This window comes from Enhydra lutris, unplaced genomic scaffold, assembly GCF_002288905.1.
Source record: "Enhydra lutris kenyoni isolate GAN:26980312 unplaced genomic scaffold, ASM228890v2 scaffoldscaffold18, whole genome shotgun sequence".
Taxonomy (NCBI): Eukaryota; Metazoa; Chordata; class Mammalia; order Carnivora; family Mustelidae; genus Enhydra; species Enhydra lutris.
The window spans coordinates 7,294,878-7,531,371 of NW_019154102.1; the positions used below are offsets into that span (position 1 = coordinate 7,294,878).

Consider the following 236,494-nt stretch of genomic DNA (forward strand, 5'->3'; position numbering starts at 1 on the left):
GCAGGCTCCCTGCCGAGCAGAGAGCCTGCTTCCTCCTCTCTCTCTCTGCTTGCCTCTCTGCCTACTTGTGATCTCTCTCTGTCAAATAAATAAAATCTTTAAAAAAAAAAAAAAGAAAAAATATATTAGCATGTGAGAAAGGGGCATTAAAATTACTTAAATAGCATTTCTCTTTTCCTCCTTTTATACACAATTTGCATCTGTGCTACTTGCCAAGTTCCATGACATTAGAAATTGAAATAGCCTCCATTCTAGACCAAAAATACATATAATAGCTCCAACTTAGATTAAAGAACCCTGCCTTCTATTACCGGGGCATCAGTAAATTGGGCACTCAGCAGCAGCTTTTCCTAAGAAAACATGGTGGCTTTTTATTTCCTTTATCTGCTCAAAAAGCTTTATTTAAAATTAATGGAAACAGTTGGGTGCCTGGGTGACTCAGCTGGTTAAGCATCTGACTCTTGATTTTGGCTCAGGTCATTGTTGGGTCCATAATCAAAGGAGCGAGACTGATACAAAGCGAAGGTCAAGCAAAGCTTTATTTCACGCCAAGCATCGAGAATCAAACCTACCGTTTGTTCCAGGCCAAGCCTCTTACAGAGAGGGCGACCTCTCTTTGCGTTACAGACTAGCTTTTAAGGGCAAAGGCCATGTGGTTGGGCCTGGCCACGCACAGGTGGCCAATGAGATTGTAACACACAGAGAAAGCTGCACAGTCATGCTAGGTCACACATAAGTGACCAAGTGAATTACAATTTACTGTATAGTAGATATTTGAACTAGCCTATCACCTTGGTCAGAATTGGCGCCCAAAGGGCACCCAAAGGGCGGGGCCCACACTCCTTGGTAGCTAGGGAGACAGTATGCGCCCCCACTGATTGGATTCCTCCACCTGGCCTGACCCACCCTTGTATTTGGGCTTTGTTACCTGGGACTGGTTTCCGGGACTCATTTTTAAGTAAGTCCCCTGGGGGGAGGGGGGGCAGGGACAGTTTAAGGTTTACTGTATAAACAACAAAGTCATTGTTTAACTGGATGGAATCGCTCTGGCTAAATAGGTCCTTACAGTCATGATCTCAGGATTGTTAGATCTACCCCTATATGGGGCTCTGTGCACAGTGGGGAGTCTGCTTGAGATTCTCTCTCTCCCTTTCCCTTTCTCTCTTTTAAATAAGTAAATAAATCTTTTTTAAAAATTTAATAAAATAGGGGCGCCTGTGTGGCTCAGTGGGTTAAAGCTCTGCCTTCGGCTCAGGTCATGATCTCAAGGTTCTGGGATCGAGCCCCGCATCAGACTCTCTGCTCAGCGGGGAGCCTGCTTCCTCCTCTTTCTCTGCCTGCCTCTCTGCCTACTTGTGCTCTGTCTGTCAAATAAATAAATAAAATCTTTGAAAAAAAAAATAAAATTTAATAAAATAAAATTTTAAAATAATAAATTAATGGAAACAGGAAATCCAATTTGGCCTCCTGAATTTAGGAAAGGTTTCAAATTGGAGGCCTACAGGTCAAGTTTGATCTATAGATGTGTTTTGTTCAGCCTACATAGTACTCTGACAATCAGGACTGCTCACATCAAATCAACATTTCCAGCTTCTGATGGGGTAATTCTGAGTCCATAACCCTGCATTACAAAAACTGCCTGGAACTTACTATAGTTGTCCCTTTTGAAAATTCCCCAGAACCCCCCTGATTGTCAAACAGCTCACTAAATTATTTAAAGATATTATTTATTTATTTGAGGGAAAGAGAGAGCATGAGCAGGGGGAGCGGCAGAGGGAGAGGGAGAAGCAAACTCCCTACTGAGCAGGGAGTCCGGTGTGGAACTTGTTCCCAGGACCCTGAGATCATGACCCAAGCTGAAGGCAGAGTCCTAGCCAACTGACCCAACTGAGCCACCTAGCCACCCCTAAACACCTCACTAATTTATAGTAGCACCAGCTTCTACAGATACTTGAGTGACCTTCAGTTTGGAGTTTTAAGAACATCAAGGAGAGGTTGACACGATTCCAAGGCATGTAGGGTACCTGTAGATAACTGACAATAAAAAAAAAAATAAAAGGAAATTGCTACATAAGTAATAGTACCTTTACTTAGTATCTTTCAAGAATACAACAGATAACTACCAGCAAGGAAATCAACAACTTTATATGTTCAGTAGTGCTACACTGCTTCAACTTTGTTAAAATGCTGTTTTTTTCCACCTGAAACGAATACTACACCAAATGCTAACTAACTAGAATTTAAATAAAAACTTGAAGAAGAAATGCTGTTTTTGTTTTTTTGGAGAAGGAATGGAAGAAATTTCCAAGAAATGGAGAAAGTTAAAAAAAAAAAACACAACAATGAGGCCTATACTTTGATTTTCAACTTAACTTATGCTTTAAGAGTCTAACAGAATTGAAGGCAACTAAAAAGTAACATTTCATCTGTTGAGTTTTAAAAAGTGATTAAATATAATGGGTTATTTCTTAACTAACCAGGATTTAGAAAAGTCCTTAATGTTAAGAAAAGTTTTCATTAAATTTTTGTTTCAGAAAACCTCTAAACTTTTCTGAATAGATGAAATTAATGGAAACTCATTTTGATAAATGATAAACGTGTAAGTACAAGTAAATCTTTCTGACTCTGGAAGAAATATTTTCCTCTCTTTCCCTGATATGGTAAAAAAACACCTAATCTAAAGTCAGAAATTTAGTTTATCATGACCTCTGCTATGTGATCTTCAGCATATCGCTTTGCCTTCTGGTCCCTTTACTTCACCTACAAAAATAGGAATTGTAATACCTATTTCACAAAATGGTTGTGGGGATTTGGGGGCACCTGGGTGCCTCAGTTGGTTAAGCAGCTGCCTTCAGCTCAGGTCATGATTCCAGGGTCCTGGGATCAAGCCCAGCATTGGGCTCCCTGCTCAGCAGAGAGCCTGCTTCTCTCTCTCCTTTTGCCTGCCACTATGCTTATTTGTGCTTTCTCTCTGTCAAATAAATTTTAAAAATCTTTAAAAAAAAAAAAAACGGTTGTGGGGATTTTTATTGAGAGTGTGTATCAAAATAGCTAGCACAGTGTCTGGGACACAGAAAGTGATTTAAAAATTTCTGTTGTTTTCAGGAGCCTGGGTGGCTCAGTTGGTTAAGCAGCTGCCTTTGGCTTGGATCATGATCTCAGGGTCCTAGGATCAAGTCCTGCATTGGGCTCCCAGCTTGGCGGGAATCTGCTTCTCCCTATCCCTGCCTGCTGCTCCCCCTGCTTGTACTCTCACTCTCTCTCTGTGTCAAATAAATAAAAACTTTTTAAAAATTTTTCTGTTATTTTCATACATGGGAGGCAAAGAGGTTCTCCATATAAGAATGAAAAATCCATGGGGAATGAATAGGTAGAGCACAGAGAATTTTTAGGGCAGTGAAACTATTCTGATACTGTAATAGTGGATACTTGTCATTATAAATTTGTCCAAACCCACAGAATGTACAAGACCAGGAGTGCACCCTAATGTAAACTATGGACTTTGGGTGATAATGATGTCAGTGTAGGTTCATCAAGTGTAAAAAATGTATCACTCCAGTGGGGGATGTTGATAAGGGGAGAGTGTGTGCATATGTGGGGGCAGGGGATATATGGAAAATGTCTGTACCTCCTATTCAATGTTGCTGTGAAACTAAAACTGCTCAAAAAAGTGAAATTATTTTTTAGAGCCATGGGTTTAGAAAAATGACTAATTTTGACTGTTTCTAACCCAATGCAAAATTTCTATTATAGGTATTTCATTATAGCTGTCAGAGGAAAATATTATAAATCGAACATTAATACAGTGCTGACCTTGAAAATTATAGCACTAGTATGGCCCAATATATACCCGTCAATATACAACCTAAAAAAACAAAGCAGGAATCCAACAAAAATGTACACATGTTCACGTACAAGACATGTATAAGAATGTTCATGGAAGCACTATGTGCATTACCTCTGCACTGGAAACAACTTAAATGTCCCTCTCTGGTAGAACTGGTGTACTTATATAATGGAATACTAAATAGTGATGAAAATGAACAACTGCAAATAGACACAGCATGGACAAATCTCACAAAAACAAAAAAAGGGCAAAAGAAGCGAACACACAAAAAAATGATTATGATTTCCTTTATCTATAATCCAAAATCAGGCAAAACTTATCTATGATATGACAAATCAGAGTAGTGGCTATCTTTGGGAGTGGAATAATAGTGACAGAATGGAGTTTCTAGGATTATAGGGGTATTCTGTTTCTTCACGTTGGAGTTAGTTACACAAATGTGTTCACTTTGTGAAAAATTACTGAACTCTACGGTTATAATGTGGGCATTTTCCAGAATGTATTATTGGGTGTATGTATATTTATTTATCAGTGAAATTTATCAAAAAATACAGCAAATGTACAACATGAATATTAAATATGGAAGATACCAGGTCCAGCCTGGTATTTATTTATGCAATTATTTATTGAAACTCACTTTGTATCCAGTCCTGTTTGATTTTGGTAATACAATGGTAAATGTTACAGGTTGAACTGTGTCCTCCCAAAGTTCCCATGTTGCCGCCCTAGCCCCCCAGGACCTCTCATAATGTGACCTTATTTGGAGATAGTGTCTTTACAGAGGTAATCAAGTAAAATGAGGTCACTAGGGTGGGCTCTACACCAGTATGATATGTGTCCTTATAAGAAGAGGAAATTTGGACACAAACATTCATAAAGGAAAGATGATATTAGAGACAGAGAGAAGATGGCTACATATAAGTCAAGAAGAGGGGCAGAAGCCTAGAATAGATTCCTCCCTTAAAATCCTTCTAAGGAACCAACCCTACCTAACACCTTGCTCTCAGACTTACAGCCTTCAGACCTGTGAGACAATACATTTCTGTTGGTTAAACGGCTCAGTTTGTGGTACTTTGTTTCAGCAGCCCAGAAAACTAGTACAGTAACCCTCCCCCATTTCCCACACGCTCAAAAAATATTGCTCTTGCCCTCAATTACACAACTAATGAGTCATTGGACATTATATCAAAAACTAAAGATGTATGATATGTTGGCTAATTGAATACAAATTTTTTTTAAAAAGAACATTAAAAACAAAAACAAAAAAAGGTGCATGATATCTCAGTCTTCTTAAATTTATTGAGGCATGTTTTATGGCCTATGATGTGATATATTTTGGAGAATATTCCATGTGCACTTGACAAGAGTGTGCATTCTGTTGTTTGGGGATGGAATATCCTGTATATGTTATGTCCATTTTGTCCAATATGTAATTCAAAGGCATTTTGTCCTTATTGATTTTCTGTCTGGATGATCTCTCCATTTTTGTAAGTGTGGTGTTGAAGTCCCCTATTATTATTGTATTAACATTTCTCTTTATATCCAGTAATGAAATGTATGTAAAAAAAAATGTAGGTTAAAAAAAAAAAAGAAGAAAAAAGAAAAGTTTTGTCCCTGACCACAACCATGATAGCAATAAAGGACAGCCTATAAAAGGGAAAATTAGCACTAAACTAAGGAAGTCATGAAAGGCTTCCCTGAGGAAGGTTTGTTTTTTTGCTTTTTTTTTAAGGATTTTATTTATTTATTTGACAGACAGAGATCACAAGTAGGCAGAGAGGCAGGCAGAGAGAGGAGGAAGCAGGCTCCCTGCTGAGCAGAGAGCCCGATGTGGGGCTCGATCCCAGGACCCTGGGATCATGACCTGAGCCGAAGGCAGAGGCTTTAACCCACTGAGCCACCCAGGCGCCCCTTCCCTGAGGAAGTTTTAACTAAGCTAAGAATTGAAGTAAAAGAAATTATCGACTAGGTAAAAACAAAGGGATAAGCCTTTCAGGTAAAATAAATAGCATATCTTAGGGGTGTCCAGGTGGCTAGTGGGTTAAGTACCTGACTCTTGATTTCAGCTCAGATCATGATCTCAGGGTCCTGGAATCAAGTCCAGTGTAGGGCTCCCTATGCTGTGAGGGGAATCTGCTCAAGATTCTCTCCTTCCCCCTCTGCCCCTCCCTCTGCTTGCACATGCTTGCCTCCCTTAGGCAACAGGCCTGAGCAAAGGAATGCAGACAGGGCCCAGAACAAGCCCCCGGCTGGATACAAACAGGACCATCAGAGACACCTCAAAATATCCACAAGCCCTAGCTGAATATTGGGCTATTTACAACCAGGCACAATTACCAAAAAGGAGAAGATTCCATATGTCACCACACCTCCTCACCTTCCTGCTTTAAATACAGCCCCCACCCCCTGCCTCACAGCAGATCCCTCTGTGATCCTGCCAATCCTGCCGCAGACTCCCTCACAATGTATTCAGTAAACTTCCATCTCCTTTGTTGTGCCTGGGGTGAATCCTTTCACTGCCTGCAGCTCCGACTTCTACCTGATCATTACCCCACATTTGAGGGTCCCCATCCAATCAGGCGAGATACCACATTTAGCCACCGTGCCTTGCATAAGGAACAAAAAGAAAGCATTCATCTGGTTGGAAGAAAGTGAGGAGTACACTAGGAAAGAGTCTGGAGGGGCAGCTGGAATCCTGATCATGCAGGCCATGTTAAGGATTTTGGACTTTATCTCAAGAAGCAGTGAGACAGTTTCTGCAAAGAAGACATCCAAATGTCCAACAGACACATGAAAAAGTGCTCAACATCACTCAGCATCAGGAAAATACAAATCAAAACCACAGTGAGATACCACCTCACACCAGTCAGAACAGCTAAAATTAACAAATCAGGAAACGACAGATATTGGTGAAGACACGGAGAAAGGGGAACCCTCCTACACTGTTGGTGGGAATGCAAGCTGCTACAGCCACTCTGGAAAACAGCATGGAGGTTCCTCAAAAAGTTGAAAATAGAACTACCCTATGACCCAGCAATCACACTACTGGGTATTTACCCTAAAGATACAAATGCAGTGATCTGAAGAGGCACCTGCACCCCAATGTTTATAGCAGCAATGTCCACAATAGCCAAACTATGGAAATAATCTAGATGTCCATCAACAGATGAATGGATAAAGAAGATGTGGTGTATATATATATATATATATATATATATATATATATATATATGCAATGGAATACTATGCAGCCATCAAAAAAACCCACAAACTCTTGCCATTTGCAATGATGTGGATTGGAACTAGAGGGTATTATGCTAAGTGAAATAAGTCAATCAGAGAAAGATAATCATATGATCTCTCTGTATGAGGAATTTGGGAGGCAGGGTGGGAGGTGGTGGGGGTAGGGAGGGAAAAAAATGAAACAAGATGGGACTGGGGAGGGAGACAAACCGTAAGAGACTCTTAACCTCGGGAAACAAACTGAGGGTTGCTGGGGGGTGGGGCAGGGAGGAGGGATAGAGTGGCTGGGTGATAGACATTGTGGGGGTATGTGTTATGGTAAGTACTGTGAATTGCGTAAGACTGATGATTCACAGACCTATACCCCTGAAACAAATAATGCATTATATGTTAATTTAAAAAAAAAGCAGTGAGATAATCAAACACTTGTACATCATAATATGATAAAATGTGAAGTACCCAACATACATGTAATCATCCTTGCCAAAACAGCTGAACTTAATTCTAGTCAAGTCTTTAGATCTAACTTCCATTTATAGGAAATATGGGAACTAGAAGAACAAAGTAAGTAATACCATAAGGACAAATCTGGGACATGGAACAACCAGGTAACAACCAGCCAGTCTAACCATTCAATGGCAAGAAAAAAAAAAGGGAGGGGAGGAGACATAACTCTAGATGTAGAGACACAGCAACCTGAACAGAACACACAAACCTTATTTAGATCCTAATTGGTACAATTCAACTATGAAAAGGCATTTTTAAGCAACTGGTGAAATTTTAATACAGACTGAATATTAGATGATACTAAGGAATTATAGTTAATTATTTTTAAAAGTATGCTGTGTCCTGGGGTGCCTAGGTGGCTCAGTCATTAAGCATCTATCTTCAGCTCAGGTCATGATCCCAGGGTCCTGGGATGGAACCCTGATTCAGCTCCCTGCTCAGCGGGAAGTCTCTTTCTGTTCCTCCCCACTGCCCATGCATGCTCTCTCCCTCTCTCTCAAATAAATAAGTAAAATCATTAAAAAATACAAAAGTAAAAAATAAATAAAAAGCAGGCTGTGTCTTTCCACTGAAGATGTAATCTTGATAGCAGAGACCATCCACAAAATAGGTGTTCAGTATGTGTTGTTGATTCTATGCTGAATCTTGCGTCAAATGGAGGCAGAAGGTCAAAAAGTACTGGGGAATCATTTGTATCTTTGCAGAATTACAGAATTTTTGAGTTAGAAATGACAAGAGGAATTATCTAGTCAAAATAAATTCATGAGGAAAAGGACACAAAGTCCGACTGTGGTAAAGCTGTTCTACAATGCAGGCTCCTAGGCCAAGAACTCATGTTCCACATCTCTCAGTGCATTCTGACCGCCTCCATGCCCATCCCATACAGCTCACAGCTCAACACCTTCTCCTTCCTCCATGTGACCTCATATTCTTGCTCTTCCTCCCAACTCCGTCTCCAGATATTTTAATTTATATGAATTTAAATGAATTTTGACAAGTTTCACATTCCTTGGGAAAACTGCCAAAGGTAACAGAGAAGGAATAATAATGAGGGGAGGAAAAACATTTTAAAACCAAAGCAAAATTAACAGTAACAACAACAGATGCTTTTTTAAGCTTTTTCCACATTTATGTTCCTACTTCATCTTCCTGACTTTCATGGACGTTATTTTCCGAAGTTCTGTCAATGGACACATAATAGCTTTCTATTGATCATAAAAGTCTCAAAGAAAAAAAATGTTTTAAGCTGTTGACATTAAAAATCAATGCTGCTAAAAATAAATAAAAATCTTAAAAGCTTTTTTTAAAGATTTTATTTATTTATTTGACAGAGAGAGAGAGATCACAAGTAGGCAGAGCAGCAGGCAGAGAGAGAGGGAAGCAGGCTCCCTGCTGAGCAGAGAGCCCGATGCAGGGCTGGATCTCAGGACCCTAAGATCATGATCTGAGCCTAAGGCAGAAGCTCAACCCACTGAGCCACCCAGGCACCCCTAAAATCTTAAAAATTTTAAAAAAGAAAAAATATCAAGGCTGCTGACCTATCTTTTCTCTATCCCTTCTTTTTTTCTATCCTTTATCTTTTGTTTTCAAAGATCACAGCTAAGGTCAAGGCCAGAAATCAAAATATTATTAGTTATTATAAACCTCTTAGTAATACTTTGCTTTTTAAAATGTGTACATGTATTACTTTAAAAATATTGTGTTTTAGAAAATTGTAATTATGCATTACTCAGTCTGTGTTTAGCAATATGTGGAAAAACTGAAAACTCAGCCAGTACTCTTCTAGATTTAAAAGATAAGCCAAGCAACCCTAACATAAGCGTGGACAGATAGTTCAACATAGGCAGTAAGGTATGTCAACATATCAAATACTCCACAGAAGGATAATTACACAAATACAAATGGATAGAAATGTGGGATTTAGTAAGTATAAGCCAAGTAGAGAGACATGCATTTCTGGGACCTATTACTTACTTAAGTAATTTATCGTCAATGAATTTCTCCATTATGTTATATAGTTATATTACACACACATATTGCTAATCCTCATGACAAACCTTTAAATGAGGTATTACTGCCCATATTTTACAAAGAGGAAGAGGTAAGACCAGAATTTGAATACAAGGCTGTCTGATTCCAAGTTCATATTCTGTCCGCTATGGAGTACAAAATAGACTCTAAATTTAAATTTAGTAGGGGAAAATTTGACTTTTCATTCTGACTCCATCTAAAAGCAGCTCATTCTTACCATGTCCCATGATCAAGGCTGACATTCAGCTGGTATGGCATAAGGGCTGAAAGCTGTTATGATTAGTTGGGTCTCTGTTCTGTTTGGGGATGCCCATGACATACTGATCACTAAATATTTTGAATATCCTACCTGTCCACGACACAGAATAATTCAGACCCTTGAAATCATCCAAAACCACCTCTCAACATATTTTCCATATCTATAGATATCCCAGAAATGATAAAATGCAAAATTGGCTTCATGTAAAATTTGGCTGGTCTCTCTAGGTAAGAATATGCTAAGACTCCCAACTTGTAGAGTAGAAGCCTAACATTTGCCATTTACATACACCAAAGCAAGGGGTACATCTTTAAATCAGTAGTATAAAATTACTATACTGTAGGTTTTCACCAGTGAGTCCAACCTTGAAATTATATCTTGCCTTTCTTATTAAAAATCAGTCTCAAAGCATTCATTATCTGGGAAATTAGTTGGACAGGATATTATTCACACCTTCCTCAGTTCTTGCTGTAAAAATAGATCCCCAGAAAGAACTATATCTAGACATTAGCTTATGCCCTTAGATAGAAGTGCCTAAACTGAGTTTTATACAAAGTTATACTCTTGGATTTTATCAAGATTCAATATCAGAAATGACCATATAGAAAAAAGAAAGCAACAGTATAAATGTTTCAAGGACAAATCATCACAACAAAAACAGCATGATTTTTTCCTGAGAGCTTCTTACTTTACATTTATTTTTAAGTTAGGTATGCCAAAATTAGTTTGCCCAACCAATACACATAAAATGTTATATAAGCTCCCTCAGCTGGTTAAGACACAGAACTACCAAAAAACATGTTCCATTAAGTTGACTGTATCATCCTCTTCAGAAATTTCAGTTACTCCAGCCTGAGAGCGAAGAGTGGACATGATGTCTTGAGATAACTGGTCAAAGCCATTCTGTAAACTTATATTTGCTATTTCTTGCCAGTTTTCTAATGAGAAAAATGGATCATTTATCATAAGATGTTCAACTATACCTGAGAGAAAAAGATTATAATATTATAGTATGGCACTTATTCTTATTTGAAAACCCACATTTAGCAATTCTTCAAAAATAGAAAGGGATATCATTTCAACTATTAAAGTAACTATTAAAGTTGATCCCTGTAAGTTTAAAGTGGAGTGTTTCAGTTCACGGTTTAAGTAATCAAGTGTTAGGTTCTTCATCTTTTTCATTAACCTTTTCATGCCTCACTTCAACCCTCTACTATCTCTCACATTCCCACGCTTCTATTCATACCCTTCTTGGCTGAAGGCTACAAGGAAGGGGTTTGAAAAAACGAAGAATGAGGGCTCAGCTTTATTTAGAGACTCTAAGGTACCGCTAGACACTATAATATAACTGGGGCCTACAGGTCTAGTTTTCAAGATCCTTCAAATTCTTTTTTTTTTTTTTAAGATTTTTTTTTTTTTTTATTTGACAGAGATCACAAGTAGGCAGAGAGGCAGGCAGAGAGAGAGAGGAGGGAAGCAGGCTCTCCGCTGAGCAGAGAGCCCGATGCGGGGCTCGATCCCAGGACCCTGAGATCATGACCTGAGCTGAAGACAGAGGCTTTAACCCACTGAGCCACCCAGGCGCCCCCTTCAAATTCTTTTTATAAAATTCCCTAGTAGTGCTGACCCAAGGGCTTGAAAACCTCTTTGGCAAATTCCTCCTATCTCTGGATAGAGAGAGACCTCTTAATGATGGGGCTTCTATAACAAATATTTTTCTAAAGGAAATAAAAGAATGATTTTGTTTATTAAAGAAAACTAATGATATTATTTTTGAAAATCAGTTATGGTGACCCTCTTTGGAATATATTTATTTAGGGAACTCATTTCTTATCTATTACCTGCATTACTTATGAAACCTAATGAAAGAGGATCTCTTTTTAAAATATTGTCAGCACTATTATTTTATTTCTACCATGATTATTATTTTTCTGTCAAATAAAATATTTTATTTCATATCTGTAATGAAAATTTCAAAATTATCTTCCCAAATACATTTTCATGTAATTTACTATTCATTCTTTTAACCCTTATAACAATTCAAAATCCAGCTATCTGCTCAAGTTCCTATATTAAATTAGAGAAAGCAAAGAAAAAAATGAGACATAATTAGTTATTCTTGATCCCACTCCAGAGTTACATTCAGAGTAAACATAATATGGAAATGACGTTTACATATGTATTTGGTTTAAGAATAAAAATATATAGTGTTTATGTCTAAATAGCATTTTAAATCATACAAAATTACTAAATATACACATTTGTTAATATATGTACAGTTTTTAGAGTAGTGTTAGCCAGTATAATTATTAAGATGTTCCCCTAAAGCTTCACAAAGATTCTCTCTTCATTGTAATTACCTCAAGAAATACATACTATTGTCAACAGACTATATTGATGTGGTAATCTTTACATTTATAAACTCCTAAAGTCAATTCCTGCTGAGAAGGAACTCTTAGGAAAAATGAGTTAACTCAGACATAATGATCTTGAACCTTTCCCTAAATAACCCACTACTTTCTCTTCTGCGATAACATTTTACTATACTTACTTTTCCCACCTTTACTTATTTCTTGAAGTAGCTTAATGCCAACTTTTTTCAGATCTACAGAAAACAGATGAAGTACAGCAAGACCAAAAGATAAAGATGGTGGTTTCCCATTCCATTCTCTAGTCAGACACTGAATTAATTCGATGTGAGGACATAACTTTATTAACTGCATCAGGTCATCTGAAAGTAAAAAACAAAAAAAAAAAACTATGTCTCAACATCCTAGTATGATACATCAACTACAAACTGGGACCAGCTAATGTCTGTACCTGTCAAACAACACTTCTTTTTCCAATCCTTCCAAAGCCCTCAATGAACTCAACAGTACTCTCTCCAATTAAAAAAAAAAAAAAAAAATCATGCTCAGCATAGCAAAAATATGAAAGAAAACTTCTTATAACACAGACTACCAGAAAAACAAATTATCAAAGGGTAATTCTATTCTACCACAGGGTAGAGTAGAAAGGATTAGATTGGCAATCACGAAATCTGAGTTCTAATCACAGTTCCGCCAATTGCTTATTTTTTTGGATCTCAGTTTATGCACCTTAAAAGTGCTAGAATTGGTATCTCCAATTTCTAAGGTTCCATCTAACACTACATTATGTTTGTCTATACCCTGATGCTCATATTTGGACCAGTTCCTAGTCAGTATAATTTGTTTCTTCCGTGCCTTGCACAGAAAAAGGGTCTCAGTAATTTTTTTCCTAAAAATATCAAGTATTTAGAAACTCAAAAAATGAAGACTTTAAGAAGGTATCAGCCAGTTCAAGTAGCTAAAGGCTGAGCCATATGAAGTTGCCTGTATTTGACCATTTTGGACTCCAAATTCATATGGTTTAATACACTAGCTAACTACTGAGTTCATCTAGTACTGCGATCATGATTTACATTCTTAAATTTGTAAACTCTGTGTTAATTTACTAAAGTTTTTCAAGTAAAAATATTCTTCTTGGGTCACAACAGAGGTAGTTTTCAGGATAATTTCTGAGAGCCTTTCAAGAACTCCCATAAACGTAATTTGCACTCTGACAGGCAATATAAGTGTTATTTAACACAAATTTCTGTACTGGGAACTTAAACCTATTAAATCACTGCATTTAATATTCAATATAAGTGAGACATTATTCTCACACTGAAAGGGAAGAAACAGGTTTAGAGAAGTTAATTTTCCCAAAATTATACACATGATATAAAGTAGAACAGTTCATCTGACCTCCCAGAGTCTATGACCTTTCAATCTATAGTAATGCTCCTCCAAAATAATAAATACATGTATGTATGTGCACTGTATGCATGTATGTATATTTACACATGCATGCACACACACACACACACACACACAAAATACAGAGAAATACAGAGAGAAATGGTAAAAGAAGAAACAAGGAATAACAGAATATAATTCTGTATCAATAAAGTCAAAAAAATTTTTTTTAATTTCCATAAAGAAGAGGTAGAAGTTTATGATTTCGGTCACTCAAACTGGCCTCCACTAAGGTGAAGCTATTATATAGCACCCCTCTGCCTGCAACATTTCATAACTCACACATCTCACTCTGCTTCATTCAATCAGGTATTCAAATCCCTTTCTCCCTGAATTCATTAATTAACCAATATTTATTCAAATATGTGCAAAGTATGGTCTCTGACTAATTAGAAGGAATACAAATTCAAATCTCATGACCTTTCCCCTCTGCTTACCACATTTTGGAATCCATTTCATCATTCCTTGGTTTGACATATTAATCATCATTTTTTTATCTCATAGATGTTCTGGGTTTTTTGGTTTTGTTTTGTTTTGTTTTTTAAAGATTTTATTTATTTATTTGACAGAGATCACAAGTAGGCAGAGAGGCAGGCAGAGAGAGAGAGGAAGGCAACAGGCAGAGAGAGAGAGGAAGGCAAGCAGGCTCCCCACTGAGCAGAGAGCCCGACGCGGGGCTCAATCCCAGGACCCTGGGATCATGACCCAAGCTGAAGGCAGAGGCTTTAACCCACTGAACCACCCAGGCGCCCCATGGATGTTCTGTTTTAATAAGATTATAAAGGCATACCAAGTATGATACCTGTTTAACTCACAAATATCTAGAGCAGTGGTTCTCAAAATACGGTCTAGGGTCTACAAAGTCAAAACTACTTTCATAAAAACACTAAGTTGTTATTTGTTTTTTTCATTCTCATTCTCTCACGAATATACATGAGACTACATGACGTGATATTACAAAAGGCTGAATATAGAAGTGGATATGGGAAGCCAGCTATCTTCTATTAAACCAGACATTATAGAGATTTACAAAATGTGGAAAATGCAACTCCTTTTATGAAATTCTTTGGTTTGGGAAGTTATTTTTTATAAAAAAAAATTTATTATGATAGTATGTCATGGGCTTATTGTTATTTTAAATGAATAAAGAAATACTTTTAAATCTTCTGCTTTAATGTCTAACAGGATAAATATCAATAGACATAACCCACGTAAGTAAAAGCTCTTTGGGATGTTCAGTGCTTTTTAGAAGTGTAAAAGAGACCTGAGACCACAAAGTTTGAGAACCTCACATTTAAAATAGGTATTTCCAATTTCTAGATATGCATATTCACTTGTTTAATGATAATGGGAAAGTGAACAAACAAATCATTTCAGGCTTTATTCTAAAAATTATTGGGGGTGGAATAACTTTTAAAACAGATGCTCTTTTAGTAACACTTACGCTTTTGGAACAAATTTCTTAGAATTTTTCTGTTTTTGTTTGGCTTGGGTTTTTTAATTTGTAAATGTTTGACTGACAGTCTAAATCTAAGGAACAACATTTTTTTCTGAAGCTAGAAAGTATTAACAAATTGAATCTGTCTCCCAAGGCCAATCTGATACCATGGAAAGCTGTGGTTGTTTCTCATTAAAAAGTAAAATAAGGAAAGTAATTTTCAAACATTGTTTGTTTGAAAGTTATTTTCTCAAGTTACTATTTTCATCTTTTGATGTGCTAAAGAAATTCTGAGGATAAACATCAAGGTTCTAATTACATAAAAGTGTTATTACTTCATAAATTATTATAATATATATTTAATTATTTTAGATTGTAATGCACTGCTAGAAGAACAGAACAATATAATAATGAGTCAGTCATGTTTCTATTCACTTATGCAAGGCAAATTTTGCAAGCAAAACAGAAACTTAACATTTCAGTCAATAAAAATTCTAAGAGTGATTAAACCTATATTCCTCCCATGTCTAAACTGACTAAAATAACCTATCATCTATGGAAAAATAATACCTAAAACAGAAATTGAATCTGTATACTTAGATAATAAAAATAAAATATATAATTCATTCAACAAATATTGAGTACTATACCAGATTCTGTTCTGTTGTTGTGTGTGTGTGTAGGCAACTTACTTACTTCTTTGAGCTTTAGCCTCTCTGGGGAAACAGAGTTTTTTTTAATCTATAAAATAGGGATAATAACAAAACCTATTTTATTTTTTTTAAGTCTTTTTTTTTTTAAGATTTTACTTCTTTATTTGTCAGAGAGAGAGAAATAGCACAAGCAGGCAGAGTGGCAGGCAGAGGCAGAGAGAGAGAAGCAGGCTCCCCTCTGAGCAAGGAGCCTGATGAGGGACTCAATCCCAGGACCCTGGGATCATGATCTGAGCTGAAGGCAGCCGCTTAACCAACTGAGCCACCCAGGCGTCCCCAAAACCTACTTTATAGTTAACATAAGGATTTAAGTAAAGTCATGCATGTAAAAAGCCAAATTATAGTATCAAGTGTGCTGTTATGTAACAAAGAAATTCATAACTTTAAAAACTAGATTCTAAGGAAAATTCAATTTATTGTTTGAAAATGACCAGATTCAATAGCCATCAATGTTCTTCTTTCCTGGAAAAATATGACCTAAAAGTGCTATGTTTTATTCCATTTGCAACTTCTTAGAATTGGGGTACAAAGCCTGCAAATCAGAATTGAGACACAGGTCTGGGATGTGGGAGATGTCAGGATGCCTGTACATTTAGATTTCTGATGAACTAAACTCGAAATAAAAGATCAGCTCATTCAACTAAGGTTACCTTAAGGTTGACAATGCTCTCAGATCATTCCCAATTACAACCCAGGTGTTTGCTTATATCATAGTCCAGAACATTTACGTAACAAGTTAAGTTCATCCATTAAAAAAAAAAAATCCTTTAAGTAGCATGGTCTGAAATACCTGCAAAATAAACTGTGTACTTCAGAGGGAGAGAAGCAGTAACACCCTGACATCCACCTTCTCCAAGGCTGCTAGGCTCTCTCACAGGACAGCCCCAGGCTCATTCCCTGGTGCCTTTGCCAGACACTCGAGGAAAACATCTCCTCAGCCTCTGAGGGGGCTGGCCACAGCTAACCAGGACCCGCCACAAAAGAGTGAAGTTTCGGGGCACCTGGGTGGCTCAGTGGGTTAAGCCTCTGTCTTCGGCTCAGGTCATGATCCCAGGGTCCTGGGATTGAGCCCCACATCAGGCTCTCTGCTCAGCAGGGAGCCTGCTTACCTTCCTCTCTCTCTGCCTGCCTCTCTGCCTGCTTGTGATCTCTCTCTGTCAAATAAATAAATAAGAATCTTTAAAAAAAAAAAAAAAGAGTGAAGTTTGTACCACAGACAAACTTCACTCTCTTGGTTTGCCGTTGCTTCTGTGCAAAATGTGGCTCATTTCCTTCTCTGGGGCTCAGTATCTCCACTTACATGGTGGGCCTAGCAATGCCTACCTGATGGGACTGTTGTAGGGATTGGCTGGAAGGATGTGAGAACACCTCACCCAGAGTCTGGCACAAAGTAGGTACTCAATAAAAGTTAGACAGGTTTTGCTAACAACAGACAAATCTACTCATCAGTATATGTGAAACAGACTTTAAAATGTAAATCCAAAATATTGCCTACTACCACGGGTGATCTTACAATTAAAGTCTAGAATTCAAATGCCTACAATTAAGTAGACTGGCACTCACCGTAAGTAAAGTCCTTGAATTGCTGTATGTATTCCATGGCCCCAGGAATCTGGCCCTGTTTACATATGCAAAGAAGAGCTTTCTTGTGCAGGCCACATTCACTGTAGATCATCTGAGCTAAAGCCAGGCACCTGGGCTTGTTATAAGTATCCTGTTCCCCATAATCACAAATCACATCCCCCAACTCTTCAGAAAACGTGAGCCTAGAGCAAGCAGATCAATAGGTAATACTTTAGAGAGTTCTTCATGAGTGAGTGGATGAAAATATCTGAACACAATACAGTAGAACTGGATTGTCCAGGGTCTGTAAGAATTCCAAGTTAATAGGCAATTGATATAGAAGAAATTAAACATACCTAAGATTTAATAACAACCAGAAAAAAACTATCAGCATATATTCTTTTGGGGGAAGACATTTTAGCAAAACCGAGCTCAAGTTTTTAAAAAAATCTACAAACACAGTGAAAACTCTCCCTAGAAGACTGGCAGGAATTAAAATGACAAGGTAAAGAAAAATTCTCTTATAATTGAGGATCTCAATGTTTTCAGATGTTACCTAGATTCTAAACCCTGTAGAATGTAAGAACTCATTAAATATTAGTGAATAACAGCGACAACAAATTTTAGCTCAAAATTAGTGATAGGATCTTGCAGTGTTTGTAAGAAATGTGTGACACTAGGGTTATTTAAATTGTTTAAAGATATATACAAAACAACAGGGGGAATAAAAGGATATAAGATGTCCCTACTAGGAGAGACTGAAGTAGTTCTTTTCAGATGGTTCACTTGAATAGGTTTCAGTTGTCATCACATTTTTAAAATTTTTTAAATTTTTACTTGGCATCAACTTTTAATGCGCCATCTTCAAACAAAGTTGAAGTGAACCATCTGCACTTGCACATTACACCTAGAAATGATCAGCAAAGGCCAAAACACATTTGGGTATGATTAAAGATATTACTTCTAATCACCAGTGGTGTAGAGATTTTATTTTAGTTATATTTTTAATAGCTACAGAATAACAGCAATCACATAATATTGGTGCCTGTATACATGTAACAAAATGCTAATAACATTAAAATGAAATCCTGAAACCCCTGCAAAATGTCTGTTTACTGAAAATTCAGGAAATAAAGCCTTCCATGTTTATCAGGGTGGCCAGAGAGAGGTGGGTCTAAAATCAAAAGGCAGCTTCTGAGTAGAAATCAATTATTTACTAAGCAATTACCTGACTTCTACATTTTAGTACCAAAATATAGGTTTTGGTAGCTACAGCCCCGATGTTTCCTAAAGCTGAACTAGTAATTATTTCAGTCTTTTTAGTGACTGTATTCCCAGAGCAAGATGATAATATCAGTATTTTAGTTATTTCTTCTCTAAATATATAGTTTTATTTATTTATTTATTTATTTATTTATTTAAACGAAAGCTTTATTTGACAGACAGCGATCACAAGTAGGCAGAGAGAGAGGGAGGAAGCAGGCTCCCCTCTGAGCAGAGAGCCCGATGCGGGGCTTGATCTCAGGACCCTGGGATCATGACCCGAGCCGAAGGCAGAGGCTTTAACCCACTGAGCCACCCAGGCGCCCCTATAGTTTTATTTTTTTAAGAAGTCACCACCATTATGTTGTTCCACCTGAAAGAAGGCCAGAGCTGAGGATCAAGGCTGCTATGTCTCTATTTGTCACTTTGCAAAAGGAAGATGAGGAAAGAAAAATGTGATTAAAAAGAAAAATTATTGAAAGGGAGAAAATGGGTCAAGCCCCAAAAGAATGGAATCGACCCTGAAGGAAAAAAGGTAAAAGACAAACAGGGATTCTAGCCCTGGGAGAAAGCGAAGTAATCAAGCACCCTGAACCTGGCTGGGAAATGAGCCTGGGAACCTCTGCCCACATATCCCCCACAATCACCTCATCATCATACCTTCTTTCTGTTTCTCCAAAGCCCCCTTCTTGATTCTCCCACCCCTACTTCCAATTCCAAGTAGACTGTTTGAGGGACTTCTGAAAGTAGATCTCCAGCCTCATTCTGGAGAATACAAATGACTAATAAGTAAAAGAAAATATGCTTGACTCCACTAGTAAACTAAGGCATATTTGACTATAAACCAGATTGTAGATTTTTAAGCTAAAATAAAGGTAACATATAATCACTAAATCTATGCATGAAATTTATTTACTGTTATTTTGTAGGGTTCAGTTTGTAAAGTTAACCTGTCAGAGGATATTTTTCCTCTTCTAGGAGGAGTGTCTGCAATTTAGAGACCTAATGCCAGTAAAGTGTCATTTCTTAAGTTTAGGTTATATGTCAAGTGATCGGATTTTCCTTAGGTAAGAAAGACTAAGAGAGCCAAGCCTGGCTCTGTGCAGGGCTTCAAAGAAAGAACCATAGAACTTTTTAAGGTCGCCATATGGTGGAGGCCAGGTCATCAGAGTCAGAGACCAGAGAACAGAAGTTAAGATTAAAGAATGTGAATTATCTTTAGTATCCTGTTAGAGCATCTCAGGATCCTTAAAAGTGGTGGTATTTTCCAAATTTATGCACTGAGTGAATTGCATAAGAATTTAAATTCTTACCACTACAGGAATAATCAGCCAAGAACCATCAGTATATGTAGGGAAATCAATCTTGTCTGAAGTGTCTCTGCACTGATCACAGGTGATAATGAACATGCACTTTCTAATGGTATTCTCTGAGCCATCAACAGGGCTCCCTGATAAGTACATTTTGTGGAAGGTGTGGAAGGTATGACCAGGTGGAAAAAGAAAGAGGCAAAGCAGGGAAGTAGGGTATATGTATGGAGAAGTTTCCTAAAGCAGAATTAACTATTATGTGAACAGGAAGCGAAGCTGTTTAAGAGGTGTGGGGGAAAAGATCCTCTGCACTAGTAAACAACAGTGCCACCAATCCAGTAAGGTCTGGGATTATCCAGCGTCATGCAAGGGGAAATGGTGAATTTGGAATGGGCACAAGGAGGCAGTAGTATACTTACTTGCCATTTTTATGTCTGGGACATTTCTAAATCATGAATCTCTTATTTAGGGAGTATTTACATTAGCCCATCCATCCTCCTTACGATAGATGAAAACTGTAACTACTCTATAATATGTATCCTATGTCCCTATGCATCCAGAGCCAAGGAAGCATAGCCCTTACACTGCAAAATAAGCAGGCCATGGCTACTAGACAGATGACAGGGAGGCCTTTCCTCATTCTGCATTCCAGCACTCACAGCCCAACCTACGTCCACACAGACCCAACAAGAACAGCTTGATCTTCATAAGGAACAGCTTGATCTTCATAAGCCGGCACACACTTTTAGTCCTCTCTGCTGGACCAGTGACTCTTCCCCCAGCTGACTGCTAACAGCTCACAGCTCTCTACTTCCCCAAAGAATTGCCCTTAGCTGACTGGAGCTACCCCATCCAGAAAATTATAACCCCCAGTAGTTAAAAACAGATGACTGACTAAAAAAGCATAGAAAAGGCCAGTCCCATAATTCAAGAAGAAACAACTCTGGTATGGTTTATGCTCTGTAGTGCTCTCCCTGTAACGCTATCTATTACTAGACTTTACCTGAGTTCACGTCCTTGCTCGGCACTTTGCCCTTCTCCATCCCTTCTCACTTCTTCCCTTACACTACTTCTCGATTTGTCTATCAGTGAATGACAAGCACTCGGATCCAATTATCATGCTCTCTCTCTTTTTTTTTTTTTTTAATCATGCTCTCTTTAAGGGAAGTGGGAACCTGAGTGCCAAACATCTTCCTCTCTTCCCTGTTATGTAACAACAATCTTCCCTTCTCATGATAATCAAAGTCGATCATGCTCACAGAACCTCAAGCTGCAGGAATAGAAAACACAAACTCCCTGTGATGGTTAATATTATGTGTCACCTTGACTGGCTCCTTCAGTGCCCAGATATTTAGTCAAATATTATTCTGTGAGTCAGTGATGTATCTGAAAGAGAGTGATCAGTAGACTGAATAAAGCAGATTGTGGTGAATGTGGATGGCTCTCATCCAATCAGTTGAAGGCCTGAATGGTACAAAAAGGCTGACCCTCTTTCAAATAAGAGGGAACTCTTCCTGCTTGACTGCTTAGCTGTGACATCAGTCTTTTCCAACCTTTGGACTAAAACAGAAACATTGGCTTTCCTTGAGTCTTGAGCAGGCTGAAACATACCATTGGTAAGTGTTAAGGCCTCTCTTGGGTCTCTAGCTTGCTGACCGCAGATCTTGGGATTTACCAGCCTCCATAATCACACAAGCCCACTTCTTCGTATGTATATATAATTTTATATATGGAAATATATATATTTATAAATATAAATATTCTATTGATTCTGTTTCTCTGGAAAAGTCTAATTAATACACTCTCCAAGTGGCCACTGATAGCTGTGTAGAGCCACTCTTTTATCTCCCGGACCCAAGTATTCTACCTACTGGGGATACACCATATAATTTTCACTATTTTAAAGAGTGCATTTCTTCCTGAAGCATGTTACTCCATCTTCAAAGGATGGAGGGAAAAGCTGGCATCACCTAGACACAACCTGAACCATCCATGAACCAAGTTTGGGTTTTTTCTTCCTTGTCTGCTGGTCTTAGGTCACCCCACCCCTGCATGAGGCCATAGGTGTGAGCTGTGGAAGTACTGTCAGCCAGTTGGTGGTAGTTGACATGGGTTCTGGGTCATCTACTTCTGAAGTTAACCTATTACTCTGGATCTGCTTGAGCATGATCTTGATTGTACCCAATTTTGGTTGGACTCTTTGGGCCCACCTAACATCATGACTTGGTGATCCTGTCAGAATCCATTCATGATGAGCAGTTCTCTAGTTCCAGTCATTGGTGTTCCCTGGGTAGACACTCCAACTTTAGCAGGACCCAGAAAAATAGAAGACTATTTTTTTTAACAGTATATAGTAGCTTGTTACAGGTGGCAGATAATCTACTGGGATATCTCTGCATAGTCCCACGCCAAATGAAAACTGTTAGTGGGTATCAACAATCATAGTTTGATAAAGGCATGGCAACCACAGTCATCCTACCAGACAAGCCATCAAGACCAACAGAAGTGTAAGAGTGAGAAGAATATAAATTGGATACAGGAGAAAGATAAGTAATAATTAATATGAATGAATCCCAAAATAACTATAAGTGAAAGAGCCAGACCAAGAAGAAAAAATAATACATAATATATAATTCCATTTTTATAAAATTCTAGAAAAATGAAACCTCATCTATTATGACAGAAAGTAGATCAGTGGTTACTTGGAGACAGAATGGGGGTAGAATGAGATTGATTATCTCAGCTGTGGTGATGATTTCATGGGTGTATACATATGTCAAAACTTGTCAAACTGTACACTACAAATATGTGCAGTTTATTATGTCAATTACATCTCTACAATGCCATTTTACAAAAACTCATCAAATTGTACATTTGAAATATGTATCAAATGTTGTATGTAAATTATGTATCAATAAAGTTGTAAAAAACAAATTACAACCCTAGGATCCATTATCATGACAGGAGCTATAGTATATCCCACTAACCCCCCTGTTCTAAGATTCCCCCAGAATTATACCCACAATTATACCTGGAGAAGTTGTGCCTAGATGGAGTGAAATTAAAGTGAGAAGAAGATACATAGGTGCTGTGCAAATGGCTGACTGTAATAGATGCTGTTTTAATGTCCTGCCAGGATCCTCCTTCCCCAGCTGCTCTGAGTATTGACTGCCAGTGGCTTACAGGTCCCTCCTTTCTATAGCAAATTGCCCTTCGCTAGCATGAGCCACCATGCTTCAACCAGGCAGCTCATAGCTCTAACAGAGAGGTACAAAAGGCTGGCCCCTCTGCCTCGAGGGGGACAGCTCTGTGGTGTGGTTTATGCTCCAGAACCTCTATAAATAAGACCAAGGTTAAAACTTGCCTGAGATCACATCCTTTCCTAGCTTCGCAAACACACACACACATCTCTATTCTGCTTCACTCACTCCCTTAAACAGTTTTTTGTTTTTTTTTTTTTTTTGAGAAGCCATCCCTCTATCAACAATGTACACTCAAATCCATGTCTGAGGCTTTAGTACTAGGAAATCTAACCTAAGGGGGCTCTAGTACAAATCTGCCAATCTGTACTGAAACCTAATTCCAAGAAGCCATCTCCTGTCTATTCTTACTGGTTTGTATGTTCTAAACGTTACCTTGGTCCACATCCATCCTGCTTCTAAGTTTTCTCTAGGTTTATTCTTTACATGTACCCACAATCTATCTGGATCCAGGTCCCTGCCTTATCCCTCTGAGTAGCATGATACTGATTAATCCTTTTCTATCCTTACTAATCAACTTCTATCCACCATAAAGTGGTCATGAATCATCTGTGAACTGCCATTACTCAACTCCTGATCTGGGCCCATTGTGACTAGGCCTCATCACTGCTTGAATGCTTAGTAAATCTTTTCGGACCAATTAATGCAACAGAGACCTGAGATAAATATTCAAATAATGTACTAATAAAAAAACTATTGAAATCTTGAGAATAAACAACTTTATTAACCAACTATCAAAATTAAGTTAAAAACTTTACTTTGCTTACCTTTCCTGGGTCACCCAATTGATAACTAAATCTAAACGTTTTTCAGATAATCCACATTTGATTCCTTCCAGGGTTAGTTCTGCATTAATAGGACGTCTATATGCATGACTTGTGCTAAAGATGGCCTCAAAAAATAAGAGTAATGGAAAAGGCTTGCCTCTAATCTTTCCAACAGCTATAGAGAGAAGAAAAGTTTTTGAGTTGAACACTTTAAATAAATAACAGTTTGCTTTTTCTTCATATTATTTTCATCTCTTCGCATCTTCAAAAGATTTCAATCTATAATTACATCCTTATAATTTTAGATTACATGCTTAAACATGTAAAATTACATGCTTATAACATAACTAATGCTTAGGATTAAACATTACATTTAATGACTAAGTATTACATGCTTTGTAAAAAGAGAGGCAGAGACTGGTGTGATGTGTCTACAAGCCAAAGAATGCCAAAAATTGTTGATAGCCACCTAGAAGCTAGGAGAGAAATATAGAATATAATCTCCCTCAGAACCTTCACATGGAAATTGTAAAAGCTGAAGGAATATACCACCAGCAGACCTGCACTATAAAAAATAATAAAGGTAGTCTTTCAGCCAGAAGGAAAATAATACCTGATGGAAACATGAATCTACATGAAATGAAAACAAGAAATGGTATACGCAATGAATATAAGTATTTATTTATTTTTTTTAAAGATTTTTATTTATTTATTTGACAGAGAGAGATCACAAGTAGGCAGAGAGGCAGGCAGAGAGAAAGAGAGGGAAGCAGGCTCCCTGCTGAGCAGAGAGCCCGATGCGGGACTCGATCCCAGGACCCTGAGATCATGACCTGAGCCGAAGGCAGCGGCTTAACCCACTGAGCCACCCAGGCGCCCTGAATATAAGTATTTAGAAGCATATTGTTTTTATATAGTACATCAAGTGGTGGAATATCACCTGAGGGTAGAATGTGATAAGTTAAAGATAGAAATTACGAAACCTAAAGCAACAACCAAAATAAGACAACAAGGAGTTACAGCTCATAATCAGCAAAGGAGAAAAATGGAATCATGAAAAAATTCAACTAATCCAAAAGAGGGCAGAAAAAGTGGGGGGGAGTGGTAACAAAGAAGAGGTAAGAAAAAGAGAGAACAAACAAAACCCAACCATGTCAACAATCACATTAAATGTAAGTGATCTAAACACTCCAACTGAAAGGCAAAGACTGTCAGAGTGTATAAAAAAGCAGGATGTCAAATAAATAAATAAATAAATAAATAAATAAAATCTTCAACCAAAAAAAGAAAAAAAAAAAACAAAACCCAACCCGCAGAATCCCAGTATCTGTTTCTTAGAAGACACTGACTTTATTTATTTTTAATTTTAAGTTTTTATTTAAAGTCTAGTTAGTTAATATATATGGTAAAATTGGTTTCAGGCATAGAATTTAGTGATTAATCACTTACATATAATAACACCCAGTACTCATCAGAACAAGCATCCTCCTTAATACTCATCACCCATTTAGTCCATTTTCCTGGCCTATCCTCAGTTCATTCTCAATAGTTAAAAGTCTCTTATGGTTTGCTTCTTTTTCCCCCCTTTTCCCCTATGTTCATCTGCTTTGCTTCTTAAATTCCACATGAATGAAATAATGTGGTATTGGTCTTTCTCTGACTGATTTATTTCACTTAACATAATACACTCTAGTTCCATCCATGTCATTGCAAATGGCAAGATTTTCGATGGCTGAATAATATTCCACTGTATATATAGTAGATATACACACATACACACACACATACACACACACACACACACACACACACACACACACACACACAAACATATAGATAGATATAGATATTTTCTTTATCCAATGGACATTTGGGCTCTTTCCATAGTTTGGCTATTGTTGGTAATGTTGCTATCAACATCAGGCATTAGGATGAATGTAGAAGACAATGACTTTAAATGCAAAGACACAAATAGATCCAAAGTAAGAATATGGGAAAAGACATACAATGTTAATACTAATCAAGAGAAAAATGGTGTCATGCTCCTAATTTCAAACCTTACTACAAAGCTATAGTAATCAAAATTGTATGATACTGACATAGGATGGATATCTAGGGAAATATAATAGAATTAAGAGTCTAGAAATAAACTCTAAATATTTATAGTCAATTGATTTTGGACAAAGGGGCCAAAACAATTCAATGGATAAAGAACAGTCTTTTCAACAAATGGTGCTAGGATAACTAGATATCTACATGCTAAGGAATCAATTTGGATCATTATCTTACACCATACACAAAAATTAACTCAAAGTAGATCACAGACCTAAACATACAAAACTCTTAGAAGGAAATACAGGATCTTAAGTTAGGCAAAGACTTCTTAAATATAACATCAAAAGCACAGCTATAAAAGAAAAGATGGGTAAATTAGTCTTCAACAAAATTAAAACTTGTGTGCTTCAAAAACTACCATTAAGGGGCACCTGGGTGGCTCAGTCAGTTAAGTGTCAAACTCTTGATCTTGGTTCAAGTCTTGATCTCATGGTCATGAGTTCAAGCCCTGCACTGGGCTCCATGCTGGACACGGAGACTACTTAAAAAAAAAAAAAAAAACCACCGTCAAGAAAGTGAAAAGAGGGGAACTTGTCTAAGTCAGAAGAACATGTGACTCTTGATCTTGGGATTGTGAGTTTGAGCCTCTCCTTGAATGTACAGATTACTAAAAGAAGAAAAAAAAACCCCACAGATTGGAAGAAAATATTTGCACATCATCTGTCTGATACAAGATTTTTATCCAGGACATAAAAAGAACTCTCACAACTGAATAATAAAAACACAAATAACATAATTTTAAAATGGGCAAATAATAGACATTTCTCCAAAGATATACAAATGGCCAATAGGCACATGAGAAGATGCTCAACACTGTTGGTCATTAGGGATATATAAATCAAAGTCACAATGAGAGAACACTCAGCTTGATGAGCACTGAGTAATATACAGAATTTTTGATTTATTACATTGTACACCTGAAATTAATATATAACACTGTAGGTTAACTATAGTGGAATTAAAATATTTTTAAAATAATAAACAAATAAATCAATCCACAATGAGATTACTATCTCACATGGATTAGAAAGGCTACAACAAAAAGACAGACATTAACAAGGGCTGGTAAGGATGTGAGGAAATTGGAATCCTCATATATTGCTGGTGGGAATGAAAAATAGTACAGTTTAGCAGCAGTTCCTCAAAGTGTTAACAGAGAGTTACTATATAACCCAGCAATTCCACTCCTAGGTATCTACCCAAGAGAAATAAAGACATATGTCCACATAAAAACTTGTATACAAATGTCCATAGCTGCATTATTCATAATAGCCAAAAAGTAAAAACAACCCAAATTACTATCAACTGACAAATAGATGAACAAAATGCATTATGTATCCATACAATGGAACAATTCATGTTATAGCATGAATAAACCTCAAAAACATCATGCTAAGTGAAGGAAGCCAGTGACAAAAAAAAAATTTTATTGCACAATCCTATTTATATGAAAAGTCCAGAATAAGCAAATCTATATAGATAGCAAGTAGATTAGTGGTTACCTAGGGTTTAGAGACGGGGCAGGGGGTAGAGAATGAGGAATTAATGTGTATAAGGTTTATCTTTGGAATGAAAGATATTCTAAAATTAAGTTATAAAAATGGTTATACAGCTATGTAATTATAATAAATTAATCTTAAAATTGTGGGATTTTCCCCAGGAAGGCAATAAATTACATTAACAGGCTAAAGGACAAAACCACATTTTCATCTCAATAAAAGCAGAAAAAGTATTAGACATTCATCCCTGATAAAATTCTCACCAATCACAGAGGGGAATTTCATCAACCTCATAAAGAGCATCTACGAAAAGTCTACAGTTCATATCATTCTTAATGATCAAAAACAAAGCAATGATATCTGCTCTCATCACTTCTATTCAACACTGTAATGGAAGATCTAGCCACTGAAATAAGGCAAGAAAAAGAAATAATAGACATCCATATTGGAAAGTAAGAAGGTGGAACTCTTTTTTAGCAGATGATGTAATTAGCTATGTAGAAATTCTAGGAATACACAATAAAAGTATTAGAATTAATAAACAAGATTAAAGAGGTCACAGAATATAAGATCAATATATAATAATCAATTGTATTTCTATATATACTAACAAACAATTTTGGAAATTGAAATAAGAAATTGTAATAATATAAATATAAAATATTTAAAAATAAAGCTCACAAAAGATGTACAAGACCTAAACACAGATTAAAAATCACTTCTCTTTGCTCCTGTGTCCCTTATGAAACTATAAATGCTCTGTGGTAGAAACCTCTTATGTCATCATTCTTTAGGCTTTGGCTACTTTTATATACACCAATTTAAAACTCAGACTTATAAAAATTAACAGTTTAACACCCAAAGGTACAGTGTCATTATTCATGATGTATGAATACTTCTGCAGGGTAACATGAACTGAAAATCAGTCAGTTATCTAATTATAAATAATTGTTGGAATGGTTTTTTGACTTTGAGTCCACTGAATAAAAGCTACAAGATTATACTCTGTATTACATCCACTAGGATAGAATACCAAAAATTGTGCATGCAAAAATATGAGACAGGCCATTTACACACAATTCACAAATGATCTCTATAAATATGTATGTTCATATGCATTATGTATATGGCAACAAATTTTTCATGTTCAAATAAATGTAAAAGAACATTTTTTTGGGATGCCTGAGTAGCTCAGTTGGTTAAGCCGCTGCCTTGGGCTCAGGTCATGATCCCAGGGTCCTGGGATCAAGTCCCACATCAGGCTCCTTGCTCAGCAGGGAGCCTGCTTCTTTCTCTGCCTCTGCCTGCTTGTGCGTTCTCCCTCTCTCTCCGACACATAAATAAATAAATAAAATCTTTAAAAAAAAAACACACGTTTTTTTCAAACTGTTGAATTCAAAGGGTTTTGGAGGGAAAACTAATGAAAAACAGGCTGTATATATTTGACATCAAAAATTTCCACATAAAATGAAAATAGTAGGAAAAACTATCTGTAACTGTAACCTCCACTGAGTATATTCCTCCTTTACTTATACCTCTGTATTTATTTCTGAGCCTCTCAGTTTTTAAAAATGCAGTTTAGTTTTAAAATAAAACTATATAGACAACAACTATCTAGACAACTATCTAGACAACAATTAAGTATCACCTAATACTGGTGCATTTCTCAGCATAAGATCCACAAACCTAGAAAAGTAATAAAAGTTGGCTGTTTTCCGATTTCACTGGTAATTATACCTACTTAAGCATGTCTTAATTGCACGCTTTGACTTTTATTAAAACTTATGTTCCCTACTTTAAGCAGATCAGTCAAGGAGAGAAGGAAAAAAACCTTAGGGATATACTAATACCACTTTTAACTTCACCAATTTCAGAACACATCCAAAGGAAGAGTTCCTGGGTATTTGTAAGATGTCTGAAAATTTTTAAGCAAAATACTAAATTTTTCAATGTAAAAAAAAAAAAAACCGAAAACTACAAAACACTGCTGAAAGAAATTTTTAAAGACCCAAATAAATGTAGATATACCGTGTTTATGGGTTCATTGGACCAAATATCCAATATTGTTCAGTGTCTAATCCTGAACAGAATTTTTTATTGAAATTTACAATCTGATTGTAAAAATTTAAACAGAAATATGAAAGACTCAGAATAGCCAAATTAAACTTGATAAAGAAAAACAGAGTTTGAAGTCTAACACTCTGATTTCAACACTTACTATAAAGCAACAATAATCAAGACAGTATAGTATTAGCACCAAGATCAACAGATCAGTGAAAGAGATGAGACCTAAAAATATAAGCACAACTGACTTTCAACAATGGCAATTATGTGGAGAAAGTCCTTTTAGTAAATTATCATGGAACAATTGGATAGCTACCAGCAAAAAAATGCCTTAACTCATACCTCGCACCACATATCAAAATTAACTCAAAATGAATCATGGACTTAAATGTAAACCTAAAACTATAAAATCCTTACCAAAAAGTCATAATCAGAATCATTGGAGTTAAAATCAGCAGATTAAAAACAGATTTCTTATGTATAACACTAAAGTTACAATCCATAAAAGAAAAAAAAGTTCACAAACTGGACTTCAACAAAATTTAAAACTTCTCCTAGATACTCAAAGAGAATGAACAGACAAGCCACAGACTGGGAGAAAATATTTTTAAATCATGTCTCTGATAAAGGATTTGTATTCATACCATGGACTACTACTCAACAATAAAAAAGAATGAAATACTGATAGATGCAACACATGTATGAATTTCAAAATAATGATCCTGAGTGCAAGAAGTCAGTCAAAAAAGATTACTTACTATGTAATTTCACTTAGGTAAAAGTTAGGAAAAGCTAACTAATGTTAGCTTTAAAGTGACAGAAATTAGACGAGTGGTTGCCTCTGAGAGGAAGCTGTGGGAGAGAGGAAGATGGGAAGGATGAGGAAGAGTCAGAGAGAAGGATCACTGAGGGCAAGGAGGGAACTTTTGGGTGACACAAACGCCAAAATTTATCAGATTGTGTACATACATATACTTTTTATATGTATGTCAACTTAAAACAACAAAGCTGTTTTAAAAGGAAGTAGAACAAATTTGACAAAATGTTAACATCTACTGAATCCTGACAGTAAGTATGTGGCTGTTGTATGTCTCTCCACACTTTTCTGTATGCTTTGAAATATTTCCTCATTTAATGTAGAAAACCAAATCAAATCCCTCAATGTGACAGCTAAAGAAACTGAGTAAATAGCAGGGATGGGGTACAGCCTAGATCTTTAGTCTCCTACTTCCAATACTCTTTCCATTCCATCAGGGAAAAAAAGTACAATTTGCATACATACATAAGATTCAGAGAAAAAAAGCTTACCCTTAAATTTATTCACTGTCCCAATGTTTTGAAGAATTCTTCTAGGACTGTTTGCTGCAAAACAAGCCGCCTTTTCATATTCACCAAGCGACATTAATTCACTGAACCTACAGACATTCCATTTTGTTACGCATTATGATAGTACACACAAAAAAGAAAACTAATTAGAACTGTCTAAAACAGACTAAACACAGTAATATAGAAAAATCAAATCTAGATTCATTCATTCAGGAAGATGTTTTTGCAATCTTTCTTTAATATTCTGTCATTTTTTGTATCCTCAGAATAAAACTCTCACCTGACAGAAGACTGAACCTTACCCTGTACTTTTTTCCTATAGTACTTATGACAAGACATAGAAAATGGAAAGAACTTGAACTGAATTCACAGTGAGCTTAGATTTTTTTCTCACATATCATCTGCAGATGAGAAGGGATATCAGGGGAAAGGAGGGCAATGTGCTTAGAGACTCAGCCTATGGGAAACAGTAATTGAAACACCAAGAACGTGGAGTTGAAGATCAAGAGGTGTCCTTGGTATTCAGAAGCCTATGTTACTCTGCCAGACATCAGACTCCTAATTAATAACGAGACTAACACAAGAAGAAAAAATAATAAGCCTCTACTCCTCTTACGAGGGCAGAATGTATTCAAATCAGCCCTTACCCCATAATTAATAAAACTATGGCAAACAGGATTTACAGTGTTGCAAATGAATTTGACACCCTAGAGGAGAAAAACATCAAAATAATACTAATAAGCAAAACACATAAAACTTTTAATCTCGACAAGGCTTTTACTCTCATATCTAAACCTGATAAACTTGGAGATGCAGACAGTGTAAGGAAATAGCACAGGCTTTGGTGCCACCCCAAAATGATCTTTTCCCCTTTTTGTACTGTATCAGTAAGACAATTCACAATTAAAAAGTGTTTAACATATGACTAGGAATATTATATATATTCTTTACATTTTAGACTCACAGCTATAAATTAATCTCTTAAAGAACAGTCTTAGGTCTTTGTAAGCCTCTATCATACACTACATATAGTAACTTAAACATTAGGGAGAAACGAGAAAAAAATGACTAAATTAGGATAATCTGACTCAAGAAGATATTCTCAAAAACATTTCATAACATCAGGCTAATGGCTAGGAAATGCAAATACATTATATAAATAAAACTTAAATATATATCCTCTGAAAAATCTTCTGGACTACCCATCTAATATTTTCCACACAAAGAATCTATTTTTTAAAATTCTAGTTTATTTTCCAATTTGTTTGCTAGGCTAAAATTGTAAAAATACAAAATCTAGAGACTATAGCTCATCAAGATGCTAAACAAATGCTAAACATGTAATAAATATTAAATATTTACTTAATATTTAAATAAATATTAAATAAATGTGGTAACATTTTAACAAAGAAAATCAAAGCTTTTCAAATATTTGCCTTTCAATGTAGCAAAGCAAAATTTCAGCTCCTTTTGCCTTGCCTGGATCGTCTTCAAGCAGTTCTTCAACAATGCCTTCATCACCTATAATTACTGAAAAGCACCACAGAATATTTAAGGTTATCAATCAGTAGAAAATAATAAATATATACATGTTTAATTAATCAACAACTTAATGCTATTGTTTCTAAAAGCACCAATATCTTCCTAAACTGAGTGGCCTCCCTGTTTGTGTCTCCGGTATTTTCAGGTACAGTTTTAGGTATACTCTTTGGCTTACCACATCTACTATTTCTTTACCAATTATCTGTTAGCTGTTTAAGGAAGAAGCTCATAGGGTAATAGAGACAAAACAGGAATACATTTTTTTTTAATTTCTTTAAACTCAGCCTAGGAAAATCCTCACTCTTTAGCTTTCTGGAAGGAAAAATGATGTTTTCCATTATTTGTGGTAATTAAAAAATATAGATAAATTACCAGGTAAACTTTTAGTTTTCTGAATATGCTCTACAAAGTCTTCAAATGAGCTGCTCATATCAGATTTTACCCAGGAAATAAGTGCATTTGAAATAATCTGCAGTCTCTGATGACTATAAAGGTAAACAACAACAACAAAAAATCAATATACAGAACCTAAAATCAAATAGTGGAGCAAAAGAATAAACACAAATAAAAGCTTCAAACTTAAAAAGTATATAATCAATTTTCATACCGAAACTGTAATTGTTTGTTCAGATTTTCAGCTAAATCTCTCCGTTTTAATGTCACAATCATTTCCTCATCTAACTCTGCCTTTCTCTGAATTGGTACGTATTTTTTCAACATAGCCTGTTTAATTTCAGCATATTTATCTTCAAGATGTTTCAGGTATTTAGTGAGAGCAACTAAATTGACAGATTCTTGGAGAGTCATGCCTACGGGAAAAAGGGAACAAGTCAAAAATGAAACCATGTTTGGGACTCTTGTGTTCAAATGGCAAGTCTTAGCAAAACAGATCACAGTTTGCTATGTTAAGAAATAATTAAGAAATGGTAGCATGAACTTATAACTTACTGAACATGAACAGAATTAGCACACAATTTTAAATGTGTAGCAGTTTTAAACATACCATCAATGAAGGCTGATTATCCAAAACCTGGCATCTTGAAAAGTTCTTTTTAACTTTTTATTTTTTATATTTGAGAGAGAGAGAGAGTTTGTGCACAAGCTGCAGAGGGGGAGAGGAAGAGAGAATCTTAAGCAGGCTCCATGCTCAGTGTGTAGCTCAATCCGGGGCTTGATCTCAAGACCCTGAGATCAGGACCTGAGATGAAATCAAGTCAAAGGCTGCCTGGGTGGCTCAGTGGGTTAAGTACCCGCCTTCGGCTCAGGTCATGATCCCAGGGTCCTGGAATCGAGCCCCACATTGGGCTCCCCACTCAGCAGGGAGCCTGCTTCTCCTTCTCCCTCTGCCGCTCCCTCTGCTTGTATTCTCTCTCTGTCTCTCCATCAAATAAATAAGTAAAGTCTTGAACTCAAGAGTTGGATGCTTAACTGAGCCACCGAGGCTCCCCTGCATCTTAAAAAGTTCTAATAACCTCATTGTCACACCTCTCCAACCTTTAAATACCACTGTTAGTCAATACCACCAAGAGCTTCTGCCTAACAATTCAGGCTTTTTGTCCAAAGATTTCTAACCAACAATTCCATTAACCTACTACGGCAAACCCCAGGGTAATCTGTTTATTCCCTCCAATGAAAGTCTATAAAACCTGCCAAGCCCTCAGTCCCCGATCCCTCATTGTCCCCCCCACCCCGTATTATTCATAACAACCCATTCACAACACTTGAAATGATTCCCTTATTCAGACCAATTGTTGGTTTTTAAAGGCATACATCAAAATTCTCTCCCAGAAACCTCCCTGGATTAATCCTACTCAGTTTTTAATCATTCCCTTACACTGAATCCTCTCAGCAACTAATCAATTTGACTTATTCTCCACTTATTAATATGTACCTTATTTGTACTTTGACTCTCATAATTTTATATTTGAAAGTGAATCTAGTCCCTGCTTCCACCAAATGCAGGATGGTCATCCAACCTGAAATCCTCTGGTATGGAGCAGTTCATTATTTTCAAGACAGAGCGTCTTCTAGTGAAACCAAATCTGACTTCCTAAAATTTCCACTTATTGATTCTGCCTCTGCATAAACACTAGTTGAAATCCTTAAAAGTTTTGAATACAGTTAGCTATTCTCTAAGTCTCCCTTTTCTCCAAGATGAGTATCTGCAACTCTTCTATCCATGCATCATACAAACTTCTCAACATCTTGACGAATTCCAGGATATACTCCAATTTCTTAAAATGTGGCTTAGCTGAAGATAAAGAACCTGTGAATGCTGACATCAATGGGAATCAACAATATTCACTAGAACTTAATACAGTATAGTTTTTTCATATATTATAGCAAGGATTCTCAACTTGAGAACCACATGAAGGCCTTGCCAAAACACTGCTGAGCTCCACTCCACCCCCCACCCCAACTCCCAACCCTGGAGTTTCTGACACAGTAAGTCTGCTGTGGAGCCAGAATTTGCATTTCTAATAGGTTTGCAGGTAATGTCGACATTGATGCAGGAACCAAACTCTAATAGTCCCTCCCTTATACTTTCTATAATCCAGCCAGTCTGGAATTCTCTCAGTCTTCCAAGGTTGTTGAAGTTGTCTCATTCCCTTATATCCACCTGGAGCCCAGGCTAAAGTTGTTCGTGAAGTCTGGCTAAAGTCCTGGTACACTTGCAGACACACACACTGCAGCACACATACACTGACTTGTATGATAGGTGATAACTGAAAACAGTTGGGATTTCAAACATTTTTAACAAAATACATACCTGGAATAGGTTTTGAAGGATCTTTGGAGAAAGTATGATATCTTACTTCTTTTGCCTCATATTCTGCCCTAAGTTGTTTCATTTTGTCTATCTGCAATTGAATCTTTGAGGAATTATTTTCAATAACCCTCATTCTGAAAAAACAGAAAGGCTTTCTTACATTTCTTTCAAATAGTTTAGTTATTTAATCATAAGATTTAAAGTAAAACAGGTTAAATCATTACTTTATCTTGGCTAAGTATCATTTTGAACCATTATGGACTGAGGTGTTAAGTTTACAAAACAATGTCCATTAAAAATTAACTAGCCTCAAAAGTGAGGAATGGTTTTCTCTCAGAGCATCAATTAAAATCTTACACTACGATTCACAATCTTACTGGAAACGCATAGGTGTTAAACATAATAATCTGGCCATAAAGTACTACATCTATTCCCTATGGTTGATAGTTACCTTTGCAATTAAAATTATTTTCGTAATTATACTAGCTTCCTGTAGCTGCTATAACAAATTGCCAAAAACTTATTGGTAGCTTAAAACAACAGAAATCTATTCTCCTACAGTTCCAGAGATCAGAAATCCACAACCAGTATCACTGGGACAAAATCAAAGGGTTATGCCTCCTCAGAAGCTCTAGGGAGGGGCACCTGGGTGGCTCAGTGAGTTAAGGCCTCTACCTTCAGCTCAGGTCATGGTCCCAGGGTCATGGTCCCAGGGTTCTGGGATCAAGCCCCTGGGATAGAGCCCCGCGTCGGGCTCTCTGCTCAGCAGGGAGCCTGCTTCCCCCCTCTCTCTGCCTGCCTCTCTGTCTGCTTGTGATCTCTCTTTCTCTGTCAAATGAATAACTAAAATCTTTTAAAAAATTAAAAAAGAAGAACACTTGTGATTGTATTTAAAGCCCACTTGAATAATCCAGGATAATCTCCCTATCTCAAGATCCTTCAAATAGTAAAATCTATAAAGACCCTTTCTCCAAGTAAAGGAGCAATTCCAGGTTTCTAGGATTAGGACCTAATATCTTTGAGGCCCTTATTCAGCCCTCAATAGTAATTTGATCCTAGAGCTGGAGGAAGGATAGCACCTCTTTGTGATAAAACTTGTCTTATTCTAGAAATAGGGATCTTAAAAACCAAGAGCTACCTCTTGGTATAAATTTCTTTTAAGCATTATTTGAAGTTCACTGTCTAGTTTATCACTGATATGTTGGCCCTGGGAGGAAATAACAGATTAAAATAAATTCAGCATATAAATGTCAGTTTCTGGCAAATTAAAAACAAGTTTGTCAGTAGAGAACTGTTGCACACATCTGATTACTATACAAAGTTCCTGGTACCTACAGATGGCTCAGAGTTAAGAGCCTGCAGTATTTATGAAAGAGGGAATGTGGAAATAAAATACACTTTGCCTTTCAACCAAACAGCTTATGCTTGCGGAAGAAGAGCATGTTAATTAAAAGTAAACGGACTCTTGGGGTGCCTGGGTGGCTTGGTTGGTTAAGTATCCAACTCTTGATCTCAGCTCAGGTCATATCTCATGGCCAAGGGATCGAGCCTGTATCAGGCTCCGTGATCAGCAGAGTCAGCTTGAGATTCATTCTCTCCTTCTCCCCACTCCCCACTCCCTACTCACATTCTATTTAAATAAATCCTTAAAAAAAAAAAAGAATTGAAGGCAGGGACTCAGATACTTACACATGAATGTTCATAGAGGCACTATTCACAATAGCCAGAGGTAGAAACAACCCAAGTATCCATCAATAGATAAACAGATAAGCAAAATGTGGTATATTCATACAATGGAATATTATTGAACCATAAAAAGGAATGAAATTCTGATATATGCTACAACACAGATGCGAAGGTAAGGAAGTTGTTGCTTCTTTCTGTAACTACCTTTAGGATCTCCTTATTTTTGACAATTCCACTATAAATCTAGTTCAGAATTTCTTACTATTTACAATACTTGGGATTCTGGGGGGCTAAGAACCACTGTTTATAGTTACACTGACTAGGTAATATAACCAAGTAACAATCATCACCTTTTGGGCTACTTACTAATATACTTACTTTGCTTCAAGTTGGATTGTTCTTTTCCTGTGATACACCAATGCTGTGGGCTCTGCTGCCAAAGCTTTAAGTTTTCCATGAAGACAAAATGCAGCTCTTTGGCCTTCCTTCACTGTCTCAATAAAGCCATCATATTCTTTTTTGATTGAAGTAAGAATGGATTTGTATGCAGTGACATACTCTATTACCTGAAACATTATTTTTCTGCCTATGATACTGAATTTTTTTCTAGAAGACTATGGAACAAAAGCCTTGCAAACAGCATTGTACATTATTTCTTAAATGAAACATAATAAGCAGTTAGAAGTCTTAAATTTTAATATCCAGGGTATTAAGACAACTAATATTTACTCAATATGTACTTTGGGAATCATTACAATACTATGAGCTTAAATATTTTTGCTCTACTTAGTATGAACACATACATCATATGATGTCAGTTAAAACCAATACCAGGTCTAATTATGCCAATTATAGAATCTTTGAAATATAATTGCCCATCATCCCTTACTATCTCCAAATTTAGTCTCTGGCTTCATTCAGACCTTAAAATCCTGGATTCCCTTCACCTCTCTGTTTTTCTAACCTATCGGCTCCTACTGGCTAATCAATACTCTCAATTCCCCAGTTGCATTTCTATTGCTAAGATGTCAAGCGCAACTATAGAAAACCTGCTACATATTCATAGTTTCCAATGGTGTGTATAAGTACAGATTATCTCTAGAAGGACAGTAAAAGAAAACAGAAACAGAAACAGAAACAGGGTGCCTGCAGAGAAGCAAAGAGGAAGCAGGGTTTGAGGCGAACAGGATCTAACTTTCCAATCTATATTCTTCTTTATTGGCTTTCTTTTCTCTTCTTTTCTTTTTCTTTACTTTTCTTTCTTTTTCCTTCCTTCTTTCCTTTTCTTTCCTTCCTTCCTTCCTTCCCTCCTATCTTATGTATGCATTACCCACACAAAAATAATTAATAAGCATTTTAAGTAAATTAAAAAACAAAAACTTATAAATAATTTATGGTTTCCAAACTCTGCATATGAGGATTTTAGAAGGGATCAATATGTATAGGGAATAGATATGATCAATCCATAATTTTCCCCAAAAGCTGAATATTATGCTGTCTACTCCAGCTACATCTCTAGTCTCTGTTATCCCCCACTGGTTTTCTGTTAGCTAACAAAATCTAAAAAAATTATCTGTTCTGGAAGAGATCTGGTCTATCAAGAAATAGTACAAAGAGATTAGTGGTAAATACCAGTAAAGAATATGTGAATTGGAGGTACTGGTTGTCTTTTTGACATTATTACCCATCTACCCAAACCAGGAGGACGGCCACCCAGGAACCTTTAATGAAACAGAGGCTATTACTCTGTAGTCTTCCAAATTAAATACCCCACTGGTATTCCTGGCCATCTTCCACTTCACATGCCTCTAGGATATGCCACAACAATCCAATATAATTCGGATATGTTAATGGAGAGAACAGACTAGTAATGACTCCACAATCAGCTCCCACACTTGCTTGCTAGAAGACACAGATTTCAGAAGAACACTAATAGGAACTGTTAAGAATGCACAGGAAATGCATAAAAGGAAAGGAGACACACTGGCACACTACAGGTAGAATCCAATTTTGCTTGACTCACAAAAATATTTTAAAACGTAGGAAATTTCACCAAAAACTCTATTTCCACTTCTCCTGAAAACTGAAAATCTACCAACATGAATCCCCATTCCTAATGGCAGTAATCAGCTAGAGCTTTACACTGAATTGGTTCTTCATTTTGCCACAGTGCTCATGACTCCTTATTCTCTTATAGCCAATCTACTTAACCCTGCCACATGGCCTTCCTAGCTCTACATCATTCAAGTTTGAGGGTCAGGTTTGCATTAAACTCGAGACTTGGTAAGTAGAGAGGTCTGAGCGAGAAGAGGAAGGGTAGTCATTCCACCTCAGCTCCTATATATGGACACAGGCTACCTATACATGCTACCAGAAACACAAAAACCAGCCATTTCCAGAGGACAGTTGCCTCCATAATTCACCCTTTTCTATCCTTCACTCTTCCTAGCTTTGGTCTTCCTTGCTTACTAAGTATTTGGCTCTTTCTATAACCTACCCTCAATTCTTGTTACAGGAGTCTCAGGTCCTCCTTGCTTGACTTAGGCACCATTCACTGGCAAAATCCTCTACGTGTGATTCTAAGCAGAATTTGGTATTTGTTCTCTGATTCCAAGTACTCAGAGATGCAAGTTAATACTTTCATCATTGCCCAATTAGATCCTTCCAAGGAAAGAAGGAAGATTAGAGAAAGCAGTAATTAATAGCTTTTTAACAATCAAATGTGCTGGAATAACATGAAAATGGAAAGACCAGGAACGCTTGGGTGGATCAGTTGGTTAAGTGTCTGCCTTTGGCTCAGGTCATGATCCCAGGTTCTGGGACAGAGTCCCACATCAAGCTCCTTGCTCAGAAGGGAGCCTTCTTCTCCCTCTGCCTGCTGCTCCCCCTGCTTGTATTCTCACTACCCCCCCACCATGCCCTCTCTCTGGCAAATAAATAAATAAAATCTTTAAAAAAATGGAAAGACCAATTATATTGAGAAACTAGAAGAAAAGTTTCTCTTAAGTACCAACTAATTTCTATTTCAGACCTCTCTCACACCTGAAGAACAGGATTCTTTACAAGGCACAAATGCACAACTTATTATTGTACAATGGACAGATAGTTCACATGGAAATCTTGGGAGGTAGGGAGAAAAGGACTACAGATGTAAATATTATCTTTTATTTATTCCCATGTCTTTTCTCTAAGAATTAAATTAACTAACACCACCTCCAAAATGACTTCACTAGAGCTATACTAATTTAAAGGAGACAGCTCTTCATGTAAAAAAAACTTCCAACAAGTATCAGCATTTGGGCATGCCAAGATAATCGTGTCACCATTATGATAACTTTCCTCTGCTGGTTTCAGGTAAATAGAGTCTTAGCATGATTCTTTTTTTTTTTTAAGATTTTATTTATTTATTTATTTGACAGACAGAGATCACAAGTAGGCAGAGAGGTAGGCAGAGAGAGAGAGGGAGAAGCAGGCTCCCCGCTGAGCAGAGAGCCCAATGCGGGGCTCGATCCCAGGACCCCAGGATCATGACCTGAGCTGAAGGCAGAGGCTTTAACCCACTGAGCCACCCAGGCGCCCCAGCATGATTCTTGATATTGATGCAACCATTCAAAACACTGCCTTTAAACATTCATACTATATATTCCTTAATCACTCAAAAGCAGTATCACTGATCATAATGACATATAAAATGAGGCTAACCTGCCAATGTACCAATTCTAAAATATAGTGTTCTTAGATGACTTAAAAGAAAAGACTGTTTATTTTATACTCTTATGAATACTCATCAATTTTCTTAATTCCACTTATAGGTACAAACCACTACTTTGTGCTCATTTTTCCTTAGAGTGATGCACTATGTTTTTAATTAGAAGAGAAATAAGATGCATAGTGTATACTGTTTAAAAATTAAACAAAAGGGGCGCCTGGGTGGCTCAGTGGGTCAAAGCCTCTGCCTTCAGCTCAGGTCATGATTCCAGGGTCCTGGGATGGAGCCCCGCATCCAGCTCTCTGCTCAGCAGGGAGCCTGCTTCTCCCCCCAACTCTGCATGCCTCTCTGCCTACTTGTGATCTCTATCTGTCAAATAAATAAATAAAATCTTTAAAAAAATTAAACAAGACTGAGTTCCTATTTTGCCTGTGACTGTTTTACTCAGAAATCAATAGTCTACAGAATTCTTTTTTTTTTTTTAAGATTTTATTTATTTATTTGACAGACAGAGATCACAAGTAGGCAGAGAGGCAGGCAGAGAGAGAGGGGGAAGCAGGCTCCCTGCTGAGGAGACATCCCGATGCGGGGCTCCCTCCCAGGACCCTGAGATCATGACTGGAGCCAAAAGCAGAGGCCCAATCCACTGAGCCACCCAGGCGCCCCAAGTCTACAGAATTCTTCAGATAAATAATTATTTCTTCTGGGTAAAGAGGAAAGGATGCTGATTTCACTTATTCAACTGCCAGGGCATCTTCCAAGGAGGTTAAAAAAAGGTAAAAAAACAAAAAAACAAAAAACAAACAAACAAAAAAAACCCACCAAGGAACCAAAGGGGAAACTGCAATTGTTTGTAAGGAAAAACAAGTGTTTCTAAAATCTTAAAAAGCAAAATCAAATGTTATCTAAAGGCATAACATTTTCTAAACTCCTCTATTTCCAATGTTTGGTCCAGTCACCCCTCTTGTTTGCTGGACCTATCAAGACCTCTAACTCACAAAGGGTTCCAACTTATTATGCTAGATCCACTCAAAGCCAAGACTTACAACAATTAGCAGGTTCCTGCTTGGCAGCCCAATTCCTAACAAATCAGATATTCTTAGATAAAAGGCCAAAAGGATGTTAGAAGGCACAACTAAGTTGTTGCTCAAAAACTGACAGCCTGTACTCAAGCTAAAACAATCAAAACACTCATTAAGTATCTAGTGATAGAAATCCAACACTGTATTTTCCCCATTCATCCCTTCCCAATACACTGGATGAACTTCTCAAAATTGACAAATGCCGTGTATTCAACAAGCAGTGATGTTACTGAGGCAGGAATATTAGTTGTCAAGATAGACCATTTCCACCCCATGAAAACTCCCTCATCTTATGAGCGTCGATACCTTATCAAAAACATTTCGGTATATGATGTAATATTCATCAGCAGGTCCTTCCTCGTTACAGCCCACTCTTTCAGTTTCTGTGATTATGTATCTTTGCATACTTTCCAAAAATTCCTTGTCACTCCTATTAATGATAGGAGGGAGAACTGCATGTTTATTTATTTCTTGAATGGACATATGTCACAATCTGCACACTTGTTCACCAGAGAAGACTTAAGTCTTGACTTGCTTTTCCAACAAAGCCAAAACTTTGGTAAGCCTGAAAGAAAAAAAGACCATCAATTGATCTGAAGCTTAAAATAAATCAAGTCATTTCTAATAAATTTATAATAAATTATAATATAAATGTAATAACATAATTTAATTTATAAAAATTTAATTATAATTATAATATAAATAAAAAATTATAATGAATTAAAATATTTATCTCAGAGATAAATATTTCAACCTATGAATTAAAAGATCTTAACTATTCTACTGTCAAGTGCTATACCTCTGGGATAGAAATACCAAACACCAGTCAATAAAGACCTCTTTTCTTAGTAACCAAGCCTATGTGTCATGTGATTGGATGGTTTCTTATGTTTAGTTCAATACTTTCTAACAGAAGGTTTACCACTTTGCTTGTTTCACATGAGAAAACCAATTTGGAAGCCTCCTAATGATATAAACAAGGTCAAATACTTCTCTACCCATGTGCTTACTTGGCCCAGGTAGTCATGATAGCTACAAACAACTCATGAATTTATTTTATGATAAACTTCATTATAATTCTTATCTGTAAAATAAACATACCAACTAAAAAGTGAGAAGTCAGAACTTCTGCTAAAATCTACCCATCAATGATATCAAAGGTAACAGTCCTTTTCCAGCACAGTTTCAAGCTGCTACATTCCATGGCTCTTTAAATAAAGAATCATTATCCAGTTGGATACAGAAGTTGATTCCTGAAAACTATTCACATTAACACCAAACAGAACCCATGGCTTACTGAAAAATATCCAGCAAGGCAAAACATTTGAACTCTTCCCAATTCTCCCCTACCCATGAATATTCAGGTATAAAACTTGGAAAATAGGGGCGCCTGGGGGGCTCAGTGGGTTGAGCCTCTGCCTCCGGCTCAGGTCATAATCTCAGGGTCCTGGGATCGAGCTCCACATTGGGCTCTCTGCTCAGCACAGAGAGCCTGCTTCCTCCTCTCTCTCTGCCTGCCTCTCTGCCTACTTGTGATCTCTGTCAAATAAATAAATAAAATCTTAAAAAAAAAACTTGGAAAATATAAACCAAAGAAAATTAATGAAAAACTAAAAATCAGAATCCTCCACCCAAACACAATGATTATTTAATATTTTGGTATATTTCTTTCCAGTTTTTATAATTACAAAAATTAGGATCACACTCTATATTCAGCTTTGTATCCTCATTTTTGGGGGGAAGATTTTATTTATTTGACAGACACAGATCACAAGTAGGCAGAAAGGCAGGCGGGGGGGCGGGGAAGCAGGCTCGCCGCTGAGCAGAGAGCCCGATGCGGGGCTCAATCCCAGGACCCTGGGATCATGACCTGAGCTGAAGGCAGAGGCTTAACCCACTGAGCCACCCAGGCGCCCCATCCTCATTTTTTTTCACTCAATATTAAAAGCACTTTCCTACATCGTTGAATAGTTTTCAGAACATGACTTCTAGGAACCTGGGTGGCTAAGTCGGTTAAGTGCCTGCCTTGGGCTCAAATCATGACCCCAGGTTATTGGGAGAAAATTCCTGCATCAGGCTCCTTGCTCCGAGGGAACCTGCTTCTCCCTCTGCCTAATGCTCCCCCTGCTTGTGCATGCTCTCTCTCTCTGACAAACAAATAAATAAAATCTTTTTTTTTTTATTTAAGATTTTATTTATTTGACAGGGAGACAGCGAGAGGGAACGCAAGCAGGGGAAGTAGGAGAGGGAGAAGCAGGCTTCCCACTGAGCAGGGAGCCCAATGCGGGGCTCGATCCCAGGACTCTGGGATCATGACCTGAGCTGAAGGCAGATGCTTAAGGTCTAAGCCACCCAGGCACCGCTCAAATAAATAAAATCTTTAAAAAAAGAAAATGACTCCTAATAATTGTGTATTTGACTAGCACACCATACTTAACTTAATCATTCCCCCACTGTTGAACATTTCCACTATAATGCTGTGATGAATAAATATCTAGATCAATTTTACCATGTTTTAGTGATATAATAGATATCTGGCTATTTAAAATGACATAGATGGCCTATAAATCCTGCCCACAGGTCATATGCAGGAGAAGGGAGACACCAAAATAATTACCAAAGTTTTAAAGACCTAATTTACTTTATGTTGATGAACTGGACAATGAAAAACCAGTTTGTAAATGAACATAGGTAGTTCCAATAAGGTAAAAACCCATAAATGGATCAACAGTTTTCCCAAGTGAGAAATCAATTTCCTTATTCACTCATTCAACTAATATTTATTGTTTACTAACTGCCAGCATTATTTTATAGCTAGATTTTCAGTAATAAATAAGATAAAGTTCTTGGCTCCTTGGAGCTTACAATCTAGTAGGAGAAACAAACTATAAATAATGTAATTTCAGATAGTAAAAGACAATAGTGGAAGAAGGAAGGAATGGGTGTGACCACTGGAGAGTTAGTGGTTATATCGGAATACCAGTGGCCTCCAATTAACTTTAGGATAAAATCTAAGTTCCTTCACTTAGCCTATGAATGGCCTGTAGGAACTAGGTAGTCCAAATCTTTCTCCCCGTCCAAATTTTTGTGCCCCTGCCATGAATTTGCTGAGAGTCCTGCATTGATTCTCTCCCATCTCTGTATTCTCTCCCTCCATCCTCAACACTCCCTGCCCCCACCGAGATAACACTCCTATTACCAATCTTATTCACTTGGTTTTTACTCATTTTTCAGATCTCAGCTTATATAGCTCCAGGAAAGCTGCCCTGAATTCCTTTAAACTTGGTCAACTTCTACATTCTCTCATGGTACTGTGCATATCTTCTATCATGGTATTAGTACTCAGCCACTCTATAATAGAGACTTTCTGTTTATATTCCCTATTTCTCCCAATAGGCAGGAACCAAAATGTTCTCATTCCCCATTATCCTGCCCTACCTATATGCATTCCAGTGCACAGTACAGTTTCTAGCAGAAAATGTACTAAAAAAATGCTTAATAATCAATAATCACTTAGCAATAATGTGGTCTGCTCAGAAGACATGACTTGTGGTGCCTCAAACTACAACACAGCTAAAGCGACTGTTTCTCAGCATCTACAAAATGCCCGCGTCACATAAACCAACTCAGATGACCTTTCACTCACTCATTCATATTAGACACAAAGGGATACAGAGAAAACAAGTCACAAAGATTCCCAGTTGAGTCTATTGGGACTAGTTAAATAACCCACTGCTACAGAGCAGAGAGGGTAGTGTGACAGAGGTGGGCACAATGGACTCCAAAAGCCAAGAGGGGCACTTCGCTAGTTTGTGGGAGAGGGCAGGGAAACATCAGGAAAAACATCTAATGGAACAACACCTAGGGCAATGCTTATGTTGTGTTGCATTTATTTATCCTATAAATTGGGGGAAGCATACCTACTGTGTCTGTCACTATTCTAGACACTAGAGATACAGCACCGAACGAAACAAAGTCCCTAACCTCCCAGAGGTTACATTCAAACGGAGAGACAGACAACACCCCCAAATACAGATGACACATGAGGCTAAGTTATATAAACAAATAAAGCAAGGAATGGGGACTAGAAAGAAGGTGGGAGGGTGCTATTTTATACAAGGCATTATGCTGGGAGAGAAGAAAGCCCTCACTGATAAGGTGACATTTTAGGGTTTTTTTGTTTTTTGGTTTTTTTTTTTAAATTCATTTGACAGACAGAGATCACAAGTAGGCAGAAACACAGACAGAGAGAGAGAGGAAGCAGGCTCCCTGTGGAGCAGAGAGCCCGATGTGGGGCTCGATCCCAGGACCCTGGGACCATGACCTGAGCTGAAGGCATAGGCTTTAACCCACTGAGCCACCCAGGCGCCCCAAGGTGACATTTTAAAAAGCAGTTTGAAGATTCCTGGGAGGAGTGCTTGATGCAGACAGATCAGCAAGTCCAAAGGCTCAAAGCAGGAGAGCATCTCTGACAAACACCAAGAAGGCCAGTGGGGCTAGAAGAGAATGAAAAAGGGACAAAGGAGGTAAGGTCAGAGAGGTAGCTGCCAGATCCTGTAGGATATAAGGCCTTGAAGTCAGGACCACTACCAGTTCCACCATGGGGCATGTTTGCACAAGTTAGAAAAAGGTGTCCCTTTTACTAGGCAGAATTGGCAAGAGGAACAATGGCCTGGAACATTGCCTTGTCATTCCAGTGCTGGAGCAACAGCCTCACTTAAAGGAATTTATGTTTCACTATCAGGAACATGGGAAGCCATTGGAGGGCTTTAGGCAGAAGAGTGATAGCTGACATGCATTTTCTTTTTTTTTTTTTTAAGTTTTTATTTATCTATTTGACAGACAGAGGTCACCAGTAGTCAGAGAGGCAGGCAAAGAGGAGCAGGCAGGCTCCCCGCGGAGCAGAGAGCCCGACGCAGGACTCTGGGATCATGACCTGAGCTGAAGGCAGAGACTTTAACCCACTGAGCCACCCAGGCGCCCGTGACATACATTTTCAAAGAGTCTTTCTTGATGCTCTAAGAAGACAAGGGTCAAAGCTGGAAGAACTGTTAGGAGGTTACTGCAATAATCTGGCCAAAAGATAATGGCAGCTTAAATCATGGTGGTAATAGCAGAGGCGGTGAGAAGTGTTCTGTATACTGAAAATAAAGCCAAGAAGAATTTGCTATTTAAGAGAGTATGTGGATATGAGAGAGCAGTCAAGGATGACTATGAAGTTTTTGGCCTTAGCAATGAGAAGATGGGAATTGCCATTTGCAGAGATGGGAAGAGCAATTTCGTGAGATCAGGACTTCGGGCTTGTCTGAGAGGTATTGAGTAGTCAGCTGGATATGTGAAGGCAGAGTCTTAGTGAGTGGTCTGAGTGAGAGATAAGTTTATCAGTCATGTGCATATAAATGGTATTTAAAAGTATGAGATGGATGGGGCACCTGGGTGGCTCAGTCCATTAAGTGTCCGACTCTTGATCTCAGCTCAGGTCTTGATCTCGGGGTCATGAATTCAAGCCCCACATTAGGCTCCACAATGGGCATGGAACCTACTTAAAATAAAAATTAAAAAAAATAGTTATGAGGCAGAATGAAAATGACCTGGGAAATGTCAAAAAGTAGAGGTCTGATGAATTGGCCTTGGGGAGGGGGGGGGCACTCCAAAGTTTAGAGGTCTGGTAGATCAAGAGAAAGCAGCAAAACAGCTTAGGAAAGTGTCCAGGAAAGTAGAAGTGAGAGAGGTATCCTGGAAGTCAGGTTAAAAAAAGGAAAAAAAAAAAGTTTCAAAGAGGGAGAGAGTAACCAACTATGTCAAATGCTGACAGATCAAATAAGATTAAATGACCAGTGAATTTAACAATATGGTGGTGATTAGTGACCTACAAGAGCTATTCCACTGGAATGGTAGGGACAAAAACCTAATTGAAGTAGGTTCAATCAGTGGAAGGGGAAAACAAAGGAAAACCTTTAAGAAGTTTTGTTGTAAAGATGGAGACAAGTTGAAAGAATATGGGATGAACAAGGTTCCAGGAAGAAGAAATGAATTTTTCAGAAGTGCCAAAGCATGTGAGAGGTAAGCTAGGAACTTCAATTAGCTCAATCATTAAAGTGTAAAGTGAGTAATGGGTTTGACAGCATAGGCTGAAAGGGAGGCAGAGGCAGAATATCATACTAAAGAATTTGGATTTTTATCCTGGAGGTGAAGTAGAGTAACGATATAATCTCCTTTACTTTTTAGAATATTCTGGGGGCAAAAATGAGGATGGGTTAGAAAAGGAGAAAGACTGAAGACAGGTGAGAAGTTAGAGAATTAACTCTTCCAGGATAAAATTAAGGAGAGCCTGAATTTGGGGTTGGGGCTGCAGAGGAGAAGGCACAGAGATAGAGAAGACATCAGAAAGGTACATTAGAAAAGATTCCCTGGTCTGTGCAGTGGAGAAAGGCCAGAGGAAGGTGTGACTTGCTTCTAATGGGCCAGCCTTCCTAGGAGAGAACCCTGCACATACTCCCAAATTCTTCCCCTTGGAAGATTTCCTTCACAACTACTCCCAATGTCCCGACTTGGAAATTCTACAACCAACTACTCATTCCGCAGGTTTCTTTCCCATATGGCTTCATTTTAAAATCTGAAAACTCCGGAGATTTTCAACATATTAAACTGTTTCACACTAAGGAGTCCTACACCAGGCCCAGAACCTTCCTCAGACTGGGACAGATTTGGGGGTTGACGACGGGGAGGAGCTATAGTTGGAAAAAGATGAACCCAAGGTTTTGAATGCTACCTATCTTTGTTTGGCTGGAGCTGATCACATGAATTCCCTGCCCTCGGAGGCCAAAGCGACTGCCGGCACATTGCCGATCCCCCCGCCCCTCACTGCTTGTGTCTGTGAGTGAACGATACCCTCCTTCCCCGACCCTTCTCCCGCTTCTTAACCTTTCCTCCTAGTCATTTAAGTCTCGTTTCCACCTCAAACCATTACTCCGCTTCTCCCATCCTCCCTCCTCACCTGAACCCCTTTCTCCAAACACTGACTCCAACGCTTGTAGATAGTTACTAGGGAACCGTAGGTGTGGAATTGCATCTTGGGACAAGTAGTCCTAACTAAAAGAAAGCAGTGGAAAACTACAATCCCCAGAAGGCAGTTCCATTTCCTCCCTTTTCCTCCAATAAGGACCCCCTCAACCCCACCCCCTTCTAAAGACCCTCCTAGCCACGTGGCTTGTATGGGCAAACCCTTTTAAAGCCATTTTTCGTTTGCTTAGATCTACTATTTCGAGAGCATACTGAGGGTTAAAGTGAGAAACAAGTTCAGGCAAGAAAGAAAGAATGAGTTTCATGGCCCCGTCTGGCGGCATGTGGTTAGACAGCCCCTGTAACAGCAGTCTGGCATTTGACGTGGTCGCCTAAGAGGTGGGGCCTCTGGCGGGGGCGCCAGGAAACCCCGTGGGCCGGCGCCTTGCTTTCCTTTCCGATCCGCCATCTGCGGTGAGTATATGCTCTCGGGCGTCTCTCGGGCCAGCGGCCTATCCGCTGCACTGTTCTGTGTCTCCCCGTCTGACCCTTATCTTCCTTTTCCTCAACCTCAGGTAGAACCGCTGCTAGGATGCAGATTTTCGTGAAAACTCTTACGGGGAAGACCATTACTCTCGAGGTACGGGTCAGGTGGCGTGAGGACGTCAAGGCCTGAATAAGGGCCTGAAGTGGAGTCTGGGACCCCCCCCGCTTTCTGCCGTAAAATGCGCTTGAGAGCCTGGGTTCTGAAAACTGTTCCTGAATTGAGGGTTGTTGGCTGAGTAGGGGCCTAGGGCTGGCTTTCGATATCTGAAGGGCGGGTTCTTACCTCTTTAGTAGTTCCGACCAGTTAGCCAAAGGGGGGGGTCTGCGGTGGGGGGAGGGAGGCGCTCCCACCGGTGGGCGCGAGCACGTGTGGCGCAGCCGCCGCTGTGGGACCTGGGCTGGGCTCGGCTCAGGAAGTGTGCTCGCCGGCGGCAGTCGTGGGTGTGTTGTCTGCTCCCTCGGTGAGTGGTCAGCTTTGCTGGGGTAGGCTTCAGCTCTCCACCGGGTAGGTTCTGTGGTAACTTGCAAATTGAATTGGGCGTTTTTTCTAGTTTTTTTACTGTGATAACGGTATTTGCATTTTTAAACTCATAGGTTGAACCCTCGGATACAATAGAAAATGTGAAGGCCAAGATTCAGGACAAGGAAGGCAAGTAATATTTCCTAGTTCAGGATATTAACCTGTACCGGCGCCAGCCTAACTACTGGACATACGTGCTGTTGGTGGGGTGGGAAGATGTCGGATTGACAAAGTGAAATGCTTTTGAAATAATAACAAATGTTTGTGAGCCTGGGGCCAACCAGGGCTGCTCTTCCTAATTGTGAACTTGGGCGAGCTATTTTAATTTTCTACCCTGCTTCATCCATAAAATGAAGGTAGAATTAATATGTATTAACTGTTACTGGGATTAAATAAGGTAAGTTGTGCAAGCGTTTAACATGCCTAGCCTGTAGTAAGAATTCAGTGAGTGCTATTAGTACCCTTTATCTGAGTAAGGATTATCCATAAATCTAAGCAGATGTCCTTGTTCTGATGTGACTTTATTTTTTATTAGGAATTCCTCCTGATCAGCAGAGACTGATCTTTGCTGGCAAGCAACTGGAAGATGGACGTACTTTGTCTGACTACAATATTCAAAAGGTCTGTTTGGAGGAAAGAGCAGTCCTTTAAATGTAAATTTTCCTTTGTAAGTTTTGATGAGCACACAAAAGTGGGGGAGAATAACATTAGCAATAGATTCCTAGGTGACTCTTGCATTAACATTGCAGAGACACTGCTACAGTTTCTTACAGCCTGGATTGTGTAGATTACATCCCATGGTGTGACTTAATGTGTTCTTAAATCTCCCTATAAACAAGTAGTTGATTCCCCCTCCCCCAAACTTATCTCTGGTATTGTATTTATCAAATCCAGTTAGAAGATGTGTGAGGCTAGTTTCCCCTTAGTGGAATATGAGCATTAATTAATTTCATCCTCTTCCATTAACAGGAGTCCACTCTTCATCTTGTGTTGAGACTTCGTGGTGGTGCTAAGAAAAGGAAGAAGAAGTCTTATACCACTCCCAAGAAGAATAAGCATAAGAGAAAGAAGGTTAAGTTGGCCGTCCTGAAATACTATAAGGTGAGCCAATATAATAAAAATGTTTCTGGTGCCTTGTTAGCACAGTAGGCAGCGTGTCAGTCTCATAAAAACGTTTTTATCCACAGATTAATTTTGTTTGCATCTCTGGTTCTAAACTTTCTATTAAATTTTTGTTTTATAAATTTATAAATTTTTGTTTTATGTTTGGTTATTTGAATAAGCTTCATATGATGAGGTTCACTTTTAGCTGCTTATTCCAAACTAAGTTCTGATTTTGAAGTCGGATCTGGGTTTAGGTCTTAACTCTCAACCACTTGAAAGGCAAGACTTTAATGGGCTCTGAACTATTTTGTTGTGATAATTACTAGTGAGGATTTTGAGTGCTTTGGTTTTAAATACAAAAAACTACACTTTTGTGATATTAAAGGTTGAATTTTGAGTCACTTAACTTAGACTTCAGAATATGTTGTAAAATTATCTTAACAGCAGGTTTGTACTTATTTAGGTCGATGAGAATGGCAAAATCAGTCGCCTTCGTCGGGAGTGCCCTTCAGATGAGTGTGGTGCTGGAGTTTTTATGGCTAGCCACTTCGACAGACATTACTGTGGCAAATGTTGTCTGACTTACTGCTTCAACAAACCAGAAGACAAGTGATTATATATGAATTAATAATAAAAGACATGAACTAATTAACATTTAATTGTTGAATTTTATTCCAGCAACTTAGTGGTTTTAAGTATCCAACTGATGATCACACTATTTTGATAAACTATACATACTTTGGCAGAAAAATTAAGATTGTATTTAATACCGGTTATCTAATTAAGTAAAAGCCAGTTTATGTTTCTGTCAGTTTTTTTGTCCATACTATTGAAATTTTGGACCAGGTAATTCTTTGAGGACTGTCCTTGTGCATCATGGCCTCTACCCACCTGATGCCAGTAGCACACCACCCATTCCCACCACCAGGTATATCCAGATTTGCCAAATGATCCCTGGCATGGTGAGGAAGAGGGAGCTTTCCCCCTCTCCGCCCTCCCACTCCAAGAAACACTAATTTGTATGAACTGGTGTTATATCTTGGTTAAACAAAGACTGTGATTCATTTGTTTCATATATAAAACATGTAAAGGCTAAGCTTTCAGTAGTAAATTAGACATCCTGAGTCCTTGGGTGGTTTGGCTGGGATGGATATATGCTATCTACATACAAGGGAATATTCTGCAATGTTGAGTGTGAAATCTTGGAATTTTAAACACTTTGTCCACTAGTTTGTTAACACTGAAAAATAAAGTTTTTGAGAAGTATTTGGCACCATATTTTGTCCATAACTAAATTCAGGGAGGTTTGCTTATCTTGATACCACTCAACTAAAACATGGACTTGAAGTTTATTATAAAGTGATTATATTCTATGGCATACCAATAATTAATTGCCTTTTACCACACCATTCTTTTCAGGATTTCTACTTGGAGTCATGCTTAAATAAGGTTTCCTATTTCTGTAGTATTTTGACAAGTTATCCATGTTAATATTTGGAGTAACTACTAGGGTATTTTTTGACCAGAAGTAGTGAATTCTTACCTTCACTAAAGCAAAACTAGTTGCTCTCTACAATAAAGCAAGACATTTGTTTATAGTTTTTAATTTATTTTTTTAAGTAATAATCCGCCCAGCATACAGTTTGAACCCTGGGATTAAGAGTTACATGCTCTACCAGGCACCCCATTGTTTACATTTTTAATAAAATTTTAAAATCCTGGATCCCAGGAAGTCTTGGCTGGAACTTGTTTTTCTTCATAACAAATAATTTCATCTCCCACTTTAAATTCTATCTTTTCTTCACTCAAACTGAGACCACAATCCATTCCAGTTTTGATGACTGAAACGTCATCTTTATGGTGTTTCAGTGAGCTTAATGAACCTTAAGAAAACAAAAAATCCAAGGTACATATATATTCAACAAGAAATAAATACTATTAAGTGCTATACAGCTGGTATTGAAATTAAAACACTGAAATTCTCAAGTTTTAGGGTCATATTAAATGACAACTAAATACTATGGAAAATCCAAAGGAAAATGGTTTGCTGTAAACAAGACAGGGTTTGCAGTGAAAGATAACTAAATCTCCCATTTCAAAGGGACTTTGCAGAGGACTGGCATATTCAGGACTTAATGAGATAAACTCAGCAAAAGACTACAGGCAAAAGATGAAAAGGAAGTAAGCAAATACAGTGTTGCAGAAAAGTATAGAACACAGCTAGAAAGGTAGTTTTGGGGCCAATTTTAGAAGCTTAGAAAATTAGATTACTGATTTATTAGGATTATTATTATAGGTTACTAGAACTTGGAGGGAGCCCATCACCAAGACCAGGTTTGAGTTCCCAAGAAGGAATGGCCTGAACAAGGATATGGGAGTGAAAGATTTTCAGATGGTTATACAGAATAAGGTTTTGGTGACTGGATCTGATGTCTATTATAAACAGACTGTGATGTTGCTTACCCTTCCAAATAACATCTCCATTACGGATTAATTTAAATTTTTTTTGTTTTTCTAACTGTCCCTTTTGGACTCTGCAGCCAGCCACAGGAACTTTTTTCTTCCCTTCTGTTACAGAAAAGGTAGCTAATATAGAAGCTTCACCTTAAGAAAGAAAAGAATATTAAGTACACAGAAAACAAAGATTCTAAGAAATACATAATTTCACATATTCTGCATGGCAAGAAATGAAGTGACAAAAATACAAACTCATGCATAGACAGAAATCCAAGTTTTCTTTGATTCTGCCAACTTTATTTTCCCGACCACTATTAGAAACATAAACATGAGGGGTTCCTGGATGGCTTACTTAGTTAAGCCTCTGCCTTTGGCTCAGGTCATGATCCCAGGGTCCTGGAATGTAGCCCCTGCATCCCAGTGGGGAGCCTGCTTCTCCCTCTACCGCTCCCCCCGCTCCTGTTCTCCCTCTCCCTCTCAGTCTTGTGCTCTCCCTCTCAGTCTTGTGCGCACAGTGGCTCTCTCAAATAAAAATCTTCAAAGAAAAAAACAAAAAACCCATGAAATCCCTGGGTTTTCTTGGAAAAGAACATCACAAGAATACATGTTTGCCAAAAGAATAAACAAAAGAAAGTGGAATTCATTTTCTTAGCTGAATAAAATGTATTAGAAGATTATAGTTTACTGTCTGTTCCATTAAAACCTACTTTTCAGCTGTCCCTCTATATTTTCTCAAAGATCATCTGTTGGGACACCTGGGTGGCTTGGTCAGTTGAGCATCTGCCTTCAGCTCAGGTCATGATCCCAGGGTCCTGGGATCGAGTCCCATATTGATATCCTTGCTCAGGAGGGAGCCTGCATCTCCCTCTGCCTGTTGTTCCCCCTGCTTGTGTACTTTCTCTATGACAAATAAATCCTTAAAAAAAAATTTTTGTTTTTAGCTGACTTATTTTTATCTCCCCATTGGTAATTTATATCCACTTAAGAATACTAATTCTGTGACTCAAGCTTAATTTTTTTCACTGAAAATTAAATTATCATCATGTTTAACAGGTCAGAAGAAATCTAAAATCTCCGGACCGTAAGAACAGATAAAATGGTTCAGTAAGTCTCATAAATTTAGGTTTCCAGCTGGCCAAGGGATATGCTAGAAGAAAGTTTTTAAATACGTGATACTTAAACATAAAGTAAACTATCTTCTCATGGTGGATTTCCCTGCCAGCTTCCAGGACAAAAATCAATGGCTTCCTCCACAGCACTATATATAATCTTTATCCTCCCCATTCCAGTCTAATTTGTACTACAATTAGTTGTTGATGTCTAAATTTTAGGGCCTCTGTATCCTCAAGGCAGAAGCACAATGTCGCAGATGGCAGGTGTTTACAATACATATGTAGTTACACTGAATAGATCCAGAGTAGTCTTTTTTTTCTACAACACAGGATATATATTGGAACAGTGAAGATATTTCAGTAGTGAACTACATATTCCCCTAAACTTTGCTTTCAAGTGTTATTTACAGCACCTAAAATAAGAATGTTCAAAATTCAGTGAACACTCACCTATTGGATGCTCTTCCACAGTGCACGGCAATCTGCTGTTCAATTCCTCCTGCAAATCTTCAATCAGGTGGTAAATGATTTTGTGAAGTTTAATTTTTACTCCTTTTTTTGCAGCAGACTTTTGGATAACATTGCCTACATTCACATTGAAGCCATATATAACACCTGGCAAGCAGAAATACAATCAATAAAGTAGCACAAATATTGCATTAAACACTTCTTTCAAGCAGAAACTCAAATCTAAATATCTAAATATATCAGGCTCTCTGCTCAGCGGGAAGCCTGTTTCTCCCTCTCTCTCTGCCACTAGCACTACCCCGCCCCCACAACTTGAGCTTGTTCTCTCTCTCTCTAATAAATAAAATCTTATAAAAAATAGTTTTATTGGGGCGCCTGGGTGGCTCAGTGGGTTAAGCCGCCGCCTTCAGCTCAGGTCATGATCTCAGAGTCCTGGGATCGCGCCCCGCATCGGGCTCTCTGCTCAGCAGGGAGCCTGCTTCCTCCTCTCTCTGCCTGCCTCTCTGCCTGCTTGTGATCTCTCTGTCAAATAAATAAATAAAATCTTTAAAAAAAAAAAATAGTTTTATTTCCTTCTATGTAAATTAAAAGCAAGAAGGGAAAATGAGAAATTCTATAATTTTTTCTCATGAAAACTTATTAGTTTTCAAATTAATGACAAGATTTTATAATCATTTAATAAGGAAAATTATGATTTTTATATCCATCCATTTAAGAGACAAAAGTGCCCATAGTATGCAAGGCAGTATGCTAAACACAACTTTGATTTTTATACCAGAGAAATAAGAAAAATTGATTAGGGCTGAAATACTACATTATTTTAATAACAACTGTATTACTAAATTATAATCTTATTGTCTACAACTTTTTGCGGGTTACTCATAAGTATTAATTCGCCCAAAAGATGGTCAATAACAGTAACTTAATTGGTAAAGTTCAAGAGTTATTTTAGAAATGAGAGAATTTCCATGGAGCCGACCATTTTACCAAAGAATCGTGTATTTACGGGCACATGGGTGGCTCAGCAAGTTGAGTATCTGACTCTTAATTTTGGCTCTAGTCATGATCTCAGGGTGGTGGGATGGAGCTCCACCCTCTGCAGGAATTCTGCTTCTTCTCCTGCCATTCCCCCTGCTCACACACACTCTTTTTCTCTCTCAAATAAATAAATCTTAAGAAAAAAAAAAAAAAAAAAGGAGTATGTATTTAACTGCAAATACTTTGGAGGGAATAAAAAAGTACAACACTGTTGAGACCCCTGGTTGGCTCAGTTTGTTAAGTGTCTGCCTTTGGCTCAGGTCATGATCCCAGGGTCTTGAGATCAAGTTCCACTTAGTGCTCCTTGCTCAGTGAGGAGCCTGCTTCTCCCTCTGCCCACTCCATCTGCTTGTGCTCACTCTTTCTCTCTCTCTCTGACACATAAATAAAATCTTAAAAAAAAAAAAGGCAAAACACTCTTACCTTAAGTGAAAAAAAATAATGCAAACTACTTAAGAGAAAAACACAACCAAAGTTGTGTTTGAAAGTCTTATCATTAAGAATTCATTCAACATACTATCAACATTTCACAGTATAGTGTAGGCCAGTCAGTGCCTAGAAAATACTTGGAATTAACCAGCATTACTAAACATACCTTTTCAATAGTACAGGTAACATCTAATTTTAACCAAGTCCAGTCATAAAGTAGCTCCTTTCTAAGTGATTCATTAATTACTCAATAAAATGTTGGTGCTTTGCTCGATAGACTTAAAGTGACAGTCATGAGTCACCTTTTTGTATATCATAAGTTCAACTAATAAACAGTTCCCCCGCCTTCTAGACATTTAAAGCTAAAAACAGTGCTCGCTTTGGAAGCACATACACTAAAGCTAAAAACAGCTTTGAATCTAAGAGATATGACTTGTAAAATTACCAATAAACGAAAAACAGGTAGACAAAAGTAAAAGATGAAGTGTTGAAGAGGCTGATTACAGTATTAAGAGCATTCAAGTCTAAATAAAGGATAACCAACCTTGGACTGGGTGGGGAATTGGGAGGGGGTAGAGGACAGTAATCTTCAAAAACCAAACCAAAACAAAACAAAACAAGAAACACTACTGAGGCCTGAAAGAGTTCCCGAAGGTTGCAGTACAGGGACAATGAGTGGAGCTACGGCTGCAATACTGCACATTCCATTTGGCTCCATGGCTAGGGCTCCACCACAGCAGGAAGGGGGATGCTTCTAAGGGTAAATGGCAGATTGACTAGCCAAGCAACAAAAGACAGAAGCAAATGGTTCACACTGTGTTCTAGGGAACACAGTTAAACAAATAGCAAAGAGAATCCTTACCACGAAATGTTTCAGCAAGGTTAACATCATTTTCACTGACATCACCCACACCAAAATGTACTAATTCAAGTTCACACTCATGTGAAGCATCATAGGTATCCATGATGTTCACAATGGCCTCAACGGAACCATCAACATCACCTAAATGCAGCAGAAGTTTAAAGTTACTGGTGTTAAGAGGCATTAACAGACACAGAAATGACAAAAATCTATTTAAAGCCATAACAGGAATGCCATTTACCACTAAATCCATTTTTATTTAGGTTTAGCATTATAATTATCTATTTAACTTTAAATAAAGTATAATGAACCAAATGTACATTTACAACAAAATCAGCAAGAAAAATGTTTATTAAAATCTCCTCCAGTGAGGGATGGGCAAAAACGGTGAAGAAGGGCAAAGGCACGAACTTCTGGTTACAAAATAAGTAAGTCATGAGATGTAACATACAGTATAACAACTATAGTTAGTAATACTATATTACATATTTGAAAGTTCCTAATAGAGATCTAGAAAAAGTTCTTATCACAAGAAAAAAAATTTTGTAATTATGTACGATGATGGATTTTAGCTAGACTAACTGTGATGGTCATTTTGCAATATATACTAATATCAAATCATTATGTTATATACCAGACACTAACATAATATTATATGTCAATTATATCTCAATTTAAAAAAAAAATCTCCTCCTGGGACACCTGGATAGCACAGTCGGTTAAGCATTGGACTCTTGGCTTTGGCTCAGGTCATGGGATCAAGGACTGTGTTGGGTTCCGAGCTCAACGTGGATGGAGCCTGCTTTACTTTCTCTGCCCCTCCCCTTCTTTCTGTTTCTGCCTCAAATAAATAAATAAATGTTTAAAAAAAAAAAAAACCCACACACTACCCCTAAATGCCAAAATAATTTTAGCTTAAATTTAACAGCCCAAATTGTGAGAATGAAAAAATACATATATTTAAAAAATTAGTTTTAAAGTACAATCTTTCTAAAGTCACCTTTAATAATTATAGGAAGAACGTGTGAATCCCTTTCTTCCTTCTCTTTTGCCTTCAAGGGTTTTTGTTCTTTTCTTTCTTGGTACTTTAGAAAGGATCTCTCCTTCCAGTGTACTTTGCCATACTTCTCACGGGCTTTCTGATGTGCTTCTTGGTGCTCCTTTCGCTTTTCTTCTATTATTTTCAGATCCTCTTTATTTTTCTCCTGTTCCAGCTCATACTTTCTCCAGTCAACAACTGCACGTGCCCTTGGCTTTACAGGGAAAAAAAAAAAAGGCATTATTTAACTAAATAGAAACCAGTAATTTATGCATTATATTTTTCCCCAACTTAGCTTAGCTTAACTCATACATAAAACCACTAATTTTGGGACACCTGGGTGGCTCAGTTGGTTAAGCAGCTGCCTTCGGCTCAGGTCATGATCCCAGCGTCCTGGGATCAAGTCCCACATCGGGCTCCTTGTTCTGTGGGGAGCCTGCTTCTCCCTCTGCCTCTGCCTGCCACTCTGTCTGCCTGTGCTCGCTCTCTCTCCCTCTCTCTCTCTGACAAATAAATAAATAAAATCTTTAAATTAAAAAAAAAAAAAAAAAAAAACCACTAATTTTATAAATTTCAAGAGACATATAAAACTTTAATCTGGGAGCTTTGTGTGTAACAGATGATTTAATTTAAAAATATTAGCTCAAGTTTTTAAAAATTCTATAGCCAAAATCTAAAATGGCACTACTGGCCCCCTCACAGGCCCTTATAGTCTAAAAGTATTTGTTAACATAAATATACCTATTTGGTATAACATTAGAGATTAATATTTAAAACCAGTTATCATAACTAATATGTAGGAATTAGCTTGATATACCTCAGATTCTACTTCAAGAATTTCATCTCCTGCAGAAGGGAGGTCTCTCCAGCCTACAATTCCCACTGGCATGCTGGGGCAGGCTTCATGGATTGTTTTTCCATTCTCATCAAACATTAAGCGTACTTTTGCCCAACTCTTTCCAGCAACCAGAATTGAGCCTTTCCTCAAAGTTCCTCTTTGAATTATAGCTGTAGTAACAGGACTAAAGTGAAAAGAAATGTATATATTCTTAATGCTATAATCAGGATGTAAGAACACTTCCTTAAGTAGAGCAAAGATATCTTTATGAGACTTAAATATATATATATACATATATTATGTACACACAGGGTTAATCCCACTTCCCATGCAGGCTTTCATACTATAAAAACATTTCTACTTAATTGCCAAAAGGTGGAAGCAAACCAAATGTCCATCAACTGAAAAATAAAGAAAATGCAGTATATACATACAATAGAAAATTATGCCAGCTTAAAAAAGAAGGAAAGCCCTTTCATATGCTCCAACATGAACGAACCTACCTCAAGGACATTATGCTAAGTGAAATAAGCCAGTCAAAAAGGACAAACACTGTATGATTACACCCATACGAAGTATCTAAAGTAATCAAAATCACAGAAACAGAGAACTGAAAGATAGTTGCTAAGGGCTGGGGAAGAAAGGAGAGGAAATTAGTGTTTCACAGGTATGCAGTTTCAGTTTTACAGGATTAAAAAGTTCTAGAGATCTGTTGAACAGCAATGTGAATATACTTAATACTACTGAACAATATACTTAAAAATGGTTAAGATGGTAAATTTAATGTTATGCTTCTTTTATCACAATTTTTTTGAAAAATGGAAAAACAAAACCATTTCTTATAAGCGTATGGTAGTGGAAGGTGCAGATAACTGAGTGTTCTGACAGAAACCTCATCCTCTTTCTGTAACTAATTTGTTAAGCAGTGAAACTTCTTGCTGATAGGGAGAAAAATTAAAGAAGAAAAGAGCAATCCAAAGACCTTCTTATATATTATATTAATGGGGAAGGACAGAAAGAATCTAAGAACCCTAAAATGCAACAATTACTATTTCATTCCTAGTTCCTGGTCTATGAGGCTTTATTTACAAATTCAGTTGAGTCAGTGGGAAAAAAAAAATTCAAACTGAACTACTTATGTCATCTAAATGTGACCAGTAGATACATAGAGATAGTTGCTATGGTCTACTAATAACTGCATCTTTTGTTCCATGTGCTAGTGCAATAAAATGCTTTTCAAAGCAAATGCTTTGAAAATATTGTTCATGGGGCACCTGGGTGGCTCAGTCATTAAGCATCTGCCTTTAGCTCAAGTCATGATTCAGGGTCCTGGGATCGAGCCCCACATCAGGCTCCCAGCTTGGTGGGCAGCCTGCTTCTCCCTCTCCCACTCCCCCTACTTGTGTTCCCTCTCTCGCTGTGTCTGTCAAATAAAGAAAATCTTTAAATAAAAAGAAAAAAAACATTGTCCATGTCTAACAATAAAAATAATACACTGTTATATAATCAAGTCTTAAAAACAATGAAACAAAATTATTAAAAAGCAAGAATTTTTAAAGTCCTACCCTCTTCCTTTGTCTGTGAAAGATTCTATTACTGTTCCTTCTACTGGACCAGTGGAGTCTGCTTTCAATTCTAACATTTCTGCCAAAGCAACCGTTGCCTCTGCCAAAGCCATCAGATTATCACCCTTTAACAAAAAAAAGTGTTAACATACAATAATAAAATATTATCTGTAAATTTATATACGAAGGTCAGAAAGCCAAACTATTCTTTACAGTTTATTATATGTTTCTCTTTAAGCATTAAAAGCATGAATTATCCAATTAGAAAGGAAGCAAGGAAAGGAGGAAGGAGGAGGGGAAGAAGGGAAAAAGGGAGGGAGGGAGGAAAGAAAGGGAAGAAAGAACAAAGGAAGGTAAAGCAAGAAAACCTGATCCAGGGACAGATCTTTCAAGGAAGAATGGCCACTAGTGTGCTCTTTAATACCCTTTCATAAACATATGCTTCATTCATTCATTCATTCTCTCTCCTCCACACGTCTCTACTTTCTTTACAATGCTACTTTGCATTTGAAGTTTATCCAACTGAACAAGCTTTCACATCTATTATTTCATTTGATCAACTTAAGAATGCTGTGAAATAAGTATATCAAACATTACTTACTCTTATTAAATAAATAAGGAGAAAAAGTATGAACCAGACCCAGGCTTTAAGACATACTCTGTAATCACCCAGCTATACAATCTTGAAGAATCACTCCTTCCCCCTGGATCTCCTTTCCTCAACTGTAAAACGAGGAAGCTAGATTAGATGACTGTTTCACCTTTAATGATCTAAGTTTACTATGCTTTCTATGGCTCCAAGATCACACAGCTGATTATGTGGAGATGGAACTGACGGGCAAGGGGTTTTCCCATTCTCTGAGTCAGCTAAGAGATTGTTCAGTTGTCAGAGTATAAAACAATGGGACAAGTGTAAACAAAGCTAATAAAATAACTTGCTCACCTATCCACTTATTACTAGTATTTATTCCAATTTACAAAATCCTGTCCTGAAAAGCAGAGCTAGGGTATTTCTTTGCATGAAGTGTCTTCTATCTCTACTTGGAAAAAAAAAGGCCTCATCTTACCTTCCTGCCACTCCCTCCCAATTTCCTCCACTCCCCAGAAATCATCTCTGCCCTGACTCCAAGTGTGGCTAAGCAGCTTTACATTTATCTACTCATCTCCTGGTACCTGGGGAGAAAAGGTGACCATGCCTTCAAATGTTTTAGTCTTGCCACATGGCTTTCAGAGTGCAAAAGCAATCGGGGTAGAGTGGAAAGATAACAATGCAAGGTAGCATTTTATGAGTTTCAGAGAAAAACAGGCATGGCTTTACTATTAATGGAGGCATGATTGCTAAGCATCTTAGAGGTAACAAATTTAGGAAAATTAAAGATAAAATGAGACGTAACTAGAGAAAGGTGGCTAAATATAGTATCATCCTTCAGTGAATGAGGAGGAAAAAAAGTATATTATGTACAAACGATGGAATATGGCAAGAATGGACAAAAAAGGAAATGTCACTTAGCAGCAACCTGTATAGGATAAGAGAATTGGAAAATGCTGTCATACAACAGATACTCAGCTTCCCTGGTGTTTTTTAATCAGAAAATAATAATTGGTCATTGAGAAGACAATGGAATTCATCATAAATAACATAAACTTATAGCAATTTAATTCACAGAAACATTGAATTAATCAGTAAGAACAAACTGAACCCAAATGTTTTATCTTTGTATTAGTGAAGTTTTTGTTTAAATCTCCCTTAAATGCCTTAAACCTATATTTTTTCTACTATAGAAACAAGTACTTTTTATTACAAATTGATTTCATTTCTGCTTAAAAAAGTCTTTAGCAGCCCACTGTAACCCTATCCTCACATTCGCCATTTGTTCTCATTCTACGTATCTCATAATAAGAAATGCATTTGGTATGCGGGCGCCTGGGTGGCTCAGTGGGTTAAAGCCTCTGCCTTCAGCTCAGGTCATGATCCCAGGGTCCTGGGATCAAGCCCCGCATCGGGCTCTCTGCTCAGCAGGGAGCCTGCTTCTCCCTCTATCTCTGCCTGCCTCTCTGCCTACTTGTGATCTGTCAAATAAATAAAAATCTTAAAAAAATAAAAAATAAAAAAGCTAGAAAAGCATTAGGTATGGACTTCACCTGGACACTGTTCAGCTGTGTAACCATGGACTGGTGATCTGCCAAAGCAAGGTGATGATACCAGCTTTGCCTAGTACTACAGAGGACTTCTAAACAACAGAAATGCTATGTGTCAAGATGTTGTTTCTGGGCACTTTCTGCATTAGGTACAGCAGGCCCATCTGGACACATCATCTCTGAGCTGCCTGCATTTACCGTGAGTGCAGAGATGTGCACTGCTTGGACATCGCCTCCATAATCTTCACAGACCACGTCATAAGCTAGCAGTTCTTTTTTCACTTTTTCAGGATCAGCCTCAGCTTTGTCACATTTGTTTATGGCAAGGACGATAGGAACTAAAAGAGAGTTAAAAAGAGTGCAGATGAAGACACCTTCAAAGCCAGGTATTGAGAGTGAGACACCAAATTTTTCTGGCTTTCTCTTTACTCAGTAGATGTACTAAGCTAAAAGACAGATCTCAAAAAAAAAAAAAACACAAAAACGTGCTTTAGACCCCCTTTACTCTGCCTTCTGCACATAAGGAAGGATTCTGAATGTGAGATGTCAAAACTATCATTATAAGCAGATTCTGAATTAAGAACAGATACCTAAGATGATAAAAACCAACCAAACAAAAAACAGCATTTTGGGTAGAGAAAGGCCTATCTTTTAACCTAAATGTAATTATCAGCAACTACACTGAAGATAATTTCCAGGCCAAAAAAAAAAAAAAAAAAAATTAAGAGAAGATTTTAATCCAATTCTAAACTACTAGATCATCTGCAACTAGCTATTAAGTCATTTAAAGCCCAACACTGCATTCTGAGGTGAAACTAAGTAGCATTATTATACACTTTCTTTTAGGATTTACAGCAATTCTTTATTCATACATACTCATTGAGTATCATAGGAGAGTCTCAATAAATGTTTGCTTAATGAATGAGCCAAATAATCTTATAATCTACTTGTCAATATTAAACACACCCTCACATTAGAGAAATTGCGTAAAATGCTATGAGATAATTCTCTGGTTGGGAATCAACTTTGCAATTTCCTCAGGTATCAAAAGAAGGGAAATTGAAAACAGACACAAAAAAGTCATACAATCCACAAGCTACTATTATGAAAAAGTACATTCCGTATGAATGAACTGGAACTTAACAGGGACAAGAGAACAGGTATAGAAAGCATGATGTAGGGGTGCCTGGGTGGTTCAGTGAGTTAAAGCCTCTGCCTTCAGCTCAGGTCAGATCCCAGGGTCCTGGGATTGAGCCCGGCATTGGGCTCTCTGCTCAGTGGGGAGCCTGCTTCCTCCTCTCTCTCTACCTGCCTCTCTGCCTACTTGTGATCTCTGTCAAATAAATAAATAAAATCTTAAAAAAAAAAAAAAGTATGATATAAGAAATTCATCCTATCTCAACTACCTGCTTTATGCAAATCCCCAGCAAATTTATCACTTTCCTCTTTTTGTTATATTCCCTAGAATCACTATGAACATAGTCCATTCCACTAAGGCAGTTTTGAAGAATTAAAAAGGCAAAAGTAATACTGGAAACTAGAAGACCAGATTCCACATATGGAAAATTTTCTCGTGCCAACAAACCTAGGGGAATATGATGCACGCTTCATCAGGTACATTTTCTCAAGAGAGCAGTTATTTTCTCAGTGGGTATAGGGTCATATCAGAGTAAGAATGAATGTACAAAGTATGTGTGTGGAGGGAGTGGCTATTACTAAAGTTTTTAAATGAAGAAGTAAGAGAGAAGATAGCTAAGTGATTTTCTAAAAGTTTCAATTTTATACCTTTGACCAAATAAGAACTTATTTCAAGCATATGAAGGAAAAGTTTCTCTTTACGTTTTTTTTAAGATTTTATTTATTTACTTGAGAGAGCAAGTGAGCATGAGTAGGGGAAGGAGCAGAGGGAGAGGGAGAAGCAGACTCCCCACTGAGCAGGGAGCCAGACTCGAGAGTTTATCCTGGGATTTCAAGATCATGACCTGAGTCAAATGCAGATACTTAAATGACTGAACCACCCAGGCACCCTGAAAAGTTCCTTTCCAAGAATTCTGGACAATAAATGAACAAGGAATAATAGAATATCACCACTTTGCAACTCCTAATGTATTCAGATGATGGATACATAGAAGTTCATTATTCTGTTCTTACTTCTGTAACTGTTTAAAATTTCCATGATAAAAATTTTTTTAAAAGTCACTGGAAGCCATTAAATTCTCACACCATGCCAAGTAAGGAAACAGTATTGGAAGGACTGTATTTGTGATCCCACATACCCAGTTGAATCCTACTACACTCTTCTTAGTAGTTATGTCTGTGGGAAAACAATTCAACTGTCTTTGAGCCCTATCTGTAAAGAGGTGTAATAATCCTGGGATTGCCAGAAAGATTATATGAGCTCCATGTAAAGTGCCCCAAAAGAACGACTTTAAGTAGAACCTTTTTTTTTTTTTTTTTTTTTTTTAAAGCAACTTCTTTCCTGATATACGTAAGTCAACCACATGGTACCTTGAGCATCTTTGGCATGCTGAATAGATTCTACAGTTTGTTTCATCACTCCGTCATCTGCAGCTACAACCAATATGACAATGTCAGTGACCTGAGCACCTCTGGCTCTCATTGCTGAGAAAGCAGCATGTCCTGGAGTATCCAGAAAGGTAATCTTTTCCCCAGAAGGCAGAGAGACTGTGGAAACAGAAACCCAAGAACACTGAGGACTCAAATATGTACTTTCTTAATACAAAGAAATACATGTGAAATTATCAAACAGAATCAACAATTCTTAAAATGACTTATTCTTTCCATTAATCTTAATCAGGAACAATACAGATCATCATTTCACACTGAAAAATAACAAAGCAGTGAAACCTTTAGGGTTTTCCTTCCATGTAATAATTTCAAACTTAAACTCTTTCTAGAATATACTTTTCATAAAAAAACAACTGGTATGTATCGATTCTGGAGAACAGAGCAACAGTTAATAGGCAGTCTCCCCTTCAAAAGCAAACATCAGCTGCACAACTACCTTCAGCAACAAATGCTATTTAGTATATGGTTAGGAGCTTAGAATTTGAGCCCAAACCCAGCCTTGAGTGTAAATCCTGGCTCTGCCACTTACTAGCTGGGTACCTTCAACAAGTAGCTTAAATCTACACAAGCCTCAGCATCCTTATCTATAAGTAAGAATATCAATACCTACCTCATGATGTTGTGAAGATAAAAAAGATAAGGCATATAAATAAGGTGCTCACCACAGTGCTGGGCACTTGCCAGGTGCTCAATAAATAGTAGCTGTTATTTAATTATTAGCAACGTTATCAAAACCTAGCACTGAAGCACTGTAGCCTCATTAAACCAAACTAAGAATGAGCCAGGATAAAAAAAGGTAATATCATCTTCTTCCTATAGAATGTACAAAATAAGCCTTATTAACCAACTGCTCTATATTTCATTAGACCAATGGCTTTAAGCTCTAGGCTTCCCTTTTATTTTGAGTTTGTCTATCTCATACTGTGACACTTGGTTTAAGAAAATAGTATGTGGGGGTCCCAGGCACATTGTAAGATAATGTGTGTCCATACCAAGAAAGGCACCAATGTGCTGAGTGATGCCTCCAGCTTCCATTGCTGCCACTTGAGTTTTTCGCAGTTTGTCAAGTAACGTCGTTTTCCCATGATCAACATGGCCCATTATAGTAACAACTGGGGACCTTGGGGTTAATAAAGCTGGATCTGCCTGAGGCCTACAATTAACAGCAAAGGAGTTTCATTTCTTAAGTATCTTTATAGCCAGTAAATTGGTTTGCAGTCATCTCTGTGCACTACCATTAACAATAAAACCCAACATTCAGCTTTGATTAGATAGAAGTATCTTCCTCTTCCATAAATGCAATGACCTATAGCAAAATATATGACTGCCCATGTACAGTTGGCATCTTCACAACTATAAGATTTTTAAGATTCAATAAGACTCAATAAGATTTTTAAGTTCAGGATCAATATACACACTCAGCAAACTAAGAAATATAACCCTCAGAGTTTTATAATGTGAATATACTTTCCAATGTTTTAAACATTTTGAAGAAAAATTTAATCTATATTCCACATCAATTTAACTGCAAAAAAATTTTAAGGAGTATCTTTCCATTATAAAGTGTGAATAAAACTATGTGGTTTCCTTCCACCAATATACGGGGTTAAGTTTTACCTTCTTACAGCATCTTTATTTTCTCTGACTTTGTCCTGTTTTAATTTGCTCCATTTTAACTTCATCCCCGTCTTCTTAACTACTTCTTTGATCCAGACTTCATCTAAACGTGAGTATGCTTCTAGTGAATCTAAGTCAATAGCAGTGTTCATTAAAGCTTCATATACACAATCTGGGTGGAAGAGATAAGACTTTTTAGGATCATGAATTAAATGTTCACAAAAGTGACCTCTATTAATAAATGTCTAAATATGAACAATACACTCAATGAAAAGAACAACTATATAAGCTATTCCTCTAATGTTAACAAATCATAAACAAGCTGAAAGAAATTAATCTTTAAAATATGATTCACCTAGGGGCGCCTGGGTGGCTCAGTGGGTTAAAGCCTCTGCCTTCGGCTCAGGTCATGGTCCCAGGGTCCTGGGATCGAGCCCCACATCGGGCTCTCTGCTCAGCAGGGAACCTGCCTCCTCCTCTCTCTCTCTGCCTGCCTCTCTGCCTACTTGTGATCTCTATCTGTCAAATAAATAAATAAAATCTTAAAAAATAAATAAATAAATAAAATAATAAAAAAATATGACTCATCTATATTGACATCGCTGCATTCATAAATATTTGAATATTTATGTACCATAAGAATCATCTGAGCTATCAATAAAACATTACAGGTTGTATACATTTATATTGAGCAGTTTATCACAGCCTAGTTCTTTGAAAACATGTAGTTACTTACACATGTCATGCATGTCATACACATATATAAATGTGTATGTATATATAGTCAATTCTCATTATTCATGGTGGGTATGTTCTATAAACCCACCACGAATACTGAATTAACAACTACTAAACCATCACTCCAAGGGGAAATACAAGGTTAGGTTCTTCCAGTTCCCAATCACATCTTCATTAGCCAATCAATACATATTATGTGTTTCTGTTTCAAGATATCTTACTTAATATATACTGTTGATTCAGTAATGCTGAACTCACAGCCAAAAGCACTAAACCCAGTACGTGAACATAGTTTATCTAACACATGTATTTTCTCTGTAAAGCACATTATGGCCTTCTTGCAAGTTAGTAACACTAAACAGCACTTCATTCAGTACCATGCTTAGGAGCCATTTTCATCAGCAAAATCAACAAAAAGGACAAAAATGTGAAAACATGACATTAAATAAGCCACAAAATGATGCTTGTTTACAGCATAAGAGCTAAAGCAAAAGGCAAAAGTTGCTTTGTTGAACCTCAGCTAGGAATGTGTGATTGGGCAATTCAAACTTTTCACTGCTCCACGCATGTCCAGGAATGACTGCAAAAGCATTCTGAATATTGATTTGGGGCTATAAATACATTTTAGAGAATTCAGCAATAAAAAAACCCCCAAATAATAAGGATCAATTGTATGTATATACACACACATACAGAGTGTCTCAGAATAAACATAACACATATAACTTATTTATTCATTTATGTACCTATTTAGGGTGTCCAAAAAGTCTTGAAATACAGGAAAAATATTTACTTGTTATTATTTTTTGCATTTTACTTAATGTACTTTGTTTTCATTTGTCATATTTCCCTGTAGATAATAAATTAATGTATCTGTGATGATAATAAGTAAATAGTTTTATGTTTCTAGACTTTCAATTACCCTTTAAATATATATTTCAAGGAGCGCCTGGGTGGCTCAGTGGGTTAAAGCCTCTGCCTTCAGCTCAGGTCATGATCCCAGAGTCCTGGGATCAAGCCCTGTATCAGGCTCTCTGCACAGCAGGGAGCCTGCTTCCTCCAGCTCCTCCCCTGCCTGCCTCTCTGCCTACTTGTGATCTCTATCAAATAAATAAAATCTTAAAAAAAAATTTTTTTTAATGTATATATATTTCAAGAAACAGATGTGAAAGAAAGGGATCCTCAAATAAGTAGAACACAATTCAAAAAGAATATCTTATTCACTAGTGTGCAGGTAAAGGTTTACTCACAAGACTCTCCAAAAAAAAAAGAAAAAACCTTTCATTATTATAGCATTTCTCAAGTTCCATAGTGCAAATACTCCCACCATGGTTGATTTCAGCTACCAACACGAAGTCACTGAACACAGAGATAGAAAGAGACAGGCAGTAGTGCACTGTTATATTGTACTCCCACCATATAGGTACATGGACGTAAATAACCTCAAGAACACAGAAAATAGTAAAATGCAGTAAAATAATTAGGAGTGAAGGGATTTGATGAATAATACCTTTGTTTATGATTTAATTTTTGTAATGGTTGTGTTTACCAGCTCACATACTTCCTCAGGCTAGCAACTGGCCCAAAATCTGGTGCAAACCAGACCCACACATCACTGATCCTACCCTGTAATAATGCCAAGAAACCCTTTCCTATGTATATTCTCACCACACACTTTCCCAAGAAAGCACATTTTAAAAGAATATGGTGCAAATGATCTATATGGATATGCACTCAGAGAACAATAAAACTCTAAACATATAAATTATAATAAGTATAATTCTATTTCTAATAATGCTAAAACCTCTAATAATCCAGTAACTAGTCTTTCAATGTTATCCTAAACTTTTGAAAGTAGCTTATACAGAGATAATCTCTTTCCCTCTATATTAAATGCATTGAGTAGGGGCGCCTGGGTGGCTCAGTGGGTTAAGCCTCTGCCTTCGGCTCAGGTCATGATATCAGGGTCCCAGGATCAAGACCCGAATCAGGCTCTCTGCTCGGCAGGGAGCCTGCTTCCTCCTCTCTCTCTCTCTCTCTGCCTGCCTCTCTGCCTACTTATGATCTCTGTCAAATAAATAAATAAAATCTTTAAAAAAAAAATGCATTGAGTAGTAACATTATTATTTTATCTTTATCCAAGACTTAAACATTTACAAATAGAAAAGTGCCCAAAGCATTTCAACCAGAAATATTACATCTTAAGTTATTTTAATTGACCCGGGGAGGAAAAAAAATCTCCTTACGTTGTTAATGCAGTAGTTAAAAACATTTACCATTTTTTTTTTTTTAAGTAGGCTCCATACCCAGCATGGAGTGCAGCATAGGGCTTGAATTCATGACCCTGAAATTGAGATATGAGTTGAGATCAAGGGTCAGATACTTAACTAAGCCACCCAGGTATCCCAAAACGATTTACCATCTTTAATTCAAATGAGATGCAAATATAATATTAAATAAACTTCAAATAGGTAACTTTTATTTAAATCATGGCATATCAGTTTTGGGTTTAGAGCATCAATCCGTAGGATTAAATTTATATTTTAATTATTTGGCCGTACAAAAGGATTATTACAGTTATGGGTGGAGGCAGGACAGCCAATGTTTAAAAAAAAAAGAATCCTCAGGGAGCCTGTGTGGCTCAGTCAGTTGAGCATCTGCCTTGTGATTTCGGCTCAGGCCATCATCTCATGGGTCCTGGGATAGAGTCAACTCAGGCCCCCGGCTCAGTAGGGAGTCGGCTTGGGATTCTCTTTCCCTCTCCCTCTGCCTCTCCCCCTACCTGTGTAGCCTGCAAGCACGTGCCCGTTCTTTCTCTCTCGCTCTCTGCCACCCTCTAAAATAAATAGATTAAAAAAAAAGAATCCTCATCTTTAAGCGATAAATACAGAAATATTTATGCACTGATATATTAATAACTATCACTAGCTTATGCATATATTATACTTATTTTCCATTCCTTCTGCTTTCATATATATACAAAAATTGCCAGTAATAAAAGTTTTTTTTAAAAAGTCACATCTATTACCAATATTATTTATAAAATTATATCAATACAGTTTTCCTTGGAAAAACTGTCAATGATAGAGCCATATGTATTTGTTCTCTTAAAGTTTTTTTAATAAAAAGATTATATAATCAAACTGCAAAGTTATAAAAATGCAAGGCTGGGTGAATTTTCTTTTTTTTTTTCCTTTTTAACGATTTTATTTATTTATCTGACAGAGAGAGAGAGAGATCACAAGTAGGCAGAGAAGCAGGCAGACAGAGGGGAAGCAGGCTGCCCGCTGAGCAGATAGCCCGATACGGGACTCGATCCTAGGACCCTGATATAATGACCCAAGCTGAAGGCAGAGGCCCAACCCACTGAGACACCCAGACACCCCAAGACTGGGTGAATTTTCTATTCTTTGTAAGGATGTACATGTACAAAAAGTAATAACATTCTCAGAAGGGAAGTATGTTAAAATTCTAGCTCTGCTGTAATTTACAAAATAACAATTCTTGAGAGATAATTTGGTCTGTGAAAAACAGCATGGTCTATATAGCCATACTCTCTAAGTTCAAATCCTCACTTTACCACATACTGTGGGAATTATCTACCCTCTCCATGCCTCAGTTTCTCAACCTATAAATGGGGGTAATGATTACATCTACCTATAGTGCATTGTGAAAATTACATGAGTTAATATATATAAAGTATTGGTACATAGTAACAGCTCAATAATATGAGTTATTATTTTTTTCTGTTTTTCCAAGAGTCTGCCTTGTCAGTTTATTTTGCTACAATAACAGGCTATTTCTTATTTACTGTTATCTTTTTAAATTTTATTTATTTGTTTTTGAAGGAGAACATGCTTCACACAAACTGGGGGAGAGAGGGCAAAGGCAGAGGAAGAAGCAGACTTCCCACTGAGCAAGGAGCCTGAGGTGGGGCTTGATCCCAGAATCCTGGGATCATGACCTGAGCCAAAGGCAAATGCTTAACCGAATGAGCTGCCCCATTTACTGAATTGTAATGCTAGTTAATAATGAGAACTCAAATTTTGTTCCAATAATCCTAAATTAGTAATAAATACACCAACAGTGCAATGAAGTAATTTTTTAAAAATGACAATGATGCTATATACATTTATAAATAAAACAGTATTAATAAGAGTTACTATTAAGGGGCGCCTGAGTGGCTCAGTGGTTCAAGCCTCTGCCTTTGGCTGAGGTCATGATCTTAGAGTCCTGGGATCAAGCCCCGCATCAGGCTCTCTGCTCGGTAGGGAGCCTGCTTCCCCCTCTCTCTCTGCCTGCCTCTCTGCCTGCTTCTGATTGCTCTCTCTCTCAAAAAAAAAAAATAAATAAAATCTTAAAAAAAAAAAAAGAAAAAAGTTAACTATTAAAAATATTTTCCTGGGGGCACCTGGGTGGCTCAGTGGGTTAAAGCCTCTGCCTTCAGCTCGGGTCACGATCTCAGAGTCCTGGTATCAAGCCCTGCATGGGGCTCTCTGCTCAGCAGGGAGCCTGCTTCCCTTCCTCTCTCTCTGCCTGCCTCTCTGCCTACTTGTGATCTCTGTCAAATGAATAAACAAAATCTTAAAAAAATATATTTTTCTGCTGGCACTACAGATATTGTTACAATGAGTGAAAAAAGAAAATCAGAAATTACAGACAACAAAAGGAAAGTTAAGCATACAGTACCTCAGCCCAAAATCGTTCTCTGGACTTACTCTAAAAGCCTACAGAATTTCTGAGAAAGAAGGGTTAGTGCAGATGAGAAAATCTTTTTCACTTTTATTAAAAGCAAAATTTTAGAGAACTATATTTGGCTGGTAAAGAGACAAGAAACTAATTAGAGTTTATGACCTAAAGTGAAAAATACTGGAATGATTTAACATCTTTTTAAACCACCAGTCCAATTTTCATCTTTGAATGTCTTCAGTCTCACTGCAAATAAAAATGTAGGTATTCCATTTCCCATATTTTTCCTTATAAAATTATCTGACCCACCTATGTCTTTTTCCATTGCTCTGGCCAGTTCCTCAACAGTCATTCCAATCCATACCTCCACCTCCTTTTTGGATTTTGTTGAAAATAACTGAGATTTCTGTGATCTTTCTTCCTATTAAAAATTCAGGATGCATACAGAAGAAAAAAAAAACTTTAAGTGACAGTATAGATTTATTCTGGAATATCTACCACAGTAACAACTCCTATTTCTACCAACAGTCCCATAACTAGTTAAACCTTAGATTAAAATTTACCATCCTATGCCCCTACTCCACTATTATATACTAATTTCCAAGTAATCAAATTCATCAGCATTAATGAACAACAAACTAGAACGTGCCTTCTTCACAAAGATTTACTGCCTGGAGTCCAGCATTAAGGAATAAAATTCTACAATGACAATATACCCAAATAATATAATAATAATTATATATATATGTTATATATATATATAACATATATATATAATAAGATAATATAATAATTCATCTCAGACCAAATAATATAGTAACGGATAGAAATCTGTAACTACCTTCTTTGTTACTAGAAGCCTATATTGAGATAAAGCCACCCCTATGAGCGGGTCTGTTTGCCAGGGCCGAATGCAGAGCTGAGCTGTCCACACTGGGTAAGCAGATGAAAACACATGATTCCACTGTGCTAACCTTCTCTGACCCAGGCTGTGCAGCTGCCTAAAGACAGTGTGAAATCGTAGCAAGTTCTCCAATTTAAGTATCTTCTGGTTCATGTTTCCCCTGGAGAAAGTTTTAAAATAATATTTTGGTTAATATGAAAATCAAGTTAGCAAATATTAAGTGGATTTCTACTCCATGAAAAACACTGTGCTAGAGTTACAACAATAAGTTCAGCTAGATTCCCGCCCTGAAAGAACTCATGGCTAATTCAGGGAGATGGAATTTCATACTAACTACTCTGTAGATGTTAACGATCGTTATTGTTAATGTACCTACCACAACAGAACTGAAATACAATTTACAAAGTGATTTTTTTTTTTCATTCTTGAAACGTCAACTAACCAGATCACAACTAGAGTGACTTTTCTAAAACGCAATTTTGAACTTATCAGCTCTTTGTTAAACACCCTCCAGTGGCTGGCCATTATCCCCTTTAATGAAAACATGCTATATAAGGACTCATTATCTGCCCTCTGCTAACCTCTCACTTCATCTGTTACTCTTATAGTCCCCTCCCTCCTATCTCCGAGCTATCTCTGACCCCCCTGTAATTTCCAATGGCTTGTCATCTAATTTTTGAATCCTTGCATATGCTATCTCTACTTAGAACTGTCTTTCAAGCCTCAATATTTTTCCCTCTTCCGACCTCCCCCTCCTGCAAAAAAGATTAGAGTGGGAAGGAGGCGCCTAATAAATATCTATTGAATAATGCCTTTTGAATGTTATTCTTGTAATGAAAGAAGAGTTACCTAAGAGAAAATTGCAACAGAACTTAATAGTGTAGTTCAGAACTCAGGAGTATAGTTATTTTCTCCTTGAGTTGTCTTTCCGCTCTCAGTACTGCATTCCTACAGCTTTGCTTTTCACTTTTTAAAGAGCCACTAAAATAATGTAAGATGTACAGGTTCTCTCCTCAACATTTCTTGAGTACCACCTTCCAGACATTACATTTGAGGATGCTGACTCAAAGTTTAATGAGCCAGAGTCCCTTCCTTCAGAATTTACTGTCCTTAAAAGTTCCAATATAAGATTCTTAGGCACATGAAACACCTCAAGAATGGCACATTTTAAAAAAATCTTACTTAGGTACATGTCCCTGGCCTAAGAAGTAAAGAGATTCATTCCTCTAAGAAAAAGAATTTTAATGAGCCTAAAACCGATGTAACACGGGCATAAATTAGCAGAATGGAAAGAAAAGCACTACATGGAAACTAACCAAAGCACAGACAGGTAACTGAAAAACACACTGCGGGGCGGGGCAGGGGTGGGGGAGATAATGCAGGTGTGAAAACTGTTAGGAACCTTACTTGCTACTTATTCCAAGCTCCTCATTTCACAGAAAAGGAAAATGAAGAGTCCAGAGAGGTCAAAAAGATTTCTCCAAGGTCATACCACCAGTTAATGACAGTCAGGCCGAGAAGACAGGCTGACTCCCAATTCGCTGTTCTTTCGCAGCTAGGCTATCCTCATCACGGAACCCGAAAAGAGATGCTACAAATACGTAGCTGCGTTAGTGGAAACGGCTTAACGTAAGAGCTGTCAGCTTTGGAATTTATCTGAAAAGTAGAAAGAAGTCATTGTAGAAAAACGACGGCCCTCGAACCCGGCAAAAACTTCGACTGGAACCCGGGCCGGGAAAGCTTGGGTCCTGGGCATGCGGGGCTCGCGGGAAGCGGGAGCGAGCCCGCCGCTCCGGGCCGAATAAAGCTTTCGCTACGCCAGGGGCGGATTCCCGCCGGGATTAAAGCCCTCGCGGAAAGGCTTCCGATCGCTCAGTGTTTATAGCCGGTGCCACTGCCACTTCAGACTAACAATACACGCCCCCCGGGACGACCCGGCAAGGGAACCCCACTCACTTCGCTGCTACATTAGACCCTGGGCGACCGGCCTCTGAAGCAAAGCGGAGATCACCTTTAGGGCCCGGGACAAAATACGTCAACCCATCAGTCCGTCCCCGAAAAGGTCCCCGATGGACTTCCGGTACTGCCGGAAGAGGTCCTTCCCGAAAATAGGATCCCCGAATGCGAAATAGCTGCGGCAGCCAGGAGTGGGATGGCGGAGGTTCCCCAGTGGGCGCCCAGAGGTTGGGGGTTGGGGGGTGGGGGCTGGGCGCTACTTCAACCTGTGGCAGCCTCGCGGGGGCAGCAGTAGCTTCGGCACGTCCCTTCACTTTCTGGAAGTCCCATAGTGCTGCTACACTGAGGCTTGAGCTGCCTCGGTGTTGCAATGTGGGAGAAATGATATGCTTTTAAAAGACACATACCTGGGGCTCCTGGGTGGCTCAGTGGGTTAAAGCCTCTACTTTCGGCTCAGGTCATGATCCCAGGGTCCTGGGATCGAGCCCCGCATCAGGCTCTCTGCTCAGCGGGGAGCCTGCTTCCTCCTCTCTCTCTCTCTCTCTGCCTGCCTCTCTGCCTACTTGTGATCTCTGTCAAATAAATAAATAAAATCTTAAAAAAAAAAAAAAACACATACCTAACGAGGGAAAAATGCAAGGGAATGTGGTGGTAGAACCCGCTAGCACTGGGCGAGAGGCGCCTTCTCTTTCAAAGGTCGCCTCATTTATGGGTAGCCAGAGTTCCAGTCTCAGCTCATACCCCGTTGTGTGAACTCTGTGTGCCTCGGTTCTGCACGATGGTAATGATAGCAGCTGCTTTATAGAAGAGCAGTAAGGTTTGCAAGAACACCTGATTCATAATAAGGGTTTGCTGTTGCGACTATTACAGCTTCCTCCCAAAGCACTCCCGCAGCTTGATTGGATATGATGTCTTTTGGGCTGTCCCCTTGACTGTAACCTGCACCGTTTCTCAAGAGTGTAAGTATTGTTTTAACTCTGTCCTCAAGGTCTCACACTACCCTTGGTACAGAAGAATTTCTTACTGAAATGCATACTTACCTCCCATAATCCGCCTCCTCAGTCATGCCTCCTTCCCTTGATTTTTGTCTTTCCACTGCCTGCCACAGGTGTGCAATCAGCGTTGCTGAATGATTAATGGAAACCTCTGCCCTGGAAATTTTTTTTAACGAACCTAACACACAAACATTTGAAAACTATTACAGTTCATTCCATTTACTATCATTTTACTTACCATTTACAAACAGCCACCGAAGTGCAATTTCTACAAAAAACTGTATTTTGCTTTCTTATTTTCTTTACCAAGTACTTAAAAAACAAGCAGAAATTGGTTGGTAGAATATCAAAGTAGTGGTCAAATTTTAAGTGAAAATAACTGATGCTTTTCTAACCGTGAAGATAATATTAGTAGAAAATTCAAGCAATACCTTGCCTTCCCCATAAGTGGCTAAAAAACAATAGGATGAGGGCAGTTAAAGGAACAGAGGAAGCAACCTGGAAGACCCTAGTGGCCAAAGCTGGAAATAGTTGAGCAACAAAATAACACCATGCTGGATTACAACCCAAAGTATCAAGTAAATATACATGCACTCATGCTGATAAAAATAAATGATTGAATGAATAAATTGGGGATAAGGGACAAATTCTCCCTACAGAAGAATTCTATATAATACATGTATGTAACTGCCACTAGGAGGTAGAGCTTAATTCTTCTCTACTTGAGTTAGGGCTAGGCTTAGTGATTTACTTCCAGAGAATAGAGTATGGAAAAAGAAAAACAGTAACTGGCAGACACCACCTTAACCAACTGCCCAAGGTAAACATCACTGGTGATGTCATGTTGATATCATGTGCCCCCTAAAATGATGTGATGAGGACCTTTTATCTCTGTAGTATCCTTCCAAAAACCCACAACTCTACTATAATCATGGGGAAAACATCAGACAAACCCGAACTGAAGAGCATTTTATAAAATATCTGAGCAGAACTCTTCAAAACTGTCAAGGTCATGAAAAACGAGAAAAGACTACCACAGACCAGAAGAGACCAAAGAGACATGATGACTATATGCAGTGCAGGAATCCTGGATACAATTTTAGAACAGAAAAAGCACTTTAATAGAAAAACTAGTGAAATCTGAATGAATTAGTTAATTGTAATATCCCAGTGTTAACTTCTTCATTTTCACAAATGTATCATAGTTGATATAACATGTGAACATTAGGGAAAATGGGGTGGAGGACGTTTGGAAATTCTCCACTGTCTTTGTAACTTTTTTATAATCTAAATTTAGTCCAAAATTTCAAGTTTCTTTTTTAAAAAAGAAAGTGAATCAAATCCTAAACCCCACCTATCCAGAGATAACCCCTTTTATTATTTTGGTGAACATCATTCCACTTATCTCTATGTAAAAATACATGTAAACATGCAATTGTGTATACATAAGTTTCATACTATAAATGCTGCTTTTTATCTTTACAATAATATATAATGGAAACCTCCATGCTGATGAACATAGATCCATATTCTTCTTTTCAAATGACTGTGAAAGATTCCATTGTCTGTAAGTGCCATACTTACATAGCTACATATATGGGTTGTTTCCAGTATTTAACTCATAAACCATATTGCATTGAATAATGTTATTTTTTTTAGATTTTATTTTAAGTAATCTCTGCACCCAATATGGAACTCGAACTTAAACCCCAAGGTCAAGATTGCATGCTCTACGGAGACAGCCAAGCACCTCACAATGAATATTCTTGAGTATACACCACTGGATGCCAGATCAGTTCTTGCTCTAGAATAATGCCTGAAACTGGAAGTTCTATTTCCTTTCAGTGAAGAATGGTATTTACTATCCAACCTCTGGGTATTAGGCGTGTTTGTTGTTACTGGAGTTTCACTGCTCTCAAGCTCTCTCTGTGGACAAAGCTAGGGAATATAGACACACATATGTGCACATCTCCATCCTTATACCTTGAAAATCATGAATTCTTAATATCACCAGTTCTAAGACCACAGGTTCACTCTAGTCTTTTCCTTTTCCACTTTTGTAACTTCCTCTTTTGGGCAGTGAGAAACTTGAGTTTCATCAACCTTGACATATCTAATTATTTGAGCAGTTCCCTTGTATGCAACTAATCTTCAATTTGACCACCATTCCCTTCCTTGAGCATGTTCTTCTTACCTCTTTTCAGCTCAGATTCCCCAGGCCGACCCACCCCTTGAAGGGTGGATCCTCCACACCCTGGCTGGAGTAAAATGTTAACATTAGAGGAAACTGAACAAATGCCATTTGGGAACTCTCTCCCCTTGTCTTTGCAACTTGTCTGTAATCTAAATTTACACCCATGCAGAGCCATCAGACCCCCACCTGCACCCCATTTCTGCCCTGTATCTGTGGATGCCTGTCTTACTCTCACCTTTAATGGCTTTAGGACTAAATTGTTGAGAAAGGGAGGGATGCAGAAGGGGTCTTATTCCCACTTCATCTCATGTCCTTTGTTGGCCTTCTAAAAGTTTAATCATATTAACCATGAAACAAAACATGTTTGGACATAGGAAGAGTCAACTTAACCATGAATAATGTTTCATATTGCTATCTTCTTGGTGAGAGCCACTTCTCAGAACTATTAAATGATAGGCCAAAAAACACACTTAATGAGTATACTTGAATTGAAAGAACAGTAAAACAAAACGAAACAAAACAAACAAACAAAAACAAAACAGGGGTGCCTGGGTGGCTCAGTCAGTTAAGCATCTGACTCTTGGTTTCAGCTCAGGTCATGATCCCAAGGTCCTGGAATCTAGTACCGCATCAGGCTCCCTGCTCAACAGGGGCCTTCTTCTCCCTCTGCCTGTTGCTCTCCCTGCTTGTGCTCTCACTCTCTCTCTCCATCAAATCAATCAATCAATCAATCAATCTTTGAAAAAATGAAAAACAGAAGCAGCTGTATTGCATCCCTTCCCTTTCTAGCAAATGGCTTTAACTTTTATTAGTTCTGCTTTTCAGCTAGCCCTCTCTATCAGCCTTTTCCTTGCCTTTCAAGATCTTGATGGAAAGCCCCCCTAGTGGGCTAGCTCACTTCAATACCCAGGCCAGCGAGAGTTCTTGGTGATGATTAGGGCTGGACCACCTTCTGCGAGAAAGAGGCAAGGGAAATTGCCACCAAGCCGGGGAGACAGCGGTGGAAGGAGCTACGTTCATGGCACTGGGGCTCTTCTAGCAGGAGGACATTATAAGGCACAGCATAAAAACAAGTGTCATCTGAAGAGGAACTGATCGGGGCTGCGGGAAAGCAGATCAGAATGACAAGATTTAAATCTGTTTTGTTTTCGGTCTCACCTGTCATTTGCTGGCTTCATAAAGCAAAGAAACCTTGCAGTCTCATTGCTAGAGAGATGGAGCCAGGAATTTTGAAAATAGAAAAAGACTTGAGAACCTGAATCATGGCAATCTAAAAGGATCCAGGATAGTTATAATCCTCACTTCTCTCTTCATTGCCAGTCACTTCCCAGTCACATAAATATTGTATTCACTATTTTATGACAGCAGTTGTTCTTCACACAGTAGCAGATTTGAGATCTGCCAATGATTCAGTTTTTCTGTTTCTCTTTTTTTCTTCTTACTTTTCAACTTTTTTCTTTCAAAGGAGCGAGTTGTGTACAGGGGGTTAAAATGCTTTATAGACAAGAAAAAAAACTGTGCTAGTACCAACTTGTCCTCTTAATCTTCCTTGTCTGCCTACTTTTTCTTGCTTTTTTCATCCTTGATGACTCCTTTTTCCCCACATCAGTCTTTCCTTTAGCTCAGTGTATCCTTTTCATATTTTTCCTGCAACCTGGTGGCCTCCTTTTTGTGAGACTGCTTGTCAACTGCAGCAGCGTCACTCCACATCCCTCCCAGTTTCTTTGCAAGGTCACCAACAGATAGGCTGGGATGTTCTCCTTTGATTTTAGGGCAATACTCAGAACAAAATGAGAAAAAGGCCACAGAAGGTATCTTGGGTGCATTGGGATCCTTGAACTTCTTTTTTTGTTTCCCCTTTAGAGGGGATCTAAGTTTACATTTTGCTTTCACAACTGGTCTTGCCCGCCTTTTCAAATTTTCCTTTCTCTTTCACCTCTCAGAGTGCTTCTTAGAAAACTGAGAAGTTGACTAATGCATTTGAGTGCTTCTTGAGCTCCTAATAGCAAGTTTGCACAAAGAATGCGTATGATGACATTTTGCCTCTCAGCTTGTTAGGATCGCCGTTGCTCATGTTTTATTATTTTCCTCAGTGAGGCACAGAGTGGCCCAGTGCCCACCTGGCTCTCACTTGCCCTGCAGCACAGTCCCTATGGAACTTCTTTCATCTGATGTACTAAGGATGAGGCATTGTTGTTGTTGGTTTTTTTTTTTAAGATTTTATTTATGTGTCAGAGAGAGAGAGAGCTCTTAAACAGGGGGAGTGGCAGGCAGAGGGAGAAGCAGGATCCCCACTGAGCAAGGAGCCCCATGCAGAACTAAAGGCAGACACTTCACCAACTGAGCCACCTAGGAGCCCCTGTTTTTTCTTTTTTTTTTTTTTTTAAAGATTTATTTATTTACTTGAGAAAGAGAGCACACATGAACAAGGGGTGGGGTGGGGGAGAGAGAGAGAGAGAAGCAGACTCCCTGCTGAACACAGAGCCCAACTCAGGGTTCAATCCCATGACCCTGAGATCATGACCTGAGCCAAAATCAGGAGTCGGAGGGTTAATCAACTGAGCCATCCAGGTGCCCCAACAGTTGTTCTTTGTTCTTTTCTTTCCTTTTCTTTTTTTCCCCCAAAGCTTGTAGTCTTTATAGTCATCATCTGTTTCAGTTCTGCAAGATTGAATGTTTTATTTTTGCACATCAGTTTTAACAGACCAGAGGGCCTGCATTATCACTGGGAAAGTTAAGTACCTTGTCCAGGTCACATCCTTAGTGATCGGCAAGGGGACCTAAATTCAAGTCTGTTTGATTCCAGTTCTGTTGTTTAACCATTTCCATATTTGAAGAAGCTGCATTGAAGATCTTTAGGGTCCTATTCAGCTTAGAAATGTCACCTTTTGAACATATAAATATAAGCATTTTTCTCACTTAATTTGGTATCAACCTATAGCTCATGATATGTAGTAAATCTCTGTGTTTCCATTAATATGACCACTGCTATTAAAGTGCTTTATGGAAAACAATAAGAGAAATAACTTTGTATATTTCTAGTGGAGAACATGATATTAATCTCCAGTAACCTCTAATAAGAGCTGTAGCAATACTCATCAAAGATGTCTGCAATGGACTTTCATCAACAATGGGATAGTTCACTATCACTAGCAACCAAATTACATAAAGGTCTTCTATGGGTTTCTTCTTTTTTTTTTTTTTTTAAGATTTTATTTATTTGTCAGAGAGAGAGGGAGAGAGAGCGAGTGCAGGCAGACAGAATGGCAGGCAGAGGCAGAGGGAGAAGCAGGCTCCCCGCTGAGCAAGGAGCCCGATGCGGGACTCAATCCCAGGACGCTGGGATCATGACCTGAGTCGAAGGCAGCTGCTTAACCAACTGAGCCACCCAGGCGTCCCTATGGGTTTCTTCTTGAGTATCCTCAACTTCACTGAGTTCTTCATACACAATTACATCTCTTTAAAAATGTCTTTTTGGGGGCACCTGGGTGGCTGAGTGGGTTAAAGTCTCTGCCTTCCGCTCAGGTCATGGTCCCAGGGTCCTGGGATCGAGCCCCGCATTGGGCTCTCTGCTCAGCAGGGGGCCTGCTTCCCTTCCTGTCTCTCTGCCTGCCTCTCTGCCTACTTGTGATCTCTGTCAAATAAATAAATAAAAAATCTTTTTAAAAAAATGTCTTTATGCTGCAGTCTTTGATTTCATTCTTTCCAGCTTTACCAAGGTATAACTGACAAAATTGTAAGATGTTTGAAGTGTACAATGTGATTATTTGGTATACATACACATAGTGAAAGTATTCCTCTTCCATTGAGTTAACACATCCATCATCTCATAAATTTACTTATACGGATTCATTTTTTTTTTTTGTTGGGAACATTTGAGTTCCCCTCTCTTAACAAATTTCAGTTAGACAATACAGCATTATAAACTAGAACCACATTATTATGCATTAGATCCCCTGACCTTGCTCATCTTAGAATGTTTTTACCTCTGTACCAACCTACACTTCTTATTCCTACATCCTTGTCTGATCTCTCTCCCCAGTGAGTATGAAGACTTTGAATAAGACACTTAACCTTTCTGGTGATCAATATCTTCATTACAAAATTAAGAAGGTTAAATTCTTAGAGTATTATTTTTGAGGAGTTTAAAAATATTTTAAAAAGGGATCACGTGTCTAAAGATGTATTTCACTCTTCCCTTCAAAGAGAGAACCAACAAGATGGTAAACCTCATTCAAAGAGAATTAGGGAGTGCCAAGTCTTTACAGTGGCTGAAAGAATGCTTGAACAAGATTGCTAACATAGATAGGAAATTGGTTAATATCCTACAACACAAGAAAGTTGTGACTTTGGGGTTTATCTTTTCTATGGGACAAAAATCATCCACACCTCTATGGGACAAAACTCATTTATATTACTATCAGTTTTCCACACATTAAGATCTACCCTTACAGAGATGTACAATACCTGTATACTAAAAATAATATAAATATATTTTAAATAACTGATAAGTCATTTTAAATAATTAAATATTTAAATAAATAATTAAAAAATACCAGGTCAAAGAAGGTGACCATTCCTAGAGAATCAGAGGTTCCCCAGGAGCACATGCTAAACAAATCCCAGCAGGACACTGAAAGAGCAAACAGTAAGCCCTTCACTTATTTCCAGGTTTTGGATAATTTTTCTTAACAGAACTAAGAGTCCTCTGAGTCCTTAGGACCAACGAATTTTAAATGAGTGTTTAAAGTGAACTAAAGGAAAATTGCTGCTTCTCTGCTTAATCAACTGTCATCTACTACATGCATTTTGTTTATGTTGTACAAAACCACTATTTCTGCAGGCAAGAAAACTGAATGTTTTCACTCGTTTCATATTTTCATTGGGAAGTAATTAAATTCAGTCTGCTCACTTATTAATTTTGTTTACATTTTAACTTTCTTCCCTTTTGAAGTCTTTGTTGAAAATACCCTCATGTGATCTGTCTTATTTGTGGAGACGAGGTTTATATTTCTTTATTTTTAATAACTTATTGATTCCCCCCTCCATTATAAAAATACATAGAAACATAGAAATTTTTGGAAGATAGAAAATACAAAGAAAATTAGCCAGAGATAACCACTTTGAGAAATGTATTTTTAGCAGGTGAGAATTTTAGTTACCAGGTCTAGTGTGTGGGAACTGGAGCCATGACCCCACTCCCCTTGCTTGTTGGATGCCAATAACACTGACCTTTTTTTTTTTTTTTTTTTTAAGATTTTATTTATCTGTGTGACAGAGAGATAGTAAGAGAGGGAACACAGGCAGGGGGGAGTGGGAGAGGGAGAAGCAGGTTTCCCACACAGCGGGGAGCCCGACGTGGAGCTTGATCCCAGAACTCTGGGATCATGACCTGAGCCTAAGGCAGACACTTAACTGACTTAGCCACCCAGCCGCCCTGACACTGACCATCTTTCAATGCCTCTTCCCTGATTTGCTTCTTCTCACCTTTGCACACAGCGTCATACTGTTTCCTCTGGCTGGCTTACTCTTCTCCTCTCTCTGCCCTCTTCATTCCCACTCATCTTTCAGATTTCATTGCTTTACTTCCTCAGAAATACCTTCCTTGACCCACTCCTCCTTCCCCCAGACGAGGTGAAATTCTCTTATTATGGACTTTCCTAGCATTGCCTATGTGTCCTTGTTAGCGCTTGCTACCCACACAATTTAACATTTGTTTCTGTGATTATTTGACTAATTAATATCTGTCTCCTGCAATATACTATTTGCTTCACAAGGGCAGGGTCTCTGCTTGGTTTTGCTCACCACTTTCCCTTTAGTCCATAGCTGATCTTCAATCATATTTTGAGTTGAATATAAAATGGCCCGTGTCCCCACATGTTGGAGCTGCAAGGAACATTAACCTGAGGCTATCGCTAAGATTTCCTCCCTACTCCACAGAATCATCCAGGAAACTGAGACTTGGGAGGAGCCAGGGAACTGGACTATGGGGTTATTGTCTTTTTTGTCATGGCTCCTCATTGAGCAGTGATGTTCAGATATACTTGTGTCTCACCTGCTTAGGCAATGCCGCCCCAGGGAGACTGCCTGCCACTGACAGGAGGTTCCCATCTTGCTACCCACTGGCTGGACAAAGTGCCAAGAAAGGGACTCTTCTCTACTCTCCCGTCCTTTCCACTCCAGTCCTCACCTGCTTTTCTGACTCTGAGGAAACTTCAATTTCCTCCTAGATCCAGCTGCTTTCTCCTTTCTTATTCTAGGACCCAACCTCCATCTTCTCCCGACCTGGGAAGAATCCTCTTCCATAGGCCTTTAGAAGCCGGTTTTTGTGGAGCAGGATTAGGGAAAGATGCTAATACTAATTAGGTGGGTTTTTTTTTTTTTTAAAGTTACACTGTTATAAAGCTATGTGTACTTTGAAGCAAAATTGGGGCTGTGTTGTCTATCCTCTCCTATAATTCATTTTCTCAATTTACTGAATTGTGCTTCCGTGTATTTTCAAATATTGAGAGCATGATTGAGAATGCAGAATTCCCTAGGAAGTTGTCGCCTAATTTATTTAACATGGCCCTTGATGGTGGGACATTCCCTTTCCTTAGTGTAGCAGGTACAATTCTTTGTGCCTACTTCTAGCCTTGTCTTCTGCTGATGGGCCTCTCATTCTGCTCTACTGTCACACCAAATCATACTGCCCCAAGACATACCATGCTTTTTCACCTCCATCCTCCATCCCTCAACTCCCCAGGTTTCCTCAGCTGGAGTCCTTTTTTCTTTTTTCCCCTGGCAGTGTCCTACTTATTCTTCAAACTGGTGCCATCTTCCCTTAATGCTTTCCTTGGTGCACCAACCCAGTCTTAGCACCCTTCCTCTGGGCTCCTAAAGCATCCGCATCATGCCACTATTGTGGCACTAGTCACATTTTCTTGGACTTACCTTCTATGAATGCTTCAGTCCCCTCTGCTAGATTTTAAAGTCTTTGAGGGCAGAAAGCTTGGCACATAGAGATGTTCCAAAAGATAAGTTGAAGAGACATAGACTGCAGCAAGCACTTTCCCCTATTGTTTCACTTGTTTGGGATATTTACAGCTTTCCAGGGTAGCTTTCAATTTACCTGTTCTGGAATTGCCCTTTGTTTCACTCGGTAATGGGGATTTCTAACATTCTTCATCTAATAAATGCCAGGATGCCCAATCCCCATGATGTTGATAAATATCTTGGCCTTTTTATTTCTTTTGCTACGTAGGCTACAGTTGTAACTGTTTCTTTTACTTTGAGCAAACTTAGATGAGTGTCCCTAGTTTCATGGATCCTGGCGTAACTCCATTCTCCAGCTCCTTTTTTTTCCAGACTCTGTCCTTTTCTGTCAAATATCCATACTCTTCCTAAAAATAACGAGTCTTTCCCTCAATACGTTCTTATATAAATGCCACAAAACTTATTACGTCTTGTCCTGTTTGTAAAACAATTCAATAAACTATATTTTCAGATGCTACCTCTCTCCTAGAATTGAGATTTCTATATATATGTATTTTTTTTAATTCAAGTTCTATGGCTAAATATCTAGTTCCTCAAGTTCATGCTAATCATTTTGAATTTAATCTGTTTCATGTTGTTTGCAGTATAAATTTGAGATTGTATTTGCCTTGAAGACGACTACACCAAGGATAGATAGCATTTCTTTTCTATTTAATACAATGTTGACACAAATGCTTGATAAATAGTGCATTAAATCTAGGTTAAGATAGTTTTTAAACAGCAATTTTAAGTGCTTTTACCATAGACAGATTTAATTTCATTTTATAATAAATATCTTTGGTTGTAAGACTTGCTTGGAACAGGACACGTGGTCACCCCACCACAGGTGGACTAAAATTAAGAGAACAATAGTGTTAGCCAAGTGGGGAAATGGTTGTAGTTTGGGCTGGGGTGATGGAGGTGGTGAGAAGTGGAAGGATTTGAGAAACTGAACTGTGATGCATTAGCTATAGGGGAGTGTGTGTGTGTGTGTGTGTGTCTGCGTGTGGTATGCCGAATGCAAAAGTTCATGGTTTGAATAACTGACAGATGGAGTTCATGTTTCCTACTTTTGGACATACTTACCTTTCTTGGTTACAATCAGATTCCAATTCTTCTTTCCCTTGTTTACTCTCAGTTCACCATGACTGGATTGGGGTTTTCTTGAACACCTTCAACAATTAAAGACAATTTGGGACACGCCTTATCTTCAAATGGGTGCTCTTTCCTATTCTAATGCTTTCTAATTTCATTTCTAGAAAGAAACCTAGGGAAAAAAAGTGGTGACTGAGGGTTTCACAGGATAATGGAAAACCCCACCCCGAGGTAGGCAAACTGCCTCCCAAAAAGGCAAGTTGTGGTTGCCACCACCAATTATTTGTACATGAATAATAACAAAAGGTAATTTTCAGGAAAGGTCAAATGTGAAATTGTAATTTATAAATTAAAAGTTGAAAAGTCGGGGGCGCCTGGGTGGCTCAGTGGGTTAAAGCCTCTGCCTTCGGCTCGGGTCATGATCTCAGGGTCCTGGGATCGAGCCCCGCATCGGGCTCTCTGCTCAGCCGGGAGCCTGCTTCCCTCTCTCTCTCTGCCTGCCTCTCTGCCTACTTGTGATCTCTCTCTCTCTCTGTCAAATAAATAAAATCTTTAAAAAAAAAAAAAGTTGAAAAGTCGTGGGGCGCCTGGGTGGCTCAGTCGTTAAGCATCTGCCTTCGGCTCAGGTCATAATCCCAGGGTCCTGGGATCAAGCCCCGCATCCGGCTTCCAGCTCGCTGGGAAGCCTGCTTCTCCCTCTCCTGCTCTCCCTGCTCGTGTTCTCTCGCTCTTAGTCAAATAAATGAATAAATTCTTTTTTTTTTTAAAGATTTTATTTATTTATTTGACAGAGATCACAAGTAGTCAGAGAGGCAGGCAGAGGGGGGGGGGGGGGAAGCAGACTCCCCGCATCAGGGACTCTGCTCAGCGGGGCTCGATTCCAGGACCCTGGGGTCAATGCCCTAAATCGAAAGCAGAGGCTTAAACCCCCGAGCCACCCAAGCGTCCCAAAAAATGAAAAAATTCTTAAAAAAAAAAAAAAAAAAGTTGAAAAGTCGTAAAAGACTAGGCATTTTGGCACCCTCTACTCTCCCTGTTGATTCGAAAATCTCTTAAACTCCTCCAGTAAAATCTGAAACTGCCCTCCTTCCCAGACAAGGTAAAGGCAAGAAGAGTCTGGAAGAAAAGGCAGACCACTCTATAATGACTAGTGGCAAGTTTAATAAGCAACGGAATTCAACAGGAGGCTTGTCTTGGGCAGCCACAAGACAGCGATCTCTGCACCCACCTGCTAGAATCTTGAGTTTATGCAGAGGCCTTACGGGAATTTCAGCTACAAAACTGTCCTGATGCTTGCAGTATCACATTACGCTGTCAAGGTAATGTCCTTCAAGTGGCTGCGGGTACAGGAACAGGGACAGAAGATACATTTCAAGGACAGGGGAAAGGGAGCTTCTCTGCCTGGGGATTACCCGTGGTCACATCCTCTCCACAACCTTCTCCAACACTCCCTACGCTTAACTTCGGTGGCCCTGATTCTGTTTAAATGGAAATTATGCTAAGCCTAGAGAACCTGAAGCGGGACTAGGGAAGGCACATGCCTTCCTCCTGTGGAACTCGGGATAGAGAAAGCCTCAGGCTCTTCCCGCCAGGGAATCCCTGCAGACCACATCCACAGAGGCGGCGGCGGTCCGGGAAGAGGTAGGAAGGAGCGCGCGCCGACTGCTTGGGCCCTCCGGAAGGAACTGCACTGGATTTCTGCAGCCCCCTGTTCGCTCCTGGTACTTCCGCCCTAGCCTCCATTCGGCCAGCCGCTCAGGAGGCCACGCCCATTTCACCGCTTCTCCGTCCCGTCTCTTCCTGGCCACGACGGCAGCATGGCGGGTAAGGAATTGCGGGCAGAGCTGGAGCAGTGGCTCGGCGCCCTGGCCATCCATACTGAGGTTGTGGAGCACCCGGAGGTAAGGCGCTTCTGCGGGGACAGCCCTGCCGGAGGGGTGGGTTCCGCTGCGGCGGCTCTCGGGCAGGGTGGTGAAGACCAGAGGCCCCAGCGGTAAGGTGCCGCAGAAATGTCGGTTCTAGGACGTTTCCCGGATCCAGAGCGCAAAAGGGACCCGGTAGGAGTATCAAAAGCCTTTCGGGACGGTCTTGTTACTGTGAGAAAACTTAACGTTTTCCTCTTGGAGCTATTTGGTCACATTTCATTTTGAGAACTTCATGTTAAACTGGTGTGTAAAGCTGGGTCCGTGTGTTTTTATGGTGTAGATATCAGGCAGTAAACCGTCTCTGTAGAGTCATCGATGTATCCAGACATCGTGCATATAACAGGACACCAACCTTAGAAAGTTTGGAAATGAACATGATTTCGTTTTTTGACGTGAGGATTTGCAAACATTTCACGGAGCCAGTGTAACTTGAATGGCGCAGGAGCATAGGGACATAGCTTGAGGGTAACAGCTAATGATCGTAGTTAAACATGGTGATCTTCAAAGGGTAGGCAAATACCTTAAAAATCTTCAACTTCACCAATTTAACATCAAAACGGTATCATTTTCTCTGACCTTCTTCCCTCCTATATAGTACTTACTCTCCCTCTTCCTTACCTGTGCATATTGCCACTCTTCTGATGTTACTAGTCCAGGTCTGGTTCCCTGCCCATGATCTCACCCTTATTGTGGTTATATATTTGTAAAGTGGAGGTTGTTACCTGGTTTGGATGTAATGGAATGCTAAGGAATAGGAATCTGGGTTGCTATAGATTCTCAGTACCAAAAGTTTAAAGAAAACAAAACAAAAAAAAACACTTTAAGAGTAGGAGTGCTTGGCCAGCACATTGTAAAAGATAACTGGCCCAAGAGGTCTCCAGATGAGGGATTGAAATGGCAAGGTGTTGTTATTTCATAATGGGCTGGGAATGGGTCCCTACCAGTGACATCCACGGCATTGGGTGCTCCCTAACCTTGCTGTTTTCACCTAGCAAGCAGAGTATGTGTACATGCATATTTTTGAAGTTTTCATTTTATTTTTTACAGGTGTTTACAGTTGAAGAAATGATGCCTCATGTCCAGCATTTGAAAGGAGCACACAGTAAGAACTTATTTCTTAAAGACAAGAAGAAAAAAAGCTATTGGCTGGTGACAGTTCTTCATGATAGACAAATTAATTTAAATGATCTTGCCAAGCAATTAGGTGTTGGGAGTGGAAATCTTCGGTTTGCTGATGAAACAGCCATGCTAGAAAAACTAAAAGTTGGCCAAGGCTGTGCCACACCTTTGGCACTCTTCTGTGATGACGGAGATGTGAAATTTGTTCTGGATTCAGCTTTTTTGGAAGGTGGACATGAAAAGGTGTACTTTCATCCAATGACCAATGCTGCAACCATGGGATTGAGCCCTGAAGACTTTATCACATTTGTGAAGAAGACAGGACATGATCCCATAATACTAAATTTTGATAAAAACAACTAATTGGGCTGATACTTAGAATACATCTATTTCTGAAAGCTCTTTTTCTTACTTGTAATTTCTAAAAAGCATTAGAATTGATAAGAATATTTAGCACCTTGATTTGGTGATGAAATCATTTTAGGGAGGAATGTTTCGTCTAAAAGGAGCAGAGTTTTGTTTTGTTTTGTTTTTAATTTAAGTAATCTCTACACCCAAGGTAGGGTTCACATTTACAACTTTGAGATCCAGGGTCACAAGTGTTACTGACTGAGCTGGCCAGGTGCCCTATAAAAAGGAGCTGCCTTTAAAAAGATACATTGAGGTCGTTTTAGTCAGTTCAGAGGGTCCACTTCTATCCCCCATGAGCACTACTCATTACAGGAATGCCTTCAACAATTGAGAGTATATTAACGATAAAACTAAGGCTAGTTAAGATTAACTATCTTACATCTTCTTTAGGGTGTTTACTTGAAAAACACAACTTGCAAAAAACCAGCATATATAAAATTACACATATATTGTACATACAGAGAAAAAGGAACATAGAAATACATTAAATTGTTGATAGTGGTTATCTCTGGGGAATGAGGATTAGGGAAAGATTTGTTTAATCTTTCTGAGAGGTTAGAAATGTGAATATACTTGGAAAATTTTTTTGTGTCCTGTACGTTATATTAAATTTTACTCATCCCCCCTTCAGTTAGGGCATCTGAAACAGTGTAAGAACTCATTATTATGTATTGTCAGTTCTATATAAGCTAGTTCAAAATTGTGGAGTGAGAAACACTTTTTTGCTTAAATTAAAACCTTCATTAGTTGAAGGTCTGGGTTGGACTATATTACAGAAGTAGTCTAGAGTTCTTGTCATGAAAATTCTCATATTTGCCTCTGGTGCAATCAAATGGGATAGTCATGACGTACCCATAGTTAGTAAAAAACTTAGTAAAGTTTGGCCACTCAAAAGTAACTTCCACCTGGTAGTGATAGTGTAACCAGATTGTTGCTAAGAGGCAAAATAAGTAAAAATGTCATTTCTTGGTATATAGGATTAGAAACTGCAAGTCTACTCATGGCAGAATTTCTATAAAGAGTGACTTTAAGGGCACCTGGGTGGCTTAGTTAAGCGTCTGCCTTCAGCTCAGGTCATGGTCCCAGAGTCCTGGGATAGAGCCTGGCATCACATCAGACTCCCTGCTCAGAGGGAAGTCTGCTTTTCCCTCTCCCACTCCCCCTGCTTGTGTTCGCTCTCTCGCTGTGTCTCTCTGTCAAATAAATAAAATCTTAAAAAAAAAAAAAAATGACTTTAAGAGATGTGGAGTTAGTAAATATTTCCATAAATGATACCTTATTCTAAGGTGCCATGTTACCTTTTACCTGCTGTTTACTACATCTCTAAGAGGAAATTTTAGACTGCTTTGCACATAAAGGTTTAATGAATAGAAACCAAAGACTGAGGACAGTAGATAATGCCCTTCCCATCTTATAGTGAAAACAGGCTCAGAAAGACTAACCTGCCCCAGAATACACAACTGGTTGCCTCTCTAACATTCTGCCTTCCCAAAATCAATAAATGAAAATGAAAGACACTGCTTTGTGCAATATATTACTGTATTTAAACCTATGTGAGGATTGACAACTGGTAAGATTCCATTCTTTTCCCAAACCTCCAATACTCATCCCTAAAAGATCTAGAATCATCTAAACAAGATTATGGGTTATGTCTGAAAAAAGGTTTTCCAGGGCAAAGGGAAAAGAAAGATAATACTTAGCTAAATTATATGTTATAATTTTTAAAATGATTATTAACCACTTGTTATAAAAATCACCTCTGTTTTATTTTTAGATCAGTTTAAGTGAATGTTAAACCAACTTAATTTTTTAAGGAGTAATAAAGTCTAAAATGAAAAATAATGAAATGTTTTTAAAAACATAAATCCAACCAATGATGGTTTGTTACAAACTGGCTTCCTGTGGCTGATAATGGGTATTACCAAGTAATAATCATTGCCATTCAACTCCAAATCCCTCAGTAGTATTACTTTTAAAGGAAATGTTACAGCTTTTATATTATTTGATTTGGTATTTAATAACAATTATAAGTACAATGGCAAACATTGAAAGAGAACCCTTAGTAGAAAAGAAAAAGACAGTTTAAAATCAGGTTTTGTTAAAGGGTGTTATAAGTGCAACTTTATCCATAAGCATTCCTTTTAAGGCATTTTCATTGTCCAAATATCTCAACATGTACATCAAGGTTTATATCACAAAATGGGCTCCTTTTGTATTACTCATTCAAGGCTTAAAGAAAAAATACATCTCAGGACGAAGTGTAGCAGAAAAGAAAAACACAAAAACTCACTTTCCTCATAAATGTAACTTAAAATACAAAGTCATTTAGCATACATTATTACTCCTCATTGTAATTCCAGATTTGGTACAGCATCTTTTTCACTTCCTGACATAAACTGTTAAGACAGTGCAGGCTGTAATACTTCATTTGTGAGGTGGTTGCAATTCTGTAATACGCACAGTGATTTTTTAATAGGCTCTTACCATGCCTTGCATGAAAGGTGCTACATACAAACCTGTTACATGAACTCTTTGGTAACCACCAGTTTAAAAACGTGGACCAAACCTTTCCACATGGCCAGATCTGAAGCACTTTATTGGAGTTCTTTGTGGAAGCTTATTACCCTGTATATTAAATCTTCAGTTTCTTGGGAGCGGGGTTAGCTGTTGATTTAGAAGATAGCCAGATAAAAGCATGTCAGGCCCCAGTCAGGAAAGTGGCCCCAGTAAGTTTCTAGGTAGCCATACTACGTTGTTTGGCAGAAGCAGTTTATCTAAGGGAAAGGAGTGACTTCCTACTAAATTTGCTTCTGAATCTTTTGGAGAAAGTAAAATATTCATGAGGTTATTACCTAGTCCTTTCTTGAAATGGTATGAAAAAGGTAATGAATATAATTGAGAATATTCCTACTTTTGCAGTCTTAAGTGTTCCCCCTTGGTTGTCTCTAACTGCACTTTCTCAGGGTCAGCCTCATCAGACCCAGTACTATATAGGCTGCCCCTGAGCATGTTCGATGTGAAGCAATAATGTGCTGCTTAAGTCAATAGGTTCTCTATTTTAGGACATTAGTGTTCTGGAGAGGTCAAGCTATGGTATGATTCACCCTCACCGGGCCACTTCCTACTCATTAAATTCCAACTTTCAGTAATTGTCCTGGGATGTGTCCTAGTTGTGCAAATTAGATGCTAGTTAATATAAATCTAAGTTACCCACTTACTGTATTTAGCTAAAACATAACTTCTATATTTACTTTCCATTTATCCACCTAAAAATGAATTTACATTTTTTACATGCAAGTATCTCTAGACTGCCATGATGCCCATTATCAGTTTGATTCTTGAATCTAGGGAGTCATGATGGAGAGAGATGTTTCAAAGTCTAGAGAATAAGTTTTAAATAAGTCTGTTGTGCAATAGTTGTATTTTAGTAAGAATCCTTTGTATTTACATTTACATAGCACCTTTCATCCAAGAGTTTAAAAGTGATTTAATTTTACAGCATTATTTGGTGGCAAAACCCAAGTTAATGGTGGCATTAAGTAAGTCCAAGTTCTCTAAATTCCTTTTTAATTTCTGGTCAACTATACATGCTGTCTTTCTTTTCATTAAGTCTTTCTGAAAGTAGACTATGAACACAATACTGCTAACTGGCCTACCAAAAAGAGGGGGAGGGAAGGTTGGGAAGGGAGAGACACATACAGTTCTCATGGCTACTACGTTAGTGATGAAACACATAGTTCCTAAACCACACTATGAATATGGAATTATTCCAGAAAGATTTTTTAGAGCTGGTAATGAGAGCCTAAGAAGTATACTGTTAAAATAAAAAAGTCATTATCTTTCTCATTTCAGACCTTTAAGATTAGCTGATATTTATGTTAAATAATGAATTTGCATTAATAAGTATCAATGCATTTTTGATTTCATAAGAAAATAAAACTGTGATATAAAATTGGAGCTACAAAAAACGGATGTTTCCCTGGGTTAACTAAATCTACTTTTTTTGTGCTTCTTTCAAATGTTTAAGGTAACAAATGCATACAAATATTTCAAAAGTACCAATAACAGTTACCAACTTTAATGTATTATTATAAAGGACAAAAACAGAAAAGTTCTTATTATTATGTGATAACCTTAAAAATAAATGAGTTCCTGGCAAAATGTAGATCATAGTAAATTATTTACATTTTTTTTTTTTGCCATAAGAAAACTTCTTAAGCAACAGTCAGCTCTCATGTTAAAAAAACAAACACACATACATAACCCAATACTAAAGAAGGGAAATGAATTTAAAACACAACAGCATTATCTTGGGAATGCAATTTGCTGGAAAACCACCTTACTAAAAAAGTTTCAGAAAAACACTTTGTAATTACCTTGGATCCACGTATGAATGCTTAGTGTTGCTTAAAGGGTAATACAGAAAGATTAATATTACTGTAAATTTTTATAGCTCCTATTTTTCAGATTTATCTTTATAAACTGAATTTCTTTTGCAGCGCATCAAAATAATTGGTTAAAAAAAAAAGAAAGGATACCAACACATGCAGTCTGCTAACCAAGTAGGGCTCTGACATGCCAAAACAATGTTCTCTGTATCTTGATATATAGTACATTCCACAACATACTACAGCATTTAATTTAGATTTACACAACTAAATATAAATGGCTAGATTTTGGCTAATACTTAGCAGAAGCATTAAGCAAACATGGATAAATTCATAAACAAATGACGAAAGAAGTAGATTGTTCTTGGAGTACTTCTTGGAACCTTAAAACACTTGGTCCTTAGTGAGAGAACATCCTTTATTCAGTAGATCTTATCAATACAATGTATAGTAAGTCCTAAAACCTTCTAAAAATTTTGGCAGTTGACTCCAGTAGTGCTCCTTGATTCAAGGAAGGAATGAAGGTTTTTTATTTCTTGCCTGCTCTAGTCACGAAGGATTGTTTAAAGTCTCCTTAAAGATTTTTAAAATGATTCCTATAGTTGGGTGTCTTGTTACTTCAGAAATAAAGGCTTCACACTGAGAAACTGAAGGACACTTTTCTCTCTGTATTTAGTTGGAAGGTAGAAAGAAGAAAGAAAATATAAGAAAAGCTTGAAGATAAGAGAGATCTATAAAAATCAGAGCAGCCACTATAAGAACAACATGCACCAGATAAGTCTTCTACAGGAAGGAGAGTGACAGAAAGCCAGAGACAATTTTTCTTCAAGTGGCTCTTCATACGAAAGGTATTTAATTTATTGTTTATTCTCAATTATCAAAAACACTGTGGGAAAGTTGTATTCCTACCAAAAAAAAAAAAAGGCTTCAAATTAAAAAAGGAATTCCTAAAACATTATTCACGAGTAAAATTAAATTTAAATTAAGAAAAAAAGAAAACTATTTAAAGGTTTGTTTCCTGCACTGACAGGCAAAAACTTACAGCAATCAATAAATCTTGCTTGACTAGTAAGTAGGACAGAAAATCATGAAATAAGCAAGCAATATTTACATCTGTTAATGCAATGTGCACTTGTTCTTATAAGTAACATGGTTAGTTTGTATAAATGAGACTAATCTCATTTACATTTTAAGCAAGAAACTCACCACTTGGCCCACATGGCATGTAGTGGGTAATAGAATTAGGAGCTTTGCTGCTCCCTAGACCTGCTTTTTGAATTTCTGCTTTCTTGTACTTTGTCCACATCTGCAGGAGAAAAGCATTTCATATTATTTAATCAAATGTTAAGCATAATATAATTAATGAAGTTATGAAATTAACGAGCTCTTGTTGAAGGAGAAAGAATCTAACTCTGGGAAATTTATTAATCTAACAGACATCTTATTACTTAAAGACTGATTATTGCATTTTAAAAGCCAGAAATATGTGTCCTTTTAGTAGCGTCAGGTAGATTTACTTACCATGTTTATTTACTAAATGGTCACAAATAGTTTTAAAGAAAAAATAACCTTGCATGCAACCACAGAAACATCCACAATGAAGTATTTGTTTCATTTACTGAGAAAAATTTTGTAATATGCCTACTTTCACTGTTAACAGCTAAAACTGCTTTGGTCACAGGGGACCCAATGCCTAACAATGTGTTTTTGATGTCACACAGATAATAAGGGTATGAGTTCTAGAAACCCAGGGCAGAAATGTGAATGCTACTCAGTTTCATCTAAAATCAGGGTACTGAATCTCCAAAGTTTTCCAAATATTCCTTTATGAAATCATAGGATATTTATGGAGATGTCTTAGAGGAAAAAAGTACAGCTGCTCAACTGAGTCAGAGTTGGTTAATCTTATCTTTAAAAACAATAATAAGTTAAAATACTACTGCATCTTTGTAAGACTTACAGCAAGCAGTATGTTGATTTTTTAAAGTTTAGAAAACACTGGCTGTATGTGATTTCTAAGGTTCTCCCATGCTAAAAATTTGGTTCCAAGGGCTATGAAGAAACATAAGGAAGAAACTGGTATTTTCCAAACTTTAAAAAGCTAGGACTCCATAGCTGGTGATAGTCTCTGGAGGAAGTCTAGCCTGTATTCTCACAGACAATCCCCAAGACACACGGACATGGTATGGATCTGTCTTACATGCACAGTGTATATGTTCCTTTTGAAAATAGGTTATACTATAAACTGTAGCCATTTGTATTAGAAATACTGCTTTCCTGAAAGTCTAATTTTGTAAAATAACCAGACAGTTTTAATATAATAGCACAAGATTTCTCTACATTTTGCATAAATAAATTTAATATTTTAAATTTAAAGTGTATGGCCAGATCATTAATATTTAAAGAGTTGAAATGGTTATGAAATACCTCGACTCAAAGTGGTAAAAAAGTAACATGAGTTATTACATTTTAATCATATGTGGCCCCTATCTAATTTCACTTATATTTACCATTAAGTTTTATTACTAGGTTTTAAAAAAAAAAGAAGAGATGCCAAAAACATTTCTAATGTTAGGACTGACAGCGAAACAACTGACAATAAAATAGATAGATGTATTCATGGAAAAAATATATTGGGTGGTACTAAAAAATATGAAAAATTTCTGATTGTGCTTATGTGATTATCTGCACAGAATCATTTTTAGTAATAGCTGGCTGTGAGAAAAGCAGCATAATCAAAGATAAAAATGGAGAGGGCCTAGCCCCCTCAATGATCTTCTGTAAGTCCCAGAGAATGGCTTAATTTAAAAGATAGAAATTTCATTAAGCAAAGATTCTCTGTGGAGTCTCTTTCCTTTGGCTCAATTAATAACAGTAATAATTTAATGCAACAACATGTATAGAATAATGATTTCCTCCCCATTTAGAAAGTTACATTTCAAAGCATTCCTTTCCAGATGGCAGGCTGAGTTATTAGCAGTAATATTTTGGCTGAATCAAAATGACAAAAACATTCCAGAGACAGAGCTAAGATCTACTCCTCCAGAAGTAAGTGAATCAGGGTTATGGCTTTGTTTTGTTTTAATTCTGGGAGTCAGAGATTCAAGTTTAGCTGATTCTTCTGTAAAAGTGCTATGACCACAGCAAGATAATTTTTAAAGTTGATGACACTAGAGTCAGACTTAGAAAATATTTTATCTTATATAGTTATTTTTTTTAGCTAAAATTTTCTGTTTGTAATTCTAAAATTTGTTCCACTAAAAACACACCTGTTTATTTCAATTCTAATGCTATTTTAGCACAATGTACTCATTTAAAAAGCTGTTTTAAGGACAGACACATGTAATTTAATAAATAGATTACAGAAGCAACAATCTTCACTACTTTGTAAACTTACTACCTTTTTTGAAAAGAAGTAAAAATGCAAACTTCCAACACATTGAGTATGATTTGATTTATTTCTCTTTAACTCTATATAAAAAAAAGAACTGGCAAATCTAATGTATTAACTGATTCCAAGTAAAAAAGTCATCTTGAAGGAAAGATGGTACTTGAGTTCTTACATGTATCAGATGAAGAAAATGAAGAAACAGCTAATACAAATGCTCCTAGTCACTGTATAAGTAACATGTAAATCTGATGGGGTTTTTAAAGAATTACACTAATTTATGAGTATCACCAAGGTTTTAAATCTGAACAATTTTATAAATATGGGCAGTAGTTAATATTTGCTACAGAAAGTGTTAATGGAGTTATGACTATTTCCTCAAAAATAAAATGGCAAGACAGGAGACACAGTTAAATGGCAAAAGAAAATGACATCTTTTTTACATAGTTTCCTTAACACTGTACATGTGCAACAGGAAGTACACATTCCGGGGGAAGAAAGGAGTGAAGAGTTAAGGAGGAAGAGAGGGAGGGAAGGGGAGCAAAAAAGGAGGAAGGGAGAAAATGAGCATTCTTTTTTTGGGAGCAACAAAGTAAACATGACTTGGAAATGCCTTCTTGGTAATTACAGCATGCAACTATTTTAATATGCTTCCAGGTATCAAAGTAACAATCTCGTATCAGGTGACAAGAAACGTGAAAGAGAAGCATGTATTGTTAAGGTTTTCAAAGTCATGCAGAAACTGTACAATGCAATTAATACTTCATGCAGGCTTTGGTGTGGTTACACATTCATATTTATACACATGCCATCATGTACAAGTGAATACTATGCCACAATTTAAAATAAAAATATAAGCCTAGCCAAATTATACTTTTCAACAGCAGCTCTTCAAATCAGATTAGAGAAGCACAGTGCATATCAAGTAACATCAGCATGATATTGTGCAGTTTTGATCAAACACAACCATATTCATACCAAACAGTCTGATTATCCTCAGAAACCAACAATGTAGCTTCTGTGTCATCAGGATAGAAGCATGCAGGAGTGATAAGATTATGGCTATCTGTAGAAGTCTGTGGGTTACTGTTACTAGGGTTCTGATAATCAGAAAACTGTTCGTTATCTTTTTTTGCAGCTCTATCCAAAGAGGCAGAAGCCTGGTCAGTTACTCTGGTGATTGGCCTGGGAGGTAACCCACTTATGTTACTAACTAGTTCTGTATTCAGGGATAAAAATGGCTGAGATGGATGAGCCACAGTAAATGACTCCACACTACCTTCATCTGATATTCCAAATGCATTATTAGATGTATTAACAATGGCAAAAGTTTGGTTTAGAAAATGTGACTTCTCTGTTCTTGAGTTTCTAGTCTGGGTATATAGAGACTTGGGCTTATCCGTAGCTAAATCATTTTGTGCATGAGAACCTACAGCATGGGCTGGACTGTGAAGTGTATGAGAGGACCACTGGTGTAAAAGGTACTCACTAGATGCTGCAGTGATGCTGCTATCAGCAGTAGCTGGTGGTGAATCAACTGATATAGGTAGTCTACTGTCCTTGGTCAAAAAATCATGGATGCTTGTTCTTCGAGTAGTTCCTTCGGCAGTAGAGATCACACTGCTTGCACGAGGTAAAGTGGCATAAGGATTACTATCTTTTGATTGTCGTGACAGAGAAGTTTCTTTTACTAATTTTATCTTTCCTTGAGTGGCTAGTGTAGGTTTTCCTGGAGAGCTAATGAAGTAGGCATCTTCAGTCTTGCGAGGACTGGGTCTCACAAATTGTTCAGGCTTACTTGTCCGTCTATCGTGGAAGTCTCCTGGGGTTTTTCCACTTACTGACCTGGCCAGACCACAGCTAACTGGTTTGTTTTTTCCCAAAAAGTCAGAAGATACAGACAAACTTTTCATTACTTCATCTAAAAGATTCTCTTGACTTGAGGATTTTATCTGTTAAAAAAGATATCACAACAGATTAGTGAATGCAGCCAAGCCTTTACTTTCCTGATATATTAGACTGTATGATATAAAATTGCTAAGCAGCCCTTAACTTAAAAAGAAGCTCTATAGTTCAGTCACAGAAACTTAACTTGCAGTGTCTATCTAAATTCGGGTCCTACTACTAGATAAAACTAACCTGTATTGAGGTAAGCTTGTTGCTTTCTTCCAAAAACTGTTGTAGAGTAACAACTTCACTTCCAGGGGAACCAGTTTTGATCTTGTGATGTGCTCGACTCTCTAATAATTCAGGCATTTTGTGCTGGAGCATTGGACTTGATCTGGTCTGTCTCTTCAAGTACTGGATTGGACTGCTACCACTGCTGGACCAAGCCTCATGATCATGAAGCAGGCTAAACTCTCCACTGCTGTGGCTCTGTGGCCTACTTTGGATATTAACTGCACCTGCTTTTGGAGTAAATGGTGTGTTAAGGGTTCGGTAACAGAAATGAGATTAAAACTATGTAAGTAATAATTGTTGACTGGATTCTGATGAATAGCTAAACTGACTTTCAAGCTTTATTTAGAAATGCATAGTGAACTGTGTTCATCTTTCATCAGTCTAACAGTATACTCTAATCTCATTTTGACAAATATTTTAAGTTCTACAAAGGCAAGTAATTTGCTTCCACCACTACACTCAGAGCCAAACTACAAAGCAGGCTACTCAATACATTTGCCGAATGAGTGAATAAAAAAATAAGTAAATAATACATTTTTTAAAACTCAGGTTCAAGTAACTGTAGAACACCTCAGTATTTAGAACAAAAGATGATTATACAAATTTAAAATAATTTCAGAATGTTAAAACCAGAATACAAATTCAGAAGTTAAAAATTCTAATTCTTTGTCTATGAAATCTTCATTCCGTACTTGAAGGTTTCTCTATTCATTCTGAATGAATAATCGTAAATAATTTTTTTCAAATTTAAATAGCAGGCATATAAAGGAAATTCAATGGAGATATGATATAGTTATTTAGCAAGTTCTAGTAAAAATATAAAATAAAATACGTTTCGTATTTTATTCTTTAATGTCTGAATCATCTGACTGTTCCTGCTTTCCACTGTTGGTATGTGGCTATATAGCCATAAAAGATTCAACTGAGGTTCAGCAACTGTACGGAATGCAAATTACTAGTTCTGGGAAAAAGCTCTCTATGTTTAATGCTATTCCTTATGTGGATTCTAACTGATAGCAAACTGTATACATACAGTATCAAGATGGAAAATACAACTTTCCATGGTTCCCTAATCATACAGAGTAAAGTGGGTCATTAAAGAACTTGGCTCAAGTTATATAATATTTTACAAAAGGAAGATTTTCTTAAATTTTCAAATCAGAAAAGAAATTACTTCATATTTTCAGACTAAATTTTTCTACTGAGCGTAAGAACATGATTATGTAAGTTAAAAAAAAAATCCTTTCTTAGGATCAGATATTTCAGCCCACTGCAACAGAGTTATAGCATTAATGATAAAATTACAACTGAGACAAAATGATTTTATAACACAAAAAGCAACAGAACACATGCATTCCTTATAATCTGACAATTCTGGACTATAGGGAATAAGTACTTTAGCCATATTTTATAATCTATTAAACAACTCCAGAATGCGAGTAGGCGGTATACCTTTAAGGGAAAAAGTACTAGTCAAGGCCTCTAGACATTTATGTAAAAACCTTACCTTAGAATGCATATTAAATTATGAAAAAATCTTGAAGTAATTTTTTATATAAGTTATGTGCATCCATTTGTCTGTTATACACAAACACAACTGTCTTCTTGAATTAAAAAAATTATTTCCCCTTATTTTGTGAATAAGTTAAACTAAAAGTATTTCTAAAACACTTCTGTAATGGGAGTTCAATGTACATGCCTCATGAGAAAATTAAGGACAACCATTTTCATGACAAAGACAAAAACATAAGAAAAACAAGGACCTAAAGATATTTTTGAAGTTAAAAATTACATAAAAATATTTTATCTATGAAGATGAAAAATGGCAACCAAAGTAACTGCTCCTGTTTTTACATTTATATACATTGTATATACTGTATGACAATGTATGAAGTATAAAATGTTTCAAGGAACTATGTTCTAAACATAGATGATTTGGATTTCATACTTTACCCCAGAAACGTCATCAATCTTCTAATTATAAAATCTGGAAATGGATGGACAATATTAATAAATTTACCTACAGCATACCTTTGACTTCATGGAGTGAAGCATTATTATTACTATTGCTAGTGGATGTTCTGCCACTATCAAGGCTGGCTGGTCTTGAAGCTAAATGAAAAAATCAGGAGACAGTGTAATAAAACTTCTAGCTAATGACATTGAACTTTTACATTCTGATCACAGAATGCTTTGAGGAAGCAATCATGCATACTTTCACAGGCAGAGCATGCCCAGAGTTGAATCTTACAGATTAGAGAGCAAAAGCATTTCCAGATACTTCAGTTAGACACTTTAGAATAAGAAACTTCTGAAACACTAGTTGAGATCCAAAGAAAAGAAAATAAAGGGCATATTTAGATTTGGAAGTGATTTCTAGATGGATACCAGAACTGTTTTGGTTGAGTAGAATGACATGCCAAAAGAAGAAAAGTGCTAGTGATTAGGTCACTTACAACAGATCAGACATGGAACCCTGCACACGGCAGAGATGCCACAAACAGGAGGAACATCAGCATCTGCACAGTTAATATCCTGCATTCCTACCCATAACAAGGGAAGCAATTGCACAGTTAACACAACCCTACCCTGTTTTAAAATCCTGCTTATAGATGAAATTCTCTCAACATGTTATCCATTTATATATTAATAATTTAGTTTGGCAAGATATGGTTTTGCAGATCTCTCCAGAAACTTAAAAATCTGAAATGCTCACCACTGCAGAACATGTGGTTTCTTAGAGTTCATCCTTTACTAACTAAATATTTTTTAAACTAATGGTAAAATGTGTTTCTCATAACTTTAACCTTATACCAAAACAGCAACAAAATCACCTGTAAGCATTGTGCAGGTATACTTTATAAATGACCTTGACCAAGAGAGACACTACTTAGATGAAGCAATAATCTTAAAAGGGGCTAAAAGGAATATTAGGTTTGAAGAAATGGTAGAAGTAGCTATGAGATGCAGGTTAGAGAAAACATGCTTGCTGGCAATGCCACATTCGCCAAATCAGTGCCAGAGCCTCAGCATTCCCATTCTGTATGGAATATATACTCTCTAAGTAAAGTTCATATCTTACCATGAACTCTTGATCCCGTACTAGAATCATCACTAATACCTTGTGGACTTATGTCTTCAAAGGATGTAGTATCTACATAAAATAGCAAAATGGATATAAAAATATTTTTAAACAAAAAAACCATTATAAAATTTCATTTATGCAGATATGGATATTCTCTTTCAATCACATGTAACACATCTTGATTTAACATATTTCATAGACTTAACCAGAAACTGGAACTAAGAATAAGAAACAGAATAGCTGTGATGAATGAGAGTTGACTCGCTTAACACCAGAAGCAGTGAAACAATCTCCCCAAGGACCCTGCAAAGCAAAGCAAGAGCCGGGGTTGTTCTACGTGGTTTTGTTTGAAGTTGTAGTGTTTTTACTTTTTTTTTTTTTAAGTTTCTATTATCACTTTTTCCCTTTCTTACTCTTTACTTGGCTTACTTTTCCTTTTCTTGTTAGTTAATTAGCTGTTTATTATGAAAGGCCTAGGAAATATTTTAATTATTTGTATGATGTTTTAAATTTTTGAAATGATTTGAAAATTCTCTCAAATCGAATCCAGACTGTTTTGGTAAATTATTTCAGGTTGTTGCTGTCAAAAAAGTACACATGGAAAAGTCAAATTAAAATTCCTGTTGCCAACAGTTACACCACAGTGCAAAGAGCAGACGGCCTATACCTTTATTATTAACCAACTGCTTGGATCTGAAGCCTGCAGAAGAGTTGACAGTTGAAAAGTTGATGGCTGTAGTAGAGAAGGCCATAGCTCCCAATTCTTTTCTCCTTTTACCCGTTGAAATATCATCAGGAACCTCCAAATTCTCAGTACTACCTGTCCACTGTCCTCCTGCTAGGACCATGGACTGCACCAGGTCATTCATGGCTGGGATGCAAATGAAAGCAAATGAATCAGCATGGTTAATGTATCTGCTCTTATTTCTATCTTGTATTATAAATGATCTGGTTTTTGTCTATGGATTAATGCAAGTGAACATCAAAGACTATAACCACAAGGTCATTTGAATTATGACATGCATTCAGCTGAATGAAATGAGTAGGCCAAAGGCTGATAAATTTCAGTAAATATTTTTATCCCACCTCCACCCCCTTTAAAGATAGGAAAAGGAATTTTACTCTGTACAACTGCCATGCTTTTGCGCAGTGATGTGCAATATAATTAGAAGCCTTCATAATGGGATTTGGTGATGACAGAAATGGAATGAGAAAAGGTAAGATGGAGAGCAGTTCTTATACGCATTATTATTGAAAATGACAAAGAGTCCTTGGTCAGAGCAGGTTACTGAAGAATTCATTTTATGAATCAAGTAAGTATACCATTCAATAAAAACCTGAAAGAGATGATATCCAAAGTGACATTTAATTTAATTATGTAATTACCCATACCACTTAAAAAAAGAGTATTAATATATAAAGAATGACAAACGTTTTCAAGGGTTATAGGCCATTTTATTTATTTATTTGTTTAATTTAGTTCATTAAGAAAATAAATTCCTAATGCTAAAGGTTTTGTTATATTTTAAGTAAATTTCTTTGGGGGAAAAAATCTCTATGGCATAGAAAAAAGTTTCTTTTTTCTGCCAACTTTTAGAAGGCACTGGAAATTTATATTACATGTATGACTAAACATGTCATGTATATGTATCAGTGAACATACATATAATGGGAATTCAGTGCCAGTTTTGAAAAAAAAAAAAAATTTTCCAGCTCCTTGAATTAGAGGAAGACTGCACTTTGCAAAATAAGAAAATTGGCACAGTCCAGAGAAAGGTTAGTGAAAAATTAGTAATGGAAGCCAGTGTAGTCATTTGAAAGAAGCTGAACTGTCATAAAGTCTTACACATGGAACGACGGTAGCAGGCCTTCATTTTGTCTTTATCCTTCGGTCTGTTCCTCAAAAAGGGCAGTCTTTTCAGTGCAACCACTTTAATGTCAGAGCATGAGGAAAAACAGAAACAGAAAAATGAAAGAAAAAAGGGAGAAGAACAGATGGGAGTTAAATGTTGAAATTAAGGACAGAAATGAATGTCTGAGTTTCAGCTATGTATGCTATACTAAAGCTATTATTCTCATGCTGAGTGATAATGAAATATGAAATATGTACTTTGACACTTTAAAATACTTGGAAAGCACTGAAGACAATGATGAGGAACATATACTTTGAAAGCTTCAATTGGCTAAAGTCCTACAAATACAGGAACTGATTAGAAGTACTTACTGAAGGAACAGTTTTCCTATTAACTAGTTGTTAATAATAAGTTAATAATAATAAGTTGTCAATAAGTTGTAAAGGTATACCTTTAAAATTAGGGTTACTGGTGGGCCACAGTATACATGATGAAAATGTACAAGGCTTTCCAATTCTTTAACTTTTTAAATAAAAAGACTTCATCTTGGGAAAAAAAAAAACTTCTTAAGAAAATGCACGTTTTGGGCGCCTGGGTGGCTCAGCAGGTTAAGCCTCTGCCTTCGGCTCAGGTCAAGATCCCAGGGTCCTGGGATCAAGGCCTGCATCGGACTCTCTGCTTAGCAGGGAGCCTGCTTCTCCCTCTCTCTCTGCCTGACTCTCTGCCTACTTGTGATCTCTCTCTGTGTGTCAAATAAATAAATAAAATCTTAAAAAAAAAAAAAAGAAAATACACATTTTACAAGAGTATTCTATTAATATATATCAACAAAAACTAGGGTGCCCAGGGAATGTTTAAAACAATGTAAAGAAATTAAAAACTTTCATTATTTTCTTTAACAAAGGAAAACTTTAACAAAGGAAATAGGGAATTATTTTTTTGGGTTAATTTGAATTCTGGTGCATTATTTAACAGCACCAAGAAAATATTTATTCTTCAGAGCAAAGTCTTTCAAAAGATGACATGAGCAATTACATTCATTTCATTTTGCAAAAGGCTGACTACAGAAAAGAGAAAAGCTAGCACTAAGCTCTGTTAAGGCTAAAAGATAAGATAATGCAAGCAAAAACGACAGATAAGTATGTATTTATAACATTTTTAGGTATTTTGAAGGGCTTTTTGGGTGAGTTTACTAAGAAAAAGGTAGCACTGTGCAGAAAAATTCTATAAGTGAAAATTAGGATTATAACTACAGTAGGTGTCATTGGCATAAAAATTAAAATGCTCACTAGAGTCACTAACATTCTTGAGTTATATTTAATCAAAGTTCTTCTCCATTAAAGAGAATGCAATGGACATACAGCTTTTTAACTTACTTGACCACTATTAGGAACAGTCCTGATTTTGGCTTTTAATTTGACCTATTTCTTTTCTAACTTGGTAAACACAACTGTTTTTAATGATTAAAAAGAAATGAACTGAAAGTAATGTAAACATGGACACTTAGCTAAAACAAAGCTGAATGGTTGCAGCATGCACATGTTGTCTTGTTTAGATACTTCTGTTTCAACTGTTTTCCAAAGACTGCTTTACTCACAGACAGGATAAAAGGAATTTTAAATTTTCCAGTGGTGGAATGTGATCCTTATTATGTCAACTAGTTTGTAGATATACAATTTTTTTTTAAACAACATACTGAAATTCAGAGAACATTAGCATTGCTGGGTTTTGTTTATTTAAAAAATTCTAAAACTGAACAACTGCAGGAAAGGAGAATATTACTGCCTTCTGATTCTTATTCTGGATGCTTCAGCAGGGAGTATGAAAGAATGTCAGCTTTATATTAAAAACAGACAAGTTGACCTCAAAAAAGACTGCTGTGCCTTTCTTGTGTTACATTATCATATCTGAATTGAAATCTTTCTTTAGGGTGCCTAGCTGGCCAAGTCAGGAGAGAGCATACAACTCTTGATCTCAGGGTTGTGAGTTCAAGCCCCATGGTGGATGCAGAGCTTACTTGGAAAAAAAAAAAAAAGAAAGAAAGAAATCAATGCCTTATGAAATATCTTCCTTTAATTGGAAAAAAATTAAGTAGACCTATTACCATTTCTCATTTAATAAGATGTGAAATATTTTATATCTAAAGAAACATAAAATTGAATTATCTGGCATCTTTTTAAGGTAAACCTGATGATTTCTCCACAAGAATATGCAAGGGATTTCATGTAGATTTGAATGATAAGACTAGATAGCAAAAGACCCAGGTAATGATAATCTTGTGTTGGGATACAGCATTTAAACACTTTCTTGAGATTAACACACACACACACACACACACACACACACACACATGATGTATGTATGCATGAATACTTATGGATTCTAGTTTTTAGGATGCTGTATTCTGAAATATACCCTATAATGAATGCCTCATCTCCTATCTCCCAAAATACTCTCTTTTCGAGGTAATTCCCTTGAAGCCAAACACTATAGTTTTTTGAGAATTTTGAGAGTTGCCATAAGTAAAGTCTATCCCTGGGGGGAAGTAATAGCTATTTTGGCCTATTTACTTCAAAGGAATAGCAGTGAAATTATATAGATCTATTTCATATAGATATACATATACATACACACAAATACCTATTTTTTTTTTAAATTTAGTGACTTTGGTGATAGTATGAGTGGATTCAAGTATCTTGTTTACATATTCTGTAAGAACATTGTTAGTAGTCAACTTCTTGGACATCTTCAGAGGGCCTAGCTTTGGATTCTTTTCTCTTTCTCTTAAAATATACTTCTTTAGACTTTTACTTTGCTCTTATTTAGTTAAGCACACAAGCAATAAAATAAAAATATTATGAATTGTATAGTTCATGTTATGGTGTGATACTATCATATTTGTAATTAAAAAAATTAAATCACAATTTTATATAAAAGCTTATATACATCAATTTTAATCAATCCTTTACCAAGCAATCCCTCAATAATTTTTATAACCTTCAGTTACTTCTAAATTACTGAATAACATTCTCTTTGAATTCATAACTGTTTTTCTTTGCTTCTCACCAATATAACTTTGCTCCAATTTGACACCAAAGTATATGAATAAAACTCCATTATAAAATGCCTTATTATTCTACTTAGTTACAAATAATTATCAAGATGAGCTCATAAACACTTCTCACTTTCTCTTCACAATCACCCTGTGAAGTATGACACAAAGGTGAACGGTGTACCCATATTACTACAACTAGCAAGTAACAGAGATATTCTGGCTCTTATCTCAATGTTCTTTGGACACTGTTTAACCTCCCTGACTAAATGATGGTATTTCTGTGTTTGGTATTTTTAGAAACACATAATACAGGAAATCATGCAGTATTGCAGTACACATGAATTTTATAATCATATAAAATTAAAAAGAAATGCATTCATCAGACTATTACCCAGAGGACTGCTGAAGTTATAAGTTAAAGAAATCTTTTGAAAGAATTCTAAATCAATACTAGAGATCACAAATGTTTAAAGAGTTTAAGCACTCACTGCTGCTTTTCTTGGTCCCCAAAGTTTGGCCATCTTCTAAAGAGTTTGAACCTACTGAAGAACTATCTTGACTATCTTGATGAGGGAGCTGAAGAAATCCTTCACTGGAGTCTGAGCGGGTAGGTGTTAATGTTAGAGATTTCTGACGTTCCCGATTAATATCTTTCTTAGACTTTATCAATTTTCTCATTTTTAGAGTAATCCAGTTGCCTCTCCTAATAGAATAATTTAAAAAACTCTTATCAGTCTTAAATTCAACATATAAATCCTTCAAAAAATTAAAAGACTTAACTTTCTTTTTTTTTCCAAAGTAAAAAGAAATAAAATTTGATTAACAGTACCTTCTAGGAGGAGATGGGTCATAAAATTTGTATTGATCCATTATCTTCTCTTCTAATTTCTCCTTTTGTCGCCTTAATTCATTTAACTTATCACTGCAAAAATAAAAATTGCATTTTAGGACATGGACCATATTTTGTATACTTATGAATATTTTGTGACTACAATCTAACTGCTGTCCAAACCATAAACAAATACAGATATTAGAGTTGACAACAAAGTATTAGGTATTAACAAGGGACTTTTTTCCAAGTTCCTCCTTTTTATTTATAAACTTACTTAATGAAAGGATATAGAATTTAAAATTCAATTATTTAATACAATTTATTTGAAGAAAATATTCCATATTATATTTTCATCATGACAAAGGAATTCTCTCAACGTTTTTTAATAGCTGTTAAGCGACATTAACAGTGCCTGTTCTCCTATTCTTGGATCTTTTAGTATCTCACATTGTGTTTGGAATGAAAGGTGATTTAATGTAATTTATGTAAGTAAAAAACTACAATGTTCAATAGTCTGTTTATAATTGTAGATATAAGTAATCTTGCAACCACATCTTCATCAAACACAGACTTTTTTCCTTTATGGCAGAATTATTTAGGCTTAATTTACCTTTAGAGAACAATTTCCTGCCTTCAGCAATACATGAATACACTAGTTTCACCATGTCTTCATCTCATTTATGTCCTTGATATTACATAGGGAAACATCAAAGATCACAGACTAAAGTAAAATGATCTGAAAAACTGTGATGCCAAACTGCGATGTTGTTTAGTCAACAAATATTTAGTGATCATTTATAATGAGGAAGACACAAAGAGTATAAAAAGACAATAAGTAGCCCACTCTGCTTATAATACAATAGGAGAGAGAACAAATATACATGAGTATTACAATCCAAGGTAGTAGTGGTGCCAAAATAAAAGTACTGCGTTAAGTACAAAAGAAACTTATAAAAGGGAAAATATTTCTATCTTGAATGACCGAAGAAAGCCTCATGGAGAGAATGGCCATATTAGATAGACTGAAAAGATAAGAATGCTAAATTAAGCAGTTTAGTTGAGGGGAAGCAGTGAGGGATTTTCGGGTTTAGATTTTGCTCAATAGGAAATTAGAAGCTTGTAGGTTTCATTAAAAAGTGACATTATGAAATCTTTGCTGTAGGTACCTTAACTCCATGATGAAATAGTATCTATCAGAAAGGATGATAGTAAAGAAAGCATCCAGGAGGCTAATGAGGTAGTCTAGTTGAGTGGTTAGGATGAATTATGGAAGTGGGAACCAGAACAAATGGATTTGATTTTTTTGAAGAAGATGCTTTGTGAACAGAGATTGCCAAGAGGTACACACTACAGCACAATGGCAGATATACCTCCCAAATGTCTTCTCTTTTTACCTGTTGAAATATCATCAGGAATCTCCAAATTCTCAGTACTACCTGTTCACTGTCACTCCTGCTAGGATCATGTGACAGAAGCATTCAGCAAGAACTGTCTGACATATAAGATGGATATTTTTAATTTAAATTCAAAATGAATAGATACTAATATTTCTAAGTCAACTATACAGATACAATTACTGAAACTTTGGAAATGGATTACTCCCAAGGACCAGAATATTAAGATAGTCTAAAGATATCCAAAGATAAAGCTTTGCATAAAGCCTTCGCTTAAGGGACAGAAAACTTAAATGTTTTACATATACTTCCTGCTTCTTAAGCAGAAACACCTCTTAAGGCAGAGAATAAAGGAACACATACCCCTGAAAGAATTGAAGGTGTAGTCGAAAGTGGCCAGCCACAAATGTGAAATTTCTTTCAAGTTTTGCATTTATCTTAAAAGCTCATGCAAACTCTTTTTGCTCCATAATATACCTGTCTGTTAATATAAAAATCATGTTCCCTGCCTCAAATTTTATAAGAAAACTGATGCTTCAAAAGATGTATGATGTATCCTGGTTTCATATGTGCCCTAGCTCACCACCATATATATCATGCCTAAAAGGCACAGATATATTATTTCATTTATTTCTTAGGATCATCTTGGAAGTAGACGTTATATCTCTATTTTAGAGAAAAAGAAACCAATGATCAAAGAACTAAAGTAACTCACCTATGGTCACATAGCTAGTGACTGGAAGAACTGGGACTTGAATTAGGAGCTGCCTAATTTCAACATCCGTGCTATTTCTATTATACTATTGTGTTTCTCATTTAGGGAATAGGGGAATTTAGAAAAGGTAAACCTTGGTGCAATACAAGGCCTATCCACTGAGTAGCTCAGGCCCAATCCCTGATTTTACCAGATTCCTCTACTACTAATGGAGATATAATTTACCAATATTAAGCCTTGTCAATTCTATCTCTTACATCTGGTATATGATCTCAACTACCACTGCTTGTGAATTATGATTCACTAGATTATTACAACAGTATTCCTAAAACTTATTCCTTGTCTCTATTCTCAGGACCTCTAATCCATACTCTAAAATGCCACCAGTGCCTTTAAAAAAAAAACCACAAATCTGGTCATTTTACCCCTCCGCTCAAAGTTTTCAGCAACTCCTTTATATGCCATAAAAAAAACCTCTGTGAAGTTGTTCCTAAGTTTTCAGTCACTTCTCTATTGCTCCTTCTTCCTCAATTTTGCTCCAGCAAGAACTATTAATTTTTAGGTCCGCTACCATACCGTAACACACCTTCATCGCATCTTCACGCTATTCCATTTGTGCCTCCTTGGCCTGGTATGTCTCCTCAGGCAAACTCCCATGGGTCTTTAAGTCTCAGCTTAAGGAACCATCTTTGGGAAGTCCACCTTGCCCCTGCCAGACTAAGGTACTCCTTACCCTCTATCTGCTGTATTTCTAAGGCCTCCTACACATACTTCCATTGTAGCGATTATTTGTATTTATTGCTTTATGTTACTAGTTTCTTATGAGCAGGACCTATGTGTTTTCATGTTAGTATTTCTGGTTACTAGCATAGTGCCCAGAACATAAGCATTCAAAAAAATGTATGGAGAAATAATAATGTTGAAAATTAAAAAAAAAAAAAAATTAGCAGTGAGTTTTTTTGTCACCAGTTGGCAATGATAAAATCATGAGTATTACTTCAACATTATTTGGTACCTACATGTACTGTCTTTGTTCAACATGAAAGAGATCCTTGCTTTCCATATTCTGCTCCAATAGTGTTCTGTTCTGGAGCATTAATGTCTGAATTTGATCTAGTAGATGTCGATTTTCTTCTTCTAAATTTCCTTTAAGTTGGCTTAGCAACTGTTTAAACACAAACATTTTTTTTAAATCAACATTTACATTTAACATAAATCACCCCAAACATCTGAAAAATATACAGTCTTGGGGCACCTGGGTAGCTCAGTCAGTTGAGTGTCTGACTCTTGGTTTTGGCTCAGGTAATGATTTCAGGGTCAGGAGATTAAGCCTGTGTTGGGCTCCACACTTAGCAGGGAATCTGCCTAAGATTCTCTCTCTCCCTCTTCCTCTGTCCCTTCTTCAACTCCCACACACTCTATAAAATCAATCAATCTTAAAAAAAAAAAAAAAAGACTGGGACGCCTGGGTGGCTCAGTTGGTTAAGCAGCTGCCTTCGGCTCAGGTCATGATCCCAGCGTCCTGGGATCGAGTCCCACATCGGGCTCCTTGCTCATCAGGGAGCCTGCTTCTCCCTCTGCCTCTGCCTGCCATTCTGTCTGCCTGTGCTCGCTCTCTCTCCCTCTCTCTGACAAATAAATAAAATCTTTAAAAAAAAAAAAAAAAAAAAAAAAAAAGACTTAGGTCTTCTGCTACTTGAACAATTAGGTGGTTGCACTTTGATCAGAACATGAATGATTATTTTAGTTATAATGAGAGCTAAAATACTAAGTTATGTGTTGTACACATTTTAAAAAATTCTTACAAACACTGGGTTTAACATATAATAAATTATCTAGTTCCAAAAACAGTTGCTTTCTTCAAAACTATTTAACTTATAGTCTGAAAGCTACCTGGCCTTCTATTTAAGGAGCTATGAAACCTTGGACAAGTAAATTAATTCTCTGGGCTTTCTATAAATGATCTCATCTATAAAATGAGAATAATTCACACCCCTGACTGTTGTAAGGATTAAATAATATATGTAAACTATCATGTGTCATGCCTTTAACACATAGTAGGTACTTAATATACCTCATTCTTTCCTCATCCACTGTTTTTTAGGAACCTTAGAAGTTTGTACATAGTTTTAATGGGTTGGTCAAAGGGACTCAGGTAATCTTGTCAGTGGTTGGTATTACTAGCTGATACTACTGGTAGTTGGGTTGCCAACAGCATTGGGTGGCTTCTTTGTAGTTAGAAGAAACTGGAAATGTGCCTTAGTTAGGCCAGAGATTCTAGTAGAAGTCAGAAAGCCCAAAGTAGTGATTTTCAAAATTCAGCATCACTCATAGAAACTATTTAAAAATGTAGATTTCCAGGGGCACCTAGATGACTCAGTTGGTTGAGCTTCCGACTTGGTTAGCTCACATCATCATCTCAGGGTTGGAGATCAAGCCCCCGCCTGGGGCTCCATGCTCAGCTTGGAGTCTGCTTGAGATTCTTTCTTCCTTCCTCTCCCTCCCCCTCTGCTCTTCCCCTGCTTGCACCTGTGTAAGCACACACACACACACACACACACACACACACTCTCTCTCTCTCAAATAAGTAAATCTATATATCTATCTCTTTTAAAAATGTGGATTTCTGGGTCCTAGCATTCAAATTCAACCAGTCTGGAGTACAGCCCAGAGATCTACACTTAAAAAAAAAAGGGAAAAAAATCCCAGATATTTTGTAAACTCTTAAGATACAGAAAAGCAATACTGTGAATATCCATAAATAGCCATTTAGAGCTAACCATTATCACTATTGTGTTATATTTATCTATATATTGTTAAATTGAAACACAACATGTGGTAGATTCATTACAAAACTGAACACAGTTTTTCTCCTCCCTGTGTCTATACCCTCTTGTGCTGTGACTTCTTGCTCTTACCAACAAGAAGTGGAATTTATTTTCCCTCTTTCTGATTTTGGAATGCCCTTGGCCATGAGAAGGAAGTGGAAGTGATGGAAGTTCCAAGCCTAGGCCTCAAAAAGCCTTATGTACTTCCACTTGTAATCCTGCTGGAGGATGAGAGACCACATGGCACAGAGAAAAGTTATGCCATCTGGGGCCACCCTAGGCCAGCCAGCCCTCAGAGTCTGTGCCAGTTCACTGCAGATGTGACTAAGATCAAATGATCTTGGTCACATTGATATATGCCATCAGCACATTTGCTCAGGCAATCCATAGATTCATGAGCAAAAGTAAATGTTCATGTCCATTATCAAAGGTTCTGTGTTGTTATATAACATTAATTACTGTGTCAACAATTAATGAAACATATATAGAGAAAAGAGAACACAATTTTATGTAGCTACAGCTCAGTGAATTAGCACAAAGTGAACATGTGTGAAACCAGTACCTGATTAAGAAACAGCTCATTAACTATATTCCAGAAACAAATTGTGCTGTCTTCTAATCACCATCCCTTCCCACGAAGATTAACTGCTATCCTGGCCTCTTATACTCTGGATTCATTTTTCCGCTCCCTCTAAATCATGCTATTACACGTGTTAGCCCCTAGCCAAGGGTTAACACTTGACTTGAGTTGGGACTACCAGCCAGAGATAAGTAGGTAGCTAGGGCCCTTTCTGGTCTCTCCTGGATAGCTTTCCAGGCTACCAGTGTCAGGTAGGACTTTATCAAGACTCACTATAGCTGGATGTCTCATTTCCTGGACCTCCCATTTAAATTTTTGACTAATTTGCTGGTCTATTCCTTACCCCAACCAATATTCCAACTCAGACCGTCTGAGAGTTGACCTGTGACAACTCTCCTGGGTATGGGACATTTTTGTGCTCTGCTCAAATCAAGTCAGTCTGCTCTGGTAGCAAAGTTGCTAATTTTCACAGTATGCCCCTCATCTGAACTACTAGGTATTGGAATTGGGGAAGGTGGAGGGGAATGGGAGAAATCACAAGATAAAATGCCTCAGACAATCACAGCTCCTACACAAAGTCAAGCAGTTTTCTTTAATAAATGCTTCTCAATTCGTTGAACACCTTTACTGCAGTTCCAGAGTACTACAATGGTTGTTTTTGACAATTTTGCCCAACTTTATTGTTTCTTGGGGAGTGGATTTGTCCTCCTCCTCCTTCTGTAAATCCATCACTCCAATTATATTTTATTTGCACTTTTATAAATCACAAGCATAATGAATGTTCTACACTTTATGAGCCTTGTTGGGTAATTAAATATGATTTTAAACTAGTACTTCTTTCTATTGGTTTATCATTTCAGACAAAACGCTTTTAAGTATTACTTTTCTACTCCTATTTCCCTTTAAAAGTTAGCTTAAGTGCCTTTTTTTTTTTTTTTTGTTTTGTTTTGTTTTGTTTTGTTTTAAGTGCCTTTTCTTAAAAGTGCCATGAAATTCAGGTGTTAAGCTATATTCAAACTTCAATGATTTGGGGGCCAAACAATAAAATTTAAGGATTTTTTTAAAAAGATTTATTTCTTTGCGAGAGAGAGAGAAGGAGAGTGAGAGAGAGCATGAGAGGGGAGAAGGTCAGAGGGAGAAGGACTCCCCAAGGAGCTGGGAGCCCTATGCTGAACTCGATCCCAGGACTCTGGGATCATGACCTGAGCCAAAGGCAGTCGCTTAACCAACTGAGCCACCCAGGCGCCCAAATTTAAGGATTTTCTAAGGCTTTCAGTATCCTTTTAGACTTTAAAACTTGTTTTATCAAATCATCACAAAGAGCAGCATGGAATTATGTTAATAACACAACTGTATACATAAGGCCAATGTCTTTTCTGCTCAAAACACAAATGGCTCCCCTGTTTTACTCAGAATAAAGTTATCTTTGTTGAAGGATGCCTATTAAAATTTCAATCTATATTCATTTATCCACCCTGGAAGTCTTCCTTTTTGCCCTACTTCATTTTTACATGCACATAACTTATCTACCTTGTAACATACCAGATGTTGCAGACCAATTTTCAAAATAGAGTAGTATTTCCAGTTCACATGCTCTTGTAAGAATCTTGCCATTCTCCACCAAAAGGCAGAATCTACTTTCTCTTTCCCTTGAGCCTGAATGTGACTTTGACTGCCTCAATGAAGAGAATACAGGGGAAATGATGCCGCCTAACTTCTGAGGTTTGATCATTATGGTATAGATGGCTTCTGTCTGGTTATCACCACGTTGTGAGAAAGCCCAAATTGGCCCTTGGGGAGACATCATGTGGAGAGAAAATGGATGCCTCCAGCTGGTAGCCAGCACCAACCACCAAACATGCATTTAGCCTTTCAATCACAGTTGCAAGTGGAACAGAAACAAACCTGCTCCACTGTCCCTGTCATTCTGATCCACAGACCTGGGAGCCTAATAAATGCTTGTTTTACACCACCAAGTGTTGGAGTAAAGTGCAATATATGTTATAAAACATTGAAATACTATATATTCCACCTGGTCGTTGTGTTTATTGTCTATTTCTTTCCGCCAGAATCTAAGCTCCACAAAGGGAAAGATTTTTATCTTTTTGGCTTACTAGTACATGCCAGGTGCTAAGTAAACATTTTTTCATTAAACAAGGGCACAATTTCACATTTTCAAAGTATGTGGGCACACAAGTTTAAACTAATAGTAAACAATGTTGAAATCCATAATAAAAGAAGTTTTTATGAATTATTTGTGAATTTCAATTACCTCTGACCAATTCTTTTTTTTTTTTTTTTTAAGATTTTATTTATTCGACAGAGAGAGACACAGCAAGAGAGGGAAAGCAAGCAGGCAGAGTAGGAGAGGGAGAAGCAGTCTTCCCACAGAGTGGAGAGCCTGACGTGGGGCTCGATCCCAGGACCCTGGGCTTATGACCTGAGCCAAAGGCAAATGCTTAATGACTGAGCCACTCCGGTACCCCACCCCTGACCAATTCTTTTAGAAATACCCAAGCAAATATATACTGCTATTCTAATTTTAATATGATTATTTTTCAGGCATGTGTTGATTCCTAAAAAAGAAACTTGTCAAAGCTCACCTCACACTGGTTATTTAGCTTGGTGGATGTGATGTCCAATTGTTGGTATTGTTCCTTTAGCTTTGAAAATTCAGCTTCTAATCTTGTTTGTTCCAGTTTGGAATTATTTAGAAGACTTTTCAAGTTTTTATGGTCAGTTTGTAAAACTTCAGTTTCTTTTACAAGCTGATTATACGTATGATTCAACCTATAATTAGAAATCATGATAGAAAGAGAATTAGATTCCCTTAATAGCTTTCACTGTAATTACATAATGTGAAAATGCTGTGGATCACATTCAGACATACTTAGAGAATATATCGGACTCTTTAGCCAGTGATTAAATTCATCAAAAATCTGTTTCTATTCTGTAAAACTAGAATAGAAAATTCAGACTAGTCTTCCCTTGAAATCTTCTAGCATGTTGTATACTGCATGTGGCTCATAAAAGTATTTTTCCCTCTATGTACCCCCAAACTTTTACAATGCAAAAATTATTTTTAGTTCAGGAGATGAACCGAAACAGGATGGAATTGTTAATTTACTATATTGTACTACTGAAACTAATATAAGACTATATGTTAACTAATTGGAATTAAAATAAAAACTTTAAAAAGTAAAAATAAAAAACAGAAGAGGTACATAATAAAATGTTTTTAAATATGAAAAACAAGAATAAAAACAAAAAACAACAAGAATAGGACACAGCCTGGATCTGGCCCGCTGAGTTGGCTCTAGTTTAATGACCTTTATCTTATGGCATTAAGAAAAAGAATGGTACTTGCTCAGAACATCTAATAATTTACTTCAACTCAATACCCAAAGAATTGAGTCAGTTTACAAGAATCATAAAATAAATAACAAAAATAATATATTTAAAAAATCAAGGCTTGGTAAAAAAATTAAATGGCAAGACCAGAAACATACAGAAAATGTTCCATAAATAGGCTGAATCCATGAATGAATGTATGCCATAAGTTATAACAGCTGGTTCGACCTCACTGAGATACAGATAGCTACACAATATATCAATACCTACAGAGATCAAAGATTTACCTACTGATGCTTCATGGGGGCAAGATATGAAGAGATACCATATACAATGTCCTCAACATCATCTCTAAGGCAAATGCTAAAATGAGATCTTTAAGAGAGTTTTTTTACACTGTCCTTTAAAGCTGAGAACATTAACATCAAAATGTAATTCAGTGAACACAATTCTAAAGAGGCCAAGACAAACTAGTCTATGTAAGAAACTTTGTTGGTTTGGCATTATCAAAGATTAAAACTTAGGTTACTTAGAGAAATGGGTAAGCAAACTATTCTTCTTGAGACAAGTCTTCACAAATACCTTTTTTGGTGTAAGAGCTCTTTCGGGTTTTACTTAAAGCCTTCTCTTGCCTTGCAACATAGACGTGAATACATAAAAGCTGGGACAGAACAGCTTTTATGTATTTGAGAGATAGAAAATATTCAGAACCACCCTTCCCTTCCAAGCCTGCAGAATCTCCTAATTCAAGATCATCATGCTCAATTTTTTCTCATCATGGAGGCTGAGTTCTTTCTCAGAAGGCTCCTCAGTAATGAATAAATTCATTTATTCATTGACATGAAATGAAATTGATTGAAATAAAAAAGGCCTCTAATTAGATTCCTAGAAGGCCTACCCAAGCTCACAAACTGTCCCAGTTCATTGTGAATCCCAACAATGGAAAAAGGTTAGGTTCAAGATGGAACTTTGATAGTAAGTGCCTTCTCCAATGTTACGTGTATAATGAAAATGACCCTGTCCTTGTATTCTGTAACTTGTCACAACTTGGTCTTCTACTGCACATACCGTAAAGATACATCCTTCTTGATTCTAGCTTGGTGTAGAGCTAATTGAAAGTTCAAATCCCCCAATACACTATTTCTAGTTATAACAATTACTAAATTAAAAACTACTGAGCATGGAAATAAAAATAGTTCTAGAAGCTTAGGGATTTTTTTTTTTTGTAAAGGAAAAGAAATATAGTTCTAAAAATGGATATTAAATTCATAACAGGACAAATAGTCAATGAATGACCTCCATTTGAATTGTGTGCTGCCTTTTAGCACTTCAGCTACGGTTAAGTGTAAGTGCAATGCAAATGTGTAGACTGCTTAAACTTTCGAAAGGTTTCTAAAAACCTTTTGATATATACCCTTATGAAGCAGATTGATTAGGGGTTGACAAGTTTTGATGTTCCCAGGGTTACAAACTAAAAAATAACTGCCTCACGGCAGTATGAGACCATTAATAACTAAGTTAAAAATAAGAATACAAATCTAGGAAATTGGAAGCTGTTAATTTATAAAAACTTTGAAAGACAAGAACTGAGATATCACACTAGCAAAGACAGACAGACATAAAGAATCATACTTCATTACATTCTGTCACAATAAAGCATATAAATGCTATCAAGGTACAAAAATTTCATTATAAAATGTGGCTTAAAAACTTAATTAGTTGAATAAATCAAGAGAGAAACAGTAGGTGAAAACAAGGGATCTATGTTTTCAAGCCATTTTGTAAATAGTTGCTTGATTTTGTTGGGTAATTTACTTACTGCTCTGGAGTCCTTTTAAAAAATTCTAAGTTACAGATGGTACTGCAAAGGGGCAGTATACACTTCAGGTGTAATGAATAATACAAAACTAAAATACATAAATATTTATTACCTATCATTTTCACCACAAAGTTTCTTGTATTCTGCAGCTATAGTCTCATGGTTTTTGTTTTCAAGCACCATTTTTTCCTGTTCTACTTTCAGTGTTTTTTCCAAATCTTCCAATTGTCCTTTCCGTTTTAGTAACTGATTGTAACTGGAAAAAATATTAGGTATTTGTTTTATAATATTTCCTTATAAAAAAGAAAATACTTTAGCAATGAAGAAAGCAAGAGTAATTTATTAGTAAGTACCACTATAAACATGATACATAAATTTCCTATGTAAATTATTCTAGATCATTTTAACATAAAATTTATTATATTATCTAAAGAAAACTGGTTTTAAATTAACAATACAAGAGAAGATAGTAAATTACCGATCTTCAAGGTCTTTATGTTCCACCTCGAGATTTTTGTGGGCAGACTTTAGAGTTCCATGCTTAGCGATGAGAGACTCATACTCTGAAGCCTGACGTTCATGAAGAAGTTCCAGCTTTTCATGATCTTTGATCAGAGAATCATAGAGAGATTTCAGGTCTTCTCGCTCTTTGATTACAGCTTCATTTTCATTTTCTAAGGAAGACTGCTGGATTAGGAGTTGTGCATTCTGGTTCATAAGTGAAGTACTTTGGGAATTAAGGGTAGAATTTTCAACCTGTAAGAAAGTATACTGTTTATCAGACCTAAGAAAAATAGTTATCTTGTTCTTCTAGAAGATGCGTATGTGTTTATTACAGATAAAATAATTCTCCCGTGTTAAAAATTATTTAAAAATAAAATTCTAGGTCTGCCTGGGTGGCTCAGTCAATTAAGTGGCTACTTTTGGCTCAGGTCATGATCCCAGGGTTCTGGGATCGAGGACCGCATCAAGCTCCCTGCTCAGTGGAAAGCCTGTTTTCCCTCTGTCCACCACTCTACCTACTTGTGCTCTCTCTATCTCTCTGTCAAATAAATAAATAAAATCTTAAAAAAAAATTCTAATGGCAACATAAAAAATGTAAAAGATAACAATAACTTAAGGAAGCACTACATAAATTACAGCAGATATAGTCATATTATACTGAGAAAATTTGGTTTTTAGTATTTAAAAGAACAAACTATAATTTAATGTTATTCATTTATATTATTTAATTTAATATCAATATAAATTTTATATTGATTTAATATTATTTATATTATTTAATTTAATATTCTTTTGAGATGCCTATCATATGTACGTTTTGGGTTGAATTATTTTAAATGAAGGTGATTAGAAACAACTGTATTCCACTCATGAAAAAGTACAGAATTTAAAATGCTACTTTATCACTTTCTAAAACTTAAGAGGCAACAGAACTGAAAAATTACTTGTGAAAATTCAACTGGGAATTTCCTTAGGCGTCTACATTATATTAGTATATGTTTTACCATTTGGAAAAGAGTTACAGAAAGAACTTTCAGATTCAGAGATGGAATTTTTTTCTTTGGCTCTTTAAGACATTTCAAAGAGTTGTACTTTTCCCAACCTGATCATTCTGTGTGAAAAGACACTACAGCATTAAGTGCAAGATGGATCCTCTGCACTAAGGAAAAGTCTGAAGACAAAACTTTCATGCTGTGTTGTTTCCTAAGAACCAATAGGAAAGTTATAAAAATGAAATAAACAATGGTATTTGCAATCATACTCCACAGCAAGGGTTCCTACTTGAGCAATTACAATCAACTTGTGTGAAACAGGTGAAAAGGCCATTAAGTAAATTTAAGTGAAATAAAGATAAAATTATATTTTAAATAAATAAGTATTTCACTTTGTTTATTTATTCTTTTCTTATGCCAGGCCTTACTGGCTGGGGCTGCTGCCGCTCCCCTGGCTCCTTGTGTAGCTGTCAGGGGCTCCACTGTAGTCCTGGGTGTGCCCATAAATATTTTAAATAAAAATTTTTAAATATATTTTTATATATTTTAAATAAAGATAAAGTTAGCTTTATTGTATTTATATGCATTGAATGAATTTATTAGTTAATATTTAGAGGCCCTGATATTTAAAAAAATGTTGATATCTGGAAGCCTGCATAGCATTAAGTTGATATATTTTAATTTATCTTCCATTAAATTCACTCACTAAGAAACAATGTTACCATGTCTAGTTACCCTTTTTTAAGAGCATAATTCAAAAAGTTGGTTGCATATCCCCAAATATTACATTACAACCTGAAGCTTTGCATTCTGGGTTTGAAGAGTAGTATTCTGCTCCTGTAAGGACACCGTCTGCCTCTGAAGTGCAAGAATCTGAGCCTGCAAATTATTGTTCTGTGTCTCCAGTTGCTTCAGTTGAGTTTTCAATGCTTGCTTCTCTGCTTGCAGGGTAGCATTCTTAATAAAGAAAACACACATATTTTTAAAAGTAACAAACATATTTCTGTTTAACAGATATTAGAATTTTTTTAACAACTATTACCATTAAAATCCAAAACAAAATCCCAACAATCTTGAAAGACTTAAACAGTTCCCCTCTATCCCAAATTGTAAAGAGAGAGTTCATCAAAGAGAAAGAAAGCACTAATACCAAAACCTTACTATTGTGTCTTTATACTGTCTGCTTTATAATGTCCAAAAAATAAAATATTCCATTCTTCATATATTAACACAAGAAACTGGAATGGGTTTATTAGTTATATGGTTTTCATGCTGTTCAAAAGTATGTGGGACTGTGTCTAGCTAATGAAGTGCACATTTTCTAACTGCCCAAAGGCAAAAATACATACACAGGTGAGTGTTGGTCCCAGGGGTAGCAGCAAAACTAATTATTTTAATAAATACAAATTTGGAAGAGAAGCAGGAACAATTTTAACCATGTGTTTAAAACATTTAGTTCAAAATTGACCTAACAGATGTTACATATTTTCTTTAGAGATTTTTTTTTTCCCCATGGTATAAAACACTTACTAAGACTCTATTTTATCTATAGGACTTCTGGAGCAAAGCCAAACAAAACATACAATTTTCAATTGTCCTAGTACATTTGACCATATTTCAATTTTATAGTTAAACAGTGAATTACTATGCAAATCACAGATCATTATTAATTTAATTTGACAGATATTAAAATGCTTGTCATGGATATTATATTTTTAGGGTTACTTCTAAATAACATTTCATAAAAAATCAGCATAAAAATGTATAAACAAAGAACCTCTGGAAAACTGAAATAAAACGTTACATCCAAAAAGGCCAGAATTTGTTACATATAATTGCAATATGCATAAAAAGTTACAACTGAATCACAACATATCACTTTTATCATATCTACATAGGGGACAAAGAAATCATTCATTTTATAGGCTTTCAAAGTTACATATACTACATGTCACTGTATAAAAGGCAAGTAATGATTTAACCCATACATTTTATCACAAAATCAAAGGTGAGGAAGCACAATGCTTTAAGATGGGTTTTGATATTTTTTACTTCTCTTGTGTTCATTTATTTGAATAAAAACAGTGAAAAAATTTATACTGGAAAAATAATACTGAACGCTGATATATTTATATACCATCTTGATATACCAAAAAGTGAACCATTTTTCACTTACATACATTAGGTGCTACTATAGTTCAGCTCTTAAGAAACCAAAAAGTACAAAGCTCTAATGACAAGTCTGGGTATCTTTACAGTCATAAGAAAAGTTCTATAGTCTATAAAGAATAAGAGATAGAGTAGAAAGAATATCTCAGAGCAGGAAAAGATTTATAATGGAAAAGTTAGGTGGTCAGTAAATATACTGACAAATGCACCCAAATTATTGGTGTAATAAAAGGTTAGCAATCTAATAAACCATTACCTAAAATAAAGTGGCTAAAAAATGACAACCAAGTAACTTTTTCCAATAGAAATTTATGAAGTCAGTCAAAGGGAAAAGAGATTTACCTTATAGCACTTTTACATACCAGCAAAATTTTCCGAAATACAATTATTAACCCAAGTGATGGAGGTTTGTATCTATGTGCATATATATATATATATACACACATACATATATATGTAAATCACTGAATATTTAAAATAGGTATTCATATACGGCTGATAAACAGAAAGATTATGAAATAGCTCACTAATAATTTAAAACATGAAAATTAAAATACTTTCTTACTGCTTTAACAAAAATTAAAAGGCCAGTAACATCAAATGTTTATCTAAAAAAACAGGTAATCTATTAGTGGAATTGAAAACTGATGTGATCTTCAAAGGCTAACATGATGACACCAATTAAAATTACACAGATATATATATATACATATATGCATACACACACACCCTCTGGCCTATAAATTCTGCCATCAGGAATTTACTACCCCATGAACATACCATACATGGATTTTCATTGCAGCAAAATCTGAAAATACATTTATTTAAATAAATTATGGTAATATCCACACTATGGAATAGTAAACAAAATGATATGATCTATAACTGCCTAAAATAGATCCCTAAGGTAACATAATTGAAACATGCAAGTAAAAATACTGTATAGCATGAATCCACAGATGTAAATTTGTAAAAGAAATATACTTCTAGACATACAAATGGCCAACAGACACATGAAAAAATGCTCAACATCACTCATCATCAGGGAAATACAAATCAAAATTACAATGAGATACTATCTCACACCTGTCAGAATAGCTAAAATTAATAACACAGGAAAGAGCAGATGTTGACAAGGATGCGTAGAAAGAAGAGCCCTCTAATACAGTGGTGGGAATGCAAACTGGTACAGCCACTCTGGAAAACAGTATAGAGGTCCCTCAAAAAGCTAAAGATAGGGGCACCTGGGTGGCTCAATCATTGAGCCTTCAGCTCAGGTCATGACCCCAGGGTCCTGGGATCAAGTCCCGCATCAGGCTTTCTGCCCGATCAGTGGAAAGCCTGCTTCTCCCTCTCCTACTCCCCCTGCTTGTGTTCCCTTTCTCACTGTCTCTCTCTGTCAAATAAATAAATAAAATCTTAAAAAAAAAAAAAAAAAAGTTTAAAGACAAACTATCCTATAATCCAGCAATTGCCTTACTAGGTATTTACCCAAAGGGTACAGAAACACTGATTCGAAGGGATACATGCACCCTGATGTTTATAACACTATTATCCACAATAGCCAAATTATGGAAAGAGCCCAAATGTCCCTCAAATGATGAATAAGAAAGTTGTGCTATGTATGTATACAATGGAAAATTTTTCAGCTGAAAAAAGAATGAAATCTTTCCATTTGTGACGACATGCATGGAGCAAGACAGTATTATGCTAAGCAAAATAAGTCAGAGAAAGACAAATACCATATGATTTTACTCATATGTGGAATTTAAGAAACATTAACAGATGAACACAGGGGGTTAAAAAAAAAAAAAAAAAACGAGGCAAACCAGAAAGCAGACTGTTAACTACAGAGAACAAACTGAGGGTTACTGGAGGGGAAGTAGATGGAGGAATGGATGATATGTCTGATGGGCATTAAGGAGGGCACTTATGAATCACTAAACCCTACACCTGAAACTAATATTATGCTATATGTTAACTAACTAAAATTTAAATCTTGGAAGAAAAAAAAATTTTACTACTTTTTTTTTTTTTTTTAAATAACTAGGCTCTAAGCCCAGCATAGAGCCTAACATGGGAATCTGAACTCACAACCCTGAGATCAAGACCTGAGCGGAGATCAAGAGTCGGACAGTTAACCAACTGAGCCACCCAGGTGTCCCAAAAGAAATACACAGATAAGTCACGAACATTCTTCTGGGAAGACTGTTTACAGTGATTACTTCTGGATGAGGAAGCAGGAATCAACATCGTAGGAGATTAATTTTTGGCATTATGGCTTAAAGTTTTCAATTCATGTTATATTAAAACATAACAACAACTGCAACTATTTTACCTGTTAGTATATAAATTTTCTTAAGTTAATTCATCTTTATAGGATGAATGGTGAATTAGCTTGATTACCTTTTTTTGACAAATATTTCTCTAACTTATTCAGCCAATATTTACTGTGTCAGCTATCTACCAGGCTTAATTCTACATATTGATGGCACAGTGGTTTAAAAAGAAGAAAAAAAGAAAAGAAAAGAAAAAAAAAAGAAAAGAAAAGCCCCTGCTGTCAAGGAGCTTTTTTCCCAGTGGACAACCAACAAATATATAAGCAATATACTTTCACTAGTGAGAAGTGTTATGAAAAAGAAACTTATGGCATGAAGTGTTATGAAAAAGAAACTTATGGCATGATAGTGAATTGTTTAGGTTGAAAATAGCTACTTTACTGGGGAAAGGGGTCAGGAAAGATCTTTTGCAGGAGATATGTGATATGAAGGTTGAATGCCAGTCATGTGTTCCAAGTAGAGGATCCAAACATAAATCTCTGGAAATATGAACAAATAGAAAAGGCCAATAGGAACAAATAGAAAAGGCTAATATGACTTCAGTTGATTTACTTACATACTAGGCACTGTTTTGTGTTTTCTAGGTATTGACAGATAGTAATAATATCTCAAGGTTAATAAATAGAAGGGGTGAAGAGTGGTGTGGTCTAAGACCAATAATAGAGGCAGGGCAAAGGCAGGAATGATCTTGAAGGACACTGAAAAAATTGAATTTTATTCTAATTGGAAGGGGTAGCCATTGAATATCTTAAGTAGAAAAGTGACATGACCAGGATTATGTTTCAAAAAATAACTCTGGCTACTATAATAAAAATGGGTTTTAGATTGGGCCAGGAGTAGAAGGGGGGGAAGCCTGCCAGTCAGGCTATTCTAAAAATCCAGATGAGAGATAATGGTACCTTAGACTAGAATGGTAGGAGCAAAGATGGGCTTGGATTACATTTTCACAACAGAGTTGACAAAGTTGGCTGATGGACATATATGAAGGTGATGGAGAAAAGTAAGTTAAATTAAATTATTAGTTCTTTACTCTTTTACTATGAATCAGTCAAGAAAGTATAAACTAGATTAAACTTCCTAAGTTATATACATAATGATACTTCTAAAAATAACCTTTTCCTACTAAAAATTTAAAAATACTTACATTTCTTTCTACTTCAATTAATCTGTCTTTAACTTTCAGAAGCTCTCTAGTTGTTTCTTGACTTTCTCGCTCCCATTTATTATCTTCACCAGAAGCTGGGGGAGAGCTCTGTACCATTCTTTCTTCATCTTGTCTCTGTTTGAGAGCTTCATAATTCTTTTTCACCTAAAATTTTATTTAAAATATGTTAATGGGGAGAAAAAGAATCACCAAAGTTATCACTTCTTACAATCAGACTCTGCAATGGTCTGGTGAATGTGAAAGACACTATTAAAAAAATGTGATAAATAATATGTACGATTATCACTACTATCATGATCACAATTTATGCTTTGTAAACTGCAAATTCTTTTCTCCTAGAAAATTTAAATACACTCTGCTTATGTGCCACACTCTAATAATATATGGGCTATACTCTCGTAATAATTTCAGATCCTGTTGCTTATGATGAAAATATCACTAAAGAATCGATTAACTGGACATAGACATGTGCTAAATATTAATAATTATTTTGACCCATCTATAGCTGGATTTAGAAATTTCAGAGATTCCATGTAAAGGTCAGATGAAGACCTGACATATGTAATAATTCCTTCTAAAAAGATACCTAAAGTTGAGGAAGCATCTGTGTATGCCTGCCCTTTTAAGCAGGATATGTTGCCCAGAATGAGCAGTATTAATAGATAAATTAGTAATAACTTCTTTATTCAGGTCCTAATCTACAAATAATTACTGTAATTTACTTAATAAAAAGTGAGCAAGCCAAGGATTTATCTTACCCAGGGTTTTCTGGTGTCATTACAACCAAAACCTACTTTAAGAAACTAAGAACTTGGTCATCCTACATTACCAAAATTACTAACTTAATAGCACGCTTCAATTTAAGCTGGTTATTATTATATTTCTCTTGAATCATTAGTTTATCCACGGAGACATTTTACACAAATTTCTAAATTAAAACCCAAACTTTATATTAAGACAAAAATAGAAGTGTCTAAAATAATTCAGTATCTAAAGCAAACCTTAAGAAAGCTTATGACTCAACTGAGTTAGAAAATGACATGAGACTAAAGATGCCCAAAACAGAATATAATTTAAAGCTTGGCTGAGTGATCTAATAGGTGTTCTGGGATCCTAATTTTTTTTTTAAAAATTTTAATATCCTTTTTTTTAAAAGATTTTATTTATTTGACAGAGATTCAAAGTAGGCAGAGAGGCAGGCAGAGAGAGAGGAGGAAGCAAGCTCCCTGCTGAGCAGACAGCCCAATGGGGGGCTTGATCCCAGGACCCTGGGATCATGACCTGAGCTGAAGGCAGAGGCTTTAACCCACTGAGCCACCCAGCCACCCTTAATTTTAATATCCTAATAACAAATGAATGACATCATTTCCACTCTCCTATTTTACATTAATTTCCCACAGGGTCTTTACTCTAGGCTTCTAAAGACTATAGACATATGCCATTATGAAGAAGGGGAGTTGAGAATAAAACTCAAAGCTTCTTATTTTTAGTCCATTGTTACAACTAAGTTTCAATAATTCCCCTTTACCTGATATATCCACAGAATCTCTAATTTATGTTCACATAAAAAATGACATATCTGCCATCAACATTTCTTTGAGGCAGCATACAGGTGGGTCTTGCCTTTTAACCTAATTTATTAACCTCTGCCTTCCAACTGAGATGTTTAGAACTTTTATATTTAATGTGATTATTGATCTGGTTTGTTTTAAAACTGACATTTTGCTCTTTGTCCAATCTGTACTTTTGTTCCTCTTTTTTTCCTGTTTTTTGTTTTTTTTATAATAATTCTACTTTATCTCCTTTGCTGGCATATTAGCTATACCTTTTGGTCATGCTATTTTAGCAATTACTTCAGGCCTTCAACTCATATTTAACTTTCATATCTTCAAGTGATAAACCTCTTCACATATAGTATTAAAAGTTAGTACAGTCTAATTTCAGTTTTATGGCAGCCTAATTTCCTGTTTATGGCAGGTGGCTGGTCCAATGCCAAAGTGGCTGGAAGTGGAAAATGATGAAATTTTCCATCTCTGCCCCCTGGACTTGAAATGCATATAATCAACCCATACCCAAACTGGCTGAGTAGCTTCATGAAGCTGACTTTCTTTGCAACCTAGATACTGCAGATTAATTAAATCTGGCACCAAATTTTACTTTATTTTTTGGACAATCCTTCATGTAAACTAAGCAAAATTCTAGAATTTCTTCTTTAACAATATATGTTTCATGGTACAAATATCAAAAATGATGGTGTGGGCAAATGGGGAACAAAACCTTTTTCCTTTTCTGTGTGAGAAATCCATCTTTGTTAACTGCGTCCTTAGAAACCTGAAGAAATTGGAATGTTGTGTTACTAGGCAAGATTGCATATGAGAAAAATGACCCAACTGGCACATTTTATTTATTTATTTATTTATTTATTTATTTATTATGGTTTTATTTATTTATTTTACAGAGAGAGACACAGAGAGAGAGAGAGAGAGGGAACACAAGCAGGGGGAGCAGGAGAGGGAGAAGTAGGCTTCCCGCTAAGCAGAGAGCTCAATGTGGGCCCCAATCACAGGACCCTGGGAAAATAACCTGAGCCGAAGGCAGATGCTTAATGACTGAGCCACCCAGGCACTGTGTAAATTATATTTAGACTGCAAGAACTGTAAGTACCTAATAGGAAGCTGTATCTTTAAACTTCTCTGAGTGCAGCAACTCTTAAAATTATTATATCCATTGTGGAGACCCCCATGCCTTCAGAGTTTTTGCAAGAGATGATGACTACTATGGAGCATTGAGTCTCAAAGACAGTGCAGCTCCTGCATGCTCATTGTGAATCTCATTGTCTTGCACCTGAACTGTCATCTGGTGGGAATATGACTTTCAAACAACTATAAGAAGAGGGACCCATGACAGTGCCCTGCTATATACTTGTATTTCAAACAGCATCCTGAATCAAAGGATTCTAAATTGGGCCCACAGTAATCTTCTCAGTCTAAATGTTTAGTTGATTATAAAACCATTCCTGGTGGTACCACAGAGATGATAAAAGGGAAAACAAAACAAAACAAAACAAAAAAAACAGAACATGATTCTACCTATCTACCATATACTAATCCTAGGGAATGGACAAGCCCTTTTGATTTCAATTTATTTATGTAAGGGAAAACAGTTGCTCCTGCCCTGCTTATTTCACAGAATAATTCCAAATATCACAAGACAGCAGATCTAGAAGAAAACTCAAATTTATGAGAACAGGTGATTTCTTACATCACACATACTATTTCCCTCTAGTTGGTATCCTCATACCCACATCTCTATCAAACTTTTACCTGGATTTTCAATAGAAGTATGTCAAAGTGAAGTATCAATATTACATTGAGAGCTTTTCTAAAGAGTAAGACTGCCTCTTCCCCATTCCATTCCCACAAAACTAGTATGTCTCTAACTGCATGGGGAACATGTGCACATGAAATAGAATTGTATAAACTACAGTGTATAAACAAAATATAGTTTGTCATAAACTAAATGACCAAGATCTGCTACTTTCAAATTTAAGAAAAAGGAAGAAATAGAATATTAATGACAATGCTTTTTTGTTTTCTTACTTTACACTTTTCTCTCCAAATTTTGACAATTAAAATTCTTTCCGGGGAAATGACTTACTGTTTTAAGTTCTTGGCGCAATTGCTGGTTATAATTTGTGGATTCTTCTAATCGAGCTTCTAAGGCAGCAATTTTTTCTTCTTTTATTTCAAGGGACTTCTTTAGAGTGGATTCTAATTTTGATTCCAAAAGTTTGTACCTACTATCCAAGTAAAAAAATAACATAGTTCATCACTGGAGGCAGATGTGAATGTCAATATTTTAGTTATCTTTTTGAATGGTGGATTCATAAATATATTATTTGTAATTATTTTTTACAAAAAGGACAGTACATGAATACAGTTTGAAAGCCAATCACAAAATAGGGATTATGATGAATTCTTTTTTTTTTTTAAAGATTTTTTTATTTATTTATTTGACAGACAGAGGCCACAAGTAGGCAGAGAGGCAGGCAGAGACAGAGAGAGAGGGAAGCAGGCTCCCCGCTGAGCCGAGAGCCAGACTCGGGGCTTGATCCCAGGACCCTGGGATCATGACCTGAGCCGAAGGCAGAGGCTTTAACCCACTGAGCCACCCAGGCGCCCCATAATGAATTCTTATACATGAGAATCTTGATAACTACACAGAATAAAAACGTGAAGTACATATATGAGAAATTTTATCATTCTGCCTTTTACTCTAATTAATTTATATATACACTCTTTCTGCTTGCTCAGTTTTTAAGTTCATTGAGAAAAGAGAAAAAAATCTCATTCATTTTGGTATTGGCTTGAATAAAGAGACTTTTTTTTTTTTTTTTTTTTGTGAGTGAGAGAGACAACAAACAGGTAGGGAGAAGGGTCAGAGAGAGGGGGAGAAGCAGACTCTTCGCTCAGCAGGGAGCCCAATGTGGGGGCTCGATCCCAGGACCCTGAGAGCACAACCTGAGCTGAAGGCAGATGATTAACCAACTGAGCCACCCAGGTGTCCCAGGAGACATTTTTAAAAGCATTTAATGAATCTAACTTTGGATATGTTGAATGTGTGATGCCCGAATTGCTTCTAGATTGTCTAGATGAAAACGTCCACTAAGAGGAGAATAATGCAGCTATCAGGGAAGATGATAGATGGCAATGCATAGCATTCAGAATAAATGATTAAGAGGCCTGAAAACATAACCCTAGGAAACTATATTACGAGAAGACGTAAGAAAAGAGCTGTTAAAAAAGACAAGAGTGACTGCTTAGCACTCTATTTGTAACTCTACCACTGATTTACTTCATTGCATTTTATCTATTTATACACGCAAACACACAACTTAGACTATCTATTCCTTAATGGTAAGAATAACTTAATTATATCTTAAAACAGTTAGAGGGAATGACTTCAATGAGAAAGATGAAAAGGTTAGACTAATAATTAGGGACATCACCTGAGATTAGCAGTAAAGATAGGTGCAGATATACATAAATTCCAAAGGATGAAATGTTAAAGGAATTTATGTCTGTGAGCTTTTATTTTCCTTGTGACACTAAGGCTAACTTAATGATTGAGAAAGAAGCTGGTTTGGTGGCTTAAGACACTTCTTTTTCTGATCTACCAAATTTGATCAGGCTCTCAATTCCAGTTCCCAAAAAAATTTAGTTTAATATATACCATTAGCTCCATTTCTAATGCTTTCATTATATACAGAAATGTGTAGCTTAATGAATGCATCACATCTTGCCTAGATTATTTCAATAGCTTCCTAACTGGTCTCTGTGCCTCCAATTTGTCCCTTTTTCTTTCCTTCTTAAAGATTTATTTATTTGAGAGAGGACACAGAGAAGGGTAGAGGGAGAGAGAATCTCAAGCAGACTCCCCACTGAGCTGGGAGCCAGATGTAGGGCTCTGAGATCATGACCTGAGCCCAAATCAAGAGTCGGATGCTTAACCAACTGAGCCACCCAGGCGCCCCTGCGTCGTGTCACTCTAACAATTACTCAGTACATCTCTGTGCTTTATTTCCATGGAATGCCCTTCTCCACCATTTCCACCTCACAAATTTCAGTCATTCTTTAAGGTTCAGCAGAAGCATTATCATTTCTTTGATGCTTGGTGATCAGCAAATGATAAGAGCTCAATAATACTGACAAGTTGTTTGAATTAAGGTTTGGGAAGAGGTGCCAAATTAATATGAAGTACTCATCTACAGTTGGGTTCTAAGAGGGTCATTTCGGGTAGCTACACAGTATACTGATCCCCGCCCCTAACACCTAAATGTTTTACACATGATGGGCAATAAATTTGTGTGAATAAAGAAATGATGCATATTTGGTATCTATATTAAGAGTTAGTCAACTCAACTGGCCCTTATCTATTTAACTCAAATAAAAATAGTTTATCATGAAAAAGCTATATGATTAATCCAATTATGGTTGCTTGAATTCATTGCTAGAACAAATGCCTCAAATTATTTCCATTTGTTATTACAGAACTAACCTTTGAATTTCAATCTATTTTATTAACTCTGAATATTTTCAAAATTACATAAACAAACCCCATATAATCAGCATTAATTTTTCCTATATACATTTAATAAATACTAGAACATTAAGAGTTGGTAGACAATAAGATACAAATTACATTACAAAAATTCCAATGAATTAAAGTCTAGACTACATAAAAGTTATTTTTAACAATACATACTTCTAGTCTAGCTGGAATCACATGGCTGACTGGATGCTAAACAGTAGACTACTTGAAAATCTGTCTGACAGACTGTAATTATCATGAGAGAATAAAAATTTTTAAGCTTGTATTGATCATTCTCAAAATTAAAGGGTATATAAAGTAATTTTTTATTGTTTGTCAAGACTTATTTTTCCACATTATTTTTATGCCTTAATTATATCAGTATATTTTCCTTTGTTTCGTATTTCTCTTCGATCTCTCTTTAAGTCTACTTTTAGCACACAAAATACATGAAACAACTGAGGCATTTAAGTACACGATTCAAATAAAAAACTAACTTTATATTTCAAGAGAAGGTTTGTTTATTGTTATCTCATGCTACTTTTGCAGGTAATTACACCCTCTGGTCTTTCGCTAGCTGGGTGGTGTTCTGTTTTTCTACTAAGTCGTAACTGTTTATAGTAATATTTTAGCATTTTTTTCTTGTACCAATATTAGGTTGTATTTATCTGGGTTTTTACTTTTTTTTCGTATAGAACTTTCTCTATGGAAAGAAAGGAACCAGAAACAGGATGAAATATAAATATTCTGTATTAGTACAGCAAAGAAAGTTTGAGCAGAAAAATAACAATAATTTCAACTGTTTGCCAAACAGACTTAATACTCACCTGTCATCAGTACTTTGCTCATCATGTAAGAGTCGCTCTTTATTTAACCCTATCTTCTCAAGCTCATGAGTTAATTTTTCAAGATCATTATTCATTTGTTGAGTCTTCAATTTTTCACTTACCAAATCCTTATTTTAAAAGGAATGAAAAACTCACGTAAGTGTCATGACCATGAACATCTAACAAAGTTAGCCAAGACTATAACTACCACTATCCAGGAATACATATAATTCAAACCAGGAAAAACAGAAATGTTGTTGAATTTTTCTTCACCAATAAAAAGTAGTTAAGCAACAAAATAACCTAGTTCAACCTGGTTTTCCTCTTCTTGTTTTTTGCTAATATTTCTTTTCATGTTAAAACTGAAAGGAAAAACTCTTTACTTGTGAACACGTTAGGTTTGAAAACTGTAAGAAAAAGGATACATATCCATTAACTTTTTAATAATGAGCTAGGACTTTAGTGCATATTTCTTCCTATGAATATATGCTGGATACCACAACCTTCTTACACCACAAGCATCCGTCTGTCAGTGGAAGAGCCCTAAGATACTGAGCTGAAGAAAAAGGGCACATTCTTAGAAGTTTAGACCCAAGGAACCTGTTGTTCATGACTATAGGACTGTACAACAACAGAATAAAAGCATAAATCTAATAATGGGTCCTTCTCAATGTCTGTTTAGCAGAAATGCAGACTTCCTTAAATGAGTTTCTGCCAGAACTGTAAGAAACTTTTTTTTTTTTTAAAGATTTAATTTATTAATTTATTTATTTGACAGGCAGAGATCACAAGGAGACAGAGAGGCAGGCAGAGAGAGAGAGAGAAGGAGGCAGGCTCCCTGCTGAGCAGAGAACCCCATGCGGGACTCGATCCTAGGACCCCAAGATCATGACCCGAGCCGAAGGCAGCGGCTTAACCCTCTGAGCCACCCAGGTGCCCTGTAAGAAACTTTTAAACTCATCTTAAAGGATTGCCATGTATAGTACAGCATAGGGATAGCAAAAAAGAGCCAAGCATGCTGTCTTCTAATTTATATCATGTTTCATAGGACCTACTGCCAATCAACTCCTGAAAATTTCACAACTCTTCTCAACACACAGATCCAAGCAACTACCAATTGTTCAGTGTTGACTCTTAAGTTCAACCTGATTTGCATGCTCAGGCTTAGAGGTCAAAATTCTTTGGATTTTTGGAGTCTGAAAGATCTGGACTCGATTCAAGTCCAATTTTGCCATTTATTAGCTGTGTGATCCTGAGTAAGTTACTTAATGTCTCTAATGCTTTCTGATCTAATGGAAATAGTATCTATAGAGGATTAGTTGTAAAAATTATAGAAATATACATAACTACAACTTATAGAGTCCTTAGCCCACTACTTGGCACATAGTTAGCATTCAATAAATAGTAGCTATCATGTTTCCTATTATACTTTAGCATTTAGTAACAGTCTTGATCAAATATTTTAATATTATTTTGAAACGAGATATAAAATTATAATGTAATAAGTGAGATGCTACATGGAAATCTTATTACTATAATATCTTAAAAAATAAAATTTACATGTACTTCTTGGTATAACAAAAATATCAAACTTAGAAAACGTTTCTAGTTCTAATTCCAAATTTCTACTTTGAACCATAAGCAGAGGATTCAAATTTCTTATGGGTTCCAATAAAACTTAATAAATCCCTGAATTAAAAATATAAAAAGAATTTGTCTTAAATTTAGTTAACTATATTTACCTCTCGTAACGTAACCAAAGTTTTTATATCAATAGTTGCTCTTTTCACAAGCTCCTTATTTTCTTTCTCTAATTCTTTCAGACGAATGCAGGATTCTTTATAAATACTGATCTCTTTGAAAAGAGTTTTGTTTTCTTTTTCTAAATTTCCAATTTTCACATTGTTTTCTTCTAATGTGGTATCTTTTATTTCTGCTTGCTGTCGGAGTCTTTTATTTTCCTTCTCCAGTTGTTTCTTATCCTTCTCCAGTTGAGAAGTCTCTTGTTCTAATGATTTATTTTCTTTTTCTAGCTGTTCTAGTCTTTTGCTAGATATTTTTAACTCTTCTAGGTTTTTCTGCAATGTTTGATTTTCCACCTCTAAGTCTTGTAGTTCACTCTCTAACTGTTGAATCTTTTTATTGCTGTTTTCTAGAGCTTTCTGTAGCCTTTGATTTTCTGTATCTAAACCCTGGTAGCTAACTTCTAAGCGTTCTGTCTTCTTGAAAGATGCTTTCATGAGTTCCAAACCCTTCTTAAGTTGCTCTTTTTCACTTTCCAGTTCTTTATTTTCTAGTTGTAGCTGAGCCATTTTCATGCTTGCACACTTCAAAGATTCCACATTCCTTCGCAGTTCTAAGTTTTCCTCATCTAGTTGGGAATTCTCTTTTTCTAGGGATTCTAACTGAAAAGTAAGGTTTTTAAAGCTATCCAGTGTTTTTTTTAACTTCCTGTTTTCTCTTTCTAGCTCTGAATTTTCTTGTTCTAACGCCTCAATTTTTTCACAGGTAATTTTTAAATTGGTTATCTTTTTCTGTAACAATTCATTTTCTTTCTCAAGATGATGCAACTCATTTTCAAGTTCTTCTGCTCGTTCTCCTTTTTCTTTATAGTGTTCCAATTCTTTTCTAATTTGTCTTTTTTCAAACTCAATCTTGCTTAGCTTGCTACTTGTTTCTTTGATCGATTCATGGAGAATTTTATTTTCTTTTTCAATATCTTTCACCCTTGCTTCAGCACTTATCTGGGAGCGCTGCCTTAAGGAAGACACGGTTTGATTCAGATGTTCATTTTCCTGTTCCAATATTTTAATCTAATTATAAAGAACAAAGGAGAAAATTAAAAACTTAATTGAGCATAAACAAAATATTTTTAATTACAGTTTCTCCTTTCTAAAAAATAACAGGGAAATCAGGACATAAATGGGTGCTAATTTCTATCTTACTTTTAATTCTGACAAATATTTACTGAGAGACCCTTGTGTACATGTACTGCCAGGTCCTTCTTTCCTTAAGGAGTTCATAATGTAAAGAAATGGTTAGGAGAGATGTATTTAATACTAATCAAAGTGATCTTCGGATTATTCATAGTTACATGTTTTAAATTCAAATAAGAACACAGGACCTTTTTTTTCCAATAAATTTGCAATGCATATACACAGTGGGTTCTTAATGAATATTGCTATATTTATATGTATATATGTGGGTCTGTACTCATTCCCCTAAGAATTCTAATTTGGAAACATCAAAATAACAAAATCCTCTGGTACATCTGAAAACTAATCCATCCAATTTATATCATGGCCTAATTTTGTGGTTCTCAAAAGTCAGTATTAAATAATCCCCTGAGAACCTTGTAAAAATATAGATTCATGCTTAGCTCTAGAATTTTTATTCTGTAGCTCTATAGAGACCTATATTTTTACAGGTAGCCTGAGGACTACACCTGGATAATATTAAAACTAATCATTTTACTTCTAAAAAAGTAACAAACTTTAAAATAGCAGGTTAATCAATATATCCAGTTCTCAGTTTCCTAAAGCATAAAATGAGAAAGACCAATAAACACTTGAAAGCAAATGAGAATGCATCCTAGAGGTACCAACCACATCCCCCTCTTCCTCAGGGTTGGAGTACAGCTGCATTTCTCCCCAACTCCACTCAGAAACTTTATAATCTTCAGTCCTATTTCACAGACACTTGAAAGCACAGGTATTGCAAAATTTTATACCAGATAATTATTAAGCATATTGACCATTTAAAAAATTCTAAGCTTTCCCTTCAACTTTCCTAAAATACACAGGATAGAAATGAAGTAAAACCATAGTTACTCTAAAATTTAAGCAATTCTAAAATATTTGCCTTTCATGTTACATGAACAATTTGTTTGCCTAAACTTTAAAATAACTTTTATTAACACACTTCGAAGTATATTGTTTAATAGGAAATTAATGAACCTGTCTCTCTGAATTTTCTCTAAGTGTTTCAATTGTTTTCTCAAGCTGAGCTTTCTCCTTCATTAGATCCTTGCTTAAATTCTGACAATTCTGAAGACTTTGCTTTTCTTGAATAATCTCATTTTCAAGAATTTCAACCTAGAGAAAATTAAATAAAAAAACAACGTATCATTAAGCATTTTATAACAGTGTAAACATGTAAAAACAAAAGATAATTTTCAAAAAAACTCCAAAAGACAATTTTCAAATAAAAAATTAAATACAGTTTTAACACTCAAAAGGTGACATTTAAGTACTGAGTAGAGAAATTAAAGTAATATTTCATGCTTTTAGCATGGAATACTTTTAGCAGCTGTATAAAATATGCAGACGTGACTATCTTTCATAACCTGTACATCTTTGAAGGGTACATTGCTACTTTTATTTTTTTTTTATTTTTATTTTTATTTTTTAAAGATTTTTTTTATTTATTTATTTGTCAGAGAGAGAGAGGGAGAGAGAGCAAGCACAGGCAGACAGAATGGCAGGCAGAGGCAGAGGGAGAAGGAGGCTCCCCGATGAGCAAGGAGCCCGATGCGGGACTCGATCCCAGGACGCTGGGATCATGACCTGAGCCGAAGGCAGCTGCCTAACCAACTGAGCCACCCAGGCATCCCTACATTGCTACTTTTAAAAACAAAGATAAATCTAAGTGAATATATGATAATTATGTGCTATATGAAGACTGTACAAATCTTATTAAAAGGCTCTTTTGGCTTGAGGAGATTTATAAAGTAAAACATTACAGTCAAGTAATTTTTATGAAGAAGGAAGAAGAGAATATAAAAGCATGAGTGAAAGATAAGAAATAGTGATTTAAGTTTAATGAGGAAACAGACAGAGATTAGGTTTAAAATAAAAAGGAAAGAGGGAGAAAAAGGGAGAACAATACTAGAGAAAAAAGGGCTGAAATAAACTCCAGCATATGTTTATAGTCTAGGTTTAAATTTATTTTTCAATTACACATTTTAAAGATATGATCAGGTATGTGTCTAAAATAAAGATAAAATAGCAAAATACCAGTTTAAATTACATCAACTTGATTTTACTATTATTATACAACATATTCAAACCAGGTAAAAAAAGAAAATAAAGATTTAGCTATATAAAATATTCCACTTTAAGTTTAAATAGTAAATCCTTATGTCAATAATGAAGAAGTTTAAGAATTTGAGTAGTCTTACATAAAGCAAGTTGAATTTTCCTATTTTATTATCAATGGAAGATAGCCATATATGGAAGACTACCTTCCAATAATATGTCAAAAGCATAAAGTCACAAATCTTATCCAGTTAATCAATTCAACATAAATATGGTCAGGAAGGTTTTAGTTATTATGAATCCAATTCTCCCATTAAAGACTGAAATACATGGGTAAAAGTATTTAATTAAACTCATTTTTTTGTCTTACATTAATGGAATTCAGGTGAAACAGTTTACCAAAGACACATTTCATACAACGGATTTATTAAAAAATTGTTAGAATCAATAAAAATTTGTTAGAATTGAAGGCTAACTTTAAAATCAAATTATAATTTCCAGACCCAATTATAATGATAACCAAAATAAAACTGTTCCAGGTTCTAAATAGCCACTCCTACTTTTATATTATATTGATTGTCAAATGCTTATTAAGATTATTTGGTTAATGGATTAAAGATGATGCAAAAAGGTTTTAAAAGAGTAAAAATCTGGCAAGATAATCAAGGGGTCAAATAAATGCAAAATGCAAAATAATATGCATTGTCTAAGGCAGTGGTGGTTCTCAATGCATGGTTCCAAAAAACTAGGAAGACCATCACTCAGAAATTTCTTAGAAATGAGAATTCTTCACCCCTACCCTAGCCCAGACCTACCAAATCAGAAACTCTGGGCATAGGACTCAGCAATCTGTTTTAACAAGTCCTGAAAGTGACTCTGATGCATACTATAGTTCAAAAATCACTGGTCTAAAGGTGAGGGAGATTTTCATAAATGAGTCTAGAAACCCAGAATCTATAAAGAAAAAACTAGACATGGCTGACTAGATATTGAAATAAAAAACAATACATAAACACATGTATAAGAATATTTATTACAGTATTGTTCACTGTGACCAAGACCTAAAAGCAAAAGTGAAAGCACATACTGGGGAGCAGATGTGATAGGAGATATCCATGATAAAAATATCATGTATGTTGTCATAATACAATCCTATTCATCAATAATATATATATGTGTGTATGGAGAAAGACAGTAAAAAATAAATTACTTGGTCTGTTGCACAAGTGGAATATTTCTGATGAACCAAAACCTAGTGAAAATTCAGGTTTCATAGTGCCTATATTGTGGCCCTTAAATACCATTTCCCACTAAAAGAACAAGGGCTTTCTGGAGAAATGGCTATCTCCAGATCTGGGGCAGGAAATGTTTAAAAGAAGTTTATTATGGCAAAAGCACAGAGGTTTACAATGGGTGCTAAGGTTGTGTCACAGGAATTCAGAAAGTAGCTTAGAGACATAGGATGTAAGAAAAACAAAGGCAGTAGATTGAAACACTTCAAATATTTTTGAATCCCTGAGTTCATAAAGATACTAAAACAAAAAATTCACTCATTAATTATCTCAGGACATGAGAAAATCAATCCATTACCAGGAAACTGGTAAATAAAGGGAAAGAATCAAACATTCATCCTGCTATTCCCATGAGGGTTCCTCATCAGGATTCTGCAACTTCTGTTGAATTAAGGGATCAAAGCAAACCTTTTCCATGACAACTAACATGACAAAAAGAAAGACAACTAGACATGTACCTCCTGACTGAAACAGACTGCTTATGAATATTCTTTTTTTTTTTTTAAGATTTTTACTTATTCATTTATTTGACAGAGAGAGAAATCACAAGTAGGCAGAGAGGCAGGCAGAGAGAGAAGGGGAAGCAGGCTCACCGCCGCGCAGAGAGCCCGATGCGGGGCTCGATCCCAGGACCCTGGGATCATGACCCGAGCCGAAGGCAGAGGCTTTAACCCACTGAGCCACCCAGGCGCCCCTCCTTATGAATATTCTCACTAAAACCTCAATTTGAACCTGATTAAGCCTACAGATAAAATAAGAGCTATTGGGAACAAAAGAACTTGTGAGGTGACATAAAAAGGATGCAGTGAATCTTGCCATTTGCAAAGAAGTGGATGGAACTAGAGGGTATTATGCTGAGTGAAATAAGTCAATCAGAGAGACAATTATCATGATCTCCCTGATATGAGGAATTTGAGAGGCAGAGTGGGGGGCTCAGGGAGTAGGAAAAGAAAAAATGAAACATGATGGGATTGTGAGGGAGACAAACCGTAAGAGACTCTTAATCTCACAAAACAAACTGAGGGTTGTGGTGGGGGGGGGCGATGTATGGAGAGGGTGACTAGGCTATGGACACTGGGGAGGGTATGTGCTGCGGTGAGTGCTGTGAAGTGTGTAAGCCTGATGATTCATAGACCCCTACCCCTGGGGCAAATATTATATGTTAATTAAAAAAATTTTTTTTTAAAAAGGATGTAGTGAATAAAATCTAGATTGTGGTAAACTAGATTAAACCACCTAGTTTCTTTTACAGAAAAATACTAGGTATACAGAGTAAACCTTACACTAAAAAAGACAACAGACATCAGTTGAGTGTATAGATCTTATTCTAATTCAGATTTGAACAACATGCAAAAAAAAAAAAAAAGAAAAAAAAGGCCAACAGAGTTGGAGAAACTGAAATGCTAACCAAATTCTATTAAAACTTTTTTTAAAGATTTTGTTTGTTTGATAGAGAGACACACAGCAAGAGAGGGAACACAAGCAGGGGGAGTGGGAGAGGGAGAAGCAGAATTCCCGCTGAGCAGGGAGCCTGATGCTGGGCTCAATCCCAGGATCCTGGGATCAAGACCCGGAATTGAAGGCAGACACTTAACAACTGAGCCACCCAGGTGCCCCTCTATTAAATTTTTAAGTGTGATAATGTCACTGTTCTTGTTTTTTTTTTTAAAGAAATTCTCACTTTTAAGAGATATATAATGAGATACTTATTGGTAAAATGATATGTTGAGGATTTACTTCAAAATCATCTAGTGGCTGTGGGGAGAAAAAAAAGGGTAGAAATAAGACTGGTTACAAGTTAATAATTGTTGAAGCTGAATTGTTGAAGCTGAATTGAATAATTGTTGAAGCTGAATGAATACAGAAGTTCATTTGTGCCTGAAAATGTCAGTAAGTTAAAATAATGAGAGTACATTAAAAACTGGAAAATAAACGTTCAACCGCAGGGCTATTTATACTTTTACATATATTCTTTAACTTACATTAAACATTAGTTTTTATTTACCTTTTTACTTAGTCTTTGATTTTCTTTTTCAATTTTCAGGATTTTGGAAGTGTTGCCTTCTGCAGAATCCATAGTACTCCGAAGTTCTTCTACGGTTTTTGTAAGACTCTGGTTTTCCATCTCCAATTTCAATAACCTGCTTGATGTTAACTCATTCACCTCATGGCCCAAGGATTTTTGTGGTGCTATAATAATGAAGAATACTGTCACTAGTAAAAGCATATATACTCATTATTATTTAAAATGAGTGTAAAAGTACTACATCAGCTGGTCTTTAATTTTATAAAAAATTTATAGTTATACAAGATAGACAAATGGGAAAAAACAGAAAAAAGATAGGTAAATCTTGAATTTTTAATGCATCCATAAGCATTCTAGAGAAAAAAATATATAAAATTTAGACTGAACAGATTACAGAGTTTCAGTTCTAGTTTCAGGAGAAATTTGGCAATGTTCAAGCCACTTTAATCTCAGGGAATCTTAGGTTACTTGTACAAAATATAGTTATTGCTCTGTGTATCTCACAGAGCTATCGTGTGATTCACATAGGTATAAAGCATATCCTATGCCACATCTTCAAAAATTAAAGGAAGACAGTCTAAGGGAAAAAAAAAGTCCCTATTTCCTAATCCTGACTCTAAGAAGGGAAAGACAGTATACATTGATCACGTTGAAAAAGTCTTTCTCTAAATAAAGAATTGCTACTAAACTTGAGTATAAAGAGCAACATGTATACCATGTTGTCAAAAAATTATATTTCTAAGTAGATTTTGGCATAATTACATTTTTTTAAAGTAAGAAAACTCAGTTTCTAGTTCTATATATAATGCAAACCAAAAATAATTATTTTTAATAACCTTAAAGCAGATTAATTAAATATCTTGGGTGATATAAAAATTAGGATTTAAAGTGAAATATGATACCTAGATTCATTTTGAAATCTTAGATTTCAGGAAGAGAAATGGAGAAGTACAGGAAGGTACTCTAGGTCTATCTATCTTTGTGTACGTTTGAAATTCTCCATCATTAAGGAGAGAAACACACAAACATACACACACAAAACAAAACAACATATTCCCCAACAAGCATACAAGCATACATTCTTTTCAAAATTAGGTATGGTAAAATGTCCCCCAGACTGTAAGTAAAGAAAGCGTCAATTCTTATTTCTAGTTTTTATTCTAGTTAGCATATTCTTCTTCTTTTTTTTTTTTTAAGATACACTTATCTATTTGACACAGAGAGAGAGAGAGAGAGTGAGAGACAGAGCACAAGTAGTGGGAGCAGCAGGCAGGCAGGCAGAAGGAGAGGGAGAAGCAGGCTTCCCCCTGAGCAAGGAGCCTGACGTGGGACTTGAACCCAGGACCCAGGGATCATGACCTGAGCCAAAGGCAGCTGCTTAACTGACTGAGCCACCCAGGTGTCCCAGCATATTATTCTTTAATTGAAAGCTGGTCCAACTGATAGTCACTGACTTTTTAAATTCCATTAGTTGTCCAAGTCTTACAATAAAACTTTACTTCATGATCGGTAGAAATGCATTTCAATTAAACAAGATTAGACTATAATACTCAATACACCTTAGTAATACTTTCAATAACATGTGTTTCAAAGATGCTTCAGGTCAGACTATAAAGAATTAAAAAGGATGCTTACAACACAATTTTTAAAAGTAATCTCTATGTGCAACATGGGGTTTGAACCAAAGAACCCGAGAGCTGCATGTTCTACTGACTGAGCTAGCCAGGTACCCCCTCACAACATATTTTTAATAACATAGGAGGCTTCCTACATTATAATCTCTGGTGAAAAAAAAAGAACCTGCATTGTATATACACATTGATCTGATGGTCTAAAATGTCTATTTGTGTGTAGAAACATATTGCAAGCAAATTTTTTGAAATGTCAAAAATGACTGCAGAATTTAGTGATTTTCATTTCTTCCTTTATATTTTTCCACATTTTACAAATTTTCTAAAAAGCAATTCCCTTGAATAGTTAAATAACAACATGCCACACTGAAACAAGTATTCAGGGCTATGATCCTAATATGAATTGCAAGACAACTGTGATGATGATGATAACAAAAATAATAACAACAAACATTCAAATGCCTACCATTTACCGGTACTCTACTAATGGCTTCATAAGTAGTAATGAATTCAATCCTGCAATATTCCTACAAGGCACGTACTATTATTGTTCCCACATAACAGATGAAGAAACTCTTAATTGTCTAACTTTAACTAGTAGTAGAAAACATTTAAGAATGAATTATTCCTTTATAACTCAATTCACAAAAATAATAGAGTAAAAAGGTTCCACGAGTACTTTAAGCAACACATCTCAGCAAGTTCACTGGCCCAATATCATCACTTACTGTGTAATGAATTTACATGGAATCCCAGAATTTGGAAGCAGGTTTTCATGTGTAAAATTAGGAAAAACCTAATGGTAGTAAATAGGATGAACCATCTGTAGAAGTAATTATCCTGTAAGCATCAGACTCTAAGCTCTCTCAGACCTATGTCTACCTTACCACCATATCCTCAGCGCCTGGTATAATATCTTATACATGATAGATGCTTAATATCTGGAAGGAAGGAAAGCAGGTGAAATAATCTAACACTGGGTAACTGAGGAATTACGGAATTAATCTAATTCAAATAAATGTGGCATGGGCATAATTTCAATAAAGTAAATCAGTATTAGCATACTCAAAGCTATAACTCAAACAAGGAAAAAAGCCAAAAGTTATAAATTTATCTGGATTCCTTTCATTATATTATCTCTAGGGTAAAATTGGGCTGGACTGGTTGGTAGGTATAGTGTTAAAATGGAATACATATATTGATGAAAGCAGCCCTTAAGATCCTTAACTTGCTTTACACTGGCTACATACTCACCTAAGAATCTTCCCACTGTGTTTTGACTTCCTATTTAAGTTTGTCTATAGTTAAAGACCAGCTAATATGACTTTTCTATTCTATTGAGTAGATGGCTTTCTTTCCTAAAATAAATTAATAAACTGGTATCCCAGCTTCCTGTGATACTAATATGAAACAGTGCCTAAATGATCAAATCTGTTACTGCGCTCATAAAGTTGAGTTGTAAGATGTGCAAAGATAAGGACCAGACCCAGGAACATGGATCTGTGAAATCGTACTTATTAGGGAGACATCTGGCCTCCTAGATATGTCCAGCAAGGGAAAATAAAGAATTGTAAAAAAACACCAAAAAATGTAAGCATAAATACAACTTCACATATTCATTTATCCATTTAAATAAAAAAATATTGGGAATACCTTCAGAAAGCTCGCTAGTTCTGGATATTTGTTCCAACTCCCAGCCAAGATGTAATGATTCATCCATACTTTGTTTCTGTGCCATTTCCAAGGTCATATTTTCTTCCATTAATTCTTCAATCTTTTTTCTATCCATATCACGTTCCTTTTTTATTGTCAGGGAGTAGGAAAAGAAATGAAAGCTCACCAACAGTGCAATTTCAAGCTAAATACTCTATTACTTAAAAACTTTTATCAGAAACTGAATGAGGATAAATTTTAAGTTCCTTAAAATTTTCAGTTTGAAGATGATAATCAGTTATAATTATTCATACTGATCATTATATTGATCTGTTTTTTTAAATCTTTTTTTAACCTTTTTTAAAACATTTTATTTTTAAGTAATCTCTATATCCAACATGGAGTTCAACTCACAACCCCAAGATCAAGAGTCACTGACTGAGCCTACCAGGGACCCCTGTCTGATATCCTTTTAAAGTGATCCTTGGGGACACTGAAAACTATTCTTCACATATTTCATTATATATAGCAAATGATTTCTGACTCAATATTAAATTTCAGCAAAGTTTTTTTTAAATTTTTAAAAAATATTTTATTTATTTATATTAGAGACAGAAGAAAAGACAGAGACAGCAGGAGCGGGAAGAGGGCAAGAGGGAGAAGGAGATGGAGAAGGAGACTCTCTGCTAAATAAGGAGCCTCATGTGGGGCTCAATCCCAGGACCCAGGGAGCATGGCCTTAACCAAATGAGCCATCTAGGCACCACCCCTAGCAAGCAGTTTTATTTCTATATTTTATTTTATTAATTTTCTTAAGATTTTATTTGTCAGAGAGAGAGAGAGAGAAAACGAGCACAAGCAGGGGGAGCAGCAGGCAGAGGGAAAAGCAGGCTCCCAGCCAACCAAGGAGCCCCATCACAGGACCCTGGGATCATGACCTGAGCCAAAACCAGATGCTTAACCAACTGAGCCACCCAGGCATCCCTATTTCTATATTTTAAAGGCATATTTACACAATAGCTTATTAGGTTTTTTCAAAGCAGAAATCAAAATTAATAATTAACACCACTCTGTAACAAAAGCAGAAATTTGTACCACTCCTGTTTTTATAAAGAATTGGAAGCATCTAATTTATTTAGCCATCTCTTCTCTGTTAAGGCCATAGGAACTAGTCATTATTGTCATTATGGGGAAATCAGATGAATCTGAGAGATTTCCTAAGAAACTGTGCAACTGTTCAATCTTACATTACTTACCATCTCCATATCATGTAGTTTAGCCTTTAGTTGTAAATTCTCTTTTTCTAATTCATGTAATTTATCAGAACGAGCTCTAGTTCCTTCTAATTGATCTTCCAACATGGTTTTTGTTTCTAATAAAACTTGATTATCTTCTTTTAATTCCTATAAAAATTTCAAATAGGCTTTATCAGAAATATGCTTACATCTGTTAATTTTTCAAAGCTCTGAAACAAAAAAATCTTTATTGTAAAATAAGACATTAAGCTGTCTTTATCAAAAGTTCTTTATGCAAGAGTAAAAGCTACTGAATAAGAGATGCAGTTATGTTTTCCTGGTTTCATTTTTTTCCCTCAGAATTTAACCTATATTATGCAAACATGATACTCAGTATTTACATGAGGATGAGTAACACTTCTATAATTTTACATAAAATTGTCAGGGTATACTTAAATTTCTTAGTCACAAGGATAAGGAACTAAGTATAAGTAGTTTTTCTCATATTTAAGACACAAATCTCCATAGAATCCAGGCTAATTCTTTTTTTTTTTTTTTTTTTTTTTTTGCTGAAATAGATTTAAAGATTTCTCTCTAAACTATAACTTGAAACTGAAACATTGGGTTTTTGAGTAAAATACCAATATTTGAGCTAAGACTCACATAGGTCATAAACTAAGGCTCCTATCATAAACATTTTATATCAGCATCTTGAGAATCAATGCTAAAAATCCATACATATGTTTTGAAGACATGTGCTCACAAATCTGTCTTCTTAAACTACATTTTTGTGTTTATAAACTAAAGTCAAAAGAAAGTATATCAAAATAGTGGCATTTATAAGGATCTCTTAATAGTGCCATGCATATACATAAGCACCTTGTCTTTGGTATCTACTCGGTCTATTTTCTGGTAACTTTTAGGCTAACATATTCTAACTACTTTCTCTTATAATGTTTTCACTTCTTCATTTTGCATACTCCTTCCTTCTTATCACCATACTGAAACTGATAAAACTCTCCTCTGCTTGCAGAAATGAAAAAATTAACTGAGAAAGAAAAACAGAATGTAGAAGCAAGGATCACCAAATTCTTGAGGTCATACTGAACTTCTAACACTGAACTGCAACCATTAAGTTGTCTTTTCTAAATACACACACAGACACACACTAGAAGGGGAGAGGGAGAGAGAGTGCCTTCTTAATCCTAGTTTAGTATTCTGAGTTGACCAATAATCAGAAACATGCTTTGCTTTCACTTCTAGAAACAAGTTTGAAATCAGTAGAAGTATATATTTTGACAATGAGGGAAGGACTTCAAGTCGTCCTTACCTATAAAGCTAAATAAAAGAATAAAAGCACTCCAAACAGTTCAATAAAATTAATAATATCCATAGATACCTTTTTACAAATAAAGGCAATATGCTGATCTACCATAAAATAAGCAGCTAAAGTATTTATAATTTGTTCAACATTTTGAAAGTTCCTTAAGTTTATTATGTGCATTTTGAAAAACCTAACTTTTAAACAAAATAATTGTGAATAGCTTAAATTATGCAACATACCTCGACTCTTGCCTTATAAAATTCAATATCATGTAGTCTTTCTTTATATCTGCTGACTTCACTTTCGAGTTTATCCACTCTGATTGCTTTTTCTCGAAGTGCATCTAATTCATCTCGGTACATTCTAGCAGAACGAGCATCCGAAAGCAAATTCATGTTCTAAATATAAACAAATATTAGTATTTTCAATATTATTTTCTATTTTCAAATAGATAATCTCTGGTTGCACAACTCAATGAATTTTCTAAAAAAACCCCAATGAATTGTATCCTTTACAAGTGTGAATTTCACAGTATGTAAACTATACCTCAGTTAAGCTGTTTTTTAAGATGGAGATATATAAGGAAGTTACTGATGGCCAGTACTGACAACTGCTACACCTCGGCCAGGGGCTGAACTGCCACCTTGGGCAACTTTGCCAAGGCAACTTCTGAGGCCATTTCCAAAACCTACAGTTATCTCACTCCTGACCTCTAGGAAGAGACTGTGTTCACCAAGTCTCCCTTATAAGGAATTCACTGACCATTCTGTAAAGACCCACACCAGAGTCTCCAGGCAGAGAACCCAGGCTCCAGCTGTGTGGCTACCACATATGAAAAACATTAAGTGGATAAAAACCTGTTAAAAAAAAATAAAAAAATAAAATGGGGAGATATATGAAGCCTTTAAAAAAACAAGAATGGAAATTATTTTAAAATGTGTTTATATGCAAATACAAACATGCTTACATACAAATTTTTAAATACATTTAAGGAATGTAAAAACTACTCAGCATATTTTAAAATAAGTTAACCTTTAGTTAACATAACCATTTGGAATTAAAGGTACAAAAGTTGGGACGCCTGGGTGGCTCAGTTGGTTAAGCAGCTGCCTTCGGCTCAGGTCATGGTCCCAGCGTCCTGGGATCGAGTCCCACATCGGGCTCCTTGCTCGTCAGGGAGCCTGCTTCTCCCTCTGCCTCTGCCTGCCATTCTGTCTGCCTGTGCTCGCTCTCTCTCCCTCTCTCTCTCTCTGACAAATAAATAAATAAAATTAAAAAAAAAAAATAAATAAAGGTACAAAAGTTAACTTTAAAATACAGGATAGTGAAAACACAGAAGAGGCAAACTGTATCACTAAGATTGATCATTAGTTACTTTAGAGAAATTATGTTTCTATCCAAACGTGCTGTAACATACAAAAATCCTACTAGGTTTTTCTAAACTCCCAAGTGAATATTAGTTGTATGTGATTAGTGTTTAATAACATTTTAGACAGATATCAAAAATTCAATCTTTAAAAGCTCTCTCGTAATCCTTTAGAACAAGTTATCAAAGCATGACCCAGGGACATCTGTGGGTCCCTGAAACCCTTTCAAGGAGTTCATGAGGTCAAAAACATTTTCATAATAACACTAAAACATTATTTTTTTTTCATTCTCATTTCTCATGAGGGCATAATGGAGTTTTCTAGAGGCTACACGGCATATGATATCTTAATAGACTGAATGCAGAAACAGATATGAGAATTTAGTAGTCTTTAATTAAGACAGGCATTAAAGACATTTGCAAAATGATTTAAAAAAAAAAGACTTGCAAAAATGCAGAAGAGTAGCATTGTTCTAATTTGTTTTTGGAAAATAATATTTATAAGCATACCATTTTTATGTTAACATGGAATAGGTTGAATATTATTTTTAAATAAATATTTTCTTAAATTCTAAGTTTTAAAGTACAGAAAATACCAGTAGATATAAACCTCATTAATTTTTAATAGTAGAAAAGAGTCTTGAGACAAAAAAAGATTGAAACTACTGTTTTACAGGGAGCACATATACAAAAAACCATGCTTCCAAGGAAGAGTAGAATAGCAGTCACAGCATATCTAGAAATGAAGATTATGATTCCCAGTCTCATTCATCTGAAAAGGTCCCAGTTTAGGATTCTGCAAGTGGAGTATTCCCTGAATTTAAAATAACAAGTTAGGTAAAGTAAGGAGAAGAAATAATTGTCTAGCCTTACCACAATCCTTACCATTTATGGGTAAAAGAAGACTTCATGCCTACCTCCAAATAAAAATGAACATTATAAACATTATAAACATTATAAACATTAAAAGAAGTGAATTCTTAAACAGTCTTGGTTCAAGATTAAAAAAAAAAACAAACACAAAATTTTAATAAAATAAAAGTAACTCTTAAAAGGTAAAAAGCCTTGATCTTACTTAAAAGGTAAAGAGTAAAAAATTAAAAAGCATTCTGTCATCTGTAAGTTAACATAGTGCACTCTCAGAGACTAGAGACTTAGGGAGATACACATTAAGCACCACACTTCACAGTAGAGGTGTTCCAGTTTCCCAGCTATGGAAGCCAAATATACAAAAAGAGAAACTTGCAACTACCCCAGTCCTAAGAGATTCTTTTGAATTCTAGGAAATTCAAAGAAACGTATGAATTCTAGGAAAGTATGAATAGCACTGATATAGAAAATGTAAAGTCCAAAGACTTTGATTTCCTGGGCTCTGGCATTTTTGAACAGAAAAACACTGAAAAAGTAATTTTTAAGCCCCAGTAACATCATAAAACATTAAGGCAGAGGTTATAAATTTTAGGCAGAAAAATAATTTCCAATTACTTACTGGTCCCATATAATAAAAATTTCAGGTACAAACCTCTTGTTGGAGCCTTTTTAGTTCTATTTCCATTTGCTCAAGTTCTTGTTTACAGTCCAACAACTGTTCAGTCTTTTCCTCCCTTAAATGAAAATTTTTAAAATAATCAGTTTATTGTTTTTGAAAACCATGATCATCTGCTTTAATCAAATGTATTATCATTACTGAATATCTAGTTGAAAATCCTATTAGCCATCCACTAATCCAGGGGGAAAAGACAAAGAAATGGATATTAGTAATGTGTGTGATTACATGACATCAATCAGATTCCCCCTTAAAATTCCCCAAAGGCTAATAACCTCAATGACCGACACCCTCTAACTTCTCTTTCTCTCTCTTCATTTTTCTTGCCATCCCCTATTCTCACTCTCCTTTTTGTCTTTCTCCCTCTCAAAGACAAGTACACTGCAAGAGTTTTTAAGCAAGGCACTAGGATCTGGATCTGAGTCTTAAAAGATCTCCAACTATTTTCAACATCTACAATGGTCTAAAGGAAAGTATACACAGCTATACAGATACATAAAATACATACCTATTGGTTTCCTCCCAGTAGTCTATAAACATCTTCTATTTTCTCCTATTCTTTTTCTTCTTCTTACACTCACTACTTTACTTCTCCCATATTCTAATGCCCTTTCAGAGTCAAGCTGCTCAAACTCAAGTTTCCATTCACTTAACTCTACTTTTCCACCTTCTGTTCTTTAATAAAAAAATGGTAAATGTTCATTGTATAAAGCAATCCACTGCTGACATATCATACCTATACTTTTTTTTGAGAACCATAATTTTTAATGAAGAAATAGTCCCTTTCTGAATTCCACTTTTCACTGTAATGAATAATGTTTTGGTAAATAAACCTCAGTATACATAAAACACTGTATGTTTAGGGGCACTTGCCTGGCTGAGTTGAAAGAGCTTGTGATGCTTGAACTCAAGGTCATCATGAGTTCAAGCCCCATGTTGGATGTACTTTACTTAAAAAAACAAAACAAAACAAAACAAAACAAAACAATGCACCCACCCACCCCCCAAAACCTTGTATGTTCCAGGCCAGATTTATAAAAGTACATTACATGTTTAAAGGTTCTTGATATATACCATCAAGCAGCCTCCAGAAAGGTCATTACCAATTTACAATGCAATCAGCGTGGATAAAAGTGCCTATATGAAAAGCAATTTAATAACTGAAAAATTCTGTGTTACTATTCTAATTTGCATTGGTTTGAATACTAAGACAACCTGGAAGAAATGGATAAATTCCTAGAAATATATAAACTACCAAAACTGAAACAGGAAGAAACAGAAAACTTGAACAGACTGATAACCAGCAAAGAAGTTGAATCAGTAATCCTAAAACTCCCAAAAAAACAGAAGTCCAGGGCTAGATGGCTTCATAGGCAAATCTACCAAACATTGACAGAAAACGAGTTAATACCCATTCTTCTCAAACTATTCCAAAAAAACAGAAAAGGAAGGAAAACTTCCAAATTCATTCCATGACCAACACTGGGTGTTGCATGTAAGTGATCAATCAATAAATTCTACTCCTGAAACCAATATTACATTTCATGTTAACTAACTAGAATTTAAATAAAAATTTGAAAAGAAAAAAAACCACATTTCAAATTATATTTTTACCCTGCATGTTAATAAACTAAGAACAATTATAATTATATAATATATATAATGTATACTATAATGTACCACCTATAAGTATGCTCTTAGTTAACCTACATGATCTCATTACAATTATTTATTTCCATTAGGTATAAGGCAACCTGAACTACTTTCAACCACCATAATTTCCATACTTCATTATTTTGTAAAGATCTGTCCCAACAAAAAGACTTAGAGCAAATGTTAATAAAAGAAATCTGTGAAGAAACACATTTTCAAAGGACAAAAAGATGGTATTTGATGAAATGTTATTAGGAATACTTGCTATATCTGGCATATTAATTTATTCATTAATAATACTCATTTACATTTTTCCAGTCAGCATATGAGAAACCAAATTTTATCAATATCTCTAAGTTGTTTGGGATTTTAATACACTCTATGGCCAAGTAAATTTCATTTAAAAATCAAATTCTAATATAGTGCAAAATGTTAAATGAATTCACAACCATCATTACAGTTCTAATTGCATGCTTTATCTAAAGACTGGAGAAGATTGTGCTAAATTATATGGCACGAACTAGTGTTCACTGTTTAGGCTATCCATTAACTGCCAGTCAAACTAATAACAGCAATCTCTTCTCTAATTTTCCTGGTGCAGCTGTTTATAGAATATCCTGGGCGTGTTCACTTCAATAGATCCATAATAGTGCAGACATCCACAATGAAAGCTGTATTTTTTTGTTTTCAAATTTTCCTATAGACTGTATATTTTTTCTACCTTGCATATTCAATCACTTTCTTAAACTAACTGCTTTTAATAATCAGTAAATAAACTTAATTGTTATATTGTGGCTTAAATTTTAAATCTATACTCTGAAGCCCAAATTCCAGGAAAACAAACCAAAAAGAAAAAAATAATAAAAGAAAAAAGCTATAAACATAAAAAATCCTTTGTTCTCTTTAAAGTACAAAATAAAAAATCTCTAGCAGAGACTGGCTCTATCTTTACATGTGATTCACCAAGGAATGCTCATGTGACATTTACACTGATTTTTCTCAAATGATCTTTGAAAGTTAAATAAATATAATTTCATCAGCACTAACCAATCTGACTATTTACCATGTCTAAGTACATGACTCAGGCATTTCAATTACCCAACACAGACGATACAAAACAAAATTATTTTTTATAATACTGTATGCCAACAACTCAGTCTTTTATAACATTAATTTTTAAAGAGCTAAACTTGTTGACTGAATCAGTAGTTGCCCTTTTTGGAATCCAGTTTTGATTTGAAATCCAGTTTTGGATTTCAGAGAATATAAAATTTTAAAAAATTAAGGAGACCCCAATTTGTCAAGGAAGAACAGTATTTTAAAAGAGAAAGATCATTGTAATATAAGAAAGGCAGGAAGAACATAAATTCAGAATGAAGGAGAATCTGTAAATTGGTAAGATTTAGGATTAGGAAAACTTCATGCCGGTCTCCCTATTTTTCTCATTTTGACAAATACTAGTGAAAACTCTGACACAAGCTAGTAGTTGGAACAATTCATCTATATTCCATAAGCTGAAAAAACATTTTTAGGTCACCTTTGTGACCATGTAAATTCAAGAAGCCTTGAAAATGACCAACTTACAATTCCTGCCTAAGCCTTCTTATCTTTGCCTTAGCATCTGCCAGTTCCACTGACAGATGTTGTCGACTTTCCGTTCGCTTCATGCCTGGAGAACCACAGGGTGACTGTGCAGTTGAAGAGGCATGGGGTAAAAAATGAAGACCATCCCGTTCTTCAGAGAGTTCTATGATAGTCTAAAGAAATACAGAAATAAACACAGAATCACTGTTAGTATTCTACATATTAGAGAACTAAACACATCAACACTATTCACTAAGTCTAAGTACTATCCTATAATATCAAAAACAATTCATTGGGCAAAAATATCTTAACGTTGCGATAGCTCTCTTTTTAAAAAATTTCATGCAGGAGCGTCTGGGTGGCTCAGTCATTAAGCATCTGCCTTGGGCTCAGGTCATGATCCCAGGATCCTGGAATCAAGCTCCACATTGGGCTCCCAGCTCAGTGGGAAGCCTGCTTCTCCCCCTCCCCCTCTGCCCTCCCCTTGCTTGTGCTCTCGCCCTGTCACATAAATAAAATCTTTTTAAAAAAAAGTTTCATGCAACAGTTCATGGATTAGCTATTTACTAGACAACATTAGAGTAAGATTTAATACTTATTTCCCCTTCCTAACTTTTTAATAAAGGAAATCAATTGTGATAAAACAACTACACTAGACAGAAACTGTTTAAAAGTCTTAAAAGACCTGCTGACATAGAAAAGAAATCAACCCAAGAGGAGTTTGTCTACAACTGTGCTGTCCAATATGGTAGGCAGTAGCACAAGTGGCTATTTAATTACAAATTTTTTTAAAAGATTTTATTTATTTATTTATTTATTTATTTGTCTCAGAGAGCAAGAGCATGCACAAGCAGGGGAAATGGCAGGCAGGACAAGCGGGCTCCCTGCTGAGCAAGGAGTCCCATGAGGGACTTGATACCAGCACTCTGGGATCAGGACCTCAGCCAAAGGCAGATGCCCAACCAACAAAGGCACCCAGGTGTCCCCCTAATTACAAATTTAAAAGGTTAAAAATAGAGTTCCTCACTCACACTAGCCACGTTTTAAGTTTGTAACAGCTACATGTAGCTAGTGGTTTGTTACTGTATTAGAGCGCGCAGAAATATAATCTTGCCACAATTGCAGAATTCTACAACATTGCTCTAGAATTGTAGACAGGGATCGCAGAGGGACCTAAGAGAACCTCAGAGGTTTAGTTCAAACTCTTCATTCTGCAGGTAATGTAACTGAGCACAGAGACTAATTTGTCCATGATCACGAAACTCCTAGTAGCAGTGCCAAGACTCCAGGTCCAGTTTCTTGAGTCCATATCCTATGTTCTCTTTCTTGCAATACTAGTTGTAATCTCCATCCCACCTCAACATCTCCTTTATTCCTTTCTCTAGTCTTTCCATGGGACACAAATCTCATTCTACTTTCCCTTGTTCTGAACTTTAAGGGCCATTTAACTTATATTTACCTCACTCAATCATATTCCTCCATTCCTCCAATTTTTCTCTTATTGGAAAATTCTCTTATTCTATAAGTTTCTCAGCTTTTGTTTCAAACTTCTCAGGCAAACAGAAATTGTCTTGAATAGTAATTCCAACTGTCTTACTCCAGGTAGAAGAGGTAGGGTAACCACCTCAGGACCATGAAATCACCATTTTTGCTTTCTTATCACCAAGTCTTACAATGCCCTCACTAAATCATTACTTTTATCCTTCTTATTCTTTTTTTAAACCACCCATCAGAATTCATTTCTTCATCCTTGGCATATATTTCAGCACCAAATCAAGGTCTGCTCAACTACTGCTTTCACAAATTCCAGTATCCCTACTGACAATCTATAGAATGTGACTTCTCAGTCCCATTTCTGTTTAAAACTCTCCATCTACTCCTTATTCAATACATACAGACTTCTCCAATGAAGGAACCATTCCTCTTTTGTGCCATGTCTCTTTTATTAGCATTACTCCCATGGCACCATACCTACACCTGAACCTTTCTGCACAGATTATTTCTGGCTACTCTAGTAGAGTTCTTACTCAGCTTGAAACAACAGTTTTGTGCTTAACTGTCATCCTTACTTTCTAATGTAACACTACCATGCCACTCTTTGACTACAGCCCACTCTTTGGGAAAAATTAAAAGGGAATGAATATTTACAGAACTCCAGACAGGGGATTTTCCAACAAGATCTTATCCAATACTATAATCTCTAATAGAGGTATTATGTCTACTATAAAACAATAAGGAAACTGAGACTCATATAGATTAACTTAACAAAGTCACACTTTTAATGACAGGTAAAACAGTAATTCAAATTCAAGTTTGTCTCAAAACATTATGTCATTTTCCTTACCTACCCTCATTTTTTAATTCCTTCTCTATGGTGATAAAGAACTCTAAAAGGAAAACAAAAAACTTACACAGTCCTACAACACAACCTGCCATCTATTTTCAGTTAAGCTCTTTTCAATGCCCATCAATTCTTTAGTTAAAATCTTGCTGATTTCCTGCCAAATTTCTCTACAATGATTGTTTTAAACACATTTCTTTTCTCTACTTAAGCCTCCACATGTAAACTGCTATTATCACTTCTACTGAATGACTGCTCCTCCAACTTGTCAAAGAAACAAAACCACCTGAGATTAAATCCTCTATTTTTACACATTTTTTTCCAATACATATTCCTTATTTCTACAAGATTTTCAACTTCTCTCTTCCTAATGGCTTTTTTCTCCTTGATCTTCATATATATGTAAGTATCTTCTAGCTAGGGGGAAAAAATGACCACAATTCTCTCTTGTTACCCTTCTACTGCTCATTCATTGCTTTTTGCAGGGTAGCTTATATGTTCATTGACACTATTCATCTTATCCACCTACCCCATATGCCCAGACCAAGTGCCTGTCTCTGTGAATACTGTTACTCGTAATCTCCATGCTCAATCTTCATGGAGTCAAGTTTTATTTACTTACTCTCTCCATTATCTTTAATCTTGCCTTCTAACATCTCCTGACTCTAATAATAATAGTGCTTGTGGATAGTACTTAATATGTTTCATGCACAAATAAATTAGAATTTAATTACATGCTCTTTTTAAGTCTTTTTAAAATTATATGCTTTTATTTTTATTTAAAATGTGTTTTTTCCCCCATAAACCTGATACAATCTCATACCTCCTCTGTATCTCTGATCTCATTTAGCATAGTACTGAGCCAAAAACCAGTTCCACAAAATTACTTAATTGAATGAGTCACAAAATGGAAAACTCAAGAAAGTAGAAAGATGCATACTACATTTGAACTTAGAAGGTGGTATTATGGAGATATCAAGAGGTTCCAGATGCCAGTGTACAAAAGAGGTATGGGTTGAGAAATATTTCCTAAAAAGAAAAAAGAAAGAAACCAGTACTAAGAGTTAAGAGTATCCAGAGGAATTGTCCATTAAAGATTATGTAGAAATATGACTTTTCTCTAATGGTAGTAGTTTCTTTAGCTCAAGGCCTCCAAACATTTTTTTAAAAAACCTGACAAAAAATGTTATTAAAGCATAATTTAATTTCATGAATCTTCTCTGATACTTCTGATCCTAGAGATTCCACTAGCAGTTTTAAGTAATGTCTTCCTTCTCTAAATTCCTATAGTATTTAGATATAAGATTTTTATTATATTTATATTTATATTTTTATATTTATTATATTTTTATATTTTAATTTTTATTATGTTTATATTTAGATATATATTATCTAATATACCTAATAATATTTATTATATTTAGATATATGATTTTTTATTGCTTTCAATATTTTATTAGAGTAAAGCAAAGCTGGAGGCATCACAATTCCAGACTTGAAGTTATAGTACAAAGATCTAGTAATCAAAACTGTATGGTACCGGCACAAAAACTGACACAGAATAGAAAACCCAGAAGTGAACCCACAACTCTACAGTCAATCTTTAACAAAGCAGGAAAGAATATCCAATGGAAAAAAAGATAGTCTCTTCAACAAATGGTGTTAGGAAACTGGACAGCGACATGCTAAAGAATGAAACCAAACCACTTTCTTACACAAACACAAAAATGAACTCAAAATGGGTTAAAGACCTAAATGTGAGACTGAAACCATAAAAATCATAGAGGAGAACACAGGCAGTAACCTCTTTGACACTGGCTGTAGCAACTTCTTTCTAGGTATGTCTCCTGAGGCAAGGGAGACAAAAGCAAAAATCAACTACTGGGACTTCATCAAGATAAAAAGCTTCTGCAGAGCGAAGGAAACAATCAACAAAACTAAAAGGCAACCTACTGAATGGGAGAAGATATTTGCAAATGACATATCTGATAAAGGGTTAGTATCCAAAATCTATAAAGAACTATAAAACTCAACACCCAAAAAATCAATAATCCAATTTAAAAATGTGCAGAAAACATGAACATTTTCCCAAAGACATAGAGATAGCTAACAGATGCAGGAAAAGAGGCTCAACATCACTCATCATCAGGGAAAACAAATGAAAACTACAAGGAGAGGTCACCTCACACTTGTCAGAATGGCTAAAATCAAAAGCACAAGAAACAACAGGTATTGGCAAAGATGTGGTGAACGGGGAACTCTCTTGCATTGCTGGTGGGAATGCAAACTGGTGTGGCCACTTAGGAAAACAGTATGGAGGTTCCTCAAAAAAGTTAAAAACAGAACCACCCTCCGATCCAGCAATTACAGTGCAATTACCCAAAGAATACAAAAATACTTATTCAAAAGGATACATGCACCCCGATATTTATAGCAGCATTATCCACAACAGCAAAACTGTGAAAACAGTCCACATACTGTTTCCATTTGACTGACAAAGGGATAAAGAAGATGTGATGTGTATAGTGGAGTATTACTCAGTCATAAAAAGAATGAAATCTTGCCATTTGCAACAACATGGATAGAACTAGAAAGTGAAATAAGTCACTCATATGTGGAATTTAAGAAACAAAACAAAAGGAACGAGTAAGGGGTCGGGGGGAGAGAGAGAGAGAGGCAAACCAAGAAACAGATTCTTAATTATAGAGAACAAACTGAAGATTACCAGAGGGGAGGTGGGTGGGGTGATGGGTGAAAGAGGTGATGGAGATTAAGGAGTGGACATCTTGTGATGAGCACAGGATGTTGTATAAAGTATATTTAGTGTAACTACTAAATTCTACACCTGAAACTAATACTACACTTTACATCAACTAACTGGACTTTAAATAAAAACTTAAAAACCCTAAATTATTTTGTTAAAATAACTTCCCCAATAGATTGTAATGATCTTTGATCCTTTTTTGAAAATTTGGCATTTTGTTGCTCCCAAGCACTTTTAGCACAAGATCTTGCAAAACACAGGTATTTACTAATATACACTAAAGAACACATGAAGCATAAAAAGATATACCAAAGCTAAGAAAAAAAATTGAAGTGACTTAATTCTACCTACGGAACTCCTAATTAAGGAAAAGAATCAGAAATGTGCTCAACACAATCATACATTTGGGCAAAGGTTTTATAAATAGGGACACAGGGGTTGCAATTAGACTTGGCAAATTGTTTAACTTCTCTGAGCTCAAGTATCTTCATTTTTAAGGTGGGGTTATTGTACAGACTTATGAAGATAGTATATTATACACATAACCCAATGCTTGGCATAAAATAAGCTGATAATAAAGAGATCTTAAATTTATTAAAATCTATTTGTGGTTTTTGGTAAAAGAAGAGGATTTAAGAAATACATGTTACACAAAATTAATACAAAGTGAAGAGTAATTAAAAAGAGTGACCAAATTACACTTTCTAGATTTAAATAAAAGAATTACAACAAAAGATCAATCAAAACAGAAAAAAGGACTCTGTTTTGACAAGGAAGGGCATCCCCTGTGAGCAGTCCAAAGCTTCCTACTACTGATTGAAAAGTCATGTCCTATCCTTGCCATGCCAGCAAATGAAGGATATTTAAGTGCATCTATGCAGGAAATACAACATCTCACCAGGAAATACAACATATATGGACAAAAAGGCCTGGAGCAGCCAATTAGCCTCCTTTGTTGATGTGACCTTTCTAGAATTAAGTGGCCAAGTATGAAGAAATGCACTGCTTAACTTAATAAGCCGACAGTCTGGGTTCCTTGAAGACCCCCAAGGGAAGAAACAAGCAGAAAGAATTCTAACTGATGTTATTTTAAAGGCATCCCCCAAAGCTCAAATTTTCTAGGAGGTCACAAAGCCAGTTCAGTCTATGACAGAACTGAGAATAAGGACATTTGCAAATTTCAAGTTAAAATAAGAGTCAGGCAAAAAAGTAAACTGAACACCCTAGGGAACGCTTCCAGGATGTGTTCCAGCAGCAGCAATAAGTAGAGCCACCTGTTAGTTCTCTTGCATCATTGGCTACAAGCTATAGGGTAGCCCTGCCCAAGTCTGTCAATTCAACCTAGCTTGAACTGGCATAGAGCCCACCTGCACAACCATGAACATCAATGTGTGTGCCAGAAGAGCAGTTTTATGAGAAAAGGAGACTCCTCACTGTGTCCATATCCAAATTCCGCCTCTACTGGCTACCGATGGGAATGCCTCAAGCACACACAGTATGGCCTGCATCTCTGACACATCACCACAGTGGACTTGACAGGCATGTTCCTGAGCCCCAACAACAGGATAGGAGCACAGATTATGCCTCTAGCACTAGCTCTGCAGGTCAGGCTGTTTACTGCAAATCCTACTCTATTCCTTCAGCATGGTGCTTGTGGATAAGCATGGCATGAACAAGGGGCACTATATCTCTCTGATGACACCTATGGCCCTCTTCAAACTGAGAGACACCTTCCCCTTAGGAGAAATAGGTTTGTAAGCTGGAAAGGCCCAAACGTATATGTAACACCTGATATGATGATTCCTCTCTTGGAAGTTCCATTTTTCTATATAATGCTACACACATGGAAGGACCTTAAAATATCCTAATGTACAGATTTTAATTTTAATTTTGAAAGTCTTTCATTATAAGTTTTCTTTGCACTTAAAAATGAGCATGCTGCTACCCTATGACCCAGCAATTGCACTACTGGGTATTTACCCTAAAGATACAAATGTAGTGATCCGGAGGGGCACGTGCACCCGAATGTTTATAGCAGCAATGTCCACAATAGCCAAACTATGGAAAGAACCTAGATGTCCATCAACAGATGAATGGATAAAGAAGAGGTGGTATATATATACAATAGAATACTATGCAGCCATCAGTAGAAATGAAATCTTGCCATTTGCGATGATGTGGATGGAACTAGAGGGTATTATGCACGAAATAAGTCAATCAGAGAAAGACAATTATCATATGATCTCCCTGATATGAGGAAGTTGAGAGGCAATGTGGGGGGCTTGGGGGGCACAAAAGGAATAAATGAAACAAGATGGGATTAGGAGGGAGACAAACCATAAGAGACTCTAAATCTCACAAAACAAACTGAGGGTTGCTGGGGGTAGGGGAGGAGGGAAAGGGTGGTTGGGTTATGGACACTGGGGAAGGTATGTGCTATAGTGAGTGCTGTGAAGTGTAAACCTGGCAACTCACAGACCTGTACCCCTGGGGCTAATACAATATATGTTAATTAAAGAAAATGAGCATACTGCTTTTGTACTCTGAAGTGTTCCAAAAAATGTTATGAATATGATACTTACTCCTTTCTTTCCTCCAGCATGGCTGGTAAATTTTGTTAGAGAAATTAGAAACTACAACCATACACATGCTTTTGATGTATTTATTCAGTGTGACATATAACTTTCTTCTATTTTATTTTTTATATAAAATAAAATATTTTGGAGGGAAAAATATAAAATATTTTGAAGGAAAGAACAAAAGAGCTAAAGGGAAAATCTAAGTAATAACTTGTTTCAATCCAATTGATTAATACAAAATTACTGTATTTACATTTGTCTCATATTTTTCACAATTATTTTTAAGGATCTTTTCTAATTAGTCCACTGGTGACCCAAACGAAAGAATTTTCCTCTAGAAAACTGTTTAAAAAACCAGCTAGCAACTTGTTTCCAAATACCTTGAGACAAAGGAACGCCACCACTTTTTTCTTGTTAAAAAAACAAATTAAACTAAAATGCTTAATTAGGTAGGATAATACATTTTAAAAAGTTTTTCAAACAATCAGTATAGTGTTTCATATTCCTTAGTTTTGACACAGATCACATAATGACAAACTTTTTGTTCTCATTTCTACAAAATAATATCCTTCTTCACCCCATATTATAGAAATAATCTATAGACTATAAAAATAATCTAAGTATCTCAGGATAAGTTTGATATATATTAGAGACATTTTTTTAATTCATTCTTCCTTTGGTCTTACTTGCCTTAGGTTTTTTAAACATTAGTTATTGTTCTAAATATTTCTTTATTTCCTATCTTTTCTTCTCTTTTAATGCCTAAAGAAAAACTGGAAAATCTCCATCTATAGTGACATGAAAGTTTTGTTCAGAGAAAAAAAAAAAAAAAAACCCTTTAGGAATTTCTTCTATGTAAGTCTTTCATTAGCCCAAAGAGTAATCAAATTCTCTGGAAATAAGCTCAAAACTGTCTCTTCCAGGAGTGCCTCAGTGGTGCAGTTGGTTATGTATCCAACTCTTAGCTTTGGCTTAGGTCATGATCTCAGGGTCCTAGGATTGAGGCTTATGTTGGGCTCTCTGCTCAGTGTGGAGTCTGCCTGAGATGCTCTCTCCCATTCCCTCTGCCCCTCCCTCTCACGCTTTCTCTCTCTCTCTCTCTCAAATAAATAAATCTTAAAACACACACACACACACACACACACACCTGTCTCTCCCATGTAAATGGAACAACTGATCAAAGCTACACATTCTTCTAAATGGCAGAGCCCTTTGGTCTGCTATTAACAAAATATTACTCACCATCACATGCACTAAAGTCTAGACTTCTATAAAATTAATAGCTGTTTTCAGAGTGCAGGCAAAAACCCTGGTGCAATTTTACTCTTTTGAAAAAGCAAAGTACTTTCTTACGGGAGCCTATAATAATTCTTTTTTAAAATCACACCTCATTTATTGACTACAAAAAATTGAGACTTTTTGTGAGACATTTTATTCAGAACACCTGTTATTCTCTTTTTATTAAACTTATTTTTCCAACCTCAAAATGTGGCAGTAAAACTAAGAAATTAACCTTAAGCAAATTCTCATGCTTCAAGGGAATGATTTTTCCATTTACATCAATAGTATTTTCAGTTTCGCACTTTTGTACTGTTGCCAGAGCTGTGGAGATGACTTAAAAGCACACAGGAACAAAATCAGAATAATAATTTAAAAGAAAGGAGAAAGAAAAATCTAACTGCAATCTCTTTACTAGCAATTTGGGGCTCTTATCTACCCTTTTGGTTCCTGTGCTGCACAAAAAACAGACATAAAGTACTTTATTACCTGTCCCTAAGAAACAAATTATCAATTTTGAAAACCCTCTGAAATCACTTTTGGAAAGCAAACTTTCACAATATACTGAAGGAAATTTACAAACCTCTGAATGTTCATCTCTCTCATCTATAAGTCTTTTTAGATGTAATGCCATATTTTTCAAGAGTGGTTCTATTTCCTCTTGAGACATATCAGTCACTTCCATCCATTGCAGATCAAACACATTTTCCTGATTATGGGTTACCTTTAGCAAAGCAACCAAAATAAACAATGTTTTAGAATAGCTAATACTTAAAAACTGATTTCATTTTAGTACAATATTAGCTCAAAATTATATATCCTTTATCATAAGAATAGGAGAAGCAAATCTGATCCTAAAGAACACTTGAAATCAATGAATGATGAAAAGGCTAATAATAAGAATTATTTTTACTAAGTATAAACTATAAATAAATTTCTATTTGTCTTCCTGTCAACTAAAAAGTAAAACATTTAATTCAGGCATTAAATGTTGATATGTTTGACAACTGTTTTTAACAAAATCAGTTGAACTTTTGAACTTTTCTTTAGGTAAGACTAAATTTATTGTGCTTGATTCAAAAGCAAAAGTTTTTTAATCCTGTAGGATATGTGTTATTGCACTTGTATACTTGAAAAGCTACATTTTTATAGAGTCTGAAGATGACATTACCACAGAACCTTAGGAGAAAAGGACTACTAACTAAAAGGACTACTACTAAAAGGACTACTAAAGATTTTTAAAAGAATGGAAAAGTTACATAAATGAAATACTTATTTCTTGCTTTCCTTTTCTCACTGTGATTCTGATATTCTGCTTTAAATTTTACAAGAAACTGCAAAAATAATGCTTTCAAGAATGATGGCAAATTTAGTAACTTGTAATATTTAGCATTTGTTCAAAATAAAATACAAACCACAAAGACAGCATAAACAAACAAACGTATATAAGGTGAAACTACCAAAAACCCCCATATCTTGTGGAGTACTAATCTGCTTATTGTTGACAACAGTATTACAGACAAGATAGTTGGACTCTATGAATGCTAACGAAGAGGAAAGATGACATACACAACATAGGTTATTCAAATAGAGACTATTTTAAACACTAACAATTTTTGCTATTTAAAAATTCTCTCCCTTTCCTTAGTTCTCTTTCTAATCAACATGTATATTATAACATGATCTAGTTCTAAAAAGTCTTGTTATGTGTGTAAGATTAAAAGCGCAAGACTAGATAAATGCAGAAATAGCAGCTTTTAAAACCCATCTGTTATTTTAATTACTTAATATTGCACAATATGTCCTAGACTTAAGTTTTTATATGATGTTACAAATCACTAATGTGTTACAATTCAAGTAATATCTTCAATAAAAATTATACTGTGTCCATTCAAAAGGAAATCACTGTAATGAATTAGTACTAAGGTTATCATCTTACCTTTCACTTTAGTTTTGAATTACAGGCAGTGATCCACTTTCTGCTGCTTCCGTTTACAATACTGTTCATTCTGTGCTAACAAAGACATACACTTCATTCCTTAAACACCTTCTACCTAACATCTCTATGGATAAAGGCAACAGTACACAGTAGTTTGCACTGTGCCATGAGGATTCGTTTAAGAAGTTATCTCTAAAGAGAAGACAATAACTTGTCTAACAGCAGAGTTCAACTGTATCTGACCTTGATTTGTTCTTGCTTGTCCTAGGACTTCAAGTATTTGGGGAGATATAAACACACCACAACCTTCATAAAAATTAGTATATAAAAACTATGTATAGGTTATTACCTCTTGAATATGTGCCGCAACTGCTGCTTTTGTATCAAAATCTAAACTTTGAATTCTTTCAATAAATTCTTCTTTTTTCTGACACTAAAAGAAATTAATAAAACAATCACTCATGTTTTATGGGCTACAGTCCTTAGTATGTTGTAAATAACCAAAAACTCATCAGGCCAAAAAACTTGGCTATGTTTTGAACAGTACAATGAGGGTTTTGTTTGTTTTGCATTTAAATGGTCTAATATACTTACCTAAAGAAAAGATAACAATTTAGAAATATTTATTTAAAAAGCACAGCACTGAAAACTCATACTATTTTTATGTTGTAAAGTTCTAAAATGGGAAACCATTACACAACCCATCTGAGGTCAGTACAATATTATTACGCTAACTTTACAAACAGAAAAGTAAAGAATCAAGAACTTGTTTCAGGGAGGATAAGTTACTTGCCAAAAAACACAGTGAGTCAGTGGTAGAATTCGGAATACAGCCAAAAAGCTCAGTCAGTCTTTGGCTATCATCAAACAAAACAGCCTTTCTTCTTAGGAAAAAAAAAATTGTAAGCAATTTTTACTTCAAGCTTACAATCCATTCTCACATCTTCATCCTATCAATCTTAATAAAAGAAATCTACTTTTGAAACCCAGTTCAACATTTATAAGGTATTATAAATATTTGATTTGTTTCTACCATAACATAAAGTTACCAGGGGCAAAATTTAAGAGTATATATACAAGTACACATGTACTGAGTGGAATAAAGGCAGCAATTCTTTATTGTATAACTTTATAAAATCTTTATATAAATTCAGAATATTATGATATAAACTTAATCTTCTTCTTTCCAGTCAGTACTAAATAACAGTTTAACATGCATCTTAATATCTCTGCCTCCCATCTACATCTCTTAAACTGCAATCCAACTGCTGATATAACTGTACTCTTGGAGCTACCAAATGAGAAATGCATACAAAATAGACAGCACTGCCTTGTCTAGCTTAGTTGCATCTCCTGGGCCAATTACCCAACTACTAGTGAAGAGAATATACTCACAAAAAGAAAAATTGGTTCTTTGATCATTAAAAACTTAGCAAGGTTCTGCTTTATACTCTACATATTTATTATCTCAAATTGTAACATTCTATTTCCATTGTCTACAATTTAACTTAACACATTCCCATCTGTGCAAATAGTTTTATGTCCTGTTAAAATTATTAGAATGATATAATATTTAAAATTAAATTACTAAGAATGTACAATTTCTAGCTGTGAGTAGGAAATCGAGTTTTGGGGGATGAGATGAAAATTAGTCAATTTAAAAAGAATATTTTTATCTGTAAATAATATTTGACAGGTCTAGCAAGAATAATTAAGAATCACTTTCTGATAGTACTTTTGTAGCATAATTAACTTTTTAGGTATGGTGTGCCCAATTTTTAAATTTAATGCTTCCAAAGATGTTGGCCTATAGTTTTCCAGACAAAGAACAGATAAAATAGCAGGGTTATGATGACTATGACTCAGTTGAAAGTTCTCCCAATTCAACTGCCATATCTTTGTCTGCCTTCAGTTTAAACTTAACACATATACTTCCCTTCTCTAAGCCCTATAGCCAAATCATTAGCTATATATGGCTACTGAATACAAAATGTAGCTACTGCAACTGAGAAAATGAAATTTTCATTTTATTTAATAGTAATTAATTTTAATTTAAATAGCCTCATGTGGCTTACAATGGCTACTGTATTGACAGCCCCATTCTAGAGCATAAAGAAGTCTGGTGTTTAAAAACAGACATATAAATAGCTTTACTTCCATATATGAAGACTCTCGTGAAGAAGACTAGATAATCATCAGCAAATTTTTTCCACCTAAAATGAAGCTCTCTTTTATCTTTATATAAATTTCTTAATATGTTATGGGCACTAAAGTTCTTTCTAACTCTATTATAGCAACCAATATCTAAGTCAGCAGATTACAGATATTCTAAGAAAAGTTATGGGGGGTGGGTGGAGCACGTAGGTGGCTTAATTGGTTAAGCCTCTGACTCTTGATTTAGGCTCAGGTCAGGATCTCGGGGTTGAGCCCTGGGATTAAGGCCTGTGCTGGGCTCCCTGCTCAGCAGAGACTGCTTAAGATTCTTTCCCTTTTCCTTCTGCCCTTCCCCTGTCCTCTCGTTCTCTTTCAAATAAATTAATCAGAAAAAATAAGGAAAGAAAGAAAAAAAGAAAGAGAGAGAGAGAAATTATTTGGGTAGGAAGTTGGGGACTGGAGGAAGAATTGCATTAACCCTGAAGTTATACATCTTTCACCAGAGTTTAAGCTCTTAAACTCCTCAAATTCCTCACATTTTCACTTGATATTCTCAGTGCTTTCTCTTATTAAAAAAGACAGGATTATGAAGATAAACTATACTAAAATAGAGGAAAGAATACCCAAAACAAACCACTGAACAAGAAAACAATAAAATGAGGAATACATTATAGTTTTTTCAATAAAAATAAGAACACCAATGACTGAATAGACCATAGTTCTATCAAAAGTAAAACAAAAATATGCCATATAAAAAAATAAATAAAAATGGAAAAACTAAAATTCCATCTTTAAAGAATGGCTTTCCCCTCACCCCCAAAATAGAAAGTAATAAATGTTGGTGAGGTTGTGGAGAAATTGGAACCCTGTGTACTGTTGATGGAAATGTAAAATGGTACAGAAACTATGGAAAACAGTATGGCAGGTCTTAAGAAAGTTGAAAAAAGAACTACCAAATATGATCCAGCAGTTCTTCTGTATAGACAGCAAAAGAACTGAAAGCAGAAACTCAAAGAGCCATCACTACACCTAAGTTTACAACAGTATTATTCACAATAGGCAAAAAGTGGAAGCAACCCAAGTGTCCATCAATGAACAAAATGTAGTATATACTACAGTGGAATATTATTTAGTTTTATAAATTAGGATACTCTGACACATGCTAAAACATGGATGAACCTTAAAGACATTATGCTAAGTGAAATAAGTCAATTATAAAAGGACAAATACTGAATGATTCCACTTAGGTCCTAGAGTAGTAAAATTCATAGACAGAAGTGAAGAATGATGGTTGCCAGGGGCTAGGGGTAAAGGAGATATAGGAAGTTACTGTTTCATAGGTATAAAGTTTCAGTTTTGGAAGATGAGAAAAGTTCTGAAATGGGTAGTGGTGATGGTTGCAAAACAATGTGAATGTATTTAATGCTAATGAACTGTACTCTTAAAAATTTAGTAGAATGGTGACTTTTACATTATGTATAAATTTTTCCCTGACTAAAAAAATAAAAAACAGTATCAGCAAAAAATTCCCTCTATACTAAGCTACATTTGCTATTTTCATGTATTCTCAGAAAAAAAAATTGCCTCAGCTAGAAGCTATGTATTGCTTCATTGCCCCAAAATGTAATGAGATAATTAATGTTCTAAAATGCTAATTTTTAGGATGCTTTACAGATAACTGGTAGGAAAACAATAGGCTGTAGCCCTCAAGATGACCAAGTTCGAAAATAGTTTTCTAAATCAAATACTAGTGTTAGAATTGCTTGTGAGGGCACACATAAAGGTCAAATTTTAATTTCAATTACACCTGACACAGTTACTTTCAACACTATGCAACCTTGCGAAAGCCCAAAATAAATAATATTTTTGGATACTGAATAGCCAGTACTAATATAAAACTAAGATCTGCTGATTTTTACATGGGCTTTGAAAAAAATATTGGTAACAACATACATTGCAAATATTTTTCCTTCTGTGTAGGATGATTTTGCTTGAGAATCTCTCAAATATCTCATGGCTGGGATGAACAGCTGTATTCCATAAAAATTTTAGCTGATGCTCAGAACTGATTCAGAAGATGTGTTATTCACTAAAAAAAGATTCTGGTGGAACTGGACTGGTTTAATTCGTCAATAATGGAAATATCTAAGCCCTGGCATTGAACAGTTTTCTTTGTATTCAAAGTTATTCCTGTGGATTTATGTATAACCAAGGATAAGAAAGTCTTAATTATAAGATCTTTGGATAGTGACTAATTTACTGTTTTGAATGCTACTTCCCCTTAAGAATTTCATACTTTCTTCTTCAAAAGAAACAATTTTTTTTCCAATTTCCTTATGCTTCCTTCCATTTTTATTTCTTTTCATGAATATAGTATCTTTTAAAGCTTGCAGCCTACTAAATTCCTGGACTTTAGTATCACAGCAGCAACTTTAACTTACTATTTCTACCTATGACAAGTATAACAGATAAAACTAATCTTGATGTGGAGAAACATTATTTATGCCACTTACATATTATATTAAGCATTAGACATTTTAACCTGTTGAATTACACAAGGACAGATTTTCTGTAATAGACATGACATTCCAGAAATTATTCAAACAATACTTGTTAGCTGATTGGTTTTGTCCTGAAGTACATTTTAGTTCTTCAGTATCAACAAAGGTTTCTAATTGTTCATACAGAGAGTTAATAAAGGCTGACCGGAGATTCTGTTACACATTTGATGTCGTTAGCATCAGTGGCTCCCAAATACCGAGAGGATGAAATCTAAATTCTATTTTAAATATGGGATACTACAGTTATAGCAAATAGGGTAGGGGTTAGCAGTTTAGAGTTTATAAGGTTTTTTTTGTTGTTGCTTTTACAGGTGGTAATAATGATTACTTCTTTAATATTTTAGGCTTTCCCTTAACTGTTCATAGAAAGTTCTTAGTTCTGCTCCATTCCCACTGTCAATTTAAGTAACCAGAAATAACAATCAAATAGTAACCAGAAGTTACAACCAAATTTATGCTGTCGCTATGTTACTTAAATTTACATAACGTCCACCAATAAAGGTATTTTTAAAAGTAAATACAGTATTCAAGGCTGTAAATAATTAAGGATTGTGTTTCTAATTTAGGATCAGATGACCAAATTAGAACAGCAATGACCATAAACACTATATTTACTGAATTTTCAATCAATTGTGAAGTAAACACCTGTATACTACAGAGCATGAAACTTTAATAACATGCATTGTGTAAGTCCATAGCTACCAAGCAGTTAGCTCTAAAAGCCACAATTTCTGGCATATTATGTAAAAAATTACTCATGGCCACAATATTTATTTATTCACAAATAAATTCATTCCACAAATAACTGAAGTAGTTTAACACTGTAATCACTTATCCAAAACATGGCTGATTAAAGGAAAAATCAACATAGAAAAATAGGTTTTGAAGTCAGACCAGAGTTTAAACTTAACTCTTTGGCCTGTTGGCAATATGAATCTAGAGCAACCACCCTGGTTTGTCAGAGACAGTCCCAGTTTACACATGAAGTTCCTCTGTAATTGTTAACAGTACCCATTCCGACTCTCAGAAGGGTCTTAATCTGGGTAACTTAAATGTCATCCCATCTAAACACCAATCTTTTTATGTGAAAAGAGAAAAGAAAACCTACATAAGAATCATAACTGACACAAAGTGGGAATTCATAAATCAATGCTGCTATTATTATTATAATCACTCATCAAAAGGGTAACATAGTAATAATTCATATTCATAAATAACATTTTTCATAATTTTTGCTTCTCTTTGTTGTTAATCCTCCCTTCTGTAACATACAAACATGTACACATTAGTCATAAGGATGTTTTGGGAGAAGTGTTTAAGAGTACCTCTAAGGAAAACTGAAAAACTTGAGGCTGGTAAAAGCCTCAAAATAAATATATATATATGTATATATATAATTTTTAAATAATACAACTATCTGATAATATAAGCAAAGTCTGAAATAAAATAACAGAGTGTTTTCCTTCAAAATCTCCTTAGAAGGTCATAGTTACTTAAAAGTTCCTAACAGACTTTGAAAACCAAAACCCTCTTTAAGTCTTTCAGAAACTAGAGCCTGAAAAAAAAATAAAGAAGTTATTAAAATGAAAATATGAAGAAATATTTTAACTTACCTGAACTGCACAACCCAGTAAAAGTAAAAGCAACTTTTTAACTTCTTCAGTGCCTTGTTCTGTAATAAAAACGATTGCTAAGTACTACATTTTACTTTAGTTCAACTCTCTTTCTTACATTGGTAGAATCCCTTCTAAAGGTAATATTCACAACAACTTGACCCAACAATTATGTATGCAAGTAGAGCGAAGAAGTCAAAAGAGCAGCTCTGTATGCACAATGTGGTAATAGCAGAAGAAATGGGCAAGGATGTCAGTTTTGAAGGGCTGCAGCACAGATAAAATGGCCTTCAAGACTCTATGCAATAAAGTATGCTAACTACATAAATCCTCTAGTTTTCCATAAATGATTATATCACAGCAGTAAATCAAATGAACTGCTGATATGGGGACATGCCACAAATTCAATCAAATGGTTCCTAATAGGCCTGGCTTCTCTTAGGCCTATTAGCATTTTCTTTCTCAAACACCTATCTTATATGATTCATCTATCTGTAAAATTTAAATGGCTTTCCACTGTGTAGGCTTATGAGGATCAAAACTTTAAATGTTACAGCAAAGCTGATAAAATGAATGTATATAATAAGCTGGATAAAGTTAATGATCTGTAACAGAACTGGATAGTATACTGGCTGTTGTATAATACTCAATTTAGATTTTCTCAAAATATTCAGCTGAGAAAAAAAAAAAGTCATTTCTTTGGGCTAAATTTCACCATCAGGGCAACTGTCTATGACAAATTCCGAATCTTCTTTTCAAACATTTCCTCCAACTCTCCAGGAAACAACTTACATTCTTAGCCACGCTAATCACCCTTCCACAAATATATATACATCCACACTCCTCTGCCTTCACTTCTGTCACTCTCTTTGCTTGTCTTTATTCCCTCTAGTTAACTACTTACTAATAACAATCCTAGGCACAGCTCTAACAATTTCAGTGTAGCCTTTCCTGGCAACCACCCATCAATGGTCCCCAGCCCCCATGAATCTGCCAACTTTAAGAATAATTACCACCCCCCAGGGGCGCCTGGGTGGCTCAGTGGGTTAAGCCTCTGCCTTCGAATCAGGTCACGATCTCAGGGTCCTAGAATCGAGCCCCGCATCGGGCTCTCTGCTCAGCGGGGAGTCTGCTTCCCCCTCTCTCTCTACCTGCCTCTCTGCCTAATTGTGATCTCTATCTGTCAAATAAATAAAATATTAAAAAAAAGAATAATTACCCCATATTTTATATGCCTAATACTTTTACATAGTTCTATTTTGTACTAATTATTACAAAATTTCCTAGTCATCTGTGTATCTCTCACCAAAACAAAAGATCCTCCAGGGTACAGACCATTTTCTTTATATCCCCAGTTTCTATAATTTGGTAGTAATCATTAAATGCATGTAAAACTGAAAATAATTCCATTCTACATATGAAATTTTTTTCATTTTTTAATTTATATAATCAAATACTCCAGAATATCTCTAAAAACTATCTAAACTCCTAATTCACCTCATCTAAGTGGTAATTTCCTCAGGAAAAATAGCTGCTTGGTTTTAGTTTTTATTTTGACTTTATTTTTGTTTGTTTTGAATGAGAATGGGGGGTGAGGTCTGGAGAAGATATACTTGGGATTTGGGTTATGGGTAGCCTAAAAGAATAAGTCCATTGTTGAACTGGTTAGTGGCTACTAATTTCCTTAATTGTTTAAAAATCAAAACTCTGAACAGGTCACATTTAAAATCAGGCAAAAGGCAGAAACTTCTGAAGAAAATAATTTAAATGATCTAAGAAAACTGCTTCTTGTCTTTCCATTTAGAAGTAGTTTCATATAACCTAAACATCAATCAATAAAATCTTAGATTCAAATAGTTCTAGCAATGAAAGATAGCAGATATATGAATACAAACCTAGAAATTACTTCAAAATCACTTCTTTCCTTTAATCTTATACCCACATTATCTTCTATACTTGTTTATAATGAGACACTAAAAATCATTACAGAAAAGTATCGATTTGGTAGAGTTGAAAAAACACTAGACTTAACCTAAAATGCACATCTGTAGTATGTAGATCTCATCTACATATTACAAATATTCCATTTATTTTCTCTCTACATAATGGAATATCACCTCTGACTTTCACTAGAGTCATGAAAAACCTATTGTATTCATATAAATAGGCAAGATCTTGATAAACATTACAGTATTACACAAAGGACTATTATTACATTATGCCAATTTTAATACTTACCAGAAAAAGGATTTTTGCCAATGATTAAGACATTTGGCAATGACATCATGATCAATTGCTGCAAAGTCTCCTGTAAAAAGATATCCCAAAGGTTGTTATATGGGTAATGCTGACTAGATAATTATCAACAAGCTATAACTTACCATTTGTGCACTTCTCTGTAGATATGCTACAATGCAATTAAAAAGCTTTTGCATAAACAATGAATCTTGGAACACTGAAAAAATAAAATTAAAAAAAAAAAAAAGATGAAAAAAGTTATCCAAGGTCTTAAAAAGACTTATGGTCTCACTCATGTGGAATATAAGGAATAGCTCAGAGGACCACAGGGGAAGGGAGGAAAAACTGAATGGGAAGAAATCAGAGAGTAAGACAAATCATGAGAGACTCTGGACTCCAGGAAACAGATAGTTGAAGAGGGGAGGGGCATGGGGAAATGGGGCAACCACATGATGGGTATTATGGATGGCACCTAATGTGATAAACACTGGGTATTATACATAACTAATCAATCATTGAACACTACGTCAAAAACCAATGATGTACCATATGTTGGCTAATTGAACATAATAAAAATAAATAAACCAAAGAAAACAAATGCCAAAAAAAAAAAGACACCAAGGTCTTAAACCTTTTGTAACTTTAAGTTAATGAATCAAGTAACAAAAATTATATTGTCAGCTAGACTTAATAACATATCTATTACTTACAAAATAGGGGCGCCTGGGTAGTTCAGTTGGTTAAGCATCTGCCCTCAGCTCAGGTCATGATCCCAGGGTCCTGGTATCAAGCCCAACATTGGGGATTCTGCTTCTCTCTCCCCTGCTCAGGGAGGAATCTGTTTCTTCCTCTCCCTCTGCCCTGCTTGCGCTCATGCTCATGCTCTCTCTCTCTCAAATAAAATCTTTAAAAAAGCATTTTCCCATAAGCAGTATGTGACATGTACCAGAGGCTCATCAGAATTAATCTTTTATCTTTAACTCTTTATAGATATATATGAGAAAGTTCCAAAACATTTTCTTCAGTGTTGTATTTACTAGCCCTTTAAAAAACTATTACCAAAAACATGCATACATTTAAAGAAAAAGTATATACTCTGCATGTGTATCTGATTAAATAAGTAATTAAGAGTAAGTGTCAAAAACTGCTAAAATCATTTACTCCAAAGACTGAGACCAAGTCTGGTTTTTTAATAAATGAATTTTCCAGTTCAAAGCAAGTTATCTCAAAACACTATATGCTATTAGCTAAGTAGGTAACAGCTAAATGGACTTAAGGGAATAAATTTCTAATTCTAATTTTTAGTTTCCTTGCCTTGAAGCAAAATTATCAGGACTATCATTGTACATATGTAAACGAAACCATAAATAAGAGATGTATAAAAAAAGCAATCACTATTTTGTCTCTATCCCATTTAGCGAGTAGTCTAAGTCAGAGCAAAGAACATTCAAATTCAGTATCATAAAAGGAGGCATTAAATTTTAAGAGATCCTGGGGCGCCTGGGTGGCTCAGTGGGTTAAGCCTTTGCCTTCGGCTCAGGTCATGATCCCAGGCTCCTGGGATCGAGCCCCACGTTAGGCTCTCTGCTCAGCGGGGAGCCTGCTTCCCTTCCTCTTTCTGCCTGCCTCTCTGTCTACTTGTGATCTCTATCTCTATCAAATAAATAAATAAAATCTTTAAAAAAATTTTTAAGAGATCTTGAATTATTAGAAAAAAGCTTTATTTCAACTTCAGGATAAAGGAATAATTCTCATTTATACCTCCTATTTTGGGATAACATGAGTGAAAACTGATAAATCATACTAGAAAACATCAACTTTTCAAGGCAATTTATTATATTGATTTACCATGTAACATTCTATGTTGATACAATGTTACAATGAAACTGTCCAGGTGAACAGTAATCTTCAATATGGTCACTACCTTGTTCCTCTACTCTTTTCCTCAGTTGGCTTCCCATTCTCTGACTACTCTGTTACTCCATGCCTCATGCTAACTCAGTCTCTTCACAAAAGACAAATGCAATCTCATATTTTTTAACCATATGGTATCATCAATGACCTCATGTGTTTCACTTATACACTGTGAAATTCTATTATATTTAGATGACACAACTGCTACAGGAAACTGCTAAATTTAAAATTATCTCCATGTATCTAAAAAGGTTCCTTAGTATAGTAGAATCTGATACCTAGCATAGCATACTCTAGAGGAGTACAGTCCAAATGCCTAGGCTTAAATGAAGGTTCCATGACTTACTATGTATGTGAATTTTGTTGGGAAGGGTGAAAAATAAAACAAAAGTATAGTTTTTTTTAAAAATAAGTTTATGAAATATTAGTTAATAGGAGAAAATCTACTTTTCTACTCTACTTTTACTTTATTTCTAAGTATTAAGTTTTTATGTCTGAAAGTACTAATATTAGGCAAGGCAGCTAAAAACTACACAAATTTAAAAAAAATTATTTTACAACCTCTATTTGGTTCTGTGGGTTCTTCAGAGGATTCTGGTTACATTTTGTAAAAATGCCTATTTCCCTATTCTAATCTAACAAGTAACATTGAAAATATAGACGACATAAAAAATACCAGAGGCTAAAAAAAACCTGATGGCTATTGCTAAAGCTCTATTATATATCCTCAGATTTCCCAGACTTCACCTAGTTCTAAAGATCCTTATACTTAAGGTGCTAAAGAAATGGAAAAATAATACATTTTGAGCCCAAGATAAATATAACCTTAAGTAGGAGGAACTAATAAATTGAAGGGTTAAAGATGATAATATATATGCATATGAACTAGTAAAGATACTTTGTTAGAAAAGTGATAAGAAACATATAAAAAATGTATGGAGAAAGAATTTTAGCAATACAACTGAAAGAGCTGAGAAAGTTATAAGAAAATCAGGGCTGGAACCCTGAGTGGCTCAGTTAGTTAAGCGTCTGCCTTCGGCTCAGGTCATGATCCCAGGGTCCTGGGATCGTATCCCACATCAGGCTCCTGGCTCAGCTGGAAGCCTGCTTCTCCTTCTGCCTGCGTCCACCCCACCCCCCAACTTGTGTGCTTTCTCTCTCTCTCTCTCAAATAAATAAACAAAATTTTTTAAAAATCAGGGAAGCTATTCATTCTGTACGTATTTACTGTGTGTTTATAATTTGCCAGGCATTGTACTATGAACAAAAATCCATGTTCTCATGGAATTTACATTTTAGTAGAGGTAGAGCAAAAAAAGTAAATAAATGGTTTTGATGATCCATGCTAAGTAAAAAAATAATAAAGCATGGAATGAAAAGATTACTGGCGATAGAAATAAGAAGGCTGCAATTTTTAAAGGCACGCAAGTATGCAAATACAGAGAATCTGAGAATTTTCAGGACCATTTAAACAAAGTTTCACAGAAACAGGGAGAAATTCTATCCTCATGTGAAAACAATCTAGAAAGATCTGGAGAACAGCAATAAGTAATAAAAAGAAAAATACCAAACAAGAAAGAACTGGCAGAAAGTATGTTAATAGGAAAATAACAGTAGAGGTGCTCTGATAATACAAGTAATGTTATTCCCATTACTTTTTGTTGACTTCTTATAACTTCTCTATTAAAAAATGGTATATTAACTGTATTTTTAGTTGATCATCTAACAACTTTTTTTCCTGATATAGAAGTTTCTGTGAATTAAATTTCAGTTGCCAAAGCACTGCAAGAAAGAATATTTCATGTTTGTGCCAGACTTCCTCTAAGTTATCCATAAACTACCTACACAGTAACAAGTTAAACACTTCTGGCCAAGGTCTAGACTCATCTCTCTTTCTTGAGTCACACACTAAACAAAATGCTGTTACTAAATCTGCACATTACTATAGTACTAAATATAAGTTTCTAAGATCTCTAAAATATAAGTGTGTCTTCTTTAGGATTCTTACAACCTATTTTAAAAATTCAAACATAATTACATTTATCATAATATTTGTGTTTGTTCTTTTATCTGTGTTACTAGTGAAAAGCATTAAAGGGGCACATGGGTGGCTCAGTCAGTTAAGTGTCTGACTCTTGATTTCGGCTCAGGTTATGATCTCAGGGTTATAAAACAGAGCCCTGCATCGAGCTCAGTGCTGGGCAAGGAGCCTGCTTAAGATTCTCTCTCTCCCTCTACTTCCGTAACCCCCAACTCCCTCTCTCTTAAAAAAAAATCAAGACTTATTTTACCATATTTTAGTCTATAGAAAAAAGTAAATGAATAGCATTAAAAAGAAAGAACATCTGACCAAAGTGTCAAAAATATGATGGAAAATAAAGTATGCGTTGTACATAAAACAAAAGGCCCATTTCTTTGGCTACTAGGTTTTACTAATTTTAATAATCCACATGTTGCTTATAACAGATGTTAAACAAAAATCTTTAAAAAGTACCAGTTTTCTCTGCCAACCAGATTAATGGTTTAAGACCATTTTGTTTTTAATATTAATGACATCAACCATGCAAAAATGTCCTAATAAATTTAAATTTCCTAATAGTAAAGTGTTCTTTTTCCTTCTGAGCCTCAAATGATTCAGCTTATTATTTTAATGGTGGTTGAAGAACCACCTTGCTTCTTTTAGTACGTATTTAAACTGCAGCCAGGAACGCCTGGGTGGCGCAGTGGGTTAAAGACTCTGCCTTCAGCTCAGGTCACGATCCCAGGGTCCTGGGATCCAGCCCTACCTCCGGCTCTCTGCTCTCTGCTCAGCGGGGAGCCTGCTTCCCCCTCTCTCTCTGCCTGCCTCTCTGCCTACTTGTGATCTGTCTGTCAAATAAATAAATAAAATCTAAATAAATAAATAAATAAATAAACTGCAGCCAGAGTAGTCAAGGCAATCACTAGCTGCTGACAGAATTCTAAACATGGACTAAGATTTTTACTTGTAAATTGTCTCTCTGATAATCAAATTCACTATCTTTCATTCACAGGAATAAAAATAACTTTAAAAAATCCAGAGACTAGGTAGTTTTACATAATAGCTGTAACTTCCTTACTTCTGACTTGAAAATTTTCCAGTATTTATTGGCAAGACAAAAAGAAATGCTTGCTGTATATGGATAAAGTGATTATCTGAAAAGGTCTGAGCTGCCACTTAAACATGAACAAGTATATCCAATCAACTTCTCATAATCTAATCTTAACCAGTTATTTCTCTCAAGACCTAGTAGATTACTCCTTCATTGTTCTTATTTATCATAATCAAAATTATTTATTTAGTTATTTACTCATCTATTATCCCTCTAATATAACCATAAGAACAGGGACATGGTTTGTTGTGTTCACCACTGTAGCCCCAATGCCCTGGCATTCAATTTACAAGTAGCAGAACAGAGGGGAAATCTGCATGACATTACAATTTTTACTGAGCTTTTACATGTTCTAAATCAATAAAATGAAAAAAAGGAAGAATATGGACACTTAAATTTACCTATCATTACTGAAAAGATACAATAAAATACTTCCTTCCACTAACAATCATCTCAAGGTTATCTGTCACTTTTCTTTTCTCCCTAGGAATCATTTCTGCAAGATGACCCTAATTCTTACCAATCCATTAAAAAAAAATTGGGAGACACACACTTGTGAATTTTAACCCACCCAAATTCACTTTCCTTTCGTGAATCAGAACCACCACAATGTGCTAAAATATTTTACCTCAGTACTTTTTCTGAGGAGTGTATGAGATGTAAAACATATTTTTAATAGTTTTAATAAATTTGGGAGAAAAGTCTGATCTTTTCAACAGATAGGTAATTTAACAGGTGACAAGAACTGCACTGATTTAGACCTTAACTTGAAATCTGTCTTATATTAAACAAGGCCAGGAGTGTCTTGGTTCACATACATGAGGGAAAAAATTTAGTATGTCAAGTAACTGTGTAAATAAGACAGTTGATCTATTCCTGAAGATACTTCAGAAATGTCTTGGCAGGGGCAGGGGGTGTGGGGAGTCTGGGTGGCTCAGTTGTTAAGCATCTGCCTTTGGCTCAGGTCATGATCCCAGGGTCCTGGGATTAAGCTCTGCATTGGGCTCCCTGCTCTGCAGGAAGCCTTCTTCTCCCTCTCCCACTCCACCTGCTTATGGCTTATGTTCCCTCTCTCTCTGTGTCTCTCTCTATCAAATAAATAAATAAAATAATAAAAAAAAAAGAAGTGTCTCGGAAACATTTTATCTAAGAATACGAAACACTGGGTTGATGGCAGAAATGGTTTTGTAAACTGGTACTAAAGGAAAAACACAAGGAATTGATACATGGAGAATTTCAACCTTCAGAATATTTTATGTTTTAAATATCTGAAACAATAGTGACAAAATGTTAAGATACTCAATCACTTCTAGCCCTAAGGTAGTCCACTGGTATTCAAACTTCCATTAATGAAAAGAAAAGGGTATAACTGGTCACCCAGCAAATGTTAATGAAATATTTACAGATGTGTCTAAAAAAATGTTGATAACTCAACACAAGTCAAAAATGTTAATACTAAAATCACCTGGCATTATAAGCATTTAGACTTCTCAGTTTTGTCACTATTAACATTTTGGGCTGGATGATTCCTTTCTTAGGAAACTGTGCCATGCATCAGAGAATACTAAGCTGCTTTCCTGGCTTCTACCCACTTTATTCCAGTAGTATTCCTGTGTGTGAAAATGTCTCTCATCACTGCCAAATGTCCCCGAGGGGATAAAAGCACCCTCCATTAAGAACCACTTATCGAAAATGTTGAACTGATGGATTTCACAATTTGCTCCTCCCCAAATTTCTTGATGACTACAGCATCATTAGATTAACATGATTAATAAAAGGGAATTTCAACACCTGGCTTTAGTCAGGAGGAAGACAAAAAAACAAGACAACAGTAGTTTCATAAAAAATAGTACTACATGTTACAACATGAATGAATCTTGAAATCAGTATGCAGGTAAGAGAAGTCAGTAACAAAAGACCACAAAGTATACAATACCATTTTTTAAGAAATGTCCAGAAGAGGCAAATCTATGGAGACAAAAATAGATTTTAGCAATTGCCTAACACTGGGGTAGTGGTAGTGTGGTGGTGCTGTGTGTGTGCAGGATAGGGAAAATAGGAGTAACAGGGTTTTTTTTGGAGGGTGACAAAATTATTCTAAAATTGGTTGTACTGATGCCAGCACAACTGTCTAAATATACTAAAAACCACTGAATTGGAAATTTTAGATGAGCTAATTATACAGTATATGAACTGTATCTCAAGAAAACTGTTTAAAAAAAAAAAAGCAATAGTATACAATACAGAATTAGGTTGCACTGACAACTGATTTAAGATTCTGATGCAGAAATCCTTTTGCCCTCCAAGGAATCTCTCTGAAATTTTCAAGGCAAACCTCCATCTCCCTAAAGATAATATGAAACCAAAAATCTAGCATTGTTTTCATAAGAACAAAACTGATGACTATCAAAATAAGTCACTGTATCACTTAATTTACTCATTTGTTTCAAATCTAAAAATACTGATATGAAACAAGATTAAAAGACAAAATAGAAGTCTTATTTCCTCAAATCAACTTGAGGAAGATGACAGCTGGAATACTGGCAAGTAATACAAAAAAGTTTATAAAAAATCTAGCACAGACTTATTTCTGGCAACAAGGAGTATTAGATATTAGAAAAGAAGGAAGGGGGACACCTGGGTGGCTCAGTTGGTTAAGCAGCTGCCTTCGGCTCAGGTCATGATCCCAGCGTCCTGGGATCGAGTCCCACATTGGGCTCCTTGCTCATCGGGGAGCCTGCTTCTCCCTCTGCCTCTGCCTGCCATTCTGTCTGCCTGTGCTTGCTCTCTCTCCCTCTCTCTCTCTGACAAATAAATAAATAAAATCTTTAAAAAAAAAAAAAAAAAGAAAAGAAGGAAGGAATCCAAACATCCTGGAAAATTTTTAAAAAATTATTTTCAAATGACTGAACTAAAAAATAAAAATAAAAAGATAATCCTCAGTTAAGAGATAAAAAAGAAAAAAACTGGACCCTATAAAGGAAGACAAGAAAGAAGATGTTTTTCTTGGTCTTTGGTAGAGACTGAGGAGGGTTATTTCCCTAAGGATTTGCAATAATGTACTACCAGCTTAGAAAAAAATACAAACAAATAAATACATAATATACCTACCTTAAATGCAGAAAAAGAGATTCAGAAATACATATATTAAGATGCTAATAGTGATAATATCCAGGCACTGGAACTATGTTTGTATTTTCTCATTTTTTCTATGTTTCTATAGTATACAAGTATCACTTCTAAAATAATATGGAGCTACTTAAAATAAATTAAAGTGGTTCTGGGCTGGTTGCACAAATGAAACAAATTCTCTCTGGAGCAATACATCCTTGGCCCAGACACAAAAGTATTCCCACAGATAAATCCCCTCCCACCCAAAATAAGGTCACAACACACACACACACACACACACACACACACACACACACACCACTGCCACTGCTACTACCACAACCATGAGAAATAGCAAGCTAAAAACAAAAGGTATATTCAGATCACCACAGATCTGACTTCAGATTTTGGAATTATCAGGCATAAAACTAAAAAAAAAAAAAAAAAAAAAAAAAGTTTTAATTTCTAAAGAAATAATGGAATTAAAAGAATAATAAAACGAAAAAGCAAAGATAAAAAGAATCAAACAGACCTTCTCCAAAAGAAAGATATAATTACTGAGTCAAAAGTTAATCAGTGGTTTAAACAGAAGATCTGACACATCAGAGAGGCAAATTAGCAAACTGGAGAGACAGACCTTAAAAAAAATACTCAGAATGCAGCACAAGACTGATAAGGTAAAAGAAAGTTTAACAAACATGGGGGATAGAATGAGAAAGTCTAATAAACATGTAATAGTAATATCTGAAAAATAGAATAGGAAAGAGATTTCAGAAGAGAGTATTAGCAACCAAGAGAGAAAAAGGACAGTTTAACCTAAGAACAAAAATTAGACTTATGGCTGACTTCTCCAGAACAAAAAGGAATCCCAACATAGGAGAATAAAGTCTGCAAAACACTGAGAGAAAAATAATTGTTAACAAAGAACTGCATACTCAATAAAGCTATCTTTCAAGAACAAGGGTGAAATAAAGGCATTCTCAGACAAATAAACACAAAAATTTTACCTTCAAAAAGCCCTCTCTAAATAAACATTTGAAGGATATACTTCATAAGAAAATGATACCAAAGACAGTTCTGAGATACAAAAGAAAATTATGGAGCGGGGGGGAGGAAAATACATAGCTTGATCTAAAGGAACACTGATTCTATTTATTTAACAGTACTTTTAATATCTAATTTATAGGGTCTTAAAAAAAGAACAAAAAGACAAGAAGGGCTTAAAAAAATCATAAAGGGGAACTGGAGTTAAAGTATTCTAAGATCATCGTGCTATTCCATAAGAGTAAAGATACTAATTTTGGCCTTTGCTATCATAAGAATGGAATGCATAATTTTGAGAGTGGCCTTTAAAAAAACAGAAGGAGGGTGAAAAAGATTTAAACCATTAGAAAAAAATATGTGGAAACAAGTACTTATAAATGATATAATTTTCCATAATAATTAAAAAATTCAAAACTCATTTGCATTTAGTCACATAGCTCTCAAGTGGATAAAGGCAAACTTGACAAATCTACCATCATGGGAGAATTCAACTTTACCTTTCTCAGTAAATGAGAGATCAAGAGAAAATTAAACAGGCCACAGAAGGTTGAAAAATGCAATTAACAAACCTGTTTGCTCTGACTCTGTACCCAAACAACTGGACAGTACCTATCTTTTTGAAGCACAGATCAAATCTTAATAAAAACTGAAGACATAATAGGCCAAGCCAAGTAATTATTAACAATTTTCAAAAAATTAGCATCATACAAACCATATTCTTTAACCAAAAATAAAAACCAAAAGAAGTCTGCTTGAAAAATACTTCTTTTAAATAACTCAAGTGGAATAAGAAACCACAACAAAAATAAGAAAATACACAAAAATAAACATTAAAAAAAATACAACATACCAAAATTTGTGTGATGCAGCTATAGTGATTCCTAGAGGTATAGTGATAGCCTGAAGAATGCTCATACTTAAACTCTGAAATATGCATCCAATTTGTTTTAAAAGGGACAATAAAAAGTATATGTTCAGAGTCCAGAGTGCTCACCATAAAAAGTGTATGTTTCAAAGACATAATTCAAGTAGCTTAACAAAGTGTTGCATTATTAAAGCTCTCAGAAACTGCAAACTGGTTTTAAAAATTCATAAAATAGAATAATTATTTTTTTAAATTACATAATTATGAAGTGCTTGTTTGTATCTTTAATATTACATAAGAAATAAATTAGATCAATACTGCTCTACCTCCAGCAAATAAACCAGTATCTGGCACATAATAAGCATTCAGTGTATGTTAGTTGAGTGATACTCACCTTTTGTTATTACAGAAAAATATGAATACACAAGCATTTATTAAAATACTAAATAAATTTTTAAAAAAGGATCACTTACCTGGTAATAAAATTTTATCTGTCTCACCAAAATGGAAAGATTATGAATTCTAAGTGAGGCATCATTGTTGACTTTTTTATTTACTCTCTGACTCTCCGATTTAGGATTACTGTAAGAAATTTAAAAAAGATGTTTTAAACTAAAATTATATTGAAATGTACCTATCACCCTACAGATGTCTGAAAAGAACCATAAAATACATTTTTTCTTTAAAAAATTGTGTGTCCACATGCATTAAAGAGACAATCCAAAATGAAGATTTTTTTGACATGTGTTCTATGCTTCTAATTAATACAAATGCATTTGATATTTTTAGGACAATGGCAAAGTAAATTTGAAACATAAGTCAGATATTGCCCTTCATTCTCATTTTGTTTCTCTACCTTCCTGGGATAAATAACCTCCTACTTCCTTTGAATATATTTATTTCCATCACCCAAAATAAATCTATTTAAATCAAGAATGTAAAATATGAGCTAATAACCAAGAAATGCTCTATCTTCTCACTGAATAATGAGGACTATATTTGAGCAGGCACTGTCACACAGGAATTAAAGAATGCAGTTATAACATGGGTTAATACTTTAATCTTGGGTAAACTTTACACATTCAATGAAAGCAAATGAATGATTCTGAGATAGCAGAAACTGAGGAAAAATAGACCATGGTTAAGAATGTGAAATTCAATGACACCAAAAACAAAGGCAATATAAACAAAAAGAAAAAAATAAGTGTAACTACATAGAACTAAAAAGCTTCTGCACAGCCAAGAAAACCATCAACAAAATGAAAAGGCAACCTATGGAATGGGAGAAAATATTTTCAAATCATATATCTGATAAAGGGTTAATATCCAAAATATATAAAAAACTCATACAACTTGACAGGAAAAAACCAAACTAATTTTAAAATGGGCAGAGGAGCTAAACATTTTTCTAAAAAATGACCTACAAATGGCCAATAGGTACATAAAAAGGTACTTAAACATCATTAATCAAAAAAACGCAAATCAAATTCATCACCCTCACATCTGTTAAAAGAGCTACATCCAAACATCAAAAACATAAGAGATAACAAATGTTGGCAAGGATGTGGAGAAAAGGAACTCTTCTGCACTATTATTAGGAATGTAATTTGTTGTAACCACTGTAGAGATTCATCAAAAAATTAAAAACAGAGCTACCATATGATCCAGCAACCCAATTTCGCAATATATAAGCCAAAGGAAGTGAAACCAGGATCTCGAAAAGATACCTGCAATTCACTGCAGTATTATTTACAATAGCGAACACAGAGAAACAACCTATCAACAGATAAATGCACAAAAAAGATGTGAGATACATACCATATATATTTATATACATGTATTAGCGTTATTATTCAGCCATGACAAAGGAGATCCTGCCATTTTCAACATACAAATAGACGTTGAAAACATTTGATAATAAACCAGAGACAAATACTCATTTATGTTCTTTTTTAAGAAGAACAGGAAATCCAAGTACAAGTGGTGGCACTAGAACAGAAGGGATGTTGATGCCAGAACATAAGCACGTACAAGCTAGTTCCGCATTAGGGGAAAGTGGCCAGGCTGGAGAAGGACATGGCCAAGTGAAATGGCAGACGTTAAATCAGGATTCCTTATGCAAGGGCTGAACATATAGTATCATAAAGCAAAAATCTCAGCAGTTGTTGCGACACAGTACTGTCTCCTGATTATGACTTTAACTGCCACACCTCCACACAAGAATGCAGAGAAATAAAGAAATTGATACCTATACAATAGAGAAGAGGAACTCAATAGAACCTCTCATTCCTTAATCCTTCCCTTTTTTACCTAATGCTTTTATACTCCTTTATACTTTATACCCCTAATGCCTTCAGTTCCTTTCCCAGACAGATCAGACTGTATGGTGCTTTATTTTAATAATTCTCAAACTTTTAGGCCCCAAACTTTTATTTTTGTGGCTGTATTTATTGTAACAGAATTTAAAACTGAGAAGATTTCACAGCTGTTTACTTATTAACTCATTTTTCAAAATAATAAATTACATGTTTAAAAATATCAAAGTAAAAAGATTAGTGAGAAGAGTAGCATTGTTTTACTATTTTTACACATCGCTTTAATACCTAGTTTAAACTTGAAAAACAGGCTTGCTCATCTTTGTTTCTGCATTCATCTATTGTTTGCGGTATTTTGGTTCATGTACATGAAGAAAATTTAGCCTTACCAGGATATGTACTTAGAAGTAGAAAGACCCTATGGAACCCCTGCGAGGATCCTCAAACCATACTCTGAGAATTATTGCTTTACTTCAACTATTCTTTTGCCAGAATTCCCAACATATTGATCCTTTGTCATGTGACCGAACTCTCACAGTCAATCCCCAACACTGCATCAGTTCAGCCATATTCAGTGAGATTGCTCACAACACTGAATGAGAAAATAATACAACCAAAGTAAGTTAAAATATCAAGTAGGAATAGCTAGCATCAAATTTGCCCTCTTGCCATAAAGAGCTAGAAAACTGTACAAACATGAAGTAACAGTTTCAGACTTTGGACAGCAGGTTATAATGTTATAATGTTATAATCCCTCAAAAGGTTCTCTTTAGTGAAGCAATGAGGCATTTTCCAGAATGAGGTATTGGGAGGGGTAGCCCAAGCTTCACTGAACTTAAGTACCCAAAACTTAGAGTTCAAGGAAACTGAAGTAACTAAAATTTTCAGAAAAGAATACTAGAGATAGGAAACTATCCTAATATGTAAGAGAGCTCCAACTATATGCAGTGAAGATTTTGGCTAAATACTAAGTTGGGCATATGTACCCCTAAATTCTACAAGGCTGAGGAGAGGACAACCACAGGAATGCTATAAGCTAAATAACCACCGAAGCTCACAAAGTACAGAAAGATATTCAAGTTCTGACCAGCCAGAGTGTAAAAGAGACCTTTACAAACACCCAGAGCATTTAGTAGAGAAACCTCGGAAAATTATCTTAGAAGTAGGAATAATCTAGCAGTTGAGTAAAAAATATTCCAGAACCTCCCCCAAGAAGCTTTAAAAATAAGCTTTCAAAGGATCAAGTTAATTACAAGCAACTTGACAACATGCCAAAACAAAATTCATCACTCCTGAAAGGATAAGATCCAGACACATCACAATGTAATAACCAAAATGTCCACTATACAATCAAAAATTACTAGACATGTAAAGAAGGGGGGTGAAAAAAAAAAAGTGATTTGTGACCAGGAAAGAAAAATGCAAAGTCAAAAGAAACAGACCCAGAAATGAAAGAGATCATGGGAAGAGCAGACAAGAACTTATAAAAAGCCATTATAAATATAGTGACCCCTTGAATGACATGGGATTAGAAGTGCTGACCACTTGCACAGCCAAAAATCTACAAAGAAGTTTTGATTTTCCCAAAACTTTACTAATAGCTTACTGTTGCTCAGAGCCTTACCAATAACATAAAGTCTACTGATACATATTTTTATATGTATATATACTGTATTCTTATAACAAAGTAAACTAGAGAGAAAAAATTAAGAAAATTAAAAGAGAAAAATATATTTATAGTACTGTACTGTATTTATTACAAATATCTGTGTTTAAGTGGATCCATGCAGTTCAAACCTGTTATTCAAACCTATATATTCAACTATACAGTAAAGGACTTAAAAGAAAACATGAGCATTATGTGAGGAGAAAAGGAAACTGTTAAAAAAAAAAAACCAAATGGAACTTCGAAAGCTAAAAATTACATATCTGAAATGATAAATTCACTGCATGGGCTTAACAGTAGATAGGAAACTGTTAACAAAAGATTAGTGAACTTGAAGACACAATAAAAAAATCTAAAACAGAGGGGAAAAAAAATAAACCAGCTGAAAAGTACAGAGTTTAAGTGATTTATGGGGCAATATCAAACTTACAGAAAAGTTGCATGGACAAGTAGACTTTTTTCCAAACCTCTTGAGAGTAAGTTGCTGTCCTGATATCCAATACCCCCCCCCCAAATTTTAGTGCTTATGTTCTACACATATAATTATTAAAATCAGTAAATTAACAATAATATTTTCCTATCATCCAATCTTTAGAACCCATTCAAGTCTATTATTCCCAGATAATGAATGGATATCCTTTATAAGAAAAGGATCTAATTCAGAATCACACTTGTCATTCAGTAGTCTGAATTTTCATCTTTACTTTCTTTCAGTTTGGAATAGCTTCTGTCTTTCCTTGAATTTCATGACCTAGGCATTTTAAAAGGTTAAACCAGTTATTCATAGAATGTCCTTCACTTGGGTTTAACTAATTAGACTGTGTCTGACTCATAACGAAGTTCAGGTTATATATCTTTAACAGCAAAAACACAGAAGAGATGTTGTGCTCTTCTCAGTACATCCTAAGAGATGGTGCATGATTTCATTTTGTCTCATTACTGAGGACACTCCCTTTTATCACTTGATTAAACTGGTAACTGCCAGTTTCCTCCATGATAGTTATTTTTCTTTTGTCATTATCAAGTATTTTGTGAAGACATACTCAGTAACTATGTCAATAATCTGATCAATTTATTTATTTATAACAATACACACTCATGATTCCCTATAATATTCAATGGATCATAGTCTATTACTATAATTACTTTGATAAAAAGTTGTAGATTATCTTTTCATTTTGTTGTTTCTTTTACTGTGCATAAATTTTTACTTTGATGCAATCCATTTGTCTAATTTTGCTTTTGTTGCCTGGGCTTTTGGAATCACATCCATCATGAAGCTCTTCAAAACTAATTTATAGTTTTCTCTGGCAAGAATTATTACATATATGCTTATTAAATGCCTCCTAGTTTTTGCCATTAGAATGAATGTAATATTTTAAAAATATTTTTACTAATAAGTTATTACTAATATATGAGTGCTATCAATTTTTGTGTGTTCCTATCATCTTTGGAAACCTTGCTAAACTTTCTTATTCTCATAGGTTGTCTGTTGGTGATTATGGAGGTTGTCTTGAATATAATTTGTAGTTTTTCCAAACTGATAATCAATTTTCCTAACACCAATTACTAAAGACCTTATTTCTCACTGATCTCTATGATATATTAGATCCCCATGAAGTGTGGGCCTACTTTTGGAGTCTGTTGTATTCCATTGGCCCAATTTTCTATTCCTGTCTTTAAGAACTTTTTAATATTACTATAGGTTTATTATTATCATAATTCAACTAGAGCAAGCCCCTCTCTTTTGTTTTTAAATTGTCCTGATTACTGCTCTTTTCTCTGAATTTAGGCTCTTTATAAGGTTCTAGGAAAAACCTGGTTGAGAATTATTAGGATCTTATTAATAATAATTATTTGAAAAGACTGATATTTGCATTGGTAAAATTTTTTAATTTCCCCACAAAGATCTCATACTTCTAAATAATTTTTTTTCTTATCTGGGTTTTTGTTGGAGAAATGAGTTTTTCTATTATATTGTGTATTTTGTCACAATACAGTGTATAACAGGAAAACTGTAGCTATTGTAGATTTCACTTGTGATTAATCACCTTCCAAATTTATTTATTTAGTTCATTTTCTTGGTTTTCCAGTATAAAGAATGCTTTTATCAACAGCAAATAACAATTATCTCCTCTTCTCCAATCTGACACCTCATTTCTATTTCTTTACTTACTGCATCAACAAATAATGAAGATAAGGGCTGTCCTTATCTTGTTCTCAAATTTAAAAAAACGGCTTTTAATGTTTCACCCTTTATGTATAATGTTTGCTGTAATTTTTTGATATATACCTTCTTTCAGGTTAAGTTCCCTCCTATTCTTTATTCAATATCTGAATGGGTGCTGAATTTTACCCAATTTTTCCTACATCTATTCCCATGTGATTCTTCTTCTTTAATATGTTAATGTAGTCAGTTACATTGTTACATCATCTAACACTGAGTCATCCTCACATTAATTGTACAGACTGATTAAATAGTATAAAAACCATTCCCTCTTTTTGGTACATAGACCTTCTGATATTAAATTATCTTCATGCCTCTCACTTTCTCACCTGACTATAAATACCATGACAGCAGAAATCATGTCTTATTCACATTTTTTTTTTAGATTTTATTTATTTATTTGACAGAGATCACAAGTAGGCGAGAGAGGGAGAAGCAGGCTCCCTGCTGAGAAGAGAGCCCAATGTGGGGCTCGATTCCAGGGCCCTGAGATCATTGATCCAGGCCGAAGGCAGAGGCTTAACCCTTTGAACCACCCAGGCACCCCCTTATTCACATTTTTAATCTCTAAAAATTAGTATATATCATAACAACGTTGTTTGAATAAATAAAAATAAGTAATCGACTAAGCATAGTGTTTCAAAAATGGCTGCTTCCTAATAAGAGTTATGAGATGACATTCTCCAAGCTAACAACTCATTTGGCAGCCCAGAATAGAGACCCCCCATGAAGGTTCGTGTCCCAAAGATCAGCTGAATAACAGAGTCCTAACCTACAATTTGAGATATACAGAACAAGGAATAATAGTAGTAAGAAAGACAAGCCCAATCTGACCTGTGACTGATTTATGCTTAGTGCAAGGGAATTAAGGAGTAGCCCAAGGCAAATGAGTATAACTGGAGAAGTGGGCCTCCAAGGTAAAAGCACCAACCAGAACCAGTTACTTTAAAAAAAAGGAGACTGTATTGCAGAAGTTAGATTATGTGTGATGGCAAACAGTGACAAACAGCAGCATGGGCAGGAAGTCATGGTTAAAAACACAGAATGCTGAAGGGAAAATCCTGTTTTTTATAATCAACTCTGATACATTTAGTAAGTTAAAGACTCACTGAGTACCTACTGTGGCCATATTACTTAATGTATAAAAGCATAGTTTAGTCAACCTACCATTGTGGAGAAAAGTATACAGATAATTGTAATTGGGAGAGGAGAGTAAGAAGAACTATAGTAACAAAAATGTTAGGTAAACCTACAATTACGTAAATTTCACTTGTAATCATAGAGAATCAGTAAATATCTCTCTAGCCTTCTTCTTTTTATTTTTATTTTCCTTGCTCTGTATTTGAATCCTCTTACCTACCTCTCACCTGTGACTGCCTCCTAGTCATACACTGATAATAGACCTAAAAAGTCTTTTATATTTTAATAAACCCAGACTTTTAATTCTGACAACAAGTATTTAAGAAAGATTTCAATATTGGGATGCCTGGGTGGCTAAGTCAGTTAAGCATCTGTCTTCGGCTCAGGTCATGATCCCAGGGTCTTAGGATCCAGTCCTGCATCAGGCTCCTTGGTTGGCAGGGAGCCCGCTAGCCTGCTTCTCCTTCTGCCTGCTCTGCCTGCTCTGCCTGCCACCTCCTCTTCTTGTGCTCTCTCTGTGACAAATAAATAAATAAAATCTTTTAAAAAAGAAAAAAGGAAGATTTCAATATTACTACTAAAGGTATATATGGGGTGCTAGGTGGCTCAGATGTTTAAGCACCTGCCTTCAGCTCAGGTCATGATCTCCAGGTCCTGGGATTGAGCCCTGCATGAGGGGAGTCATCTTCTCCCACTCCCTCTGCCTCTCCCCTGCTAGCGTTCTCTGTCTCTCAAATGAATAAGTAAAATCTTTAAATAAATAAATACACACACACACACACACACACACACACACACACATACTGTACAAATTTATAATGCGAACCCATTATTACATGACAATATATAATCTAAATTATACTTTGAAATGGATGCATGATATTCTAATAAACACAAGTGATTTCACTTCCACTTTAACAAATTTTATAATGTAAATATTACCTTTGTCCCTGACAGTTGTTACTACATTTCTCTGCATTCTTTAAGTTGATATATTTATTAAAGTTTTAAAGGTTCTTTTAAAAAATTTTATGCCCAACATTCCTCACATGGTATTTCAAAATATGTTCAGTTGCCAGAAAAGCCTTTGGCCTCCTTTGTATAAAGCTCTTCTAAGAATTAGCAAGTTTTAAGAATTTAGAATTTTGGTTTGCTCAAAATCTTTTAAGAACTTTTTGTAAAGAAAATTTTGTTTATAAGTTTAATATTTTTAGCCTTTCAGAGTCCTTGAAATAAGACAATCTTGAATATAAAAAGAGAATAGTTTAGTTTTTATATACTAGGGATATCAGAAGAAATTATTTTAGCAATCTGGGAAGAATTAAAAAATGCAACTTAGAAAAGCAAGAGACAGTATTTTGAAAAATTTGCAGAAAAGTACTTTAACACTGAAATTAACCTCACATTCAACCGGGATTATTAAAGATAGGGGAATGAAAGTTTCCTGCATCTGTTTATAAAACTGTGGTGCTTTGTGTTTACAAATCTTTGCTTTGAGTACATGGGATTTGAGGAGATTTTTATGATCTAGTAGACTCATTTGGAAATCCAATAGAAAAGTGTAGTTCTTTGGTAGAACAGACTGATACTTGGTATTCAAAGTCTCAGTTTTAGTTTCTAATCCACACTGTACCTACCGAGAGTTATTTTAGTATACAAACAGACCTGGATAGTTCCTACTTGTTTACAATCTGAATAATCCATCACAGCCTATCCATAAACTTTTCAGACTTGGGAGACCAGGATTACTGCTAAGCACCTTAAGCATGGACCTAGAGAGCAATAAACTTTCAATTACAAGGCTTGGGTTTCTCATTTGATTCATGACTAATTTGAGTTAGGGTCATAATGACATATGTTAGGATCAGGGAAAACAGGCCCTTTCACCCCAAGAATGCAATCTCTTTATGTCAGAGTTATGGACTACCCTCAGATGAAACTGCCTGAAAAGTCCTAATCTCCACTCCGATGAAAGATAGCTAATTCCTTAAGGATAGACTTACTGAAAATTAAGTACACCAAGAAAATTAGTAACTTCAGAAAAAAGTTTTTTTTTTTTTAAAAGAAAAGTTTAGGTTCTGCAGAAAACATTATACAGTTATATTAATGTGAATCCCAATTGTTGATTTAACTAAACTTGTAATAAATATATTAGAAGGACAGGATAAGAAGATACAGAAATGGCCAAAAAAAAAGCGCTAAAATCTCATCTACCATTATCCAGAAGTCAAGAGACAGTATCTCTAAAAGGGATAAATTAAGAAATACAAGGATGGGCACATTATCACTATAAATGGGACTAAATGACATTAGAAATTGCTTTTTAAAAGTTAAGTTTTTACTCGAAGAAACAGAACTGAGAGGTAAGTTAGGGCAGGGATTACCATTTCACTATTAACCTTTTATTTATTTATTTTTTTTAGAGATTTTATTTACTTGAGAGAGCAAGTGAGCAAGGCAGGTATTAGTTGGGTGGGGAGAGGGCAAAGCGATAGGGAGGAACACTCCCTGCTGAGAAGGGAGCCAGAGAACTAGGGGCTCCATTCCAAGACCCTGAGATGAGGACCTGAGTCAAGGCAGATGCTTAATTCACACAGCCACCCAGGGACCCCCACTATGAACCTTTTAATACTAGCTAATCTTTTAACTATGTAAAACATTTTTAAATTTTTTTTTTAAGATTTTATTTATTTATTTGACAGACAGATCACAAGTAGGCAGAGAGGCAGGCAGAGAGAGAGGAGGAAGCAGGCTCCCCACTGAGCAGAGAGCCCGATGCGGGGCTTGATCCTAGAATCCTGGGATCATGACCTGAGCTGAAGGCAGAGGCTTTAACCCACTGAGCCACCCAGGCGCCCTGTAAAACATTTTTAAAGAGAGTAAAGACACCCATAGAAAAAAACAGTTTCATGAAGACTGTCCATTTTATTTACTTCTAGGAAAAAAGATAAGTAATTGAATCTGTTACTTAGCTGAAGCACATTTAATGAGACTATACATGTAGGATTCAGTGCAAGAGATTCAGAGTCATAAAATATTAGACTATGAATAAACTTAAGAAAATAAAACAATATAAAAAATTTCGTCTGTAAAAGGTATGCATTCCCTGTAAAGACAGAAAGCACTACATTCCTGCCTGTATTTTAAGGTGCTTTTTAAAATTCTTACAATAAAAGTCACAGTACAGTAATTTAAACAAACGGGGTATAGTATGAATCCAGAATTCTCTAAAAAGAAATTATAGTCTATTAAATATTATAAATATTGTCTTTCCTTCATGTCTACTACTTAAAATGCTAAACAAAGATTAATTCAGAATATAGAGTCATGATTAATACAGTTTTGATTAAACTCTTTTTGAAAGCATTTTTTTTTAGAATTTATCTTTGGAAAGACCTTTTCCTAAAATAAAAGTCGAGCTATTGAATGATACTCATATGAAATGGGAGCAAGTAACTTTCTATTCATACATAGCTATTTCCAAGCCAACATAATCCCAGATCAACCATCTCCTTTTATAAGATGAAAACTGAGAAATGCTTTAGAGGCAAATAGCCTAGCAATATAGTTCAAATCTGTCCAGCCAGAAGTTAAATGCAACATGGCAGTAAAAGAGGGCCTCAAGCAATTTCACATTTATAAAATGACCTACATATGACAAGATGCATTAATTTCAATAAGCAGGCAATAGTATTATCTACCACTGTATACAATAATTTTTAAATTAGGGTAAAAGATGAAGAGAAAGTTAGTTAACACTAACATTCAAAGATTTGGTCCTTGTATAACCAAGGACTATGTCTTTACTTATTCATTGACTAATATCTATGAGAAACAGAAATCTGATAGTTTTAATGGCTTTATGCTCTTCTACCCAGACTGCAAGCCTATTATGTGTCCTCCTGGACCATCTGTTTAGTGTTGCTCCTTAACAACTACATGTGTTCATGTTTTTGATCATGTCATTCTAATATAAAACTAGTTGTAACAGATTTTTTAAAAATTTTTAAGACATTTTATATGGTAACATATAACTACACAACATTTGCATGTCACTATGAAACATCTGAAATAAGTATTTGCATATCTAACTTCAAAAGTGCATATACCATAATGACTGCTTTATGAAAAATAATTAACTGGGTAAGCATCATTACCATATAGGGTCATCCAAATAATAAGCTGTCTCAGCCTTGAGTATATCAGGGAAATAAGAGGTTTTTAAAAAAGTATCCCTTCATTTTAATTTCTTTCCCTCCTCAAATAAAAAATGAAACCTAGTATTAATACAATCTTGTATATATCTATAGGATATTTTCAAATATATTAACTAATTTGATCTTTACAAAGACTGAGCAGTCATTTTTGGAGAGGTATGTAACACATAATTACCAGACAGAGATCTACACACTGTCTTCCTTCATGTGCTTTCTCATAATTTTAGATATGTTAAGTTACCTCTTCAAAAGTTGAAAAATATCTATGACATTTTCTGGTTTGCCCCTGACTGAGCTAGCAGGACAGCATTATACTCACTGATTTAACAAAGAGAACTAATGTTTTAATTTAAAAATTGCAAATGGACACAAAAAGAACAAAAATCCAATACTATACATGTATTTAACTTTGACTTTATCTGAGTTGGATAAAATGACTGAGTATCTATCTACAATTACTTCTTATATTGAGCCACATGGGCCCTTCAAACATTAAGCTAGCAGTTTTCCAACTTTTCAGTTTGAGAACCCCTTTTTATCCACTCTTAAACATTATTGAGGAGTCTAAAGAGCTTTTGTTTAGATAAGTTGTATCTATATATTTACTATGTTAGAAATTAAAATTAAGAACCCAGCAAAAATAACAAACTCATTGTATGTTAACACAAAGAGCATATTTATGATAATTATCTTTTCCAAAAACAGAAAAAAATTCTTTTACAACTTTGTAAACCTCTTTAATGTTTAGCTTAGTAGAAAACATGTGGATTCTTAAATCTGGTTCTGCATTCAATGTGTTGTGACATATTATTTTGTTCAAAATCTTTGAAGAAAATTGACCTCTCACAAATACACAGAATATTTTAACAGCTAAGCCCTTTCAGATAATTACTGATATTCTTCTTTGGTACTACCACACTTCAGTAGAGTAGTACTTTATTAAAGGCTGGTTGCAATACAGAATCTGAAATGCTATCAGTGAATTCTTGTTGTTAAACATTAAAATCCATTGATCTATCTGGCATGTTGAATACATGTTTTACATGTGTGTGATTTCTTATTATGAATGGCCATTTTGAAAATATTTGTTCACTGAGTTATATAGATTTTCCAAACACTGAACATTTTATTATTCAATATAAAAAATCACCTTGATTAACATCACCTCCAATCTCAGCAGAAGTGTCTTTAAAATGTTGAGAAGTTACCAAGCTCATGTTTTCTGTAAATCAAATTTTATCACAGACAACACAATCAGTTGTTATCCTTAAAATGGCTAGCAGGCTCACTTTGTTCATTTTTGAAAAAAATGTCTGCCCAATAATCAAGCCTGAATAATAAGTTTGTAACTCATTTTTTCAAATAAAAACAAAATAGAGACTTGTTCAGCTTGCAACTCAAGAAAAAAATTATAAGTACTCTTCCTTGAGATAATCATCACATTTTATTATGCAACAGAAGTGTTTTATACATACTTCCCATTTTGTCCTACAGAATATTACAAACAAATATACACAAGGATCAGGACTCAATACAATAACTTCTACTGTTTCACCAAGAACAATTTTAAAGTGAAACTTGATTTCTTTTTAGCTCTAAGTGCACAGTGTGAAGAATAAATGACTATCAGTACAACTTGGTACCACTCCTTGATTCATGCTAAGGTGTCGGCGGTTTTACCTGTCTTTGCTTTTGCACCATCATTTTCTTTTTTCAGAACAGGCAAAAAAGGCAGATGACATCTTAATATTATATAAAAATAATTCTGACCTCACAGACTAGCAGGGGTCCATTAGGTCTCACTTTAAGATCCACTGTATCAGGCAAATCAATTCCTGTTCTAGGTATGGAGACCTGAGGACTTGGTATTATGGCTAATCATCATCTTCATAAAGTAGGAGAACCTTCTTTTACATGGTGGTCAACCACATGCCCAGTAACTAAAATAAAGTTTATAGGGGCGCCTGGGTGGCTCAGTGGGTTAAAGCCTTTGCCTTCAGCTCGGGTCATGATCCCGGGGTCCTGGGATTGAGCCCCGCATCAGGCTCTCTGCTCAGCGGGGAGCCTGCTTCCTCCTCTCTCTCTGCCTATCTCTCAACCTACTTGTGATCTCTGTCAAATAAATAAATAAAATCTTAAAAATAAAATAAAATAAAATAAAGTTTATAGAATTAACGAGCATCAATGATCTGTGATAGAACTTTCACCCATTGTCCTTCAATCTTATTATAGTATGTTTAAATTTGTTTTAGTCAGTATTTTGGGGTAGTATTTGCTCCAAATCCAATTAGTTCTAGAGATTCAAGAAATCTCAAACTGAGCTGATACATAATTGGGTATTTTACTTGATCAGTGATAGATTTGACTAGTACAGCTTTCACTCACATACTACCAATTTAATTGAGAAAGGATTCTTAATCTGAAGTCCATAAAACCTCCTAGGATAATTTCAATAGTTCACTTGATTAATCACCAGTGACAGGCATAGGAGTCATTTCTGAGAAGCAAGAAAGCCCTCTAAAATTTAAAAAAAAAAAAAGAACAACAACAAAACTTTTAAAAGTATTTTCAGAAGTATAATCTCTTCTAATCAACAAACTAAAACACAATCATAGAAACTTACCTTAAATAAGAAGTTTTAAAATTCAGTAATAAAATATATTTTTTTAAAGACTTACTTATTTGTCATGGAGAGAGAGCACAACAAGCAGGGGGAGTGGCAGGCAGAGGGAGAAGCAGGCTCCCCACTAAGCAAGGAGCAGGATGTGGGACTAGATTCCATGACACTGGGATCATGACCTGAGCTGAAGGCAGACGCTTAATTGAATGAGCCACCCAAGCATCCCAAGAAAATCTTTTTGTATCATCTAATATTAAAAAAAAAGTTTCTATAAAGAATTACTCTAAGAATAAGAATTCTACTAGGAGCAGAATGAAATTACCACAATATTGGTTTAATTTGCCCATTTCAGTGTACCATAAAAGTACTCCACAAAAGTACTCCACTACACAAACTAACTCCATTATAAGTCCACCAATTAAAGGGGGGAAAAAAGATAATCCAATAAAAAAGGACTGCTAAAAACAGAAGTGAAAGAATACAATAAAAACTAATAGTAAAACAGAAAGAAAAACCCCACATACAAACCAAGTATTGTATTGGAAAAGATATGAACTGCAAACCAAGGTAGAAGAGAGGTACACAAGTAGGGAAGTAAGGAATTATTAATAGACAAGTTAAAGACTTTGCAGCATGGTCTACAAATGGTTCTAGAGAAATGTACTGTTTTAGGGACCTCCAATTTAATAAAATGGGTCCCTGATTTTTAGAAAACAGAAGAATAAATGACATAAGATTTTAGAATATTTTGAAAGCAGCTGGGAACACAAAATTGATGGATAACGGGTATTCTTTTTTTTTTAAGATTTTATTTATTTATTTGATAGAGAGAGAGAGAGAAAGAGAAGGAACACAAGCACTGGGAGTGAGAAAGGGAGAAGCAGGCTTGCCGCAGAGCAGGGAGCCTGATGCGAGCAGGGAGCCAGATCCAGGCCCATCCCAGGACCCAAGGATCAAGACCTTAGCTGAAGGCAGACACACTTAACGACTGAGCCACCCAGGCGCCCCGGATAATAAGAAAGTCAAAAGAAAAATGTGCAACACTCAATAAATACTAGACTTAATTTATGCATTGCAGAATTAAAACAAAAATAAAAACAAAACTCCTGGGGAACTATACAAAGACCAAAATTCTCCTCTAGAATAAATAACTCAGTAACAGACTATTTTTCGGAATAAAAACAGAATAATTATATGAATACTCTCAGATAACAGAAAAATTTATTGAGAACAGCACTGCTCAAAAACACATGGCCTGAGCTCTTTCTGTAAGCACAGACAAAAACTTTGAATCATTATAGTTAATAGAAGTATAACACAAGGGGCAGCTGGGGGGCTCAGTCAGTTAAGCGCATGCTTTCGGCTAAGGTCATGATCCTAGGGTGCTGGGATCGAGCCCCACACTGGGCTCCCTGTTCAGCGGGAAGCCTGCTTCTCCCTCTCCCACTCCCCCTGCTTGTGCTCCCTCTCTGGCTGTGTCTCTCTCTGTCAAATAAATAAGTAAATCTTAAAAAAATAAATAAATAAAAAGTATAACACAAAGATGGCTAACTTCTAACAACTGAGAGGTAAAAGTGCAACTTAGGGGTGCCTGGGTGGCTCAGTGGGTTAAAGCCTCTGCCTTCAGCTCAGGTCATGATCCCAGGGTCCTGGGATCGAGCCCCACATCGGGCTCTCTGCTTTGCAGGGAACTTGCTTCCTCCTCTCTCTCTCTGCCTGCCTCTCTGCCTACTTGTGATCTCTGTCAAATAAATAAATAAAATCTTAAAAAAAAAAAAAAAGTGCAACTTAATATTTTGGGAATTGTTAAATCTCCCGGATAAGTTAGATCCTACAAATGCACACTTTAAAGCATTCTGACAGTCTGAAAGAATTTTAATAACACATTCTCAAAACCATATCACTAAATTAAAAAATGAAATATGTACTAACAGTAATGAAAATGTAAACAAGAGTACAAATGCATAGGTATTGGAACGTTTCTCATATAAATTAGGCATCATTGTCAAAATATATTGCTGTATTACACATTTAAATGTTTTCAGTTGCAAGTTAAATAAAATAAATGTCCTTATTTTCCTCACACAAAATTAAATATCCAAACTTAACATCCTCTTTCCTAGAAATACATAATTTTCAGTCTGTCTGCTCAACTTTAACCTTGGCATATCATCTCTCATTCTTCCCTTTCACACACTATATCTAGAATGTCATCAATTTCTCTCTAAGTTCTTGAGTTTGCTCCTTCTTCTCCACTCATACATCCTACGCCGACTTGAACCTCACGATCATAAGGACAGAATGCTACCCATCACTACCCATCTATCTTCTACTAGCACTTACTTGTTCCTCCCTATTCCTCATCTTTGGTCCAAGCACTAATACAATTATAAGTTTCACTGATTTCTGTAGTTTCAGTATTGCAATAGGATACATAGTGTATGCTTAATAAATATAGGATGAACAAATAAAGTCAATAATCAATCTACTCTACAAACTAATGGCAAAGTGATTTTCCTAATACTTTTAATTCCCTAATAAGTAATTTTAAATGGCTCTACAATGCCTGCCATGTGCAGCCTAAATTATACTGGTTATTTTTCAAGTTTCCCATAATCTGGTCTACTCCATCTATGCACATTTATATTCTATTTCCCAACTTGGGATGGACCCTGTAGCAAGGCTAGTCTCTTCACCACCTCCCAAGTCATATATATAATATGCTTTTTCCTCATGTTGATTCCCTAGCTTAAAATACCCTCCTCTCCTCAACTATGGCTGCCCAAGTCTAATCATTCTTCAAGGTTTGAATTTGAACTTCCTGTGGTGCCTGGTGGCTCAGTGGGTTAAGCATCTGACTCTTGGTTCCAGCTCAGGTCATGATCTCAGGGTCATGTGGTTGAACCCTGCATTAGACCCACATTGGGCACCACGCTCAGTGTAGAGTCTGCTTATCCCTCTACCTCCTCCCACCTTTCCTTCCTGTGCACGTACCTGTTCACTCTCTCTCGAACAAATAAATAAAATCTTAAAAGAAAAAAATCTAACTTCCTCCCCTTGATTTCCCTTCCTATCTATACCTCTAGAGGCCAAAACTAACTTCTTTTTTTTTTAAATGAAGATTTTTTATTTGAGAGAGCGAAAGAGCACTCTCTAGTGCATGAGTAGGGGCTTGGGCAGAGGGAGAAGCAGGCTCCCCATTAAGCAGGGAGCCTGATGTGGGGCTCAGTCCCAGGACCCTGGGATCATGACCTGAGCCAAAGGCAGACACTTAACCAAATGAGCCACCCAGGCACCCCCAAAACTAACTTCTAACTAACTTCTAAGCAGTAGGGCTCCCTAATCTACCCACACTAACATACACATTCTCTCACTCACTAAAAATAAATAAATAAATAAATAAAATTCATAAAAATTGAAAAAGAAAAAAAAAAACCCTAGCTAATAATAAGAGATTTGCTTTCAAATACATACTTGGGATCATTCACCATTCATTATAGATTCATCTTGGTTATACATATTCAATACTTAACACAAAGACAAGTTTAAAACAAATGACATGTATATTCTATTTACAAACGTGGAAATATAATTTAATTCATTTGCAAAGATTTAAACCACAGAGTTGGAAGAAATAAAATAACTTTCAATTATGAGAAAACTCAACATTCCATTTTCCTTCAACATTCAGGTTAACAGAGAATTTACTGTGGTTTACCTTTTTTTAACCAGTCTTGGCAAAAATAAATTGGAGTATTGCCTCCATTGGTTTTTCTCCACAATTTTTTCTTATCCTCCACAACTCTGTAGCAGTCTAAGTCTTAAACAATGAGTAGGACCCAACACCTAAAACTGAACTATCTTCCTTGGTCCTTTACCACCCAAGGAAAGGAAATAGTCATGATGTTAATAATAACATGAAGTTCACCATTTTTTTTTCTAGCCTTCACTAGGAAAGTAAATTACATTAAGAATACACCATTGTCTAAAATTTCCTGAAAGACTACTGAGATATTTCACCAAGTCTGATGTTAAAATAAGCAGTATACTAATATGAAAAATTAAAATTGCCAGTCTTCTTCCTTCCTATTAAATTTTTCTTTAATTATAACATCCTTAAAATTAGCTACTTATTTTCCAGCTTTCAAAATACTCATTTCTACCTCTAGTCTTAATCAAGAGATCATTAACCTTACAAAGAATAAGGAAATAAATTCTTTCTCAACTTTAGTTATTTTCACTCTATTCCATTTTACCCACCCATTAGCAGGGTCTAACCTTGGCCCTAAATCATCATTCAGAATTGCAACCTTCAAAATTTCAAAATTCTGAAAGTGCCCTCTGACTTCAACCTCCTATTCCACCCTTTTTCACCTTCTAATCCTACTGTTCCTTCATCCTACTGCAACCTCCAGTGTATCAGCCTTCTCCTGATGACACTTGCTTTCCTCCTCATTTTAATGCTCATACTCTGTTCATTTCAACTGTTCACCTGGATATCCTGCCCTATGTAGGCCTACACTATCTATTGCCAATTTTGAGTAAACTCTACAGATCTTTTTGTCAGTTTCTGAGCAGCAAAGCATCACTGGGTAAATTATCCAACTATGCTGATTGGCTCCACTACGAATAGGTGCTTTCCAAATCTCAAATAAACCATCAACCTTACATGATAATACTTGCATTCATCTTTGACTCCCTTAGTGATTTCCTCCCAGCAGCCTTATGAATTTTCCTACTTTTCTCAAATTTCCAGCCTTTTAATGTTGTTGTGTTGCTGTTTCCTAGGATCTATCAATGGCCCCCTTCTGTATTTTTTTCTGACAACCATGTCTTTAGTTTCTATTATAAACCTAAAAGCAAATTCCCTCTCTACTTTAGACATTTCCCCTGAGCACCAAACTTATGAATATCCACCTGCCCTCAAGATATTTCTCACCTTCACCAGACACTCCAAAATTAACTCAGAACTTATTTTCTATACTTCCCCTCCCCTTAAATTTTTATCTTCCTGTAATGTCTTCTTACTAAGGGCACTACCATCTGCTCCTTACCCAAGTAAAAAGTAGTCATCCCAGTAATCCCTTTCTCATTCTTCCTATCAAGTTGGTAATCAAGTCCCATTATTTCCGTGCTATCTGTCTTCCATATCACTTCAACATCAATGCTGTTTCTATCTCTATTCTGGCCCCAAATTCAATCCTTCTAAAATGCAAATGCTATCTGTTTCAATTCCTTTTATGATTTGGATAGCCTATATTACTGTTTTTCAAGCTGGAATAAGGTAGTGACAATGTTTTAAAAAACTGAAATTACCAATCTGGTAATTTCACACACCTGGGTGGCTCAGTCAGTTAAGCATCTACCTTCGGCTCAGGTCATGGTCCCAGGATCCAGGGATCAAGTCCCATTGGGCTCCCTGCTCAGTGGGAAGCCTGCTTTTCCCTCTGCGTGCCACTCCCCCTGCTTGTGCTCTCTCTCTCTCTAATAAATAAAATCTTAAAAAATAAAAAAGAGTATCTGAGGATTAGTCTACAGATATCCTAAGAGTCCAAAGACCCAGTATGAGAAAGTGACTTAAGAAACTAGCCTTAGGGGCGCCTGGGTGGCTCAGTGGGTTAAAGCCTCTGCCTTCAGCTCAGGTCATGATCCCAGAGTCCTGGGATCGAGCCCCACAGCGGGCTCTCTGCTCAGCAGGGATCCTGCTTCCTCTTCTCTCTTTGCCTGCCTCTCTGCCTACTTGTGATCTCTATCTGTCAAAAAAATAAATAAAATCTTTAAAAAACAAAACAAAACAAATCTTAAGAAACTAGCCTCAGTCTATAAATAAATTTAAAAATCCCTCAGTTGTGAATTATTATTGCAAAAGATTTTTATTACCACCTCCTGAAAAAAAATTTAAATTACTAAAATGAAAACACAAAATTAAAATTCCTAAGTTATCACAGACCCCCCAAAATATCTGTGGACCTAGATTAAGAAACACTAGTTATGATGTTTAATTTTGTGTGTCAATTTTGATGGACCTCAGTGCATAGACATTTGGTCAAATATTATTCTGGATGTTCTATGAAGGTGTTTCTTTGGATATGATTAACACATAAACCAAAGGACTCTGAGTGAGTCAGATTACTCTCCATAATGTGAGCGGGCTTCATCCAATCATTTGATGGTGTTACTGGAACAAAGGCTGACCTCCCTCTAGCGAGCTGTCTTTGATACTTTTTTTAAAATTTTTTAAATTTTTATTTCTTATTAACATATAATGTATTATTTGCTTCAGGGGTACAGGTCTGTGAATCATCAGTCTTACACAATTCACAGCACTCACCATAGCACATACCCTCCCCAATTTGAACTCAATGCAATTCTTCCCTGAGTCTCCAGCCTGGCAGCCTGCTAGAATGCCCCATTAGTTTTTAAACCAGAGAATCCTCCAAAATCTCATGACTCAGTTCCTTAAAATAAATCAATCTCTCTCTCTCTCTCTTTCTGTCTCTCTCTCTCTGTATACACACACGCAAATACACACACCCCTTGGTAGTTCTGTTTCTCCAGAGAGAATCTGAAGTAATACATGTCTCTACAGAAAAAAAATCCAATCTTCTTAACATGGTATCTAAGGACAGTCTCCCAATCCCCACCTCTTCAAACTCATCTCCTATGTGCAAGAAGCATGTAATCTCTGCTTTGGCTATACAAAATAACCTATAGTTATTTGATTCTACTATTTTAGTCACATATTCATGCCTCTTTTTATGCCATTTCCTCCTACTCCCACTGTTTCTAACTTACCAAATTCATCCTATTCAACTTTCATGACCTAGTTCAAATTTTTCCTCTTCCTCTTTGTGCCACTATTATTTCAAGAACATAATTCTACTATATAGCACATGTATCACACTGCAATTTGCATGTTGTCCCCTTACTAGTGAGCAAAGATCATATCTTATTCAGCATCATATCCCCAGCACCTAGTAGATAGCTTGTGATACAGTGAGCCCTCAGAAATTACTCATTGACTAAATTGATCTTGGATGGAACCATCCCTTCAGCCTTCTCACTGAGTATGACAAAATAGATCTCAGCTTTGAGACCCACTCTGGCCCTCCTCAGGCCATGCCCCTCACCACTGGGCAAGGAATCCATGGAAATAAGAGGATATACCCATATACCTCCCCTTCTAGATGACACTGCAGTCACTTGGAACTCTGGAATTTCTTGCCCAAATATCTCTAACCCAATTATATGGCTTGCACAGGAATCTGTCCTAGGTCTATCCTGAGGATGGACTATGCTGGAGACGTACATACCCCTTTGCCAAGGATTGCTGTATGGAAAAGCATGGATCTTGGACATGTGTGCAGCATGTCCACAGGCTTGCAGCACATGAGACCTCTCTGTGAGCTAGGGATGAGGGAGGAGGTTGGGCTCCACTACATTCTGACGTGAAACTGAATATCTGAATTCTCAATTCTATAAATTCTAAAATTTGAATCTTTCCTTTTAAGTCACTATGAAGGTATATTTTTCAAGATAAAAGATCAGATAAAAGATCAGAACATAGTAAATAATTTATTAGCCTGATTCATAATCTTTAAATATTTAGGCCTATTGTGGTAAATGGATGCTTGCCCTGAGTCTCACAAATGTCAGAATAAAGTTGATGAGTTTCATCAACCTAGTTTTATTAAATATTGAACTAACAAAATAGAGCAAAGATAGCACAGGAATAAAATCAGGAAGAAAGAGGATACAGACATACCTCTTTTTATTGCACTTCTCTTTACTGCACCTTGTAGATAATTATGTTTTTTACAAATGGAAGGTTTATGACGATCTTCTGTAAAGTCTCTCGGCACCCTTTCTCCAACAACATTTGCTCACTTTTTGTCTCGATGTCACATTTTGGTAATTCTTGCAATATTTCAAACTTTTCATTATTACATTATGATTATTACATTATGATGATCTGTGATCAGTGACCTTTGATCTTGCTATTGTAAATGTTTTGGGGCTGCCACAAACTACACCCAGGTAATACAGTAAACTAATCAACAAATGTGTGTATTTTGACTACTCCACAATCCATCCTGGTCCAGGAATTAAATTTACAACTTTCAAGGTAGTTTTTTCCTCTATACCACACCACCAACTCCCTAAAAGTAGCTAGCTTGGTAATGACTAAATTAAATATTAGACAAACATCTCTTAATATCAATTAAAATCTCAGATATCATTTTTAAATATTGAAACATTATACTTAGACTGGGACCAATCTGTTTCATAAATCCTAAAAGAAGGTCAACTGGTATTCTTAAAAGACTATAGTTAAGAACTAATGTTCCCTGGGGCACCTGGTTGGCTCAGTTGGTAGAGTGTGTCACTCAGTCTTGGGGTTGTGAGTTCAGGCCCCACACTGGGTGGAGAGGTTACTTAAAGTAAATAAAATAAAAAATAAAAATGAATAAAAATAAAAAAGTATTATTGTTCCTCTATGAGTTTCCCATATTAATACATATCATAGAGAAAATTTTCAGATAAAAAATTAAAAAATACTCCCATATGTAGTAACTACTTCCTGTTCTCTAGGTTCTTACCATTTTTTATAGTTTAACTAGATATGAATCAGACAATCACAATGGACTGCTCTTAAAGACATCAGTCCACTATAAGGCTGTGGACAAAAATCTCAATATGTTGGACATCACCAGTAACATTATTGGAAACCAAACTGAAGTCACTGTATATTCTCTTTTTTTTAAGATTTTATTTATTTATTTGAGAGAGAGAGAGAGAGAATGAGCACAAGTGGGGGAAGGTAGACAGAGAAGCAGACTCCCCACCAAGCAAGGAGCCTGATGTGGTGCTCAATCCCGGGTCCTGGGATCATGACCTGAGCCAAAGGCAGACGCTTAACGGACTGAGCCACCCAGGCACTCCAGTCACTGTATATTCTAATACCATACAAAAGCATGGACTATGACTTGTTCTAACAACCTCAACTCAAGCTAGACATAACATAGGTGGGTAATTAAAGGTAATTAAATAATGAGACAGAGGAATAGAAAAGAAAAAGAAGAGAAATAAAAGACAAACTAAGGGAATCTGGGTGGCTCAGTTCATTCAGTGTCCGACTCTTGGTTTCAGATCCGCTCATGATCTCAGGATTGTGGGATTGGGGACTGAGGCCATACTGGGCTCCTTGCTCAGGGAGGGTCTGCTGAAGATTTTTTTCCCATTCCCTCTGTCCTTCCCCACCACACTCATGCTTACCCATGCTTGCTCATGCTCTCTCTTGCTCTCCCTCTTAAAAAAAAGGGTAAAATAAACTAAATTCTATAATACTAAAGCTAGAATTCTCAAAAATGTAAAAGCTAATAAAATTACAAAATGTTTCATTCACTCCTTTGACATTTATTTCTTTTTTTTTTTTTAAAGATTTTATTTATTTATTTGACAGAGAGAGATCACAAGTAGATGGAGAGGCAGGCAGAAAGAGAGAGAGAGAGGAGGAAGCAGGCTTCTTGCTGAGCAGAGAGCCCAATGTGGGACTCGATCCCAGGACCCTGAGATCATGACCTGAGCCGAAGGCAGCGGCTTAACCCACTGAGCCACCCAGGCGCCGTACTCCTTTGACATTTAATAAAAAACTTGTGACATATCAAATCTATGCTAGGTGTTGGTGATACGTAACAAAAATCTCTAGCCTCTAAATGTTAACTATCTAGTAGCTGCAGCACTTTAACACAATTTGGTAAAGACAGATATGGGATGATAGGGGAGAGAGCAACTAACTATGCCAAGAGACTTCAGAGGGTGTTAAGAATGAGTAAAACCTTGCTAGCCAAAAAAAAAGGGAAAGGGCAGGGGCACCTGGGTGGCTCAGTGGGTTGAGGCCTCTGCCTTCGACTCAGGTCATGATCCTAGGATCCTGGGATCAAGCCCCGCATCGGGCTCTCTCCTCAGCAGGGAGCCTGCTTCTCCCTCTCTGCCTGCCTCTCTGCCTACTTGTGATCTCTGTCTGTCAAATAAATAAACAAAATCTTTAAAAAAAAAGGGGGGGGCAGGGCAGTGTACAGAAAAATGATTATGACAATCATAGAAATAAAACAAAGACTAACAAATAGCTAACAAAAGACTAATAAAAACAAATAGCTAACAATGATTTAATCTTGCTATATTCTAAGCACTGTACACAAATTATCCTGATTCTCATAACCCTGTGAGTCTTTTTATTCTGTTTATAAATGAAGATATTGAGAAGTAACTTGCTAAACAATAAACATATAACTACAGAGGTGATGCCAAGAGAAAATCGTGCAAAACTAAGCTGTAAGTGATCATGATTTGTTTGAAGAAACAGAAACAGGTAGGAATGACCTAGCACATGATAATACTAATGACAGCAACCAACACTGGGGATACAGTAGTAAACAAAACAGAAAATAGATACCTATCTGTGTCTTATCAGAGATTAAGTCTACTCCAGGAAGGAAACATTATCATTCATCCAATAAATGTAAAAAATGAGATTTGGAAATGCTAAGTAAATTGTTTACTTAGGTCCTACACGAATAAGTAGCATAGTGAGAATTAAACCCTGTCTGACTTAAAGGCGTCTGACTCAAAGACCAAATCATTCTACTTTACCACATTACCTCTCTATTATTCATTCATTCATTCAACAGAAGTATATCAAGTACCTACTGTATGTCAAGCACTACACTAAGAATAAAGATGAAAAGAACAGTCCATGGCTTCAAGAAATTCACAGGATAATCAGTGGACTCAGACATACCGAGAGCTGCAATCCAGTGAGATAAATGTTATCCCCAAAACACATTTACAGTCTTATAGAAGCACATATGATCACAGATGAGAAAAAACTTTAAGACGGGCAAGCCCAAAAGTAAGACCAATCAGGGCTAGCACATTAATTCAAAAGTCAGGGATATATCTGGTGTGTGTGTATATGTATATACACACACACAGGGATATATCAGGCATATCTGGAAGATAAATCACAAAACTGGATAATAAGACAACAGCTATGACTATATCAAAAGTGTGTTTTTTAAAGAAGCAAAAAACAAAATCTAAACTAAACAAAAAATATGAGTCCAATGAGAAAACCTGAAATGCCCAAACCAAAATTCAGAGTCAATGCCATACTTGGGTAAGAAACCCATATATTTTAAAGATTTTATTTATTTATTTGAGAGAGAGCACATGAGCGAGGAGAAGGTCAGAGAGAGAAGCAGACTCCCTGTGGAGCTGGGAGTCCAATGCGGGACTCGATCCCGGGACTCCAGGATCATGACCTGAGCCGAAGGCAGTTGTCCAACCAACTGAGCCACCCAGGCGTCCCAAAACCCATATATTTTATAAGTCATTTTAAGGTCATTACAGTCATAAAGTTAGCACAATCTACTTTTAAATCTTTTTTTTTTAAATTGAGGTATAATTAACAATACAGTATTATATTAGTTTCAGGTATACAATATAATGATTCAACAATCATATACATAACTCAGTGCTCATCAAGATAAGTATACCCTTGATCCCCTTTATCTATTTCATCCCTCCCCCATCCACCTCCTCTTACTTTTGAATCTTAAACATTCATAGAACTAAGGAACATTTCTCAGTTAACTTCCTCTATTACACAAATGGCTTCTTTTAGGTATACTTTATGAAGCTGCCTCTCAGGAAATACTTGAGGAGAATCTACATGACCATGCATCATTTAATTTTTGTCATTATTAATTTTTTAATTAAAACATATTTTCATAATAGAGGACTTCCAAAGTTCCTTCCAACTCAAGATTCTAAAAGAAGAAAAGCTAGAACTAGTATATCTTAACAGTCAGTATAAATCTCTATAGTTATCTAAAGGGATTGAATCATATCATTGTTCTGAGGACTTCTAAAGTTCCTTCCAACTCAAGATTCTAGAAGAAGAAAAACCATAATAAGTATATCATAACGGTCAGTATAGATCTCTCTAGTTATGTAATGGGGTTAAGTCATATCATTGTTCTGATACTATTAATAATTTTCTCAATACTTAAAACCCTAATATATCCATATTTTCAACTGCTTAGGTAATATAAATACACACTTTTTAAACTTTAGGATTATGAAATTCATGATAATGTTATAAATTTCTTAAAATTTCATAGCAAGTAAAATTCAAATAGGGTTACAGAATCGCATGACATCTGAAACAAAGAAATGATGATTTCTACTGCCACCAAGCCCTATGTCTGATAACTAGCACTAAGAAAGAAAGATTTCATTTGGTTGAAGTATGAAAATGTCCTACAGCATGCAGAAGAGCTGGCCCATCATTCCCAATCTCTAAAAAGCTTCCCCTTCCCATTAAAAGGACTGATGTCATGTCACAAGCTCTTACAGAGATTCTTTGATTCAAAGAGCTACTCAATGAAATCCAGTATTCATCTCTAAATGCAGTGAATCCCAAGTCAGTGAAAAGATTTCAAAATTGTAAGGCCAAGTTGGTAAACTGGCATGAAGAAGTCAATGCAAACAAGGTCCAAAATGGCAAAATCAAAATCAATAATCAATATTCTTACTTTTAGTAAACACTGTAGATGAAAAAAATATTCTACCATAAGTCTTCTGTAACTGAATTCTGTCACAACTGAAAGCAGGAATACAAGAATGGCAGGCCAAACGTGTATTTGTAAGTACATAAATAGATTTCCACTTTGGCCAAGATGGAATATCAGGAACCAAATTTACCCTCTAGCCTGAAACAACTGGAAAAAAAGGACAAAATATATTGTTTTTCAAGGCAATGGATATCAGGCAACAAAGAACAGTAGACCCTTGATAGGTGGGAAACATACAAAATGAATCCTCAATTGCCCCAACTTACTACCTTGAAAGAGTTCCTAAGCCATAGAACAGAGCTGGGGAACCCAGGTAGAGCAATGACCTTGCTGAGGTGAGATGGAACTTAATCTAGAAACAACAAAGTGACGGTCATATACAAAGTAGAGTACCTAAGAGTAGAGAGGCTCACAGGAAAATCCAGAGATCTGCAGAGGATATCCCTTAAGTCTTCCGTTGAGTACTTTTTAGTATATACACATGAGGAAATTACCCAAGAACAGTGGGAAAAAAAATACCAAAAAGGATTAGAGGGAACACCACTCAGGGTTCACACAGGTCCAGGAACAGCCCCTGTTTTCACCACACAGTGTTACTCAGAGGGTTTTGTCAATAGAGTGACAGTAGTGGACAACAGATGCTACAACTTTAAAGCAGCATCTGAAAAGATCAAACTGTTTCCAAGTAACTTAACTATTCCAGAACAAAACTCAAGAATACCTAATGAAATATAAAAATACCCAGTACCACACACGGTAAAATTTCAAATGTCTAACATCCAATCAAAAATCACCAGGCATAAAAAAGCAAGAAAACACAATCCTTTATGAGGAGAAAAATCAATCAAAACCAATCTAGAAATGATACAGATAGAATTAGTAGAAATAAACATTAATCTATTTATAACTATATCCCATATACTCAAGAAGCTACAGAAAAGACAAAGCATGAAAGCTATAGAAATGGGAGATATTAAAAAAAAAACAATTTCTAGAATAAAACTGTAATGTCTGAAATGAAAAATATGCTGGACACAATTAAGAACAAATTAAACATTATTAAAAAAATTAATGAAGTTGGAGACACAAAGATAATCTAAAATTAGAAGACTGAAAAAAACTGAAAAGAACACCAGTAAACATCTAGCAGCCTGATGTACATGTAACTGGACTTCCAAAAAGGGAAGTGGGGACACGAAAAATACACACACACACACTTAAATATTCTTTATAGATATGTATTTTCTAAAATAATGCCCAAATTTTTTCTGAATTTGTTAGAAACTATAAACCCACAGACATAAGAAGCTCAACAAACTCCAAGCAAAACAAACATGAAGAAACATATATAATTTCATTTAGAAAGGGTTCTCACTCACATATTCTGTAAACAAATCAAAACAAAGTCAGAAATGACTTAGACTAAGTCTAAATTTTAGTTTAACTGTGTACAGTTTCAACTGACAATTTAATAGAGTACATTAAATATTAACTTGAGCAAAATACTTAACAGATGCATTTTATGATTTTAAAGTTAGCAAAATACAGCTTTAAAAACAATGTATATTTTGTTGTTCTCTTAGGAAAATAATTCACTAAAATAAATTTATCTTATTTTAGCAAATTATTTTTTAAAAAACTAATGCCTACTTCTTCCTTTTTTCTTAATTTTCTTTCCCTTTAATTTATATAGGTCATTCAGAACAGAATTAGGACACTGAAAAAACTTTTAAAGAAGCTGAGAGGTGGAACTGAAAACAGAAGCAGAGTTGAGGTTTGGAATGAAGCTAGTCCTCCAAAAAAAAAAAAAAGAATGAAAGAAAGAAAAAAAATCTGGCAACCACTATTTTGAAACACCATTACTTTCAAAATATACATATGTATTTTTAAACATAAAACTGCACTCAAAGTGGAAACAAGCTAAAGTGTCTGTTTTTAGCACCTCCGCTAACTATTCAGGACTCAAAAAAATCTAAGTATTTTTTGGAAAAAAAATCATTCAAATAAAAAACATTAAAGTGGAAAACAAGGGGTGCCTGGCTGGCTCAGCCAGTACAGCAGGAGACTCTCAATCTCAGGGTCATGAGTTCAAGCCTCACACCTTGGGCATGAAACCCACTTTAAAATAAATAAAATAAAGTGGAAAATTAAAGTAATGTATTTTCCTATTTTGTAAAAACACCTTTTTTTAAGAGCTCAGAATACAATTTCAAAATTTTCTGTCTAAGAACAAGAGAAGGGAATAAATTCTGAGTATCTACTGTAATGGCTACCCTTCCTGTCATGTGTGTTCCCTAAAATAGAAGTAAATTTAATTATTCTACCATTTTGCTTAGGGAATAGGGAGATATTGCAAAGATAAAAACATAGTTTTGGGTGAGAGCTGCCAAAAATATATTTACTATCCCTGGAGATAATTAATGTCTACACTCCTTTTTCCTTTCTTAAAGAAAAAAATATTTACACACATTTAAATAATATATATATTTCTTTGGGTGCCTATATAAATAAAACACCTTAAGAAAGCATATAGTAGTGTAATACTTCCCTATGGAATCAACACATACATGCAAATCAGCACACAGACTACAAATACCTCTGAGCACACAGACTGAAAAGTTATCACTGGAACATTTATGAATTTGACTTCGACCTCTTTTAAATAAAAAAATCTAATAAGAAACATAATTTCCTACAAAATACAAAAATGATACTTTATGTTATGCATCTATTCACAGACTTATTCCTTAGTAACAATTATTTATTAATAATGCACTAAATTCCCACATATATAAAAAAGTAAGACTGCCTTAAAATTCAAAGTTCCAAACTACTCTCATAATCAGATTCTATTCAAAAGACAGAAGGCTAAATAAATACACATTATTTTGAGCACAACTACAACATTCAGAGTTTGTACTTAGAAAACCTACCCTGATGTACTTAGAATGCATGTATGCTACATTACCTATAATGATAAAAATATTCCACTGATATAGCTACCAATGATTTTGATATCAATTCCCACCCTAAAAGCACTTTTCTACTTAATACAAACCCAGTATCACAAACATAAAAGACAAAGATTTTCCTACTAAATCATTATTTAGTTGTCATCGAGATGTCAGTTACTAGCATTTCACAAATGCCCTAAAAATACCTTAAAATGATCTCCCAAATATTCATATTAATTCATGTAATAATCTCATCGGATTTGAGTTACTGTACCCACTTAAATTACTTGCAACAGCAACAGTTCTCACCAATCAGGAGAGTTATTCGAAATTCTCTCTTCTGAAATGTTATTACTTCACCAGTTTCAAAATTTGAGCCACTTATTTTTAGACACAGAGGTTAATAAGAAACACTTCTGCATCAAATACACATAACCTCACAGTAGAGCCTTTATTCCCCCTTAGGAAACTATTCTCATATTCTCTCTCTTTTCACCAAATTATCAGAGGACAATGTGGCTTCGATTTCAGCACTGAAGACAATAAGTAACAATATACGGTTTGCAGAATAAAAATTAAAGTTTCACAATTTTAACAGCTATAATTATTAGGTTATGACAAATAGGCTGGTGGGGACGTAAGACTATCACCCCTTTCAAAGTCTAATTCTTAAACCACCTGAATTGTTTTGGCCAAATGAGGAGCTTCAAACATAAAGTCTCTAAGTTTTCAGTATGTCCTTTTTTAAAGAAAAGAAGTTACCTAGAAAAGAAGAAAAAAAAAAAAAACTTACATTTGGAGCATGACCTGGTTCAAGAATACCCCATCCACCAAAGCCACATATTCATCCAGGTTGGTCCCATTTCCTGCAGCCAGAGGTCCAAACGTTTTAACCTAGAACAGAACGATCATAAGGACACGAACGCCCATCTCCATCTCTGCAGCCACAAATAATGCAGCAAAATACACAATAAATAACACCCTACTTACCCAAGTGACTAAGGGGCTGGTCATGAACTGCTCCAGAAGGGGAGTAAAAATCTCGTTCTCCATTTTACAGATAATGTATTTGAAAAAGGGAACTACCACAAAAATACGCCTAGGGAATGGATCACTAAACGTTGAAGAAGTGAGTAGAAATCAATGAAAGTCCATTTTGGCACAGGAAGAAAATCCCATCGTGGAGGGGAGAAAAAGTCTCCCTCCTCAAAAAACACCCCAGAGGGGAATGAGCCGAAAACCCGAGAAGCGGCTTCGACAGCAGCCACGAGCGGCAGCTTGCGCTGGAAATGTCTGTACCGGGCGAGGAGGGGCAGAGAAAAGGCATCTGGAGGAGGAGGAAGGGAAAGGGGGCTGGAGCAGCAAGACAAAAAGCCCGTCAAGGTTGCCCAGCTCCTGGAGGAGCCAGACCAGCGGAGCTGCCCGCAATGAATTAATCCCAACGTGGGCTAAATGAAATACCACGTTAGATACCACGTTAGGGGTGCCGAGCGGCAGCCAGGCTCGACCTCCGCGTTCCGCTCAACACGTTCCACCCACCAGTGGGCATGGAGCCGCTTCGACCCGCGGAGCCTCCCCTGCCTGCAGCCCCTCACCAACGACAGGCAGGGCTCGCCCCTTCCCCCCGAGCAGACACCATCCCTCCGTCGCCCTCAAGCCTCGCCTCCAGCCCCCTTCCCCTCCCGGGGGGTGGGGGCTTGAATGTGTGTCCCTAACCCCCCAGTTTCCTGAGCCCTGCAGCCTTTTCAGCGCGCCTCTGGAAAGCCCTGGCACAAAATCACCACCGCGCTCCAGCCTCCTCCTCCGCCCTCTCTGGAGGAGCCGGAGTAACGGCCTCAGAACCGCAGTGCCGCATCACACCCCGCTCTTCGTCGCCCAACCAGAGCCACGAGCCCTCTGTCAAAGGGAGCGCGCTTCTCCTTCCGCGCCGATATCCTTCCGCCGACTCTCCGCCCCTCCCGCGCCGCAGCCTCTGGATTGTGGGAGAAGAAAACCGCTGCATGAGCGCGCTCCCGAGCGCGCGCGCCCCGAGGGCCGGCCCCGCCGCCGCCCAGATTTTGGCGGCGGGCGCGGGCGCGGAAGCGCGCTCGCTGCAGCTGCTGCGGTGACCCGCGCCTCGCTCGAGCCCAGGACTGTTGCCAGGGCGTGGGGGGCGGGGATGGGGAAGGCAGAGGAAGGGGTCTGTCTGCTCCGTCGCTCATGCCTAATTATGGTTTATTTCCTCCCCGAGTGCCTTCTTTGATGTGTGAAGGAGAGGGAACGAAATCCTTCTCTTTTAAACATGAGGGATGCAGACAGCCTTTTTCGGACAGTTTGATTTGATCTCTTAAGTGTGCTTTCGCCCGCAAAACGGAGTAGGCAAACTCAATGCAGCAGATAGCAAAAGAGGGACTTGAGCTGCAAACTTGGTTTTGTTTGTTTGTTTGTTTTTTTCTTTTTTCCTCTTCTCCTTTAAAAAATCCAGGTCACTAAAGCATGAATGCTCCTCAAAGTTGCAAGTGAATGTAGTAGGATTTTAAATAACCCAAGCTGTCTTTCAACATGTTGGTATTCCCTGACTAGAGCAAACGTGATTCAGACATTGTTGTTTGATTATTTGGCTATTGAAAAAAAAAAAAAATCCAAACAAAATCAAGAGCTACTAAAAGGAAACATTTGGAAGTCATCCAAGATGGGTGACAAACAGATTACATATTTGTCATAAATCGCTATGCTATGCACAACTGGAATCATCAAAGTAATTTTAAGTTGGGGGAACTTAGTTCCCCCAGCAAAATTAAATGTTACTCCTCGTTTTGAAGAAACATAAAAACCTTTTCCCAGGAACAAAATGGGCATGTAAAACAATTTTTATTTTTAGAAAATAAATAGAGTATTACAGTTTTGCAGTGTGTGCTTTTTACATTTACATAAACCTCTACTTTGAACATTTATATATTTTAAAGTAGCAGTAAAAACGTTTTATAACACTAAATTAAGAAACAGCAAAATTTCTTAATTAGGTAATTGAGAGCCTGGGCTCTAGAGCCTTCCTGCCTGCTTCATTCAGATCCTGGCTCTGATACTTACAGCTGTGGGGGCCTAGGCAAGCTAGTGAACCTCTCTGTCCGTGTATAAAACAGGGCTAATAATAGGGTTAAATTAGATGGCAACCTATAGTAAGTGCTCCATAAACGTTCTTAATGTTGTTTTCATCATTATTCCCCCCAAATGAAGAATCTTTAGGAAAAATCTTGAAATGTACCTTCTCCTACTTTAGTTAGAGGAGAAAGGATCTTGCTGTAGAGACCAGAGAAATGCCCTTCCAAAATCATCTTAATTAAAATTAGGATGCATTCATGTGGCATTTTGCAAGGTGTGTAGAGAGTAGAACCTTGCATTGCCTGGGTCAGTATATAGCTTTGGGTCGTCCTGTGGCAAGCAATCTTTTCCCTCTACTCTTGATGAGTCTTTCTTAATCACAATCCCTTATTCAGAAATGCAGACCAAGAGAGAGCTGACACCCAAGAAGAAAGCATGGCTTTCAGAGCAGCCTATGCCTGACATGCCCACTTTTCTTTGTAATCCCTAGGAAGCTCAGCCAAACAACATGGAAGTGTTCATGCATATACTGGGGTTTATCTTCAGATAGACCCATCTGCTTCATCCATAGATGAAAAACTCATAAAGTATTAATACTAGGTACCATAAGCTAGGGACATTTTGGACAGTGATGACCAAAGAGTTAGCACATTAAGATAGATGTATTCAGTTTACATGTAGTAGCTAGCCCTCACAAATCCGTATTCCCCTCTACAGCCAAATGGCCCCAGATGCTTCCTGGTCTATCTTTAGCTTTTACACACACACACACACACACACACACACACACACACACTCAACAAAGAAACATGAGGAGTTAATTGTAAAAACAGGAACCTTTAGACCAGACCGAGGTCTGGAGTAACTTATTTGAAAACCTACCAATTCACAATTCCCTAGTTTAATAGCAGCCTTAGAAATGCTTTATAATATCTCAAGAGTATAATCAGGAAACTTCCTTGTCTAGCAAAAAACGGATTGTACATTATACACAATTTAATGGTCTTCAAATTGCAACATCCTATAAGATTAAATCCAAAAGTTTCCTCTATCTTCCTTTCATTTAGGAAGAGTTTGCTCAAGGTTTCTTCCAGGTGTTTGTTTTTTTTTTAACTTGGTAGTCATTTATTTACTCTGAATTCATCTTTTCTTCGAATAATAAATCCAACAGGAAAGGACTTTGGAAAAATCATACCTATCTGACTAGGTTCCAAGTTATTTGTTCTGCTCTCTTCTGGTCAGAAGTTAAATGTTTGGAATGGACCATGATCCCATTTAGAAGTCACTAGAGAAAGATCCTCTCCTGTGTATTATAACTGAGGACTCCCCTGCAGGTTACACATACGTAATAATACCTGTATACCAAAAGCACCCATGTTTACCTCCATCTTGATCTACTATAGTAAGTGATAGACTCACCCCCAAACACACATTGGGTGACACATATTTACAAAGCCAATCACATCCATAAGCTAGTATAATAAAATAACACAAATATAACAGCCAAATAGCACCATTGTTTATAATAGCCAAAAAATGGAAACAACCTCTATGTCCATCAACTGATAAATGAATAAAAGAAATGTATTGTACTGATACAATAGAATATTTGGGCAATAAAAAAGAATAAAGTGTGATACATGCTGCAACACCGATGAATCCTGAAGATATTATGCTAACTTTAAAGAAACCGGTCACAAGTTACCACATACTGTATGATTCCATTAATATGAAATGTCCAGAAGAGACCAATCTGTATAGACAGAAAGTAGATTAGTGGTTGCCTAGATCTGGAGCAGTTAGGAGAAAATGAGGTTAGTGGCTTCGGGAGGCATGGTTTCTTTTTGAGAAAATGAAAATATTCTAAAGTTGTGATAGATGCACAGTTCTGTGAATATACTAAAAATCATTTAACTGGATACCTTACATGGCTGAATTGTGAATTCTCAAAAAAGCTGTTTGTGCTTATTTTTTGTTGGCACCATTAGTTCATGAATATTTAGGAAGAAATGCCATCAAGAAATCCAATCTCTCATATACTTTTTAACAGGGTCTCTAAGTCCTCTTGAGCCAATGAATAAGATTTTAAACTCACCTAAGATCATAGAAGGCAAATGTCTTAATTATCTAACATAGTTTTAAGAGAAATGTCATCTATTGAAAGGGAGAGAATTGAGTCTGGTTTAACTTCTTTGAGCATCAGCTGAGCATTAGTTTCCTTAACTGTAAAATGAGCATACTGGTTTTTTTTCTTACTGGGCATCTGCTTAGATGGTATACTTGCTCTGTCCCACATGAAAGCTGCACAGAGGGAAGGAAACTTGGAAAGAGATGACCGGACCAAGAGAGGGGTCCTCCTCTCAGCCCATTTTAAGTGGTTCTTCTCAAATGCCCTACTGCTGTATGGCGATCAAGTGAACCACTACTAGTTCACCATTAAATTCCATGCTACCACACCTATCTGAAATGTTCTTTTCTGCTTCCTTACGGGGTCAACTCCCATTCGTCCTTCAGGATTCAAGTGCCCCTCTCCATGAAGCATTCCTCTCCCTTGGGTTGTGCTGACCACTTCCTCTTTTGTGACTTGCATAGTATCTAACCTCCCTTTATTGCTGTAACTTGCTCTGAAGGGCATGTATTTGCTGACATGCTCTTCTGAGTAAATGGGGAACTCTTGGAGACTGACATTTTTAAATTCATCCTTGTGCCCCTGGCATTTAGGACAGCGCCTTGCTATTATGGGCACTTTCAGTCAATATGTCAAAGAGTGTTCTTTCAACCATGGTGACCGGTTTAAATTCCTAACAATTGGCAAGAGCTCACAGCAGAGCAACTTCCGAGAAAGACTATTCTAATTAACTTAATGACCTAGAGGAGGCATAAGCAGGCGATTACTGCTTGCCAGTGAATTTGAAGAACTAAAAAGACATTGAGATCATAAAATAAATGGCTTTCAGGATAGGTTTTTCCCAAGTCTATATAATTTTTTTTCTGAGAAAAGGTCAGGAGAATACATAAGCCTCATGTATTCTTTTATTTCTCAGCAGCGTATAATGGAATTTATCCTTTTCAGGACCCAAACTGTGTTTCAATTGTTATCATTTTGATGCAAATCTTCTAGAAAGGTGTCATTGTCTAAGCCTTATTGGACAGCATATTCTGAACAGAAATTGACCTTTTATTAAAGAAATATATCCTCACAATCAACCTAAATGACTGTGGTGTGCTTTTAACATAATTATGCATTCACAGGCCCTTAAGAAGTGCATGAATGTTTGACCTACATCCACAGGCCCAAGACAACTGTGTTTTGAGTTTTTAATTTTACATTGAATAGCTCCTGGTTTTTGTTGTTGACAGTATCTTTATCGATAGTCCCCGTTTTAATTTGCTGCTTCTCGTTTTCTATATGTAGGGAATTCACCGATTTTTAAAACAGTCTAAAAGCATTAATAATTTTTGAGTGAGAACCTGTGGGCTCTCTTATGAGTAAAGTCCATGACATTGTGGTATGCCTAAAAGTGTCTCTTGGTATAATGTTTCTTCTTTCTTTCTTTCTTTCAGTTTTTTGGTCTTCGGTGAGGTGATGCTATCCTATTTCTTTAACTAGTTTGCTGTGATAGGACATGAAATAATCTTTTAAGTTAATGGTCACTTACCAGGTATTTCCAGGGGATGACTGTCTTATCATGTGATCAGTTCCTTGTGTTTGCATGGTTCCTCCTTTAATTCCCTAATCCCATGCAATAGGAGGTGACTCATTCCCACTTCCAATGTTACTGATGGAAAGCTACTAAGCAAACGGAAACCTGATAGAGGAGAAAATAACAAGTATAGAAAAGGAAAAATATTATAAAATGGACCTTTAAAAGGTGAGAAAAAACACTCTCTTATTCTGACTGCAAGCCTACACCCAACCTCTACTTTCCACTCCTTTACATCCTAGAGACAAGCATCAGCAATACCTGGTTAAAGCAGAACCTAGCCTATGTCAGAATAAATGATAAATCATTAATAACATAGACAGAAACCATCAAGTAGATTTCTACATAAAGCACTGGTGCTTTTAAGCTACTGAAAATATATGTGAGTTAAAACAAGTTATTCTAATCCTAGAAAAAATGTAGATCTGCTTTCATACCAAAAAATACAAAATAAAAATGGTAACTATTACAAATAAGGAAATACGAAGATGTTTTATTCCATTTTATTGAATGACAGTAAGAAGATATATAAAAATGCATTTACTGATATATGAGATTTGTATTTGCTGCTCTTCTATTGAAAGTTAAAATTCACATGAAACTTAAAAAATGGCTTAATGTAAAGGTTTTTATTTCCTAATTTTTAATTAATATGTGTCAGTCGAATGTTTCCAGATATTAGCTTGAAAAGAGTTCTCAGATTCAATTTTATTTTGTGAAATTTGTAATTTAAATATCTTTAGGTTCTTAAACTAAAACAGCAATATAAAATATTCAGTTACATGGAGCTAAACATCTCATATTTTTAAAATTACCTTACTTTCTCATTATGAAAATAATAAATTTCATTGCCATATCTGGAAAGATCAACAACATAAAAAAATATCAAACTGTAATTGTACCACGCACAGATTAATATATCGATGCATTTATTTCACATTATTTTCTAAAACTGTACCACTCTCACAACACCATTAGAAATACATAACAGTGATCAAAATTTGAATATGCCTCTTAACTTAATATAATCAGTAAATGAAATCCAAATGCATTTTTATATTTACTTTTTTAAATGGACATAATTTTTAAAAAATATTTTATTTATTTGTTTGACAGATTACAAGTAGGCAGAGAAGCAGGCAGAGAGAGAGGAAGCAGGTTCCCTGCTGAGCAGAGAGCCCAATGTGGGGCTCAATTCCTGGACCCTAAGACCATGACCTGAGTCGAAGGTAGAGGATTAACCCACTGAGCCACCCAGGCACACCTTAAATGGACATAATTTTTTATTTAAATTTTATTTTATTTTTAGGAAAACTCTATGCGCAATATGAGACTTGAACTCATGACCTTGAGATTAAGAGTCACATGTTCTACCAACTGAGCCAGCCAGGTGCTCCCCAAATGGATTTTCAATAACAGGATTCATTATATGTTAGATGTGTAGAACTTCCAGTTTACCAATTTTTCAAACATCAAACCTCAAATTCCCACGACCATGTCTAAACTTGGCTCCTACATCTTACAAAAGAATAAAAATGTATTCTCTGAGTTTAAATAAAACTAAGGTTAAGAGCTCTATATTTGTCAGTGCATTCTCACCTTATTTATTAATCAATATTTATTGACCTACCATATGTGCAAGATAGCATATTGAACACACAAGACACAGAGAATATCATAACTAAATGAGGCCAAATGAAATAAAATGGCAAACGCATCATTCAATCAATTAGTTCAGAGAGGGCAAACTTTTTCTGTAAAAGGTCAGGTAGTAAATATTTTAGGTTTTGGGTCTCTGATGCAACTGCCCCCAGAGGGTCTCTGTTGTAACTGATCATGTCTGCCATGCTGGCATAAAGTGGCCACAGGCTATGCATAAAGAAATAGGTGTTGCTGTGTTGTGGAAAAGCTTTATTTGCAAAAAGAGATAATGGGTCAGCTTTGGCCCCTGAGCCATTGCTTGCCTACCTCTCAACTAGTATTTATTATATTTACACTGGATGCTAAGCAAAACAAAAATCAGGACTGAATTCTTTTCCAGTCAGTTAATTAACTTTATAAATAATTAAATTAACCATCCAACTGTATTGTATGATTATGTTCTGGGAGTGCAGAAGAGTTGGTCTTCAAGTTGCTTGGAAACGGAATTCCACCATTCTGGTGTATCAGATATAGTTCAAATTGCTTTCAATCTCTCGTGTTACCACGGAAAACCTTTCCCCAGATATAAAGTTATTTTGAGGGGATTCTCTTGAGTCCCAGCAGGAAATAGGGGGCATTTTGGAAGCGCTTAACTAAACAGAATGTTGTGAAGGGACAATTTAGATGAGGGGAGTTAAGTGAACCAACGGAGGGTGGTAAAGCCCGCAGGGAATAGCAATAGTGAGGATCCCCTTCAGTCCTCTGCCAGAAGGGGCAAGGGGAGGAAACTGTCACCAGAGTTCTGGAAGACCATAGTTTTGTTAGAGGAGCCACTGGATGGGAGCTAGGTCCATAGAGAATGGGGTCACGGCCATCATCATGGGGCAGAAGAAAAAATTGGGAAAGAATATCCCAATCTCTATATTCCTCTCACATATATTACCAGCCAGCACTCCCCACTGCTGAATGCCATAAGAAGCAGAGAGCAAGAGAACCCAGATGATGCAGTCCACAGAGGTCAGCCTCCTGGCACAGAGAAAGACAGAGAGACTGGAACTCAAGGCCCCAAAATGGAGTTATCTAGCATAGAGCTGCATGTGAAAAGTGTGGATAACACCTAGAACCATTTATATAGATTCTCTGATAGCCATACAAGAGGGCAATTCTTTTCAGATTAACAGAAGCTTAACTATTTGGTGGAATGCTGTGATGAAACAGAGGGAGCTGATAAGCATGTTAAAAATAAAATGCCAGGGTGCCTGGGTGGCTCAGTGGGTTAACCCTGTGCATTTGGCTCAGGTCATGATCTCAGGGTCCTGGGATCGAGCCCCACATTGGGCTGTCTGCTCAGCAGGGAGCCTGCTTCCTCCTCTCTCTCTGCCTGTTTCTCTGCCTACTTGTGATCTCTGTCTGTCAAATAAGTAAATAAAATCTTTAAAAAAAAATAAAATGCCATAAAATTTGGGGCTTATACTCCCACATACATGACCTGTTATTACAAGGTATAAACCAAATCTTTTTTTTTTTTTTTTTTTTTTTTACTGACAGATCTATAGTATCAGTGCCCTGCAGTGTCTTGTCCATAGTATGTGCTCTATAGCAGTCAAATGAATAAATTTGTGAAAATAACCAATTTTTCCTAACTTTCATTTAAATGACTTGATTTGTACATAGCAGGAAATTTAATTTATTAAAAAATATTATTTTAAAAGAAAATAACAAAATTAGGTTAACATGACTATGGGGTACTTGTGATTCTCTTCTCTCCGTCCTCTACTCACAGCAAAAACTGGAAGCGCTACATACAAACCAACCTTCACTAAAACCCATTCATCAACCTTTGTTTAGAATGTATTCCTATTTGAAATCCTTAGTCATCATTTTGTTTCATAAAAGTAAAATGGACAACAAATCAGAATTAGGTTCTTTACTTATATTTGATAAAATTCAATTAGCCTCTTCCAAAATCACTGTGAAATCAACACAGTAGACAGTCATGGTACTGGATGCAATAATGTTAGTGGGTAATATCAGCTCCATCTTCTATATCTCACAAGACATGAATCATGTGAAAACTTTGAGTCTAAATTAGGAAGAGATTGTTTGCGTGTTAATGCCACCTTTCATAATTGCATGCATAAATTCTGTGGAAATTTACTAGCATAAGTCTAACAAAAGGTTTCCACGTCCTGCAATGGACATATTTTGATCTCAGAAGGCTTTTAGATCTCACCTCTCTTCTTTTTAGTTTAAGGTATGGCAATAGTGTATCAATTATATTATAGCTACAAACGATTTTTGAGTTTTGGTAATTCTGAGTCATTTACCCAGCTATCTCCGTCTCCTTTATTTTCTCTCTCTTTCTTTTTTTTTTTTACTGTGGTCCTCTCTAACTCATACTTTAATTGTTTTTAACAAGGGTCATAAGAACAATGGCCATATTTTTCCTGTAGCACAATGTGAAAGCACTTTTCTTTTACTCGTTTTGCAAGGGCATATCGAATTACATGGAATTGGCAAAAAGCAACAAGATTTTGTGTGGAGCAAATCCTGCCAAACTAATTTCTTTTCTTTCCTTTTCTTTAACCAACTGCAGAACCTGACAGATGGTATAGTAATGATTACCTCCACAAAACATCATCTGTGTCTACTTACCGGTATATATATCATGTGTTTTTAAACATAGTGTGGTGCTCAAGTCTGAGGTGGAATCATGAAAGGAATGCTTCCTCTCCCCTCACTGCACTCTTGAATGCTGATCTCAGCATAAAGGCGTAAATGAGACTGGAATCAGTTACTGAGTGTGCCGAGTACACACAGACTGTACATCATCCTTGTCTCCAGAGAAGCCGGAAAGTGGAATTCCACCTGGCCTAGAAATCAAGTGACCTGGTGCTACCAGGATTTCTCCATACTGTACATAACACTCCTGTACTTTTGTGCAAAAGGACTCCCTCCTGTCAAGTACTATAAAAAAGAAAAAAAAATCTGAGCACTAAGAAAAGGTGAAGAAATTAAAATTCACCAAAAAGTTCCTGTATATTTCAAAAATAACCCTTGAGTAAGGCCTGATGCTTCCTGAACATGTGAGAAGCACCAGCCACATGCCGCAATGCCAGGCTAAAATTTTATCCAGTGTGATTTGTCCCATATGAGAACTTCCTGCTTAGTTCCTTTTCTTTTGTCCATTTTATCAGTGAATATGCATTTTGAGTATTTATTACGCCCCAGGCACTAGGGATACAAAGATGAATAAGATGTTTCCTTATAACACATGAACCTTCTGAGACTTTATAGTCAGCTACTCTAGAACAGTGCTATGCGTGGTATGTGCCATTCGAAGGAGAAACAGGGTTCTTTTTTTTTTTTTAAGATTTTATTTATTTATTTGACAGACAGAGATCACAAGTAGGCAGAGAGGCAGGCAGAGAGAGAAGGAAGCAGGCTCCCTGCTGAGCAGAGAGCCCGACGCGGGGCTCGATCCCAGAACCTTGGGATCATGACCTGAGCCAAAGGCAGAGGCTTTAACCCACCCACTGAGCCACCCAGGCGCCCCCAAGGTTCGGTTTTAATGGAAAGTCAAGAAGGGCTTTCACGGAGAGATGATTTTCAGCCAGGCCTTGAATGAAAAGTAGACGTTTAATGGGGAGAGGAGAATCAGGGAATTTTAGGTGGGAGAACGACAGAAGCAATGCATTTAACTACAGAGGAGCACAGCGTGTCTGGGGAGTCATGAATAGCTTCATGTGGCTAAAAAACATACTTTCCCAGGGGTGAAGAATTGTGGGAAATGACAGTTGAAGTCATTGTAAGAAAGCAAAATATCACACTAAAGAATTGGCCTTTATCCTATAGGTAAAAGGGTTCATCTGCCGCTTAAGAAAAAAAAAAGAAACAAACAAGGAAATGATATCAGACTTCTCCTTTAAGAGGGAAATTGTAGCAGCACTGTAGTGGGGGTGTTGGAAAGAGGTGAGACTGCAGATAGAGAAGCCAGAAAGGAGTTCTTCCTACTAAAGTTTTATAGATTCAATTTATGTTGCTTTTGTTTGTTGCAAATTTAATATTGACTTTCTTGAACTTTGGTGACAGACAGGAGATCATTAACTCGACCGCCAATCCACCAACTTGTTCATATTGCCCTCTATTGGCAGAAAGGAAAGGAAGTTACAGTCGAGGGCATTATTTCATATTTTATTAGCTGACAGTACTTCAGTTTCTATTGCAACTATGTGCCAGTAACTGTGCTGAGAGTAGAAGATTAAAAAAAAAAAAGAATCTCAGGAAATTCATAATGTAAGAATAAAAATAAAATTAAATTATTGTTATATGTTTTAACATATTTAATCTTGTTATATGTCTTAACATCTTGTTATATGTCTTAACATATTCAATAATAAACAAGTTAACAAAAACTATAACATATTTATGTAAGTTAACTTGTGAGAATATGTCTTCACTGCAGGAAAATCAGACACTGCAGATAATAAGATAGGAGAAAGAAAGGAAAAATATTGGGAAAAAAATCCACTCACAATCTCAACTACATAGATGCTTCCAAATTGTCACACAGACACACATATGCACAAGCACACGCACGAGATCATACCAGAGATAATATATATTTTTTCCCACTTAATAAGATACCAGGGCTATATTTACAGGTTAATAAAAAAGCTTTTAGAATGTAATTTAGATAAGATTGAAACCAATTAAAATTTTTTCCAGCTTTCTTCAAATATCATTGACATATAACATATGTAAATGTAAGGTGTACAAAGATGTAATGATTTGATACACGTACCACAGTACAATTGATATACCTCCATCCCCCACATAATTACCATTCTTTTCTGTGTGGCGATAACATTTAAGATCTACTTTCTTGGGTACCTGGTGGCTCAGTTGGTTAGGCAACTGCCTTCGGCCCAGGTCATGATCCTGGAGTCCCATATGGGGCTCCCTGCTCAGCAGGGAGTCTGCTTCTCCCTCTGACCCTCTATCCTCTTATTCTATCTCTTTCAAATAAATAAAATCTTTTTAAAAGTTTACTTTCTTAAATCTTACAAGTATATAATAAAATGTTGTTAATTACAGTCATTGTTCTGTATATTAGATCTCCAGAGCTTATGCATCTTATAGCTGTAAACTGGTACCCTTTGACCAACATTGCTCCATTTCCCCCACTCCCCAGTCATTGGCAACCACCATTCTATTCTCTATTTCCAAGAGATTTTTAGATTTCACATGTAAGTAAGAACATATAGTATTTGTCTTTGCCTGACTTATTTTTTTTTTAAAGATTTTATTTATTTATTTGACAGAGAGAGAGATCACAAGTAGACGGAGAGGCAGGCAGAGAGAGAGAGAGAGAGAGGGAAGCAGGCTCCCTGCTGAGCAGAGAGCCCGATGCGGGACTCGATCCCAGGACCCTGAGATCATGACCCGAGCCGAAGGCAGCGGCTTAACCCACTGAGCCACCCAGGCGCCCCCTGACTTATTTTTTAAAAGATTTTATTTATTTATTTGACAGACAGAGATCACAAGTAGGCAGAAAGGCAGGCACAGACAGAAAGAGAGGGAAGCAGGCTCCCTGCTGAGCAGAAAGCCCGATGTGGGGCTTGATTCCAGGACCCTGGGATCATGACCTGAGCCAAAGTCAAGAGCCTGTGTCCCAACTGACTGGTGCCACCCAGGCGCCCCTTATTTTCAATTTTTTGAGGAAACTCCACACTGTTTTCTATAGTGCCTGTACCAGTTTACATTCCTACCATTAGTACATAAGTGTTCCAATTCCTCCACTGCCTTGCCAACATCTGTTACCTCTTGTCTTTTTGATAATAGCCTAACAGGTTATAACATATATGATGTATCACCTGTTAGGTGTTAGATATCACATCATTGTGGTAGTGACTTGTATATCCCTGGTGATTAGTGATGTTGAACACCTGTTCATTTACCTGTTGGACATTTGTATGTCTTCTTTGGAAAATTTCTGTTTGGTCCTCTGCCAATATTTTAATCAGATTTTTTTTTTTGCTACTAAGTTGTATGAGTTTCTTTTATATTTCAGATATTAACTCCTTTTCAGATATATGGTTTGCAAATATTTCCCCCCATTCTGTAAGTTGTCTTTGCATTTTGCTGAGAGTTTCTTTTGCTATTCAGAAACTTTTTAGTCTGTGTAAGTTCCACTTTATTTTTGCTTTTGTTGCTTGCACTTTTGGTGTCATATCCTAAAAGCCATTGCTAAAGTCAAGGAACTTTTCCCTTATGTTTTCTTTCTCTAGTTTTATAGTTTCAGGTGTTACATTTAAGTCTTTAAGCTACTTCAAGTTAATTTTTGTGAGTGGTATAAGAGAGAGGTCCAATTTCATTTCTTTCATGTGAATATCCAGTTTTCCTAAAGTCATTTATTGAAGAAAGAATCTTTCCCCGTTGAGCTTTCTTGGTTCCTTTGTTAAATAATAGTTGAGCACATATGTGTGTATTTATTTCTGGGCTCTGCCCTGTGTTCCCTTGGTTTATGTGTCTGTTCTTATGCCAGTTACCATGCTGGTTTGATTACTGTAGCTTTGTGATAAACTTTGAAATTAGATACTGTGATTCTCCAGCTTTGTTCTTTTTTCTTAAGGTTGCTTTGGCTATTTGGAGTCTTCCGTGGTTTGATACGAATTTTAAGATTATTTTTTCTATTTCTGTGAAAAATGCCAGTGGAATTATTATAGGGATTACACTGAATCTATAGATCACTTTGGGTGGTATAGACATTCTAACAAGAGTAGTTCTTTTTTTTTAAGATGTTATTTTTAAATAATCTCCACACTCAACGTGGGGCTCAAATCCACAACCCTGAGATAAAGGGTCCCATGTTCTACCAACTGAGTGAGCCAGGTGCCCCAACAGTAATTCTTCTAATCCATGAACATCAGATGTATTTCCATTTATTTGTTTTCTTCAATTTCTTTCATTAATATCTTATAGTTTGGATCTTTCCCCTGATCTTTCACCTCTTGGTTAAATTTACCCCTAAATATTTTATTGTCTTGATGGCATTGTAAATGGTATTGTTTTCTTAACTTCTGTTTCAGATCATCTTTGTTAGTTTGTAAAAATGTAACAATTTTTGTATGTTGATTTAGTATAATGCAACTTCACTGAATTTGCTTATTAGTTCTAAGATGGTTTTGATGGAGTATTTAGGATTTCCTGTATAAAAGATTATGTCATCTCCAAATAGAGACAGTTTTACCTTTTCCTTTCTGTTTTGAATGCCTTTTATCTCTTTTTCTTATCTAATTGCTCTGGCTAAGACATTCAGTACTGTGATGAATAAAAGTGATGGGGGAGCCTTGTCTTGCTCCTGATCTTAGAGCTTTTAACCTTTCACCATTGAGTATAAAGTTAGCTCTGGCTTCATATATGGCTTTTATTATGTTCAGGTGTGTTCTTTCTAAATTTGTTGAGAGTTTTTTTTTTTTTTTTCATGAAAAGATGTTGGATTTTAGGAAATGCATTTGCTACACAGTTTTTTAAAGATTTTATTTTTTTAGGTAATCTCTACACCCAACATAGGGCTTGAACCCACAACCCCAAGATCAAAAGTTTCATGCTACACTGAACGACAAACCTTGGTGCCCCAAGATCATATTTTTTTAGATCTTTCATTCTATTAGTGTGGTGACTCACATTTATTGGTTTGCCTATGTTAAACCATCCTTGCATCCCAGTGAGAAATCCCACTTTATCATGGTCTATGATCCTTCTAATTTTTTAAAAAAATTGTTATTGTGGTAAAATGTGAATAACATAAAAGTTAACCATTTTAAATTGTATAGATCAGGGGCATTAAGCACGTTCACATTGTTGTGCAAACATCACTACTACTCATATCTGGACTTTTTCATCATTCCAAACTGAAACTTTGTACCCATTATATAATAACTCTCCATTCTCTTCCCCTGATCCCCAGCTATGGGTAACCATTCTACTTTCTGTCTCTATGTCGTTGAGTAATCTATGTACCTCATATAAATAGAATCATACAGTATCTGTCCTTTTGTTCTGGTGTATTTCACTTAACATAATGCCTTCAAGATTTATTCATGTTGTAGCATGTACCAGAATTACATATCAGGGGTATGAAAGCCCAGCTCTCTTGTCTCAATCTGGGAAAAACTCTAAGGTGTAACTAACATCCCAGAGTTCCCCTGTGTAATAGGCTGAAACTACCCTCAGTGGGACTTTGCCTGAAGTCATACCTTTGCGTGGCTTTTTCCCCTTCCTTATCCTACTTCTCATATTCCCGTAATCTTTGATCCAGGGAGGACTTTCTTAATTAAATCATCTGCACTAGAATCCTCATCTCAGGATTTCCTTCTGGGGAACCCGACCCAAGGTGTCAAGACACAACTTGTACCTCAAATATTTTTTAAAAGTCCTTTAAAAAAAAAGGAAAAGGGCAAAAGACTTGAACAGATAGTACATAAAAGAGCATATCCAGATAGTCAATAAACATATGCAAAGGTACCCCACTTTGTTAATCATCAGGGAAGTGTGCACTGAAATCACTGTGGTATACCACTACCCACACCCACCTGAAAAGCTCAAATGAACTTACCAAGGATTGGTCAGGATGTGGAGCAAACAGAGCTCTCATATTGCTGGTGGGAGTGTAAACTGATATTTCAGAAAACTTTTAGCTTCATAGACTAAAGCCAAATGTGCATATTCTGTAATACAGTAATTCCATTCCCAAGTACATATCCATCAGATATGTGTGACTATGCGTCCCAAAGGCATGTGCTGGAATGTTCATGACAGCACTATTTGTAATAGCTTCTAACTTGGAACTACCCAAATACCCATCAACAGTTAAATGGATAAATTAGAGGCACCTGGGTAGCTCAGTCAGCGTCTGACTATGATTTCAGCTCAGTTATGATCTCATGGATCTTGAGATTGAGCCCGCTGTCGGGCTCTGTACTCAGTAGGGAATCTGCTTGAAGATTCTGTGTCTCTTCCCACTCCCCCACTCTCTCTTTCTAAAATAAATAAATCTTAAAAAAACAAACAGGGAAATAGCACACTATACAGCAACGAGAATGAATGATGAGAATAATATAGATGATTCTCACAATCTAATGTTGAATGAAAGAAGTGAGACACAAATGAGTGCATATTGTAAAATTCCATTGATACTAAGAACAAAAGTAGATAAAAGTAATCTTTAGTCTTAGAAGTAGATAGTGGTTAGTTAACATAGATAGTGGGGCAGTAACAGGAAGGAAGCACAAGGCAGGCTTTTGAGGCACTAATAGTGTTTCATTTCTTGACCTGGTTACAGGTTACCCTTGTATTTTAAAAACTGTATATAATTTAAAAGTAACTCCTCTTAGAATAATTGAATAAACTATTGTACAGCAGCCCAAAAGCATATTACACAGCTATAAAAGAGAATGAGGAAGATCTCTATGAACTGGTATAGACTGATTTCAGGATAAAAATTTTAAGTGCAGGGGCACCTGGGTGGTTCAGTGGGTTAAAGCCTCTGCCCTCGGCTCAGGTCATGATCCCAAGGTCCTGGGATCGAGCCCACATGGGGCTCTCTGCTCAGCGGGGAGCCTGCTTCCTCCCCTCTCTGCCTGCCTCTCTGCCTACTTGTGATCTCTGTCTGTCAAATAAATAAATAAAATCTTAAAAAAAATTTTAGTGCAAAAAGCAAAATACAGAAGGGTATTTACCTTCATGTAAGAAAAACAGGAAAAGAAAATACATCTCTATCTGCTTATTTGTGGAAGAAGGAGAAAGAGGAGGAGGAGGAGGAGGAGGGACAGAAAAGAAAAAGAAAGGAGGGGGAATGGAAGTGAAGGGAAGGGAGAGGGGAGGAAGAATAAACCAGAAACCAGTGAGGTTGGTTGCCTACAGGGAGTGGATGAGAGCAAAGTGGAAAAGAAGTAAGAAGAGTAGGAACAGGGTAAAAGGACTGAGAGGGTACTGAGAATTTTGTAGGTAAACTTCCTTGGATAGTGCTGACTTTTAGAAACATGTTAATGTTTCACATTTGCAAAAAATAAGTTATCTAATTCAACCAGGATGTGAGAGGCACCAAACTGGAATACAGATAGTAGCAAATGAGCCCAACTATATTACAAAAGAGTAAGCTAATCGCACTGAAGGACAGACAAAAACTCATCCAGGTAACTTTGGACATCAATATTTTGACTACATATTCTAAGGAGGTGTTTGACAAATTAAGGCCTACAGACTACATCCAGTCCACTGGCTACTTTTGCAAATTAAATTTTATTAGACTCATCTACGCTTATTCATTTATATGTTGCATATAGCTGCTTTTGCAGTACAATGGTAGGGTTAAGTAGCTGCAACAGAGATGGTAGGATACCCAAAACTGAAAATACTTCCTATATGGCCCTTTAGAGAAAAAGTTTGCACACCCCTGCACTAGGGCTAAAAAGAAAATAGAGCTACGCATGAATATTGTACTATAGTTAATAATTTTGTTCTTCAGAAGGGAATGGGTTAGAAATTCTGAAACTACTTTATGTCTATCATGGGATAAAGCCAATAAGTAAATATATTGTGAATACTGACAGCAAGATTTTATATAGTAATGACGTCAAGTGATTCTGATTTAAGCTATGATTTTATTTATTTATTTGTTTATTTATTTATTTATTTATTTATTTTGAGAGAGTGAGAGAGCGACCACAAGAGGAGGGAGGGTCACAGTGAGAGGCAGGCTCAATTCTGGGACTCCAGGATCCTGACCTGAGCTAAAGGCAGACACTTAACCGACTGAGCTACCCAGGTGTCCTTAATCTATTATTTTAATAGAAGTTTTAAGAGAATTTATTTTTCTCTTACCTTTTACCACAGAAAATTTCAAACATAGAGTAATTAGTGTAATAAACCCATGATGCAGTTCAATAGTTATCATTCTCTTTTTGATCTTGTATTATCTATTTACCTCCTGCCCCCGTTTTTTCCTCTTTTGGCTCGTGTATTTTAAAGCAAATCTTACTTTTTGCCCTGCTGCCTCCAAGAGAACAGGATGGGCCACCAGCATCTCTATTGGAGCGATTGAGGACATTTAGCAGGAGTTCTTGTTCCTGCCGGGTCTGCTCAAACCACCCTGGTCTGATCCGGAAATACTGCCTCAGTATGCGTCGCCAGGGTTCCCGTCAGTACTGTAAAGATATTGGCCTCATTAAGTTGGATTAAGTGGACTTCTTTCAATGGGTCATCCAAGATTTCTACCTTAACTGCAGATATCCAAGATATCTATCTTAATGGCAACTCCTTGTACATAAAATAAGAATAGTCTAAAAAAAAAAAAAAGAGCAAATCTTAGATGCATCCTTTCAAATACTTCCAGTATGCAGCTCTAACTTATAAGGACCTTTTTCATGGGAACTTTTCAAATCTTTAAAAATGATGTTTAAATGTATCTGAATGATTAATTAATAAAAATTTTTTTAAACTTTTTTTTTTTTTTTTTTGGACAGACAGAGATTACAAGTAGGCAGAGGGAGAGGAGGAAGCATGCTCCCTGCGGAGCAGAGAGCCGGATGCGGGCCTTGATCCAGATTCCTAGGATCATGACCTGAGCTGAAGGCAGAGGCTTTAACCCACTGACCCACCCAGGTGCCCTAATCAATAAAATTTTTAAAAGGAAAAAAATATGGGGGAACTTGACCCCCCAGATAATGAAAAATTTTTTTTGTCTTTTTGGGTTTTTTTAAGAAGTTGGGGAAGGGCAGAGGGAGACAGAGATACAGAATTCTAAGCAGGTTCCATACCCTGTGCAGGCCCAGGTGGGACTCAAACTCACAACCTTGAGATCATGACCTGAGCCAAAATCAAGAGTCTGATGCCTAACTAAGCCATTCATGTATCTTAAAATGTATTATATTTTAAAGCTACAGTAATTAAGACTGTATTTGGCCAGAAATGGAAGGATAGGGGTTAGGGAAGAAACGATTTCATATGCTGTTAATAGGTGTAAATCAGTACAATTCTGAAATGCATTTTGGCCATATGAATTAAAAGCCTTTAAAATGTATACCCTTTTATGCTAAGTGAAATAAGTTGGTCAGAGAAAAACAAAAACTGTATGATTTCACTCATGTGTGGAATTTAAGAAAAAAAAAAATAACAAGTGAACAAAGAAAAAGAGACAAACAGACTCTTAACTATAGAGAACAAACTTAAGAGTTGCCAGAGGCGTGGTTGATGGGGGGATGGGTAGAATAGGTGAAGGGGATTAAGAGTACATTTATCATAATGAGCACTGAGTAACACATAGAATTGTTGAATCACTATATTGTACACCTGAAACTAATACTGCATGTTAACTCCACTGGAATTAAATATTTTAAATGACTGTAAGTGTACAACTTTTTATTAAATGCAAATTACTCTTACATGATTTGAGAAAGAAAGAGAAAATTAATGTGGAGAAGGTAATAATTGTTGAACCTAGGCTTCATTTATACTACTCATGTAATTTTTCTGTCGATTTGACAATTTTCGATACACAAAGCTTTGTTTTTTAAAGTGTATCTACTTGGGGGCCTGGGTGGCTCAGTCGGTTAACGTCTGCCTTCAGCTCAGGTCATGATCCCAGGTTCCTGGGATGAAGTCCCTCATCAGGCTCCTTGTTCAGCAGAGAGGGGACTCCCTGCGCTTGTACTCTCTCCCTCTCTCTCCCCGTGCTGTGTCAAATAAGTGAATAAAATCTTTAGTAAAAAAATAATAAAATAAATGCATCTACTTGACCTGCAAGTTTAGCAATTTTTTCAGAGAACTAAAGATCCATACGAAGATAAACGTACAATGAAGAACATGGAAGTATTTTTTTTTAAAGATTTTATTTATTTATTTGACAAAGAGAGAGAGGGGGAGGGAATATAAGCAGGGCTAGTGGGAGAGGGAGAAGCAGGCTTCCTGCTCAGTGGGAAGCCTGATGTGGGGCTCAATCCCAGGACCCTAGGATCATGACCTGAGCCAAAGGCAGATGCTTAATAACTGAGCCACCCAGGTGCCCCTGGAAGGATGTTCACAGCTATGTTGTACATAATAGTGAAGATCTAAAAACAACCAAAAGATTTAAAAGAAGAGGACCGTGAATCATTGGGATACAGGTATATAATTAAGTACTGTGCAACCATTTGAAATCCTCTTGTAGAATATCAATATTGCCATGCAAAATTTGCATAAAATATTGCAGTTTTTATTAGAATGCTTTGTTTGCAAGGGACAGAAAATGATCTGAGCTGCCGGGCCAGTTATCCTCTGACTATCTCTCTGCTTCCCGCCCACCCCTCCTTAGTGTGCTTTGTGCTGTTGGGGCTGGGATCTTCATTTCTTCCTGGTTCCTCCTCCAAGTTTTCAAGTTTTAACAGTCCCAACCATGTTCCTCTGTTTCCTCCAACCCTAATGGTGGTATCTGCTTCCTGCAGTGGCTACCTCTGTGATGCCTTGTTTCCTTTTTATCTTTTCATTTCATCAATACTTAGTTAACACTTTTTTATAAAAAATAATTTCTGTAAACACAGCTAGTGAGGTGTCAGCCTCTTGGCAGCTTCTTGGAGCCAAGAAGGAGAATGTAATCTAAGGATTTAATGTGTCTTCCAGAATCTGAGGGCAGAAATACCTCAGAAGGATCATGGGGTATTAACATGGTTAGCAACCAGGAACCCAGGATATGCCTTCTCATTTCCTGTCTTGGCTTCTCTGTTGAATTGTCATTTCTCTGCCTAGCAACTGTCTCTGCTGCTCAATTCGCCCATCAGGTTACCACTATACTCCAGCTTTGAAGTTATAAACTTTACTTCACTCAAGACAGTGGATCAGTCCGAAAAAGAATGTTATGGCCCCAAGTTCAAATTCCTGGTAGAAACATCGGATGGAGCAGTTTTGGGTCTGATTTCTATGCATGATGTGATCATCTGTGGTCAGGGAATGAAGTCATACAAGTAGAGATATGGTTGTGTGGGGCCCATCTTCAAGGATAAGGAAGTTAAACTAGGTCATTGTGAGTCGAGCCAACCTCCAAAAAGAATTGAATACATTTGTTGAGTGGAAACAAAATAGAGCCATGTATAATACAATCCTGGTTCTGTAAAATAGAACCAAGCTAACTTTATATAAAATGTCTGTTACTAATACGTATCTTAGAAGATCTGGAAAGGTTTTGGTGAACAGGAAAAAATTTTTTGTCTGTTTTTAAACTTTTCATTATGAAACTACTTCAGCCTTACAAGAGTTGCAGAAACAGTACAAGGAATTTCTGTCTACCCTTAACTCAACTTCCCCAAATGCTAAATGTTGCATAATCACATTCTAATGATCAAAACTGAGAAAATAACACAATTAAATGCCACTAATTAATCTATAGACCATATTCAGCTTTTGTCAACTGTCCACTAATGTCTTCCTTTACTTGGACCAGGAGGCAACAACTCAGGATCACACAATACATTCGGTTTCCATGTCTCCTCAGTCTCTTTGATCTGGGATAGTTTCTCAACTTTCATTTGTCTGTCGTGACCTTGACACTTGTTCTCTTTGCCATCAGGAAGTATTTTCTGGGGAGATACTTTGACATTATGTAAAAATCCCATTTCTCTACACTCTAGCCCACTACTCTTGGCATC

General features: G+C 36.1%; 5 protein-coding genes and 2 pseudogenes across 12 annotated transcripts; 4 read left to right on the forward strand and 3 right to left on the reverse strand.

Moving 5' to 3' along the window:
- Nucleotides 1-10,537: 10,537 nt before the first annotated feature.
- On the reverse strand, nucleotides 10,538-42,334 carry LOC111148044 (clathrin heavy chain linker domain containing 1). Of its 3 annotated transcripts, none has more exons than XM_022504414.1 (11): nucleotides 42,119-42,334; nucleotides 37,400-37,587; nucleotides 35,336-35,469; nucleotides 33,173-33,374; nucleotides 32,938-33,050; nucleotides 32,460-32,544; nucleotides 31,006-31,112; nucleotides 24,020-24,194; nucleotides 17,420-17,622; nucleotides 12,439-12,618; nucleotides 10,538-10,870 (listed from the first exon to the last, which is right to left on the reverse strand). In XM_022504414.1, the coding sequence occupies exons 1-11, from the start codon at nucleotides 42,293-42,295 to the stop codon at nucleotides 10,674-10,676; spliced, it is 1,761 nt and encodes a 586-aa protein (XP_022360122.1). In that variant the 5' UTR covers nucleotides 42,296-42,334; the 3' UTR covers nucleotides 10,538-10,673. The 3 variants fall into 3 exon arrangements, with proteins under 3 accessions (XP_022360122.1, XP_022360121.1, XP_022360123.1); XM_022504413.1 differs by having other exon boundaries at nucleotides 32,460-32,553; XM_022504415.1 differs by lacking the exons at nucleotides 32,460-32,544; nucleotides 32,938-33,050.
- Nucleotides 42,335-49,230: 6,896 nt separating this feature from the next.
- On the forward strand, nucleotides 49,231-51,638 carry LOC111148109 (ribosomal protein S27a). Its single transcript, XM_022504521.1, has 6 exons — nucleotides 49,231-49,288; nucleotides 49,390-49,454; nucleotides 49,955-50,009; nucleotides 50,416-50,501; nucleotides 50,850-50,981; nucleotides 51,448-51,638. The coding sequence occupies exons 2-6, from the start codon at nucleotides 49,407-49,409 to the stop codon at nucleotides 51,595-51,597; spliced, it is 471 nt and encodes a 156-aa protein (XP_022360229.1). The 5' UTR covers nucleotides 49,231-49,288; nucleotides 49,390-49,406; the 3' UTR covers nucleotides 51,598-51,638.
- A 67-nt stretch (nucleotides 51,639-51,705) lies between these two features.
- LOC111148108 (mitochondrial translational initiation factor 2) lies at nucleotides 51,706-75,486 on the reverse strand. 3 transcript variants are annotated; one of them, XM_022504517.1, is made up of 15 exons: nucleotides 75,425-75,486; nucleotides 74,876-75,124; nucleotides 73,406-73,628; nucleotides 72,874-72,985; nucleotides 67,138-67,309; nucleotides 66,513-66,673; nucleotides 65,440-65,616; nucleotides 63,130-63,269; nucleotides 60,793-60,917; nucleotides 59,207-59,411; nucleotides 58,351-58,603; nucleotides 57,351-57,491; nucleotides 55,004-55,168; nucleotides 53,448-53,588; nucleotides 51,706-52,867 (listed from the first exon to the last, which is right to left on the reverse strand). In XM_022504517.1, exons 3-15 carry the CDS (start codon nucleotides 73,619-73,621, stop codon nucleotides 52,695-52,697), a joined length of 2,181 nt encoding a protein of 726 aa, XP_022360225.1. In that variant the 5' UTR covers nucleotides 73,622-73,628; nucleotides 74,876-75,124; nucleotides 75,425-75,486; the 3' UTR covers nucleotides 51,706-52,694. The 3 variants fall into 3 exon arrangements, with proteins under 3 accessions (XP_022360225.1, XP_022360226.1, XP_022360227.1); XM_022504518.1 differs by lacking the exons at nucleotides 74,876-75,124; nucleotides 75,425-75,486 and having other exon boundaries at nucleotides 73,539-73,595; XM_022504519.1 differs by lacking the exons at nucleotides 66,513-66,673; nucleotides 72,874-72,985; nucleotides 73,406-73,628; nucleotides 74,876-75,124; nucleotides 75,425-75,486 and having other exon boundaries at nucleotides 67,138-67,193.
- A 13,018-nt stretch (nucleotides 75,487-88,504) lies between these two features.
- LOC111148093 (prolyl-tRNA synthetase associated domain-containing protein 1) lies at nucleotides 88,505-91,252 on the forward strand. The gene is made up of 2 exons (XM_022504494.1): nucleotides 88,505-88,623; nucleotides 89,695-91,252. Exons 1-2 carry the CDS (start codon nucleotides 88,540-88,542, stop codon nucleotides 90,127-90,129), a joined length of 519 nt encoding a protein of 172 aa, XP_022360202.1. The 5' UTR covers nucleotides 88,505-88,539; the 3' UTR covers nucleotides 90,130-91,252.
- Nucleotides 91,253-94,682: 3,430 nt separating this feature from the next.
- On the reverse strand, nucleotides 94,683-214,906 carry LOC111148144 (coiled-coil domain containing 88A). Of its 4 annotated transcripts, XM_022504577.1 has the most exons (33): nucleotides 214,378-214,906; nucleotides 214,181-214,281; nucleotides 184,084-184,192; nucleotides 173,546-173,615; nucleotides 171,308-171,366; nucleotides 165,329-165,412; nucleotides 163,624-163,764; nucleotides 154,079-154,251; nucleotides 150,818-150,899; nucleotides 148,169-148,327; nucleotides 146,627-146,773; nucleotides 145,371-145,515; nucleotides 142,066-142,250; nucleotides 137,689-137,826; nucleotides 135,475-136,545; nucleotides 133,733-133,860; nucleotides 130,473-130,614; nucleotides 126,795-126,959; nucleotides 121,938-122,099; nucleotides 120,125-120,402; nucleotides 119,759-119,902; nucleotides 117,080-117,266; nucleotides 112,088-112,233; nucleotides 108,957-109,049; nucleotides 108,616-108,830; nucleotides 105,066-105,149; nucleotides 103,887-104,090; nucleotides 103,217-103,288; nucleotides 102,166-102,246; nucleotides 100,093-100,361; nucleotides 99,443-99,905; nucleotides 95,772-95,871; nucleotides 94,683-95,231 (listed from the first exon to the last, which is right to left on the reverse strand). In XM_022504577.1, the coding sequence occupies exons 1-32, from the start codon at nucleotides 214,438-214,440 to the stop codon at nucleotides 95,807-95,809; spliced, it is 5,625 nt and encodes a 1,874-aa protein (XP_022360285.1). In that variant the 5' UTR covers nucleotides 214,441-214,906; the 3' UTR covers nucleotides 94,683-95,231; nucleotides 95,772-95,806. The 4 variants fall into 4 exon arrangements, with proteins under 4 accessions (XP_022360285.1, XP_022360286.1, XP_022360283.1 ...); XM_022504578.1 differs by lacking the exon at nucleotides 105,066-105,149; XM_022504575.1 differs by lacking the exons at nucleotides 94,683-95,231; nucleotides 95,772-95,871 and having other exon boundaries at nucleotides 98,799-99,905.
- On the forward strand, nucleotides 160,099-160,941 carry LOC111148062 (annotated as a pseudogene).
- Nucleotides 214,907-232,887: 17,981 nt separating the features above from the next.
- Nucleotides 232,888-233,057, forward strand: LOC111148197 (annotated as a pseudogene).
- Nucleotides 233,058-236,494: the final 3,437 nt, after the last annotated feature.

Bases quoted from the DNA above. Each gene is read 5' to 3' on its own strand.
- LOC111148108 (XM_022504517.1), bottom strand. From the start codon at position 73,621: ATGAACCAGAAGATACTTAAATTGGAGAACTTGCTACGATTTCACACT. The intron at 67,310-72,873 runs GTGGGTCAGATA...TCTTCCACCCAG, and splicing joins AGCAATGGAAAAAGACATAG to ATTGTGTATATGAAGCTTTA. The intron at 66,674-67,137 runs GTAAAACTTAAC...TGTTAATTGTAG, and splicing joins AATAAAGATGCTGTAAGAAG to GCCTCAGGCAGATCCAGCTT.
- LOC111148093 (XM_022504494.1), top strand. From the start codon at position 88,540: ATGGCGGGTAAGGAATTGCGGGCAGAGCTGGAGCAGTGGCTCGGCGCC. The intron at 88,624-89,694 runs GTAAGGCGCTTC...TATTTTTTACAG, and splicing joins AGGTTGTGGAGCACCCGGAG to GTGTTTACAGTTGAAGAAAT.
- LOC111148044 (XM_022504413.1), bottom strand. From the start codon at position 42,295: ATGTCCATTCAAGAAATAAATAAACATGCAGTTCTCCCTCCTATCATT. The intron at 35,470-37,399 runs GTAAGTATATTA...CTGTTTTTTCAG, and splicing joins ACAATCCAACTTGAAGCAAA to AATGAGGGTTATTGAAAATA. The intron at 24,195-31,005 runs GTAAGCTTTTTT...TTCTCTCTATAG, and splicing joins GACAGTGAATAAATTTAAGG to CTGTTGGAAAGATTAGAGGC.
- LOC111148109 (XM_022504521.1), top strand. From the start codon at position 49,407: ATGCAGATTTTCGTGAAAACTCTTACGGGGAAGACCATTACTCTCGAG. The intron at 50,010-50,415 runs GCAAGTAATATT...ATTTTTTATTAG, and splicing joins CAAGATTCAGGACAAGGAAG to GAATTCCTCCTGATCAGCAG. The intron at 50,982-51,447 runs GTGAGCCAATAT...GTACTTATTTAG, and splicing joins CCGTCCTGAAATACTATAAG to GTCGATGAGAATGGCAAAAT.
- LOC111148144 (XM_022504575.1), bottom strand. From the start codon at position 214,440: ATGGAGAACGAGATTTTTACTCCCCTTCTGGAGCAGTTCATGACCAGC. The intron at 214,282-214,377 runs GTAAGTAGGGTG...GTTCTGTTCTAG, and splicing joins CCAGCCCCTTAGTCACTTGG to GTTAAAACGTTTGGACCTCT. The intron at 154,252-163,623 runs GTTTGTAAATTT...GTATTTCTTTAG, and splicing joins AGAGAGATGAACATTCAGAG to ACTATCATAGAACTCTCTGA.